The 288,358-nt window shown below is 43.0% G+C and overlaps 4 protein-coding genes and 2 pseudogenes across 26 annotated transcripts; 3 read left to right on the forward strand and 3 right to left on the reverse strand.

Annotated features, from left to right (window-relative positions):
• Positions 1-10,272: 10,272 nt before the first annotated feature.
• Tbl1x (transducin beta like 1 X-linked) lies at positions 10,273-165,831 on the forward strand. Of its 21 annotated transcripts, none has more exons than XM_013119054.2 (22): positions 10,273-10,405; positions 82,274-82,330; positions 82,575-82,617; positions 96,882-96,960; positions 134,390-134,484; positions 137,030-137,083; positions 138,265-138,402; positions 140,049-140,104; positions 143,612-143,725; positions 145,758-145,903; positions 148,639-148,903; positions 150,042-150,174; positions 150,532-150,673; positions 150,980-151,043; positions 151,155-151,252; positions 152,148-152,208; positions 152,623-152,744; positions 155,210-155,284; positions 155,679-155,806; positions 157,983-158,148; positions 161,355-161,456; positions 162,544-165,831. In XM_013119054.2, exons 7-22 carry the CDS (start codon positions 138,386-138,388, stop codon positions 162,568-162,570), a joined length of 1,716 nt encoding a protein of 571 aa, XP_012974508.1. In that variant the 5' UTR covers positions 10,273-10,405; positions 82,274-82,330; positions 82,575-82,617; positions 96,882-96,960; positions 134,390-134,484; positions 137,030-137,083; positions 138,265-138,385; the 3' UTR covers positions 162,571-165,831. The 21 variants fall into 21 exon arrangements, with proteins under 21 accessions (XP_012974508.1, XP_012974505.1, XP_021087407.1 ...); XM_040744158.1 differs by lacking the exon at positions 10,273-10,405 and adding an exon at positions 11,684-11,702; XM_040744166.1 differs by lacking the exon at positions 10,273-10,405 and adding an exon at positions 11,793-12,058 and having other exon boundaries at positions 140,049-140,108.
• An 8,677-nt stretch (positions 165,832-174,508) lies between these two features.
• On the reverse strand, positions 174,509-212,373 carry LOC101831779 (claudin-34). Of its 3 annotated transcripts, XM_040744168.1 has the most exons (4): positions 211,974-212,373; positions 211,613-211,711; positions 176,279-176,341; positions 174,509-175,623 (listed from the first exon to the last, which is right to left on the reverse strand). In XM_040744168.1, exon 4 carries the CDS (start codon positions 175,599-175,601, stop codon positions 174,963-174,965), a length of 639 nt encoding a protein of 212 aa, XP_040600102.1. In that variant the 5' UTR covers positions 175,602-175,623; positions 176,279-176,341; positions 211,613-211,711; positions 211,974-212,373; the 3' UTR covers positions 174,509-174,962. The 3 variants fall into 3 exon arrangements, with proteins under 3 accessions (XP_040600102.1, XP_040600103.1, XP_005078028.1); XM_040744169.1 differs by lacking the exons at positions 211,613-211,711; positions 211,974-212,373 and adding an exon at positions 179,841-180,441; XM_005077971.4 differs by lacking the exons at positions 211,613-211,711; positions 211,974-212,373 and having other exon boundaries at positions 176,279-176,940.
• LOC101843955 lies at positions 191,932-192,540 on the forward strand (annotated as a pseudogene).
• LOC101831510 lies at positions 208,808-209,286 on the forward strand (annotated as a pseudogene).
• A 1,534-nt stretch (positions 212,374-213,907) lies between the features above and the next one.
• On the reverse strand, positions 213,908-238,181 carry Prkx (protein kinase X-linked). Its single transcript, XM_005077970.4, is given in 10 exon segments — positions 213,908-216,610; positions 216,819-216,967; positions 217,333-217,410; positions 218,081-218,138; positions 220,229-220,324; positions 222,032-222,151; positions 227,372-227,635; positions 229,641-229,809; positions 237,767-237,839; positions 237,841-238,181. Coding segments are annotated over 9 exon segments (1,077 nt in total). The 5' UTR covers positions 237,934-238,181; the 3' UTR covers positions 213,908-216,610; positions 216,819-216,841.
• A 29,027-nt stretch (positions 238,182-267,208) lies between these two features.
• Positions 267,209-278,319, reverse strand: LOC101830982 (probasin-like). The gene is given in 7 exon segments (NM_001281561.1): positions 267,209-267,415; positions 268,979-269,006; positions 269,615-269,716; positions 271,484-271,594; positions 273,432-273,499; positions 276,343-276,482; positions 278,192-278,319. Coding segments are annotated over 7 exon segments (534 nt in total). The 5' UTR covers positions 278,273-278,319; the 3' UTR covers positions 267,209-267,411.
• Between the last annotated feature and the right edge of the window lie 10,039 nt (positions 278,320-288,358).

Here is a 288,358-nt window from a genome sequence, read left to right on the forward strand (position 1 = left end):
AGGCAGAGGCAGGAAGATCTCTGTGACTCAGAGGCCAGTGCAATCTACAGAGCAAGTTCCAGGACAGACTCCAAAGCTACCTGTCAAAAAGAAAAAGAAGAAGAAGAAGAAGAAGAAGAAGAAGAAGAAGAAGAAGAAGAAGAAGAAGAAGAAGAAGAAGAAGAAGAAGAAGAAGAAGAAGAAGAAGAAGAAGAAGAAGAAGAAGAAGAAGAAGAAGAAGAAGAAGAAGAAGAAGAAGAAGAAGAAGAAGAAGAAGAAGAAGGAGAAGAAGAAGAAGAAGAAGAAAAGAAGAAGAAGAAGAAGAAGAAGAAGAAAGAAAGAAAGAAAGAAAGAAAGAAAGAAAGAAAGAAAGAAAGAAAGGAAAAAAAGGAAAGGTGATTCCATATCCTGCCATATTATTGAATTTGTTTATTATTTCTAGATGTTTTCTGACAGAATTCTTGGGATCTCTAATGTAGGTATCATGTCATCTGTAAATAAAGATAGTTTGACTTCTTTTTCTTTTGTAGCTTTCAACACACTTTCTTGGTTAGATATACCTAGTGCCCATCCACGTTATGCAGTGGGGATGCTCTTTTTCTGGTCTTGTATGCTTGGTGGTATTTGTGCTTCTTGTACCTATGCGTATTTCTTTATGTTGGATAAGTTTTTCTTCTATGATCTTGTTGAAGATCTGTTCTATGACATTGACTTGGGTTTCTTTTTTCTCACCTATGCCTATAATTTGAAGGTTTGATCTTTTCCTGGTGTCCCACATTTCCTGTATGTTCGTTTCCTAAATTAAAAAAAAATTTGGTAGCATTTTTTTTTTTTACATTACTTGCTTGTTTGGCGTAGATCCTGTATGTTATCCTCAAGTCCTGATATTGAATCTTCTGCTTGATTCATTCTACTTTGATGCCTTCCTTTGAGTCTTCTAGTTGGGTTACCAGGTTTTTCAATTCCATCCTCATTTCAGCTTGAGACCTCCTCATTGTTTCTATCTATCTCTTTATTGAATTCCAGTCTCAAGTCCTGGATTTTTATTGTCGTTTCCATCAGCCTCGTGTTTGTTTTCTCAGGCACTGCTGAGGGGTTTATTCTCTGTAAATTCTTTCTGCTTGATTTCATTGAGTTGTTCCTTTGTGTCTTCCTTCAGCTCCTTGAAGTTTTTGATGAAGATTCTGACTGTTCCTTTATGTTCTATATCCTGGGGTTCATCTAGGTAATTGTCGTTGGCAAGCATTTCTATAAAAGTGGTAGATTTGGAGAGAAGATACTGGCTTGATTGTTCATACTTGTGGCATTTTTGTGATGACATCTAGGTGTGTGGGCTTCTGTTTCTTCTGAGTTTGTTATGGATAGAGCAGGCTGGGACAAAAGAGAGGATGTATGGGTTGGGTGGAAGTTGGAAATGGCTTTGGTGAAACGATGTCAGGTGGACAGAGGGTACTGTGCTATCACGCTGGATATGCTTCCTGGTCTAAGCTTGGAGTGTGGGAGTAGATCTGGCTGAGTTTGGGGCATAGGTAGGGAGTGTTTTTGACTTAACCTAGAGATAGTTGACTGTGCAGGACGGGGAGGCCAGAATAGGCAGGGGCACTGGATGTGGGTCATGGGTAGATCTCGAAGGTTTGGGAGAAGGTATGGAAGGAGAGGTCAGGGACAGTCACCTGGATGTTTGAAATCTGGCTGTTGAGTGGTTGGATGCAGCACAGAATGGACCTGTCCTAATTTGACTTTTTAAAGGAATGAGGTGTTAATCATTAGAACCTCATGATTCAGAAGCATAAGAACGGATATTTTAAATGATTTTGTGATTTTTAGGTCTTGAAGATGATTTATTTCTGATTACTGTTTATACACAACTTGCTATTTCCGTCCACATTTATTTAGATTATGTTTGGTGGGCTGAAGAGATGGTTCAGCCATTAAAGGCTAGGCTCATAACCAAAATAGATTATATTCAGAGTATGTTGTAAGGAAGTGCCACTTATTAGTACACTTTTTATATCTCTCTGTGTGGTGTTCGCGTGGGTATACTTTTGTGTGAACACATACACACACGCATGCGTGTGGAGGCCAGATGATGTCATCAGGTGCCATCCTCACACATTTCCCTCATTTTCTTCAGCCTCCTTAGTTGTGAAAACAGAGTCTGTCATGGAACCCGAAGCGCATCCATTTGGCAAGCACAGCAGCACCCTGAAGTCTAAGGCTCCTTCTCTCTGAATCCTATGTCTCAGATTACAGATACAGACACACCTGACCATACTCAGCTTTTTTGCATAGGTTCTGGGGATCTGAATTCAGGTCCTCATATTTACATGGCAATCTTCTTTACTCAGTGAGCCAGCTTCTCAGCTTGGCAGATGTGAAGAAGTTAAAATGAGATTATGTGGGGTAAGAATGGGCCCTAACCCAAGCAATTACTGTCTTTATAAGAGAAAGGACAGAGGAGAGGAAGATGTAGGTAGGTGAACCAATGTATGACAAGTTGATGTGTAGATCTGTACACAGAACTTTGTGAAGACAGCTAAGACATAGGAGGGATGTAGCTATAAACTAGGGAACACCAAGGAGGTTGGCTACCACTGGAACCTGGAAGAGGCATAAAAACACACGTGTTTACTGCTAATTGGGGCAAGCATTTTAGGGTTTTAGGGGTAAAGTCATAACTTAACACATCTACCTCTTTTCAGCTAAAACTATCTCGAGAGAGTTGAGCACACCAGAGGAATTCCTGTCAGCCATCTTTACGAGGGAAGGTGAGCATGGCCAGAGGTATTCTTGCCCAACATTTCAACCTTTCGAACATTCTGCTCCATGAATTTGAGCTAAGAATTGCCCAAATATGTGCCTGCCATTTTTTCTTCATGAACCCTCTTAGAAATACGTTTAGGTTTGCAAGTAAACCTAAACCGTCATGTCAACTGAAGTGCCTGGACAAGGCACATTTTTCTCTTGATTCAGAGGGTGTGCTCAAAGTCAGGCAGTGGTGGCGCACATCTTTAATCCTAGCACTAGGGACTAGTGAAACCCTGACTTGAGAAAACAATTTGAAAAAAAGATCGAACACAAAGAGACAGAAGTACATTTGACTTTTAGTCTAACTCAGGTGGTGGCCCTCCCATTGCCTGGGGTCTATTCTCAGAGTCTTAATTTAATTGGCTAGTCTGGAAAGAATTGGTGTACAGAAAGTGCGGGAGGAAGGGGAAAGGAAGTCACCTTGCTCTAGGCCATTAAATTCCGGGAATACAGCAGGGGGCATTGTGTAAACAAAGGTTTTACTGGGAGGTGGTCGGGCGGATTAAAACATTTGTATTAAAGTCTTACAAAGTGGTAGAGATCGAAATATTTGAATTCCTTGTCCTAAACACAAGGTTTATAGCACTTGATAGAAAAGAGTCATATTTTATATTTCTTACAACTGGAACTGTCAGCTGAGCAGTCTCAGGAATTTGTCCCTCCTTACAATGCTTTGACTGTCCTTGTGTTAACTTTCCACTCAGCATAATGCAAATCTGTATATTTGGTTACAGATCCACACAGCGAGTCCCAAGACGGAAGAGGACCCTGGCGACAGCTTCAGTTTGAACTGTGAACTTGCAGAACCTGGAGAGAATTATATGAATGGTGCTTCCATTTGTGGTAGGTACTTTGTTAGAGTAACCCTAGAAAATACCCAACAGGGTCCTTGATGCAGTTCATTTGTGCCCCTGCTTTATGGATCAACTATACACCCTGTGGAAGGGTGTCTGGTGTTTGTAGGTTTTTGAGAGCTGTGGAAGAAACCTTTGCATACAGGTTCTAAGAATCTTAAACTTTCATTCTCAAGAGTGTGTGGCGATATGTTGTTTATGATTTATTAAACCTTGTCTGAGGATTCAAAAAGCAAAGTCAGCCACAAGCCATAGAAGCCAGGCACACACCTTTAATCCCAGCAGCCAGAAGCTAGGAATTGGTGGTACACACCTTTAATCCTCGGACTCAGAATTAAGAGGTGAGTCTAAGGTCACCCAGATCTACACACCAGCGAATCAGTCTAAAAGAGAATATAGCTCACACCTTTAATCCCAACATTAGGGAAGTATGTAAGACAGAAGCAAGGTCTCAAATATGCCTTCGTTCTCCAGCCACACTGAGGAGAGGCAGCAGTTTGAGACTTGGTGAAGAGATCATGCCTGGATCAGCCCTTTCAGCCTGAGGTAGAGGTAAGAAGCTGGTGGCCAGCTGCTTTGCTTTTCTGATATTCAGCTTGAAGTTCGAACCCCAATATCAGTCTCTGGGTCATTTATTTATTCGTGTGGCAGAGTGCTTACTAGAAGCTGTATGTAGTGGTGCATATGCTCATGTCTTAGTTAGGGTTTCTATTGCTGTGATAAAACACCAAAAGCAAAGCAAGTTGGAAAGAAAAAAGTGTATTTGGTTCACGCTTCAATATCACTGTTCATCACTGAAGGAAGTCAGGACAGGAATTCAAACAGGGCAGGAACCTGGAGGCAGGTGCTGATGCAGAGGCTATGGAGGAGGGCTGCCTACTGACTTGCTACTGCCTAGATGGCTTGTGGTTTCTCCCAAAACAATCACTAATTAAGAGAATGTTCTACAGCTGGATCTTCTGAAAGCATTTTCTTAATTGAGGGCCCTCTTTTCAGATAAGTCTAGCTTGTGTCAAGTTGACATAAAACTAGCCAGCCAGGTAGTGACATACACAAGTGAAAGTAACATGAGGCTATTGGTCTGCCAAGAACCACGGAATCACTGAAGTATCTCTAGAAAGACTTTTTTTGGGTCAATGTAATGTCATGCTTGTCATAGGAGCAGTTGTCTTTTTTTTTCTTCCTTCCTTCATTCTTTCCTTTCTTCCTTCTTTTCGGTTTTTCGAGACAGGGTTTCTTTTTGTAGCTTTGGAGTCTGTCCTGGCACTCGGTCTGTAGATCAGGCTGGCCTTGAACTCACAGAGATCCTCCTGCCTCTGGCCCCCAAATGTTGGGATTAAAGGCATGCACCACCAACGCCCAGTATTTTTCTCTTCTTCTTCTTCTTATAAGTGTGTGTGTGTTGGGGGGGTACTATTTATGATGAGGTCATCCCCTATCCTGTGTTCATTCCCATAGAACTTGTTCAGTGCTAACTGCAGAAGAGGAAACAAAGGGAGAGAAAAAGCATGTACATTCTCAACAGGGATCATTGAAGTCAGGTGAGGGTGTGGCCATGGTAAGGTGCTCATCTTGCATGCACGAAACCCTGGGATTGATTCGTAGAGCCATATAAGCACAAAACAGTGGTTCACAGAGGTTGGGAAATTAGAAATTCAAGATCATCCTTACAGAGACTTCTGTGATATTTTGTTTATGATCTAACAAATAAATCTTGCCTGAAGACCAGAGAAGCAGAGCAGCCAGTCACTAGAGAGTTCTCACTTCTACCAATGCTCAGACCTAGAGGGTGATCCTGTCTTCAGACTGCAGCCCCAAACTGCACTGCTCCTCTGACTGCACTCAGGCTGCACTGAGCTTCTGTCTCTCCCTGTCTTATATTCCTTTCTAGTGCTGGGATTAAATGCATGGGATCCCAAGTGCTGAGATCACTTTTGCGTGAGCTCTGTTTCTCTTTTATTTTGCGTGAGCTCTGTTTCTCTTTTAGACTGGATCAATTTATTTTATTTCATTTTTTTTTTTTTGGTTTTACGAGACAGGGTTTCTCTGTATTGTTTTGGAGGCTGTCGGTCCAGCCCGGCCTCGAACTCACAGAGATCTGCCTGCCTCTGCCTCCCGAGTGTTGGGATTAAAGGCGTGTGCCACCACTGCCCTGCTGGATCAATTTCTTTTAGCTCAGGGTGACCTTGAACTAGAAGAGATCTGTCTGCCCCATCTCCAGAGTGATGGGATTAAAGGTGTGTACCACCACTGTCTGACCTCTATGGCTAACTATTGTGGCTGCTGAGATTATGCCTGGCCTGTATGGCTGTGGCTAGCTTTGCACTCTGGTCTTCAAGCAAGCTTTATTTCTTATATCATAAAGAAAATATCACTATACAGTCTGGACTCTGAAACATTTTCTCAAAAGGAAGAGGAATAGGAGGAAGCAGAGAAGGCAGTACCATTGATGTTAGCTGGAGAGATGGGTCAGTGGTTAAGAGCATTAGCTGTAGTAATCTTAAAAAGCAGTGCAAGAGAGAAAGATGCCATGTGACAGAGCTTGGGTGGAGGTTTTTTTTTAATTGGGGGAAAGTGAATGGGAAAAGGAGGAGGGGAGAAGGAAGACAGGCCTCTGGGGATAGGAGCAGCAGAAGAGAAGAGAGAGGCAGACAAGGAGGGGGAGAGACAGGCAGGGAAGGGGAGAGGGAGGGGGAGAGAGGAGAGGGAGAGAGGGGCGAGGGAGAGAGAAATGGGAGGTGGGCAGAGCCCCTTTAAAAAGGAACATAGTGAATATGCATAGGTGGTGCTCTCAGTGGCTGCCACTGAGGGCGTATCCTGTCAGAACCCCAAGGACTGGCCAGTACAGATGCCTGAATACTAACATTGGCTGCTTTTCCAGAGGACCTCTCTGGACTCTCTTTTGGCCTCCACAGGCTTTGTATGCATGTGGTGCACCGACATGCAGGCAGGCAAAACTCTCATACACATCACATGAAAAGAAATTACAAAATATTTCACAAATAGAAGAGGATGAGGAAGATGAAGAAGACAAAGACAAGACGACAGCTGCCGCTACTGCCACCAGTGTCACTGTACCGGAGCCATTATCACTACCAGGACTAGTGGCAGGGCTCTGCAATCTCAGACTATTTGGAAGTCTGAGGCAGATGCATTACAAGTTCAAAGCCTGCCTGGGAAATTTAGTGGGAGTGTGTCTTGAAATAAAAGTATACAAATAATTCTGGTGAGATGGCTCAGATGGTAAAGGCACTTGCTACTAAGCTTGATAATCTGAATTTGATCCTCGGTTCCCCACAAGGTAGTAAACTGACTCAAAATCGTCCTTTGACCTTCACACATGAACTCCATGAGGCAGATGCATGCACATATTAATAAATGTCCAAAATGGGATTATATATTTTCCTTTGAGGTAGTGCCTTTTCTGTTCTTCTCCCTTTAATTTTTTTTCTGTTCTCCCTTTAATTTTTTCCCCTTGAGACAGGATCTGGCTCTCCAAGCTTTCCCAAAACTATTTTTTAAATTTTTTTTTTGTTTTTCAAGACAGGGTTTCTCTGTTGCTTTGGAGGCTGCCCTGGAACTAGCTCCTTTAGACCAGGCTGGTCTCGAACTCACAAAATTCCTTCTGCCTCTTCCTCCCTAGTTCTGGGATTAAAGGCATGTGTCACCACCACCCAGCTTCCCAAAACTCTTGATCATCCTGTCACTACATCCCATGTGCTGGGAATGCAGTCATGCATCACCACATACTTAGTGCCTTGTTTTCCATTGTTCAGCAGTTTATGCTATGAACTTGACTTTCTCTGGTTCCATGGTTATGTCCCAGGTAGTAGCCCTTTCTGTTGTTCCAGAATCTAGTGCCATCACCAAACAGAGGGAGCTTAGTTTCCAAGGACACCTGCTACTCCCTTGCACTGTCATTTCCTTCCCTTGTTTTTTTTTTTTAATATCACATACACACTAACATGCACATGTACTCATACACAAATGTAGCAATATATTTGGGACTGGCATGTATAGCTCAGTGGTAGAATACTTGCTGGCCTGCATGGAACCTGCAAGGTGGGGGGAAAAGGCATTATAATGTTTATCTTGACAGCTGTATTTTTGGTACCACTTTCGATTTCTTTTCAGTTGTATAACAGTTATGTCAAAAGATATGTAAAAGAGTACCGGGCGTTGGTGGTGCACGCCTATAATCCCAGCACTTGGGAGGCAGAGGCAGGTGGATATCTGTGAGTTTGAGACCAAGCCTGGTCTACTGAGCGAGTTCCAGGACAGGCTCCAAAACAATACAGAGAAACCCTGTCTCGAAAAACAAAACAAAACAAAAAACAAACAAAAAAAAAGATATGTAAGAGAGCAAATTTTATTTATTTACTTATTTTTTTAGATAGGGTCTCACCATGTATCCATGACCAGCCTGGAACTCACTATGTAGACAAGGCTGACCTCAAACAGTGATCTGGCTGCTTCTACCTCTCAAATGCTGTCATTCAAGGTGTGAGCCACAACACTAGGCCAAACACCTAAGTTTTAAAGTTACATTTATTTATTTGCATATATTTGTATGTGCATGGGCACATGTGTGGACATCAGAAGGGAGCTTTCAGGAGTCAGTTTTCTTCTGTCCCAGCCTTTACTGGATGAGTCATCTCCCCTGCCTTATTTTATTTCCTATCTATTGCTAATGTGGTTATTTCTTACCACATGAAGTTTAAGACTTCTTTGGGGGCTGGAAAGATGGCTCTGCAGTTAAGAGCAAGAATTGTTCTTGCAAAGGTTTTGCTCTAGCATCTATAAGGACAGCTAGCAACAGTCAGTAGTAACTCCAGCTCCAGGGTATCCAACACCCTCCCTGGCTTCCACAGGCACTCACATTCATATTCAGATACACAAGGACACATAATTTAAAACGTAAACAAACCTTTAAAAACAGAGAGGTCTTTGTATATTTCTAATGCCAATCCTTTGTCAGACATGGATTTTACAACTGTTTTCTCTGTTTCTGGCTTATCTTCCATTTTCAACAGTAATTTTGCAGACTTCCATAATTTTGATGAAATCCAAATCACTTTTTTTCTTTCATGCTTTTGGTATTATATCTCAAGGCACCACTGTTGAGAAAAGGATAATCTCGGTGTTGCACAAAGGAACACATGAACAAGGTGAAAGCAATTTAGCAAGTCGATTTCTTTTTGCAAAAAGTCACCAAGACGTTAACACACACACACACACACACACACACACACACACACACACACACACACACACACACGGTAGTTTACTCCTTTTCCTCTTCAGAGGGCACTAGCTGCTTCCTCTCTGTTATTTTCATGTCGTCTTTCTTTCTTGGGGGGGGGGGTTGAGACAGGGTTTCTCTGTGGATTTGGAGGCAGTCCTGGAACTAGGTCTTGTAGACCAGGCTGGCCTCGAACTCACAGAGATCCCCTGCCTCTGCCTCCCGAGTGCTGGGATTAAAGGCATGCGCCACCACCACCCAGCTATTTCCATGTTTTCTTCCACACCAGCACCTATAGCAAACAGCCAGAGTAAATAAATACAAGTCTAATTTTCTAATTTTCCATTCATGTAGGAGAGAATTTTGGTAATTTTATAATTTAAGAAGGTCTTAATTGTCTTTAGGTCTTACAATGTTGTGGTGGTTCTGTGAATCTTTATTACAAACACTTGACCTTATTTATTGGCTGGGTTCTTGCTATATATCCCAGTCTAATCGTGCATCAGCCTTTCAACTTTTGGACCTTACCTATAGCCCTCTACCAACTTCCTTTCTTTGTAAAACAAAGCAAAACAAACGTTATTTGGTTATTTAGTCAGTATTTTTAGGTGTATGTGTACCTTCGAGAATTTATGTGCCCCACATACATGAAGGAGCCATAAGAGGGTATAACGACAGTATAGTATAGCCTGGAACCAGCGGCACAGGTGGCTGTGATCTGGCTTGTAGGTGCTAGGAACTGAACTTCAGGCCTCTCTGTACATGCAGTAAACGCCCTTAGTCGCTGAGCTATCTCTCCAAATCCCTAGTCCTTGACTGTCTAAAAGCAAAAACTGGGATTATTGTGATACTATATCACGCTGGCAAAGTAAAATCAAACCTCCACTTTGTTAGTCAGAGGAGGCCTGTAATAAAACCTGGTCACTCTGCTCCCTACACGGAAAATGAGATTTTTTTCCCCATCACTTTCCCATTTTTAGAAAATGATCATTGCTTGCCAAGTAATAGAAACATGCAGGGAAGCTTTTAACCAACTTCAGCTTGGAATTTCCAAGCACTAATTTGGACAAGTCAAGCTGGGCATGCTAGGTGGGTAGGGTTTGCTGCGCAGCTACTCGAGGGTCTGCGGTAGCCGAGAGCTGGCGACCGGGTAAAGCCTGAAGCTGTAATGATGTCAACTTGTTATTTACTTTCCAAATCTGAATGACTGAGCAAGGCGAAAGGAGAATCAATCAACCACAATGTGACCCTACAGGCGGAAAAAACGCAGCGCTACCACCAGCATGCAGTGGGGGAAGGGAAGCACGTGTAAAACGGGCCAGGGTTGCATCATGAGCGGGCTCGGGTTTTCGATTGCACCCTCCGTAATACCTCAGCATCAGTCTGCACGAGCTCTGGAGCCCGGGAGCTACGAAGGGCAGGCTCAAGGGAGTCCCACCAAATCCTTTGGGGTGGGGGGACTTGAATGGCAGCCGATAGCTAATAAGCCAGTGTTCTGCTGATTCACAATTATGGAGACTGTGTAAGTGTGTATTTTTTATTGATGCGCTCTAATAACGGTGTACCAACAGTCGTTTGACATCTTTGACGTTTCGCAGCAATATTTTGCAAGGTAATTTTGAGGTCCGCCTGTTTGATGGAGAACCGGCCCCTTAAAACTCTCCCCGGGTTCTCCCCCTTCCCCCAACCATCAGAGCAACAAACGCCTAGTGTTCAAGGAAGGAGCAAGTGAGGTTAGAGTTTAAATTGCTGAGTGTTACTGGGCTCTTAGCACCAAGCTCATTAGAAGCCTAAGGGAGGGGCAAATTGATTTTAAAAATACTCAACAAGGCAGACACCAAAGGTGCTGAGGAAGAGGGCCGGATATTTTTTTAATTGAATTAAAGCCGGGAGTTGGGGGGAATTGTTACCAACGTGGAAGGAAGAAGCGCCAGGGCTGGGCCTTACCAGCCATGGCAACAGAAAACATTTTGCCAGCGCCTGCGGTTTTAGGCCTGGGGATGGGGATTTGCAGGTCTGAGGACCCCAGTACCTTAACATACCCCTCCCCAGTATATTTGTGTCTTCGCCTTGTACTGAACCTAATCCCCTCTGCATTTCTGATTCTTGGCTGGGAGGTGTTTTGCAAAGGTCATGGCTGCGCCCGAGTCTTCAATTTTTTTTTTTGTGGGTGGGCATAAAGGCAACGGGGGGGTGCTTTAAATTGTTAATTTTGAAGGAGACGTTCCACGAGACGGGTTGCACGAGGACCTCCTAGGCTAGCTGGGCGGCTTCATCTTTGAGGTGGGGGATGGTAGCACTTTTCAGTGGCTTGGGTTACCATTCCCTCCCCCAACCTGCAGGGTGGCCCTTGTTCCCATCCCCCTCAAGCCACCTTGGAGTGCCAGGGTTTGGGATTGGGTATGTTTGTGGGGGCCCTGTTCCCCTCATTCCTCTCGGAGCCTGTAGAAAAGGAGCAAGGGACCAGGTTGGGGCCCAGAGGGCAACGCTTGGTCTTCCCTCCTCCACCTTGGGCGTGGGGCGGAGGGGAGTGGGGGGTGGGGAGACTGTAGGGTGAAGAACTGTGCAGGGATGTAAGTCTCTTCCCTGCCCCCGGGGGGGCTGGGTCTGGACTTGGTCGGGGTGAGGGCGGGCCTGGCGTCCTAGCTCTTCGTGGGGAGGAGGGGCTGCCGCGTGGGGACGCGGGGCCCCCCCAAGGCGCTGGAGGAGGGGCCAGCGGGGACGCGGTGGGGGAGGGTAGAGCTGGAGAGGGCCTCCTCCAGGTGTCTCGTGGAGGGCTGCGTGCTGCCGACCCCCCCTTGGCACGTCTCCCAGCCAAGGTAGGCGCGCTCGCGTCCGCTCCCAGCGGAGGTCACTGGCCGTGTCGGTCCCTCCCGCCGTCCCGCCCTCTCCCGCCGCCGCCGCTCCCAGCCCAGCCCCCCCAGTCTCGACGCTCGGGAGCGACAAGCCGCCAGCGCCCCCGCCCCGCCGCCGCTGCAGCGCCCTCCGGCCGCCATTCGCCACCGAAACTTTCCAGCGCCCGCTCTTCTCGGGGACTCGGGTGGCGGGCCGGGGGCGGCGCGCGGCTGCTCCGGGGCGCCTGGCCCTCGTCGGCCTCCGCGCGGGCCCGGGCTGGTGACGGTGGATCCGCCAGTACGCACAGAGCGCGGCCACAAGTTGCACGGCTCGCGGCGAGGTGAGTGCATGCCGGGCAGGGGCGCAAACTTCTCGGGCCGAGGGGCCTGGCGGTGACCCTGGTCGCGGTGGTCGGACCCCGGAGCTCCCGGAGGGGCAAGTTCCCGTGTGTCCCCCCCCCTTCCCAGGGCGGGCGCGCTCCCTGTATGCTGAACAATACCTCCGGGGCGGCCGCTCCCCAAAGTGGCCGCGCGCGCGCGGGGGGCGGGAAAGGCCTGGGTGCGCCTTTGTTTTGGGGAGGGGGACAGGCAAGTTTAGGGAAGCGCTGCCGTTTAGCCCCTGAATCTCTTTGTCTGCGGCTCCGGAGGGGGCTTGCTGGGCTGACCCGAGTCGCTTTGGGACTTGGGGGCCGCGCGGGATCCCCTTGTGGGGGAGGGGAGCCCCATTCATCCTCGAGGCGCAGGCCGGCGCTCCCGGAACCCGGTGGACGCGCGGCGGCGCGCGGGGGAGAGAGGCTGGGCCGCCTGTGCTCAGTTTCCAAGGCACAAACTGTCAAGGAAGTCCGGGAGCCCCCTCCCCACACCCACTACCAGGCCTCGTCTCGGGGGCCAGGCCGGAGGTGGGGGTTGACACCGATGGAGGGCGGCTCCCCCGGGTAGGTGAGGGCGAGGGACCGCCCAGCGCGGCCTGGGGAGGGTGTAAACCTGTTGCTTTGGGGCTGGGGAGGGGTTCTCCATATCTGCCCTCACCCATATCCCAGTCTTGGGAATTTCCCTTACGCAGGGACGGATGCTGGGAGCGGGAGTTTATGTGGGAGGGGTGCGTCTTTGAACATTGGAGATCTCCCGATTTTGTGACAACTTTAGGAGGCTGGAGGCCCGCTGGTGTTGGATGGGGCCTGGGCTTCACGTGCGTGCGTGACCAGTGCGCAATCAGGAGCTCGGGCTTGTGGGGTTGTTTTTTTTCTTTTTTTTTCCATTTATTTATTTATTTTCGCAGTGGCTGGCGTTCTCAGGGCCTTCTGCGCTGTAAATTCCGCAGTTAGGGTCCGCTCCGACGAAATGTTTTGCAGCAAAACCTAAAACGGCTCCCCTCCCCCAACCAAAACCCAAACCTCAGGGTTAGTGCAAGTGTTTGTTTCTGTTCTGCTTTGGTGTGTGCGTTGACCTGACTTGTGTTTTGCTCTGAGCTAGTCCCTGGTTTAACTTGAAAGAGGGCCCAGGACCATGGAGGAGTAGTGAGCACCTTGTCCCTCAGGCGTCAGTTTAGGGTAGCAAATAGGTCTTGATGGCTCTATGAAATTTACCATTAGTCATTTCTAGAAGAGCCATAGAAGAAAGGAGTGCCGAGTGTAGATGGCACTTTTATTTTTAAAGGGATTTGGTGTCCAAGTGTGCTGTAGATGTTCGTGGAACCACCCACCTGGGTAATTAGTACAGTGATGAAAGTTGAAGTTCACTTGATCCACTTGTTAAAATGGCCCCCCAAAGCTTTTGAAGCCTTTAATCACACACACCTGTGCGACTGGCATGGCCGATTTGGGGTACAAGACTCCCATCTACCCCAGGATACCTTCTTCCTCAGGTCAGAGAAATCCATTTTGGTAGTATTACTGAAAGAAAAAGGAAGGCATTTTATCCCTTTTATGGTATTGGACCTTAAAAGGTAACTTAAAAATTGCCTTTGTTTTGCTGTAGGGTAAATGCTGGGTACTCTGCTAGGCCCAGAGAGTCACCAAGGAAAGGCCTTTGGGGAACATTGGAAATGGAGTCTAATTGCTATCCAGTAAGGGTGGGCTATCAGGATCCTTGGGATGCCAACAATTGTCTTTGATTCAAGACTGTTGTGGTTTGAATAAGAAGGGCCCCGTTAAGAAGGGCCCCGTAGGCTCTTATATTTGAATGTCTGTTCCCCAGTTGGTGGAAATGTTTTTAGAAACGCTTAGGAAGTGTGGCCTTGTTGAGGTTTGTGTATCGTTGAAGGTGTGTCTCGAGGTTTCAAAGGCCCACAGCATTCCCAGTTAGTTTACTTGCTGCCTGTGCTTGTGGATCTGATGTAGCTCTCAGCTACTGCTTCAGTGCCCTTGCCTGCCTGCCGCCATGCTCCCTGCCATGATGGATGGTCGTCGACTAATTAACCCTCTGAAACTGTGAGTCCCAATGAGTTCTTCCTTCTACAAATTGTCCATAGTCATGGTGTATCTTCAAAGCAATAGAAAAGTAAGCAAGACAATTGGAGCAGTCCAGAGAATTACAAACACCTTCAAGTTTTATATATTAATCTCTATATCTGAAGTTTGTGTCCTTTAATATGCAGTATAGGGCTTCCAGTAGTGTGGTGTAGGACCGTGGAATTGTAAATTGTCCTGAGGCATGTATGTGTGTGTCCTCATGTGTATGTAGATGTCTGTGCACCCGTGCTTCTAGTTGCATGTGTGTATGCATGGTGGCGGTCAGAGGTTGATAATGGGTGTCTTCCTGAGTTGGTAGTTGTCATGTTTTCAGGCAGGGTTTCCTCACAGAACCCACAACTCCTTAATTTGGCTGGACTGGCTGACCAGCAAGCCCTAAGGATCCTCCCCAGTGTTGGGATTCTAGAGACAGGCTGCACCACCCACTTTTTATGTGGGATTAAACTCGGTTCTCATTGTACTGATTGAGCCATCTCCTTGAACACCATTTTTACATATCAGAGAGAATGTGCTTTTATCTTAATGGTCACATGGTGAATCTACCTTGTTAGTTTCTTGGGAGCGTGTTTATTGGGCACCATAGCTGAGAAAGTGGTTGCTTAGAGCAGCTGGGTTGCTGTGTCAATTTCAGGTAACGGTTGGAGACAAGACCATGCTTTACCCCAGTTGACCTGAACTGTGAGAGAGTCCCCTCAGTTGACCAGTTGATAGACCATGAACTCCTGTAATTTTTCCAATCATCATTTTGTACATACACAAAAACCAAAAGGAGGGACTAAGTGTAGCTCAGTTGCTAGGGTACTTGCTTAGCAATCAAGAGGCCAGGTGTTCTGTCCCCAGCCTTGGGTATAATCTTAACACTGAAGAGATAGAAAAAGGTTAGTAGGGGCATAGCTTGGTTGCAGAGTGAATGTAGCTCTAATGCACGAGGCCTTTGATTCAATCCCCATTACCTCTAGAAAGGAAACAAATCAAAAACAACAACAAAAAACCAAACAATACATTATGGTATGCAAATAGTCTTTCCAAGAGTGTTCCTGCAATAAATATTTCATTTTTTTAGAATTACATTTGGGGTGTGTGTGGAGAGAGGAGAGAGAGGAGAGAGAGAGAGAGAGAGAGAGAGAGAGAGAGAGAGAGAGAGAGAGAGAGAGAGAGAGAGAGAGAGAGAACACAACTTGGAATCCAACTTAGCACCAAGCCGCCTACTGAATATGCCACATTATTCACCTTGTGATGAGGACTTAGAAATTTCTGCTGCGGATTGTATTCACTGTTTCCATTTTCCAGCCAAGGAAACTGACTTTGTTTTTCGAGACAGGGTTTCTTCTGTGTAGCCCTGGCTGTCCTGGAACTCACTGTGTGTAGACCAGGCTGTCCTCCAACTCTGAGAACTGCCTGCCTTTGCCTCCCAAGTGCTGGGATTAAAGGTGTGAGCAGGGACTGCTAGGCGGGAAACTCTTAATAAGGGAGTAATGCACTCATACATAGTGGAAGGAAGGGCATGCGAGTCCTAAGGCCCAGCTCCTAAACTTGATCTTCCTCTGCCTTGTTACCTATCTAGTGTGGATTTTCCCACTCGAGACAAGAGATCTGTAAATTCAATTCCCTTTTCCTGCCCCCTCAAATCTCCACTAAATGTTGATAGAGGTCTGCCAATCAGTAGTAGTTTCTCAACATATTGGAAGGTAGACCATAGTGCAGGGATTATTTTCTTCTATAGCTTCGACGCTGAGTCACATATGTGTGTCCTTAGACTTGAATTAGCCAAAACCAGTTGAGGTCTATCTGAGTCCATTTTATGGATTCAACAGCATATGGGACTCAACCAATAATGTCTTACTGGACAGAATTAAATGTGTAAAGGATCGGTTGCCCAGGGCTGTTCTGGTATTACTTAGTGTCGTTTTCATAAAGCAGGGATTGGAGTGTAGTTTTTGTAGGGGGGGTCTTTTGATTTTGAAATAATTCACAGGTAGACTTCTGTAATCAATCTTGTATGTATGCTTGTGCATATTCCTGTGTATACATGTTCATGTCATCAGAGAGCCTCTGATGTCATTCTTCAGGCATTGTCCATCTTGATTTTAATTTTTGTGTGTGTACCTGTGCAGATGTGTGAGCATGTGGATGCCAGAGGTTGACATTCAACTTCATTTACTTTTCAAACAGGGTTTCTTATTGAACCTGGAGCTCAGCAATTTATACACACTGGAGTTAATATACACCGTCTGACCAGGGCTCTTGTCTCAACCTCATAGCTCTAAGATTTTTTTGTTTTGTTTTTTCCAGACAGGGTTTCTCTATTGCTTTGGAGCCTAGCCTGTAACTCGCTCTGTAGACCAGGCTGGTCTCGAACTCACAGAGATCCACCTGTTTCTGCCTCCTGAGGGCTGGGATTAAAGGCGTGTGTCACCACCTCCTGGCCAGCTTGCAGAGCTTTTTATGTGGGTTCTGGGGATTGAACTCAGGGCCTCGTGCTTGTGCTGCAAGGACTTACTAGCTCAACTACCTCTCCAGCCCCCACATTATATGTACTCTTGTGTGAAACTGAGTGAGTATTGAGCCTAGTGCATCACACATGTGAGATGTGAGGAAAGTAGTCTACCATGGAACTATACCCCAATCCATCTTTTTTTGTTTTTGAGACCGGGCTTGTCTTTATAATAGTCCTAGCTGTTCTGGAACTCGCTCTGTAGACCAGGATGGCCTTGAACTCAGAGATCTGCCTGCCTCTGACTCCCAAATGCTGGGACTAAAGGCACGTGTCATCACTGCTTTGTCATTTTTAGTTTTTATTCTGAGACCTCACTAGGTGGCCTAGGCTAGTCTTGACTGGGTGATTATCCTAAGTAGTTGGCATGGTGGGCCTGTGTCGCTGTCTGTGTCTGATGTTTTCAATCTCTTGTAAGCTCTGGGTACCTTGGGCTCCTTGTAGTCCTTTGTTGAAGATGAAATCCTAAATATTGAGTTTGAATTCAGGAGGTCAAAGCCTTCTGAATGAAAAGACCCACAGAGGAAGTGCTTCCACAAGGTGCTGGTCACAGCAGTCAGTTCATTTAAAAATGAAAACATAGTTATTAGTGTTTCCTGAACATTGGCCCTTGACTCAAGGTATTTTTATTAGTTACTTGATATATTTGCATAATTCTGTGTATGTGTTAGAGAAGTCACTTGTAAGAGAGGATGAGGGAAGGGAGAAGAAACCCAGTGTTGTATCTACTGGAGACATCTTTTTGCATCTGTTCTTTTGTACTATTTTTATCTTTTTTTTTTTTTTTGGTTTTTCGAGACAAGGTTTCTCTGTGGCTTTGGAGGCTGTCCTGGAACTCACTTTGTAGACCAGGCTGGCACTATTTTTATCTTTTGTTTTTAATTTTATTATTTGGATTCATTTATTCATTCCCTCACCTCCTCCTGTTTTATTTTTGTTCTTTGAGCTGGGGTCTTACTACATAGTTCTGACTGGCTCTGTAGACCAGACTTGCCTGCCATTGTCTCCCAAATGCTGGAATGACAAGTTCCATACTTGGTTTAATTAATTCATATTTTTTGTTGATGTCAGATGTCTTCCCTTAATCATGCTCCCTCCATCCTACCATTTTTGGAGACAGTATCTCTCAGTGAACTTGGAGCTCACCAGTCCTCCAGTGCTGGGATTCCAGATGTACACTGGCATTGTTCCTGCCTTTTTCACACGGGTGGTAGGGATCCTACCAGATCTTTGTGCTTGAATGGTAAGCACTTTACTGACTGAGCCATATCCCCATTCTTTTTTGGTTTTATTTTGAGATAGAGTTTTTACTGTGTAGCTCAGGCAGGCTTTGAACTTGATGTCTTCCTATGTCATTCTCTCCCAAGGGCCCCACCTGCTGGTTGTGCAGTTGCCAGGCAGGGAGGTGTTCCTCCATGGTTGGTGTTTTTCGTTTTGTTTGTGTGGTTTTTGAGACGGGTATCACTATTGTAGACTAGACTGGCTTGGAACTAGCAAGAGATCCATTTGCCTGTGCTTCATGAGCGCCTGTATTAAAGGTGTGTGCCACCAAACCTGGCTTCCCATTTTCCTCTTAAAGACTGTGAGCCTCTGCTGATTCAGCACCTTGCTGGCCTTTTTGATTTGTTCCACCCAACACCCATTTTTTATTTTGCTTCTTTGAGCTATGTTTGTATTGGTCTGGCTTGTGAGACTCATGTGAGCCACAGAGAAAAGATGGAAAGGAGGGAAGGATGACAGAGGGCGAGACCTGAGGGGAAAAATCTTGCCTCCAGTCTTGTCTCCAAAGGCCAGTTCCTTCCTTCACACTAAAAATAGTCATGGAATAAGAAAAAAAGTTTATCTTTCCAACATTAAGAAAGGATAAATGTTTACAAAATGATTTTAATCTTGCTTCCTCATTGGAGCTAGGTTTTAAACGTATCTGGTAGTGAAAGATTAACAATTTATTGAATGTAGTATACATATGACTTTTTTAAAAGGGAAAAAGAGTGAATCCTAGGTGTCAGAAAATCTAAAGGGAGCCAAGAGTCTTGTCTCACTTAGCTCAGAAACTGATCTGTGCAGTGCCGAGGGATCACTATAGGTCACAGCACAGAGTAGGGAACTCTTGATCAAGAAGGTGGGGCTTGGGGGAATCCCAGGATTAATTTGTGATACCTTTATGCCCAGCAGGAAATGAAGACAAGCCTGAACTATGGGCTCACCATAGATGGCTTTTTTGAGCTTGACCTCCCTCTGAGGTACTTTTTTTTTCACCTACAGAGGAGAGCCACCCCAGGGCAACCCAGGTATCCTGATGGAGATAGGTATGGGACCTCCTACTTATGATCCCTTGGAAGAGAACTGATGTCAGATTTGGGAAACCAGTATGTGGTGTTAAGCACTGAGCCTTTTCTCCAGCCCTGCCTCCAACTCTTGAGTCTCTTCCTCCAGCCTCTAGAGTGCTGGGATTGCAGATGTTTATTATGCAGCTGGCACATCAGTGTTTTGGGGGCAGGGTATGTTAGGAAATAAATGACCATAGCTGCTGACAGCTACAATAAGAGTCTCAGATGCTCATAGGAAAAGGGAAACAAAGGAGAGATGGTCCTTGAAGAATGGTTGAATTTCAGGCTTATAGGTATGGGGAAAGAGGCTGCCATATAAACTCTGCCTTCCAAGCACTCAGAGACCCAGGAATATACAAAGCTGTCTCTGTTTCTTGCTTCGGTTTTTACAAATGTCAAAAATGGTTAGGTCTAGCTTGAGGTCAGCTTCTTGTTTGTGATGGGGAAAATCCCCAGATAGCCCTGTGTCTTGTTTATGCAGGAAAGAACCAGTGGAAACACTGGGAAGCCTGGAATTTCATTGCCACACAGGTAGGCCAAGAAACCTGGAAGGGTATAGGCAAGGGAGTGTCTCAAGCCTTGGCTGGTTGCTGACTCTAGATGCTTCTTCTGTCTGCATCTGTACAGCTGGTGTCATAGTGAATTGACCTAGAGGTTTGGGGACTATGCTGGTCATTTTTTTTAAACTTGACACAAGCCAGGGTCGTCTAAGAAGAGAGAACCTCAACTGAAAAAAATATCTGCATCTGATTGGCCTGTGGGTAAGTCTGTGGGACATTTTCTTTATTAATGGTTGATGTGGGAGGGCCCAGTCCACTGTGGGAGGTGCCTTCTCTGAGCAGGTGGTCCAGGGTTGTATAAGAAAACAATCTGCAAGCCATGGGGAGTAAGCCAGTAAGTAGCATCCATGACCTCTTCTTCAGCTCTGCCTTCAGGTTGCTGCTGCTGTTATTGTTATTTTTTGAGATTATAATATAAGTACAACATTTTCCCTTGCTTTTTCTCACCCCAAATCCTCCTATGTACCCTCTGCAACTCCAGTCCCATGGGATCTGTCACCTTTGGGCACCAGGCATGCACATGAGCACATTCATACATGCTGGCAAAATAAAATGCACATAAGATAGTACAGAAAATAAATCGTTTTAAGAAGTTGAATCTTTTTGTGTAGAACTGCAGACAGATTTTTTTTTTTGGTTTTTACGAGACAGGGTTTCTCTGTATTGTTTCGGTAGATATTTAACATCTACAGTGGTTCAGAAGTGGGTCCAGGCAGTTAGCTTCTAACACAGGGCGCTTGGGCATGCAAAGCTCTTGAAGTCTACTCCATAGATTAATCATGTGAAAATAAGCCATGGTAAAACTACGGAACTCATTTTTGTGTTTGGTTTTTGGAAGAAATGAAATGAATTCTTGTTTTTATTTTTTATTTTATTTTTTGGTTTTTTCTAGACAGGGTTTCTCTGCGGCTTTGGAGGCTGTCCTGGAACTTGCTTGGTAGTCCAGGCTGGTCTCGAACTCACAGAGATCCACCTGCCTCTGCCTCCCGAATGCTGGGATTAAAGGCGTGCGCCACCAACGCCCGGCCTTGTTTTTATTTTTTGTTGTTGAGACAGCATCTCATGTTGCCTAGGTTGCTCTCACATATACTATATAGAATTAACCTTGAATTCCTGATCCTTCTGCCTCAGCCTCCCAAGTGCTGAAATACTGAGTGTGCACTGCTATGTCAGTCTTTAAAAAAAGCAAATTCTTACTTATACTGCTCACTTACATTTCAATTTGGGCTATACTTTTGTTTTCCATTTTCTCATGGCAGCTGATGTGTTTTCTAGAAGATTCTGCCTGTTTGTTAACTTAGGTTTTATATTAGGTGGTCTTAGTTAACTTCTATTGTCATGACAAAACATCATGCCCAAGGCAACTTACAAAAGAAAGTATTTAATTTGGGGTCTTAACAGTTTCAGAGGGTTGTAGTTCATGACCACTATATTGGGGAGATGCCAGCAAGCAGGCAGGCATGGTGCTGGAGTAGTAGCTGAGAGCTTATATGTTGAGACAACAGCCATGAGTCAGAACAAGCTAACTGGGAATGTGTAGGACTTTGAAATCCTAAAACCTGCCTCTAAGACACACTTCCTTCAACAAGGCCACACCTCTTAATCCTTTCCAAGCAGTCCAGCTGGGGGCCAAGTATTCAATTATGTGAGCTTATGGGGGCTATTCCCATTCTAACCACCAAAGGTGGCCTGCCAATTGTGTGGGATAACTTGACCCTGTATGCCCAGCAGTGCATATTTGTGTGAGTGTGTGCATCCAAGCATGGGAGTTGTATGTTTGCATATCTGTGTGGCGGCCAAAGGTCAACATTGGGTGTCTTCACCTTATATTTTGAGTCAGTCCCTTAGAGAACTTGGAGCTCGCCCATCTTCCGTTTGTTCAGAGTCCACTGAGCTCTGTGGCTCTGCCTGTCTCCAAGTACTGGGATTAAGGACTACCACAGCTGGCTTTTATATGGGTTCTGGAGAGGGAACTCAGGTCCTCATGTCTGCAATATGTGCATTACAAACCACACCATCTCCTCAGGGCTAAGTGTGAAGATTTTTATTAGGAAGCCAGACACCTAAGTTTTTTGTGCGTGACCACTTTTTTCCTTCAGATTTATTAAGGATCAATTATTTTATGTTAACTAAATGCTGGGGTTGGGATGAACAGGCAATTATTATTATTATGGTTTTTGGATGACTATGTTTCTCTGTATTGCTTTGGACTCTGTCCTGGAACTCGCTCTGTAGACCAGGCTGGCCTTGAACCCACAGAGATCCTCCTGCCTCTGCCTGCCAAGTGCTGGGATTGAAGGCGTGTGCCACCAACACCCAGCCTCAGGCAGTTATTTTTATCTCTGCCTTTGACTGTTGCTTTTCCCATGATTAAAATACGTACTTAATGGTTAACATCAATAGGATATGATGTGTGTTATAGTTAAGAAACACATACACTCGCTCACACATGTATACACCCATACCTCTACCTCTGTAGTGAAGGTTAAGCATGTAGAGATTCTCTTTGGCCTAATACCCTGTCTACTTGCTGCAGTCCACCTTCTGAGTGAGGCCTTGCCTGGTGCCCAAGCAAGTCAGCAAGATCCTGTGACAATGCTTCATCTCTGAGCCAGCATCCTCTTGTGTTTTTGTTGAGTGACAGCACTCATTATCCATTTGGCAATTAGCCAGCCAATTGTGCAATTATAATATTATATTTCAGAAGTCTGTCTTAACATGGTCCTAAATGGGTTCTATCTTCTGAAACCTACTGATTTGTATTTCCTGTGTGTTGAAAGACGATACTCCCTATGTGCAGGTTTTTCTGCACTGTTCCTGGGAGTTGGAGGGGACTGGTCAAGGCAAGGGTAAAAGCCATTGGACCATGAATGCTCTTGAGTCCAGGAATCTTGCAGAGAGAACACAGAACTGCATCGGCTGCTTATACTGTGGAAGGGCTGTTGACAAAAAATCCACTCAAGAAATGCAATGGCTTCTCCATAGAAGGTAGTGCTATTAAAATGAGCTGTCGTGGTTTTTCCATGGAAATAAAAATCAAATCAATTTTCATTCAAATAATTGTATGTGAGGCTTTATAATTACAAAGATCTGAAGTTAGCAAAATTATATAGCCCAAGTTAATTACATTAGTGTGTTCAAACCAAATATAGAGCAAGATTAGTATTTCTATGTCACTACAGGGCCTCCTAGCCTTAGCTGCCTTCTCTCCATCCTCCATTCTCTTTCCCCCTCCTGTTCTTTTTTCTTCTCCCTCCCTTTCTCTTCTCTTCTCTTCTCTTCTCTTCTCTTCTCTTCTCTTCTCTTCTCTTTCTCTTCTCTTCTCTTCTCTTCTCCCTTCTTACCTTCCTTTTCTTACTGAGCTCAGGGCTATATACATGCTAGGCAAACACTATACCACTGAATTACATTCTCAGCATCCCAGTTAGCTGCCTTCTGGACACATTTTTTAATGTTTTGAACATTTTAGATCTGTTTTCAGGAAATTAGTTGAAACAAGAGACTATTTTAATTGGGGTGGGGATGGGGTTGTGCCAATTCCTTAAATATCAAAGGCATGGCATAATTTGCCAGCTCTTTCTTTCTGTGGTGCTAAGATGATTGAACCTAGGACCCTGTGTGAGCTAGGCAGGTGATCTACTGAATTACCCCCATGATTTAAGACACTATAATAGTGGAATGTAAAAAATAATAAAAAATGGTAAAAAAGAAACAAAAACCTGAAAAAATTTAGTTCAATATTTTTTGCAAACAACAACAAAAACCCCACTATAACAGAAGATGTCTGAGTTTCTGTTTCTTCTACCTTCCAAACACTGGGATTATAAGTGTTCACCAGCATGCCAAGCTTGTGGTGCTGAAGAACAAATTTAAGGCTTCATACATATGAGGCAAGTACTCTGCTAACTAAGCTATAGCCAGGGTCCTTCCAGCCCCCACTTAAAGTTTTGTTTCAGCTGTCAGGTATGCCTTTAATCCCAGCACTTGTGAGGCAGAGGCAGGCAGATGTCTGAGTTCGAGGCTAGCCTGGTCTACAGAGCAAGTTCCAGGACATTAAAGGCTATACAGAGAAACCAAAACCAAAAAAGCAGAAACACTTTTTTTTCCATTTAGACCAGGTCTTACTAAATTACCCTGGCTGGCTTCAAACTTCAAGCAAAATTTTATTTTATTTTATTTTTTTTTTTGTTTTTTTTTGGTGGCTGTCCTGGAACTCACTCGGTAGACCAGGCTGGCCTCGAACTCACAGAGATCCGCCTGCCTCTGCCTTCTGAGTGCTGGGATTAAAGGCATGCGCCACCAACGCCGGGCTTTATTTTGTTTTTTTGAGACAGGGTTTCTCTGTGGCTTTGGAAACTGTCCTGCTCTTGTAGACCAGGCTGGTCTTTTTTGGTTTTTACGAGACAGGGTTTCCCTGTATTGTTTTCGAGGCTGTCGGTCCAGCCTGGCCTCAAACTCACAGAGATCCGGCTGCCTCTGCCTCCTGAGTGCTGGGATTAAAGGCATGCACCACCAACGCCCGGCTGACCAGGCTGGTCTTTAACTCACAGAGATCCGTCTGCCTCTGCCTTCTGAGTGCTGGGACTAAAGGCGTGCACCACCACTGCCTGGGTTATTTTTTTTTTAATTTTATGTGTATGAATGTTTTTCCTGCATGTCTCTCTGTGCCCCACATGTGTGCCTCTTGTCTGAAGAGATAGAAAAAGGCATGGAATTGCCTGGATTGGTGTTACAGAAGGTTGTGTACTACCATGTGGTTACTGGGAACTGAACCTGGGTCCTCGGGAAGAGCCTCAGGTGTTCTTACCTGCTGAGCCGTCTCCAGCCCCTGTGTTTGTCTTTTTGAGACAGTCTCACTCTTTAGCTTGGTGTTACCTGGAACTTACTACTAAGTCCAAACTCCTAGCCTCCAAACTCAAGGCTGTCTCTGCCTCAGTCTCCCTCCCAAGTGGTAGGATTATCGGTGTGAGCCACCTAATGTGGCCTCAAGCTTGTCCTGAGAAGCTGTAACTACAGGTGTTCACCACCATGTCATGCTTAATTTGCCATTTTGAGGTCTTTAAGTTTTTTCTTTTGTTTTGTTTTTGTTGTTTTTTTGAGACAGGGTTTCTCTGTGTAGCTTTAACTGTTCTGGCACTCGCTCTGTAGACCAGGTTGGTCTCAAACTCACAGAGATCTGCCTGCCCCTGCCTCCCATGTGCTAGAATTAAAGGTCTGCTCCCCCTCCCCATGGGTCTTAACGCTATGTTCCATGCCTGTTATAGTAAATGAGCAGCAGGAGGCCATTACCTTAGTCTTGTTTTTCTGTGATGCCTTAGCTTTTATTTTTTAGTTCGTGGTTTGCTCTCCGTTTTCCTGTTCTATTTACTTTTCCATTCCGTGTTCTATATTTGGACAACAAATGTATTTTTGTGGGTGGGTTTCTGATGTCCCAGATGTTCATGGGAGTGGAATTTCCCCAAGCGCACCAGGGGGCCTGGGTAGCACCTAGTATTTGGCTTTGTGTATCCCCTAGAGTTGAAATAGATGGCCCTGCATGTGGAGTGGGTAGCACCTCCCTTTGTTTTGCTTTGCCTTGCCCTCAGTGTTTGCTTTAGTTTCGGGTGTGGGAGATACCAGCTTCAGGGTTGATTCCGTTGTCATAGACCTTATTTTCATTTATTTATTTTTCTTTTACAGCGCTGGAGATGTAACCCAAAGCCTTGTGCATTCTCTCTCCCACTGAGTGATATTTCCCCCATCTCCTTGACCCTTGACATAAAATTCTAAAATCTGCCTTTTAATTGAGTTTGCTTTTCCTAACCAGCAGTGTTGAGGTATAAGTGACATGCCTTGAAAGTCATCATCTTAAATGAGCCATGTGAATCACACCATTAGGAAGTTGTGCAGTATTCTTATTGTAGTTCATGTCCAGTTGTCAGTTGGCTTCCCAACTCCGCCACGGGCAAACTCTGGATAGGTTTTCTTGTTCTGGAATTGTTTTTTAGTGTCTCTCTGTTGACCGACCTTTCTCAGTTATGATATTGGACTTAATTCTGGTCTCAGCTCTCCTGCTTTGGAATGATTTATGAGGCAGGAGGAAGAGGGCTAGTATAATTGGCATCCTGCCTCAATTTCCTTTTTTTTCAGGTGGAGTACCTCAGGCTGGCCTTAAACTTAAATTCTAGTGGCTCAGTCTCTTGAGTGCTGAGATTACAGGCATGGGCCGCCACACCTGTTGCTCCTGGGGATGGAATTTAGGGCTTTGTGTATGCTAGGCCAGCATTCTACCATCTGAATTCCAGCACTAGCCCTGGGTGTAGTTTAAAAGTAAATGCTTTATTTTAATTTGTGATGTATGGAAATCTTGTGCAGTCTGTTCTCTCCTTCTGCCTCTGTGTGTCCTGGGGATCAAACTCCAGAATGTCATGCTTCATTCATAGCAAGTACCTTGACTGGTTGAACCCTCTTGCAGCTCCTTGGCTACAGTTTGGAAGGGGGTACTTAGACCCTTCGTGAAGACTGAAACCCCTGGCCTAGATTCTTCCTGATTGTGCTTATAGAAGAAACGTAAGCCTTTGTTACTGACCAGCAAGTGGGCAGTATTTTTATAAAAGAAAGGATTCACAAGACTTAGGAACTCTCTTTAGAGAGGGAAATGGTTTTCTACCTCCTTGGAAGTATTCATTCATAAATAAACAATAAATGGGCAATGCAGATCGAGGAACTAGAGGTGTGAGGTTTTCCTCTGGGAATTACATGTCATCTGTTGGGTTCGGTTCTGAAGGGTCTGGCTGACATTTGACTTTCTTAAGACATGGTGAGCTTGCTACCTGCAGTTTGTGTGGCCTGCGGCCTTCTCTCCAACTCTGCTCCTGCCCCAGGACTCTGGCCTGCACAGATCTGTCTGCTCCTGCCCCAGGACTCTGGCCTGCAATTTCTATGTGGCTCTTGGCTCTCTTTCAGAGATAGCTCTGTTTTTCTGTGTTTTTAATACAGTTTTGCTATGTAGCCTAGGCTGGCCTGGAACTCAGTATGTTGCCAGTTTGGCAGTGATCCCACTCTAAATCCATTCATTTTTCAGAGACAGTAAATACATGAATGCTGCTTTAAAAAGAGTCCAGGCTGTGCTCATCTCTTTCTCTGCCACCTTCTAGAATACTAATCTTCTACAGGGTAGAGTGTAACATTGTGGATTTTTTTCTATCAATTTCCAAAGTCCTGTGCAAATGCAGCCTTATGCATTTAATCTAGATGGGATCTATTATCTCCACCTACTTTATTTTTGTTTTTATTAAGGTGTAATGAAAATTAAGTAGGAATGAAGCATATGTTTAATCAGTTTTTACATACATGTATGCACACACATAGAAATATCTTTCAAAATTGCATGATAACCAAATACCAAGTATTCTTCTTGTCTCTCTGGACACCCCTGTTCTGCCCTCAGGTAACGACTAATCCTTCCCTCTCCCTACCCCTACCCTAAGCCTTTGTGCCTGCTAGGCAATTCCTGTACCATTGAGCTACAGACCCTGATGTAAATATATGACCATACAGGTGATTGTTGAATTGGCCCCTGGAGGGCTTGCTAGCACACACTCACAGGTTTCTGACTCTGGGATGGTTGTGCCTGAGCCCACCTTATAACATCTTCCCAGGGGAAGCTGCTGGTGGAAAACCCATAGTTGAAGGGCTCCTGCCTTTAAGAAAGTCCTTATAAATGATGACAAGGACTCCATTCTTTCTTGTGACACTCTTTTCTTGTCTCTCTCAGATTGTTTGTTCCTGGTCTTATAAGGTTGCTGGTAGCTGAATCACTAGGGATTGAAGCTAGGACCTTGCTTATGTTAAGTGTGCTTTGTATTGGTAAACTATACCTCTAGTCTACTATGCTTTTACAGTGACAGATTTCCTGAGAATGCGCATAACTTGATCTTTTAAAGTGTGTAGTTGAGAATTTTCCTAGTATATTTACAAATTAGTCCACTCAGCATTTCTAATTCTAGAACATTTTTTATCACCTTCCAAAGAGATCCTGTAGCATCATGACATTACCCCCATCTTTTCTTCCCTGAAGCTGCTGGTAGCCACAGATCTCCTTTTTGTCTCTATGGATTTGCCTAGTCTCTGTATTTCATAAAAATGGAATCATACATTATTATATGTACCCATTAATATCTGGCTTTTTGCTCTTAATTAAAAAAAGGAAATCACAGCTGGGTGGTGGTAGTGGCGCTGCTATTATTGTTGCATGCCTTAAATCCTAGCACTCAGGAGACAGAGGCAGGTGGATCTCTTTGAGGCCAGCCTGATCTATAGAGTAAGTGCCAGGACAGCCAGAGCTACGTAGTGAGACCCTGTCCCAAAACAAAAATCCAGTCAATTTACTTTTCCTTTATGTAGGTGTACATGTTTGTGTGGAGGCCAGAGGTTTCTTGCAAGTGTCTTCCTTACTTGGCCTTTTACCTTATGTTTTGAGATTGCGTCTCTTGGTGAACATGGAGCTCATTGATTGAGCCAGGCTTGTTGACCACCAAGCTCCAGGCGTCTTTTTCCTGTCCCCATATACCCAGAGCTATGGTTAGAGGTGTGTACCACTGTACTTAGCATTTTTTTACTTGGGCACTGGGATCTGAACTCCAGGTCCTCAAGCTTGCCTGACAGGCACTTTACACAGTGAGCCCTCTCCCCAGCACTTCTGTTAATATTTTTGTTGTTTACCCATGTTAATGGATGCTTGGGACTGAGTGGCTTGGGTGTGTGGTGAAGGATGATAGGAGTAGTCACAGTCAGCATCTCCTGTGATTACATTGGGTGTGGAGAATGGTCCATAGGTACAGGATTTTGCATGAAATCATGAGTGGATCAGCTGCAGTTGAGCCGGAACTGCCATTTTTTCTCTTTTCTTTTTCCATCCTTCTCTCAGTTCTCTCCACCCTGAGGCCAATCTAGAAAACAGCTCAGTGGCTAAAATACTTGCTGTGCAAGCGTGAGGAGCTGAATACAGGTACCTTAGTATTCATGGAAAAATCTATCTAGGCATAGGTGCACATACCTGTAACCCCAGTGGGGGGGGGTGGGGGTCAGGAGGATCCCTGGGGCTCACTGGATAGCCAGCCTGGGCTACTGGTACAGTGAGAGATCTGTGTCAAAAAAAAAAGATAAGTTGGGATGTGTGATTGAGGAAGATACACAGACACGCACACACACTTCAACACACACATACCCCAACATGCACACGTACACAAGAACACACACAATAAACATTTTTTTTTGGCCAGTTGCTTCTGCTGATCTCTGTCTTAGGTGGCGGTGCATTTTTCGTGGATTGTTAGGAATGTTAGGAAGTCCTTTCTGCAGTGAAGTTTCAGGAAGCCTGACTTTCCCAAAAGTATGGGAGGCATTCATTTGGTGTCTGGGGGTGCCAAGCAGGTAGAACATTCCAGAGCCCACAACTTTGCTGACATAGTATAGTAGCAAATCATGAATGTTTACTTTTCTGTGCCATTTGTGTATATATGGCCTAATTTATAGTTCCAAGATTGGGTTTGAGAACATAGAAATCATTTTTATTTTTGTGATGCTGGTGTTGGAACCTGGAAACTGATGCATACTAGCCAGTCACTCCATCCCTGAGTTCCTTCTCCCAACCTCAAGGCTGATTTTATCCAGTTGTTCATGGGGATATCTATACTCGTTATGGTTGGTAAGGCTGAAGGTATTTTTCTCTATCTATACGTGTCATGGTTGGTAAGGCTGAAGGTATTTTTCTGATTAATCTTAAAACAAAAACTCATTACAGGACCACCAACTTACTAGTCTCCTAAGCAACACAGCAACACTCACCTCATTTTAGTTTTTAAAAACAATTTGTCTTCTATGTATATGAGTGTTCGCATGTATGTGTGTGTTATCACATGAGTGCAGTGCCTGGGGAGCCCAGAAGAGAGCACTAGATACCATGCAACCGATGTTACAGGTGGCTGGGAACCACCATGTGACTGTTGGGAACTGAGCCCACATCCACTAGAACAGCAAGTGTTCCTAATTGCGGGGCCATCCCTCCAGACCCCTGTTTTATAGTTTTGAAGTTCAGAAGTCTGAAGAGAGCATAAAGCTACTTAATTTTCAGAAGGTTTAAGTGGTCAACCCCATTTCCTTACTTTGAGTTTCAAAGAACCATTATGACCATTTCATTGTTCTGTCTCCTTTTGTTATATAGTTATATTTTGCCAGAATTTCTTTTCCTTTTAGAGAGATTCTCAGTCATGTTTGGGGTTTTGCACTTGTACAGTTGGACCCTGTTTCTTTCCCAAGAGCCCCAAGAGCTCCATCTGCTGCTTTGAGCTTTTGGGGGTTTTCTCTGAGTTGCAACCACAATCACTTCCATGGACTCTGACTTTTTTTGTTGTTGTTGTTTTATGAGACAGGATTTCTCTGTATTGTTTTGGAGGCTGTCGGTCCAGCCTGGCCTCGAACTCACAGAGATCCGCCTGCCTCTGCCTCCCGAGTGCTGGGATTAAAGGCGTGCGCCACCACTGCCCGGCCGGACCCTGACTTTAAGTCTGAGTCTTGAACTGAGTTTGAGGAATGAGACTGCCACAGTGCCAGCAGAAGCAGCAGGTAGGACCCATCCCCTAGGGGTTTGAAGATTCTGTGCATGACTTGGGGTAGGGGGCTAAATCCTGAGCTGTGCCACCACAGAATGATAGAGGAAGTTAAATGGGATTAGGATTAGGAAACTAATATTGCCTTGCTGATAGAGCTTTATGCCTTAGAAATAATTTAAAAGAGTATTAGTCAGCTTTTTGTTATGGTACTGTTAGGTAACAAATAGCACCACCCTCTTCAGAACATTACATCTTTTGGTGTCTTTTACTTACCTAGTAGTTAACAGCATAGACATAACTGCTGTTGGTTTGGTTAGTGTCAGGAAAGTCTGGGTAGGTTCTGCACTGGACATGCATCTTGTATAGGGGCCAAGGGATCTTAGGGTAGGTCCTTGTGCTGCTTTTTTCATCAGATATAATTAGGTGAGTATGCAGGCACATTTAAAATATCTGCTTGACACTCTCAATAACAACCCTTTGATTAAGTCACTGCTTCCCTGGGGAGGTGGAGGATTATTTTAGTTGGGAATAGCTGTGGAGTCACATGGCAAATGGAGGAAGCATAGATGTCTATTATGGTCAAGTAAGGTAGGTTGACTTTTGCTGTGTTTGTGGGAGGTTGGGAAGGTGACCCAAGTACAAGAGTCTGGTTACTCCAGTCAGGAAGTCATCTCTTGGTGGACGCTGGGAGCTGGTTACATAAGGAACTTCTTGGTTCCATATTAGGGCTGTGCTTTGCAGCCTGGACACTCGAATAGTCACAACTGGGGTGGGGGTGGGCTGCTTGCCTGACACCAAGCTGGTGGAAGCCAGGGTTGTTCCCAAAACAATAAAGTGTTTTGCCCAAACACTTTGCCCAAACTCTTGCCCAAGAGTCCTAGAGCTGAGAAGCAGGTCATCAGGGCAATTTCGTGCACACTGTAGGTAAGAGTCAAATCTTACAAAACTGTCCCATCTGGAAGGGGAATGGCTAAGTCTTTCTGAAGGGCCAGGTTAGGAAGTAGTACATAGCTGAAGGGTAGAGGCCATGTGTGAAGCCCTGGCTTCAATCCCCAGCACTAGCGGAAACGTTAATTGTCCAGAATCCCACAGATAACTATGCAGAGGCCAGTTGAAAGCCAAGGGTCTTGCTGAGAGTTTTGTACTTTTGAATTGTTTTTTTCTTTGTAGCTAAGTTTTTCAGTTTTAGTAATTCTTATTCTTCAGATTAATAAATGAACTTTTTATTTGCTGTGGAAAATAAGTACATTTTGATAAGAGATTTCATTATTGAGCTTTAATTCCTTTTTTCCATTTCAAGGGGCCCTTGCTATTTTTTTTATGTGCATGGGATTTTGGGGTGAGAGCAGTTGGGCTGGACATCTCCCCAGCCCTGGTGGAACCTTTTATTTAGGGGAGGCAAGGTTTATTTGGTTCAGAATTTCAGATTACAATATATCATCATTTCAAGGAAACCAGAGAAGCAAGAAATTGGAAGCAACTGTTCACAACATCCAGTCAAGAGCAGAAAGTGCTGATTTAGAGTCTTGAAAGCAGCACTTGTGCCTTCAATGGTTTATGTGCCATAGAGTAGTTGGTATAGGGTATTTCCTGCTGGCTGGTTGCTAATGGCATCCATTGCTGCATAAGTGAAAGTTGCACTCTGGTTATGTACTGTTTCTCAAGTATCTAGGCAGTAGCCTCTTAACATGTCACTGTTAGTCCCCTCCCTTCCCTGTTCCTCCCTTCCCTTCTTCCACATGGAAAGATACTCTGGTTAGCTGGGTTCCTCAGAAGAATAGGACCTGTGAAGGGTAGGGTGGGCCCCTCCGTCCCTCCGTCCCTCCGTCCCTCCCTCCCTCCGTCCCTCCCTCCCTCCGTCCCTCCCTCCCTCCGTCCCTCCCTCCCTCCGTCCCTCCCTCCCTCCGTCCCTCCCTCCCTCCGTCCCTCCCTCCGTCCCTCCCTCCGTCCCTCCCTCCCTCCCTCCCTCCTTCCCTCCCTCCCTCCCTCCCTCCCTCCCTCCCTCCCTCCCTCCCTCCCTCCCTCCCTCCCTCCCTCCCTCCCAAGAAGGTCTCCTGGATCTCAGGCTGGCCTCAAACTGCAGTAAAATCAAGGATAATTTTGGATTTCTGATTCTCCTGCTTCTACCTCCCAAGTGCTGGGATTCTAGATGCACATCTTCATGTCGTTTTGTGCAGTGTTGGGGATATGTGCAAGGCCAGATATGTCCACTGAGCCATGTCTACAGCCTCTCTATTGCTCTTCTTACCATCTATTAATTTGCCTTCCATCTCCTAGGCCATTAGGACAAGCAGGTAAGAAGAGGAGATGGAAACAGAAACATGAAAAATTGGAGGGTGTGTGTGGTGGGCTAGGAGGCCTGTTTGACTTCATTAAGAAAATGAGAGGGGCTGGAGAGATGGCTTGGTGGTTAAGAGCATTGGCTGTTCTTCCAGGGAACCTGGGTTCAATTCTGAGCACCCACATGGCAGCTAACAGCTGTCTGTAACTCTAAGATCTCACATCCTCACACAGATATGTATGCAGGCAAAAACCACTTAATACAAATAAAATTATAAAAAAATGAAGAATGCCGGGTGTTGGTGGCGCACGCCTTTAATCCTAGCACTCAGGAGGCAGAGGCAGGTGGATCTCTGTGAGTTCGAGGCTAGCCTGGTCTACAGAGCGAGTTCCAGGATAGCCTCCAAAACAATACAGAGAAACCCTGTCTCAAAAAATGAAAAACAAAACAAAACAAAAAATGAATGAGAAAGTAGGGTAGTATTTTCCAAGCATAGGTCTGTCAGTTCCAAATGTCATTATGTCACCAGTCTACCTCATTTCCAACTGTTTTCTGTCAAAGACAGTTGATATGAGGAACTGGAGACATGGCTCAGTTTGCTGCCTTCTAGATAGAGAATTCCAGTTCAGTTCCTAGCATTCAGATTGAACAGCTCATAACCACCTGTAAGTTCAGCTCTAGGGGGTCTGTCATCTTGATCTTCTGACCTCTGAGGGAGCCTGCATTCATGTGTACATATTTTCTCACACGTAATTAAAAATAAATCTTTTTTTTTTTTTTTGGTTTTTCGAGACAAGGTTTCTCTGTGGCTTTGGAGGCTGTCCTGGAACTCGCTCTGTAGACCAGGCTGGCCTCGAACTCACAGAGATCCGCCTGCCTCTGCCTCCTGAGTGCTGGGATTAAAGGCGTGCGCCACCAACGCCCGGCCTGTTCTGGTTTGTTTTAGCTTTATTTTATTATTATTTAGATGCTGGTTTGTTTTCTAAGGAGGGTGGTGGTGGAATGGTGTGATTTTTGGATGGGAGGGGACATAGGGAGTCTCTGAGAGGAGTTGGAGGAGGAACCATAATCAATATGTTGTATGAAAAAATCTATTTTCAGTAATAGAAAAAAGAAAATTGATGATCTTTTTGAATTTTTGAAAATTAAAGTTGGAATACATTTATTTACTTTATGTCCAGTGCACACATCTGGAGGTCAGGGGACAACTTGCAGTAATTGATTCTTCCACCTTGTGGACTCTGGATATGGAACTTTAGGTCAGCAGACTTGATGGTAAGCGCCTTTACGTGGTGAGCCATACCATCGCACCATCTTTTGTCCATTTATTAAAGAACACATTGGTACCTTTTAAAAAGGTTCTGTCTGTCTCCATCCTTGGAGAATATGGGCAAGAACAGTTGTCCTAGAGTGTTCAGCCATGTCTGACTGTTGTGATTGCCTACATTACAGAAGAAAGGTTCACTTTCAGTCCCTGTGGGTCCTTCTTTGCTTTCTTGGAAATGCCTCCACATCTGGTCTTAGACTTGTGTAAAACAGGAAGAAGCAGTTAACAGACTGTTTCATAACTTAGATTTGCTGCTTGGCCTCAATTGTGATTCCCCCTCCCCCCAGTCAATCTACCTCTTAAACAAAAGGGTCAAATAGCAAAGTTCCTCTGAGAGATGCTGAGTCATAGAAGTCCCAGGGGAGACCTGGCATGGCAGGCAATTCCAGAGCCAGCACTCAGCACAGGGGAGAGACTGACCTCTGGCCTTAATTTCCTTTTTTTTTTTTTTCCTCTTTGGCTATGACTTTTTCCATTTGTAGTTGCTGATGATCATGTTACCAAATTTCACCTGAATAAGCTGTCTGTGCTGAGGAGGCAGGCACACAGGGTCTGGAGTGGAGAGTAATAGGGTACTTGAAGATGTTTACAGGAATAGGGAAGCATAGTTAGGTGGGTTTTGATTTCTTTTTCTTGGTTGATGTGTGGAGGCTGCTGTGATGTCTAATGTTCAAGTGGATTCTGTCTAAGCCTTCGTTTTTGCATTTCTCCACAGTTGGTTCTGTTCAAACTCTGATCAGGAAACCAATATTAGTTAACCAGGGCTCAGCACTCTGCTTCTGTATTCATTCCTTTGTTTGCTTGTGTATTGCCCAGCTGGCTTTAAACTCCCCTAGCCCAGGCTAGTCTCAAACCTGGGTTCTTCAACCACAGGAGTGCTGGGATTACAACTCTGAACCATGACTTTTGGCTTGGAACTAATAATTTACTTTTTTGTTTGTTTGTTTTCAGATAGGGTCTCTGTGTAGTCCTGGCTGTACTGGAACGTGCTATGTAGAACTCGCTGTGTAGTCCAGGCTGACTTCAAACTCACAGAGATTGTCCCACCTTTGCAGGCTTGCACCACCATAACTGGCTTGGAAATAATTCTAACCAACAAAAATTAAAACAAAAACTGACTGCACATAGTACACTCATTTTGTGGAGAATCTATTTTCCTTACCTTGATACAGCAGGAACTCCAAGTGATAGAATTGGTACTATAATGGACTTACTAATAGAATTGCTTAGGAAACATTAAGTTATACAAGTAAAACTTAGCTAAGGAGCACACAGTCTCCAAAATACCCCAAAGGTAAGTAGTGTGCTAACCAGGCCTGTTAGATAGAGACAAGGGAAATTTAGGATGCTGGGTTGCAAATGTTTGCTTAAGTGGATTGGCCAACCATTAATTAGGCTCTAGTTCCCACACCAGACACACAAACCTCGACTGCCTAACACTGGGGGTGCTCTGTAGGATCACAATCAGTAAATCCAGGTCTATCATTAAGTCCTCTGAGCTCTTATCAGGAAAGACTTTCTGCTAGGTGGTCAAGATGACCCTTTGTGACAACTATTTGGAAAAAGGACCACATTGGTGTACTTAAAATAATTCTGGCCCTATACAATACCTTTGTTGTGTAACTCTCTTATCTGCCTAAGTGGACAGACTTGTTGTCTCCTGTCTCTGTTCAAATCGTTTGAAGTGCTACCTGGGGCTGGAACCAGAAAGAAATTAAGGATGACAGTATTTGTGGAATGCATGGGCCTAAGTGTGTGTAAGTCAGTGCTCACTGAGCTCTAGGGCAAGGTGGCCTCTCTGCTTTTCTAAGGTTTGAATGGAGAGGAGAGTCTTGTAAGGATTTCTCTGTAGCCCTGGCTGTCCTGGAATATTTCTTCTGTGTAGAATGGTAAAATCTGCTGTTGTGTCATCCAAATTGCCTCCTATCAATAACCTTTTTAAGGGAGGGACAGCAGTGAAGAATTTAAATACATAGCTTTCATGCCTAGGTGCTGCTGTGTGTTTTAGTCCATGAGAATGAACTGGCCAACTCAGTCATTTTTCTTCTGTTTCTTTTCCCTTTTTGTTTTTTTTTCCTTCTGACAGGGTTTCTCTGTGTAGACCAGGCTGGCCTTGAACTCACTCTGTAGACCAGGCTGGCATTTAACTGACAAGAGATCCGACTGCCTCTGCTTCCCGTGTGCTGGGACTAAAGGTGTGCCCTACCACTACCACTACCGGCTTTTCCTTGTGTGTGTTTTTTTCCTCAGTGCTGAAAACTCAAGTCCTGTTTTAAAATTATACCACTGGAAAAAATGTGTCAGTCATGACAGCAAACAGGACAGTGCCTCTCAGAATGATGGGAGTGTTACATAGCATTTCTGCCATGAAGTAACTTCCCAAACTTGATCTTGAAGCCAAGAGATCATGTCCAGTACATTCAGGTTATACCATTAAAAATGTGCATCTGAGCCAGGTGGTGGTGGCCCACGCCTTTAATCCCAGCACTCGGGAGGCAGAGGCAGGCGGATCTCTGTGAGTTCGAGGCCAGGCTGGACTCATAGCCTCCAAAACAATACAGAGAAACCCTGTCTCGTAAAACCAAAAAAAAAAAAAATGTGCATCTGGGGCTGGACTTTTGCTCAGCTGATACATTGCTTGCCTACAGCTGGTACAGTGCTTGCCTAGCATGCACAAAACTATGGCTCGTCCCCAGCACTGTTTATCAGGCATGATGGCTCATATATGGAATGCCAGAACTTGAGAGTTAGAGAGGCAGGAGGAGCCAGGAGTTCAGAGTCATCTTTAGCTACATAGCTAGTTGGAGTCCAGCTCAAAGTTAAAAGAACATCTGATGATTAATTGGTGGGTGGATATAAAAAGCAGTGGGGTCCATTGTTAAAAAATTGACTTGTTTGGGTGAATTTTTGGTGTGTGCATGTATGTGCGTGTGTTTCTGTGTGTGCACGTGACACTGTGACGATGCAATGTGCATGTACCTGTGCAAGCCAGAGGTGGACTTTGCTTTCCACAGATCTGTTCAGCTACATGGCTTAGCCTGCATACCTCAGGGCTCTCCTGTCTGCCCCCACAGTCCTGGAATTTCAGGTGTGGTCCACCATGGCCAGCTTTCTATGTGGGTTCTGTGACCTAAATTGAGGTTAACAACAAGCAGTTTCCAGTTGAACTACTGTTTTGGTATTTTGAGACAGTGCCTTGTCATATTGTCCAGGTTGACTTTAAATTCTCATCTCAATATTTCTGCTTTTGCTTTCTTGAGAGCTGGCTTGAGCCATCAATTCTAGCTCCCCTTTCCTTTCAATACATGTTTTAAATTTATATCTGTATGCGCAAACACATGCATGTGAGTGCCCAAGGAAGTACCTACTTGTGAGCCACGAGCTGCCCCAAGTGTCTGAAGTTACCTGTGTTGACATAGTGTGGTCATTGAAGTCCAAGTTCACAGGGTCAGTGTAAGTGTTTGTTATCTGGGTTTGGGTGAATGTATAATGAAGTGTGTCTACCTGTGTTGTACCAAATAGCAGTTGCATTGCTCTAGAATCCCTCATGTCCTTCCTTCCTTGAATCTGTACATTCCTTTCGGGAATGTTCCCTTTAGTGCTGAGGATGTGACTCTGCTTGCAGAGTGCTTGCTTAGCATGAATGAATCCCTGGGGTGCATTCCCAGCATCTAATGAACTGGACACAGAGTACATGTGCCTGTAATCCCAGACTTGGGATATAGATGATGGAGGATCAGAATAATGACGGTCATTATTGGCTACATAGTGAGTTAGAGGCCAACCTGGCCTTCTGAGACCTCCTCATAGAACGGAATGCTGCCTATTTTGTTAATAGGAAAAAAAGAACCCTCACAGGTAATGGGGTTCATCAGATATGATATCCCAAGGAAGTGAATTGTGTCCTCAGCCAGTAAGAGTAAGGCTTGAGTTTCTATGAAGCCTGGCCTCTTTGTAGACAACTGAAGTGTACCCCATTTCCCATGCCATGATGCAGTTTTGAGTCTTACTTAAAATGCTTTTTTTTGAGATAGGGTTTCTCTGTAACTTTAGCTATCCTGGAACTCACTTTGTAGACCAGGCTGGTCTCCAACTCATTGGGATCCACCTGCCTCTGCCTCCTGAATGCTGGGATTAAGGCTTGTGCACCACCGCCTGGCCGATTTTGTGTTTACAACATAATTTTTTATTGATTCTTTGATAATTTCATATCCTGAATTCCACTCATTTCCCAGTCCTTCAACCTTGTAAGCTCTCCCCAAAAAGGAAATGAAAAAATAAAAGGTAAACACAAAACAAGGCATCTCACTGACCCCTCCGGGCAGTGACCTACTCTGTTAACCTCAGTGTTCTCTCTCACCTGTCACAGCTGTCTTATGTTCAGTTCCACAGTGTGTGCCACTTCCTTCCTCTCTGTCACATATTTGTTCATCACAGTGGCATTGCGAGCTTTGGCAGTATCATACATTCTTTTTTTTTTTTTTTTTTTTGGTTTTACGAGACAGAGTTTCTCTGTATTGTTTTGGAGGCTGTCGGTCCAGCCTGGCCTCGAACTCAGAGATCTGCCTGCCTCTGCCTCCCGAGTGCTGGGATTAAAGGCGTGCGCCACCACCGCCTGGCAGTATCATACATTCTTTACCCAAACAGCTTTGTTTGCAGATAGTCATTGCAATGAGTTGTTGGTCTGGTTTAAGGCCTTTGGGTTCTGCTACACCATCAATACTGGCTCCTCACTGAAGCTCCTCTCTGCTGTTCTGTTGTTGCCTTGAGTCATGGAGATCCTGCCAATTCCTCCTCGCCCACGCTGCTGGGGTCAGCTCTCCTGTGCCCATGGCATATTGGTGCTGCTGTGTGGCAGGGGTGGTGTGCAGTCCTCTCGCCATGATGGCTTTGTTATTCACGCAAGAGTCTATTTTCTGTGTATCATTTCAGTAACACAAGCACTTATAGTTAATTTTCTATGTAGTGATCATGAGCATTTAACAAATGCTAATTGTGGGAACAAAGATGTTCACTTTCAATAGGATTTAGGATGGGGATGTGGTTCTGTTGTAGAATGCTTGCCTAGCTTGCACAAAACCCTGCGGTGTCTGCACTCTCTGCCCAGCATATAGGTAAAGTACACAGACTGCATTCACTTCACAGGAGTTTGAACCTGCACTTTGCCTATACCAGTTGTGTATCCAGGAACTCTCAAAGTATGCAGTGGGTATTGTTGTGCATGTCCTGAATGGATTGTGGACTTTACAGCATGGTGGTTGTATAGCTCTGCACTGGCATACCAGCTACAGGGGTCTGCCTGTGCAGGAGATGATATCACTGGCACAGACACTGTCAGAGAAGAGTCAGACGGCTGTCAGAAGATGGACAATTCTGACTTCTCTTGTTCAGGTAGCAAAAGAATCATTTTGACAGTGGCAGTGGGACTGTCAGGTGAGGGACCCACTAGCATGTTCTTCCTTCTCCATGGATGGGACTGTCCTTTGAGGAGCCTGAGGCTGATTTCTGTGTTGTTTCAGGCCAGGGAGCCCTTAGTGCCTAGGTTTTAGCTGTTAAGATGGGAGGATGATACCAGCATCACTGGCATGATGGTTTGCTGGGGACAGGTATCTGGTATTGCTGAAATTTTAATGCTGTCTTTAGATTTCCATGCGGGTGGAGGGGAAGCCTTTAGATCAAATGACTCACAGGGCATTGGGCCAGTGTTTACAGATGAGCAGACTCTAACCCACCTCCTGCCTGTTTGGAAAGGCTTGTTTCTGTGTGGGGTTCCTCCTCCTCCTGCTACTTCCTCCTACTGTAGGCTGCAACCTCTGGCAGGAACTTCTTGAATAATTTTGTTACTTGTAATCTGGCAAGGTCCAGTATGATTGATAGTCATGGTCCTCATTCATTCTAGAGCTCATGACTCAGGGCCTGTCTAAATGAGAGGCCACAAGAAAGTGTAAAATGCACCACTGCCTGAAAGATCTGAAGCAAACTGGCCAACTATGTGATGTAATGTGCATGGAAACGATGACTTGGGTCATGAGCCTCAGCTTCCATTTGGTAAGGGGTGGTCCTTGCCTCATGTGATTCAAAAGCTAAAACAATAATAGTTTTTAAAAGTTAATTTTGACCCGGGCATTGGTGGCGCATGCCTTTAATCCTAGCACTCAGGAGGCAGAGGCAGGCAGATCTCTGTGAGTTCCAGGCCAGCCTGGATTACAGAGCGAGTTCCAGGACAGCCTCCAAAGCCACAGGGAAACTCTGTCTTGAAAAACCAAAGAAAAAAGTTAATTTTGGTTGTTTTATTTTCTTTTTGGGTTTTCAAGGCAGGGTTTCTTTGTGAAGCCTTGGCTGTCCTGGAGTTTGCTCTATAGACCAGGCTGGCTTCAAGCTCACAGACACCCTCCTGCCTTAGTCTCGCTAGTACTGGAATTAAAGCCTAGTGCTGGGATTAAAAGTGTGTACCATCACACCAGACTAGGTTTGTTTTCTTTTTGAGATAATGTCTTACTACTATGTAGTTCAAGCTAGCCTAAAACTGGAGATTCCTCTGTCTCAGCCTCCCAAGTGCTGGCATCAGAGATGTGCTTTGCTAAGTTTTAAAGTTCTTTCTTAATAGATGTGTGTCCAGTCACATGCAATATGGAAAGATGAGGTTGCCTTTTCCTTTTGTTGCAGGACACATGGCTTGATAATGAGATTGGAAATGGCTAATGACTGAACAGTGACTTGCTGTATGGAGACAGAGGTGGCAGTACTTAATTTCAGCAGCCAACTCAGCAATTGATTGGCACCGTAACATTGGGCATCCCTCACCCAGAATGTCATATGTGTGCTGGCTGAGAAATGAAAAACAGACACCAGCCACTAAAGGCAGGCTCCTTTCCTGACTCAAGCAAGTGAGACACAGGAGAGTGTGAATTTGGGGAATGTCATATGTGCATCTGTGGCAGCTTTGGGTTTAAATAAGCATGAGTTTGTTCTGTTTGTGGAGACAGAAAGTGGATTATTAGAGGTCTGGAGATAAGGTTAACTATGTTGTTTTGTGGGGTGGGATGAGGGAAGAGCAGATAGGCTGGCCTCAAGCTGGCAATGTTGCAAAGGGTGACCTTGCTTTCCTTTGGGCAGCTATTATGTGAGAGTTGAGTAGGAGCAGTTTCCTGGGAAATGGTACCTGGGCAACTAGCTATCTGCTGTTTAATTCTCACTTGCTGCACTGATCAGAAGGTGGCTTTGTTATGGATTTTAAGGAGTGACCAATTACAAGGACAGAAGAAGCTTGCTAAGGAGCATTAAGAGTCTAGATATAAAATTTAAAGAAGTATAGTTGGCTGCGTGTATCCTTGGGTAGATAATGATAGTCAGGCTGGTGAGGTGGGATAGGAGCCAAGAGGCCCAGGAAAGTAGAACCTTGAAGAGGAACAGCTGGTGGAACCCCCCCTTCATCAGGGAGGGCCTGGCCTGCCAGAGGAGGGCAGCAGTGTGGTCTCCTGGAAGGAGAGTGGAACTGCACCTTAGGAGGACAGAAAAAGGAGAAAATAATTAGAATTGTAGCTGGGACATTTTTTGGGCCTCTGTTATCAGCATGGAATTGCTTTAGGTGTGTGGCATTGGAGCTGATGTGACAGGAGTGTATCACAGGAGAGATGCTTTCTGTTTTATATTTGGGGAAACTGAGGTGAGGGTGATGACAAACATCAGGTCTCACATCCCTAAGCTATGGGGATACCAAGAATAGGATGGTCACAAGTTGGCCAGTATGATTTCCAAGCCCCTGTGGTATTGGGATGGTGTAGTGCTTTTTCAAATGCTAGGTTTTTATGCCATAACTGATGACGGGAAGAAGTATATGAATGCTACAGTGTCCTGGAGTGCCCAGAGGCCATCGGTATGTGGTGGGTTGAGGCCTTGTCATGTGTGCAAGAGCAACCTGTACAAATTATAGTGTGTGTGCTTGGGCGATGGCTCACCAGGCTGTGCAAATGTGAGGACCTAGGTTCAGAGCCCAAGCATCTACATAAAAAGTCAGGTGTGACCATACATGCTTATAACCCATTACTGGAACTGACACCCAGGAGGATTGCTGGCTTGCCTAGTTGGGGTGGGTGGTTGGGGGAGAAAAGGGGGAGTGTGGAGAACACCAGGGCTGCAGATACATGTCAGTTCATACATGCACAAGATATGTTGCAGTTGGAGACCCGCTTCTTTTAAGGTGGAGAGCAGATGTCACCTGTTTTTGTACTGATAGTGAACCAGGAAGGGTTTTATATTTAAATGATGAGTGCAGTGCGTTTGTAGAGGTGAGCTGGAAACCATGTGATAGGTGAAAGTGATGTGGAATTCCAAAGTCAGTATTCATGCATAGAGGTTCACAGGGCTATGGCAGTGTAGTGTATTCATGTACTGTGTATGGCTGTCTTCTTGTTACAAAGGGTGCTGTGAGGATTGTGACAAATCAACTTGATTGCCTGGGGGAAACCTATGGCGTTTACTATCTGGGCTGGGGGAGATAACTCAGTTCATAAAGTGCTTGTTGTACAAGAATAAGAACTCAAGCTCTACCCCTAGAACCTTTGTAAAAAGCCAGAGGATTTCTGGGACTTGCCTACCCTGCCTCGTGAGCCCAGATCTTAGAGAGAGATCTTATTTTTATTTTTATTTTTTGTTTGTTTTTGAGGCAGGGTTTTTCTCCATAGCCCTGTAATTCACCCTGGCTATCCTGGAACTTGCTCTGTAGACAAGACCGGTCTCAAACTCAGAGATCCATTTGCCTCTATCTCCAGAGTGCTGCAATTAAAGGCTTGTGCCACCACTGCCCAGCTAGATCCTGTCTTACAAATATGTGGTGGGTGGCACCCAGGGAAACATGACACGAAAGACTGTCTTTTGGCTTCTGCATGCATGAGTGCATATGTACCTGTGTGCCCAACACAGACACAGAGAGGGGGGGCATGCAATCTCTGCGTTATTGTCAGGTGTCCTGGTGTCCATGGGATATCTTGGGTTGTTTCTCTCCTTGCATAGTGTGGGTTCTGGGGCTCAATCTCAGGTAATCAAGGCTTGGCAGTAAGTGTGGAGATTCCTCACTGCTTGAACCATATTTTTATAATGTGAAATTGATCATGTTTTCCTTTTGGGAGAAAAATCATGTCTGAGGAAAGCATGTGTAGTGTAAGGCTGTTTGGTGATGGTTCTTGCCAGTTTCTTTTGTCAGCTCATATTCTGGCATGTGTAGTAGGGAGGCAGTGTTTTCATCCATTAGCCATGAATTTGGTAGGCAGCTTACTACTTTGGGTGTTTGTGTTGTTATTGTTTGTCTGTCTCTCTTCCCCCCCATAGGTTATTTGATGTAGGCCAGGTTGGTTCTGAGCTCACAGGGATCCACTTGCCTCTGCCTCTCAAGTGCTGGGATTAAAGGCGTATGTCACCACTGCCTAATGCGAGCGCGCACGCACGCACGCACGCACGCACACACACACACACACACACACAGACACACACACACAGACACACATAGACACACACATACACACACACACAGCTTCGTGTAGCTAAGGATAACCTTGAATTCACATTCTCTTGCTTTTACTTCTCAAGGACTGTGTTCTTCAAAGCATTCAAGATGGAGGGACATATAGACACACACACACCCCTATTTTGGTCTGGTGAGCAGTGGAAAGGGGGTTGGAAGATAGAAGGCTATGTAGAATACAAAGTTATCTAACAATGATGCCTATGTAATTTTTCATGCTAACCTCTTACAGTTTGCCTGGACAAATAGAGAGTGAGAAATCTTTTTGATTTTCCTCTGACAAGATCTAAAAATATCGTGTTCAGGAGACGGGCTCATGGCCCTCTGATCAGCTTAGCCTGGGGTAGTTCTTTCTTTTGAAAATAAAACCCAAGTCAAACCTATTTCTTTTGTATGTATACAGATGCAGGGATGTTGGCGAAGGTCAGAGGACAACCTACAGCAGTTGGTTCTCTTTGTACTCTCTCCTAGGGATGGACGTAGGGTCCTCAGTCATGCTGGCAATCGTCCTTATCCACTGAGCATCTTGGGGCAATGGGTTAGTTCTTAGAGCAGAGCTTAAAGGAACTTAGCATTCTTTACTGACTCTCCTGGAGCCTGGGGCTGTGGGGGTGGGGCCCATGCCTGAAGTCCAGTCTGTCTCTGTCTTCACTGCAGAACTATTTGGTCTGCCTCTGCTTTCCATTACCAACTTCCCTAAATAGTCCTGGCCCCACACCTTCCTTTTATGTATGTAGCCAGAAACTGTACACGTGTGTAAGACCTATTTGCCAAGGGACTCCAGCTTCAGACTCAGTAGAAGTAATCTTTCCTTTCTTGAGACTCTAGTCTCACTGAACCAAGCAGAGGTGAATTTCACATATCTTAGGAGGTGAAGTGCTGGGGAGCTCTGCAGATAGGAATTTGAAACGATTTTCTCACCAGAGCCCACAAGATGGCTTGGGCCATGGGTGAAGCTGGGAACAAGCTCTAAAAGGCAGGCGGGCTTCAGAGACCCTGAACAGTGAACAGAGAGGAGTTGTCAGGGTCCAAAGGTGTCACCTGTAGAGATGAGGATTGGCAGACAGGAGACACAGATAGCTTTTGAAACACTATGATGACTTTTTGAAGTAAGAATGTGTTGTTAGCTGGGTGGTGGTGGCACACACCTTTTAGGAGGCAGAGGCAGGCAGAACCCTGTGTTTGGCAACGGCCTGATCTATAGAGTGAGTTCCAGGACAGCCAAGTCTACACAGAAATTCTGTCTCAAAAGAAAAACAAACAAGCAAGCAAACAAAAAAAGCATGTGTTTGCAGCAGGTTGAAGGTGGTAGACAGAGTAGTGGATGAACGGGGAGGTGGTGAGTACATGCACCTTCAGAGTCAGGTCTGACCTCGAATTCAGGTAGGGAGAGAAAGAGAAGTCTTGGTAGGATGGATGATAATGATGATTACTGGCATGTGTATGGGTGCACAGGTTTGAGAAACTTATCCCTTAGGTGCCCCTCATTTATTTCCCTCCCCTTTTTGAGACATAGTTTTCTCATTGGCTCATGGCTTGCTAATCAGGCTTGATTGCCTGGCCATGAAGCCCCAGGGATCCCCTTTTTCAGACTCTACTGCTCTGGGATTACATGCCAGACCCATGATATCCATGTTTAAAACAGAAAGCAGAAACCATTTTGGGGATAGACTACAGGTCTTGCATGCTTGCAGGGCAAGCACTTTGAACTGAAGTTTTCCCCATGCCCTGTTTTGAATCTTACCAAGTAGGCTATGCTGTCTGACTGTCTGATTGGCTGGTCAGAGAACTCCTGGGATTTTCTTGTCTCTGTTCTCTAGCCTTGGAATTATAAGAGCGTGTTACCATGCCTGGGTGTTAGCTTTTTTTGTTTGTTTCATTTGGTTTCTCGAGACAGAGTTTCTTTGTGTAGCTCTGGTTGTCCTGGAATTCACTCTGTAGACCAGGCTGGTCTCAAACTCGGAGAGATCCACCTATCTGCCTCCTGAGTGCTGGGACTAAAGGCCTGCACCACTACCAACCAGCTATGGGTGTTATATTTTTTTAAATGTAAGTTTGGGAGACCAAATTCAGGTCTTCTACTGTTCCATCTCCCCAGATCCTAGAGGATGTTTTTAGCATGGGTAGTCGTGTGGTTGAATTACGATGTGAAGTGGATAACTCAGAGCTCTGGCATCCATCCCAATTTTGGAAGAACTTCTGTGTAAGTCTTCCTTGAATTTAATAGTCCTGGCCTTTTCAGTTTTTCCACCTCCCTACATCTGTCCTTTGTTCTCCTGTGGCAGGGTTGAGGCTGGGAGTTGCCAGTCATCTCTCTTGGCCTCTGTCCTCACACCCAGCAGCCCTCATTGTGCTGTTAAAGGGATATTTCCAAAAGAGGCATGGCTGTCTCTCCTGCAACTGCCTTTGGGATAGGAGCTTCAGCAAGTCCCTTCACCAAGGCTGTATGTGCCAGCCGCCGGCATTTTAGGCAGGAGTCTGTGTTGCAGATTATTAGGTTGCCTCTCTTTACAGCAAAGCTCCCTTGGTCTCAATAATTTCTAAATACATTTAAAATAGCAACTTCAAGGAAGAGCTGAGACACTATGATCATAGCAATGTTATTAAGAAATGCTTTACTGAGAGTTGCATGCTCTTTCCTTCTTCCTCTCCATTGGTACACAGGTATATCATAAGCAATTTACCTTGGCAGTCACTTTTGAAGTGTATCACTTCTTCCTTCACTTATATTGTGCAGAGATTCTGCAGAATTCCTTTAATCTCAGAGATCTGAAACATTGTTCCTGATAACCCCCACCTACCCAAGTGCCCAGTAACCACCATCCTATTTTCTTCCTCTGGATTTCGCTTTCCAATTGACCTTAAATAAGTGAAATTGTTCAATTTTTCAGTATTGGGTAGGCATGGGGGTAATTTTCTTTTCCTTACCATAATGTCAAGCTTCGTCTGCATTGGGACATGTGTCTCAGTGTCTTTCTTTTTGAGGCTGAAGAGTTCTCCACTGTGTGTATATAATACATAGTGTTTAGCCATCCATCTGTTGATTTGGTTTGTTCCAGCCTTTGGCTTCTCTGAATATGCTGCTGTGAAGCTGACTGTACAGGTTACATCTGAGATTTTGGTTTTTTCATCATGTGCTTTTTATTTTTTGTTCTCTTTCTGTCTCCTCCGTGTGTGTGTGTGTGTGTGTGTGTGTGTGTGTGTGTGTGTGTGTGTGCGAGCCAGCCACTGTTGTGTAATAATTTGTTTGTATTATGTCTACATGCCATGGCATATAGCAGTCAGAGGACAGCCTTGGGGATCAAGCCTCTCTCTCCAGAAGCCATGAGCTTCTGGAAATTCTCTGTTTGCCTTTCATCTTCCTCTGTAGGAGTACTGGGATCAGAGACATACACTACTGTACCTGGCTATTTAGGTAGGTTCTGAGGATTTGAATGTGGTTCCTTATTCTTCCATGACAAACACTATACCTCCTGAGCCATCTCCTTGGCTTCTGAAACAGTTCAGACAACATGATCTGGCAGGCCACATTCGCTGCTACCATTTCAAAGTAGTGTTGAGTGTTGTGGAATGTCTGTGACATCTGTCGATGAATCTTGAGAGTTGCTAATCCCAGCAGGGTTTATCACCTGTGTCATGGAATCTGCTGAAGGCTTAGTTAGTGAAAGTAAAGCAGCTCCCACCTCCTACCCCCATTGTCCACATTCCAACCATGTCCTCAGACTGATATTTATAGAATAACCCCTGGAGCTTTTCCTTTCTTCTTTGTTATCTCTAGCTTGAATTTTATCACTGAACATGGATTGTTCCCATTACTTATTCATTCACTTACTCGCTTGATTAGCATTCTGTGATGAAATCATTTGACTAGTATCGTCTGATATACCGTACCACAGGTACATAAGAAATAAAGAAGATGGAGGAGGTATGCAAGCATTGCTTTCCCATGTAAGAAAGAAGGGGAAGCAGACATGTAGCCACAAACATCATTTGAGTTGCAAAAAGCATGAAGGCAATTCCAGGCAGCTCGGAGGGTCTGTGGGGTACTGGATGTTTTAACTGCCCATGGGGAAAGAATGTGGGTAGAGGGGTATGCATGCATGCGTGTGTTGCCTGTGTGTGTGTGTTGCCTGTGTGTGTGTGTGTGTGTGTGTGTGTTGCCTGTGTGTGTGTGTGGTGTAGTAGCAGATCAGGAAGGAAATTGGTGCCTAAAGTTAACTCTGAACGTGGGAGTGCTGGGCAGTGCCCATGGAGGGGAGTCCTAATGTGCTCCCATGGGGGACGGGGCTGTGATTGCTTGGAGTAGGATGTCATGGAGAAAGGGAGTTTGCTGTTGGAATCTGTTGGAATATTTTAGAAGAAGGTTACTTGGACTAGAGTGGAGAGAATATATTGCTCTAGATCAGCATACACTGCATGCTCAAGTTACAGTTCCTTTTGTCCTGAATCTTGCCTCCTGCTCTTTAGGTCAGAGAGGAACTTGCTTTGATTTGAATATTGGAACCATTTTACTTCATGTCTGAATTGAATGCATAACCCCTGTTTTTGGAATCTATAATCTGGCATGTCTGGGAATTTGGGCCAGATACATTTGGAAGAGGATGAAAAGGTGAAGATCTCTCTTGTGGCAAATGTCGTGGGGAGTATGCGCTCTGCTTCTGTGAGAGGAAGTTACTAGCCTTCCCTGGAATGCTCACGTGGCCTGGAGATGGGCTTCTCAGATGGAACTGTAGAGTGTGTTTTTTAGAAATGGAACTATGTAGATCTACACGTAAGAAACTGTGTGGTCTCTTGGGATGTGCTTTGGTTCTATGCTGTGCTGTCTGTGAACAGAGGGAAACAGCACCCTTTAGCTGTCATACAAATGTGCTGTGCTAGTAAGTATAGGTGATACACAAAACAGTACCAGCCTGGCCAGCATTTAAATTGTGTGTGTGTGTGTGTGTGTGTGTGTGTGTGTGTGTGTGTGTGTGTGTGTGTGTGTGTGTGTGTGTGTGTGTGTGTGTGTGTTGTGTTTGGTTTTTCGAGACAGGGTTTCCCTGTATTGTTTTGGAGGCTCTCGGTCCAGCCCAGCCTTGAACTCACAGAGAACCACCTGCCTCTGCCTCCCGAGTGCTGGGATTAAAGGCGTGCGCCACCGCCGCCTGGCTTAAATTGTTTTTTAAGTGTACAATGTCATAACACATTGTGCTCTGTGTGTTTCCTTATGTGTTTGTACAGGGGAATTTTTTTTCCTAAGGAGACTTTTGTGCTGTAATTCCTGATACTGTGGTAACTGTGAGGTACCTTAGATTTTAGTTTTCTCCATTTTGCCTCAAAGAGAGGATGCTGTGATTTGCGAGTGTTGTGGTACATCCTGCCTTAATTGCTTCTAGTAATGATTTCTGCTTCAGAAATTAGACTAATAGGTGCAGTTGTGTCTGTGGTTCAAAATGAAGGATGAGGAGAGGAGAGGGGAAAGAGGAAGGTTATATATGTAAAGTACATACATATGGAGCAAATGAATTTTGTTTAGACTTCTCATTGTAGATGTACAGATACTGCAAGATTTGAAATACCATTCATATTGTGTATTTTGGATAAGGGAAAGTCACCCTGCATGGTGGAAAGTCAGCTTCCTGGAGTTGGTACAATGGTAGAATTGGGAAGGTAGATATACGAAAAGCATTTACAAACATTCCTTGGTGTACCCAAAGGGAAGTAACATGTTAGAGGGTTTTTGATGGGGAATCATTCTCTTTCAAGGTTTAGAAAGACCCCACTGGTGGGTGTAGTTGGGCTAGGAGTGAATGATCAGATGGAGCATCACTCTAGGAGGCAACTATAGAGAAGAAAATGGATCTAGCTATCCACCAACCTGCATCTGTCTATATTCAGATAGCACAAAGTATTTAATTTAATGAGGTGTTGGGGATGGAACTCAGGGCCTTGAGCACATTAACAGGCAAATGTGCTGTTATTGAGATCTCCAAGCTTAGACATTGATTGTTGGAGAGGAATTATATATATGTGCAAAGGACAAGAGCCATGTTTGTTGGACAGATTTCCTTAGACAAAAGTCACTGTTAACATTTCATCGTTGCCTTACTTGTAGAGTGACTTTTCACAGCATTCACAGGTCTATAGGCCTTATTTAACTGCTGACCTTAAGTATGCATTTTACAAGAGTTTTAGGGCAATCTGATTTATTTTTGTCGGGTCAGCAAACTTCTATCTCAAAGAGCAGATGATAGTATTTTAGGTTGGCCTTGTGTTCTCTGGAGTGTGTGTGTGACAAAAGCGGTCATGACAGGGCTTCAGTAAACAGATGTGGCTATGCTCCAAGAAAACTTTACTTACACGTACCATGATGCTCAAACGTCAGTTTGCAACCGTCTCCACCTTTCATAGTTCCAGAAGATTCTCATTATTACATATGCGTTAATAACTTCTTTCCTATGATAAAGTACTCTGATGTAAAAAAAGAGGAGTTTATCTTGGTTTGCTTAGGGTTCCAGAGGGTTCCAGCACTCTGGGAAGTCATTGTAGTTGGAAGCTGCTGGAATCAGGTTTCAACCAGACATAAGAACAGGAAATGAGGCAAGACAATCAGATTACAGAGTCTGCTCTCAGTGACGGAGTTCTTAAGCAAGTCTCCATGTCCTAAAGGCTCCATGCCCCCTGACCTCCATGCACTTGGCAACAGCACCTCCAACTGAGGATCAAATACCTGAGGTTATTATGGCAAGTTTCACATTGAGACCACAACACCATGCTAAAGTTCAGGGACCGTTAAACTATTTACTTCCCTCCACCTCTTGTCCTTGCCACATGCCAGTTCACTTTGTCTCTATGAAAATTTTTGCATGTGTTGTGTGTGAAGTGTGTGCCTGTTAGTGAGTGCACATATGTGAGCATGCATGTGCGCATGGAGGCCTGAAGTGGACTTCATGTGTTTTCCTCAATGATCTACCTTCCACTTGGTCAGGAAAGCAGGGTCTCTTACTGGAGCCCACTAATTAGAACTGTCTATCTAGCTGACTTTAGGGATCCTCTCTACCTCCTCAGTGCTAGCTTTTTATGTGGATGCTGGAAATCTAAACTCTGGCTCTCACACCTGGTGTGGCAATACTTTATTGATTGAAACATCTCCCCAGCCAGTCGGTGACATTGACTACTTTAGGGAGCACATATAAATGATCATAGAACCCTCGTGGTAGTGAGCATCTGCAATTCCAGCACTTGGGAGACTTGACACGATTGCAAATTTGACAACAGTCTGGGTTATCTAGCAAGATTCTTTCTCAAAAAACTAGAACAGTAAGTTCCTTCTTAGGGCCTACTATATAGGAATTTTGAAAACAGTAGTGTCTTAGATTTTATGCAGAATTATTTTTCTAGCTCTCTGGTTTCCCCAAAATTGTCCTTGAGGAAAGATATCTTAGGAGTTGTATCCTTTCTCTTCACATTTGAGGAATTTGCATGGAGGTAAAAGATAAACTATGTAGCACCAGTGGGTTTTTTTTAAATAAGGGGAGATGGCTCTGAAATGAACATCAGGTGACGACGCATAGTTCCAAGTCTTGGGTCTCTGTGATTGTGATTGGGGCCACAAAGCTTCTGGTTGGGAATGTTGGTCACTGTATAGGAAGCTCTTTGAGGAGGCCAGTGGCATCAGAAAAACAGAAGGCAGAGGAATTGTGGAAATAACATTGGGAATTGAGAGATGCTAGGCTGTGATGAAATTACAGGACCCCTGGGGAGACCGACCCATCTTCATCTGAGGCTAGGTTTTACCTGTTAATAGAGGCCAGCTCAACTTCATAATACTGATTCACAAACCTAAACCCCACACTACACCACAACATCAACACTAATGTCAACCAGTTCCATGGGATAACATTCACCACACTTTTGTGAGCCTCGTACTTCAGTATGTACTGTATCAACCTCAGTTGCATGCCGTAGCCATCGCTATTATACATTTCATGTAGCCCAGACTGACCTAAAGCTTGCTCTGGAGCTGAGGAATGACCTTGAACTTGTCACCCTCCTGCTTCCACCTCCCAAATGCAGACTTGGGCCAGTATGCTCTGTTTATATCATGTTGGGAATTAACCCTAGGCCTTGGCATGTTAGGTAAGTACTCTTCCCACTGAGCTTCATTCCTCCCCCCTTCCAAAATCCATCCTTGGCTTAATTACTGTGACACTTTCTGGGTTTCGTTGACCTTGAGGAGGGCAGAGTTCAGGAAACTTTGCTTCTTCATTTTGACAATGCCATTCTTGGTCTTTGGCATTACAGCTCACCTGCATGCTATAAATCACCAAAAAGTGAAGAACATCCTTAAATGTTGTCAGCACTGTTAAAAAGTAATTAAATCAAATTCAGTCATTGAAATGGAAGTTATTGTTTGGGTAAAACGATGGTTTAAGATTTAGTGTATCTCAATACTTATCTTTTAATTAATAGGCTTCACTGTGGTGTTAAATGATCAATGGCTTTTTTTTCCTATTATCTTTTTTCTCTCCTTTTTAAAATTTAAGTTAGAGGTGTGTTTCTTTTTTCTTTTTTTTTTAAGACTAAGTATACAGCATTCTGTCTGCATGTGTGCCTACAGGCCAGAAGAGGGCACCAGATCTCATTGTAGATGGTTGTGAGCCACCATGTGTTTGCTGGGAATTGAACTCAGGACCTTATGAAGAGCAGCCAGTGCTCTTAACCTTTGAGCATCTTTCTAGCCCCTAATTTAAGTTAGAAACAAGCTTGTTTCACATGTCAATTCCAGTTCCCTCTCCCTCCCCTCCTCCCCCGCCCTTCCCACCAGACCCCCCAGCCTCCCACCCAATCTCCACTCTGATCCCCAGGGAGGGTGAGGCCCTCCATGGTGGATCTCCAGAGTCTGTCATTTCATCCAGGGCAGGACCTAGGCCGCCCCATAAGAGTCCCTGCCGAGAGAGCATCCCTCATTGTGGGATGGGCACCCAAAGTCCATTTGTATGCCAGGGGTAAATACTGATCTACTATTACCCAAGGCCCCATAGATTGCCTAGGCTTCCTCAATGACACCTACATTCAGGGGGCCTGGGTCAGTCCCATGCTGTCCACCCAGGATCAGTGGCTTTTTTTTAAAGAACTGTGTTCTTAAAAAAAATTCTATATGGTTCCCTCTATTCCTTTTCCTCACAAATACTGACTTCTTTTAAAATTAGGCCAGAAAATCCCTTCAGCCTTTCAATTTAAAGGTATTTTTGCATTTCCATCAAGTGTGTGTGTTGTGTATGTTGTTTGTTCTTCTACTATTTTTTCTACCTTACCTTTTCCTACAGAGAAGGTCTTTTTTTGAACCTGGAACTCTCCATTTTGGCCAGATTGGCTTCACTTTTCTGTGCTTGGTATGAAAGGCTTATAGTGGTGTGACTGGTTTTTTGAGGGATTGGAACTCAGGTCTGTATGCTGTGTGATGAGCACTTTACTGCCCCAGCCCGTGGTGGTCAGTCTTCGGGGATCCTAGGGGAGGGAGTGAGACTGGGGGTACAAGAGATACGAGAGATGGAGACAAGACAGTATCCTGATCAAGTCGTTTATTGAAAGTACCAACAGGGCTTAAGTAAGGCAGGTAGCAGAAGGGCGGGGGAGCAGAAGTTCTCCTTCGCAGGGTGTGTTCCAAGGACATAAGTCTGCAGCTGGGGGAGTCTGGACTGTAGGCCAGGAGGCAGAAGAGTGGGAGAGCCTGGACTGCAGGCCTTGAAAATGTGCTGTACAGGAAGATAAGCAGGCACAGAGAAATAGAAACTAAGTGTTAGTCTCTAAGAATACAGTAGGAATATTAAGATGGCTTCTATTATGCTACCCTTATTTGGGGCACTCCACACTTTACCTACTGAGCTCTTTGTCCAGCTCCTGCTCTTGAAATCAAGATAATCAGGATATTTCCCCAAATTTTGTTCAAATTTAAATTTTATTTTTTATTTCGTATTTATCTTTTCTCATTCCTGGCTTTCCCTGTTATAAGAACAGGAATAGTAAGATTCAGTTTATTTAAGAAGAGGATGGTCACAGATCTGCGCATGTGTAAAGTGACGGAATCTTCAGAGATTTGGAGTTAGTTCTCTAGATCTATGGATCTGTGGACACACTGTAAGAGGGACCAATCTGAAGAGGTGATGAGAAATTCCAAGGAATATTTCTGGTTTTGTGAGGATAACTGCGTCCTCTTTTTAGATGATAGAACTTGGCTTTGATTTCCTGTTGAAATGAATAGTAAAAGCGGCAGCCTTTTTATTTGCCTTCCTTGGCAATCTTGAAAGTTCATCTCAGTCTTTAAAGTTAGAAATGTAGGATTCTTTCTTTTATAACTGTGAAGAGAATAGAGATAAACAGGTGTTTAATTTTTTTAAACTAAAATATTTTAAAGCTAATTGTTTTTTTCCTAGCTCCAATTCTGTCATGGATGTTTTTGTTTTTGGCGGTGGATAAGTGCATAAAATATGTTTGATATTGAAAGTGTAAAATTTATTGTGAAGCTTCACAGCTTCGGTTCTGAATGGTTGTTCTAACAGTTGAGTTGTATACACTTTGGGTCTGCTTAATTCTGATGTCTTATTTTTATTTGTTTGCAAATTTTTAATAATGACGTTTACAAATTAAATTTAATGTGAGTGTGTGTGAGAGAGACTGTGGATTGAACTGAGAACCTTGTGCTGTTTTTGTTTTTTGTCAACTTGACACAAGCTAGAGGCATTTGAGAGAAGGGAACCTCAATTGAGAAAATGCCTCTTTAAGATTGGGCATAGGCAAGGGCATTTTCTTAATTAGTAATTGATGGGGATGGTTCCAGTCCATTGTGGGTGGTGCTATTCGTGGACTGGTGGTCCTGGGTTCTATAAGAAAGCAGGTTAAGCACTCCATGAGGAGCAAGCCATAAACAACATCCCTTCATGGCCTCTGTATCGGTTCCTGTCTTGTTTGAGTTCCTGTTCTGACTTCCTCCAGTGATGAACAGAGATATAGAAGTCTAAGACAAACAAACCCTTTCCTCCCAACTTTATTACAGCACCAGAAACCAGATTATAACACTTGTGCATGCTGGACAATACTTTTCCCATTAAGCTAATACTTAGAGAAGAATATATATTTTTTCTTTGGGGTGATTTTTGTGTATGACTCTGTGTGTGTGTGTGTGTGTGTGTGTGTGTGTGTGTGTGTGTGTGTGTGTGTGTGTGTGTGCAGCTTATCCATTTAGCTATGTTGGAAGCCATCTTGTTTCAGGGGTCTGTTTGTCTCTGACTGCTTTGCCCTTGGGTTACACACTGGAGCAACCATATTTTGCTTTTTAAACAAGACTCATCACCACCCATGGGTTCTGCGGATTGAGCTCTGGTTCTTGTATTTGTGTGACAAGCATTTTGACCGAGTTATTTCCCTAGTACTCAAAGTAATGCATTTCCAGTCATGTTTAAAGCATGCACGATAGAGTATGGGTGAAAAGCACCCAGGAAATGGAATGAGTCTTTGAGTGTTCAAGGTCGTGCAATGTATTCAGAATGATTTGTTTTTTTACAGTAGATTTCAGATCTATCAGCTGGAATTAACCAAGTTTGGCTTGAGCACATGGGTTCTATTTCTAAAGACACACTATTGCATTGTCTTTAATGTACTATGACTGCCTGTGGTGGCAACCTGGTGCTATAGCCTTCATGCTTTTTAAAACACTTTATGAGCCACTATATTAGTACAGGTTATTACATATAGCCACTAGATGCATGTTGAGTATTGGGTAATTCTTTTAGGGCTAAGCATTGACACAGAGCTCTTTGATGGTGTGGTATTGGTGTTTTGTTGGCAGTAACCCATGAAGTTAAATAAATTCTTTGCATTTTCATTGTACAGGTAATGACTGCCGTGTATTCAGCATTCGTCTCTAAGCTCATCTGTGAGGTCCGAGCAGAGCTAATTGTGATTAGAGTAGGTCTGTGCTAATATTCATAGATGTTCCTTTCTGACCATGAGAAAGGTGCCAGGCAGGGAGGGAAATGGTTGCAGGTCGAGGTAGCTGCCTGAATTTTTATAGCAGCCATGGCTTTCCCTTTCTTTCCTTCCAGTGACAGGACAAGACATTCAAGGGTTAATATCTATTTCCCAAAGTCTGTTCCCCAAATTTTGAGTAATCCTAGAAAGGTTTCGAGGTAATGCATCACTGACCTTTTTTTTCCTCCCCAGTCTTGAAGCAATTTACTAGAAGGTCACTCCCAATAATTCCATGTAGAGTTAGGAGACACCTTTCAGTGAACCATTTGGAAACTTTCTTCTGGTTAGTTCACGTTTGTTGAGCTCATTGTGAGCATGCAGTAGGCATGGTGGGTAGTCCAAAAGGATCTCTGTCGTTGAGTCGTATATGCTAGTGATGGCATTGTTCTTGGGTCCCCTCCCTCCCTCCCTCCCTCCCTCCCTCCCTCCCTCCCTCCCTCCCTCCCTCCCTCCCTCCCTCCCTCCCTCCCTCCCTCCCTCCCTCCCTCCCTCCCTCCCTCGGTGTTTTGAGACAGGGTTTCTCTGTGGATTTGGAGGCTGTCCTGGAACTAGATCTTGTAGACCAGGCTGGTCTTGAACTCACAGAAATCCGCCTGCCTCTGCCTCCCAAGTGCTGGACTTAAAGGTTTGAGCCACCACCACTCAGCTTGGGTTTCTTATTATAGAAGAATTTGCTATTATAGTTATCTTTTAAAAAACTGTGGCAAAATATACTATAGGGTGGATGAGATGGCCCAGTGGGCAAAGGTGACCTGACCCAGGACCCACATGAGAGACCAAGAGAGAACAGATTCTTGCAAGTTGTCATTAGACATCTATATGTACACGAGAACATACTTTCATGCACACCTACACAAAGAAAGAGTAAATAAGCAGAATGAATACTTTTTAAACATTGACAAAAGGTCAGGCATGGCAGTGCACACCTTTAATCCCAGCAGCAGTTGAGAGGCAGAGGCAGGTGGATCTGAGCTCAAGGCCAGCCTGGTCTACAGAGCTAGTTCCAGGACAGTCAGAGCTACACAGAGACCCTGTCCAAAGAAAAAAAAAAGAGTCAATCAATCAATATAAAAAAAATCACACATAAAATAGCATTTATCATCTTAGTCCCTACCACTGTCTCCTACTCTTCTTCAATCCTCACCTGCTCCTTCTCTTCCTGTACATCTCTTTCCCCTCCTCCCTTCCTCCTTCACTCTCTTCTTCCCTTTCACTCCTCTTCTCCCCTTCCTACTTTTACTTCTTCCTACTTTCCTTTCCCCTCCCCACTTTTCTTCCCTACATTTTCCTTCCTTCTTCCTTCTTGCTCCCTCTCAGAGCCAAAATAAGCCCTTTCTCCCTTAAGTTTGCATCTTATCAGGCAGTTAATCACAGCAACAAGGCAAGTGGCTACTGTATCAAGGGTCATCCCCTTTGTAATATGTAACAGGATTTTCTTCCTTTGGTAAGCTGGACCATTTTCCATTCCAGAGATAGACCAGGTTTTGGTTATCGTTTGTGGGCATCTGGTTTTGTTCTACCTACTGCTAGTTGTTAATGATACCACTATTGATTTGAAGTTGTGTTTATGTTGACATCTGTTCTGACTCAACTTGACACAAGCTGGAGTCATCCGAGAGGAGGGAACTCCAATAGAGAAAAGGCCTCCATAAGATTGGGCTATAGGCAAGCCTCTAGGGCATTTTAATTGATGTGGAAGGGCCCAGCTATCCTGAGGGGGTGTTCTTCCTTGGGCTTTGTGATCCTGGGCTCTATAATAAAGCAGATTGAGCAAGCCATTGGGAAGGAAGCAAGTAAGTAGCACCACTCCATGGCTTCTGTGTCACCTCCTGCCTCCAGGCTCCTGCACTGCTTGAGTTCCTACCCTGACTTCCTTCAATGATGAACTGTGTTATGAAAGTGTAAGTGAAGTAAGTCCTCTGTTGCCCAAGTTGCTTTTGGTCATGGTGTTTCATCACACTAATAGAACCCTTACGAAGATTAGTGCTCTGGGCACTAGTTTGGATCCATCAACACTAAGAAGCCTAGGTCTGTGCCTGTTGTGGGCTGGGGTTCTGTGGAAACCATTTATGGCCTGTGGAGGTCTGGTAAATCATTTAAAGAAGGAGTTATGGGGACTGAAGGTTTGAATCCATTTGTCTTATGTTTTTGTCTTTTCTTTCCCTTCAGATGTCTGGGTCTTGGTAGTAAATGCACAGCATCTTATTTTCATAATTTCAGCCTAGCTTGTGTTCTAAATGCCCAAAGGATGCAAGTCACATTTGCTGGAAGCCAGAGGTTGAAGTTGGGTATCTACCCCTATCATTTTTTGTCTTGTTCCTTAACCATCTTCTGCCTTTGCCTCCGGCTGCTGGGAGTACAGCGCTGTGCCCAGCTCTTACATGGATGCTGGGCCTAGCTTTTATCTGGGTGTTGGGCCTAAGCTCAGCTCCCCGTGCTTACATGCTAAGCTCCTTAACCTCTGAACCACTGCTCAGGCATGATTGTTTTGTTGGTGGTGCTGGTGATTGTGCTGGGACTGTACTTTAGTGCCTTGTGCATTCTAGGCAAGTGCTTTGTCACTGAACCACACCCTCCAGCCCTCCCCCCTTCCCTCTTATAAAGAAGGATGTGTGGGATGTTCCTTTGTATGGGTTTCCTGGGAGATGTTTGCTGTTTATTTTGTTTGGAAGATGCCATGTGTTCAGAGCCCCAGTTCATCTTCCTTACTTGCTGGCAAGCCTGAAGTCTACATGCCTGGCCTTTGGCAGGTACCGGTGGTTGGGGAAAGGTTGTGTGGCTCCGTGCCAAAGTGGATGTGCACTTGCTGTGAAGAAGCTGGCCTGAGGCCCTTCTCCGTGCTCAAGATTAGAATGGGCAGTAGAGCAGATGGATGACTTAGCTACTCAGTGAGCAAGGAGGAGAGAGAAGTGGCAGGTTAAGGTGGAAGAGACAGAAAATGCCAATCTTGGTTTCTGTCCTATTTGTTGACCATGTATGTGGTGGCCTGAATGAAGGTGAGGGTAGATTGTGGGGGGGGGGGAAGGGAGGGAATATCTCAGAGCACTGTGTATGTGTTTAAATATGTAGAGACCTTGTGACCTTCACTGCAGTGTTGTGGTTCCATGAAGAATTTGGTTGATGGACAGGGATCAAGGTACATAGGCAGGACTCCTGGGTGGATTAACCTCTTTTTACCTGTGCTTGAGTCAGAAGAGTGCTTGTTGAAGTAAGTTGTTAAGAGGCTTAATTAAGTTACATAGGCATGCAACTTGGTGCATGGGCAATTGGTAAGTGTTATTTTCCTCTGTAGACGTGGGATGTTCTGTGATGACCAGCTGAGTTCTACTTAGTTTTGACTTTCTCACATGCTCAAAAAATTCCACATCTCCCAATTGCTTTCTGTTTATCAGAGTTATGAAATATGTCAAGGAATGTAGCACTTCTAGTGGTCGACTTATATGTGTTTTAGCCTATTGTTACTGTGACAAAATACCTGAGATAACTACACCAAAGGAAGACTGATTGTTTCAGCTCATGGTTTCCATGTTTTTGTCCAAGGTCTCCTGACTCAACTGCTCCTTAGGCTCATGGGTAGTGAGGCAGGAAGTAATCGGGGAGCATGAGGCTGGGAAACAAAACTTAGGAGGTGGATATGAGGAAGAGAGACAGAGACGGGGAGGACCAGGCCAAGACTTCATGATCCAGTCACTTCCAAAATCCCCATCAACTGGTATCTACTCCTTTATGCACAAGAATCTTCAGGGACAGTTCCTATTCAAGAAGATACTCAAATATCTTCTGATAGTCTATTGACAGTTCTGTCTCCCCACTAAACTGTCCTCTGAGATATAGCCAAAGCTGTGATATTTTCATCTGTGTTTAGATCTGGTTACAGAGCCTTGTTGTATGTGCTCTGTGGCGCAAGGTTTTTCATCTTAAAGGTTGCCTCTAGTGAATACTTCATTCAGCCAGGCTGTACTACCTAAACCTTCCCCAAAGTGCTACCAAATAAGGACAAAGTATTCAAGTACTTGAGGTCATGGGAGACATTTCTCATTCAAACTAATACATATGGCTCTTGATGGGGACTTAGAAGAGACCATAATTGCACATGGAGAATATCTATGGATATGCAGAATCTGTCCATTATAACCCAAGTATACAGAGTAGCTGGTCATTGCAATACAAGAAGAATTGGGGGATAGTTTAAAATGAGGTCAGTGGGTCCATGTTTACTCTGGGCAAGCTGTTACCTGTTTTTCCTCATCTTTGCCATTCCATTGGTGACATGAAGACATCATAACTGTGGCGACCAGGATTGGAGAGGAAATTGTGTACTAGAAAGATCACCAAGACAAACAATGTCACAGAAGCTAGGTGGCAGCTCACTTAGAGGAAGGAAGGTACTATGGGAGGCTGGGTATTGAAATCTGAAAACAGGATCACAGCCAGATGGGTTGGCCCAGGAGGAGCCAGGTCAGCTTTTAGTGAGCCAGAGAGAAGCCACGAACCTGAAAGACCAGCAGCACATGGCCATAGTCTTTCATTGTAGACAAAGTCCTCTTGCTGTGTTTCTGTCCTTATAAAGCTGGCCATCTTATAAGGGAAGATAAATTAAAAACAGGGAAGTGACAGACAAGGCTGGGGCAGCCAAGGGAAGTGACGCCAAAGACAATCACTCTTCCCTTCAAAAACTTAGTGGTTTAGGCAGGACAAATGGTTTGTGTTCACAGTTCATGAAAGACTTAGAGGCCTTTAATCACCCATGAGTCTAAATGCTGGGGTTTTGTCTCAATGCTGTTTTCCCATTTTTAAAAAAATAAGTACTTATGTATTCACTAGCGACTTAGATATTTTTTGGAAAGGCCTCTAAATTCGTGACAAGCCCCAGGGAATATTATTGTGAATTGTTTAGTACCTTCTATTGTTTGTGACTCCCTCTGGTATTGTCTTTTAAAGGGTGTGAAAATGCATTTTTCTGTCAGCTTAGTTAGGCAAGAATGCAGTCCCACTCTGCTGTCTACATTTATGACCAGGCAAAGTTAGACAGCAGAGTGGGACTGCATTCTTGCCTAACTAAGCTGACAGAAAAATGCATTTTCATACCCTTTAAATGTTCTAATTAACAGTTAGAGGGAGAGTTTCTGTTTACTAGGGTAAAGAGGGAGCCTGAGAATCAAACATTATAAAAATACAACCAAAGAAAATAAAATACCCTTTTAATGGAATTTAGCTCTGATTAACTCTATTAATTCAAGATCGTGGGAACAAATGGTCCTGCGGGGATAATGGGGCAATGCTATTTGTTCCTGGGTCTTTGTTTTTAATTCATTGCATGTTCAGTATCTGAGGCAGGATGCTTAGTATGTGGGACGTAAGCTGTGAGAGCTAGACTGGGCCCATTTGGTTCTGTTTCTCCAAGGACAGGAAAGGGGTTTCGTGCCTCTTGCATACAAATTTACTGGATGGATAGATTGAATTTAAGCCAAAGATGGACATGGTCAGGGCAGTGGATATTATAAAGAGCAATTTCCCGGAGGAGTAAGGAACTGATGGCCCAAAAGGAGACTCTGTTTCCGGGTGAGTGCATTCTCTGGTTTCCTCCTTTTCAGATTCTTTTATGCATTTATGTTTCTTACAGCACATGCTGTTTAGTTTAATATAAAAAAGGCAGTAACGAACAGTTTAACAGTTTAAAAACTAAAAGCTTCTTTCTCCCTCTATATCTCACTTTCCATAGTAAGTTGTGATAATAGTTTCTTGTTTATTATCTAGGATATTTTATGTGAAAATAAATGTGTGTGCACGCGCTAATGTATCTTGGACATGTTAGCATACCAATGCACTCAACATCTCCAAGCCAATAATGGAAAATATCTCTTAGGGTTATTGTAACTGGAATAACAGAAGCAGTTTGTAGCTAAGCTAACAAGGTTGTTTAGCATTGAGGGGACTATGGAAATTGATTAAGGGCAGGGATGTTCGGGCTTGGGGAGGGAGTGGGTAGGTAGGAGGAGTCAGGGTAGTTTTGCTGGACTAAGAAACAAAAAGCAGGGAATGTAAGGTGTGACAGGAACAGCATGGTCTACATATCATAACAATGATAAAAGAGACTATTCCTCTCCCTGGACTGGTACCTCAAAATTCAGTGTGTGCATGAGCATGCTAGTTGATTGAGCTGGACTTTATGTGTTCATTCACAGTCAAAACCAAGGGCAAGGGCAGGCAGAGCAAGGACTTGGGTCTCACTCTGCATTTGACATTTCACTAGGTTTAGTTGACAGCTAATATAGACATTGTGGTCTAGGAAAATGATGTTTATGAATTAATTGCATGATAGAGGTCTGTCTACCCTATTTTATATCCCTCTGTCTTTTGGGAGGGGGAATGACAACTAAGGACCAAACCTAGGGCATTGTACTTGCCTAGTTAGATCCTCAGTCATGTCCCTTTTGAATAAATAAGGTGAGTCCCATATGATGGTCTACACCTGAAGTTCCAACCACCCAGGAAGCCGAAAGAAGAGGATCACACGAGACCAGTTTGAATAGAGGAAATTGTCTCTGGAGGGTGATTTTGTCACTGGTGGTGCTACGGTTGTAGTTCAGGACTTGTCATGGGTAAATGTCTGTGAATATCTGACTTCTTAACTGCTTTGAGAAATTGGCTGCAATTTTATTTGCTAGGGCTCTAAGGTGGTAAATACAGTGTTAAGTGATCAGAATTCCCTGAAGGTTTTTCCATAGACCGAGTGCCTAGATTTCAGATGCCTCCTCCTACCCTCAGGCTGTTCCCAGCAAGATTCACTGTCTGGCACTACCCACTCCTGGCCTGATACTGGGTGATTTGTATCCTCTAAGCCTTGTTAGAAGCTACTGCTGCATTGGGCTGCTTATCATAACTTGGGGACCCTCCCTAAACCCTCCTTGTACATTTTTCTGTCACAGTGGGAGAGAAGGAGTTACTCTGTCTTTATCTGGTACATTGCCGTCATGAACGTGGGAAGACCTTGCTACGAGCCTTCGTAAAATCTAGAACAGACTGAGGAAAGAAACGACAACTATACATTCTGTCTTTAGCATTCTTTGTCAGGCAGAGGCAGAGTCTAATGTATCCCAGGCTGGCTGCAAATTTGCCATGTAGCTAAGGATGATCTTAAACCGCCAATCCTCCTGCCTCCATGAGTGCTGGGATTACACTTGTCACTCCTGGTTTATGTGATGCTTGGGGTGAAACCCAGGGCATTATGCTTGGAAGCAAGCATTCTACCAACTGAGCCACATCTCCAGCCCAACTGCTATTTATAAGGCAGAACAATGGAAACTCAGTTACTGTGTACCTGGGCGCTGCAGTGTGGGTTAGGGAGGAAGAAGAGTGGGAGCCCCTAGCCCACATCCCCCAGACCTTTGCTTTGGGTACTGCTGGGTAGGGAGTATGGCCTGTACAGAACAAGAACAGTGGGAGTTCCTGACTTATGTCCCCAAGCCTCTCTGCTTAGTCACATCTCAGTCTTCATCTCACTTCCCTGCTCCTTGTCATCACACCCAACTTCTGTAGGTGCTTTTTAGTTTTCATAATTCCCTAGATTGTTGCTGTGACATAAACAGAGCAGATGTGACTGTCATGGTGTGTGCATCTCAGAGACACGCTGTTTTTTACTCTATAGTTATGAACCTGCTGAATGACTATGGGACAGAAGCCTGTGCTTTGGGATTTTGGTTGACCATGTGTCCTGGTTACCTTCAGTGCATCCATGAACTTGATTTTCTTAGTCTTCTTGGTGTGCGTCTAAGTGTCTGCTCATAAGGTTAGGGAAGGGAAATCAACTTGTCAGGAACCCAGGTGCCATGACTAAGTATGAGTTGTGTTCCAGCTTTCTGTGGGTCTCACTCTTCAAGGCAGCAGGATTCTGGGTATCGTCATTTTATGGTTCTAACAGATGTGGCTCAATTTTCATCCCCATATTCATTCACCTTCCTTATTTTTTTCTACTAGCTTGCATACTATATGCAGGGCATCTCAGGACACCCAGTTAATGGAAGAAGGAAGCATAGCTATTGCAAAGTGGCATGTTGCTTACGTGTAATATAAACAACTATAAGAGCATACATTATAGGAAGTAAAATGAATGCCTATTTCCTCACCTACTTCTGATTGTGTGTGTAGGTGGGTAGCAGTGTATTTACACATGTGTATGTGAGTTTGCATATGCAGGCAAAAGAAGGATATGAGCTAACCCTGCTGCCCTTAAGACAGATTCTCTCACCGAACTGGGAACTAAGTTGTCTTTCAGCAATCTCCCTATGTCCTCCTTTCATAGTTCTGGGATTATAGTGCATGAAAGATTTTTTGCATGGGAACTGGATATTTTAACCTGTGTTTACACAGCAAGTGATCTTTCCACTGATCATTCACCCAATCCCTCGATTTGTTTTTGTGTATGTGTGTATATGTGTCAGAGATCACAAGAGGCTATCAGATCCCCTCTGTTAGAGGTAATGATGGCTCACCTGACTTGGGCACTAGGAATTGAAGTCTAGTCCTCTAGGAGACCACTAAGAGCTCTTAACTACTGACCCATCTTTTTATCACCTCCTTGGTTTTTTTTTTAAAGAAAATTCATTATTATTATTATTATTATTATTATTATTATTGTAGTTGTTGTTGGGTGTGTCCCCCTGTAGAGGTTTGAGGACAGTTTGCAGTAATTGGTTCTCTCCTTTTACCCTGTGGGTCCTGGGTGGGATCAAACTTAGGTTGTCAGGCTTGGTGGCAAGTGCCTTTATCTGCTAAGCCATATTGCAGGCCTATTCTGAAGAAATTGTTGCCACAGAATTCCTTCAGGCAAATATAGGCAACTTCCTATCACACTGACCTTGATTTTATTTTGTTCAATCTGCAACCATACATTTCTTTAGTCATTTGATCTTTGTTATCCGAGGCCTCCTCTTTGTGTTTTTGTCTCTTTAGTCTTACTATGTGTTGGAGAATTTTCTCTACTTCCTTCCAAGGTTTGGGAGTTTTGGTGGTCTCTCTGTTTTCTTATGATTAGAGTGAAATTAAGAGCTGCACAGCTATTTCCATCTAGAGTTGTGGGTGAAGGTACACCCACCAAATAGCTCCCTTTGGAAGGTGGTGGTCTCTGTAGTAGGTGGTCAGTCTGGGATGTCATTGCTGCTGCTTTGTCACATCTTTCTCATTCATTAGTTACTGCGCTTTCAGAGAACCATCAATGTATTACTACACACACTGAGAAGGACACTTTTGGGGAACTGTGGCTCCCTATTAACAGGATCCCACCAATCCTATTCATTTGCATGTTGACTGTGGCTTGCCTCATGATAAACACAGGTAGAGGAGAATAATTGGGAGACCAGCAGATCTACAAAGTGAAAAACATTCTGTTTGGGCAACTCTTCAACCCATATGCTGTTAGCTTAAAACAACAGAAGTTTCTAATACGTCTATGCATTTTGCATATATTAGAAGACAGTCTTTTCTTTTAGATCTTTATTGTATGTGTATGAGTGTTTTGCTTGCATATATGTGCACCACATGCATGCCCATGGAGGCCAGAAGAGGATGTTGGATCCCCTGGAAGTGTGTAAAGACAAGAAAGCTGTGAGCCACCATGCAGGTGCTAGGAATTCAACAAGTAACTATAGAGCCATCTTTCCAGCCCCCTAGTTAACAGTGCTCAAAAAGGACATTCAGCTCTGATTCTGTGGGGTGTTTTTTGTTTGTTTGTTTGTTGTTTTGATTGTCAACTTGATAGGATCAAGGGTCACCAAACCTGGTGGTATATGTGAGTGAAGAATTTCTAGATTTATGTTAACTGAGTTAGTACCCTCATTGTGGGCGGCACCACCCCATGGGCTGGGGTCCTGGCCTGGATGAAAAGGAGAATGTGAGCTGAGCACCAGCACTCACCTCTCTGCTCCTCACTGTCTTCTGTGCAGTGTGTCCAGCTGGCTTGAAAGGAAAGGTTGTGCTTTCCCCATGCGTGTCTCTCTGTCATGATAGACTGCTGAAACTGTGGGCCAAAATAATTCCTTCTCCTTTTAAATTGCTTTTGCCAGCTATATTGTTACAGCAACAACAGAAGAAACCGATTCAGTCATTTGTCCTTTAAAAATGTGTTATAAGCTGGGTGTGGTGGAACACACCTTTAATCCCAGCACTAGAGAGGCAGAGGCTGGGGGATGTCTGATGTTGAGACCAGACTAGTCTACAGAGTTCCAGGAGTGTTACACAGAGAAGCCCTGTCTTGAAAAACAAACAAATAAATAAAATGTGTCCTAATCCATCATTGTCATACTTGTGTTAGATGCACAAGCTGCTTTAAGTTTGACTACTGGGAGTCTTTTCATGATGAGCCCTGGGTCTTTTGGTCTATGACCTTCTAAGCATGTCCTTCCTTTCTGAGGTGCAAAGTCATTCCCATTTCTAGAGCAAATTCCCAGGCCCTGGCCTAGAATCAGGTCTTTGTACCATGGCAGTTAGAAACTGAGAGTTGTTTGCTCATTGCTGTTGGTGTTGTTTCTTGGCTCTTTCAGTTGAGGAGGCCCTGGGGGTGGATATTGTTTACCTGTGTGGCTTCCTGCTGATGTTCACTGCCAAATGCAGCTCTGAAGAGTTTTCCTTCTTTTTAACTTCTCTCTGTAATGGTTTCTTTATCCATTGTTGCACAGCCCCCATCCCGTGTATTTAGGTCCCAGTATTGGGGTATTGGTCTGTGCCAGTCTTTAGTCTACGCTGGGCCCAACTCTGCAAACCGTTTATAGTTTTAGAGACCTTCAAGCTTTGAACATTTTGGCACTTCTAAGTAGTTGTTGGTGGGGGTGGAATTAAAAGATGAATTGGGTTGATAGCTCAGTTGGAAAAATGTTTGTTCGTATAAATATGAGGAACTGTGTTTGAATACTCAATATCTATGTGAAAACCTTGGTATGGTATTGCATGTTATAATGCCAGAGCTAGGGGCTTGGGGCAGAGACAGGACTCCTGGCAATTGCTAGCCAGCCAGTTTAGTCTATTGATGAGCTCTAGGTTCAAGTGGAGACTCTCTCAAAACCTATGGTAGAGAGCACCTTAGGAAAACATCAGATGTTAGCTATAGGCCTGCACCTGTGCTTCCATGCACACAGAACATGAACCTTATTTCATGATGTGAGGGACTGCTTTCATGATAGTCTTTAGCTCCAGAGGGAAGACTGGGGAGGGTGTGCGGGCAGAACAGATTAAACTGTTCTGAGGATTCAGGGCCAAAGGTACACTTGTATGACGGTTCACTCACTCTGAGCCCACCCGGGAGAATTGGCTTGATTTCTAAGAGCCCCTTCACTTGTGAGCTTGGTTGTGTTAAAAGGAGCTACAGGCCTGGGATCCCAGAAATAGCCTGTGATTCTGCAGTCTGGCTCTGCTCTGTAGGTGGGGGTAGGGCATAGGGATAGGAGTTGGATGAAAGTCCCCATTGAAAGCGTGGTTAAAAGGATAAAAGAGCTTTGATGTAGACTGTTTCCAGCCATCCATTTAATTCTCAGTCCACAAGTGGAAAGAAAATAAACAACCATTCAAAAGTAGTATTTATGTAACCTGCAGAAATCTCGGCCAGCCATGGGAAAGATGATGCGCTTTGACGTGCAGGATGGTCTCCTGAGTTCCCCCTGGCTGCAGGCTTCTGAGCAAAGCTAATGAGAGGGAGCAATCTCTGTTTCTGTTGGAATCCTGAATCCTCCTCATAACATAGGAACCTTTTTTAAATGGAAAAATGAGTTGTGCAGATTTACATTTAGGTCATTTTCATGGAATGTAGGTCACTCACACAGATGCAATGGCAGAGTATATTGCTTTGACTTTTTTGTATATATACATGTTGTAGTGTGTGTGTGTGCAACGCGTTTGCACACGTTTACATGTGGGTTCAGAGGCAAGATATTAGTTGCCTTTTCTCAGGTGATCTCAACCTTTATTTTTATGAAAATTGTCTTTTAAAAAGATGTATGAGTATATGCCCATGAGTATATGCTGTATGTGTATATGTGTATGGATGCCAGAAGAGGGTGTTTATTTCCCAAGAGCTACAGTTAGAGATGGTTGTTAGCTGTCCAGTGTGCGTGCTGGGAACCCAGTTTGGGTCCTCCAGGGGAGCAGTATAGTGTAATTAACTGCCAAGCAGTCTCTCCAGCCCCTATACCTTTATTTTTGTGTATGAAACTCAACGAGCTAGGCTGGCTGGCTGCTGAGCCTTCAGTAGTCCACCTTTCTCTGCCTTTAAACATTGCTCGAGGTAAAATCCTGTGCTACTGAATCTGGTGTTTACATGCATTTAGGGGATCTGAATTGAGATCACCACTCTCATGCTTGTACAGTGAGCACTTCACTCACTAAGGCATTTCCTCAGCCACGTATCACATGTTTTAGATCCTCCCCAAAGAAGGTGTGATTTAAAAGAATCTGGGAAGATAGATTGAGCTAGTGTTGAGGATGAAGTGTCCTTCAAACAAGCCCAGGCTGTCTGGGCATGGTGGCTCACTTCTGTAATCCCAGGACTCAGGAACCAAAACAGAAGGATTACTTGTTTGAAGATAGACTGGACTGGACAACAAGTTCTAGGTCAGTCAGGGCTGCCCAAGAAGCAGCCTCAAAAAACAAAATTAGAAACAAAATGAACTTGGATTGTTTTTACACTGCAAAAGTTCTGACAGATTAGGATGCTGGTGTGTGTGTGTGTGTGCGTGCACGCCTGGATATGTGCCTGATGAACATAGAGGTTGATAGTCAGGTGTCTTCCTCGGGTGCTCTAATTTTTTTGGTAAAAGGCAGGGTCCCTTACTGAACCTGGAGCACTCCAGTTAGGCTAGCTTGGTCGATTCGGGTTCCATCTGTTTCTGCCACCCACATACCATTCACTACACACATTTTCTGTAGGTATTGGGGATCTGAACTCAGGTCCTCACGGCTTGTGTGGTAAGCAGTTTACACAACGAGCTATCTGTCCAGGGCAGTTTTTAACCAAGGGTAGTTGTATCCTTTAGGGACCTTTGTCAGTACTTTTTTTCAGTTGCCACAAGTGTTGGGGGAGGTGTACTTCTGGTCTCTGCTAGATGGAAGTCCAGAATACTGTTGGAAGTCTATAGTGTACTGTACTAGTCTCCACCTGACCCAGAATGACTTGTGTCGCCACCAGACTGGAGTTTGCAATTCCAGTAAGATGTTACTCTGATCTCATTCCTTAGTCTACAGGACCAGGTTTCCCTAGCTGCTTCTTCATATGGAAATAGGTGAAGATAGAGGGGCTCCCCTGCAGTGCCTGTAAGCACAAAGGCAGAATTTTGTTGGCCTAGAACCATTGTTAGTCATGTTTTCACTCCCAAGTGTTTGCGGGAAGGACTTTCCTAATGTTTTTCTTCAGAAATGAGGTTTCAGAGGTAGGTAGGGAATATATTCACAGTACAAACCTCTTCTGTGTACCTGTAACAACAGGTGCTCAGCCAGCTCTGAGACTGAGATCAAAGTGTACTTTTCTTCGTCGGAAGAACCTCCAGTCAGGCTAGAGACTGACTAACGAGTCTGTTGACACTCAGTCCAGTGCAGGGGACAGGTGGTGCATGATCCAGGGACAGTGAGCTGAGCTCAGGTAGGACCTGTGTGGAGCAGGTATAGAGGAGGGAACAGGTGAGGCAGGTACTGTCCAAAACCCGGGCAGGACCGTGCTAAGCAGTGCTTGGGTGATTGGAGGGAAGACGAGATTGAGCCTCACCTGAGATCAGGCAGGTGTTTTTTTACCATTCAGATGAAAGCTATGTGGCCTGAAGGTTTGTGTCTGATTCTGTGTGCCTGTGCAGTTCAGAATACTATTATACCTATTCTATGTTATTTGGGAGATCATAATGTAGGCACAGAGGACGAGAACCTAGAGAGATTTTATCTTCTGGGTTCAGGGTCAGATGGGAATTGCTTGGACTTTCATCCATGTCTGTTTTGTTGTTTTTGTTTGTTTGTTTTTTGCTTCAACTGTAACTATTTTCATACCATTTCCCACAAATGCTGAAGTGGAGAATGTGGACTGTCAATACAAATCCAAAAGCAAGTGGAGATGTGTGGATTTGCTGAAAGCAAAGATAACTAATTGTTTAGAGGATGAAGGGAAATATGGGCCCTGGCTCAGTGGGTAAGATGTTTGCTCTGCAAGCATGAGGACCCGAATTGGAATCCTTAGTGCCTGTGTAAAAAGTGTCTGCATGATGGTGTGGTGGTACACCACCAAAGCCATAACACTGAAGCTTTGACAGGAGGATCTGGGGCTCATTGGACATCCACTCTAGCCAACCACTGAGCTCCTGGTTTTTTGAGAGAGACACAGTCTCAAAAAATAAGGTCAACATCTGACTTCCACATGCATGTGTGTACACATGCACACGTGCACATGGAGCAATGTTTTTGCCTACTGTTATTTCTACAGTTGTAATCTCAACTGGTATGACCCTGAATCGGTGTCCCTTGCCCACTCCCACAAACAGAGAGTGGTGGGATTAAAGGCGTGTGTGGAATTTAAGGGTCTTATGATGTATAGATGACCCATTTGCATGCAGAGTAATGGCAAAGGTGCTTTGAGTAGAGAGGGATTCAGGAGGTTCAGAAACGAGGGGTTTGAGTCTTAACAGTTCTTAGCATCTAGTAAGCACACACTGTATTGTTTCATCAGCTGGGTTCTGTTGTGATTAGCAGGACACATTGCATGCATTTTAGTTTTTCATCACAGCCCAACTGAAAACCTGTGCTATGTACAATCAACGATATTTATTGTTCGGATGTAATTTGAATTAGAAAGCCATTCTCTGTTTTTCTTACTAAGTTCAATTATGCTTTTATGTGTTTGTCAGGAGAAGGAATGCATGTATGTTAAATTGCCTTATATCCTGGAGCAAATAAAAGATTTTCATGTTTTGAGGTTTTTGGACTGTCCAATAACAATGTACCATGTATGTTTGACATTGGGCATTCATAATTCTGGCTTCAAAGGGCTTGGAGAACTTTAACAAAAGGAAACCCATGCTTCATTATTGGTTTAAAATTAGAATTATTATTATTGTAGTTTATATATGTGTGTGAGTTCCTTGATGTAAATGCGGTAGTCAGAGAACAACTTGTGGAGGGTGGTGCTTTCCTACCATGTGGGCTCTGGGGATTGAACACATGGCAGGTGCTGTAATCATTGAGCCATCTCACCAGCCCCTTGTTTGTTGTTTGTTTGTTTTTTTAGACAAGGTCTCACTATGTATCCCGTCTTGTCTTGGAAGTCATGGCAATTCTCCTGCTTTAGTCTCCCCAGTGTGGTGATTGTAGGCTTGTACCCCGGGCCTCACTAAAAATGAGCTTTATTGAGCTCTAATACACTGCAAAATTCACCTTTCTTAAAAATTACTTATGCATATGATTGTTCTATTTGCATGTATGCCTGCATGACATAAATGGGCATTAGATCTCCTTACAGATTGTTGTGAGTCACCATGTGGTTGCTGGGAATTAAACTCAGGACTCTGGAAGAGCATCCAGTGCACTTAACTGCCAAGCTATCTCTCCAGCCCCCAGCAAAATTTGCCTTTTATAGTTCTATGATCCACTGGCCTGTGTGTGTGTGTGTGTGTGTGTGTGTGTGTGTGTGTGTGTGTGTGTGTGTGTGTGTGTGTAATCGGGTAGACATTGATATCTTGGTGAAACCATTAGCAACACATTGTGACCCATGTCTCCCTGGCAGCCACTAATCTATTTGTGCCCATGGATTTGTATATTCTCATTTCAAAAAAATTTTACACAGGTGTTTAATTAGCTTTATTTGCAGAGCAGGGATTCCCCCCCCCTCTAGTTTCCAATGGTGGCTGGATAACATTAGGCAATAATACCGGTTTAAAAGAAATTTATGCAGAATCCTAAAAATTACACATGTTGACACCCCTCAAGAAGGGGTGAGCATGGCCAGCAACAGCTTCTGTCTCAGTCACTCAGGAGCACTTCAGTTGCTGTTTCTGTATCCCATGATTTTAATGACAAGACCAGTATTATTGCATTTCTATTGTAAGTACATAGCGTACACCACACCTTTTTTTTCATTGAACATTTCAGGATTCTGTACATTGATCTTTCAGGATATACAGAAAAGCACCCGCTGGCCCCTGTCCCATGATAGAGCTAGTATTAAGGATGCCATATTTTAGTGATAAACCAGCCCTTAGAATTAAGTGATATGTTTCTGCTATTTTTTATGTCTAGTTCATCTCTTCCTTTTTCATATGGTGTGTCTGGAGGGTCCTACAATTTCTCCTCTTCTGCAAAATTCTCACTTAGAAGATCTACTTTAATTTGATATTTGTTTGCCTTTTTTTGCTGTTGTGATATAGCTGCTATGGTATGTATTCGCTGTCTTGTTTATATTTGTAGGAGCAAAACCATTGGGTCAAATGATGTTCTGGTTTCAATGCGAGCTGACTCCCATGGACCGATGAGCTTTGAATACTGATGCTGTTTGGGAAGGTTGTGGAACCTTTAGTGGGAATAGCCTCACAGAATGAACTGGGGTTAGGTCTTGATGCCATACTATTCTATGTGCTTTGGTTTCTTGTCTATGTAAGCAATGTGACCAGCTGCTGCCACCTGCACCTTCCCTGCCATGGTGGAGTATATCTTAAGACTTTTAGCCCACAAATAAACTCTTCTCTGAACTAAGGTGTTCGATCATAGCAACAAGAAAACAAATAAATCTTCAACTTTAAAAGATTTTTGAAAATTATTTTATGTGTATGTGTATTTTGCCAACACATGTCTGTGTACCATGCACATGCCCAGTGCTGATGGAGGTGGGAAGGCGGCACCAGATCTGCTGACACTTAAGTTTCAGAAGGTTGTCAGCCACCATGTGGGTGCTGGGAATCAAACCTGGGTTCTGGATGAGCAGCCAGTGCTTCTAACAATTGAACCATCTCTCCTACAGCATTTTCAGCTTTTCAAAGATGTTTTTTCTTCTCTTTCTTTATGTGTGTAATGAGGAGGCCAGAGGTCAGTGTCCGATACCTTCCTCTATTGCCCTCTTCCTTCTTTTTCAAGACCAGGAACTCACAACAACTCTGGAGCTTGCTGATTTTTTGCTGGAGTGGCTCTTTACTGTGCCACAGCAGCTAATTCTCCAATGTGCCTGGCTTTTTCTATGGGTGTCAGGATCTAAATTCAGGCCTTGTGCTTGTGTGACAAGTATTTTACCAACTGAGCCCTCTCCCCAGCCCCCAACTCTTTATTCTACACTTCTAAAGCACAGAGTGCAAGAGTTCCTTGATTTCAAAGGTGCAGACCAAGCATGAGGCCAACTGAGTGACAGAGTTTTTCAGAATGGAAACTTCAATGCAGGGGACAAGATGGCATGGCGTGAAACTCAAAATAAGATGCCATGTGTGCCCCTGAGGGAGTGTGATCAGAATTTTCAGGAAAGTAAGAATGAAATATGCGTAGAGTGGAGTAAGTAGGGACAGGACAGTAGGGTCCAGAACTAATAGGAGGTGCTCACCCACTGTCATTAGGCCTGAGTGACAGGGTTGTTCTTTCACTTAAGCAACAGGGATGAATTTTAGGGCTGCTTGTTCCAGGGATGACAAAGGACTGCACATGTTATAATCTGCCTGAGGCATAGAACTGGGGCTTCATAGTCATTGTGAAGCACGGAGCCTTCTAACACAAAATGCTAAGTACTGTAAAGTGGTGCCAATGTTCTGTAGTGGGCACTCGGCAGCAAGAGGGAAGGGGTGTACTAGTTTCTACTGGCTGCCGTAACGGTCTTCCTTCCATAAACTTAGGTGAGGAAAATAACACAGCTTTACTGTTTCAGAGTTTGGAGGTCACAAATCTGAAATCAGCTCGTTGGGCTAAAAGCAACATCATGCTGTTTTCTGGAGGCTGGAGGGAACCCCCATCCATATTGCCTTAGCCCAGAGTTACTACATCCCTTAGAATACAGCCCTTTCCTCTCTGAAAGCCAGTAGAGATGGCTTGCATTTTGGGGGGGGCGGGAGAAGGACACAAGCATTGGCTCTTCTGCCCCCTTCCTTGTTTGAAGAACTCCTTTGAGAACACGGTCTAGGATAGAATTCGTTTGTGTGATGTGACCTGCTTTAGAAGACTTGTAATGGAAGGGAAACTCATGTTTAGCAACTACCCCCCATGTAATCCAGGGTGATTTCTTTCTCTCTAAATGTTGTCAGCTCTTTAGCAATCTAATTTCTATCTGCAACTTTTATTCAGCCCTGTTAGTAATCAGACATAGTTCTGGCTTGAGGGGATTGAAGTGTGAGGGAAACTCATGGGGAGGAGGACATTATTTCATTTACTACAAGTGGAATCTGAAGTATTGTATATCATTCTTGTGAATGTTACTGGTCCCCATCTTCATCTCTTCTAGTGGCATAGGAATCACATGTCCAGGCAGTTGATGGAAGGAACATGTTTTGTTCATTTTTCTAAGATAATGATGTAACTGATGGCATGTTTTTGAATGATGAAATACGGTCAGACAACTGCTTTAGGAAGAATTTATGTTTTTTTGCAGAAGAATTCATCAGGTTGACACCAATTCTTGTCACTATGCAAAGACCACAGAGTACCACCATTTGAGAAATGACAGTGCATGTGGAGAGATGAAATGTTAAGGGTGCTATGTGGATATAGTGATAGGACTTATGATTTGATGGAGAGAATGATGGGGAGAGAGAAAGGAAGAGAGTCCAAGATGACAATGGCAGTGTTTGGAGCATGGACTAGAAAGGCGCCAGTTGGTAAGTCAGAGTACTGAAGAGAACTTAAAGTCAGAGTAAGTCTACCCTTGACATAATGACTTCTGGGTACTAGATAGGGACCCAGGTGGAGGCATGAAGGAAGCCTGTGTTAGTCACTATTCTATTGCTAGGAAGAGATCTTGGCAACTCTTTTAATTTAAATTAAAAATCTTATTTTACATAACAATCCCAGCTCCTTCTCCCTACTACCATCCTCCCATTTCCCACCCCATCCCCCATCCACTCCTCAGGGAGGGTGAGACCTCCCATGGGGATCATCAAAGTCTGTCACATCATTTGGGGCTGGACTAAGGCTCTCCTCTCTGTATCTAGTAGGCTGAGAGAGTATCCCTCTGTATAATCCACAACCCCAGAAAAGCTAGGAAACATGGAGGACCCTAAGAGAGGCATACATGGGACCAACCCCCACAAGGGGAACGGGACAAGATCTTCTGAGGAAATCGTGGCAAGTCTTAAAATAAAAAACATTTAATTGGGGCTTGTTTACAGTTTCAGAAGCTTAGTCCATTGTCACCATGGCGTGAAGCTTTGCGCCATGTAAGCAGGTATGGTGCTAGAAGGGTAGTTGTGAATTCTACATCCAGATCTGTAGGCAGCAGGAAGAGAAGCCTCTGGGCCTTGCTTGGGCCTTTGAAACCTCCAAGTCTACCACCCAGTGGCATTTGCCATACCCACTCCAAAAAGGCTACGCCTCCTAATCCTTCTGAAGTAGTGCTGCTTCCTGATGACTAAGCATTCAAATATATGAACCTATGGGGCCATTCTTATTCAAATGTTCCCATATGACCATATTGACCTATTTCATACATGTTGACTGGGCCAAACCCCAATGTAGCTCTGTTCTGCTTGGAATTGGGAGTCCACGTGCAAGGCATGCCTTCGAACATGGTGTGGTGGCTATTACATAAGGCAGTGAGAGAGGCGGTTCTGAAACAGCAATGCCAGATGGTTCTGGGAAGTGGGCAGGTCGAGGCTCAGTGTTGCATCTGTAGAGTTTATTGAGGTTATTGTTTTAACATAGCAGATGTAGAAGGCTTCTTTGGTGATTCACACGGTTCTAATCTGGGGCCTCTTTTTCTTATTTATATTGTCATATTTAAGAAGTCTTAGTGTCTGTGTAGAGACATATGCCCAGGACTTGACTTTTCCTAGTTGGTTCAGCTATAGTCTAACCTCTACCATCTTGGTTATTGACCAAGTAAAACATTTGGTGACTATGTGATCCATCATCCAAATATAGACAATTTTGAAATAGAATCACTATTAATAATGATCCTTCTGTCATTAGTGCCAACTTCTGAAATGGCAAGACTTTGTGACATCTTTCTAGTTCCTTCCATCTATAACATTTTGATCACTCTACAGTATGATACAGTGTTGTTTCTCTAGTAAGCTCACTTATATTTGTGCCTCAGAGGCTAAGCTCTCAAGAATGTAAAAAAAAAATTCAGTTCTCACTACACTTCCAATGTGCAGAATACTGAGTACATGTGTTTTTAAATTAAGTTTGCTTGCTAAAACTTGAGATGAATCCATACACATCAAATGACTACTCTTTATGTGCAGGACATGAGATTCTAGGGGAGACAAAACACATCCCCCTGGGGCTAAAGAGAGATAGCTTAGTGGTTATGAACACTTCTGCTCTGACCTGTGGGCACCAGGTGTGCATGTGGTATGTACACATGTACACACACACACACAGGCTCACTCATATGTAAAATAAAACCTGAAAACAAACAAACTAACAAAAAGTGAGAGACAGTGAAAGAAGATAGATGCTTGATTTCTTCTAGCCAGCAGAACAGTAGAGAGGACATTTGCTGTCAAAATAGAAGTGGCATCACCTTTGCTGTATTTGCTTGGTCAAAGGCACATAAGTCACTATGCTCTTATCTCAGAGGAGAGATTCATTTAGTCACTGTCTTCACATAGATGAGGGAGGAGCAGGCACAAGGAAGAGCCTATTCAGGCAGTTGGCTCTTGGATAAACAGAGATACTGCAATTCAGGTTTGATGCCACTGGTTCGCATCTTGTAATGGTCATATTGCTAGACTGAAATGTAAGTCATAATTTGCTCACTATGAGTTTCCCCTCAAATTCCCAACCCAAATTTATGTAAATGTTTTATGCTAGACATTTCAAAAATTATTTCTCAAGAAATTTGGAAATTTGTAGGGATCTACCAGCTATCAATAATAATCTTAAATCAATTGTCTAATAAGTGTGACCTTTTGTAAATACTCCTCAGACATTTGTGTAATAAATGGGAAAATAGATTATTTAAACAGCATCCTGGGATGTAATGTCATTGTTTATTGTAATCTTGTTATTAGGTATGCTTTTCTGAAGCATTGTTATATTGTGAAAGCCAGACTTTGGGTTTTACTATATAGGTGATACACACATTTTTTAATGCTTAAAAAATTATTTTTGGAGGCCAGCTATGATGGCTCATGCATGAAACTTCAGCATTCATAGGTAGAAGCTGCAAGAATGCAGGAAGTGGTAAGCCAGTGCTGGTCTACATAGCAAGTTCTAGGTCAGTCAGAGCTACAGAAGGAAAACCTATCTCAAAAAAAAAAAAAGGAAAGGAAACAAATCAGCAGTGGGTGTTTGACTCAGTTGGTGGAGTATGTCTAGCATGCAGCTAACTCTGGGTTTGTTCCCCAGCACTGCATAATGACATGGTAGCCCATGCCTATAATGCTGGGACTCAGTAGTTGCAATTAGGGATAAGGAATTCGAGATTCTTCCTGACTGCTTAGAGAGTTCCAGGATACCCTGAGCCACATAGTGAGGATCTGCTTTGAAAGAATAACATAGAAAGGTTCTTCAGCTGGGGTTGTAGTTAAGTAAGCGGTAGAACAGTTTCCTAGCACATGTGGAGCCCTGGATTCAATCTAGTACTGTAATAAATACATTTTAAAAATACATGAATAGCCAGGCATTGGTGGTGCATTCCTTTAATCCCAGCACTCGGGAGGCAGAGGCAGGAGGATCTCTATGAGTTCGAGGTCAGCCTGGTCTATAGAGCGAGTTCCAGGACAGGCTCAAAAAAAATACAGAGAAACCCTGTCTCAAAAATTTTTTTCTTAAATGGTTCTTGATTTCATGTATTATTACTTGAGGGCTTGAAGGCAATGGTGAAAAACCCTGATCTAGCCACATGATGGGTTACTAAACAACTGTTAAGCAGGGAGGGGAAGATACCATGATCACGAAGGTGGTTTTCCCAGGGTGAGGCTTATCCCTTGCACCCTGAATGTGCTGACCCAATTGTGGGGAACTCATAGTGTGGGGGCGCATTCTCACTCTCCCCTTAGAAAATATATGGAACTGGTATACTTATTGGCACCAAAAAGTGATTGCAAGATACAGCAAGGTGTTTCTGCAACCCCCAAGGGACAGGCAGGCAGCTCATTTGGGTCTGTGAATGCTTCTGCAGTGTATTCTCCAAGTAAGTCAGGCTGCAGGAATCTATACTGTAGTCACTCAGATTTTATTTGCTTAGCTGGTTTTCTGTGTTGCCCAGTTAGCCAGGATTGAGGGTTATTAAAAGAACTGTCCCCTTTGTTTACTGAACCTAACCTGTTCCCACTTCAGAAAAATTTCTTTCTGAGACCCATGGAAGAAATTTTTATACAGCTTAAAAAGTCTAGAAGTGCAGTTTCTGATAGTTTGTCCTTGCTGTTGAATAAGCACCTCATTGTCTTTCCCTGGTAGTCATGAGAAACCAAGAATCAGATCTGTGTTTCCCAACCTCCTGGTACAAAGTTGTGTTCACTGGGAACATTTGTACAGTGCCTTCATGTTGGCTTCAGCTCCATTTCCCTGCTGTGGTTGCCTTCTGTTTGCTCTGGTCCTTGTTATTTCACTTTTTCTATTTTGTATGTGATTGTGAGAGCCATGATCATTTCTTTTTTTCCCCTCTTTTCCTGGGTGGAGAAAGATAAGGACTTCACTGACTGAGACTGTTGTGGTTTCTTGGAGGTTGTTAGCTGGCAGTAGCTTTTGAATTCTGGTGTGTTAGCGGCATGCATCCTATTTTAATCTTGCTTCCGGTGGAAGTGCCTCAGGGACACAGTGTATTTCTAAATTTAGTGAGATGAATACTGGATCACACACAGTTTCTGCCAGACCCTAGGCAAAGCTTTGGAGGTCATTCAGGTCTGCACATGAAGGATAAAGTTCTTCAAAAATGGTTTGTACAAGAAAGATCACTAGTGACTAACAAAGTACCAAAATCATTGAATTTTACTGCAATAAAAGGGTCTTGGGGGCTGGAGAGATGACTCAGTGGTTAAGAGCACTTGCTGCTCTTGCAGAGGATCAGAGTTCTGTTCCCAGCACCATGTCAGTTGGCTCACCATTGCCTATAACTCTAACTCTAGGGGATCTGATGCTCTTTTCTGGCCTCTGGCTTGCAGGCGTGTGTGCATGTACATGTGTATACGCACGCACGCGCATACACACACAATAAATTATTGGCCATTAGATTATGCACACTTAAGTTATTTTCTATCCACTTACAGGGTGAGCTTTCTCTAAACTCCATTGAAATGTGGGCCTTAAATAGGCTACCTGAGGTTTGCAGAAAATGAAAGTTCACAGGAACTAGATGGCTTGGTGGGTCAAGTGCTTGCCACACAAGTACAAGGACCAGAGTTCAGATCCTCAGCACCCATGTCAAAGCTGGGTGTGTTAGTGTGCATCTGTAACTTCATATCTGGGGCTCATAGGTACTCAGGAATTGCTTGTCAGGTAGTCTTGCCCAATTGGTGAACTGCAGGTTCACCAAGAGACTGTCTCAAGCAAAACAAAACATGGAGAATACTAGACAAAGATACCCTCCCACACATCCTAAAAGCAAAGAAAAAAATTATATGAAACAAATACAAGGAATTAGTGCAGAAATAACTTTTTTTCTTGATGTAAAAAGGGAAAGTTTGGAATAATATACTTTTCATCAATTCCTTGACATCTTTGATATTTCTTAAAATCTTTTTAATTGATACCTTTCAGTTGCTTGCTTATTTATTTTGGCACATGGCCTATCTGTTTGGTTTTGGCCCATGGTCTTGTTCTGTATTCCAGGCTGCCCTCAAACTAGCTATCTTCCTGTCTCCACTTCTTGAGTGATGAGGTGACAGGGTTATGCCACCAGTTTTGCCAACTGATAATATTGATGAGCAGTAGCATATGGGTAACATAGATGCCCCTCGTTCTGTTTTAAGGGGACGGTAGATGATGAGAGCCCACTCCACACACACCAGGTTTTTGTCTGAGTAACCCAGTACTGATTGACAAGGCTGTAAATTCTTTATACATACTATGGAGTTCAATCCCAAAACCAATTTTAGATATATGACATTCTCAAGGGATACTGTAGGCTCTTTAGTGTATGTTGTAGAGGCTGTCCCCTAACATTGTGTCATCCTTCAGGAAGTCATTTACTGTATATAGGCAAAGAACAGAAGGCGCTGAGCATTCTGGACCCTGGGATGCCTAGCCAGCTGGTTCTGTCTCAGCTTCTCTGGCCTGTGCTCTTAATTCCTAGAGAGAATAGAATCATGAAAATGGTCTGCTTCTTACCAAGAGATGACAACTCAGAGACCACAGTGCTCCTTGAGGGGTCTTACTTTTTACTTTTTAATCAAGTAACCAAAAGGGTATATTCTACAAGGAATAAATCTGGCAAGACAGGCCTGGGTTCTGCATAAGAAGCAGAGTTGTAAAGAACAGAGGTGTTGAGTGTGCTGCAGGTCTCAACGGGGTAAATAATCTCTCTCCAAGGGCATGAGACTAGGCAATAGGAAACCAGTTAGGAGACCTGCTTAGTATCCTACACGAAGAGTGAAGTGTGGGTCTAGACATCTGGCATTCACAAAACGGGTGAGTACAGAATGAAAAGCTGTGGATGAAGGCAATTGGCCAGTTTGCTGATCATGGGAAATCTCCCTAACTTCCTCAGATAATAGCTGAAGATATTTCACCACAGTAAGAGATTAACAACAATAATAAAAAAACAGTTGTAACAGTATACTATAAGAGCTATATGAATGTGAATCTCCCTCACAATATCATTGCATGGTACCCAAATGTTCTTGTGATGCCTCTGTGATGGAGTGCAATGAAGTGGATAAGTAACTTTAGCATGACAGTTATTATTAAGTAAAATAAGATGTATTTGAATATATAAGCATTGTAGTGGTATGACAAGCCATATAATAACAGATCCCTCTAATTGATCAATGTGGGAGAGCATGTATATAGGCAAGGAACAGCAGGCGCTGAACCAAGGAGTGAATCGTACTTTGGATGACACAGAGGGTAGCAGCACAAGAATTCATACAAATCAGAATTGGGTGCCATTTAAAACAAAGGAGTTGTTTAGTTGCAGAATTTTACACTTAATATTTTTAGGCTACCATATAGCTGAAACTAGCACCTCAAAACAAAGGGAGGAATATTGTATGTGATTGTAAGATTTGTAACAGCGCTCCTAATCTTTACCATTCCACACAAAGGACATTCTCATCCTCAGTTGTAGTAGCCACTGTGAACACTGCACTCATGAACATGTGCAAAACACACACACACACTCAAGAAGAGTATAGTACACTACAGTGTGGCAGCTGTGGCAATAACAGTTTGAGCATGAGGTCTGCCATCAGTGGCTTACTTCTGTCAGATCTCATTACTTAAAAGTCTCAAAGCTTTTCCCAAATAGTGCTACCAGCTGGGGGCCAAGTATTTAAATACACAAGCAGGTATCTTGGAAACTGACCTGCTCGCTGACTGTAGATGTTTCAAAACTGTGAGCCATGAATTCTGTCAGCCTTCACTGACTGGACATGTAGCTGCTTTTGTGTGTGCCTGTCTTTATATCTAAATGGCTCTGTCTTCTTCCCGGGGGTGAGGGGAAGGCAACATGCCAAAGAGTTAGAACCTCAGTTTCCCTTTCTCTTTGTCCTTGCCCCCTCAGCCATGAAGGCCCTATAGATTTCCCCTAGGATGAGGATATGCAGCTGTGAAAATAGGATTGTCTTACACACGGAAGACATAAAGGATAAGTGAATATTGGTGGACAGACACACTTATTCATTAGGCATGGCTTCTTAGCCCTCCGTTCTTACCTGCATTGGGAGCTAATGTTGTAGTGATTGTAAAATCAGCTTGCACTGGGGCATGTCTTGAGATGTTACCAATGCTAGTATAGGTATGAGCTCTCTGGAAATCAGTTGACCATGGTTCTTTATGTGTATATGCACATATATGTATTTGAGTTTGCTGATGGAGCTATTTGTTACTGGAAACTGGCGGCATCACACATTCTGACCTTTCTCCTCTCTTGCCTGTACCTAGTGAGTGCCATCCATTCCCCATTATGCTTTCCCTACCATACACTCTTAGACTAGAATATATGGGAAACAGCTATTTCAGTTGTAACAATCAGGGTGACTCTGTAGGTTACTATATAGCCCAGGCTAGGCTTGAAGTTAAGATAACTCAGTTTCTGCTCCCTGAATCCTGGGATTACAGTTGTATGCTACTGCAGTCTGCCCATTTAAAATTATCTGTGTCTTAAACCTTGACTTAAAAGGAAAATCTTCACTTTTCACTTGGTATTTTTTTGGATGACAGAGGAGGTTGTGTTATCATTCAGAAGGTTGCGGGGCAGGATTTCTGTAACTGAGAAATGTCATTTATGGGCTCCTGAGATCATGATAAACTCTGAGTGGGTTTATGTGAACTGTCTCTTTGCACTTTATACAGAGGTACAGACTAAGTTAATCAGTGATCACTGCCTTCCACCTTACGTGATTCTTAGTGCTGTTACAGTATAGTTGAGTGAGGAGCTCTTCAGAGGGATGTGCTCTAAGTAATTCACCCTTAGATTTTGCTGGGTGGACATCCATAGAGTACATGAACTGGAAGTAGCCTAGCTGTGATACCACAGGTGATGAAAGTGTATGGGTACGCTGTCTTTTATGTAGTCCGTTGTCGACTAAAGCATCTGCACGCAGGACTTACTGACTAGACTTAACTAAGTCACCTCTCTGCCCAGTAATAAGTTGTTGACAATATATACTTCAGCATGTATTGGTTGACATTTTCATCTTACTTTGGATATTATTCATTAACAGGTAATTGAAGATAGAAGAGAGGTCTGAAGAAAAAGGATTTGCCTGCATTGCTTCTGAGTAAGTGAAATGGCAAAATGGATTTCTCACTATGCAGTGAATTAACACGTCAGCCTCCCTGTATTCCCTGAGCTTAAAAAAATAGTGTGACAAGGTTGGCTTTATGCACTGGAAATGGTGATTTACCAACATTTATTGCAATTGACTGATTTTGCTAGCAAAAGACTGAGAAAGAGAAGGGAAAGAAGGATGAGAAACAGCAGCAATAGTTCATGACAAACTGCTTTTACATTTTTTTTCTTAGATGTGCTGGACCTGGAACCCTGGACCTTGTGCATGCTAGCAAGGTACCAACCCATATCCCCAAACCCATAGAAACCTTCTTTAGTTTATCTTTAGGAAGATGGAGATGTATACCTTTAAAAAAATTGCAGTACTGGCAATTGATGGTTTTGTGCATGCTGCAGGTGCTCTGCTACCAAGCTACACCCTCAGTCCTGTATCAGTTTTAGAAAACAAACATGGAGAATGACCACAGTGTGTGTGCTGTTCAGTGGAGCATACCTGCTGATGTCTTCTGCCACATACATATGAAATTGTTATTTTACCAACCAACCACGGCTTTTAAAAACAAATTGAAAAGCATTTGGCTCTCTTGTATATCCAGGGCTTCCTCTGTCTTACATGCCTCTCCTGAAATTAGTGTGGAAATGAACTAAGCCTTGAAAGCCTGTGTGTGTCAGCTGGAGTTTCCCACAAACATCTTCTTTTGGCCCCATTCTGAGGTAGCATGACAGATGAGTGGGGAAGCCGCTGGGAAGCATTTTTTCATCAATGCTGGTCTGGGTGGTTTATCAGACTAGAAGGAGGCAGCCTCGGGGATCTTTGGAGGCTAATATGCTGATTGCCCTTTGTCATTCAGGTTTGATTGAAAGCATCCCTTTTAGGCACTGTTTAGAAAGTTTCTCATTGCTGGCTATCCTTTTGACCTGTTACTTCTGTCATGTTGCAGAGAATATAGACATATATGGGGTATAGTTGTGTTCGTTTGGAGTAGGAGTCATAGAGGTGAGCACAGGGTGTGGTGCAGGCTGTGGTGTGTCTGGGTGTGTGCCACGTGACATTTGTTGGTTCGTGGTAGCAGCCTTACTGAGATAGACAGTTCACCCATTTAATACACACAGTTTACTGGTTTTTACTAGATTCAGACCATCATATCCTGACCATCAAGTTTACAATCTTTTATCAGTTCCTAAAGAAACTCTGTTAGCAGTTGCTCTCCGTTCCCACCTTCCCTAGCTTGTGGGTACCACAGAACAGCTTTCTGTGCGTGCATTTACCTGGCTGTGATCTTTTGTGTGTGCAGACTGTTCTCAAGGACTACAGTGTGGTTTAGTATCGATGTTTTCCTTGTTAGTAGACACAAATGCTATTCCATCATCTGCTCATTCATGCACCACACAGTCATTTTTGAAACCTTCTCTTCCTGTGGTTATGGATACCACACTCAGGGCACTATACACGCTTGGCCAGAGTTCTACCAACGAACTGTGTTCTTCAAGCCTCCATCTTTTTTCTTATAAAAAAGATACAGGGTCTCTCAGTGTTGCTTAGCCTGACTTCCAACTCTGGAGAGCAGGTGTTTACTACCATAGCTGCTCAAAACCTTTTACTTTGAAACCATGGTAGATTCACTGGAAGTTACAAACATATTACTGTGATTTCCAGCCCTTAACCTTTTCTAGTAGTCATATTGTTCTCTTACCTACAGGACAATCTGTCAGTATATATACCTTTGAGTGTGCATGCATGGGGTGGGAGGGGCATGTTACACACATGTACTCGCCTGCACAACTAGCGGCGAGCTTCTTAGACATCTGGTGAAGAGATTGCATGTACAGAATAAGACTTGAATGGCTGCAGTATTAGATGTAAGTACTTCAGGAAGGAATGGCATGCCCTTAGATCTCCTCATGTGTATGCTCTCAGTATAACAGTACATTGGGAAAATAACCACCATACTATGTTAGTTCATTCAGTGTGAACTAAAATCCCCCTCCAAATCCATACTCTAACTAATAATAATAATAAAGTGGAGTAGTACAAGAAACATCTAGAGATACAGACACATACATGTTGGCTTATAATCCCACAAAAACACAACACAGGAAACCATAATATATACTCAAAAGACTTACAAGGAGGAAAAAAGATAATGCCCACTCAAAGTATTATAATATAAGCAAAGGATCTCCCAAAATACCACTGAGTTTGTTTTGTATTGGCCAACTACTGCTGGGCATGAGACTTGCCATTTAGTGTGGTTTGTAGACTCAGTGAGATGCAGCTGGACAAAACTAATGTTCTTTTATAAGTAGGTATCAATTGGAGGTAGTGTCAATGTTAGGGATTGGGAATTTGTGTCCACTTTTCTCAGCTCTAAGGACTCCATCTGATGCAGACCTTGCATGCCTAGTGCATGCTCAATCTCTCAGCTTGCATGTCTGTTAGTCCTGTTGAGTGTTAGGAAGACCCTGTTTCCTTGGTGTCTTCATCCTCACTGGTTCTTAAAGTCTTTTTTGCCTCCTCTTTCATACTATTCCTTGACCCCTGAGTGGAGGAATTTGATGGAGACCTCCCATTTAGGGCTTAGTGTTCCAGGGTCTCTCAGTCTCTGTGTAATGTCTGGCTGTGGGTCTCTGTATTTGTTCCCATCTGCTGCAGGAGGAAGCTTCTTTGATGATGACCGAGCAAGACACTGATCTATGCTTATAGCAGAATACAATTAGTGTTATGTCTTTATTGTTATGATTCTTTAGCAGAACTGTAGCATTTGGTTTTCCTCCAGGTCCTTGGTCTCAGGTTCTTGTCCACTGAGGCAGTGTTGGATGTAGGGTCTATCTCATCAAGTGGACCTTAAATACAAACAGTTCTTGGTTGGTTACTCCACAAGCTTTGTGTTACTAATGCACCAGATACCTTGCAGGCAGGTCACTCCTATAGATAAAGGGTTTGTGGCTGTGTTGGCATTTACCTTTCTCCTTTGGTAGTGTGCAGAGTACCTTCCAATAACATGGACACTAGTCAGTAAAGGTGAAGGCTCTAGATAGGCACCAGCTTGACCTTTCCATGTTTGATGGGTTATGTAAGTGTTGTCTATAGCAATAGGTCATTTCCATCAGTCATGGAGAGTAACCAATAGCCTTGGTAATTGCCTGCATTGTTTGGGGATGTTAATGGAGCCCCATTGGCCAACAACTCAATTAGATGTTACCCATTCCTGGCACTAGAGGTTTCATTTGTTGTCAAGAAATGTTTGTCTAGTTGGGACTTTCTTTTCCCATTATTTGGTGATTCCATTTGTATTTCTTACATACGCATATATATTTTAAGATGCTTGTACTGTAATAGGTTTCCATATGACCCCTCAAATGGCCCTTAGTTTTACCTGTCCCTCCCCATATTCCCTCCCTTGCCCCCCTTTCCTTCCCATCCCCAATTGACACTCACTTTCTATACCTTGCCCGCATCCATTCATAACTATTTCCCTTTCCTAGGGAAATCCTTCCTCACCTCTAGTCCCTCCTCTTAGACCTAACCTCTGTGGGTCTATATAGCCTACTTATCAAAGACTTAAGAACTGAAATCCAGGCTGGGCGGTGGTGGTGCACACCTTTAATCCCAGCACGTGGGAGGCAGAAGCAGGTGAATCTCTACGAGTTCGACACCAGCCTGGTCTACTAAAGCTAGTTCCAGGACAGCCTTCAAAGCCACAGAGAAACCCTAAAAAAAAAAAAAGAACTAACATCCACAATATAAGTGAATATGTAGCATTTTTTGTCTTTTGGGGTCTGTGCTACCTCACTCAGCAAGATTTTTATTTTAATCCTGGCTCCATTCATTTACATGTGAATTTCATAATTTCATTTTTTAATGCCTGAGCAATGTACCATCATGTAAACATACCACATTTTCTTTATCCATTCTTCTGATGAGGAGCATTGAGGTTATTTCCAGGTTCTGGCTATTATGAATAAACAGTGAGCATAGTTAAGCAAGATTCCTTATGGTAGGGTGAAGGATTCTTTGGGCATATGCCCAAGAGTGGTATAGCTGGATATTGAAGTAGATGGATTCCCATCTTCCTGAGTAAATAACACATTGATTTCCATAGTGGCTGAGTTACAGTCCCACCAGCAATGGAGGAGTTCATGTTCCTCGTAACCTACACCTTTACCAGCATGAGCTCTTACTAGTTTTATTAATCTTAGCCATTCTAACAGGTGTAAAATGGAACCTCAAAGTTGTTTTGATTTGCATTTCTCTGATGACTAAGGATGTTGAACATTTCTTTGTTTTTCTCAGCCATTTGAGTTTCCTCTGTTGAGAATTCTGTTTATCCCTGTACCCCATTTTTTAATTGGGTTGTTTCTTGATACACAGTTTTTAAAGTTCTTTGTATATTAGTCCTCTATTGGATGTGTAGTTGGTAAAAACCTTTTCACATTCTATAGGCTGTCACTTTGTCCAAATGGCAGTGTCCTTTGCTGTAAAGCTTCTCAGTTTCATGGGGTCCCATTTATGAATTGTTGGCCTTAATTCCTGTGCTATTGGTGTTCTTTTCAGAAATTCTTTTCCTCTGTGTGACCATTTTTCTATCTTCTTTTAAGAATGTCTACTAAAAATCTATTGCCCATTTTAAATCAGGTTATTTGTGAACAGACTTACTTCAAAGATAGATGTGTTATGACTGCACATGGTGACAGGAATTTGAGGTGGTACATGCACTCATGGAAAATTATATATTGCTTTTCTCAAAGGCTTCTTTGATAATTCACTTTCCATAGTTCTCTGCTACTGTTTTGGGACAAGTTCTACCTTCGATGTCCTTCACCTTCCAAAGGAAAGAACAATAGAAGAATAAAAGCAGCAGAAGGATCTCTAATACTTCTTTTTGTTATTATGCTATAAGCATGATCTCATCTGCTGCCCTCCTATCCTAAGATATTTGCCAGGACCCTCTGTTCAGGACTAAGTAGCAGTCCTCTGCCTGTCTTCCTTCTCTCTGACCCTAACCAGACTTTCCTCTTTCCACCCCATGTAAGGATACTTGCATGCAGAGCTATAAACTTTGGCTCTGTGTGGATAAGTTGGCTCCTGTAGTCAGGGTGATGAGGTTTCATCTTCATGTGGAAGTTGTTCTTGATTAGTCTGGAAATGTGGTATCTACTTCTTAGGTTGCATCTGATTGGAAACTCAGCTCTGTGTTTACATGTGATTGAATTCCAGTCTGCTAACAGTATTTGTAATCCCAGTGGGATTATGTTTACTAAGGGTATCACTTTGTGTTCATGGAATAATTGAAATAGACAGGATATCTCCTGATCTTTATTCACTGTCCTTTTGCTGAGAATAGGATTCTCCTGAACTGGGGAGATAGTACAGCTAGGAAAGTGCTTGCTGTACAAGCTTGATCCCTAGCATCCCTATTTGAAAAACTGCATGAGTCAGAGTGGAGCCTGTACTACCAGTGCTGGGTCGGGAGAACCAGGATGCCTAGATCTCATGGGCCAGCCAGTCTAGTCAGTGGTGAGATTCAGGTTCTATGAGAGACCCTATGTCGAAAAAAGTAGAGTGTGGGTGAGGAAGATACCCAACATCTGCCTCCACAGGCATGTTCACACATGTACACACACACAGAGGAGGGGGATACATACACAAAATACCTGCCTTGTAGATACAGGCAAGGGATATTAGTTTATGGCAACTCAGGTTTCACCCAACTCTTGGTTGAGGATGGACAATACATAGGAAACAAGTGTGCAGCTCATTGAAATAATGAAAGTAAGCTGCAGGGATTGGGGAGATGTCTCGGGATAAAGCACTTGTTATACAAACATGGGAACTAGAGTTTGGATATTTATCACCCTCATATTCAGTAGCTAGTACATGACAGTTTACTGTAACCCCCAGGGTTCGGGAGACAGAGACGGGATGCCAGGGCAAGCTAGCTTGCTAGAATAGTCAAAATGGCAAGCTTCAGTTTCAGTGAATGACTTTGTCTTAGGAAATAAAGTAGGAAGGCTCCTGGCACCCATTCATTGCACATACACACAGAGACACTCACACACATTGGCATACGCATGTACCATATACATGGAAGCAAGCGTGCACACTACACATACACTTTAAAAAAGTGAGATGATCTGTAATAGATTGTGGAGATAATGCACTTTATGTTGTCTCTGAGTGTTCTGCTTGTGTTTTAAAGCACTCCTGCCTTCTGCTATAGTTACTATAGTTACTGTGAACTAACTAAAATACAGCTTTGCTGTCCCTTTCCCCCCTTTGAAAACTAAAGAGACGTCTTCATTTGTAAGGCATATATCATCACAGCCAGATTTCCTGTTCTACTGGGAGTCATAGAGATTCATTTTATTTTATATCACCGATTAACTTTAATTATGGCTAAGAATTTATTTAATTTATATTTTTTGAAAACATCATAGCCAGCTTTCATGGTTTTGTTTAAGAACCTCTGAATTAAAGGCAACATATTTGGCTGCAATGGAGGGCTTCTTTATATTCACTTTAAAACATTTTCTCCTCTGTACGAACAATGATTAATTTACAGTATGTATGGATATGTGTCCAAAATAGCAGGCTTTGGCTGCACATGTCACTTTTTGACTGGGTCTTTCTGTAGGTTTATTTCCATGGATATTTGTTACTTTGCACTCTGGATATTTGTCTTTTTCAATGAGTGTGGGGGGAATGTATTAATCTTGTGTGACTTCAGATAAGCAGGGAATAGATGGATTTATGGCTTTGCAGTTGAGCCTAGTTGATGAATTATAAATAAAGAAGTTTGAAGGGGGCTGGGAAGATGGTTCAGTCAATAAGGTGCTTGGTGTGTAGACATGAGGACCTGAGTTCCATCTTTCGAAGCCACATTAAAAAACGAAAACAAAACCCCCAAAATTCAGGTGTTGTAATGCAAGCTTGTCCCAGCAGTAGAATAATAAAGACCAGTGGACCTGTGGCTTGCTGAGCAGCCAGATTGACCGACTTGGGTGATCTCTCATGTCTTAATAAACAAGGTAGATAGCCATCCTTAGGCATGGCACCTGAGGTTATCCTTTGACATATATAAGACTATTAGCTGTCTCTGGTGAGCCCTGGACTGACCTAATTGGCCACAGACTACATCACCACATGCCATGTATTCCTTGTCTGATCTGTCTTCTCCTTTTTGGTACTTAGGAATTTAGTTGGTTTCTTTTTTAATAAAGAAGGAGTGGTGAGATACCTTCATCTTGTGTAAGAATCAGAAATCTTTGTGTGAGTAGTCAGTTTCAGGTATTCTGTATCCTAAATATGACCCTGCAATCCTCATACCAAAAGCAATTTTTGGTCCTCTTCTCCTGTAGCCTCCAGGTTAGGGCTCAGGAGTGCCAGGAGAGAAAATGGATTGTGTTCCCCTCTGGCACATTTTATTAAACGAAGTCCATATCATTCTGTATAGGTCTTAAAATTCCTGGAAAAGCATAGCACTGCAGGCAGCAGGTAGTGGGGGTGTGTTGCACTATGGTGTTATTTCCAGCATGACAGCCCAGTTCATGCATTTAGGAGGACTAAAAATTATCACATATTTTCTGGTGAGTCCAGCTAGAAAGGGTTCATATAATTAGTGGATTTATGGACAGAGGAACTTTGCTTAGAAAGGTTAAGCATGCTATGTGTGGCATTCTTGTGACCCCCCAGCAACAAACAGGAAGAAAGGACTCTTCTGGACAGAGAGTGTAGTGACAGCCTTGGAAATGTTTTCTCTTTCACCTCTTGCATCATGGATCCTGGAAAAACAAGTGAGGACCATCTCCTTCTACTAGCACTATTAACCTTCACTACAGTAAAGTGTCCCAGGTGTCACTGTACCAAATCCCACTGGCCAGCTAGCTAGTCTGACCAAATTGGTGAGCTCCAGGTTTAGTGACACACCATGTCAGAACATTGTAGATGAAGATAATTGAGATAATTATACCTTTAAATGTATTGCAAGTTTTGCCCCTCCCCCCTTTTCTTCCTGAAGAGTAGCATATGGGAGCTGTTTTCATCTCTGGAAGGTAAGTAACGCTTGGGTTCAGGGGGTGCTTATCCAGTTAGAATGCAATAAGATAGACTAGGTGACAGTTAATTGCACAAGATTCTGGTCAGCACTACTGATGAATCCCAGTCTGTGCATGTGCCTGGTGTTTTGCCTCAGGGCTTGTTAAGAGCTAGCCACTCCAAGAGAGTAAGCTGGGATGGCATCTATTAGAGAAGACGGAGTTGCACGATGAGATGAAGGGATTCATTTCTGCAGGCCCAGACAGTATGCCTGAAGGAATGGGGGATCCAGCCATCTTCCTTTCTCCTAAAGCCATCGTTTTAGACCCAGCTCAGTATTTACCAGGTTCATTCTTTAATTACTTGTAAATTATATAAAGTTAAAGTGGCAAATACCTTCTCTTTTGACTTAATGCTTATTTTTAAAACTGCTTCTTAAAAATCATAAGCTCGCCCAATACCAAGTGGTCAGTTTTTAGAAAATGATTCCATAACATTTAAAACTCTTTATTATTGTATTAGGGTGTGATATATGCTAAGACCTTCACATAGAGGTTAGAGGATAGAGGACAACTTTTGGAGTTGGTTTTCTTCCTCCACTGTGGGCTCTAGGGATCAAACTCAGGTCATCAGGCTTGAGTAGCAAAGATACCTCATGATAGCCATGATGGCTAGGAAACAGAGTGGAAGAAGAGGGGCCAAGGACTTTATCTCCACAAGCACATCCCTCATTAATCTAAGTTCCTCCTGTACACATCTGTGTCTTAAATCTTCCACTACTTCCTGGTAGTGCCACCCTAGGGAGCAAGACTTTCTTAACACATGGACATTTGGAGAATATTCCCAGTGCGACTGGCGTGCAGTGCACACAGAAGGTGGGGATATACCATCTTATAGTGCCACTTGGAGAAACTGCTTCTTGCTGAGCAGGCTCGGCAGGATCCCTATGATATGTTATGGATAAGCAGCCAATTCCAGTTTTATAAGCAAGGAGTCAAGGGATTCTGAATGAGGTCAGAACTATGGCAGTATGCACAGGTAGGCTGGTAATGGTAGGGCTCAGACAGGAAGCCAGGCATCTGACTGCCTTGTGGTGGTTTCCCTGTCTCTCGCTTTGCTGTTCTGATTTTAAGTGTAAACTGCAGATTTGATGTTGTATACTTGACTATTTTAAGAAGTGTGTATATGGGGGGTGGGTTAGTTGGTAGAGTGTTTGCCTCGCAATCACAAAACCCTGAGTTCAGTCCTCAGTCCCTCATAAAGCTGGGTGTGGTGATGTATATTAGCATCCTAACATGTGTTCCTATCACTTGGGAGATGGAGGCAAGAGGTCATCTTCGGCCACATGGTAAGTTGTGAGACAGCACAAGCTATATGAACACCTGCCCCCAAACAAAGCAAAGAAGACTGGGGACATGGCTCAGTGGTTGAAGAACTTGGACAAATGTGAGGACTAGCATTTGACTCCACATAACCGCAAACCTTAATACTGGGTGGGCATAAAAACAGCCCACCTGTGATTTTAGCTCTCAGAAGGAAGAAATGGCATCCTCAAAGCAAACTGGTGAGCTAAACTAGCCTATGTTTTAGAGTTGTGGGTTAACTGAGAGACACTCCTCCAATGAATAAAGGAGTGCCATTGAGAAAGACAACCAGTGTCAACCTCTGGCCTCCCCAGTCATCAGCACCATGTGCTCATAAATCCCTGACAGGTAGGCATGCATACACATGTGTATGTACACCACACATATGTAATGGTCTTAACAACTACCAGTAAATGTTAGAACATCTTAATTTAAAAAGCCCAAGACTAGTGTTACCTTGGTCAAGTAAAGAGGCCGAGCTGCACTTGTGTGCCCTTGTCAGTTTCTTTAACAGAACATTTGGAAAGTTAATTTGGTATACCAGTCTAGTCTGGGCAAAATAAAGAGACTTTGATTTGTTAAATTCTAAAAGAGAAGTTTTGAAATTCCTATTGGTAATCCCCATCCCCTGCTGTTAACCCACTCTGGGGGAGGCTTTGGCCTCTGGAGAGACTCAAGTTGTGCTACTGGTCATTAGTAATGCATGCAGGCCTAGGTGTTGGGATTGACATTCCCAATTGTGCCAAGCTGGCACAGACAGAGGGAGCATAGATCCACAGAGGACTAAAACAGTGCTTTGTTAACGCCATGTAGAACTAGGCACTGTGATAAAACAAGTGACTCCCTGTGCACTAGTACAACTGGGACTCCTGTGGCAGAGGACAGGGTTGGCCTTGACAGGGAGAATGCTGCTGGCATTGTCAGACTGAGTCTTCTGATACTGCACATTATTGTAATGTTTCTCCCCCCAACGAAGGCAGGACACCTTGCCAACAGACAACACTGATAATAATTATCATAGTAGAAGAAACCACAATGCTTGGAAATGAAGCTTGTTCATGTACTGATGGCAGAAACTGCAAAGTAGCATATGACAAATATGTCAGTCAAGTAGTAAGGTGGTTATGCGAGAATTTAAATTGAAATCATTCAGAAAGTAAGCTTTCTGGGAAAAACAGAAGTTCTCAGGAATGTGGACATTATTGAATGTGCATTTCCTTGAAGCAAACACTAGTGGTGTTATGTGTTACTTAAAGGTGTAGATAGTTTCTTTCAAAATCAAGAGTTTGACTTTTGTTTCTTTGAGACAGGGTTTCTCTTTGTAACAGTCTGTCCTAGAACTCAATCTGTAGACTCACAGAGATCCACCTGCCTGTGCCTCCTGAGTGCTGGGATTAAAGATGTATGTCACTACCACCTGACAAATTTGACTTTTTTTAATAATAGAAAGTTGACTGGAAAAAAATGTTGACTGGATGGCAAGCCACAACATTTTAATCAAATGTTTTTCTCTGAATGCTGACTGTCTTTATATCAGGATAGTCAGTTTGCTGGTACCACACATTGTTTCTACATGCAAGGAATGGATTCCAAAGCCCACTCTATTTTCTCCTTAGGAGTCCTAAGGAGGAAACGATCAGGAAGCAATGACTGAGATGCAGGTGACTTTTCTTTTATAATGCACAAGACCAACATCTGTGTCAGGGGAGTCCCAGATCTGCATACTCTGTGTCAGGAGTCTTTGTGTGTCAATGCTGAGGAAACTCTTTGTTTCACCGGGCATGCTGTACAACAGCAAAGAGTTATAGTGCATGGTATGAGTTGTCTGCTGTTTAATAAGTAGGTGTTTCCCCAGAGCAATAGCCTGCTCTTTTGAGCATGTCACAGGCACAGCAAGTGTCTCTTTCATACTGGCTTTGGAGTGTTCTTCAGCCACCTCGATGGAGAAAAGGACTAGGAAGATAACACTTGAAGTAGATACATACCATTAGAAAAAGCTTTAAGAAGGTTCGTGAGCCATATGTTCCTTCTTTCTTAAATTTGAGTGTGCGTGTTCATGTGCGTGCAGGTACACATGTGCATGCGTGTTTTGAGACCAGAGGATAAACTTGCTCAGAAATGACAGGGTCTCACTGGCTTGGGGCTTTCCAAGTAGACGCTGGGGATGGGACTTAGGTCCTTATGCTTCAAGGCGAGAACTTTATCAACTGAGCTAGAATCTCCTCATCCATGTTTGTAGTGTTGATGCGTGCTAAGAGCCCTTAGGGTCTGTCTAGGGTCCAGAGAGATGACCTGAGTTCTGGGACCTACACAGTGGAAAGAGAGAACCTACTCCTGAAAGTGGTTCTTTCATCCACACATGTGTACTCCCTCCTTCTCCACTAAATAAATAAGGAAAATTTCATTTAAAACTGTAAAGGGCCCTCCTTAGGTCCTAGGAAGATGAGTAATTATGCTAGGTCAATGTACAATGAAATTTGAGTTTTGATTCTAGCACCCATGTAAAAAGCAAGACATGGTTGTGCATGCCTGTACCCTGGTGCTGTGGACGTTAGAGGCAGGAGGATTTTGGGTGTTGCTGGCTGATATCCTAGCTCTAGGTTCACTGAGATATTCTGTCTCAAGGGAATAAAGTAGAGAATAAGTCACCTGGCATCTTTCTCTGCTGTCTATGTACACACAGCTCCACACATGTGTGCATTCACCACACTCATCCTCCTCCTGGCATCTTTCTCTAGTCTTTATATACACATAACTCCATGTGTGTATGCATATGTGCCTACAACCACACTTACATCCTTCTGCTTTCCCTAACCCTATCGTTAAAAACAAATATATACTGTATATGTATGCTCCCTGTGTGTGGGTGTGTGCATGTATATGCTGCTGCCTGTGGAGGCCAAAAAAGGGCATTGGGTTGCAGATGGTTGTGAGCCACCTCATGTGGGTTCTGGGAATTGAACATTGGTCCTTTGTAGTAATGTGCTTTTAACCACTGAGCCATCTTTTGAGTCCCTTATCCTATCTGCTTTAAGTCCCTGTGAGTGTTCGTGTTGTTATAGCTGTTCCCACTATTGAGAAATTAAGGACCATGACCAGTCACAACATCCAGGGTGTCTAGAAATTGCCCATAACCGAGCTAAATCTTTGAAAAACTTTTTCATATGCTGTATTTATTCATTAGTAATTTCATTTTACCTTCTCCAAAGTTCATCTGAGTGAATCCAATTTCCTTGTCTATCTGTACATTCTTTTCTTATGGTCTGTATGTGGATGATTTATTGTGTTTCTTGAATAAAAAGAGAACAGAAGCCCGGGCTTGGTGCCATATATCTTAGTTCCAGCTCTTGAGGAGTTGGAGGCAGAGGAACAGTAATTCAAAGCCAGCCTCAGAGCCAGACTGTTCAGGGTTACTGGAGGCACTGTCTTAAAAATGGGCAAGTGACAGAGCTCATGGAATTCTGCAGAGAGTGTGAGAGCCAGAGGTTATGGAGGACACCAGGAGACCATGGTCCTCTGAATTAGCTAAGCAAGTTGCGTATGAACTCATAGAGACTGAAGCTACAAACAAATGTCTACATTTGTCTGTACCAGCTTCAATGCATATATGATACAGCTTTCAGCTTAGTATTTTTATGGGACCCCTGACTATAAGAATGAGTAGGTGTGTTGATTCTTGTGCCAACCTCCTGTTGGGTTGTCATGTTCAACTCCGATATGATAGTTTTTGCTTCATTTTATTTTGTTACACTTTGTTATCTCTTAGAAGCCTGTTCTTTTCTAATAGGAGACAGAAAGGGAGTGGGTCCAGAGGGGAGGAACTGGCAGGAGTAGAGGGAGGGAAAAATACAATCATGATATATTTTGTAAGAAAGGTATCCGTTTTCAAGAAAAGAAAAACGAAATAGCTTGTCAGACATTATAGGATAAGAAATAATAAGTTTTGAAAAAAATCCTTGTTTTTAAATTATACAAATTATGGCCCTTTTTACAAGTAAAAATTTATTATTCAAAAAATGAGTGAATGGATATATAAATAAAAATAAATGGAAAGTTAGTTTTCACTTGGTTTCCGATGGGACAGATTATTAGGACTTTGGCCTGTACGCTATGAGGCTTCTTATGAGTATGACACTCATGAAGGACATTGTGTCCTTCGTTGGAATCTTGGCAAGGCCTTCAAATACTTGTGGTTGTTACATCTTTGATGTGCTAAGGCATCTGATGGGCAGTCTCTGGGTGCCTCTAAATACCCCCTGTGCATAAGACAGACCTCAAGAACAGTGGGTACTCTGCCAAATGTCAGGCGTGCTCACATAAGCATTAATGTCCTGCAGTATTCTGTACTGGCTCCATGTTTCTGAAAGGTTTGTCTGTTGGAATTTCATCTTGGGGAACACCAAGACTCTGGCCTGGTCTGGTAAGCATGGAGGGGACAATAGACATTGCCCATTTGTGAAGCCCAGGCAAAGAACTGAGTGAGGTGCCTTCTTTGGGAACAGAAGGGATGCAAACCAATAGATATCAAGAGAAATTATGTTAATTGCGGTGTACAGTTCATCCACTTAACACGTAGCGTATATTTAAAACGTGGACTCATGTAACTCATGAGGTTATAGCAAAGGTTCATTTTCTGCAGAATCCCCCCAGTCAGTGGCAGTCACTCCCTACCGCATTGCCCCGCCCCTGCCAATCTCTACTCTTCTTCTGTCCCTGTGTTTTTCTACTCCAGAGACCATACATAATCAGAATCCTACAGTTTTGTTCCTTTAGATCAGACTTCTTTCACCGATGTGTTGTTTGGAGCTTATCCATGTTGCAGTCAGTATTTAAACCTCATTTCTCTTTATTACACACTGTTCTTCTTCTGTTATGTGTATAGGCCACATTTTGTCTGTTCATGTTTGCCTGACATTTCCATCTACTTTTTGATTAATGGGAGGGAGGGAGAGAGGGAGGAGGAAGGGAGGAGGGAGGGAGGGTTGTTGTTGTTGTTGTTGTTGTTGTTAGTGGAATCATGGGGGAGAAAAATGATATATAAGCTCATGGCCTGACATCTACCTGGGGTGGTGGACCCAGAACAGATTCCCCTAACCAGAACTGATAGTGATTTTGACCTCAGGAATCTGTTTTGTTCACAGGAATCTTACTTTATCTTCTGTGAGGCTCCCTGCCCCAGAGCCAGCTACAGTTTAAGGAAGATAGGGGACTACTGACAAGGTGAATGGTTGTTTTAAATCATTTTTTACTCTTCCTTCGTCTAGATGGAAAATATATTTGTCTTTAAATCAATGTGTAGTACTTCCCTATTATGTTTTCTCTCCTCCCTTCTCCTTGTACCCCTCCTCCTTTCTCTTTTCCTTCTAGTCACCCCAGCCTCCACTACAGGTTTATTCCCTGTTGAAAACAGGCTTTCTCCTCTCCCTTCCCTGTTCTTTTCTTCTTTTCCCTTTCTTTGCTTGTTGCTGTGGTTGGAACCCAGCACTTGCCACTTGATAGCCACACACCTAGACCCTATTTAATTTTTGTCTTGAATTATTTGTAAGCTGGTTTATCGCTCCACAAACTCAGCCTTCCAAATTTGACAGTAGACATTTATCTTCTCTTGTGGTGCCTGTTGGCTTTAGGACCCACCCCATGGATACCACAGTCACAGGTGTGTGAGATCTATATGTTAAGTGTCGGGGTATGTTCATATAACCCATCCACATCTGTCTGTATGATTTAATTTCACTCTAGATGCCTTAAAAATTCTTAATACTGTCTGAATTGCAAAGTGCTCTGCAGAGAGTTGTTCATAGTGGTGTTATGAGAATATTTGAGAGTGTTTGTGTCTACCAGAGACTTTTTCCTCTGCTCTTTTCTAGCTGTAGTTGCCTTGTATTAGCATTCAGGGACCCCACAGATAGAGAGGTAAGAAAGTCCTTTTATGGGTTCTTTACTTAAGTCCTTTTAGGAGTTCTAACTTGAACTTTGAGGATTGGAAACTTCCATTTCATCCTTGCATTCTGTCATCTCCCAATAAGGGGGCCCAGAGTTACAGTCAATAAAAAAAGTTACAGTCAGTAAAGGCATTGGAGGTCTGAGTCTCAGGCTTTTTGAGCCATATCAAAAAAGCTGGAGCCGACCCTGTCCCTAATGACAGTCTCCCTTCTCCTTTGTGCTCCCACACTGTTCTTTCCTGTTGTAGAAAAGTTGGTTTAGACCGTGTCTGGCACAGCAAGCACTGCTAACATCATAGGGACTGGACTTCTGATTTGCCTAAGGAGGACAGCACCACAGTTAGCACAGCCATCTCAGAGGCTGTAAGATGGCCTCTGCCAGATGGGCCTTGGAATTTCTAGTCCTGTGTGACCGATGACCAAGGCAGTGCCAAACATGTATATACATCGGCTCTTCCAAAGCTACCATACGAAGTGTGGAAGAGTCTAGAAACTCAAATAGGAAAGATTGTTCCCTTGTAACTATGGTTAAATCAACGTGATGTGTAGTGTATTTGGAGACAGGTTACTGAATAGGAGATGAACGATCGTGTTCCACATGTGACTACATCTTTGCCCAAATGCTAGTCTTGTTTAGGTTTTTCAGTATGGAGCATTCAAATGGGAAACAGTGCTTTCCAGAGCGCCTGCTCAAAGGCCAGAGATGAAAAGGAAGCCTGACTTGGTCCTTAGCAGCTATTAACGATTAACACACCCCATGCAAACCAGCATAGCTTTAAAGCTAACTCATGTATCTCTTTTAAGTGAACCAGTATCCTGAATTGGTTTGTTAGGAGCTACACCACTGAGAAACAGCAGATTGTCCATTCTGGTACTCACAGCTGACATTTTGGCAACAATATTGAACAAATATGAATGGGTGGAATAAAGCTGAGTTTGATACTGTAATTCAGTATCAAATAATACCCCACCATGAATTAGGGTTAAAGAAGACATTCTGGTTGTGGGTCCTCATGTTCCACCTCGTTTGAGGCAGGCTCTCTTTTACTGTTCACTGTGCTGCAAGCTGATAAGGCTCAGAAAATATTGAACTATAAAGATGGTTCTCCTATATATACCTCCTTCCTTCCAGTTACTCAAGCTTGCTAGGCAAAATAAGGAGTTATAATTAACACCTAGGTCAGCCCTCCTAATTCCCTACAAAATGAAGGGTCAACTGGATTGATCATTCTATAAAACCTGAGGGATATTTTGCTCCCTGGAGGACTTTTGTTGAGGGTCGTGATTCAGGGAAGGGTACTTAATGGGAAAAGGCCAGGAGTGTTGTAAAAGTGTCCTACAATACACTGTAAAGTTCCTCATGCAAAATAATACCCCCAACAATTTCATAAGCACCATGCCACTGTGCTTCCTTTCATATGACAAAAGTCTTTCCAGACATTACATAATGCTCCCTCAGGGAGCGGGAGGATAATTACCTCCAGTTTGAAACCACCTCTCTGAACTCTAAGGCTGTAAAATCAGCTTTTAGTTCCCTTCTCCTGAGTTCAGGTAAGTTAAACTACATTGCAAGTTGCCTTGGCTTCTTGTAGGGACAGAAATCAAATTCCAGAGCTTTCTGCTTATTGTCTTTAAATGTCATGGTCTACCACTGTGGCAAAATAACCTAACACAGACAAATCCTTTACAAAGGAGAAGACTCAAATGGGGATAGGAGAATGATTCACTCAGTAAAGTGCTTGCTGCTTAAGGGTGCAGACCTGAGTTTGAACCCCAGTACCCATGTAAAAGCCAGGCAAGAAGGTGCACACTTATAGTCCGAGTACAGGTTGGAGTACCCCTGGGGTTTGCTGGTCAGTCTAGTCAATCTCCGTGTTCAGTTTGCAATTCTGCCTCAAATAGTAAGGCAGAGAGTGAGGAAGACACTGATTGTCAACCTATGGACTCTATGTTGAGGTCGGTAGAGCATTGGGGTGGAATGGTGTGGAGGAGCAGAGCTGCTCACCAGAAGAAAGTGGGACCCTAAGTCTTCAGTGCAAAGTTACCCTTTAGTGACAGTCTCCTAGTGACCTCCTTCCTCTAGCTGAATCATACTCCTAAAATTTCCACCATTGCCTAACAATGCCATCAATTTAGGAATCTATCAATGGATTACCTCATTGTTGAGGGGTTAGCTCTCATGATGTAGATTTTGCCAAGCTGACATGTGCATGCTGTTACATATCCAAGTCTTCAACACCTATCCAATCTGTGACAGCCACCCACAGAGGCAGTTCTTAATGCAGTTTGTTGATCTCTGGAAATGTTCCAGTTAAGATCCAGGGTAGCCTTTCTGAGTAATGTTCCATTCTGGGTGTGAATTTAAAGTTCAATTGATGGCTGTGTGACATGTGAGCAAGGATAAGTTCAGAAATAAGATAGGTTGTATGTTCTTCAGGGTATAACCATGTGTTGTGTGGCAATTTCCTCAGATAAAAACCTTCCATCTCAGTGGGTAGCTCCTTAAGATGCAGGATAGTCTCAGGGGAAGTGAAACATTCCATGCTGCTGGGAAGCTCTCTAAGCTCATACATTAAACAAACCACAGAGTTTAGGAACTCCTTGAAACTGATCAGATTAGGTAGGTCTCTCCTTCCTCAAGCCTGTATAAGCAATAAGGCCTGCTGAAAGCCACTTTCAGACAAGTTGAGCTGCCTAGAGGAGGCTCACAGCATGTGAACCACCTGGAACAGAGACCAGCCCAGTTGCCTTTAAGAGACAGACCGGCTGAGCTGCCTGTAGGTTGTGTGTGCCGTGTGCTCCAGGTTTCCAGCTTTCATGAGCTGTCAACTATACTGGGGTGGGCTTTTAGTGATGCAGCTGTCTTTAGTCATTTCTGCTCCTGTAAGTAGGCCTTCATCCGTATTCTTAAAAGTAACCCCAATAAAACTCATTGGTTTACTAGTATGGAATTTGGTAGTATCCATTTGGTCTGTTGTTGGTTCCCTATGTGGATTGCATCAACGCTATTCATGTTTCCCCAGGACTAGTGTCACATAGCACCTCAAACGCAGGCTGGATAATGTTCAGGGTAGCTCAGATTGTCTTGTGAGCATACAAAACAAAATGTGTATTAGAGAATGTCCCTCAGTAGTTGAGTAACTCTGTTGCATGTAAAAGGACTTGACTGGGTTTCAGGTAAGGATACACTGGGGGAAGCGGGGGGTGTTGTTTGTTTAGCTTTGTTGTGTTTGAGATAGACCGGCCTCAGTCTGATTCTGAGACTAAGGCCAATCTCCTAATTCTTTGTAACGGTAATGGTCTGGAGTATCTAGTTAGAAGTAATTGGACTGAAATAATAAATTTTTGGCATTGGTTCTCAAATATCTGTCAAGGACAAAACATAATGAATATAATGAGGAGGGAAGAGAACTGAGACCTAAGTGGATAGAAGACTTGAGGTTAGACATGTTAGAAATAAGAGTTAACAGTGGTGTCAAAGAAGATGGCTGTGATGGTGCACCTTGTAATTCCAACATAAAAGGTGGAAGCAATGGGGCTGGAGAGATGGCTGGAGATTGCGGTTAAGAGCACTGACTGTTCTTCCAGAGGTCCTGAGTTCAATTTCCTGCAACCACATGGTGGCTCACAAACCACATTGAATGAGATCTGGTGCCCTCTGCTGGCATGCAGGCAGAAGACTGTGTACACAATAAATGAAATATTAAAAAAAAGAATGTGGAAGCAAGATGACAGAAACCTCGGCTAGCCTTGACTATATAGTAAAACTTACCTTAAACAAAATATACACCGATTTTCAAGTATATTCACATACAGTTTCTTTTTTTTAATATGGGAAACAGGGTTGGGGAGTTATACCAATGAGGACCCGAGTTCTCTCCTCAGAACCAGGTACAAAAGCTTGGTATAATCCTAGCTCTGAGGAGGCAAAGACAGGCAGATCCCTGAGGATCATTGGCCATGCATCTACTTTAGCCTACCTGGAGAGTGTCAGGTTGGTGAAAGACTGTCTCAGACAAAAATGTCAGTGATTCCCGAAAAAAGGCATGCAGAGTTGTTCTAGTCTCTATGTGCACATGGATGGACAGGGAAACCCACACACGGAAGATGAGCAATGCAGAAAAGATTTTATGAGCAGTTGTGGAGCTTTGGAGTACTTGCTAGTTAAGAATAGGATGCTTTTGCCTGCCATATTTATTCATTCCTTTTTGCAGGGCTGGGGTGAAGTGCAGCTATCCATGTATGTTAGGCAAGAACTCAACTGCTGTTGTGTTTAAAAGGCTGGAATTGTGGCCCTGTGAATCTCCTGTTGCCTTTTCCCTGTGTATCTCTGTAAGCATTTTTCCTCCCAAAGATAGTAATTTAGAGTAATCTTGAATGACCCTTTGAAAGCCTTTAACGCCCATTGTCACCACCATCACACCCCACAGGGGCAGAATGTATTCTAAATGCTGAAAGATACAGACATGGCTTCTCAAAGAAAATAGAATCTCTGAAATGTATGGAAAGGTTGATACCCAGCAGTCTTCAAGTCATGAGTGGTCTTCAGGAGTGCTTCTGTAGCTTAGCTTTCGGAACACCTAGTCCTTGGGGGTGGAGTTTCTGATAGCTTCCCGAAATGCAAGCCTTGTCTTTAATTAATCAGGTCAGGTGATCTTCAACTTACAATGGGGCTCAGATTCAATAAACCCTTTGTAAGCTGAGATATTATAAAGGCACAAATACGTTTAGTTCACGTAGCCTACCAAACATAGCAGGGCGACTTAGTGTATTTGGACAGTTATCATAAAATACCAGACTGGGTAGCTTTCACAGGAGATTTATTTCTTTGCAGATTGGAAGTTCATCATCACAGTATAGCAGATTGGTATCTGGTGATGGTTGCTTCCTGGTTCATTGATGGCTCCTTCTTACTGTATCTTCACAAGCAAGGGTTCAGGGGGCTTTCTGGGATCCCTTTTAAAGCACATTGACCCCTGCACATAAGACTCCACACTTGTGACCTCATCACTTCCCAAAAGCCCAATCCTCTTTATAGTGTATCACCTTGGGGATGGAGATTTAACATAGGAATTTGGCCAGTTTTGGAGAGATTGTGATCATGGAACATGGTTTCATGGGTTGGAGTGAGTGCCATAGAGAATAGCATTTTTTCTTTACAACAGAAACATGCATACCCCTCATCTTAGATCATATCAGTAAGTACCTTTGTGACCCAGCTGGTCTCTTTGGAAATACTTCTATACTTCTTTACAAACTGGTAAAACAAAGTCACTGCTAAGTATTGTGTACCTAGCCCCATGGAAACCCATGGTAGTTTTCTACGTTTGTGTCAATGCAGCCAACCCAGGCCGAGTACTGTAGGTGCCTTGTTGGATCCAGGAGGGAAAATGATGAATGAAATTTATTTTCTTTCTTTTTTTTTTTTTTTTGGATTTTACGAGATAGGGTTTCTCTGTATTGTTTTGGAGGCTATCGGTCCAGCCCAGCCTCGAACTCACAGAGATCTGCCCGCCTCTGCCTCCCGAGTGCTGGGATTAAAGGCGTGTGCCACCACTGCCCGGCGAAATTTGTTTTCTTTATAGCCTGAGTGGGAGGAATCAGCCAAAGCACCAACACATCTCTCAGTACAACCCTACTGAATTAATCAGTGTCTCGGGAGCCAGAAGGACTGAGGGAGGGTCTGAAGAAAGGTAGCAGCTTTGTAGTGAAGCCTTCAAGAAAACTGGGAATTTTACCCAGGGGTAAAGGGTTAGGATAGAACAAGACAGGCCAGGGCATGCCCTGCATTCTGCATGTGTGTCCTGGAGCACTGTTGTGTGGAGAATGATGCATGAAATCTAAGTCTCTGGCTGAGCAAATAAATCCATACAGGCAGAATTCAGGGATGAGAGGAAGGGGAATGGCACCAGCTCTGCCACTACCAGTGTCTGTCACAGCTGATCCTGCCCTCACCAAAGACGGGTTCTTGTGGGTACCCCATAAAGGTCTTCAGAAGGTATAGCGAGCTGAGAGCTGGAATCTTCTCAGGAAGCTATATCCCTTGGGCTCTAGTTTGCCTTGTTTGTGTGTGTGTACACATGTGTTTGTTGATGTGTGTGGCTACATAGATGTGTACATATGTATGAAGGCTAGAGGTCAACCAGTTTTCTAGTTGCTTGATGAACCTGAATGGTTTTTAGCCACTTGTTGTATTCAATAGAGCCTTTCTTTGGATCCTGAAACTATCCCAGTGTAAAAGCTGTGTCATGCAGTTTAAGAGTTGAGATATGTGCACTTGGTAGCATTGACTGGGAAAGGCTAACCTGCCTTTGAAGTTTTTCTTTCTCACATGAACACACACACACACACACACACACACACACACACACACACACACACACACACACACACGGGTTACTTTTGTTCTGTTTTATGCTGGGGTGGAACTTGTCTCTATGTGCATTTTCAGCATATGCTATATAACTGAGTTACACCTTCAGCATGCATGCACATATGCACACATATATATTATACATACATATATTTTAAGAGTTTTTGAGATTATAATATATATAATCACATCATATTCTCTCTCCTTTTCCACCTTCAATCTCCACTGTCCTTGCTGTTCTGTCTTTCAAACTCATGCATGGTCTTCTTTAGCTATTGTTGCATGCATGCATGCATACATACATACATACATACATACATACATACATACAATACGCGTGCGTGCACACACACACACATACAGATGGAGATATTTATTCCTAAATACAGCCTTCTCAGTTTGTATATTACTTGCACGTGTGTTTTCAGGGCACACCATTTGATGTTGATGTGCTCTTCTCTGGAGCAGTGTCTATCTTGCTCTAAGTTTTCCTCAGTTGCCTGTGGTCCTTTGTCTGGGATTGAGGCTTTGTGGGTATTTCTCCTTCCACATTAGCATGCCTGTTGGTGTTGTCTCTGTTCAGATTATGCTTAGGCAGCCATGTTAGTGAGACTTCATGGCATTAGCTTCTGATATTCTAGGTGACACAATCTCACAGCAAACTTTCTGATCGTCTGGCTCTTCCAATCTTTCAGCACCCCTTCCTCAATGTTACCTGAGCCTTAGGTATGGGAGTTGTATTGTAGGTCTATCATTTGGGAGTGAGCTATGTAAATCTGTATTCTGGTTGGTTATGTGTTTTTTTTTGTACTGGTCTCTACATATATTTTGATGGAAGCCTCTTCAGTAAATTGTATGATTTATCCATTTAGTATATCCTGAGTATTGCACTAGAGCTGACAAAAATCTCCATCTTTTCCCCATGTACAAGCTTATTACACTTCATTTCTTAGGAGATGTATGTTGTGTTAGATTTCCTTCATTGAAATAAATAATCAAAAATAAATCAGTTTATAAAAAGGACAAACTTATTTCAGAATTTTTCTGTTGCTTGACAGTCATTTTGGACAAAGCCTCATCGAATGGAGCAAAACCATGTACCTAATAACCTAATGGCAGCCAAGCAAAGGAGAGTCAGGAAGAGATTGAGGTCCCGTTATCTCCTCTGGGCATGCCTCTAATGGTCTTACTTCCCCTCCATCCCACCTCCTAAAGGTTTTTTTTTAGCCCCCCTTACTTAACACCACAGGCTAAAGGCCAGCTTTTGACACATGGTATTTGGGGAACATGGAGGTAAAAATTATAATTTATATACTTAACACACATGATATAATGAGTTTAATACCCTTTGAAAATGTCAGGAAAGCTTTAGTCACCCTAAAGTATTACGCATTTTCATATAACTGCTTCTTGTTGAATTACCCAGAAGCAGTAGAGCCCAGGAACTCTAACCACAAACCTAGGCTCAGTATTGATTCAGTACTGAATGTCTGTTTTGGTCCATGTGGCCTTGGTGTGCTTGGATCTGCTTTTGTGGATGAGAAGCCCCGGTGAGAGCTCCCTGATGGTGCACTGGACAGTTCTCCCAGTTAATAAGGATTGTTCACATTTGAGACATCCCAAAAGGTGGGCATGAAAGCACGTTCTTACCTTTTGCTTAGGTAAGAAGCTGCTCACCACTCTTCTCTCCATGAGACTTTCTACTTTAGAAGGCATTTCAACTTTTTATAGTACTTTATTTTGGTGCTTCTGGGCTTCGGATCCAGAGCTTTGCACATGCTAGGCAAGCACTTGGTCACCAAGCTACATCCCCAAGTCCTCAGAATTTTGTCTGTGTCTGTGCATGTGTATGTGTGTATGTATGTGAATACAGAGATCAGAGGTTGGTGTGAATGTCTTCTTCGATTACTCTCCATGTCTTTCATTGAGACAGACTCTCTCACTTGCACCCAGAGCTCCCATTTGGCTGGTCTAGCTACTGCCCTGGGAACTTCACATTTTCATCTTCTGAGTGCCGGGAATTACAGGTGAGCTTCCATGCCTCCATGGCATTTATATGGATCTAAACCAAAATCTTCGCGCCTGTGTGGCAAGCACCTGGTCCTCATCAGTTTCTCTTTTGTTGATCTGAAACCTGTTTTTTATATATAATTTTAATTTTTAAAAACAGTACAGATAATAAATTGACTACAAAGATATATGTATATAGCTGTGGATACCTGGATTGTGAAAATGGATACTAGGACAGTGTATACTAGGATCTATGAAAACAAGATGCTTATTTATTTATGTTCATTGATGTCACTAAAATACCAAGTTCATAATTTGGTATGTAATCCCTACCAGCACATGGATGGTGGCTCTACAGCTGTGGTTCTTAACCTTCCTAAGGCTACTACCCTTTAATATAGTTCCTCATGTTGTGGTGAACCCCCACAACCATCAAATTATTTTCCTTGCTACTTCATAACTGTAATTTTGTTACTGTTATGAATTGTAGTGTAAAAAAAGTAGGATATCTAATATGTGACCTCTATGAAAGGGTCCCTTGACCCTCATAGAAGTCATGACCCACAGGTTGAGAATCACTGCTATAGAGGTTCACAGTAGACCATGGATGATCTTGTGCAACAGTTAGCACAGGTCCAAATCGCAGATCAAGCCCACCAGAAGGACTGTTTCCTACCTGCATATTCACTGTGTGAGTGGCCTTGAAACACACTGTGTCTGTAGTTGTTGTAAATTCCCAGGGTTGCTGTCATATCGTAGCCCAGACTGGAATAATTTAGAACATAAATTGTCTTCCCTTTCTGAAGTCCACAAGTTAAACGTAAAGGTGTCATTGGGTCCACAGGGGAAAATAAACTTCCTGAGTGTCTGCTTTTCCGTGACCATCTTAAGAGGATACCATACACATTAGATTGAAGGTTTTGCTGCAGTCTAACCTCATCTTCTAGATCACTATGTAGCCTTAAGGGTGGCCTTAAATGCCTCCTGATCCACCTATCTACTCCCTCAATGCTGGAATTTTTATCGGCATATACCAGTGTGCCCAACATAATTCAGTTCCATTTACTATGCTTTATGAATATGAGTGTTTTGCCTGTGTGTGTGTATGTGTACCATGCGTGTGCCTAGTACCTGTGGAACTGGATTTAGAGATGGTTGTGAGCTAACATATAGGTGCTTTCAGTCGAAGCCGGGTCTGGAAGAACAAATGCTCTTAACCACTGAAACATCTCAATAATGGTTCTTTTTTAAAAGATGAGGTCAGATTAAAATATGTCATTTTGGGGGACCCAGTCCAGCGCATAACTGTTGCCACACACCACCCCTTCTAACCCTACTTTTATTGTAGATTTCCATTGCTGTCCATGAGACACTAAGAGAGCAGCCAAAGGAATCCAGGCAGGTCATATTCTTTGTCTTTGTAGTGAGCGTGTACATAGAGCAAGTTTTTTCTGCCCAAGTACAATGTACAATGCCCTCTAAAAGGCTGTTTCTATACCTAAGAATAGGATTCAAGCAGTGAGGTACAAAGGCAAACACAGAAGCTGGAATTGAACACTAGGTGGGTTTTGGTCCAGGTAGCTTAACAGGTGGAATGCAGTGAGCTTTGGTACAGACATGGGCTTAGTGCCCTCTTCACCTCTACTGCATCTGTATTCGGGTCACATCCAGAGTTTTGACTGGTCTTCAGCTACTTGGGGTGGGGTGCTCTCTGAGGCTGGTGACTTTGGACAAAGTTCTGATCCTTTTCTAGTGATGGGTACGGAGGAAGAGAAGAAGCACCTTAGCCCTGAGGCACGTAGTCAAAGTGCCAACTTCAAAGGCCCTTCTATAGAGAAGACTCCAAGAGAACTGATCCTTGGAGTCTTGGGTGCTAAGCTGAACATCTTTCAGCACTCTTAGCTCTTTTCAGGGAAGTGTGGTATGCAAACAGATGGCCTGCTGAGAAATGCTCTGTGTTTGGAAGTCTTGGGGCATAGCAAGGGAGGTCTTGACCTCTGGTTTCCTCTTAGTGGTATTGGCTGCAAATGTAAACAAGTTACCTTGGTGATAAATCACCAGCCATCAAGCTCAACTCTTGACCACAAACTGGCAAGCCCTAGAGACTCAGATTTTAGTATCAGTGTTATGGGTGGGGGATACACTTTGCATTATGAAGATCTTGCTTCACAGGGGTAGTCCAAGGTAGCGGGCATGTGTGCAGTCATTGATTCTGTGATGCTGGAGACCATGACCAAACAGCTTAGAAGTGTGCTTTGGAGGGAAGGCCCAATTCTGCTTCATGATACAGCACGAGTCTTGAGTCGTTAAACCCACAAAGGCAGGTTCCCTTTCCCTGGAGTCTGTTCTTCTGTAATGTTGGGCAGGGGATTAGCTTCTGTAAGTCTTCATGTCAAGAGTTTGTTTGCTAAGAAATAGCTGGAATGGTGCAGTGATCTTGTGATAAAAGGCTGAGACTGGAAGATACAGAGTTTAAGGCTACACAGAGATCCTGTTTCAAATTCCTAAAGTAATTTACTAAGTGAACTAGATGACATTAAGGTTGAGTACATGGTAATTCAAGAGCTTTCAGCAGGGTCTTTGTTATAAACAAGGCATGTGTTTTATAACATTTGCAATTAGAAATGCTTCCTGGTTTCTACCGCTCTGCATCTGAAAATTAAGTAAATAGCCCAGTATACTTGGATGACACCAAAAAAGCAAAGTAACTAATGGCTCTTCGCACTGGCTTTATTTTTGTTGTTGCTCCTTGTTTACATGCTTATTTGAAAATGATGTAATACTGATTGGCAGAGAGAGGATGTAAGAAAATATGCACCATTTTCAATCACTGTATGAGTTATCTTTTGGTGGTTGTGTAACAGATGACCTGGAACTGCTGCAGGTAACTGATGCTCTCATGTGTATCCTGAGACCCAGGAGTCCTGGTGCAGTACACACTGGCAGATGGAACTGGCTGTACTATATATACTGTACTCACATCACACACCGCCCCCATAGTTATCCAGGATTGTCATATTCATTCTATTTGCAAGACTTTTGGTTATAGTTTGCTCTGCTTTTTGTTTGAGGTTTATTTTTAAAGATTTAATTATTTTTGTTTTATGCGTGTGGGTGTTTTTCCTGCATGCAAGTGCATCACATGCATGCAAAACCCATGGAGGCCAGAAGTGGGAGCCCCCTGGAGTTGCTATTGATTGTTAGCTTCCATGTGGGCTATGAACTGAACCCCAGGTGGCCTGAGAGAACAGCTAGTACTGTGAACACCTGGGCCATCTTTCTAGTCCTATTTATTGTTGTTGTTGTTGTCATTATTTCGTGCCTCACACATACTAGGCAGTTTGTGATTAAGCTACATCACAGCCTTCTTGGCCATGATTTAAGAGATGACAGTGTGGCTGGGTCGGGAGATGGCTCACTGTGCTAAAGGGATTATACACAAGTGTAGGAGCCTGAGTTTGGATTCTCAGAGCCCCTATTTAAAAAAGGCTGCATGCTATAGAGCCTGTAATCTCAGCATTTATTTCTAGCAAGATGTCATGCCGAGACAAGACTGCTTAGATGTTCATGGGCAGCTAGCCTGCTGTATGCAGCTGCTGTGGACAATAAGAGACTGTTTGAAATTAGGTGGAAGGTGAGGACTGACACCAAAGCTTGTCCTCTGACCTTGACAATTGCATTCACATTCACACACCAGAACACTGTGATGGCTACTCTTGGCTGTCAACTTGACTGTATCTTGAATCAACTAAATCATCGCTTGCTGGGTCAGATTATTTGAAGCGGGAAGACCCTAAATCTAGGTGGCAGTTTTTGGTGGCAGCACAGATAAAAGGGTGTAGAAGAAAGAAACATTCTTCCTTTGCCTGCTTGCCCTCATTCTTGCTTGGCAGGTTCATCTGTCTTGTTGCTGCAGCATCTTCACCAATTTAGAACCAACTTCTCTGGCTTTCCAGTGTAGACTGGAGACTAGCAACTCTGTAGGAATCTTCTAGGTCTTTAGCACCAGGTTGGAACTCCTGAGACATCCAGCCCTGTGAACTGAACAACTACCAGTAGATTCTCAGGCTCTCCAGTATGAGACATTGTTGGATTATACAGACCTTACCCTGTCTACGTCTTGATTCACAGGCAGCAAGCAGAAGGGGACTGTGCCATGGTGGGTGTAGCTTGAGCATATGAGACCTCAGACCCCACTCCCACAGTGACATACTTCTTCCAGCAAGGCCACACCTCCTAATAGTGCCACCCCCTATGGCTAAGCATTCAAACACATGATTCTATGGGGGCCACTTTCCTTTCAAACCACCACATACACATTGGGCTGGTGGTTCTGTATGATATACTCGTGCTGGGGGTGAGCTACCCCATGAATCACAAAGGGCAGCACTTCTATAGTGGCTTCTTAAGAGCTTTCCTGGAGGACTGATACACAGGTGCTCAGTTCATCAAAGCATGAGCAAAATTGATAGTTGTAACAAAAGCTGCACATAGATGCTCCCTTTAACTGTGTTAAATTGCTAGCTGCATTTCAGACTTTTCAGAGCTTGTCCATTATTCCACAAATGTTCTTTTTCAGTTTGAGGACCACATCCGGGGAACCTTGTGGCCTGGTTCCTCTTGTCCTATGATTCTGTGCATCAATGGCAGTTTTTTAGACTTGCCTTGTATGTGTTGACTTTGACAGTTTAGAGGGGGGCCTGTTCTTTCTTTCTTTCTTTCTTTCTTTCTTTCTTTCTTTCTTTCTTTCTTTCTTTCTTTCTTTCTTTCTTGAGTCAGCTTTTTTTAAAAATTAAAATTAGAAACAATCTGATTTCATGTATCAATCCCAGTTCCCTCTCTTTCCCATTCTCCTGTGCCTCTCACAGACCCCCATTCCATCTGTCTTCTGCTCAATAGAAAGGGTGAGGTCTCCTATGGAGGATCATCAAAGTTCCTCAGATCATTTGGGTCAGGGTCTAGGCCCTCCTCCATGTGTCTAGGCTGAGAGTATCCTTCTATGGGGAATGGGTCCCCAATGTCCGTTTATACATTAGGTATAAATGCTGTTCCGTTACCAGGGGCCCCATAGACAGCCCAGGGAGGAGGCCTGTTCTTTTTCATTATTATTATTATTTTAATTTTAAATAGCTTGTTTTACATGTCAATCCCAGTTCCCTCTCCCTCCCCTCCTCCTGTACCCTCCTACCAGCCCCCCCCCAGCCTCCCACCCTATTGAGGCCTGTTCTTATGTTTTATGTTTTCTGCAGTTGGGATTGGTCTGATGTTACTCAGGTGATTAGAATGGGATAGTGTAATTTGGGGGTATCCTGGAGGTGAAGTGCCCCACTGTTTTCTCCTATCAAGGGGGAATAGAGTCAACATAACATGATATTGATGTTCACTTTTGCCTTTTTGCTGAAGTTGTGGAAGCTAAATGTGTGTATTATGAATTTAATCCTCTCTTTCTATACAGTGTTCATTCAAAGTACACACTGGGTTTGATGTAATAAATTTCACTTCCTGGAATTGTTTTGCTTGTGTTTTACATGAAGATATATCTGTTTACAAATCTCTCCATGGAAAGTATTGGGGTTTCTTTGAAAATGTTGGGGAGAGAGGGAGGGAGGGAGGGAGGGAGGGAGGGAGGGAGGAGAGAGAGCGCTAGTCTGCATGTTAGCTTGGACATCTGCTTTGGTTAAGTCCATAAGAAAGCATTCAGATGGGTTTCACTGAAAAAAAAGTGTGTGTTCTGGTAGCTCATGAATTTATGTATATTTCATTACTTTTCATAGATGCACCAATAAAGTAATTTCACTTGGCAGCAGTAAGTTTGGAGACAGTCCACAGTTGGGTGTTTCTATTTAGTCCCATTGAACCAATTCTGTTGGAATTCTAGGGCTGTTGTGAAGGACTAGCAGTCTGATGCTGTGGGCAGTTGGCAAACCCTCTGCAAAAAAATACCTCCATTAATTCAGCAAGAAGTTTAAGCAGAGGCCTCATTAAGTCCATATCTTTCTCCACTGAGTATTTTTAGAAGCAGCAAATATCAACCATAAATATTTAATGCTGTGTTTATAGACTTTAGCATCACAAAAGTACAAAAAGGGTGACTGTGAGGAAGCTAGTTGCAGAGATTGGAGGGAAACTATTCTAGAACCTTCCATGTATAAAGAAATTATCTCCAACTTCCATAGGAAAGAAGGCAAATAGTTCATTTTAAGGAAGTCACAGAGAACATATCAGTAATGAATTTGCTCTTTGAGTTCTAGTCTCTTCAAGAGGCTTTGCTGACTATAAAAGCAAATGAACGAGTGAATGAATGAGCAAATCAGTCAGTCCTGTCAGCAACTTGGAAAATAAAATCAAACATGCAAAGACATGGATACACACATCCATAGAAATTTCCCCAAACTTTTGTGCATGTTTATGAGTATGCAACTGGTTTGTCTGGCTTTGAAATGTGTATCTTAGTTACTTTTTTATTGCTGTGAAGAGATAACATAACAAAGGCAGCTTACAAAGGAAAACATTTAATTTGCGAACTCATGGTTCCAGAGGATTAGTGCCCACAATCATGGCTATCACAGTAGGGAGCATGGTGGCAGGCAGGCAAGGCACTAGAGCAGAAGCTAAAGACTCACATCTGACCCACAAGGTAGAGCCCAAGAAAGAACTAACTGGGAATGATGTGTTGGATTTTGGAACTTCAAAAGTCCACCCCTAATGACACACCTTCTCCAATTAGGCCACAGCTCCTAATCCTTCCCATTTATTTCCACCAACTGTGAACCAAGCAGTCAAATGTATGAGCATATGGGAGTGGCATTTCTCATTTAGACAACTGCAATATCTTCCCATTAAACTTAGAAAAAGCACACATGGACTGAAAATACATGCTTATATCTCACCTGTCAAGCAACAGTCTATGATTTATTTAGCACACATGCTTGCATTTTAGACTTCTTCCAGTTTTTGCTTTAGGGGAGATTGCTGTAAATAGAAGTGCAGGGCTCTTGAAGCAGATTATCAGATTGCTTTTCTTGAAATGTCAAGGGACTGGAACCATGCAGGGGTCAGAGGGGTAGAGGAATGGAGTGGAAAGGGGTTGCAGTCAGATAAGACTCCTCACCTTCTCTTAGTTAAGCAAGCCAGGCATACCTGGCATCTGCATTTGCATTTTCTCCATTGCATTTCTTTGATTCAAGAAGAGATGGAATGTTGCTCTTCCAGTTGCATTCTTTCCCTGTACTTGAAAACTCTGGGGTTCTCTTGAGCTGTACACTCTAGGGGTTTCCTGTCAGCTGTTTTCAAGGACTGCAGTGTCAGAGTTTTATCTAAAGGCACCTTACCTGACATTAGTTGGTACATTAGTCTCTGGACTTCAGCCAAATGCTAACTTGAAGTATTAGAGCTGTATATTAAACAAATGATAAGGAGAACTCGTTGTGCTAATATTGGACACAGTACCTAAGTAAATTATGACGCTTCCTGAAAAGTCGGTGCTACATACCATAGTTTCAATTGGTTGTTCATGGTAATAGATATACTTGGAGCTCCCAACTCCTAGCTCTATTCCTTAATTGGTAGAGTACTATTAAGTGTGTGTGAGAGAGTGAGTGAGTGAGTGAGTGAGTGAGTGAGTGAGTGAGTGAGTGAGTGAGTGATTGGGGTTAGACACTTGGTTGCTAAATTGACTTCCATACAAGGACATGAGTTCAAATCCCCAAGGCCCATGTAAAAGCCAGACACTATAGTACACTTCCTTGACTTCCTTGATCTCTTTTAAGATAAGAGAGACCTTATCTTAAAAATAGGGCAGAGGAAACCAGATGTGGTGGTGCATGCCTTTAATCCCAGAGGCAGGCTTTGTGAGTTCAAGGCCAGTCTGGTCTACAAAGGGAATTACAGGACAGCCAAGCCTACACAGGGAAACCCTGTCCTGAAAGTCAAAGAAAAACAAAAGGAACATACCTGACACTGACAATTGCCTCCCTTGCATACCCACACACGTGTATACAACCATAAACAATATTTAGCTACACATACACAGAAAATAAAGGTACTGTCCATTTATAGATTGACAGTTGTGGAACTTGCATAAACTCTTAGAATATTAGGCAATAAAGTACTGTTTTAAAATTTAGGTGTGATTTAACAAGCATGTAGTTTGTTTCTGCTGGTCATTAGCCAGAGTTCAGTGTTTCTGAGAATGTGTATGAGTTGGCATGTCTTGAGTTACATACACGTTAACAGTGTTTGATGTGGCAGGCTGCACACTGTCTTAGAAGCATTGAGGTGGCTGTACATGGAGAAAAGAACTTGTCTTCTGTATTTCCTTGAAGTCATCATTCAGACTGCGTGCGTTCGTGTGTGTGTGTGTGTGTGTGTGTGTGTGTGTGTGTGTGTGTGTGTGTGTGTGTGTAACATTGTCCACATGGTAACCAGTTGGAGGTCAGAGAACAACTTTGGGTATTGGTTCTCTCTACCTTATTTGAGAGCAGGTCTCTCTTATTTGCGTTTGATACTCTAGGCAAGCAGCATCCCTTGATTCTCCTGTTTCTACCTCCTGTCTCCTGGTAGGGGCGTGCTGGCATCACTGAGACTTGTGGTACCTGAGTTCTGAGAATCTGAATTCAGTTCCATGTAGTTATATGTCAGCACTTCACCACCAAGCCCTTTCACCTGCTCTGTTATTTAGGCTTCAGCTACCAGATCTCCTTTTATGACTTTACAACATCACACTGTATATAGTAGCATACCTAGTATATATTCCAGCCTTTCCCTGAGCAGAGTTACTTTATCTAAGTTTGTGTTTCTTTAGTTCTTCCTAAGAAAGCTTCTCAAACCTTGAAATGCAACAGAATAAAGGTGAGGAAAACGATGACTGAGAAATTACTGCTGGGCTGCTCTGATAATTTTGTAGTAGATGGCCTGTGTTTTGCAGATTAAACTTCTTGATGATGCCCACATATTTTTGTTCAAAAGTATGCTGACTGGGTAAGGCAGGCTTCTAGTGAATCATTTCCTGGCAGGTTCAATATAGTTTGAGCTAATCCATAGAGATGTGGCTTGAGATCCCATTTTATCAATAGGGATTTGCATGCTGCCACCTTGTACAATCAGCATAGACATTGGTCAGGGAGAGACATACTACACTTACAACTTTCTTTGAGAATGTGGCTCCTGGTAGGTGATGGTGACTTTGAACTTAGCTACATAGGGCTTGTGTGGCCACTACCAGTTTCATCCAAGAACAAACAACTCATCATCAAATGAACCCAAAAGCAAATCTCTTCTTGTGCTTTGTAATTTCCATCTCATGAAGAGAACTATGCACTTGCTATATATATCCATCATGTGATAGGTTAGTTCAGTTTTAAATTTTACTTGCTGACACAAGGGCGCAAAAGTAGTTTGACTTGTAGTAATTCAACACTGCATACCCCAGCATTTGTGCTTTTTTTTAACAGATTTTTTTCATACAATATATTCTGATTATGTTTTCCCCTCCCCCTACTTCTCCCCGATCCTCCCCACTTTCCCACTGATCCAAATCTACACCTTTTCTTTCTCTCTTCCATCAAAAAACAAACAGGCTAACAATAATAAAATTCATACTAATAATTAATAAGTGAGATAAAATAAAAGAAACAAACCATAATAAGACAAAGCAAACAAACAGAAAAAAAGAGTCAAAGTGCAGGAAATTCATAGGTGCAGAGACATACATACTCATACATAGCAAACCATAAAAACAAAATCAGAAGTTGTATATATAAGAAAAAGACCTGTACATTAAAAAAAAGTGCTCAAAGCATTATAAACGAAATATACCAGTCTGCTTCCTTCGTGCCCTCACTCTCTCGTGTGTGTGTGTGTGTGTGTGTGTGTGTGTGTGTGTGTGTGTGTGTGTGTGTGTGTATGTGTATATACATACCCACCAACACACAGGTGCACATTCGAGTATGTCTGTGGGAAGGCCAGCAGTTGATATCTTGAGCTTTCCTGGGTTGCTCTCCATACGACTTATAAGATAATCTCTCAGTTGAACCCCCCTGGCTTGCCAGTATGGCAATTCCTGCTAGCCACTTTGCCTTGGGGAGCATCCCCTCTCTTTTCCCTTGGAAGTTCATAATTAGAGACAGGCCAGCCTACCTACGCAGTATTTTTTTGAGTGCTGGAAATCTGAATGCCTGTCCCCATGCTTTCATGACAATCCCTTTATCCACTGAGCCGTCTCTCCAGGCCCTCCTGTGTTTTTAAGGAGCGAGGCTTGATTAAGTTTTGAAAGAGCAGCTGAGAAATGTCAGCAACAGGATGTTCTGTCTGAAAGAGGATTTAATAAGACAAGAATAACTACAGTAACCAAGAGTGGTCCAAGGTGGGACTTTTTAATGGGAGTCACCCAACAAGATTTGAGATTTGAGTAGTGCAGCTGAAGGCAAGCCCCACTAATGTCACCATCACCTTCTCTGGCACCTGTTAGGAAGGTTGTAAATTGTGTCACTATTATGCCCAGATTTCGGAGTTCCCCAAAGTTCCAACAAGGAGCCCAGATCTCATATGTTAAAGCAAAGGGCCTTTATGTAAGTTCAGACTTGGACTCTCCATGTGTCAACCACATTGACATGATCAGAGAGCCTTGGGCTCAGTTAAGGTGGAGGTTTTATCATAGTAGAGGTTGTACTGGAGGATTTTTAAGGTTCAGGACCCCTGATTGTCTGACATTTGTCTAGGGGTGTCTTGGTGAAAGGTGTCTAGGTGTGTGCTGGGCTGAGGGACATCTTGTAATCTATCTACATTGGTTGGAATATTAGGTATTTTCCCAGTGGATGGTACCTGGGTGGTTTCAGTTTGTGGTCTTTCCTGGAGTCAGGTATTATTGCCTTAGGGTAAACGGAAACTTCAGGCCTACTTTCTGGTTGGTCTCTATTGAGTTTGCCGTGGCCTACAATCACGGGAGTATTGTTGTAGATATTCTTATATACAGGCAAGGAAACCTCACACAGGTGGAGCCCTTCCGCATTGTGTGTTCACAGCTCACCTGCTGCCTGTTAAAGCAATAGCTAAGCTATGTAAAGGTCAAAGAGCTCAAAGGTGGAAGGTGGCTGTCAGCTCAGTGCAGGAACCACTTACCCATGACATTTAATTTTGACTCCCACAGCTTCTACCTGCAGCTTGATCTAGTGTCTAAGGGAACTTATAATAGGTTAGTACATTAAAAATAACTTTAGAGAAAACTGCCTTTTTTATTTTTCCTTGGGGATGGCTTATCTTCTGCCAGAACACTGTGAGATTATTAATGTGTTTCAAACTGGTCAAGGAGAGAGAAGGATGCCAAGAGCATAGAACTAAAACAGTGCTTATATAGCCTTGAAAACATTCACCTCTGAAGACTGGGGAGATGGTTCAGTGGGTAACAATGCCTGTGACGCCAGAACTGTGGGGGCAGAGAAGAGGATCACGGGATTGTTGGCTTCTGGCCCAGCTCCAACATCAGTGACAGACTGCTGCAAGGGAACACGGCCAAAAGTGATAGAGTAGAACACTCAGTGCCCTCCTCTGGCCTCCATGCACATTTGGGAACATGCATACATACTTACACATACTGGACACACAAATTTCAAGAGTCTCTTCTTCATTTCCAGCTACCATTAACATCTTTCAGAACCTAAAGTCTCCATGAACTCACTATTTTCTTTTACACAGTAGGAATTGAAAACCAGCCACAAATGAAAAAGTAGAAAAAAATTAGTAAATTTATATTCTAATATCTGACCCAATGTTAATACTGAAGCTTGTTTTCATATGTAACACCATGAGTTTGAACTTTGCCTAGAGGCTGGAGAGATGTCTCTGTAGTTAGGATCATGTGCTGCCTTGCAGAGGACCGAAGTCTAGCACCGACCATGGCAGTTCACACACTGTGACTCCAGTTCATGGGGTCTGACACTCTCTTTTGGCCTCAGCAGGCACTATGTACATGGCAGGAGAAGCACCATATACAGGAAATAAAAATAAATCTAAAAAAGAATTACTCAGGGGACTGGAATGCACGGTTTAAGATCATTGGCTGCTCTTGCAGAGGATCTGGGTTCCAGTCCTGAAACTTACATGGTAGCTTATACACCTTAACTCCAATTTCAAGCAATATGATACCCTCTTCTGGCCTCTGCACATGCATGGTGAACATACACACATGCAAGTAAATGTACACTTATACATAAAAAACATGTACCTGGTGTATGTAGAATAAAGTGATATTTATAGATGCTTCTTATAGTACCCATGTGAATAGTGTATGGACTTTGCATGTCATTTTGATTGTATACCTACAATTACAGTGATGATCTAGTCACGGTTTGAAGCTCTCAGACTCCTTTTTGAAACTAGGCAAACCAACTCATAAAATGGAAAATACTTTTCAAGTGGAAAGTTGCTCTATTTTTAGGCAGGGGTTAGTGTTAAACTAGGACAAGTTTGTGGTTATTAATGGATTTGGAAGTGGTTCAGGAAGAAAAATGCTGTAGACATGTAATTTAAAAATTTGTGTGTGAACCAATTAGAGAAGAATTTCATGATCGAAAATTTTCAAGTGTGCATTTTATGAGTTTCCAGTCACATATTTTCAGTGAAAATTTTACATTCAAGTTGAGATTTGGTGAATGTAAAAAATGAAGACACTTTTATTAGTCTTGGAGCATGAGTAGTAGGAAAAAGAAACGTAAAAGGCCATAATAATATTTTGGCTACTTTTGATGTTGAGATGAGGTCTCACTATGTAGCCCAGGCATCCCTCAAACTTGAGAGCCTTCTACCTCAGCCTTCTGGATGCTGGGATTACTTCTGTGCATCCCCATGCCTGGCTTCGGAAAGTTAATTTGTATAGGAGATGGAGGGAGAAATTTTATTTTGGTTGCAGGGATAGGCCCATGAGATAGTTGGCTACCTTACATCCAAACTCAGGAAACAGAGAGAGATGAAGTCTAAGACTCAGCTCATTGTCTCCTTTTTATTCAATCCTGTACCATATAATGGTGCCACTCAGATTCAGGGAGAGTCACCCACCTTTGTTAACCTAATCTTGATAATCCTTCAGACATGCCCAGAAGCTTCTCTCTAGGAGATTCTAGATCTTGTCAGATTGACAATAAATAACTATCAACCATCACACATACTGTGGTCCTATATCTCTGTGACTCGCTCTTTGCTTGATAGCTATGCATATTGACTTCTGACTGACATGATGTTCTTTGATATGTCTCTCGGTTTAATAGATTGCACAACCCAGTGACTATTCATTGGGCAGTAACTGGGTGAAATGCAGGGAAGGTAGCAACGAACAAAGCAGGCAATCACCCTGAATCCTACTAGGTAAAGCACATGCTACGCATAGCACTTGGCATGTCATGATGCTAAGAAAAGAAACGCAATAAAATCAGTGTGATATTTGCATTTTATTGCAGCAGTGTTCACCAAGGAAGCATACAGCTTGTTAAAGTACTGTTGGAATGAGGATAGAGCCCAAGGTCTTGAGCACAGGATATGAGCACTCTACCACTGAGCTGTACTCTCAGCCTTTGCTGAACATTTGGTATGCTTGAAGTGTTACAGTTTTGACCTGTATAATTTAAGAAATCTGTTGAATGTCATTTGTCTGTTCTCCATCAGAGAAAAGAACATTCTTCAGGGTCTCTCTGTCATTTGAAAAGGCCCCAAAGAGAAATTGATTTTTCTTGTAGTTGCTGTAGTGATTAGCAAATGCCATGTTTCTGTCCACATGTTATCTCATCCCAAATATAGCCTGCTCTGTCCATATAGTGTGTATGTATGCTTTCAGGGCTGACCATTTGATACTGGACAAAAAAGAAGTTATATGTGTTTGTGTGTACACACACATATGTACTCGTAACAAAGAAAAAGAGTCTATCATATTGCATGGGACTGTCATGGGAAAGATTCAAGGGACAGTAGCTAGGAGAGACTAGAGGGACAAAAGGGGAAAGTGATATAATTCTATTCCAATAAAAAATTAATTCCTCTTTATTAATTGAAATTCATATATTTATTTTATATCCTGATTGTGACCTAGGCCCTCTACATATGTGTGACAGTTGTGTAGCTTGATCTACTTGTGGGACTCCTAGCAGTGGGAGCAGGGCCTGTTCCTAAGGCATTGATTGGATGGCTTCCAGGAACCTGGTCCTTATACTGGATTGCCTTGCCCAGCCTTAACCCTTTAATTCTTGCTAAGTCTTTCAGCACAAATTGACCATTATTACAGAGCTTTGTAAATAATTTTAACTATTCCAGTCCAGGATGTCCGTTCTTTTTTTAGGTTTCAATATTTTATTATATGATGTTCTTTGCAGCATTTGAAGGAGAGGTTCTAATCTCCATACAAAATGGAAGACTCTAAAATGTACCTGAAGTGGTGAGACTGCAACAGAAGTCTAATTTAGATCCCTAGTATTGTCTCATGATTACAGATCATGTAGACTCTGCTTGTTTGGAGCTGTAGATCCTGGTAGCTAGTTCATACCCTGGCGAAAAGACAAGTGGGTGGGGAACAATCTAAAACCAAAGGAAAAAAACCCAGCCCCAGTGGGATTAAGTCCTGAATGATTAGCTTCATCATACCCACCCTCTCCACCCCAGAATGACACAAAAGACTGCTTTTGCTGTAAAACCAGTACTGATGGACTAGGGTAGGAACAGGCTGTAGCAATCTGTCAAAAAAAAAAAAAACCCTTTCAAATGTGTGTATACAGTTAGGGTTAATATGCCAAAGTTTAATCTGGAGAGTCACAAGTTCATTCATGGACTTTTAATACAGATTTACAAAGAGCCTACACATTACCAGTTTCCACATACAACCAGTCTTAGAATAAAAAGGGGAACCCAGTATCTGTAGGGGACCGCCCCCAAATGGCTACAACTGAAAGAACCTTATTTGGAATTGGGCTTCTATACCTTATAACACTTTGAAGTTGAATCCTCTTTATTCTGGAAGCCTAGCATGATACTGATCAAGTCTCTGTGTCCCTGACATATTATATTAAAGGTACACTAAATTCTGAAGTTAATGTGCTGCATAATAGTTTAAAATTAATGATTGTACAATATTACTTTTCTTATCCTTCCTCGCCCAAACTCTACATATCTAACAACACATGCAATATTTGTCTGTCTTGCTTGTTTTTCTTCATAGAATGATCTCTGATCTCTGTTTCCATCCATTTCCCAGCAAATGATATAATTCATTTCAGTCTATTCTTGAATAGCTCTCTCTCTCTCTCTCTCTCTCTCTCTCTCTCTCTCTCTCTCTCTCTCTCTCTCTCTCTCTCTCTCTCTCTCTCTCTCTCTGTCTCTCTCTGTCTCTCTCTGTCTCTGTCTCTCTGTCAATAGATATTGTCCTGATTGCCACAAACCTGGACATAGCCAGGAAGAGGGAATCCTATTGGGAAAATTCCTCCATAAGATTGGCTTTGTAGGCAAGTCTGTGGGGGCATTTTCTATGTGGGTTGTTCCAGTCCACTGTGTGTAATGCAACTGCAGGGCATGTGGTCCTGGGTTATACAAGAAACACTGAGCAAACCAGCAACCAGCACTCCACCATGGCTTGTGTTTCAGTTTCTGCCTTCAGGTTCCTGCTTTGAGTTCCTGCCCACTTGCCTCAGTGACAGATTGACCCTGGGGACTGTAAGCTGAAATAAACCCATTCATCCCCAAGTTGCTTTGATCGTGGTGTTTTATCACAGCAATAGCAAATCTAACTAAGACATATACCTGGCCAATTTCATATCTTGGCTGTTATTAATGCTATAGACAAATATGGATGTTTAAGTGTTTCTGTTATTTGTGCTGACTTAGATTAAAAGCTCATTTTTAAAGAGCACTCTGATGTAACAATATGCCATGTTATCTAATACAGACTTAACCACACTATGACCTATATTTCAGGATACCTACAGTTTCTCTGAAACTCAGAATTGTTTGTTCATGGTTGAAGCCTTACTGAAACTTGGCTCTGCACATTGATTTTTATATTGAATGTGACTATTTGGTGCAACAGCAGAATAGAAATGATAGCAGAGGCAACATAGCCTCGGGGTGTTTTTGCTCTATCCTCTAAGAATAAATTTGAGGCAGATGCCTATAATCCCAGCACTCAGGAGACCAAAGCAGGCAAATCATAGTTCCAGGCTATTTCAGACCTGCATAACCAGTTTGAGGCCTTGCCTTAGAATAGAAATAAAAGATGTGTGGGACAGAGAGTGCTAACTGGCTAACCCAAGTTAGACACTGACAGACATGTCTGTTAACTGGTAAGCCCATCTGCAAGAATCAATTGTAATTTTTAAGGCCCCGAGGGGGATAGGTATTTAAAAAATAATAAGCCAGTCTTGAGTTCTGCTCATTTCAGATGTGTGCCCCTTTTGTGGTTAGAACTCAGCTTCCTCTCATGTTTTCCCAATGAATTGGAGGTATGTCTCAAAATCATAAAGGTATCCAATTTGGGAAGAGTCTACTGTTCCTTTATTCGTGCTCAATTTGGGAACAAGATATGTATTAAACTGAGAGTTACGCTCTTTTCTTTTAATTAACCCATAATCTATAAAAGTCATTTTGACAACTCTAAGGTGGTTTTCACACTGGGATATTTGAAAGAGCATATATTCCCTCTTTGAATGATGTCCTCAAACTGCCATTTGATTTTTTATTAGTTTTACATTTTGCATGTGTGTGTAGTGTCTATGATGTGTGTATTTTGCCTGCCATGGTACGCATCTCAAGGTCAGAGGAAAGTCTCAGTTGGTCATTGCCTTCCACATTTTTTGAGACCATCTCTTTTTGGCTGCTACATATTCCAGGCCTATGATCTGCTGTCTCCTCTTCCAATCTCTCTGTAAATCTGCTGGGATTATAGACATATGCTGCACCTGACTCTCTGTCGGTCCTGTGGATCCAAATTGAGATCTTTGTGACCAGGGCTTGGCCTACTAGCCATCTCCTCAACTCTTCAAATGCCACTGGAGTACCACACTTTGTGTTTGATTTCTTGTCAGGAACACCAACCCCAACCGTCATACCTGGATCTATGTAGCTTACATTTAGCATATTTTTTATTTAAATTACCATCCTAGGACCTGAGACAAATTTTGACAGGCTCAAAGGAAAACAAAGTTGCAAAAAATAGCCAGCACATTTGGAATTTAGTTTTTATAGGAAATGGTGGGGCACGTGTGCTTTCTCTTTTCTGAAACCGCATTTAGAAATTTTATTTGTATGAGAGACTCTTTTGCCTGGGAAGGAAGAGAGGAGTAAAAAAGAGAAAGGTGGGCAGCTAAAATCATCTCGAAAAGCAGCCTGGAGAACTGTTCAGAGTGCCATTCATGTAGTCAGATTGGCAAGGCGCACACAAATTGAATTTGAGAGTTAGTAAAGATTTTAATGTTCTCTCCCAGATACAGAATCTGCTAGCATTTTTTTCTGTTTCGTTCTTTTTGTCTTGCTAAAACCCACTTGATCCTTTTTTTAAAGCCTGTTGTAATTATTTTTTACAGAGAACAAATTCATCCCCATATGTGGTCAGTTTAGGTATACTTTGAAAAGTTGTGGTCTTCCAGCCTCCCTGTAGTTTTAGTGCTTGGAAGGGGGGGCAGCTGAATTCCCCACCACGGGGAGGGGGCAGGGTGGTCTGGGTTCAGTAGAGAGATCTGGGAAGGTTCTTGACGTCAGCCTCTGACTACCACATGCATGTGTGCCCACATTCATGGTGAACATGCATACAGATACATGCCACACAGATTCACATGAAAGAAAACCACACAACCTTCTGGTGATATATGCGCAGTTATCCTCATTATGTCCTTGCTGCATGTGTGGCTTTACCTACACTGCAGCATATGACTTCATGTAGCAGATGTTGAGAGTCCTTTGTCCATTCATCAGCACAGCAAACAGACTATTTCCTACAAGATACCCAACCTTTATGAGGAATTCTGCAGCTTTTCTAATAGCAGCTTCCCCTGGAAAATAAAGTCGTTGTGAGAGAGTTTGCTAGTTTACATGGCTAGGGAGACAGTGTCCTCCAAGGGATATGGGCTGTAATTTCCAAGAGATAAGGTCACACTGGAATTCAGAGACAGAAAGAAGATAGCTTATGCTGTGCATAAGGAGAGTGTGCTTAAGATGAACAAGAGATATGTAGCCAATAGTTTAATCTTAGAGTAAAACACCAAGAAAATGAGAAGTCAGAAGATTCTTTATCTTGTTTATTTATGTGTGTGCTGGCACACTTGTATCAATGGTGCATGTTGGGGAGAGAGCATAGTCTTTGATAGTAATCTGGCCTCCACCTTGTTTGAGACAGAGTCCCTCTTTTACTGTTTCTGCCATACTTACTATTCTGAGGTGTCTGACCTTTGAGCTAATGACTGATTTGTCCTGTTTTCTCTTTGCTTCTTGCCAGAAGCAGCTCTGGGATTACAAATGGGCATCTCCACATCTGGTATCTTACATGGGTTCTGCGGATGGAACTTACTTGGCCAGGCTCTACCGGATTAGTGTTTTCACCCTACTTAGCCATCTCCTTGGCTCTCCTTATCTTTTTGAGTTATTTAAAGCATTTTGACACAGGCCATGTGGTATAATGGAATGTCGATAGAATGCCATATCAGTGACCTATGGTCAGACTTTCCAAGATAAAACACTGAGGGTTAGATTTTCCTGAAAGTCTTAACATGACATGTGTTTCTGCTTCTGAGTATCTTTGAAGTACATGGCACTGGGCATGTTATTGATCTTTCAAATGAAGTTCATTGTGTATTTATGTTGGCTTTAGTACCCCATACCCAGACTAGTAGGACCAGCAGTGATGAAAGGATATGGGAACTCTGCTCTCCTAATGAGAAAGACATTAAATGGGCAGGCATTTAAAAATATTTAACCCTTGTTTTGAGCTTCTTTGGGTCTTTTAGATCAGAGCAAGATTATCTTTTGAAAGATGTTGTATTTGGCCCTGCTCGTCTTCTAGAGTTTTCTTCCTGTTTAATTTTTATTTATTATTATTGCTAGAGAAGAGAAAGGAGAGGAGAGGTGGCAGAAACAAGAGTAAACACAAGTGCTTGATGTATGAGTATGGGCATAGATGTGCCACAGTATAGGAATAGAGGTCAGAAAAAAAACTTAGAGGAATCAGTTTTCTTTCTAAGTAGCTCCTGGAGATTGCCACACAAGCCTGACTGACAACCTGTGTTCAAATACCTTTAGCTTGGATCCATTATCTCACGTGGCCTATATCATTAGTGTGCAGTGCTCACAATAAAGCATTCGTAATACCTTGCACATTGTGAGATATGTCAACTGCTTCATCCGTGATGAACATGGCTTTTATAAAGTGACAGGTGCCTTATTTGTGTGAAGTGTCTGTTGTCCCAGTGGTCTCACACTGTAAACCATCTCCATTTTATCTGCCATCTCCATGAATAAGGAGTATCCCTGTTCTTCATTCACAACGAAGGCAGTCTGCAAAGTGGGACCTGCAACCATGTCACCAACGTATCCGAGAAAGCCATACTGCATGTATTTTGGGAGGTGGGGGATATTCTCCTTTTTACTGATTTAGTGTTTTTTCCACGCTGACTCCACTTTGGTTATCAATAATAGACAAACAGGACACTGAGAGACCAGTTCTTGCAAAAAAAAAACTGAGTATTTATATTGGGAATTGAAAAATATTTGTCTTCAGAATAGCTGGAAGGTTTTGCAAGGCTGATTGTGTCCAGGTCCTTGGAGCCTCATCAAAACATAGTTTGGTGTTCCTATGGTGCAGATCCCAGGGATCAGAATCTGATGCCATGGTCCCTCTCATGTTCTTCCTCTCTTTACTGATACATCCCTCAGTGATAGAAAGCAGATCTGTGTTACCCAGGAGTGATATGCATGGCCTTTCCAGACACAGTGTGCAATGTCTATGTTCACCCTGATGACAGCTGTACATTATTTACTTTAACTTTTTTCATGTGTTTGCAGTACATGGATTAACCAGGTCATGGTGATACTCCTTCACAGCAGAGGTTAGGAAAATATTGCCTGTAAGACCACTCAGCTATAGTTTGTCTTTGTGGGTAAAGATGTCTTTGTACCAGTCCTCATCTGTCCATTTGTTCTTTACTGACTCTACTCCCACTTAGAATACAATACTTGCCTTGATAGCATAGTCACAACATCCATGATATCCTAATAAGTTGTACATTTTATCTACATTGATATGTTATGAATTCTTGTGTGCTTCTTTGTTCTTAGATGTGCATAATATGAACCAGTGACTTTATTAAAATGCCTAGCTGAGGAGCATAACTTAAAAGATATAGAACACTGTCATATTCTTTTATTAAGAAAAATGAGAACAGCACTCACAATAGAGGTGCATGGTGACAGTTAGTTGTGTATGTATTCTGCTACCCAACCCTCTCCATCGCTTGCTAATATCGTCACCAATCAAAGGCACAAAAACTTGGGTCAGTTGATTCCTTTGCATTGATAGTCAGGAAGCTGAGAGATCAGTTAGTGTTCTCCTTTATTATACAGTTCAAGACCACAGTCCAGGAAGTGGTGCCACTCACTTTCATAACACATCTTTCCTACCTAGTCAACATAATCCATTACAGGCATGCCCAAAGGCCAAATAGTCCCCTACAGCTTTGCTTGGAGGCTTGTCTCCCAGGTGACTCCAGAACCTGTCAAGCTGAGAATTAACATTAACTACCACACAGGTAGTTAATGAATGTGTGTGTTTATTTCTGTAATATGTGTGTGTGAATATGGTTAATTAATATGCAAAGATTCTCAGTGACATGGTCATCACAATAAGCATGACATATATCATTACCATATACATTTACCATTAGAACATACATGCACACACAGTGTGCTATAGATGACATAAATGGGATTTAATTTATTATCACCCAGTTGTATTATTTCAACACACCATTCAATACTGGCCTTTCATTTTGTATTTCTACTGCATTTTCTGCATTTGTTTCTCCCTTTTCTGCCATTTAATTAGCTGCATTTTCTCATTTTTTTGCTTGTGACTCTAATGTTTATAGTCATCATCTTTGTCATCCTCTATATTTGTTGACATCGCTGTATCATGTTAGAAAGTCACAATATCTATCTCTAGTCCTGAATTGTTGTCACACATTTCACTTGTATGCATGTTACAATCACTGACTATTGACTCCTGTAGTTAACTAGTTTCTTTTTCATTTTTATTATGAATATTAACCCAAATTGGGAAGATAATGGTGGGAAATTCTGCATTTGTGTTTTCATGAGCTTATAACTTAGCCTTGACTTCCTGCACCATGCAGAATTGGGTTACCAAGAAAGCACTTGCCCATTTGTAGATACCATGCAAAACATTGAACACTTTTGGAAAGTAGTATCAGCAGCAGTTAGCAGTACCTGCTAACTTATTGTGCAAACCCAGTAAATAATTGTGACATTTTTTTCAAAAATCTTTATTTTCTTTTACATGGATGTTTGGCTTTCCCTTTGGATATACTTCTGAGCACCACAGGCATGTCAGGAACTGGAATTTCATGTGACTCTGAGCCACCTTGTGGTTGCTGTGACTTGAGACCAGGTCCCGTGAAAGAACAGTCCGTGCTCTTAACCACTGAGCCATCCCTCCAGTCTCCATTTTCCCTATCTTAAATATATATCAAGCATTACTCAGACCCTGTCACATAAGCCAAGAATGCCACCTGCAGATAACATCATTGAAATGTTACCCCTGTACCCCAGAGACACTCGGGCTCTGATTCAGCCTGTAGCTTCAGAACAAGTATTTTGTCATTTTACCTATACTATTTTTAAACTATAATTTTCTTCAATGATCCTTGGTTTAAATTTATAGCTGTCTCTTGTGTTTATGCTCTATAGGCTCAGTTTTAAAGGACATTAAGTTTAGGCCCTCAAAATTGGCATACAAAATTAATTAGAGTTGTTGTTAAGAAAGGCAGTACCATACACATACGCTATAAATCTAATTTTAAAAGGAAGGAATTCCTTATATATTGCATGTTCAGGAATGGATATGAACATAGGGCATTTATGCACAACAATGACAAAAACACTGTGCTGAAACCAAGGCTTCTTTTGTTGTATTTCTACTTATGAAACCTCTTGCCCAAGTAATTTTTGCATAATTCTGCATAATTCCAAATAAGTTCTTTGATACAACTTCATTGTCAACATGAATGCAGAGTTGCATACTAATAAGATACATGCACTAACTTTTACATAATAAATAAGTCATGATGTGGTAGAATCTAGAGTATCTTCATTGGGTTTCAAAATTGATTAATATTTTAAATTTATAATCTTCAGTGCCAAGAATGCCACTTTGTGTAAATACATAGCACAAAATATTTAAAGCCATTTCCAAAAAAATTTGGAAATTCTGTCCTAATCCTAAGCCAAAGTCCCATTGTTATTATTATTTTAATGTACCTGATGTCAGATCTTGGGAGATGGCTCAGTGTTCAAAGCACTTGCCTGGCAAGTGTGAGGACTTGAGTTTGGATTACCACCTATAATAATTCCATCCTGGGAAGATAAGAGACCTGGGGTTTCCCAGAGCAAGCTGATTAGCAAGACTAGCCACATAAATGACTTGATTGAGAGCCTACCTCAATCTGTAAGGTGTAAGAGAAATCAGGGACGATTGCTAGCATCCACCTCAAAGCTCCACACACACACAGTTAAACATGCATATACACATGTCCAGCATATATGAAAACGGGAGAAGGGAGAAACTCAGTTCAGCAATTCAAGCATCAATTCATAAGACCAGACATCCAAAAATATACTAACTTGATACTAGCATGCTGAGCAGTGATGTAGGAAAATATGAATTCTTTGCTTTGTATAATTAAGCCATCCAGTTTCTTTAAGAGCAGAAGTCTGTATACTCAGGAAAAGCACTACAGATCATAACACACAACAGTCTCAGTTCTGGGAGGGTGGTGAGGACAGGGGATAGTACATATGTTGTATGTGTATGTGTAGAACCAAGGTTAAAGTGAGATTGCACACCCAGCATGGGTGAGCCCTACTGGGAGTCCCTTATATTCTTTACAAGTTTGAGTTGATTCGTGGTTGGGGTTTCAGAAACCTTGAACTATTGCAAATTATTTTTGGTAAGCCTCTCCATTCAGTTGTATAACATCATGTGGGATCATACCTATAGTTTAAGAAGCTGTGGTCTAAAGGAAGGGTATTCCAAAGTAATTTAAAATAAGGTGATCTGATGTGGAAACAATTCAGATATTGTCAGTTTTCACCTTCCTGTGCCCATTGTCATAGTTTCAAGAGTAAAAAGAAAATTGAAGATGGTGGCCTGATTTTTAACTCCCAGTGGGTAAAGGTTCATGGAGGACTGCCCTACTTCTTGGCACTATTATTATACTTATTTTTTAAGTCATTAGCATCTTGGCATACTTTTGTTTCAGTCAAATACTATCACAGATTTCAGGCTTCCAGAACCTATTGGGAATTACACACTGATTTTTATATTTCTTTTGGAGAACACATGAACCATGTATGTGCATGTGTGTGTGACTTTGTTTCTCTCTCACACTGTCCTGGAGTTCACCTCCACTTGGTCTCTCTATCCTGACATTGCCTGATCGCCTCTGGATGAACTATCACTTAATACTAACACATGGTGCGTGGCCATAAAAAGGAACGAAGTTAGATATTTGCTGTGGAAGGAAGAGCTTTGGAAACATGGTCAGGGAAAGAAGCCAGGCACAAATGGTCACTGTGTGATGTGTGTTTATATGAAATGTGCAGAGTAGGCAAATGTATGAACACAGACACAAAACTAACAGTTCTGATACTCCAGGAGGAAGGCTAGAATGACTGCGAATAGGTGGAAGGTTTTCCTTTGGTGTGATGGAAGTGTTTTGTGGGTAGTGGTTCCTTAAGATGTCATTGTACTAAATACCACCAAAGTGCTTATTTTCAAAATGGTTAATTTTTATGTTAAGTGATTTCATTTTACTTTAAAAGCAAAGAACAATGTTGAGAATGCTGGGGTATATTTAATGATAGTGAGCTCAAATTAGAATGTTCTTGTTGCATTGGGGTAAAAAGTCTTGATTTCCTTTTGTGAGGAAAATATTCTTAAATTTGGTGTCATTTTAAAAGAGGACTCTTTAAATTGCTAATGCTCTTCTGATAGGCTAAGAATGTAACTCCCCTAAATAACTGTCTTTGAAGAACACTTTTATATATCCTTTACTGCTTATCTATATTTTTTATGTAGTTTGAAAGTTCCATGTCATCAGACTTGGCTTGCTTGATATACAATGATAAGGTCCTGGCTTTGCATCCCCAGAACCTACAGAAAAGCCTAACTAGAGCCTAGTGTGCAGGAGGTTGAGGCATCTCTGGAGCAAGCTGTTAGATTAGCTCAACAGATGAGCTCTCAGTGCAATGAGGGACTGTCTTGGTAAATAAGGGTCAGAGCAATCAAAGAAGCCACTGATACCAACCTCTGGTTTACACACATGTGTGCACAATCGGGTGCAAAACACTAAAATGTTTATGCCTGGGCTGCTATTATGTTAGATGCTATCATGTCTGCCTTTAATTTCAGAGCTCGTGTGTGTGTCTAGTACCTTCACCTGAAATCTCCGTGGTATCCTATGGTCCCTGTAGTCCCAGAGCTCACTTGTAATCCAGGCACTTATTTGTAATCTTGAGTACTCCTCGTAGCACTCATTTGTGGTCCCAGCACTGACCCATAGTCCCTGTTGTACTCGTGTCTAGTCCCAGCACGTTCACTGTCTGTAACGCCAGGATCCAACATCTTCACACAGATGTACATGCAGGTAAAACACCAATGCACATTACAAAAGCAACTAAAAACTAAGTATTTTTCAAATATGCAGAGCTCTTCTGAAGCACTGCAAAAGTGATTAACAGGATTTATACCAGAGTGGGAATGAAGAAACCTACCTGTTTGACTTCAGAATGGATTTTAACAGAGGGTATTTCTGAGTTTGGACATTTGGCTCCATATGTGTGACTTCTCAACCCTGTGGAACAGTAACTAGATGAGGACTTGGAGGGTAGAAAAGTTGGTGAATACTGAGTCAGGAACACTCAAATAGGACATTAGCATGCTGGGGTGTCACATCAGGTTTGTGTAGAAGGAGTGCTTATTTAAAATCCTGTAACCACTGCATTACAGAGGCTGAGGCAGAAGGATCTCTTTTTTTAAGGCTACTCTGCACCATTAATTTAAAGAGATGCGGTCCCCAAAAGAAAAATAGGCGGGGATACTGCTCAGTAGTAAAGAACTTGATTAGCATGTGCAAGTCCCTGGATTCCAATCCACACAGCAAGAATTCCAAAGAAATCTTTCTGAACTCTAGTATCCTTGTGAAAATATTTTAATTCCTTCTGGTATTTTGCAGTAAAGACAGACAGGAAGAAAAAACATGTGGCAGAGAGATTGTGTAATTATAGTGTTAATGTGTGTTATCAGCTACTGCAATGTTCAGTGACCATATATGGTCTATCCACCCTCCACTCTCTCTCCCCCAACTCCTTCAGACTACATATACTGTACATACTGTGTATCCAACCTAGGATGCAGAAATCAACATGGGATGGCATTCTATTATCAGGACACATAAAAATGATGCTTTGAATAACATAACAGAAGGAAATACAGGATAGAGTGGAGAGAGAAAGGAAGGTCGGAGGATACCTTATGGCCCAGGAATTCTGCGTCCAACTTAGGGAATCAAGCACTTTAATCACTAAGCCATCTCCCCAGCACTGAGAACACCAACTATTGATGATGCTTCTGTTTATAGTACTAATCAAGGGGAAATCAGTCTAAACCAGCTATTAGAAGGATTGGTTTCTTGTTTTAATATACTGTTTTCAGCAATCAACTAATTATTTTTGACAGGTTGTATAACCAGAAGTATGTTATTAACCAAAGTTATAATTCCCCTTTGTGTGTGTGTGTGTGTGTGTGTGTGTGTGTGTGTGTGTGTGTTGATCACACACAGATGATAAAATCAATTAGGCTTACAGAGTTTCACAACATATATAAAAGATAGTCTTCAATTTTGAAACTCTGATTTGTGAGTTACCATCTGTTTTGGACCAAGGAAAATAGAAATTCACTTTTAAAGTTTTTTCCTAACAGCTTGTAATAAGAACTGTTAGTATATTAATTGCTTATTGAATTATGATAGGGTTTAATCTTTTAATTTACAGGCAATTTGGAGCTTATTGTGGTGACAGCTGCTTATATTTTGATACTTTGTATCATTTAGCTATTTCATCATAAGGCATATCCCCCACCCCATAATTTACATCTTACCCTGAGTAGTCATTTGCTTCCCCTTCAGCTTCCTTCAAAGAGTTTTGTCCTTTTTCCACATTTTCCTTTTAAAAAAGATTTGCTTATCTTTCTTTGATGTATGCAAGTGTTTGCCTACATGAATAAGTAGGTATCACATGCATATGCAGTACCAGAGGAAGCCAATATTCTCAGGAAATAGTTCCAGACAGTTGGAGCTGCCGTGTGGGTGCTGGGAACGGACCTCAACCCTGTGCAAGTGAGCATTTACTCTTTAACTGCTAAGCCATCTCTCCAATCCCTCTTTCCCACTGCATTTTTCATAACACAATTTCTTTTTATTTTATTAGCATATTCCTTTGTGCCTGGTTCATTCTGGTTTGGTGCCTTTTAATTTCCATTCAGAGGTTTTTGTAGGTGTTTTTATGACTCTTATTTTTATTTCTGAAATCCTTATGATTTCTTTCTTTTTTAATATTGAATGAAACTTGGAGGCCTATGAACCTGCCTGTCAAATCTCTTTCATTTCCTTCTTTTAAACAGCGGAACTATAAACATAACACTGTAGGAGTGATTTGCTTGAGTTTCCTGGAAACAGTTTATGATGGGTTATAAGGAGCACCGTCCTTCACAGCTTCACTGGTGGCTTTGAGTTGCAGCAAACCTGTACCTTTTACCTATTGCTCAAGATGATGGAGTAAGAATTCGAGAGGCAGGAATTTCATTTCCTTGGTTCTTGCACTTTCCGATGGTTTTTAATAGTTTGAGCACCAAGAGTGGGATTCACTCATAACTAAAAAAAATGTGCAAGGCTAGGAGTACATCTCGTTGGGCAACCGATGGTTAGCTGATTTGTGTTCCTACTTACTGAAAAATAACAATACAAACAGTTTTTTTATTTTATGTGTGTATGTGTGAATTTCTGCATGTATGTATGTATACCACATTCATGCATTATGCCTATAGAGAACAGAGATTATTGGATCTCCTGGAACAGGAGTTATAGTTATGAGCCAGCTCACCATATGGGACTTGGGAACTGAATCTGGGTCCTCTTCAGGAGCAGCCAGCAGTGCTCTTAACCACTGAGCCATCTCTCCAGCCTCTTAAAGCAATTTTTGGTATGATGTTTTCATGAGCTAGAAACCTAGATTCTTCAAAATCACTTCAGGGTCCAGCAAGATGGCTCAGAGGATAAAGGTACACAGTAGCAAGCTAGCCTTAGTTTGATCCCAGGGACACACTTGATAGAAGGAAAGAACTGACTTTGTAACATTGTGTTCTATGTGCCTCAAGTTCACACACAGACACATACTAAATGAATGACTGAATAAGCAAGTAGGTAAAAGTAGAGAAATAAATTCAGTCAGAACCCTTTGAAATGGCAGTTCATAAAAACACTACTCGAAAGGTTGAAATGGAGCTGGGGGTTCAGTGGTCAAACTCTTGCAGGGCTCCTGATTTTACCCTTAGCACTGAGGGAAACAAAACAACAAAGGATTGCTTTTAGAGGAACCTTTGATATGATATGCACAGATATGCCTATGCACCAACAAGCACGCTAGATTTACTCTAAATGTTATGCACGTCTTTACCTGAGAGAGTGCACAGGTTGTTGGTCACATAAAGCACTGCCCTAAACTAAGATGCCTTCTAGGATGTTATTATTAAGTGATAACAGCAGCAGCAGAATCTATGCTAGTAGTGATTTTATCATGTCAAAATGGCTGCATGTATAATAATGACTGGCCAGCTATTTTAATCCCTATTTCGTTTTGTATTCTTTTCATCTAGAAACTGTATCTTCATACAGAAGGTGAGGACAAAAAATAATAAGCAAATGAGAAGGATATCCCTAAGGGGACATAGGGGTGAGAAGGGATATGCCTTCATGTGTTTTTATGACATTTGTTTACAAGTCTTTCTGTTTCTCTGCAGGGTTGTCCTTGTCTTTGTGGGCGCCTCTCAAGGTCTGTGATCGGATGCTAGGTGGCCCACTGCTCCAGAGATCTACACATGCACTCACTGTGACGGTAAGCAGCATCCTTCCATGGGGTCCCTCTATTTTGTGCCTGCCATCCATTTGAGAAGCAGGCCTGCATTCTGCAAAGCTCTGTACTTGTTGTTAAATTATTTTTTAGGAAGAAGTTGCAGGTCTTTCTGCTGAAATTGAAAGAGGGAGGGAGGGATGGGAGGAAGGAAGGAACATCAGAAACCTATTATGGCTTCCATGGTTACTTTTCACCTTTTATGACCATCTTAGAGTTTTGGATCTTGACTGAGCTAAAATAAACTTCTCCAGGTGTCACTGTGAGGAGACAACAACTTCAAAAATCAGTCTTTCTTGTCAGTATCATGAGCTACATGGAAGCTGTAACTTTCATTAGAATTGGGCACAGGAATATAGCTTTTATTTGGATTCCACATGTGAATTCTCTGCTTCATTAGTTTGTGAATATGATTTGTAATTGTCTGCAGATTGACTTGCTGCCTGACTTTGAAATTTTGTAGGACGTCATACAGATTATTCTGCATAAATTTAGTCAAGACAAGAATTTACCAGACGGCAGACAGTGGTGTGAGTGGCAACTGATCACTTGAAATGCATATTCAAAATGAACTTGATGCTGTGTGGAGTGAAGGTCGTCTTACTTGGAGTTAGGGGTGCACCTCAGCTCTAGAGCATTTGGTTCTCATGCCTGAAGCCCTGGGCTTCATCCCTAGCACTGTAGGAAAATAAGCAAGCAAATAAATAAATGCATAGTTGTTACGTTTGATTTTAGAGCTTTGTTGTATTTACATATTTATATGGTCAGCTTCATTTTTAATACCTTTTTAAGTAACTCTGATTCACTTCCAAAACCCCACAAAGCTTTCCTAATTTTAAACACAAGCTGGGACACTTAGGGGCCAACAAGATGGCCCACTTGGTAAAGTACTTGTCTTATAAGCATACGGATCTGAAACCATGTTAGAGTCTTGAGAGGCAGCTGTGTTTATAACTCCACATGAGGTTGAACTCTGACCTCCATGTGCTTATACACAGATCCACATGTGCAGACCCCACAAACTCATGCACTAAATAGACCTTTGGAAAGTCTTGCTATGATGTTTTCAGAAGATAAAGCAGAACTAGAGAAAATGGGTTTAACTTTTACTAAAATGAGATTCATAGTATCTCAGGCATTTTTTGGATTTACTTTTCTGCTGTTATCAGTTGAAGGGTGTCTTTGGTCTGCTCTGGAAAATGAGGTCCTGAACACTTGAATGAAAGTGTTTTTGTGGACATGCTTTGTTTCTTCGGTGTATTTATTTCAGGGTAGATTCTCTGGACCATATGGTAGCTTTCAGATCTGGAATAGTGGAGAATTATTCTTTTTTAGAGCAGCTGCTGTGTCCATCAATATTGGGAGCTTTAAATTTTTTAAAAAATTTTATTGTGTAGGGATGTTTTGCCTGCATGTATGTCTGTTCAACACATGTGTGCCTGGAGCCCACAGAAGAAGACATCAGATCCCCTGGAACTAGAGTTACGGATTGTGAGCTGCCATCTGGGTGCTGGGACTAGAACTGCTGAGCCATCTCTGCATTGCCCACTATGGGAACTTTTGAACTATATTTTGAATAGTCAAAAGATGGGAGAAGGGGAACCATTCTGCCTCAGTGTTTTGACTGGGTGTTGGATTGAGTATGTAGTGATCAGCATCCCTTGTTCATAGTCCTTTCTTGGACCTCTTGTTCACATAGTTGGGTGTGTTTGTGAAGTGTTGTCCACTGACAGATGTCTCTGTAAGCATTATCAGGCAGGATGGACTGAAGCAGTTGTTTTCTCTAAGTAGAAATGGAAAAACCTGCCTTTGACTAGGAGAGAAAGACCAAGAGAGATTCGGGGATCATTGCTTTTGTCTGTATTTGGTTAGGAAAAGGAAATGTATGAGGCTGGCTACTTACTAAAATATAGAGGTTTTTTAGCTCACAGTTTTGGAACCTTAAAGTCCAAATAACATAGGTCTGGCTCATGCAATGGCCCCTGTAACTATACTAACCTCATGGTTATCGCATCACACTGGTAAGAATCCATGCAAGAGGGATTACATCACAAGACCAGGAAACAGAGGAGGGGACGGACCAGCCTTAGACTTCAAGTGGACTTGCTTCTTAAATGTCCACTACCACACTGCTCCCAGCATCTGAATCCTTGGGGGCACACTCAAACCATTGTATTCAGTCCATGATAGTCAGAAAACATCTTCTAAGGGTTTATTTTTTGTGGACCAGAGAATCTATGTTGAAGCCATTTGAACTTGCTGAATGCCAGTCAACTTGTGTATATAATATACTCTGGCGATGGGCTATGGGTTGCTAACTTTAAGCTAGAAGAACGCAATGGTTTTCCACCTATTTTAGCTGTATCCCTTTAAGTTGGAGCTAAAATCTCCACTCTTAGGGACAGGCTCCACAAGGTCCTGGGTAGAAATAACTTACAACAAAGAAGGCTCTGTCTTCTGGTATCAGGACTAAGATTGAGGAACCCTGCTCACTGCTGCTGTTGCCTTTTTATTTTATTTTGCATTTCAGATATTATCAGTCTTGGGGCTGGGGAGATGGCTCTGATGGTAAAGTGCCTGTCAGGTAAGCATAAGGACCCAAGACCCAAGTAAAAAATGGGTGCAGTTGAATACTGGCTATAGCAATTTGAGTGTGCCCCCAAGGATTCAGATACTGGCTATAGCAGTTTGAGTGTGCCCCCAAGGATTCAGGTACTGACTATAGCAATTTGAGTGTGCCCCCAAGGATTCAGATACTGACTATAGCAGTTTGAGTGTCCCCAAGGATTTAGATACTGGCTATAGCAGTTTGAGTGTGCCCCCAAGGATTCAGATACTGACTATAGTAGTTTGAGTGTCCCCAAGGATTTAGATACTGGCTATAGCAGTTTGAGTGTGGCCCCAAGGATTTAGATACTGGCTATAGCAGTTTGAGTGTGCCCCCAAGGATTCAGATACTGGCAGCGGTGTGGTAGTGGACATTTAAGAGACAAGGCCTACCAAGGCCACAGGCTGGCCTCTTCCCATCCCCTCCTGTCTCCTGGTCTTGTGATGGTCTTGTATGCTCACTTGTAAACCTTGTGCTGAGGCAGGGGGAGACTGGTAGATCCTAGAGGCCCACTGGCCAGCCAGTCTATCCCAAATGGCAACCTCCAGGTTCAGTGAGATACCCTGTGCAAAAAATTAAGGCAGAGAACAATAGAGACTGACATCCATTCTCTGTGTGTGGCTTCTGAATGTGCACACATGTACATGTGCACCTCTATACTCTTGTATATGCATACACATATACTCCACACAAATACCACACAAAGTGGTATCAGTCTTGAACCAGGTATGGTGATGCATTCCTTTAACCCCAGGACTCAGGAAGCTGAAGTAGGAAAATTGTGTATATAACAGCCTGGTGTTCATAACAAGACCCTGTCTTTAAAAAAATAAGTAATAAAATAAAACCACAAAAGTGTAGTCAGTCTTTAGACTGTGGAATTTTAAACTGCTAAACACCTAATCACAAACCTTAGTGCCTGCGCATGCAGGTATAGAGAACAGGCTCTTCAGATGGTATGGTATGAATGCCCCAAGCGGTTTATGTGCTTGAATACTTGTCCCCAGATAGTAGTACTTACTGTTTGAGAGAGGTTGTGGCCACTTTAGGAAGTGAGGCTTAGGTAGAGGAGGTAGGTCACTGGGGCCAAGCCTCAACACTTGTAGCTGAGCCTGCTTCCCAGACAGGCTTATGTCTGTCTGTTGGTATCTCCCAAGCCTCCTGATTTGCCAGTCGTGGGGGACAGGAATCTGTGTTTAGAAGAGAAGATTTTAAGAAAATCTTGCTGCTTGGCTTGTGCTCATCCTCCACTAGTGGTGAAGTGGACTTCCTTAGCAGATGTCTGCTCTTACCAGGTAAACGCGTCCAAGAATGTTGCTTTCTGGGGTCTGCCTCCTGCATGCCTTTTGTGTAACATTAGCATCTGTCATGGGTGTGTACATGGGGTCTAGTGGAAAATCTTGGGAGGGCAAATTTTAATTAACCTAATAAGGCAGCCAGGCACAATACAGCCCTTTTTGGCATGCCTTTTGGTGAGGGTAATCTTATGTGAAAAGCAGAGTTCTTTTCTAACAGAAGACTCCCTTTCTCTCCTTTCTCAACCTTGTACTTAATCTTTGCTAGATTTTAATTATATTTTAATAAATATAAAGCAGTTCATGTTTGTAATAGAAAATGGAAAATACAAAAAGCACACATAGAGATGTAAATTCAACGTAACTATCCCTAGAGCTAGTTATGAATGAAGAAGAGGGTGTAAACACACAAAACAAAACAAAATATAGTACCATGCACACACCTCCTTTTTTGTTGATTGGCTGATTGGTGGGGGTGGGGGTGGGGTATGTAGGTGTGCCTCCATGTCTGAGGGTGTGCTTGCCCATATAAGCAGGCTTGCGTGGAAGCCAGAGGTACATATCAGGTACTGCTTTCCCCACTGAGTCACCTCTCCAACCCACACCTATTTTTTTCCTGCACAACACTACCACAGTCATTTTTTTCCTAAATATTGTTTGAATGACTGCATCTTATTCCACTGTTTTTCCCAACCTTTCCTCATTTGCATATTTTCCACAATTGGGCTCAAACTATACAATGCATATTGGCCACCTTTTTTGATCTTATCTCCTTCCCTTCACCCAGTGTTAATCTAATGTACAAACAAAGAAGCATCTATAGTAGAACAGGAAAGACATGCAGAGAGAGGACCTCAAGGGTCGTTATATGAGTCTGCTTTTTGTGGCCAGAAGGAAATTCTGAAGGCCAGCTACCTTTTGTCTTAATGTACTACTGATTATGAAATGAACATGAACTTGGAGGAAGAAGTCAGGGAGTTGAGAGCTGCTGAGACTAATACAGCAGAAAGAAGTATCCTTATGAAAAGTTATTTAGTATCCAAACATGCATGTAATGCATTTGGATTCCCTGCCCTTGATGGAAGGAGTACTTTGTGAGACCATTTTCCTTCCTCTGGCTGGCTGGCTTGAGTCCTTGTGGAAACAGGACCCTAAGTCTGAGTCTCAGTAAGTAATTCTTTGTACTGCAGATTCTTCTAGCATAAAGAATAACAGGCTAATAGCAGGAACAAGACACTTTCTTACCTCCCTGAGAAACACAGGCAGTTTGTCATGGCCATAAAAGTTCTCTGCATCATGGGACAAACTGTGAAAGGAGAATTTTTGCCATATAATGACATATCAGATGTATACCACGCTAAATTGTGAGCACCTTGCACATCTTCTCCACTGCAGAACAAGGTTGCCCCCTGGTGGCAAGAAATGAATTTGTTCTCTATGTCCTTTCAGCAGCACCATCTCTCTGGGTTTCCAGTTTCCATTTTCAAAGATATTACATAGCAATTTAGATCTTGTTGATTTTGAGCAATCCTCTTGTTTCCCCAATATTAATAGTTGTTAAATGCTGTTAAGCACACCTGAAAACTGGTAATTAAATAAATCACTTAGCAGTCTGTGGATACTGAATCTTGACCTGTTTTGTGAAGGAACAGGAACTTCTGCAACCTTAAAGTCTTGAAAAGAAGACAGACAAACAAAAACAGTAGGTATAATGTTCTCTTAATTTCTTAAAATCTTTAACCCCAAATTACTATTTCTGTTGATACTTCTCTCTAGTGCAGGGGTTCAGAGATGCCATCAACCTTAATGCCATTTTCTTTTTTCTTTTGTTTTGCAGGACAGGAAAGGGGGGAGAGGGGATTGATATAGTTGTGGATTCATCTCCAATTTTTTTTAAATTTCCTTTCCTGTATAATCCCAACTCCAAAGACCTTACATCAACTACTTGAAGTTGTCTCTATTGAAACCTAGTTCAGGCAAGAAAATAAACTAAGAGGAAACACTCTTGTCTTCCCCATTCTGTGTGGGACTGGGTATAACTATGAATGTAGTAAATGTTCTCTTTTATTTGTAACTAGGAGGGTTACGGAAAGTTTCCTGGAGCCTCTCGGGGCTCCAGGCTGAAGTAGGTGCCATCCTACTAACTAGTCAAGTCTTACATGAGAGCTGGGTTTCCACTTGTAAGTGGCCGGATACCAGATGGCCAGCCTGGGTCTCTGCACTGCTGCTTTCTTTGCTGGGCTTTGTCAGCCTCGCCTTTCCTGAGTGACAATCACTGGTGTGAACTGTTACTAGGAAATGGGGCGTGAGTCTACGTGATGACTGGTATGTTTTCCTGACTCATTCATGTGGCCCCTTTGGGTAATTTTAGCAACATTTTCACAGTTGTCAGATAAGAATACTGGCTAATGTAAATGGAATACCTATCACATACCCTCTATTCCCAAGACTCAGAGAATATTGCAGAAGAAGAGGTGCAAAAACTGTAAGTGCCAGTGGTTGGGGGACTGCTGCAAAATAGCATCTTCTGAACATGACCATTGAAGTCAAATTCACAATAGCTGTTGCCTGTGAAGGATCAAGCAAGCCAATCACCATCCTAGCATGGATAGGAGAGAGACTCACGAGGCCCCACCCTTAACGGAGGGGCTATTGGCTACTAGGTGAGGAAGAATCAGTTCTCTTTAAGGGTAGGTTGCCCATGCACCAATGGATGGCCCCATCCCCATGCATAGATGGGCAGCACTAACTGTGTGAACTCTGTGGTATAAATAGAGGACATGGGGCTGGACAATGACATACATGCAGGCAATATATCCTATGCTTGTTTTTAATTGAAAAAAAAAAGAGGATATGGGGTGGGACAGATAGCCCAGCAGTTAAGAGCACTTGTTGCTCTTGCAGAGGCACAGATTCTGTTCCAAGTATCCAAATCAAGCTGTTCACAAGCCTATAACTGTAGTGCCAGAGACTATGATGCCCCCTTCTGACCTCTTCGGGTACTGCATACACCTGGCATACACTTATATGCAGGTAAAAACACTCATACACCTAAAATAGAAATACATATTTTTAAGAAAATGAGGTTGGGATTCCCTGGAGTTAGAGGAAGTTGTGAGCTGCCTAGCATGGATGCTAGCATAAGCCGTGTGTACTCTTAACCACGGAAATGCCTCTCCAGCCCCTTATTTCCTATTTTTGACATGACAATTCTTAAGGATGTATTTCAGAGTCTCCCATTTATCACCTTCCACAAATGTACAGCTAGCCTGGAGAATAGTACTAAGCATATAGTCATTTGTTTTGGTAAAACCCAGTTTTCAAATTGTTTTCTTTCTGTCATTCTAGTAACCCAATGTGACTGCTGCCCTTCCATTATCTTGTCGTAACAAATTGTTGATAGAAAAATCAGAGGTTGGCAGCTGTGTGGGAGGTAGACAAACCCTGAGACTATTATCATTATGACAATGCTCAGGCTCCCGTGTTTTCCTATACACATACATTATTGCCTTGTCTAATTTCCATAAGTTATATTTTTGTTGGGTTATACTGTGAATTCATAGCTATTTACTGAGTCTCTTTCTTTAACCCCAAGGCATCAAGTAGGAATCTCAGGTCGAGTTTTTGTGACAGTGCTTGCACAAATACATTACTATCACCTAAGGAAGATAAGCATTTTTAAAAATACAGTTTCATTGGTTCTTTGACAATTTCATGCATGCATGCAGTGTATTTGCTTCTCATTAATTCATCATTCTTAACAGACTGATACAGCTGAGTTTTTTTCAATGGGATTCTCTCACACACACCCCTCCCCCATGTTCCCTGCACTGCACCTCTTCACCTGACACAGAAATGATGTCAAGGTGACATGTGTAAGCTACTCAGTCCCATGCCTGTTCACCATCCCTGGGGTTGCTCATACCCTGTAAGTAGAGTGACGCTTAGGTGTGTGGTACAGACCCCTTTAAACTTACTCAGGGGAAGGCACTGTGATGTATAACTTCCCCAGGACCATGCCATCATTCTCCCAAGGAAGGCTTGACATCACTAGCATTCTGCTCATGTGTCTTCTGTGTGGGAAAGTGCTTAGCACCTGACACAGCCACATCTGCCCATGTCTGGTCTGGGTTCCATTACCAAGCACAATCTGAATTATGCACTGCAGTTTTACCGAATACCAAGTCAGCTGTTGTATATACTCCCTTGACCCTGAATCTGGCTTCCTTAGTATGGTTTATATTTTAGTCAATCCAGACCCTAAAATTTGTGCCAACTTTTCTCTTTTGGGGAAAAAAATCTTACCTGGGCTATGTATAACACACACGCACGCACGCACACACTCCTAGTTGCTTTTCTGTTTCTGTGGCAAGATACCCATTATCAGCTTAAGAGCGAAAGGGTTTATTTGGCTTACAGTTTCGTGATACAGTCCACCACTAAGAAGTCAAGACAGCAACTCAAAGCAGCTTGTCCACAGGAAAAGCAAAGAAAATTTAAATGTGAGCATGTGCTCAAATTACTATTTCTTTATTCCTATACTCAGGATCCAGCCCCATCTGGGTGCTACTCACAATGGACTGGATTTTCCTTCATCAGTTAACACAGTAAAGACACTTTCACAAAGTCATAGGCCAGACTGATCTAGATGGTCCTTCACTGACACTCTCCTCCCAAGCCACTCTAGATTGTGTCAAGTTGACAATTAAAAATCAATTGTCACATGTGTATACACACACACACACACACACAAATATATCTGTCCTGTATAATATGATGGTAATTGGTCAACATATAATATGTATATGATGTAATATATAATAGTAAATGCAGTGTTTAGTATTGTTTTCTGATGTAACTTATATTTTATATAGCTGTTCTCTATCTGTGTGTATACGTGTTTTGGTGGAGATTAACCAGGCCCATAGGTAGGCTAGGCCCCGAGTTACAGTGAAATTTTTATATAATTACAAAATACAATGAATCAGTTATTAATTTCTATCATGTATGAAAGTATGAACATTATTTAAATATCATTGGGATGTAGTAGAACACTTGCCTAGCAGATACAGGGCCCTGAACCTATCTGTAGCACTCCCCCCAACACACACACACACACACACACACACACACACACACACACACACACATTCAGAAGGTAAATACACACAGTGTATTCAAAACAGTGTTTCTGGTATTTTTCTAACAGAGGGTGGCTCCCACTTGATAGAGACGAAGACCTCATCGCCGCAAGGTGAGGCTAAGATGAGCATTACCAGCGACGAGGTGAATTTTCTGGTATATCGCTACCTCCAGGAATCAGGTAACCAACTTGCTTTTCTGAAGGAAGTTCGTTGTAAATGTGCCTTGGGCAGATTGGTTGACCACCAGTGCAAGCCAGTCTATAGGATCATCCAAAAAAAAGCTAAGGACCCTCTCTGTAAGAGTATTAAGGATGAAGGAGTGGTTTGGGGAGGGGGGTTACTTCATTCCTGGATTGGAATGAGGAGAATGATCTTTCTTCTCATGACAGACGAAACCAGATTGAAATTACTATCAAGAGCAACAGTTCATGGTGACAAGTGTGCCTTTAATCCTAGCACTTGGGAGACAGAGACCATGGAACTCTGAGATCAAGGCCAGCCTGGCTGACATACTGAGTGACACATTGTCAAAATGTTGCTTCGTGGTATATAGTTAAAAGACTAGACACATACATCTCCTTTTGACAAAATAGGCCATGTGGGTAGCAGCACGTGTGATCAGAGAGCCTCATGTGGAACAAAATTCTATTGTCATGGTCAGTGTGATTTATGTACTGATGATTTTAGTTCTCAAGTAAAATAATTTTTAATTCTTACAACTTTAAGATATTTAAGATCTATGAAACAGTACTAATGAAAAGCCATCCTAGTACCTAGCCATGCAGCCCAAGCAACAAGCCACATCTCTCCAGTAGGGAACCCTCAATGTTCACTTCCCCAGTGGAGACCTTGGTGAAGCTGGTAGCAAGTGTTTCTTTCTGAGGGCTATGTGGCGAGTCAGTTCCATGTCTCTCCTGACTTTGGTGGCCTATTGGCCACCTTTGGCATCTCCTGACTTAGAGCTACATCACCTTAGTCCTGATGTGTAAGTGTCCACATTTCCTTTCACAAAGAAAAGGTCATATTGGTCTAGATCCTGTGGGTCATGACTCCCAACAGTCCTTTCACCGGGGTCACCTAAGACCATCAGATAACACAGCTTATGTACATTATAGCTCATAACAGTAGCAAAGTTACAGTTGTGGAGCAGCAATGAAATAATTTTATGATTGGGGGTCACCACATCATAAGGAATGGCATTAAAGGGTCATAGCATTAGGAAGGTTGAGAACCACTGTTTTACAGTCTCAACACACTTGTTTGAATATATACCTACAATGAACCTATTTTCAAATGGTAATACTCTTGAAATATACTGTCCACCTACCCTCCAGAGTTGCATGTGTAGTTCTGTTAGTTAGATTTCTTTCATCAGGACCAAATACCTCAAGCAAAGTAAATGAAAGGAGGCAACGGTTGCTTTGGTCCTAGTGTTTTTAGGTCTGTGGTGCGGGAGAACCTCGTGGTGGGAGTATATGGCATGGTAAAGTGGCTTATCTCCTTGCAGTCAGGAAGCAAAGAGAGAAAGATGGGAAGGGGTTGGAGAGTCCCCAGTGTCCCCTTAAAGGTCACACCCAATGACCTGGCTTCTTTTGATTAGGTCCCCACTTTTTTGTTGTTTTGTTTCTCTGTGGCTTTGGAGGCTATCCTGGAACTAGCTCTTGTAGACCAGGCTGGTCTTCAACTCACAGAGATTCACCTGCCTCTGCCTCCCAAGTGCTGGGATTAAAGGCATGTGCCACCAACGCCCTGTAAGGTCCATTACCACCCAGGCTGTCACTCAAGCCTTTAGCATAATGGGCCTTTGGGGGACATGTCACAGGTAAACCGTAGTATACTTCTCAGTGTAAGATATAGTTAACTCCCATTAAACCTATCGTAAGTTGAAAATGCCAGTCAAGATGCATTTAAGGGCTGGAGAGATGGTCCAGTGGGTACAGCGCTTGTTGTGCAAGGATCTGAATCCGTGTTCTGTTCTCCACCACCCATGTAAAAGCCAACCTTTGCCATTAAAGGCGAGTTCTAATCACACACCAGCACCATTCCTCTCTTCTTCTGTGTTTCCTATTTTCCCTGCCTGCTCAACCCTCATTCAAAAGCTGAGCTTCCATTCTGTAGCCACCTGGTACACCCAGTTCCATGTTCACATCTCCAGCCCACGTCTCCATCCCTACTTGACTCTCACGTAACTCTGCTTCCCTCTTCCTGAAGGTTTTTCCCATTCCGCATTCACGTTTGGGATCGAAAGCCACATTAGCCAGTCCAACATCAATGGGACACTAGTGCCACCGGCTGCCCTCATCTCCATTCTTCAGAAGGGACTGCAATATGTGGAGGCGGAGATCAGCATCAATGAGGTATGTTCATTCCTGAGAACGTGGCAGAGTTCCGGCCTCTCCCAGCAGATCTCTGGAGAATGTATATGCTTCTAATATATGAGTCTAACATGCATTCTAAGGTACCTGGGGAAAAGTGGAGGCTACAGACAGGCCACTGCAATATCAGCAAGCTTTGGGTGCTCCCTTGTGTGGGTTTGCAAAATCACAAGGTATTAGCTGATGGAAACAATCAATTCATTCTACTTACAGACTTTCATCTACTCTGGCCCAGCACTTTGCATGAATAGACAAACTTTCTTTCTGATTTCCCAGGACAGTTTTGCCAAACAGGTCCTTTATTGGATGCTCATGGAGAGTCTGTTTTGTGTGAAACTGGCAGGGGGCATAACCAAAGAGAAATTCGGACAGCTGTTTTTCATAATATTTGGCTTTTACATTCTTTCTCTGTCCCCCTCCTTCTTTGAATATCCCTGACTGAGCCTTGGAGCAAGTGATATGGATGTCCAATTTAAAGTTGTACTTTCAATGGTCATTTATTTTCAGCACTTTTACCAGTTAAAAGTCTCTGCAATATCACCCACTGCAAAGCTAATAGCAGTAATCTATGGGCACATCAAGTCCATTTAGCAAAACCATAACAGTATCTTCCCCAGGCACAGGGTTTTGGCCAGGTTTACAGTACTAGATATACACTCCCACTTGAGGAGAAGGTCTCAAATGCAATCAGAAAGCAGTTAATTACCCTTATAACAGTCAGGCCGCTGTTATGTCAATGAACACATCTTGCCTGGCAGGTTGGTGGTATAAAGCATGCGGGGTTCACAGCTGAGTAGCAATCCCTTCCAGCCCTCTGAAAGATAGCCTATAGGAAGCAGTTCCTGCTTGGTTTGTGTCTTTCATCTTAAAGACCAGCAATAGAGTCTTACTGGCAGCAGTGCCAATAGCCAGTATTATTTTGGTTCTTAGAACCTTCTAGACCAGCAACCTATAGAGAGTTAACCCACCTCTGGAAGATTTTTTTTATTAGTCTTTAGCTATGCACACAGGATACCTTTGTTTCATACTTTGTTTTGTTTGTTTTTTTAACTTACACAGGAAGACGTTTCCTTACTGCCTTGTCATACATACTTCAGTTGGCCCACTCTAACACATGCCACCGTCTTCTTTCCTGAACCTAATCCCACCAGTAGAAATGTCTTGCCCAGGCTTTCTCGCTGTATTTTTTTTTAAGTTTAAAAATTGTCCTTAAGAACACAAAAGTAATGTCTAACTTCTGTTTCTCTCATCTTTTAAGAGACATTTGTTTGTCTAGGGGTAGATAGTCTTTGTCACGTGTTTCTAGACATTAACAAATAGAAAAAAAGAACTCTCAACAACTCATTTTAAATGTGGCAGTATTTTTTATGTTGACAGTGACCTCTTTTTTAATGCATTAGTTTTTATTTTATGTGTATGTGTGTTTTGCCTGTGTCCATGTCTGTGTACCACTGGGTTCCAGTGTACCATAAAAGGGCATGAAGTCGGCGTTATAAATGCTTGTGAGCCACCATGTGGGTGGTGAGAACTGAACCTGGGTCATCTTGAAGAGCAGCTAGTGCTCTCAACCACTGAGACATTTCCCCAGCCACAAGACCATGGTTTGTGACACAGTAGCTTGTTTGCTGGGGCTCTCTATGAAAGAAGAAACTAACATGGAAGAATCAAGACTGGTCAGCCTGGGCCACTCATTGCCAGAATCCAGGTCCAGGTGATTTGTACCACGTTGAGCATTATTTTTCTTTTCGCATTCTATTATAATTTAAAAAAACAAACAGAAAACTTCCCTGGGGTGATGCATTGTTTAGATAGTATTCAACAGACACTTGTGCCTCTGTTTCCGGGATATTTGAAGTTCAGAGTACATGGTTTTTCATAATGCAGACAGCCTGGAGGTATGTGGAGAGTCCTGAGGGAAGAGCTTCTGTGTGTTTAAGGATGTGTGGAAATGTTTGTGTAATAGGTAGAAAGTAGACAAAGGACAGTAAAACATATGCATTAGGATCAAGCGAACCTGTTGCCTGGTGCATTATGTTGATATTTCATCTCTACGCTGAGCCCAGGGAGCCATTGTTGAGCACATTCAATGCTTATTAAATCACATGGACCAGGAGTCCTATTCTGAATGATGCAGTTGTCTTTAAATGGGCTAATTCCTCCTCCATTGTTCATGATGGCCATTGTAGAGATGCTCACTCTGATGGTAGCTTCAAGTTGGGTTTTCTACCAGTTTCTGCAGTATACCTTTGTGACTCAGGGTTGCCAACAGTCTCAGAACTACATCTTTGTGGCTGTGATGTTCAGAGGAGGAATTTCTAGTGCACCTGAGGATGGTGAGCAGCATGTCCTGCCTCTACCTACTAGATAGCGATACAAAGGCATGATCCCAGTGTTGGTGACTGAAAATGACTTCCCCCACATTGAGATTTATCCTTCAAGGAGGCAGTCCTACCCCTACTGGTAGCAGCTTTGGCATAGGATAAAAGGAAACCTGTTAAGATGTCCTTAATGCCAAAATTTGGCTTGGTATCTATCAAATCTCCACTAAGGAGGATCTTTGCTGCTATCTCTCCATTAACGAACAGTCCTTCTTCATCCACTTTCCCTTCTCTCTTTGCCCTCGAACCCACCACAAAAATCCCTTGTACCTTATTCCTTGCCCATGCCAATTTCTCTGGTCTATGGTAACTGATGGGTAGCTCGTCTTACTTTCCTAGGATGGCACGGTATTTGATGGGCGTCCCATTGAGTCGCTATCGTTGATTGATGCTGTGATGCCCGATGTGGTACAGACAAGACAGCAAGCCTTTCGGGAGAAGCTCGCTCAGCAGCAAGCCAATGCAGCGGCTGCGGCGGCGGCGGCTGCCGCTGCCACAGCCGCAACCACAGCAGCTACAACACCAGCTGCTGCTGCTCAGCAAAACCCACCAAAGAATGGAGAAGCCACCGTGAATGGGGAAGAGAATGGAGCCCATGCAATAAGTAAGGGGAGAGCTCTTTGGGCCTCAAGAGACGTGGTTTTGTTTTTGTTGGTTTTTCCTCTTGAATCTGTGTGTAGCTGAAGGAAAGTTTAAAGTGCTGCCCACTGCCAGTCTGCTTTCTGGACTTGGCTTCCTGACTATCCAAAGATATCCATCTTCTACAAGGTCATTCCCATCCCTTGGTTTTAGGAAGTTTTGTTCCTCTGCGAGTGTGCACATTACAAGGGGAGCTTCTATAAGTAAATCACCCAACATAAAAGTGTATCGTTGTGGTAGCCTTTAATCCAGCATCCCAAGGGCTAAACTGTGTTATAGTCAGCAAGTTAAGGTGATTTCAAGGGCAGAAGGCTCAGACACGGGACGTTATTGACTGGTTTTTACAAACCTTCCACACTGGCTGCTCACACATCCAGAGGGTTTGTTCTGTGTGTACCCACAGCTCTGATGGTTATTCATGCTGCCACAGTTCCTTGGGCCTGGTGCAGCTAGGGTGCCAACCTTGGAATTCGCAGTCTGTTCTTTTCTTACTACTGCAAGGTAGCCTTTGCAAGTAGTGTGAGCAGGCTATGGTCAGAGGACAACATTCAGGAGTTAGTTCTCTTTCTTCACCAATGATTTGGAACATTGAACTCAGGCCATCAGCTGGGCCGAATCATTGGCCTTCTTGCATGATTCTCTTGAGAATGGCAGTGTGAGTTGGCTTTGTATTCCTGTAATGACGTATGTGAGGCAGCTAGTTTAGGAGCAAAGACATCAGCTCACAGACGACACATACACGTGAGCGTGACCATAATGGATATTGAGGTAAAAACACAAGGTGGAGGGACATCATGGGAGACAAAGAAGTCAGAGCAGACTGGCTACCAATGACTTTCCACTAAGACACCACCTGCTGTTGTGCCCACATGTGGACACCAAGCTCCCAGCACATAAGCACTTTGGGAACAAATGCACAGCATAGCATTTCAAAGCAGAAACATAAAATGTGCACCAAACTGTAGAAATGCCCGCTTTTGCAGTCATCAGATATATCATTACTTTGGTACATAAAAACAAAATATCTTTAAAACAGTACTGCCTAAGGATGTGTTTTTTTAATGGGTTGGTGACCCATGTATGTTTTCATGTTTGCTTGGCAGATAATCACTCAAAACCAATGGAAATAGATGGGGACGTTGAAATTCCATCAAGCAAAGCGACAGTTCTTCGAGGCCATGAGTCTGAGGTGTTCATTTGTGCCTGGAATCCTGTTAGTGACCTACTTGCTTCTGGGTAAGAATTTGGGACAGGAATGCACCTGGGTCTGGAGAATGGGAGACGGCTCCCTGTTCCCTGGAGTAATGAATGCCTTGAGGAAAGCATACATGCTTGTCATATCTTCCCACGGTGTGCAGGCTGGTTTGTGCATCCTGTACTGTGGTAAAGCCAGTGGTCCCAGCCATTTCTCTATGGGGTTGGTAGCAAGGCAAATACACCTCAAGTCAGTAAGCAGAAGTGGGGGGTAAGAAAGGAAACTGAACAAGAAGGGCGGAAAAGGCAGAGCCCATGCTAACGATCTGAGACCTAGGCACACATCAGTCACATTTCCCCCACTGAACCAGAGTCAAACGCTCCATGTTGATTTTGCAGATCTGGAGACTCCACTGCGAGGATATGGAACCTTAATGAAAACAGCAACGGGGGCTCCACACAGCTTGTGCTGAGACACTGTATACGTGAAGGGGGACACGACGTTCCCAGTAATAAGGACGTCACCTCACTGGACTGGAACGTAAGCAACTTTTGCCATCCACATGTTTAGATGATTGCACAGCTGCCTTCCTGATGGGGCACGTGCAAAACACAAAGAGACAGACAGTTTTGTTTGTCTCGGCTCCCACATTGGGGTACCAGTACCAGGGGCTCATTATCAGGTCCTAGTGGGCAGACAGCAGTCTGGGGGAGGGAAGTTGTCCCCATCATTATGATCTTGTATTGCCTATGAGAGGCTTGGCTCTGTCACACAACTCCATGTGGGGAAGGAGGCCCAGGAAAGCATCCAGACACTAATGTGTTTTGTCTTTTTTCTGTCCTCCAGAGCGATGGGACACTGTTGGCAACAGGTTCCTATGATGGCTTTGCAAGAATATGGACAGAAGATGGTAAGTTCTGCATCTCTGGTGTGTTGAGTAAGATGCACTTTATGTATGATCCTAGATAGAGTGAACAGTTGGTGACTGTGAAGTCACCATGTCTGTGTTTTCCCATCTCAGGTAATCTAGCCAGCACCTTAGGTCAACATAAAGGCCCCATCTTTGCCTTGAAGTGGAACAAAAAGGGGAATTATATTTTGAGTGCTGGTGTGGATAAGGTGAGTGACTGTCAACTTTAAATACATCCCTTTCATCTATGGACATGGATTTAATTTTAGCTTGTTGGCTTCTTTGGCAAAATAACTCATTTAGGTTCAGATTGTTTCTCTGGTTTGAGCAAGGCATCACCTCAAAATACATTTACCTCTGTAGACCTTCATGCAGAATAAGCTCTCAGCCTGTGATGAACAGAGGGAAAATCTCCCAATGGAGTTTACTACTCCAGGAAGCAGTATGCTGTTGTGAATGTTTCTGTGTTGACTTTCATCCACTGAGCAATTCTTTCCTTCCCTTAGCTACAACTTTCCTCACCTGATAAGCCACTGCTTCCCATTATAGATGGCAGAATTCTCTGAGACCCGATACCGGGGCAAACGTCACAGAAATTCATGGAGCTGACTTAGTTTGATTTTCTCAATCCATACTTTGGATTTTTATGGCAGTTCCACCTGTTCTCACAGTTGATGAAGTGATGGGGGTGTTGGAAATGTTCATTCCTGTGGCACTTTCCTTTGGAACAATGTCCAAAAGACACACTGGCATGCCTTCTTATCTATTATCTAATGGATTTTTGAGAACTGAGGGCAAATTCCCATCAATTTTGGTAGATTTCCCAAATATATTGATAAATGCTACTGTACCAGTTATTCTCATTAATGTGGCATCCGTATTATTGAGTGTGAAATACAGTGGTGTGTATATCATAGATTTAGGTCAGAAATACTATTGCATGTATAAATGATACCAGTTTGGCTATATATAAGGACAAAATAAAATGTTATTAATTCCTTAGAAGGAAAGGGGAGTGGTTGTCTTTTCTAGTGCACGACATTCTTCTAGATAATTATTAGAGAAGAACAGTAACTAGCTTTTTCCTCTGTTTGCGGAATACAGACAACAATAATTTGGGATGCGCACACAGGAGAAGCCAAACAGCAGTTTCCTTTTCATTCAGGTAGGTTTTTTGTTGGGGTTACACAGAGGCAGTCCCAGGAGTTTCTTTTTTATTTAAATGCACATGATACTGTATAAGAGCAGAAATGTGTCAAGAACCTTGGGACTACTGTGAAACAAAGTATTGGCAATAGGAAACTGGTGGCCTAGCAAAAAAATAACTGGTACCTCCCTTTTACACATAACTGGGCCTGTCCCTGTGGGTTTTCCATTTCATAGAAAGGCGGGAGTCTCTCCAGAAGGAGGGTGTCTTTAGGGTCTTTGAAAAAATGGTTTTCATGGTTTCAGTAGCTGATTCATACTGGGGCAGGTATTCATGGTCACTAGATAAGACTCTGGGGTGATTTTGTCTGCGTCGCTGACCTCTGTATTCAGTTAATAAGGCAAATGGCCTCTCTTTCCTCCTGCCTTGCAGCACCTGCCCTTGATGTGGACTGGCAGAACAACACTACCTTTGCGTCGTGCAGCACAGACATGTGCATTCATGTGTGCAGGCTTAGCTGTGACCGCCCAGTCAAAACCTTCCAAGGACATACTGTAAGTGACAATTCTGAAGTTCAGAGTTGGGAATTTTAAGAGTGTGGTGTGGCAACCATCTTTTCAGTGCCTGCATTAAAAGTTAACTGTAAGGGGAGATCACTTGATCTGCCATGCTTTGCTGTTTAGAGCTTCTGTGTCTACCCTAGTGAGAGCTCTATGACTGCCCTGAGTGATGGAATTATCCCAGCTGAGGTATCAGTGATCCTGGGAATACCTCAGGGTGGCTTTCTGCTAACCCTCCCTGTTCTGTTCTGTCCTGAAGCTATCTCTCTTCTAAGTCCAGCCTGTTTCCCAGCTTTTAATAGCGGCATACATTTTGTGTCTGATTTCTGTAATTGGCTCTCTCACATCCTGCCTCATGGTTCCATAAATGATTTCCACTGATGCAAAGTGCTCTGAACAGAGTCTACCTATATGGGTCCTGAACCTGCTGCTTTCCAAGGCCTGTTAGCAAGTTCTGGTTTCTTCCCTGGAAGTTTGTGTTGAGATGCAAAAGGATGGCGAGAGAGAAAGCTCTGCTTCCAGGAAGGAATTTGTCCCCATGGGGAATTGTGGGTGTGTCAGCTGGTGACAGACAGTGCATGGAGAGGTCTGCCTGCCTTTTCTCTACAGCTGCTGTTGGAGACGCACACACTGACACATAAACCCTCTGTGCTGCTCTATAGTCATACCCTTCCTCTCCTCTCCTTGGAGTCCCAACTTCTTCCAATTTCACACCCTTGAAAATTTGGTGTTCTTACAAAGGGGATCAATCACAACATTTGGAAGTGTGAAATTGTTTATAAAATAATCTGGTGTGTGAAGTTGTTAGGATAAGACAGGTGGCTTGGGAGAGGAGGCAATTAATGGCAAAACCCCTCTGAAGAGACCCCAGTGGTAAATTGCACTATCCTTGCTCTGCATGCTGTCCCTGTCAGTACGGTGGAGCTGCAGGTGGCCCTTTATATAACCACATCCTCTTCTTCCTTCTGTACCAAAAGCCTTTCTCCTCTAGTCTTGGGTTCTCTATTACTCAGAAACCAAGAAAACCTGACAGTTCCCCAGTTGTGTGGCCCACAAATCCAGCTCGTTGAAGCAGTGAGTTTTACTGGGTTACTTATAGAAGTAAAAATGACTCAAAGACATTGCACCATCAAAGCCCACCCCAGTATGGATGACAGCTCATGAAAGCTGGTGGCCTGGAGCTCACTGCACAGCCCCAGGCCCTCCCTGTCTGTGGCTGGATTGGTCAGGCAGCTTGTCTTGTCTCTGTTTCTTCTAGGCAGTTCAGCTGACCTCTGCTGCTTCCAGCACCCATGTTTGTCTAAGAGTGACTCAGCAGTCTTTTCTGCATATACAAACTCTTGTGGTGGGAGTTGAGGGGTTAGTGATTCCGGTCAGCTTCAGGGACTTCCTGGAGGTTTCCTTTGAGTTGCTCATTTCCCTTTTTAATGAGCTTCCTTGTAGTGTTTTCACCTCACTTTTACAACTCCCTGAAAACATCCTGTCTTAAGAATATTTCCTTTCAAAGTGGAAGTTTTGTTTTTTTTTTATCTCAGAGGAAACTGCTATACAACACAAATCCACAGGAGGGCGGATTTTATTTATTTTTCAATGTCTTTTCCTGTCTATAGCTGCTGGATGTATTTCCCTGCACATATGAATTGCTTGTATGTGTCTTTGTGCCTTTGGGTGGTACCTGGCTGTGCTGTTGTTCTATCTAAACCTTATGACCAACAAGTTGCAGATGTTTCAACAGAGTGACAAAGAGGAGCGGTTACATTAAAAGCACATAGGAAAGTGATGATCAAAGTCCACTTTTAAAATAACTACTTTTAACCTGGTGGTGGTAGTTCAGACCTTTAGTCCCAGCACTCAGGTAGCAGAGGCAGGTAATCGCTGTGAATTCAAGACCAGCCCAAGTTCCAAGACAGCTAGGGCTGTTAAACAGAGAAACCCAGTCCCTAAAAACCAAAGAATGAATGAATGGATGGGTGAATGGATGAAGGAAAGAAAGGAAGCAGTTTTTAGCTCTGCTTGGTGCTACATGTCTGCAATTCTAATACTCAGGAGGCTGACAGGATAGTTTCAGGCCATCCTGGGATATATAAGGAGCTCCTGGCTAGCCTGTGCTGCATAGTAAGTCCCTGTCTTCAAGCAGCCATAAATAACTGATTTAATTAGCTATGCTTGTTATAAGCAAATTCTTCCTTTGGCTTCCTTAATAAGGAAATTTTCCCTAAAGAAATATGGATGGAAGTGTGGCTTGACCTTTGTAATATATGGCAATATTTTTTCATGAGTGAAAAGCTGAGGAAAGAATAATCATGTGGGTGGCTTCTTGTGCTGTGTGGTTCTTGATATCCTGTGAACTCCCAAAAGGCCCTCTGTACTGCAGTGCTGGCAGTATGCTACTGCCCCCTGGTGGATGCCAGACTTTCTACACAAAGGCTCTGATTTTCTGAAATGCTGTTCTCTTGCAGAATGAGGTCAATGCTATCAAATGGGATCCTTCTGGAATGTTGCTGGCTTCCTGCTCTGATGACATGACATTGAAGGTAATGTTGGTTCTTAGAGGGTGAGGTGCTTAATCCTAGACAAACCCTTGTATGGCACACAGCCCTGTCCACCCTAATCACCTGGATCATTACTTTGATACTATCTTTTCTCCATGATTTTCTTGGTTTCTAAGGTTTTCTCAGTGGAGCACGGTTCCCACTGAGAGACCTTGCCTTCCTGTGTCCTGTCCACCAGCATTCTTGTAGACTTAGCTTAACTCAGTTCCATGATACTTCCTCACAGCCACCTGCTAATATGCCTGCTGGACTGTGAATGACTCCCAGACCTGCCACCTAAGCAGGAATACCTTGGGTGCACCAGAATGAAAGATGCTGAGTCATTCTCAAGTAGAGGCACGATTTTAGCTCATACTGTTGCCAATGCTTCTTCCAGATCTGGAGTATGAAGCAGGATGCATGTGTTCATGACCTTCAAGCTCACAGCAAAGAGATATATACCATCAAGTGGAGTCCCACAGGACCAGCCACCAGCAACCCGAACTCCAACATCATGTTAGCAAGGTAAGGCCGGCCAGTCTCACAGTTCTGTCTCCTTCCTGAGCACAGCTTTACTGCCTCACAGCTGCCTCCTCCCTTTGTGTAGCTTGTATCTGGGAAGACTCACTCGCACCTAGAGACAGCAGGGCTGAAGCCCTTCCAAACTGAACAAACTAGGAGTTCACTGTGATGGGCGCCAAGGAGATGGGAGTCAAATTCCCTCAATGTCCATGGAGATGTTTCTGGGAAACACCCCACCCTGTGGGTACCAAAATCCATGGAGGCTTAACTCCTTGTGCCTACAGCCCCTGAAAACATTCCCCTGTTCTATAAATCATCTCTAAACAGCCTATAATACCCATACAGTAGAATGCTGTTGGGATAGTTCTTAGACTGTTTTGTTTATGTAACAGTGACAAGCATACGTCCAATACAGTTTTGTGTGTGTGTGGCTTTTGTCCGTTTTGTTTGAGCTAGAGGTCTCATCATGAAGCCCTGATTGCCTAGAATTTGCTATGGATACTAGGCTAGCTTAGAGTTACGCCTTTCACTTCCTCTGCAGTCGTAATCTTCCGAGATGCATTTTTTCCTTCTCCCTCAATGGTTTCTTATCTGCAGTTGGATAAAATCATGAACATGCAGGTGTGGAAGGCTAGCTTGCTAGAGTTAAAGTTTTTAAGACAAAGAATGGAAAATAAGAGTATAGCTTGGAGCTCAAGTTTGTTCTAGAAACTCCATTCAGGGCTGTGGTATTGGGATTTTGACTAGAGATAAATGATTCCCTGCCTCAGCTAAAGATGACCCAGATCTCTTAATATTGTATCTACAAATCAACCAAGCCCCAGAAGTGAGAGGCCAGAGGTATCTCATCCAAACCAAGTTATTTGGGCTTTAGACAGCAGAACTGCTGTATCCTGATGAATGTTAGAGACAAGAAACATTACAGTCCATTCTCGGGGCTTTTGGTGCAGGGATGGAAGCTCTGACCTTGTGCATGCTTTCCTGGAAAGTGTTCTGCCACAGAGTACACCGCATCCCTCCTCTTGGTAGTTTGATGAGAGCATTTAGACAGATAAACTAAGGCTATAATGAGCCAGAATCGAGGACTTTTAGAATGATCTGGAAACCGTGATACGGATCTTTGGGGTTTGGATTCATGCATGTTAGTCTGGACAAGACCAGACCCCCAAAGGAAAGTTTGCTTTCCAAGAAGCAGTAGGAAGCTTGGTCTATGTTGTTCCAGAGGATTGAGGAGGAAGTGACAATAGTTAGTTCTCTTATAAGGAAGGAAGGAAGCGCCTAGTAGTAGGGTGGGCAGCCTTTCCTGGCAGTGAGAACAGTTTTGTGGGAAGCATTCAACCAATGTCTGTCTCCAAGAAGAGATGGTAAGTGGTTCTTGGCTATACCTCAGTTGTAGATCTCATCACCACTAAAAACGCAACCCAACAAACCTAAACCACACGAAAATAGTCCAAACACTGAGTGGCTAAACTAGAAGAATCCCAAGGCCTTAATTCTCCTTTTTCATTAATTATCCAAAAGCTCAGCTTATATATCAGTGATACAGTACTACATGTAGTGGTCATTTTTAATGACTAGGGAGATGCTTCCTTCTGTCATATATTACATATCAGGAACAAACATATTAGCCCCTTATAAGAACAAAAGGATAACACTGAGCCTTGTGAGACCTTGTGGAAATACGGAAAGTCAGATGGTGACAGTCCTGTGATAGGTACTGTTCTTTTAAATCTGAAAATAATTAAACTCGGTAGCCCTTGTCAATGTGATTGTATATGCACATATGGGTTTAGAATTTCTCATGTGGAAGTACATCTTCAGTTTTTTCCCCCAGTCATAGATGGTTGGATTTATAGTTGTTCAAGTGGGTGTATTATAAACATTGTTGGTATTTTAGAAAAGTTAGTTGGATAGTACACAAAAGCAGTTTGTGTTCAGAAATGAGGGAACTGGAGAAATAAATGAACACAGTGGCCTTAACTGGCTTGTGCAGAGTCTTGGGTTCTGGCTGGTGGCAGTTTTACTTTTCTCTGGAGAGAAAATGCTCACCATAATATTCTCTCAAAGCAAATTCAAGTATGTTTCAAATATAGCTAAAAGACAGTTCACATGAGATACGTCATGGAGCTCTTGAAAAGCCAACCTGTTTCTGTGGTTGTTTTCCCTGCCGTCTTCCTAGTGCTTCATTTGATTCTACTGTCCGACTGTGGGATGTGGAGCGAGGTGTTTGCATCCACACTCTGACCAAGCATCAGGAGCCTGTCTACAGTGTGGCGTTCAGCCCTGATGGGAAGTATTTGGCCAGCGGGTCCTTTGACAAGTGTGTCCATATCTGGAATACTCAGGTAATGTCTTGACTTCCTGTGACTCAGTTGTTCCTGAAAGGCATGGCTTTAGTCCTGGGCTGACAGGAGAGCTGGGGGAATGAGTTATTTCAGGAGTGAGTAGAGTCTCCCCGTGGAGATGGCAGGTTCTGTGTGCCTGCTGTGTATACCCCAAGATGTGTGGCCTTCCCCACCTACAGGCCTGGAGTTCTCTGGACTCTTTCCATCTGACCTCCAGCTAAAACGTTCAGCTTGTCATCTTGGGAGCATTCTCCCTTAGAGGAACCACTGTGTTCAGCTGTCTTAACTCTGGCAGGGACCCAAGTGCTGGAGAAAAAGCATGACCTAGTTTTCTTACCTTAGAAATGCTGCTATTTGTAGGAAGGTCCTGTAGGTGGCCTTTCATAAAACCTTCCCTGGGAGACACTGTGGGACAACCAACTTGATCTTCCTCCTGTCCACTGTGGAGCAACTCAGAGCATAGAAGAATAGGAGGCTTGAAATTTTCACATTTGAAAGTGTTTTTTGTTTGATACAAGCTCTATGAATACTAGATTGTCATTTCAGCAGGGACTGAAAAGGGAAGGGGTTGGAGTTTGTGTAGCCACTGGGCATATGTCTGGCCTTTCAGGGTTAAGAGAATTCTTTCTAGAGTACGCTTGGACAAGAACTAGTGGGGTAGACTGGGAGGAAGTATTGCACTGGGCATTCTTGTTTTCTTTTTGGTGCTGGAAATGCAAGATAGAGCCTTGGAGATTTCAGGCAATCATTCTGCCTCGGGCTACATTTCAGTCCTTGGTCATCATTCCAATTGAGTAGTCAGGGTAAGTTACTAAAAATAAGGAGCCAATTTGTTTGACCTCAGGAGGATTCAGTGCACCACATTCATGAAATTCACTTTGTCATTCCTTTTTGATTGGCTGGCATTTAGAATGTCCCCTTGTGGCAGGGAATGCAGTAAATAAGCCATGTTATAGGGTTCCTATGGCCATTTCGGGGACATAACCCAAAGTTAGCAACATGTCTCCAGATATGCCAATAGATGCCTGTCACCCTGGACTGTATTATCAAGAAGCAAAACAGAACAAAAGGTAGAAATGTGCAGGAATACTTAACTCAGAGAACAGATTTTGCTAGTGATAGCTCACTTTGAAGGTGCCAACAAGATGAAAATGCAGGTGCTCCTTAATATCTTCGAGGGGATAGCTCTAGGCCCCACTCCATTTATCAGAATCTGCGAGCTTCAACTTGCTTTTATAAGATGGCATTGTGTGTGTGTGTGTGTATGTATGTATGTATGTATGTATGTATGTATGTATGTATGTATGTATAACTGACGTGCATATACATTTACTAGGTGACTCACAACATTGGGTGCAATAGTTGTTAGACTTTTTGGTTTTGCCTGCCATCCATCCATCCATCCATCCATCCATCCATCCATCCATCCATCCATCCATCCATCCTGGGGGATTGAGTCCAGGACCCTAGAACTCACTTACTACACAGCACAGGTTGACTTTGAACTTGGAATGCTTCCTTCTCCAGCCTCTGGAGTAGCTAGGATTGGAGGCTTATTCATTGTGGAATTTTTTTTTGTGGGGGTGAGTAGAATACCGAAAAGGTCCAGCAGTATTAGGTTCATATTGAAGGGAGCAGGGGGTTAATTATTTTGAAGCATATTAGAGCCTGCATTAATCATCTTATTATAGGCACATATAATATTGTTGGCTTGCTGTTGTCCATAGTTGCAATGTATACTACCCTTTATTTTTCTATGTGAACAGAAACTAATATTTATCTAAAAGCATTTTCGTTATACCTTGCTATTACTTGCTATAGTTTGATAATTGTAAATATATATATATATATTATAACAAGTATGTGTATGTCATGACACTTCATTGCTGTAGATAAGAATTAATGAGTAGTTGGTGGCCACTGGGGTTAGTGACTGTATAGGTCATGATTCTTTGAAGAAATACAATTGATAGAATGAAGCTATATCCAAATGGGATTTGTTAGAGAGGCTTATAGGCCATGGTCTGGCTAGTCCAACAATGGCTGTCTGATCACAAGGCCAAGAATCTGGTAGTTGTTCAGTCCACACAAGGCTAGATGTCTCAACTGGTCTTCAGTCTGCATTAGAATTCTTAGCATGGGCTATATGAACTTGCCACTAAGGGCAAGCAGTCTACCAACAAAAGCTTTCATCTTGCATGTCTTTTTATGTGGGTCAACACCAGAGAGTGTGGCCCAGATTTAGGGTAGGTCGTCCCACTTCAAATGATCCAGTCAAGAAACTGCTTCACAGGCACGTCTCAGATAGTTTTAGTTGTTTCAGACATAGTCGAGTTGACAACCAAGATTAGCTATTATAGTGGCCTCTCATACATGTTTTATAAAGACACTTAACTGGACTGAAGATTTATTCAAGTCTTGAGAAACCTCAGCTTCCCATATCTTGTGACACACGACAAGACAACCACTAACGAATACCACAACAGTACCAATGTGTATATTCATTGTTCCAAATGACATATCCAAATTCATGGTAGTTGTAACTTCATGACATGCTAATGCATTTAATTGTCTAATTGCTAGTGGGCTGGAGGTGTGCTCACTCAAGTTCTCTGAGGAGGAGACAGAATGAGATGTCGTTTGATAATAATCAGAACAGGAACTAGGTAGGGGCTAGAATAAGTGGAAAGACCTCAGTCCAGGGGACTGATCTATGCCCTAAGGAGACAAGAAAGGATGCCTTAGTAAGATGGTGCTTGGATAGCCACAGAGGCTAAAGGACATCTTAGCAAAGCCACCGGGGAAAGCAGGGAATGGGACTTAGTGGTAGAGCTCATGCCTAGCACCCTGATGCCCCAGATTTCAAATGTAGCACTGAAATGTGGAAAGAAAGAAATAGGTCAAGAGGAGGTCATGAGTTAAAGCTCCCCCTCTGGCAGGTATGCATCATCTATCTCATGGAAACCCGCTGTCTAGTGCTCTGTACCATGAGGCCTTGCGGGGCATCGTCATGGCTTTAGGTGAAATGTGGTAGCAGTTCTGTGGGTGACAATAGATTGGGATGTTTATGGAAATTCCTTTTAATTCTTGTGTGCTTGAAAGCTCCTTGATCAGATAGAGGTTTATGGAGGAAGAGAACCCCCTTTTGCTGCTGTCATTTTGGGGGGGCTCCTCTGAGTTATCATGACAGATGTTTTGCTTTTCAGAGTGGAAGTCTCGTCCACAGCTACCGAGGCACAGGCGGCATATTTGAGGTGTGCTGGAATGCTCGAGGAGACAAAGTGGGCGCCAGTGCATCTGATGGCTCTGTAAGTGGCACCTTTGATCTGCGGGGAGTTAGGGGTGCAGGGCAGCTGATCCCTGATCCAGCACTAGGTGCTTCCAAAGGCCTTGTGAGGTTTCTGTCCTGCTAGGACTTATCACCTTAACAGGTGCTTACCACATGCCATGTGCGCGTGCAGGCCTGCCTGAGTGAGGGAGGCTTCTGTTTGGGTTGAAAATAGCCTTTTCGCTGGGCGGTTGTGGCGCACACCTTTAATCCCAGCACTCGGGAGGCAGAGGCAGGCGGATGTCTGTGAGTTTGAGACCAGCCTGGTCTACAGAACAAGTTCCAGGACATACACAGAGAAACCCTGTCTCGAAAAAACAAAAGGGAGGAAAGGAAGGAAATAGCCTTTTCTTTGCCCCAGAATGTCAATGAACTTGATTATTCTTAGCTGCACACATGTGTGTACCCCACGGTATTAAGGAATGTCTGGAGTCATATTAGGTTGTCACTATTGGTGGAGTCCAGGGATACTGGTAAGCCTCTTAAAATGCTCTGGATACCGCACTCTGTCCAAGAATATCTGATCACAAATACCATTAGTACATAGGCTTAGACACTTTTTCTTATTCTGTTATTATGTGCATGCTCTGGCTAAACATCATCATGAAAGACATAGCTCCCATCAGGCAGACCTCTTGGTGTCTGTGGGTCATCGTGTTCCACTAGTATATGTAATGTTTAATTGCCTCTGAACTTGAGGTTGCAATAAAGATAAGGCAAAGGGCATTCTGGCTAATGAACTGAGTCATTAGTGTGGCCCAAGGTCTTTTGTAATCTGCTCCACCATGTAGGCATCCAGTCTGTGACCCCTGCTGGTGGACCTCAGTCACTGTGAGTTCCTGGCATGGTCCATGGCCTGGCTTTTCCCTTCCCTGCTCTTTGCTAGAGTTTGGTTGTTCTGGTGTTCAGAAACTAGCCTGTTTTTAGGACTTCCCTTTATTCTCAACTCTTCAGTTAAAACTTTTCAAGAATGAAGTTGCTGGCGAGGCTGTGCCTTGCAAGCATCTGCTTGAAGGCATCTGGTATTATTTCTCAGAGAGTAACAGACCCTTTATCTTTCCTTCCAGGTCTGTGTTTTAGATCTCCGAAAGTAAACACAAAATGTAGAAAACAAAATCATTCTAATGGACCAGCAGTGAATGTGTGGGATTGCAGCATCCTTCCTATGATGGGCTCCAAACTGTGTGAACTTGACTTGTTCGAGTCGACTTGGAAATCACCTATCCCTGGCCACAGGATTCTCCCTCTCCCCCCCCTCTAATCTGCATCCAGAAGTTTAAAACACAAACAAATACAAAGTCATACACATGGTTGTATCACAGAATATGGTTTCCACCTAGAATGCTCAGCTGGGGAAGGATGAAGCCATCAGCTACATGGTGCATGGTTTGGTTTCCATCCAGAACAGGCTCTCATGACTGAACAGGGAAGGAAGAACATAAAGCTGTGCCAAAAAATAGAGAAAAGGTTTTAAAAAGAAAAACAAAAACAAAAAAAAGAAAAATGCTGTGATAAACCAAAAGGGAGGAAAGATCTGCCCCCTATGGTATTTCCCTCCTATCAATTTGGATACTACAGTTGCTCTCCAAAAGACCGGTTTGTACCAATGAAACGTGTGACTTTGTAATCCCAACGCTGTATTTTCTAGAACCTTCTTTGGTGGTTTTTCTATCTGCTAAAGTTCTGTGGTCTGGGGGCCTCCCGCCACAGATGGAAACTGTTTTTGGCTTCTTTGTGTCCCCCCTTGTTGCTCCCACTGCTTCCTTTGATGTCCTTGCTCTGGCGTGGCCTCACTTTTAATGAAACCCTGCATAGGTCTGGCCACATGCACACAGCGGATCTTTGATGGACAGCACTCTCCTTCCCTCTTGTCCCACCCCTACCCGTTGCTTACTCTCTGTCCCTTTCTCATAGTTGCTTCACATTAGGTCCCAAAGGCACTTTCAGAGCATAGTAAGTGCTTTATGTAAGAAGGCAGGGAGGGGGACTTTTTACAGAAAAAAAAAAAGACTTATAAGAGAAAGATCCTGGAGTATTTTTTGAAAAAAATATTTTTATGTTAAAATGACTTTAAAATCCTAAAATGGCCATCAGACATAGAGAGTTTTGTGAAATTCATATTTAAGAGACTAAGAAGACACTGGCAGAGTCTGAGGTGTCTAATTACCCCTTTCCCTTCAGCTTCACGAAAGGCAGTTAGGAAAACCGTGGATTGGGAAGCGTCCTATGGAAGAATGAGGGGATTATTTGGCAGCCGGTGGGGAAGAGCCCACTGGTTTGGCACCAAGCAGAATGCTGAACTCTTTGATGCACACTTCCTCCAGCAGTCAATAGGAACACAGTGAAGAGGCTCCCCTGACCAGCAGCGTGGCTCCGGGACACCCGCCAGAAGCTGCTTTCTTGCAGCAGTGTAGCTACAGATGGGCACTTTCTCAAAAACACGCTTAGTGAATCTTGCAAAACCTACCCAAAGGCCTCCGTGTTCCTCAGTCTCGTGAAGACAATGAGTATCAAGGGAGACTTGAATTCTAAAAGCATGACCCAGGTGTAATGCCATAAATCATTTCTGCCCACTTTACAATTTCTCTTACAGAAGATTAGAGCGAAGCTTTAAAAAAAATGAGGAAAAGGAAGAAAATCTTTTTTTTTTTTTAAACTAAATAAGGCGTTGTGTGCCTGGTAAAGTTTGCCATCATTGGATCAGGTGACCTTTGTTTGCTTCTTTTCATAGTTTAACACTGACTTGGTGGTTTTTTTTTTTTTAATTAGCAAAGGGGGACAAACCAGAAGGAGCTGGGCCAAGTCAGTGGGGCTGCAAGTGGCAGTATGCAGGGTCCAGTCTGCAGCTTAGGCAAGTGTTACTTAGAGGGAAGTATCCATATGTGGAGCCAGTAATCAACCAGCAGGGACGGTGAGGTACTTCTACACAGCAGACCAATGTTAAGACCAAGAACATGAATCGTGAATGGGCTTCTAACTTTGATGTGTAAATTATGTGAGCCCTCAAAATCCAAGTGTTGTGTTACTGAGTTGAGCAGTGTGTTTGGACTCTGGCACCTAAACACTTAGCAAAGAAAGCCTGAGTTCTGTGGAGAATTTGATTGTAGCAGCTGTTTCTGCGTAAGTGCATAAGATGTTTCCTGCCCTGAGACTGCTTTAGCTTTAGAAAACAGTTTTGGAAGTCCAGCTAAATCCCATCTTTGTTCCCCAAATAAATTCTGTTCATCTCTACAGAAGATGAGCTGGTAAAAGTCAGCCTGTTGTAAGGACATGGCTCTCATTTGACAAGTTTCACATTGCTGTATGATGGTGATGGGTAAATGGCACATAAGGGGTTCATCAGACAATCTTTGGGTGTCCAGGCTACACCCCCCAGATGAATCTAAGCCACAAAAGAATTATTTTGGAGTTGGTGGCTGTGAGACTAGGACAAAAAGGTTCAATCTACACACAAAGAAACCTAAAGACCATTCATTTCCCTGGCCTTGCAGCGAAACATGGACAGGAATTTAGTGCTGGCCATGAGGGGACCAAGCAGAAGAATGCAGCCCACACCCCTGAAGTCCATCCCCATAATAGTTCATTCTACAGCTGTTTCTGAAGCGGCCAGCATTTGGACGCTATCATTTGCCCTGCTGTCACAGGGCAGGTGCATCATATTTTGTGGTGATGGGGTGGCCCGTGTGTAATGCTGTTACCTAACATTGTTTATAACTCCTAAAATATTGTGAGGAATGGTTAAAGTCTTGTGACCAAATTCAACCTTGAAAGCAGTGTAGTGACATAGCAGCCTTTACAGGTATTTTTCCTTGAGTTTGAAGTGACCGCACCATTCCCAGCACATCCAGGATGCTGCCTGTAGAGGACCGAAGGGCCAGATGGACATGACAAGGTTCAACTCTCTGACCCCACTCAGCACCATAGGACTTGACTTTTTGTTCTAAGAAATAGATCATGGAGCCAAGTGAAGTGCACTTTGTCACATGTAAGGATCTGCTTTGTTCCTTGTTGCTTTTCCCTTTTCAAACCTTTCGTTCTACCTTCCCATTCTGTTTCTTGTTAAATGCATAAATGTCTGTTGCGCAGCTCACTGAAGTTTTGAATTCTGGCTTGTGCAGTTTTTATTGTCTGTGTCAGACGTACAGCCAGACATGGTCCTCTTTCAGCATTTCCCACGCTCTGTTAAGCACCATCAAAACTCCTCTCCCCTTCTGTCCTCTAACCCCACTCCACTCACCCCTCACGCTCTTCAAGAAAAAAAGAATCACCTTGTGTGTTGTAGCTCATTTGTTTCAAGAGAGAATCAACAGATCATATTCAGTGTCTTGAATAAATTGCTCTATTTTGATATTAGAGAACATAGTGACTGTGTTTTTCTTTTTGTTTATTTCACCTTGGTATCTGACGTCTGATAAATGAAGGAGAGAACAATGTGGATGGATTTTTCTCATTTCTGTGGCAGGGACCTGGCAAAACAACTCTAGAGAGGAAAGATTTATTTTGTCTCTTGGTTTGAGAAGGCACAGTTCATCGTGGAGAAGTTGTGGTGGTCCTGGCCCCATCTGAGGTGTCAAGAGTGTGACATGGCATGCTTACGTACCCATAGATCAGTAAGTGATGCAAGCTTAAACCCACAAAGTCCCACATCTAAATCAGCCACCTAGGCCCCACAACCTGCCAATGTGAGGCCATCATAGATGGGGGAAGCTCTAAGCACCCTCATGGTTAGAGGGATCTCTGAAGCTCACTTGAATAAGGATGAAGATCTGAGACACTTGGATTAGATGAATAGGTGTGAAGTCCCCTTGAGCAGAAGGGAGAGGTCCGTTACCCCAGTGGGAAATTGTCAGGCAGAGTAGGGTAGAGCAGAAAGATGCCAGATCTACCTGGGCTAAAGGTGAATAGTTCAGCATACTTTGTGCAGTGGAGGAACACTGAGTCCCTCTTTGATCGGGACCCCCCTTGCATGTTCCAATTCTTTATCACAGCCCAGAATGGCCATATCTTGGGCCATAATGGTCTGAAGTTGTTTTTGTCATAGGTATTGACTACCTAGGGCGTATGGGAAAGATTTAAGACCTTTTAGTTAAAGAATAGGTCTTGGGTCCCCAGGGATATGAGGGAATGGTGGGAGGCCCGATGGAGTAATGGGCAAGGTCGGGTGCTCCCTGAATAGGACACATCACATGTCACTTCGGACATAAGGGAACGTTCCCTTTGGCCAAAGAGTAGTTTTCCTACCCCCTTGGGAGAGGGAGTGTCTTCAGTTCACCTCAGTAGAGGAAGGGATGGAGCCAACCCAGGGGTAGTTCTAGTGGCACCTTCATCAGATGGGGTATGCGTATTTCTTGAGGTTGGATTGGAAACAATCTTGTCAAAAGAGAAGTTCTGAGAACCCCGGAAAGGGGGGCATTCCGAATTTCCTTGGCCAGAGGGGCAAATGCCCCAGCTGAATTGGCAGAATGGGAAGATGCACTTCCCTGTTCCTTAGGCGGATGAAGGTCCCAGGTTAACTTGTACAATAGAGAAGTACCACATTAACTTCCAGCAGTTCCCAGTTAAATACCCATAGATGTCATGGAATCTTCAGACCAGGGAGCAATCAACACTGTTCTAACAGGATGAGTGATTGTCCCAGCCTGTGACATTTCAAGAATTAGGTTCAGTTGTTCAGGTCTATGAATGCTAGAGGGAACATTTAATTTCTAATGACCACCTGGAAGGCAGATGGTCAGGTTCATTCAGCTTTGTGATCTAAAGCAAGAATGAGGTTCCATGTGTCTCAAGAGTATTTGCCTAGTTACCTTACTGAGACAGACGCTCTATGCCATCTCTGTTAGAACGGAGTGGGTGTGAGTTCATCACAAACATAAGAGGATCTTTTTAAAGCTTCCATCATCAGTGGGGTAGGCCTGAAGCCTCCTTGAACAGAGAATAATATCTGAAGCCTCCTTGCTCACAGGAGCCCTTTACCAGAATGGCAGGTTCCTTGGGCAAAAATGGAGTGTCTGAAGTGTTAGTCAAAGTGGAAAGGTCATAGCCTCCACTTCTGTTCTCTTGTGCAGAGGGAGTGGTTTAAGTTACCCTTGGTCTGAGACCTTTTTAATAACAAGGGAAATGTCTGAGGCCTGCTTGATAAGAAAGCTTAAAGCTTCTTCCCACACAATGAATGTTTAAGCCCCCCTTCCCCCCTTGGACAGATAGGTAAAGTCTGAGGCAGAATTTGGTTTAAAAGAGAGATCTGACATTCCCTCCAATTAAATGGTAGGTGTAATGGCCTTTGGGAATAGAGGAAGCACTGAGATCCTCTTGTGAGTGTGGAAAACTCTGCATCTTAATTGGGCAAAGGTGAAGGTCTGAACCCTCATGGGCAGAAGGGGAAAGTCCCATATAGCCCTGGATGGAAGGGAAATGGAATATACCCTGTACCTTATACTGTGGAGGAAGTTCCCAGCACTTGTTCAGCAGGTTCCAACTCTTCACAGTTTAGAATATCCACCTAGAAGAGACCATTCGCCAGTCTCAGCTGGCTGTCCCTGGCTAGATTGCCTCCTCAAGTTTGTGTTCATCTATCCAGATATGTGCAGGCCATTCCATTTCTCATGACTGGCTTGAAGGCAGAAAAACCAGGGTTCCAGACTCTAGATTGTAAATCCTGGGCTTGTTCAGAGAAACTCTCACAGCTCCATTGTCAGAACTATTAGATGGGGAAGATCTTACACTATATCATTCAAAAGGGGAGAGTGTTAGGTGGAGTAGGACAGAGCAGGAACATATAAGACCTTTGGAGAGGGTAAATGTCCCAGTGTAAATAGCACATTGTAAAATGAGGCAGGCACTCCCTCACCAGTACTCAAATCTTCAGGAACTTCATTGCAGTTTGAGCATTTTTGTAACAAGCTCAATGGCAGTCCTTTGCTCCATGTTCCCCTTAAGTTTATAATCAGCTGTGTAGGTATTGTCATGATGGATGTGGCCTCTCTACTTCCCGTGACTAACTTAAATGTAGATGGCATAGGTTCCATGCTAAACTTTTTACTCAAGAGTTCTCTGAGGTCCCTTTGGGCACAGGTGTATTTGCCTGGCTACAGAGTTCAGAAAGGATAGGTATGTATGAGGTTCTCATAGAGAGGCTCTTAAGCCTCTTTGGTCATGTGGGGAATGTCTGAAGAACCCTTGAGAAAAGGTCTGAGATCACTTTGGGTCACAGGGCTAGGTGAGTAGCCTACATCATCAGAAGGACATGTCTCAGCCCCTCCCACCCCCTTGTGTAGAAAGGGACTATCTGAAGTTTCCTTGGTTAATGGAAAGAGTTCATGTGTTGCCCTTAAGCAAAACATGAAGGTGTCAGGTTCGCTTGGTTAGAGGGAGTAGATTTAAGGTCTCTTGGCAGATGGGAAAGGTCTAAGGTCCCCTTAGTAGAGTAGATCTGAAGACCTCTTGGGCATAAATGGTACCTCTGACACTCAGAGTCCCTTGGTGAGAGGAGCTAGGTCTCAAGTTCTCTTTTACAGTAGTGGAGATTCTAAGGTCCCTGTGGTGAAAAAAACTATCAAGTCCCCTTGGAAAGAAGTTTCAGGTCTTCTCATTCAGAGAGAAAATGTTTGAGGCTTGCTTGAGAAGAGTAGAATATTCTGAGGCCTACTTGGTTGGAGGGGATGTATCTGAGGTCATTTTGTACTGAAGGGGAGGTTCTGAGGCCTTCTTGCATAGGTGGAATGCATGAGATTCCTTTGGTTACTTGTGTCAGGTCCAAGATCCTACCTAATAAGTAAGAGTGGGTCACAGGCTCCCTTGCTCAGACTGGTTAGATCTCTTGTCCTCTTGATCCTTGGTGGCATGTCTAATGCCATCTTGGCAGAAGTCAAAGATCTGAATCCCCCCAGTTCTGAAAGTATAGGTCTGAGGCCTCTTTGATTCATTGAGGAAGGTCTGAGGTGGAAATAGGTCTGATTCACCATTGACCAGAAGTGGAAGATCTAAAGGCCTCCTTGGTCAGATGGAGCATGTCTGAGGGCCCTGTGGTAACAATCGAAAATTCTGAAGACTTTGAGGTAGAAGGAGAAGATCTGAAGCTCCCTCAGTAAAAGAGAATAGGTCACAGACACCCCCTCTTGAGTAGAACCCATGCAGGTCCCCACTGGACAGGGTGGGAAGATCTGAGGCCTCCTTAGGTAGAACAGGATGGTCTGAGGCCCCCTTGGGCAGAAGTTGAAGGTCTGATCCACCCTTGATAAGTAGGGAAATTTCTGAATGCCCTCCTCTTGGTCACAAAGAGCATGTCTGAGGCCCAGTTTGTTAGAAGGGACAAGTCTAAGGCCTCCTTGTCTAGAGTGGGGAAATCTGAGCCCCCTTTTATTAAAGGGCTTATATCTGATGCCACCTTCATAAGAGTAGGAAAGCCCAAGTCCCTGTTGATTGGAAGGAGAATGTCTGAAGGCTCCTTGGGGATAGAAGATAAGTTTCCATGTCCCATCTCCCAGTAGAGTTTTTTTGAAGACTGTATTGGAAAATGTAGGAATATTTGTGGCCTCCTAATCGATAAGGGGCAAGTCTGAGACCCTCTTGATTGTTGTGGGAGGGATTGGTGCCCCCTGGGTAAGAGAGAGCAGATCTCAGCTTTCTCTTTTTTAGTCCTCCTTGGATGGAAGGGAAGATGCTAGTTTAGCTTGGTGAGGAGTATGCCTTGTTGGATGGAAAATGGATGGTTGTGTCTCCCTTGGTAGATCTGAGGTCTTTGTGGAAAGAGGAGGTTGGTGTTTGGCTCTCTACGCCAGAGTACAATACTCTGAGGCCCTGGTTGTTAGTAAGAGATTGCTGGCTGCTCTCTTGGGCAGAATGGGAAGCCTCTCTTTTGCCGAGATGGAGTGTTTGAAGCTCCTTGGACAGAAAGAAAATGTCTCAAGCTCTCTTTGGTAGTATAAAAGTGACTGAGACCTCTTTGCACAGATGTGGCAGGTGTAAGGCGCCCTTGAGAAGTGGCAGATCTCAGGACTATTTTAGCAGAAGAAGATCTGAGACCCCTTCCCCCAATTTGACAGAAGCAATGGGGAAGGTTTGAAGTCCTCCTGGTCCAATGGGGATGTTCTGAATCCCTCTTGTACAAAGGGGTCATGTTTCAATCTTCATTGGATATTAGAATTAGAATGTCTGGGCCCACTTGGGGAGAGGGGAAATGTCTGAGGACATATCCATGAGAAGTGATCATTGTCAAGCCCTGTTGTGTAGATGTGGATAGTTCTAGAGCCCTTTGAGCAGATGTAGAAGGTTTCAGGCCCCCTCGGGCAGATATGAAAAGTATGTCTTCCTTGGGAAGTAGTGATAGGGTCTTCAGCTCTTTCTTTTAAGAAGGAAAGATTTGAGCAGAAGAGGTAGATTTGGAGTCCACTTGGTCTAATGTGGGAGGTTCTGAAGCTACCTTTGTCATAGGGAACATGTTTCATGCTCCTTTTAGTAGAAATAAAACAGCTCTCGCTTAGGTGAATGGTGAGTGTCTTAGTCCCCTTTATGAGAAGTGATTGATCTGAAACCCATTTATGCAGATTTGAATCATCCCATATGGCCTGATGAACAGATAGGGAAGGTTACAGAGGCACTTGGGCATACTAAAGAAGCCATGGATCCCTTTGCATATATGTGAGAATTCCAAGAGTCCCTTAAGCATATAGGTAGATTGCTAGAGCCCTTCTGTATATGTGGAAGTTCCTAAAGCCTGTTGGACAGATGAGGAAAGTACTAATTCCCCTTGTATAGATCAGTCCCAGAGCAGCAAAGGAAGGTCATAGAGATCCTTGTGTGTATGTGCAAGTTAGCCCTTTCAGCAGACAGTAAAAGTGGTAGAGCCCCTTGTGCATATGTGAGCAGTCCCAGAATTCCTTGGGCTATATAAGTTACAGTGCCCCCTCGGGCAGAGATCCTAGAGTCCCTTTAATTATCTAATCTGAAAAAAAAATTGCAGTTTCTTTGACACATGACTTTGCCATAACATTAAACATTCTAGTGTTCTTTTCTTCTCCAAACTGCACATTTTTGCTCCATTTGTTGCTATTGTGTTGTAGATTTAAGAGGAATCAGTAATAACCATGCCATGAACTACATATTATGTGAAATTTCCTCTGCCAAATACGCTCACTATCTTTTAATGTAACCCAAGGCAAGTTCTTCAGATACTGGAGAATTTGACTGTACTATTTGCCCAAATATCACATAAATAGCTTCTATTCCAATTGTGAATAGAGAGAGCCCTTACTCCCTTCTGAAACTTCACAAGTTGGACCTCCATTATCCCGTTACTCTCAGCACTACTCTCTACTTACAACATTTAACTGGTTTTCAAATCCAAAGATCTAAAGTATTTCACATTTCCCCCCCAAAACAACATGGTTGTGTTCTTCACAGAAACAACTCGCCTTTGGTACCATCTTCTTCATTAGCTACTTCTCTGTTGCTGTGTTAAAATACCATGACCACACCACAAGCAACTTATAGAAGGTTTATTTTGGCTCATGATTCCAAAGGGAGCATCCATAATGGTAAGAAAGGCATGGCAGCAAGCAGGAAGAACAGAAAGCTGGCTGATCACATTTTCATCCACACACAGGAAATAGGGAGGGAGCAGACATACGACAAGGCCATAGACCCTCAAGGCCTGCACCCCAATGATGTACTTCTTCTAGCAAGGCTCTACCTCCTAGATGGTTCATAACCTCCCCAAACAGAACTACATCTGGTTCTCATTCAAATCACCATAGTCTTGTCTCTGGAGAATGCCGACTAATCTAGGCACAAAATATTTAAGAACTGTAGTTTTGAGGCACTAATAGGGTAAAGTGAAGATTACAGACAGAAAAAAAATAACTGTTTAAGGCTCTACAGTATTCATCGACTTGTTAGAACTTATTTCCATGATCATGGAGAGTTGAGATGTTGGTTGTCCACAACCAGATCATTTTGGGCAATGTACAGCTCCCTTTATAGCTATCACCACTCACCTCTGTTTGACCACTATTCTTTGGAATGTACAAAAAGACCACTGGCTTCTACCAAACCAAAGGCAAATGTAGGAGGCCGACAGTAAAGTGTGTTTTCTTTTTTATTTTGCTTTAAATCAGCTACTTGATGCTTTCAGTCATGTTTTGTTTTGTTTTAATGTCTTGAAAAAGTTAAAAAGTGCCATGATCTATTACTTTCTTTTGTTGTGTAATGATAAAAACTTTGGGATCGTGGTATTTGAGTCCATGTTTCTAGACTACGGTCACTCATATTTGGTTCCAGAATAAACTATCTCTTACTCCTTTAAAAGTGAGAGCTGTGTTTTTGTGTCAATAATGCACAAATACCATAAGTCACATATTACTATATGTAAAAGGTACCAAACATCTTAAATGGAGGCAAGATAGAATGATATGGAATTATGGTGACATTGTGCTCACTTAGGGCCAGATGGCTTGTACTCAGAGATACTTTAATAAAGTATGCAGGACAGTAATTTGGCTGTGCTTACTTAGAGCTAAAATGATATATAACCTTATGTTCATAATACTCCCAACTTCTAGACCTTAATGATGACCCCTCATAAATCCACCTTACAACTTAGTTTAGTGAAAAACTTCTATCTTTTGGCCTTGCTGCAAATTACACTCTTTGGGCAATGTTAGAAAATAGGGAAGTTTCTTATCAACCTTTAGAGATGTAAATTAAGAGCCACCCAAATCCCTATATACCAGTGGTTCTCAACCTTTCTAATGCTGTGACCCGTAAATGCAATTCCTCGTGGTGTGGTAACTTCCTAACCATAAAATTATTTCATTGCTACTTCATAACTGTAATTTTGCTACTGGTTGAATTGTAGTATAAATTTTTTATTGGAGAAAGATGTTTGCCAAAGGGTTCACAACTCACAGGTTGAGAACCACTGTTATATACTCATTGTAAAAAATAAAAAGGTTATTGATACTCCCTTGAGATTCCCACATTATCCTTATTGGGTGCACTCTATCTTTCTCTTTCATGGAGCATCTTTCTGTTAATAAATATAAATTTGCTTTATATTTAATCTATCCTATAATTCGCAAGTCTAAGGCCACTCTGTGTGGCATAGTAAGATCCTGTCTCCAAACAAACCAAATCCAAAGGAAGGTTAGGAGGCAGTAAAAAAAGGAATGCTGTGATAGAGACTATGTTGTAGAGGACGACCTTTATACTTTCAAAATGCGTATTGCATCTTCTACTGCTGCAGGCAGGACTTGGAGCTTCCCTCTTTCCATCATCCCTGGAACAAGACCCACAGGTTGCCAAGAATGTGAGCAAGGTAAGGTATAATTACATGCAGAGGTGAGTCACCAAATGCATTATGTGGAGAGCATGCTCACAAAGATATGCTACATAATACTGTGTGAATGATGCACTATGGAGCTAGTCTAGGTCTCCATAGAAAAACAAGCCCTTGAAGAGAGGGAGGGAAAGCGTCTCACCCATATAAAAACCTGAGCAGCATCATGGTTACCGTAAGGAAAGAAGCCACTACTGACTGAGCCTGCTCTGCCTCTGTATATAATAAAATCATTAGAGAACAAAAGTGTCTTGAGTGTATGGATAAAATATATATTGCCAGGAATGTCACCAAACCAAGATTGAAGTTTGGGGCTTGATAACAAAAGATGTTTAAGCCTTTAAAGGCATGATATGGGTAGACGAGGAATGCCCATTTTTAGAGAGTAATATTGTAATATATGGGGATGAAAGGATGTGGTACACAGAATTTAATCACCTTGGGAAAAGATGGGCAGAAGGAAGGAGGAAAGTCGTAGAACATCAGATGTGCTAAATCTTGTAACGTATACACGAGATTTGGAAAACATTACAAAGATAGTATTAACATGACAGGGGACACAGGCCTGCTTTTGTTTCTCCCTTGGATTCAGAGAGTGATGTGAGAGATTAGTGAACTCCAACATTAATTTTCATGTATAGTGTGTTTATTTATTATTTACCTTTTCCAACAACAGTCAAAACTCAAATCTCACAAAATCAGCGAGTGAACAAGATTTTATTTAGCAAAAGTCCATTGTCCGACCAATGAAATAAGGAAACAAGACAGAAAATAGAAGGCCAACTTGGCCCTTTTTTGTCATGGACTATTTGGGTGTGATTTTCAGTCCTTGGAAAATTTATATAAATGGCTTAAAAATACTTGCTATAACTTGATATATCATAGCTGGTTGGTATCCATGGAAGGCTTGCCCTTTTCTAAAGAGAAACAGAGGAACAGGAGGGGATGGGAGGGGGAAGATGAAGACCTGAGTTTGGGTGGGAGTGACTGGGAGGAAAGGAGGGAGGGAGAAGAGGAGAGGTGGAGGGAGGGACTGGGAGGAGAAGAGGAAGGGAAGCTGTGGTCGGTATATAAAAGCAAAGGGTAAACAAAACCAAAAGAACCCTTGCTATAATCCCCGGAAATTGGAAGGTGATGTAAACTGTAACTAGATTTTCAAACGTCAGGATATACTTGGGTTTCCACAGGAGAAGCGTATGAAAGGAAAATAATGCCACTGCCTAAAAACATGAGGGCAGCTAGACTTGCCAGTACATTAGCAATTCCAGTTCTCTGATTAGGTGGATATAAAGGTATATGGAAAGATGAGGGGAAGGAAATTCCTACTTTGTGAATGACAGAGAAATAATTGCATAAGACAGCAAGGAGGACGAAGGTACTGGCAATGATGTTGACAAAGGCAGAAATGACAAACGGATTGTAGGTGGCATTCTTTGTTACTTTCCCTGTGTACACATTCCGAAGAGCAAAAATGGTGGCAACTATCCCAAATAACCCGAAAATGTTGGAGGCCAGTAACAAGTGTTGAATGATACGCATATTCCAAGGCACAAAGCTGTCATGGTAGGTGTATTCATGACACTCTTTGGCATTGCCGGCCTTGATGGTTTGGTTGTAAACGCAAACTCTCCACATTCCTATAAAGGCGATGGAAGGCTCAGATAACATGGTTTCATTCAAGTACCACACTCGCCACTGAGGCAGGCCTGTGGAGATGCTGCAAAGGATCCATCCTATGGATACCAAAGCAAATCCTCCGACTTGACAGTTAGCACTTCTGCTGAGCAACAGCATGGTGACAGCAAACACGTGACAACTGCAAAGAAACACAGTACATCATAAGGGGGGCACTTAGGTCTTCCTTAGGCCTAGGACAGTGTTCCCTGGGGGGACAACTCCCAAGAGGGAGGGAAGAATCAGTTATGTTTGAGAAAGTGAGGATGTGCTATTATGAGCATGGTCTGAGCAAACTCAGAAGGGCCATATTTATTGACAGCACACACAGTTCTACCTTGTTTTTTGTTTTGTTTTGTGGTTTTGTTTTTTTTGTTGTTGTTGTTTTTTTAAGGTAGGGTTTCTCTATGTAACAGCTTTGGCTGTCCCAGAACTCACTTTGTACACCAAGTTGGCCTTGAACTCACAGAGATCTGCTTGCCTCTGCCTCCTGAGTGCCGGGATTATAGAGGTGTGACCTGTTACACTTGGTATTAACAGTCCCACTTCTGTGTGCCCAGACACAGTGACATTTGATCACAAATATTTACCCATAATGATGCTCATCATAGCATTATTTGTAAGAGTGGTGATGCTCATGACCAGAAGGACTACATAATGACATCCTGCCTCTACAAAACCAATACACCTATCAATAAATGAATAAACAGATGAATAACAAGTAAATTAATAATTTCATATGTAATATATGGTTATGTGATTCTGGAAAATATATACAGTTCTCTGTTGTACATTACCTGAAGTAAACTTCTTCACTTATTATGTGTCAAACAGAGGACCATTGGGAACCAAGTAATAATCTAAAATGGAGAGAGAATAGTAAGTACATACTATAGTATGATCATGATTATTTATTTTGTTTTGTTTATCATGAAACCTGCTGGGAAGATACAAAATAAGATGTATCTGAATCCTGGAATTACTGGTGACACATCCCCTACTCCCCCCCCATTTTTAAGTTCAAAATCTATCACATTTTTGTTGTTGTTTGCTTGGTGCTTTTCTTGGTGGGAGCAGGGTCTGACTAGCATGGTGAACTGACTAGTGTTCTCTGAAACTTACCCTGTGACCCAGGTTGGTTTCACACTCAAGACAGTTTGCATGCTTCAGACTCCTGAGTACTAGGACTGTAGGCATGCACCAGCATGCTTGGCCTGTGTGAGGTTTTTTATTACTGTTTTTGCTTGTTGTCGCTTTCTTTTTTTTAAGATTTATTTATTTTATGTGCATTGAAGTTTTGCCTGTATGTATGTCTGTGTGAGGATACTTAGTCTTCTGGAACTACAGTTCCAGACAGTTGTGAGCTGCCATGTAGGTGATGGGAATTGAACCTGGATCCTCTGGAATAGTAGCTCTTAAAAGCTGAACCATCTTTCTAACCCTGTTGGATTTTTGTTTTGTTTTGGTTGGTTGGTTTTTTCGAGACAGGGTTTCTCTGTAACTTTGGAGCCTATCCTGGAATTAGCTCTTGTAGACCAGGCTGGTCTCGAATTTACAGAGATCGCCTGCCTCTGCTTCCCGAGTGCTGGGACTAAAGGCATGCGCCACCAGTGCCTGGCTACCCTGTTGCTTTTTATTTAACATTTTAAAATACTTTTGAGACTTTCATACATGAGTACTGTATTTACATAATTTGTACCTCTCCTCCCCTCTCCAAACCCTTCCAGGTGACTTTATCCCTTTCAAATTCACAACTGAAATGCTACTAGAACTTAATGATTTGTGCCTGCTTGGCAAATGCTCTATCACTGATCTGCACCCCTTACTCTAAAATGTGTTTTGTAGAGTTTATTTTCTGATACTCTCCAAGCATCTGCCCTTTCTGGTGCTCTGGGGAGAAAGCGGTAGGAATGGACTGCTAGATGAGACAAAAGGGAATTCATTTCCCTGAAGTTAACAATCTACAAATCGCATAGAATATAATTCTTGGAAATATCTGAAGGCATCCTCATTTCCATTGCTTAAAGAAGCGGCATTTGGGTGTAACATGGTTTCACCTTTAATAACCCTTTGTTTGTCCATAGATGGAGCTTGTTGCATGACTCCTATGTGTCAGCGACTGAAGCCAATCTCTCCAGGAGCTAATGTGGTAAGATGTGTCAACACATACCTCAGAGGAGCACATGGAGAGATGAAGCCACATGGTTGCTGGGGGCAGTGGGGGTGAAAGAAGTCCTTTAAGGAACTCCTAAGTCAACCAAAAGAAAAAGTCCAAGTTTGAAAAAATGATGAGAGGGAATGCCACCATGTGTCCGAGGCCTGTGCTGAATGGCAAGGTCAGAATGCACAGCCAAGTGGCGCACGCCTTTAATCCCAGCACTTGTGAGGCAGAGGCAGGCAGATCTCTGTGAGTTCCAGGACAGTCAGGATTGTTAAACACCCTGTCTCAAAAAACCAAACAGAAGGAGAGAAAAAAGAAATACCGTAGATGGGGCATGAAGGCGGGACTATTGAAGGCTGTTGCTGGAAATTACTTGAAATGGCTAGAGCAAGTCTCACAGCAACTATATTAATAAACATCATTCTCTTTAACTGCAAATTCTAAGTCAATTGGTAGTAAATATTGAAGCTATGGAATTATGCAATCTAGGCAAGTGCTCTACCACTGAATCATATTCCCAACATTTTTGAAATTTTCATTTTGAGGTGGGGTCTTGAAAGGTACCCAGACTGGGTCTAGAGTTCCCTAAGTGGTTCAGGAACCCATTGTCTTTTCTGTTGTTTGTCTGACTTGACATATGACCTAATTACATATGCCAGTGTATGTCCACTTGACACAAGCTAGAGTCATCAGAGAGGAGGGAAACTCAGTTGAGAAAATACCTCTATAAGAGCTGGTTACAAGGCATTTTCTTTATTAGTAATCAATGGCGGAATGCCCAGCCCATTGTGAGTGGGGTCATCCCTGGGTTGGATGCCCTAGGTCCTATAAGAAGGCAGGTTGAGCAATCCATGTGAAGCAAACCAGTAAACAGCATCCCTCCATGACCTCTGCATCAGCTCCTGCCTCCAGGATCCTGCCTTGTTTGAGTTCCTATCCTGGCTTCCTTCAGTGATGAATACCAAAGCTGAAGTGTAAGCCAAATAAACCCTTTCCTCCCCAACTTGCTTTTTGGTTAAGGTGTTTTAGTGCAGCAATGGTAACCCTAACTGAGACAACCACACTGATTTCAGACTTACTACATAGCTCAGAGTGGATTTGAACTGGTTTCCCTTTTACCCATTAGAAAGGTAACATTTTGCTCAACTGACAACAGTACAGATTCAATAAACTATCTGTGCATTCCAGGCCTGGTCTTCTTGCCCCGAACTTCAAAGTAATCAAATGTTCTAAGGACCCTGAGTTCAGTCAGATGGGAAAGAATGGTGAGAGAATTCAAAGCACAGTGGAGTAGTCGAAGGGCCATGTATGACACTTGAGACCAGAAGAACCAGGAGGGCTGCTTAGAACATGGTATCATAAATGTTGTCAAACAAATAGTGAAATCCAGGGAGGTTTTAATGTATTTAACAAACCCTTTCCAGAAAGAGGCCTATCCCAAGTGATGAGGATGTTCAGGTATCCTGGTTTTAGAGCACGTAATCTAAGAGACAGGATACTGGAACATGGAAATCACCCATGAGGCTAATGTGATCATCAGGCTGGGAATGTGTACCTTTCACAACATGGAAATGTTGAAAAATAAACATTAACTTGAAATGTCGCAGCACAAAGCCTCTGTGTGACCAAATACCTAAGAGAACAAATTAAAGGGATGAATAATTTGGTTTGGCTAGTTTCAGGAGCCCATAGACCTTGGCTGTGTTGAGTCGAGTGTGTAGTTAGGCAGGAAGTCACCTCATGATGACAGGAAATAGACAGAGGGGACCAGGGATGAAGTAAAGCCTTCAAAGTCACCCTCATCAGTGTCTACTTGCTTCAGCTATGACCCGATTCTTAAGTATTCAGAACCTTCCACAAAAGTACTGCTGCCTAGGGACCTAGAGACACGTAAGCTTTTTGCCCGGACAGATCATATCCAAATTATAATACTATCACAGAAGGCTAAGTGCTCTGTGATTTCACTAAGGGTTCCCTGGGGCAGTGGTGTGGCTAGGGGCTAGGGCAGTGAGAAGGGAGAAATCACATTCAACGAGGACAGCATATCAGTTGGGGAAGATGGACAGTGGTGTCCTTTCCACAACCCTGTGAGCCACAGAACTCTATGACTAAAGTAGTGAGTAGTGAGTTTTGACATGAATGTTTAACCCTCTTATGTCACTCAGTATACAACAAAGATGGATAGACCCTCTTCTAACCTGCAGTGCTGTCTTCAAGTGAGCCAGTGATCAGCAATGTGGTATAAGGTGCAGTCAGCTAGGCCAGCGAGAACACAGTTCCCCTCACGTGTCCTTCCAGACTCATGGCTGGCTTCACACTCACCTGTGAGCTCTTGGCACACTATTGGAGGCTTCAGAGTTCTGAGACCTTTATTGTGTCATCACATTCTCTTAATAACCTCATCTTTCAAGTGTCAGCCATTACAGTGACCTTTGGAGGGTAACCATCCAAGGTTTTCAGTTTTTTTTTTTGGCATGTATTTTTAACACAGTCTTTGTGGGATGGAGTGTATCTACCAGTGTGCCTCCCTGCTTTTTTTTTGGTCAAGACCCATCTTTCTAATCACACCAGTCTGATGTTAATCACTTTGTTTCTTCTCTTTGAGGCCTACTTTCTAACCCTGCCATTGCACATAGTGACATTTTAGAAGAGTCATTGCCTTGTATAGATAATGATGGTAGTATAGGTGGCATCAACACACTCAAAAGGGTCCTGGTTAATTCATCATGGATGGTCAGGCATGGTGGTGCATGCCTTTAATCCCAGCACTTGTGGTGGTATTTTGTTTATGACGGAAGAAGTAAAACTTGCCTGAAGATCAGAGTGCAAAGTTAGCCATGCTAGTTAGCCACAGAGGCCAGCCAGTTGTGGTACACACCTTTAATCCCAGCACTTGGGAGACAGAGGCAAATGTATCTCTGTGAGTTCAAGGCTGCCCTAGGCTACACAAGATTTAATCTATCTAAAAGAGAAACAGAGCTCACACAAAGGTGATCCCAGCAGCTGGGATCCCAGGCCTTTAATCCCACTACTCAGGATAGAGACAGGAGTAATATGGCTGGGTAGAGAGAGACATATAAGGCAGGAGGAGACAAGAGAAAGAGGTGCAGTCTAGGCAGAAATGAGTGAGGTTTGGTGGAGAGCAGTGCAGTCTGGAGATGCAGTCTGAGGACAGGATCTCCCCTTTGGTCTAAGCATTGCCGGAGGTGAGAATTCTCAAGTGTCTGGTTGCTTTGTTTTCTGATCTTCAGTTTTAGCCCCAATATCTGTCTCTGGATTTTATTATTTGTGCTACATCTGGTGCCTAGTGTGTTGCTCGAACCCATGACCCTCAGATTAAGAATCTCATGCTCTACCAACTGGTACTTGGGAGGCAGAGGCAGGTGGAGGCAGCCTGGGTTACAAAGCAACTTCAAGGACAGCCAGGGCTGTTAGCACAGAGAAACCCTGTCTCAAAAAATCAAAACAAAAAATAATTTTATCAGAGATGTGTACAAAGATACAGGTGTGTGAAATAACCAGTAAGATTATAACTGTAATGAAATGGAAAAACTCTTTAAACACATTGAAAACATTCCTTTAGTAAACTACTGTAGATCCTAGTGTGACATGTCCAAAGTGATGAGACTCATCTTTTTTATTTTTATTTATTTTTTTTTGTTTTACGAGACAGGGTTTCTCTGTATTGTTTTGGAGGCTGTCAGACCAGCCCGGCCTCGAACTCACAGAGATCCGCCTGCCTCTGCCTCCTGAGTGCTGGGATTAAAGGCGTGCGCCACCACCGCCCAGTGAGACTCATGTTTATGATTGAGCTTGTGCTCTATTTTACCTGCTAGTGACATGGTCTAGTCACAGGGATAAAACAAGAGGCACATAGCACACTGAGTACAGCTTGTATCAGGGGCTGGACCTACAACTTCCTGCGTTAAGTCAATAATTTGGACTATGCTCTGCTGATTTTAGTGTTGTTACACAGTGCAGTTTTGGTAACAGTTAACCAATACAACCTGTGCCTCTCACAGTTGACTAAGTTAAAAAGTTACAATCAATGGTAACGTTTATTCAAATGATTTAAGAATCAGTGACGTAGTTAGGTGGTTCTTTCTCCCTCTATTTTCCTTCTTTTTCTTATTCCTCTTCCTGTACTATCCCTACTCCTCCTCCTTTTTTTGTCCAATGTCATGTTCTGTAGCTCAGGATGGCATTGGATTCTAAGTATAGCTAAAAAGAACAATTACATGGTATGTATTTTCCCACAATAAAATCAGTGGGCAAGAACTAAAGTAGTTCCTAACACTAGGATAATATTACAATGTGGAGATTATTATATATGATTTATTAAAGCTTGCCTAAAGATTCAGAAAACAAAGTCAGCCACAATCCATAGAAGCCAGGCACACACCTTTGATCCCAGCAGTCAGAAACTAGGAGGTGGTTGTGCACACCTTTAATCCTAGGACTCAGGATTAAGAGGTAGACGGATCTCTCTGAGTTCAAGGCCACCCAGGGATACATGAGATTGAATCATTCTAAAAGAGTAACAGACCATATATATGCCTTTAGTCCCAGCACTAGAGGGGTATAAAAGATAGAAGCAGGGTATTCAGTATTCAGTAGGAGCATTCATTCTCCTGTCACACTAAAGATAGGAAGGCTCAGGAGAGGCAACGCTGAGGAGAGGCAGCAACATCAGTCCATTCAGCCTGAGGTAGTGGTAAGAGCTAGTGGCCTGCTACTTTGCTTTTCTGTTCTTCAGCTTGAAGTTTGAACCCCAATATCAGTCTCTTAAGTATTTTATTTTCCTGTAATATTATAAAAATGCAAACATACCACTAAAACAAATTCATTGTGTTCTCTCTCCTAACCAAGGAAACATGTGAAGATGACAATTTTTGTTGTTCACAATGAGATCCCCTCAATAAGTAATAATCATTGCACTGAAATATCACATTACTCCATTTTGACTGTAGTTCTATGCTATGTATAACGATGGTCCCCACATAACCAGGAGTGGTACCTGGACATCTTATGGCAAAAGGTCTTCATGTGCTTTTGTTGAGGAATCGAGGAGGTGCACACCAGGCATGGGGTGCCATCTTGTGGAAGTAAGATTTTGTGCACCTCAGCAGTGTCTGCCATAGTTGCCTTGGTCAGCTCCAAAGCCAGAGTAGGGGTGGAGCCGAGTCATCCTGTCCACAACCACATTATCTCTCTCTCAAACAAAAACTCCACCCTAGTCAGCAAGGAAAGGCACAGTTGCTCTCCAGTGGGATCCATGCTTACACCTTAGCCTGGCCAAAGTCCAAAGGTCTCCCAGACCCGTGATATGACTAGGAAATCAAATGTCATTGAACAGTCGGGCCACTCAGTGTTTTCTGCCAATTCCAATGAGACATTCATTGATCTCCAGACAGCCAGTTAATAGTTCTCGCTCTATAAGCACATGTCATGATAGAATTCAGTCATCATCCTGAATCCCGTAAACGAATGGCATATTCTATAATGGGCTAAAAGGAACTTAAGCATTTGTGGGTTGTGGGACACCAAGAAGCTGCCTGACAAGGTGATGCAAGCTATTAGTTCCAGAACTAGGTGGGAGAAGGGAGGGCCAGGAAGGTCTGTAGGAGTAGAGAGAGAAGCTTAGCTTACACAAATAACTCCACGGTAAACACAAACAGAAACTCCTTGTGTTCCAGATGATATTATAAAGATGCTGTGTCACTTCTGGGTGTAAGAGTGTAAGATCAAACTTCATCAAGTCAAGAGAACATTCATGACAAATTCAGAAACCTAGTGACCAGGGTAGCACACACAAGAACAGAAGCGAATAAAACATTTGTCCCAAAATGTAAAGCCTACAAAAACTGTTTTACTCACAAGCCACTCTAACTGGATTTGTAATATTAGAAAAGAAATGACTGTTTGAATACGTCCCAGGACACACCTATACTACCCATTCTTACTAAAGATGCTATCATTCTCTTGTTAAGCTGTTTTTCTTTTCTACTTCCTTATTTTTATTATTTATTTTTAAATTTAAATTAGAAACAAGGTTTGTTAAGAGAAGCTTTTCCTTGAGAGAAGCCTTTCCGCCAGCCTGGTTCTAGATCCGCATCAGTCCCAAATAAACACACAGGAGGCTATATTAATTATGAAGCTGTTGGCCTTGCTTGTTTCTTACTGGCTAGCTCTGCTTTAAGTAATTACCCCATAATTGTTAATCTAAGTATGTCTCTTACCGGAGAAGTTTCCGAGCTCCTACCCCATGGCGTTACATGTCGAACTCCCTTGTGTTTCTCCTTCCCAGAATCCTCCTGGACTCCTAGTCCCACCCATCTAGATTCCTATTGGCCAACAGTGCTTTATTAACAAATGTACAGGACTTCCCCCATCAAAGGTTGCTTCACAAGTCAGTTCCAGGTCCCTCTCCGTTTCCCTCCCCTCCTCCCATGCCCTCCCCCCAACCCCCCCAATATCCCCTCATTTCCCCAGGGAGGGTGAGGCCCTCCATGGGGGTGTCCATAGTCTGTCATTTCATCCAGAACAGGGCCTAGGCCCTCCCCCAAGAGTCCAGGGTGAGAGTGCATCTCTCATTGTTGGATGGGAGTCCAAAGACCATTTGTATACCTGGGATAAATACTGATCTACTACCCAAGGCTCAATAGATTACCTAGGCCTCCTCACTGATACCCACATTCAGAGGGTCTTGATCAGTCCCATGCTGGATTCCCAGGCATCAGCCTGGGATTCAAGAGCTAACCCTTGTCAGGTCAGCTGTTTCTGGGGGTTAAACCATCCCAGTCTTAACCCCTTTGGTCATCAGTCCTCCCTCTCTGTTACTGGCTTTCTTGAGTTGAGCTCAGTACTTAACCAAGGGAGTCTGCCTCTGCTTCCATCAGCCACTGAATGAAGGTTCTGTTTCCCAGACTCTCTGGCTATGGGATTGTATCTACTTCCTTTTTTAAAAAAAAGTCATCTGTTTATTTTACATCCCAGCCATTGCCATTCACTAAGGCTATGAACTGATCTTAGCACACAGACAGAAAAATATATGGGCCCCTGGTTATTCATGAAGGAAGAGTCCTCTTAGGTTAGGGTGAGCAACTTTGTGGTACCATTTCCCAGATAACAATTCTTGCTATGTAAATAAGGGCTCTACTGTGGTATCAGGTTGCAGGTAATTCTGATTGGCTGCATAATTTTGACATTCTGTGGCTCTAATTGGGTAATGGAAAACCCTGGGTTTTGTAACTTGGTTGAAACTAAGACCTGTACCTCATTTGTGCAGTATCTCTCTCTCTCTCTCTCTCTCTCTCTCTCTCTCTCTCTCTCTCTCTCTCAATTTTATTATTTTATGTTTATTGGTGTCTTACATACTTGTATGGATGGGCACACCTGGTATGGGTGTGCGCACCATGTCCGAAGAGGCCACTGCATAACATGAAACTTGAATGAAAAATAAGAGTAAGAAAGGGAAAGGACATTGCTGCTCCTAGGTATGGTGGAGGAGAAGGTTTACTCTAGAGCACAGCCAGAGGCAAAGACATCTGTGAGAGTCCAAAATGGACATGACCAGATTGAACCGTGTGTGTGTGTGTGTGTGTGTGTGTGTGTGTGTGTGTGTGTGTGCGCGCGCGCGCGCGTGCGTGTGAGGGGGGGCAGGCAGCTGAAGACAGGCAGTCTGGGCTGAGAGACTAGCCAGAGTAGACAAAAAGACCAGGTAACCAAAATGTCTGAATTACACAGGGAAGGGCACTTGGGGGAAGAGCAACCCAGACCCTGGCTGCAGAGTTCAGGGTAGGGAGTGGGTTATGCCAGCCACATCTTGTAACAGGCAGGGACTGAGGGATGCTGGGAGAGTGACCTGGCATGAGGTCCACTTTGATATGTTAAACAGGCACCTCAGCCTTTTGCTGGGATTGAGACCTAGCAGAACTGGAATGACAGGTGGCTGCTAGCCTCTCTGTGGGTGCTGGGAACTGAACCCAGTTTCTCTGGAAGAAAATACAGTGCTCTCTACTGCTGAGCTATCTTTCCAGGTTCCACGCCCACCCTGCTCTCTTATAATCACAGCTCCTTCTCCTACGCTTTGGCTGCCGTTTACTGTTAATGTTTCCTGTGCATAAAATACATGTAATGTATGTGAAAGCTATGAAGTCTAACACAATGAACCCCGGGATTACAGCATCCATTTAAAAATGGAACATTCCTGAAACTCCCTCCCTACACACTATGGCATCATTTTCTTTTGTTTTCTCGTGGTCTCCTCATTCCAAATGACAGGAGGTGGCAAGTAGAAGCAGGGGGGCTATCTTGAAGGTCGGTGGACACCTAGGTTGATCTTTTTGTTTTGTTTGCTTGTTTTGTAAGACACGGTCTGTGTAGCCCTGGCTGTCCTGGAACTCACTCTGTAGAGCAGGCTGGCCTCAAACTCAGAGATCCATCTGCTTCTGCCTCCTGAGTACTGGGATCAAAGTTGTATGTTACCATTACCACCGCCTGTCTATGTTGACCTTTTTTTTTTAAGGGACCAGTGACATTTGACAAAAAGAAAAGAAAGTGGGTGGCCTGCCTGTTATGCACGTCATTTCTTCAGGGAAATGCGTGAAAACCATTTGCCAGAAGAGACGCCCAAACACTGCCTTTAGTTTTTCATCCATTGAATTGGCACCTGTTTTACACATGACACAGGACTGTGATCAAGGCTTTCTGGCCTGGGGCCCCTCGATGCGGCCATTGATTAATTGGTTTTATGTGTGAGGGGTGGGAAGTGTGTTTCATAGTATGTGAAGGTCAGAGGATAAATGGAGGTTTTCTTTCTCTCCTAATATATGGGGCCCAGGGATGCAACTTAGGTCAGGCTCACTGGCAAGTGCCTTTCCCGTTTGAGACACCTTTTCTCACCTAGGTGATTTATTTGTTTTCTTTTGCTAACACATGGTTTAGGTATGCATCCCTGGCAGACCTGGAACTTACTATGTAGAACAGTCTGGTCTAGAACTCATGGACTTATTTGCACCTCTGCCTCTCTAATGCAGGGGTTAAAGTATAAATCTTCATCCCCCAGCCCAGGTGATTTTATGTTTTGTTTTGTGACAGGGTCTCTCTATACATCCCTGTCAGGCCTGGAACTTAGTATGTACAACAATCTGGTCTTGAACTCAGACATTTGCCTGCCTCTGCCTCCCAAGTGCTAGGATAAAAGGTATGCACAACCGTACCTGGCCTGGGTGACATTTGTGTCAGTAAACACTTACCCTCAGGGAAAACAACCATAGACTGTCCCTTCCCACCTCTCATGAGGTGATATGACTAAGCAAGCACAGTAGGACCTGCTTTGTGTCATCAACAGAGGTCATCAAAGGATGGGGGGTTATATGTAAATAAGAGTGCTTCTAAAATAAAAACATGTTTATAAAAGTATGTTAAGGGCCAGTTGTATTTGGGAGAAGTGTTCAGCACGCGCTCTTGATGGTTACCTAAAGACTCATGGAAGGAGTGTTCAAGGCGCTCAGGGAACAGATTGTCACCACAGAATGGCCATTAACCCAACAATGCCTCCTGTTTACTTCTCTAAAGAAACACATCTCTCTGAGGTGTTGTCATTAAATGTGGGATTCCTCTAGCAGTGCCTAGCACTAATGTATTTTAAATGATGTTTGTAGTTCTAAGTTATTTACATTGACTGAAATTCTATATATAATCTGAAAGTCACACAGTAGAACCAGCAGCAACGTGCCTGTTTTGCAGGCAGTGGTGTCTGAGTATGAATAGGCAGATTAAACAGAAGGGAAATTTTCCAGTCATAGGTTTAAACGTTGAATATAGCACACGTATCAACACTCAGAGACAGTATCCACTGGCTAGGATTACAAGTCATCACATTTGATCCCCAGAGATGGTGTCTTAGTTAGGGTTTCTATGGCCTCAACGAAACACCATGACCAAAGAGCAAAGGGGAGGAAAGGGTTTATTTGGCTTGCACCTCAGCATTGCTGTTCATCACTGAAGGAAGTCAGGACAGGAATTGGAACAGGACCCTGGAGGCAGGAGCTGATGAAGAGGCCGTGGAGGAGTGTTGCTGACTGGTGTCCTTCCCCTGGCTTATTCAGCCTGCTTTCTTATGGAATCCAGTATGGCAGCTCAGGGGTGGCCTCACCCACAATGGCTGGGCCCTCCCACACTGATCACTAATTGAGAACATGCCTTACAACTGGATCGCATGGAGGCATTTCCTCAGCTGAGACTTCGTCGTCTCTGATGACTCTGGCTTGTGTCAAGCTGATATACAAAAGAAGCCAGTCCAGATGGTAACCAGTTTCACATCTGCATTCCATTTTACCCTTATTGTAGTAAATTTCAGAGAGTGGGTTTGCTGCACCATTCTCGGTGGAGTGTGGTTGCTCACAGGCTGCCATCTGCATTTCTTCTGTAAAGGTACAATTTACAGAAAGAGACTATTGAGCTGAATACACATTTTAGGATAGGATATTACCAAGTATGGAGAGTAGTGTGGGTCAGGGTGTAAATTAAGAGCAAGGTATAGTGGTGTGTGTGTGTGTGTGTGTGTGTGTGTGTGTGTGTGTGTGTGTGTGTGTGTGTGTGTGAGAGAGAGAGAGACCTGGGCAGTGGTCATGTGCGGCTCTAATCCCAGCACTTGAGAGGCAGAGGCAGGCAGATTTCAGGGAGTTCGAAGCCAGCCTGGTCTACCAAATGAGTTCCAGGACAGCCAGGATTGCTACACAAAGAAATTCTGTCTCAACCACCCCAAAAATACTAATAAAAGATAGCTTTGAAAAGATGGTACTAACCAATGCATTTGAAGCGTCTGTCCAATTTCCGTTTTCACAATGTATTTCTTCTGATCTCTCAAACATCAAATTAAGTCCACATTCTAAAAGAACTATTTCTCCATGATGATAAGTTCTTGAATATGGTTGAATTTTGGGATTTAAAAGCACAGTGCAGGAGAACATCAGTTTATTTTTTTCCTTATGTAAAAATATCAGTCAAAGGCCGGGTGTTGGTGGTGCACGCCTTTAATCCCAGCTCTTGGGAGGCAGAGGCAGGCGGATCTCTGTGAGTTCGAGGCCAGCCTCCAAAACAATACAGAGACACCCTGTCTCGAAAAAAAACAAAAAAAAATCAGTCAAATTATAAACAATTATAAAGATTTATTGGGAATACATATGGTGCCAAGCAATGCATAAAATATGACAGGTAGACCCTGGGAATGCCCACTCCTGGCTGCTCTCTGACACAGCACCCTTCTCCATCAGTAGGACCTGCCTCTTGTTTCTAGACAGCAAGAAAGATGACAAATTAGTGCATGATTATACTACATGATGGTGCAACATAAATTTGCAACCCAGTTCTTGCTGAAAACCCTCTTCCTACTGCCCTTTGAAGAAGCAACTTGCCATACTGTGAACTTCCCAAATGAATGAGACCAGAAAGTGAGAATTAGAGGGCTTCCTACAGCCAACAGCCAGCAAGACAACTCATGTTTAGCAACCTACAGAGCACTGAACGCTACTAACACACATAATGAACTTGGAATACTACTGCTAAAGCCTTCAGTGAGACCACAGTCTCCACAGTCGCTATTTGGCACAACAGTCACTGAAACCATACCCCCATATCTGGCCTATAGAACCAGTACAGTAATGCTCTTGTGTCATCTAAAGTATTTTACTGCCACGATCTCCTTTATTCCAAAACACATTTCTTAAGTACTGATATTTCTCTCATAGACCAATAAACGAAAATTGTCCCTTTTCATTGCTATATCTCCAACTTCCTGTCCTGTAGTCAAGTTTCACTTCAATCCTTTTTACAAGGTTCAAATATATAATGTCAGATAATAGTCATATCTCAAAAACTTTGATTAGCCCTTGCAGGTTACTATCCTAGCTCTAGGATTAGGGTGATATACAGGAATCAGCAAGACAATTCTTGACATGACAGACAGAATCATCATTGAAGAAAGGCTTTGAATAGGGGTGAAGAAACATACAGTGGGCAAATCAGAGAGGGAACTCAGAAAGTCAAACCAAGCCTCTCCTTGAAGGCTGGAGATTTTAAGGTTTTGTGGGTCTCTTCCCCCTGCAACTTACAGTTGGTCAGTTTGAACAAAGGCTGATAGGTCCAGAGCTTTGAGGTAAATATATCCTGGGTGAAATTTACAGCCGCAAACATGGATGTCCCACTCCAAAGAGGGCTCAGGTACAGAGATACTACTATACTATATATCTCTATATCTCTATATCTATCTATCTATCTATCTATCTATCTATCATGTAGCTATGCTTATATATGTATATATATTGTATTATACTATTATAGTAATGCACATGGATTTACTCATGAACAGCAGTTCATGGGAATTCAGTAATAAACCCGTGTTCCATGATAGACTAGTATAAGAGTGCACAAGATTGAGCCAGTATAGCAGGTCATTTGAATCAACTAGGATAGCAATGCACATAGATGTATTAGTAAATGAGTGCACATGTATTAATTAGTAGAACAGTGTTTATGGATGTACTTGTAAAGATTCAAACATGGGCACCCACACTATTACAGACACACACATGGCTATAGTTGGGAAATATTACCAGAGCAGGACCTTGTCTTAAGAGTTTCTATTGCTATGATTAAACTCCATGACCAAAAGAAAGTTGGGGAAGAAAAGTGTTTTTTTCCTTTCTTTTTTCTTTTCTTTTTTTTTTTTGGAGACAGGGTTTCTCTGTGTAGCCCTGGCTGTCCTGGAACTCAGTCTGTAGACCAGGCTGGCCTCGAACTCAGAGATCCATCTGCCTCTGCCTCCTAAGTTCTGGGATTAAACTTTCATATCACAGTTCAGTGTTGAAGAAGTCAGCACAGGAACTCAAGCAGGGCAGGATCCTGGAGATAGAAGCTGATGCAGAGGACATGGAGGGGTGCTGCATACTGGCTTGCTTCCCCTGGATTGCTCAGCCTTCTTTCTTATAGAACCCAGGACCAGCAGCCCAGGGATGGCACCACTCAAAATAGCCCTCCATAATCACTGCTAATTAAGAGAATGCCTTACAGCTGAATGTTATGGAAACCTTTTTCTCAATTAAGGTTCCCTCTATTCAGTGCAGCCGAATGAACAAGTACATGGTGCAGATGGATGTGAAGGTACAGTAAGAAGGATGGTTGTCTTCCATGTGCACGCATACAGGTGTCCTGGAACAGCAGTAATGAGAATATTACTAGAAAGTACCACACATGAGTACACTATTGTACACTGAACTTGGACATGTAATTACTAGTGCAGGACACACACGCCAAGCTCTGAAATAGGACCTGGACTAGAGCAATGGAATGAGACTATATTCTTCAGCTTTCAAGACTCACAGACCTTCTAATTATTCTACTTCAACTGAAGTATGGGTTTTTTGGTCAAATTGTTAACCTTTCTGAGCCTCAGTTTCTTCATTAAATTGAGTTACCTGAATTCAGGGTTAAAATGTCTAAAATCCATGTCCCATTACTGACACATGTGGTTGCAGTACTTGTCCAATATACAAATTGATGCATGAGCATGAGGTATATATACTAACAGGCATAGATTGGGTCTAGAATTCATGTGGTAATAGGTTAAAGTGCAGGCCTATTTCATTCACAAAATGCTCTGTAGCCTTATGTGCTAGCTAGCTCTATGTCAACTTAACATAGGTTGGAGCAGCCGAGTTAGTCCCAAGCCATAGGAATCCATTTTCTATTCTTGTCTTTTCCCCCCACACCCGGGTTGTAGGAGGAAAACAATGCCGCCATTAACCATGTGACTTACTAGAGGCGCATACAGATGAGGTAATAAAAGAGCGGTTTACCACACCGCTAACCACACCCACTTTAGGCATGACTAAAGACATATACGGACGGACGTAAAGACGTATATGTACGTAGGCGGTGAACTACGTCACTAGCCAGGCCCACTTTTGGGCATGGCTAGGGGGCGTTACGGGGGAAGGCTTAAAAGACTGAACAACGGAAGTCTTGGTCTCTTTTTCTGGCTGTCGGCTTCCAGTTCGGCGGCGGAAAACTACTCGGCTCATTTGGGTTACTTGTTTGGTCTCTTGTGAGTAATTTCTACAATAAATACTTAGTTTTACTTTCAGTAAGTGTGCCGTTTATCGTTACAGCATCACCGGGTGGTAGTGGGCATTCGCCTTTGCATCTCCTTTCATTCATCTCCAGACCTTTAGAGACTCTCTTGGGTTGGAGGTAGTGGGGATGGCAGGTAAGGGGAAAGAGGAGGACATGGAAATGAGGAAGAAGTTTAACCTGTTGAAGAACAGAGCCCCGGAGGGGGTGACAGAGTTAGTCCTTGATAATTGCTGCTGTGTCAATGGGGAAATGAAAGGCCTGAATGACACCTTTAAAGAACTGGAGTTTCTTAGTATGGTCAATGTGGAAATAGGTTTGTTGGCCCGGCTTCCCAGCTTTAATAAACTTTGAAAGTTGGAACTTAGTGACAATATAATATCTGGAGGCTTGGGAGTCCTGGCAGAGAAATGTCAAAATCTTACCTACCTCAATCTGAGTGGAAGCAAAATCAAAGATCTCAGTACAGTGGAGGCTCGGCGAAATCTTAAAAAATTGAAAAGTCTTGACTTGTTTAACTGTGAGATCACAAACCTGGAGGATTACAGAGAAAGTATCTTCAAACTGCTGCATCAAATCACACAATTAAATGATTTGATTAGGAGAACAATGAGGCACCGGACTGAGAAGAGGAGGAGGAGAAGGAGGAGGGAGACGAAGATGAGGAAGATGAGGAAGAAGGTCCACCTGAAGGATATAAAGAGGAGGAGAATGAAGCAGGTTCAGAAGTGGGAGAGGGAGAAGAGATGGGCCTCTCATACTTAATGAAAGAAGAAATTCAGGATGAAGAAGATGGCTATGTTAATGAAAGGGAGGGAGAGGAAGAAGAGAAAGAAGAGCTTCTTCAGGGAGAGAGAAGGAAGTGAGATGCTGAAGATGATGGAGAGGAAGAGGTTGACTAGATCCTGCCAGGATGATGTTGCCTGACACTCCTGGGAATGCAGTAGGGTGACCATGTCTTTGTTTCTTCATGTATGGTAGCTGTCCATGTGGGAGATGATGTGTACCTTTTTTATAGGAAAAGTGTGGTTTTACTGTCCCTATAGGAGATGATGTGTAACTTTTTATAGGAAAAGTGTGGTTTTAGTATTTTGGCCTTATCATTCTGATTAAGATTTGCTAGTCTGCCGCGCGTTGGTGGTGCACGCCTTTAATCCCAGCATTCGGGAGGCAGAGGCAGGCGGATCTCTGTGAGTTCGAGGCCGGGCTGGTCCGACAGCCTCCAAAACAATACAGAGAAACCCTGTCTCCTAAAACCAAAAAAAAAAAAAAAAGATTTGCTAGTCTATTAACCATGCGTAGAAAAGAATTTTCATCCATCTTCCCATTGTGAAATTCTCTAGCCCTGTATTTAGATCTAGGATTTTTATAATTTATGCTTAATGTATTAGACATTTTTAGCCCATAATTAAAACATGGTTGCTTTTACACAGCTGTAGTTTGGTACATTTCATTCATAATGTTTTAAAGTTATTTATAAATTAACAAATTACACACAGCTGTAATATGAAATGTCAATAGTCTCTTGAATGATAAAGCTGATTAATTTTTTTGGAGGTGATCCAGATAACAATAGCTTGAAGGCAGTTTAGGGGGATGGGGTGGTATTTGAGGACTTTCCTGTCACCATTTGGAAAGTAAAAGCACAGTGATGTTGTTGATTATGCTACTCAGAAACCCCTTGTGGGAGGTGGTGAGAAGACGCTCAGGTACAGGAAGTCAGTGAGAGCGTGCTGCAGATTCATTTGTTAAGGAAGTTAGGCCTGTCTTTATACTGCCTCCCAAGGTCCTACTGGCTCAGGTGGCTGACTCTGATGTATGTCCTTTTCTCATTGGTGTCTCTGGGTCAGTTGTCTCTCTGTCAGCATCTCTGGGCGTTGACGCAGGCTTGGCTGCTTGGCTCAGGGAGGAAGTGCCTGCTGCATGCAGGCTGACCTGGGTGCCAGGGGCAGGGTAACTGCAGCTTGGGTAGGCTGGCTGCAGTTTCTCCTACAGAGTGAAAGGGTTCTTTTCTGCAGCATAGGCCATGGACTTGGAGATTGTCTCTAGTGATACAGCTCAAGGCGTTTTACAGAGTCTAGATTTTATGGAAGTCCAGAGACTCGAAGGCGAGCCCTTTTCTGTGGGTGGTGCTGTGCCAGCATGTTGCTGGGTTTCAGGTGTGCAATCTCTCTCAGCTGTTTCTCTACCTTCACCTTCCATTGTTCCATTCCTCTCCACGTCCAAAAGAAATCTGGCAAAGTTGTAGATACTCAGGACACTGCAATCATCTGTGTGAGCTTCAAACAAGTGGCGTGGAATAGATGGCACATTGGTTGACATGCAGTGATGAGCATCGGGAGTGTTAAGAGACAGTCTTCGCTTACCATTGACAACACATGAGGCTGTGTTAGGCTAAAGCAGTGCATTCTCCTTCCTCAGAGGCCAGAATGATCACCTGCTAAGAACTATATTCAAGTGTAATTATTAAGTTGTTTTCCTAGGTGATTGGATACCAATGCAGTGAAGTATTTACTGTATTTCTGAGTGGAATCTTTAATTATTCTTCTTATGGTTTGAAAGCGTAATCAAATATAGCATTTGATTAGAATATAATGGCAGTTGGAGGGCTGTTTAAAAATCAATATTGGAGCCGGGCGTTGGTGGCGCACGCCTTTAATCCCAGCACTCGGGAGGCAGAGGCAGGTGGATCTCTGTGAGTTCGAGGCCAGCCTGGTCTACAAAGTGAGTTCCAGGACAGCCTCCAAAGCTACAGAGAAACCCTGTCTCGAAAAACCAAAAAAAAAAATCAATATTGGAGTTAGAATTTATTTCAGGTGGCTGTCTATTAACAATAGAAAAACATTTGGGGTAAGCCTATGTGCTTCTTCATGGCTACTAAATAAACATGAGGAGACAGGCCTGTTTTCTTTTGTTTCAAAGGCTTCATATTCTAGGCAATTTCTTTTAAAATCTTGGCCACTAATTTTTGTTTTCCTTTTGTTTTGTGTATCTAAGTTTTTTGTTTTTGTTTTCCGAGACAGGGTTTCTCTGTGTTTTGGAGGCTGTCCTGGAACTCACTCTGTAGACCAGGATGGTCTCGAACTCACAGAGATCTGCCTGCCTCTGCCTCCCGAGTGTTGGGATTAAAGGCATGTGCCACCACTGCCTGGCTCTACGTTTTTTTTATGTTAGTTTCAGTAAATTAACTGAAGTTCTGCCTCTACTGGGACACAGAAATTGTTCATAATAGTAGGACTGTTGCTATTTTAAGATGTTTGACATGGTGTTTTAAAATAACAAGTATGAAATTATTTGCAGAGAAGCTAACCACGTTGTATATCTGACTGAAATAAATGTGATATATTCAGTGCCAGTACTGGGATCTCCAAAGGACTAACGCTTTCCTCATTTCAATAATTGGAATATCTGCTTTCAGTCCCTAAGAAGTCTCTTGGCACACTATGTCAGGTTTAAAATAAATGCTTATTTTTAAAAAGGAAATCTATATGTTGACTTTTTTTTCCTTTTTTTGGCTTTTTGAGACAGGGTATCTCTGTGGCTTTGGAGGCTGTCCTGGAACTAGTTTTGTAGGCCAGGCTGGTCTCTAACTCACAGAGATCCACCTGCCTCTGCCTCCCGAGTGCTAGGATTAAAGGCATGTGCCACCACCACCTGGCTTTTTATCAGTCATTTATTGTGCAATCAAAATTAGAGTTACTGGGTTTAAAAACAATGAATGGGACCTCCAGATAACTATTAAGACTTACTTAGCTTTGTGGGTGGTATTTTCATGCAAATAAGCCAGGATGGGCTTTCTATTCTGTACACATTCTTAGTTCCATTTTATCACTCTCTGTACTGCGTGTGTATACAGTCTGTTAAGTCCTTAGAGACTTTGGAGTTAATACTTCTGTGCAACTGTATTTTGAATGAGACCACCACAGTGTTAAAGACAAGGACAGGCAATACTGACTGTGTGTTCTTATTTTTTTTTTCTGACTGCTGTAACCTAATTTTCGAAACTGAATAGTTTTGAATAAACTGAAGAGTTGTTAATAAAAAGAAGAAAATTCCACCATAAGATAGCGCTATAGGCAGACCTTACGGCATTTTCTTAATTAGTGGCTGATGGAGGAGGGTTCAGCCTTTTGTGGTTGGGGCCACTCCTGGGCTGGTGGTCCTGGGCTCTATAAGGAAGCAGGCTGAGCAAGCCATGGGGAGCAAGCCAGTAAGCAGCTCCTCTCCATGGTCTCTGCATCAGCTCCTGCCTTCAGGTTCCTGCCCTGTTTGATTTCCTGTCCTGTGTTCCTTCAATGATGAACAGTGATGTGGTATCATAAACTAAAATAAATCCTGTCCTCCCCAGGTTGCTTTGGTTGTGATGTTTAGGCACATGAATTGAAACCCTACGACACCTTAGAAATTTTTTATGTGAAGTTAATTTTAACTCTGGAGATCATTCACATTGATAACAAGAAAACATGTCTACTGCCCACCAAGCATCCCTCCGGCTGATAACATTAGACTCCTTGCTCTTCATGTCCTTGAGGCCATACTACCAGCTTGTAAATCTGGTAAAGAAGATGATCAAAGGCTCAAGTTTGTACCTTTTAAATTGCTGCAAGATAATTTTCACATCTTTGTAGCAGGCTTTTTCTTTGGGCTGCCAGTTAACAAATAATGACATAGAGACTTAGTATTAAGTATGAAAGCTTGGCCTATAGCTTAGACTCGTCCCACTAGCTCTTATAACTTAAGTTAACCCATTTCTATTCACCTACATGTTGCTAAGTGACTTGTGACTTTTACCTCTCCTCCTGCATGTCTTGCTCCCTCTGGGTCCAGCTCAGGACCTTTCTTCTTCCCAGACCTCTCTTTGTTCAGAGGTCCCTGCTATACCTCCTGTCTAGCTATTGGCCTTTAGCTTTTCATTAAACCAATCACAGTGACAAATCTTCACACAGTATAAAGGAATATTCCACAACACATCTGAAATGCGAATCACCCAAAATTAAGGCTTGCTACAGTCTCTTTAGTTGTGTGTCTTGTCTTCAGTAGTGTAACCTCTACTTCTAAGATTGTAAGAAGCGAAGTTGAACGAAAAAGGAGCTAGAGCAATGGCTTTGAACTGGGATCTCCACACCTTTAGGGGTTGCATGTCAGATTCCTACATTATGATTCGTAACAGTAATGAAATTACAGTTAGGAAGTAGCAACAAAATAATTTTCTGGTTGGGGGTCACTACAACATGAGGAACTGTATGAAAGGGTCTGCAGCATTAGGAAGGCTGAGAACGACTGAGCTCAAGGAATGGTATGCAAAACCAGTTAAACTACTACAGAAAACAAAAGCAAACAGCAGGACAGCAGCAGAAGCCTTTGTACATTGATGAATCTTGCCCAGGCACTGAGTGGGAGTGGGTAGCTAGCTCGGTGACTAACTCCAAGTCCAGCAAACAGGCCTCCTGCATGTGCTTAGTCCTCATGTCCCAGAAGCGTGCCTCCCTGGTAAACTCAAGAGCCACCCCGAGCAATCATGTCTGCAATGTCTCAGTGCATCTGCTCACATAATTGGATTAATTATGTTGAGTTCTTTTGGACCAACCCTTTTGTCTTTAGAGTCGATCATTACTTGTAATTGCATGCTCCTTTCAGCTGTGTTCTCCCTGGCATCCAGAGAGGATCGAGGAGGAGGAAGGGGGAGGGGAAGAGAGGCAGATCCCACAGCAGCCATAACCTGTGCTTTTGTGCATTCTTCTGAGAATAAAACAATGGAAACCATTTTGTACTGAGCTGATGTTCTGTTAAAACTCAAAGCATTCCAGTTAGAGTCGCCTAAAAAGACACAATATTTTCCTCTTTATGAATTTCCTTTGTCATCCTTTCCTTGTTGATGGTTTATTTTCACTTCTGTTGGATTATATATGGGGGACTCCCACTGGTCAGGACAAACATGCTATTCAAATAAAGGAAAAGCACAAGAACGAAAACTGCAGGTAATCGATTTCCCCCCAAAGGTATTTTAGGTTTCATAGCCAGGTATCTTAGTGCTCGTCTCTGTCTCTGGGTGCAAGGTCCTATGAAAGGCCTTGCTGGATCATTTGCTCTGCTTCCTCTTACGTATTTGTTCCCTTCCACTCGCTTCTTGGCATCTCATCACGTTACAGTCATTCTTGCCTCTCATGCCCACCATGTTAGGACATCTGTAGTCAGGCAGTAGGCTACTGGCATCCCAGTGTGGCCTGCCATTACGGAGCCTTCCACCCTCGTCTCTTTCCCTATTTCATTCTCAATAGTTTAGTTGAATTCCTGGTTTCAGAGGACTGTCTCAGTCACTTTTAAAGAATTTGGTGGGAGAAAGGTGTTTTGTGGGGAAAGCAAAAGCAGGAGCCTAGGACTAGAAAGATAGCTCAGTGGTTAAAAGCACTGCCTGCTCTTCCAGAGGACCCAGGTTCAATTCCCAGAACTCGCATGGCAGCTCACAACCGTCTGAAACTCTAGTTCGACGGGATCTGGTACCCTCACACAGATGTACATGCAGACAAAACCCCAATGCACACAGAAGTAGGAGCCCGCCCCCCCGCTATCCTACTGTCTGTCTTATTGACTGGGAAGAGGCTCAGTAATCCCTTTGAGTTTCAAGTGATCACAGCAACTTTAAGGGCGATGCTGATTTTGCCCAGTTAAGAATGGTTTTAATGTTGTTTTCAGGACTATAGCTCTGTAATACAGGTTGGTATTGGCACAAAAATAGACAGATACATCAATGGAATCAAATTGAACCCCCCAACATTAACCCATACACTTATGAACTCCTGATTTTTGACAAAGAAGCGAAAAGTATACAATGAAAAAAAGAGCATCTTCAACAAATGGTGCTGGCATAACTGGAGGCTGACATTCAGAAGACTGCAGATGGATCCATGTCTATCGCCATGTACAAAACTTAAGTCCAAACGATTCAAAGACCTCAACATACATCCAGCCACACTGAACCTGTTAGAAGAGAAAGTGGGAGGTACAGGAGACCACTTCCTGAACATAACTCCAGTAGCACAGATACTAAGATCGACAATTAATAAATGGGACCTCCTGAAACTGAGAAGCTTCTGTAAGCAAAGGACACAGCAAGACAAAAAGGCAACCCACAGATTATGAAAAGATATTCACTAACCCCACATCTGATAGAGAGCTGATCTCCAAAATTTAAAAAGACCTCAAGAAGCAAGTCTCCAAAACAAAGGATCCAATTAAAAAGTGGGCTACAGAACTAAATAGAGAATTCTCAGTAGAGGAGTCTAAAATGGCCAAGAGACACTTGAGAAAGTGCCCAACATTCCTAGCCATCCTGGAAATGCAAATCAAAACAACTCTGAGATACCATCTCACTTCTGTCAGAATGGCTACAATCAAGAACACCAATGACAGTTTATGCTGGAGAGGATGTGGAGAAAGGGGAACACTCCTCCACTGCTGGTGGGAGTGCCAACTCATACAGCTACTTTGGAAGCCAGTATGGAGATTCCTTCGGAAAATGGGAATCAGTCTACCACAAGACCCAGCAATTCCACTCTTAGGCACATAACCAAAAGATGTACATTCATACAACAAGGATGTCTGTTCCACTATGTTCATATTAGTATTATTTGTAATAGCCAGAACCTGGACACAACCTAGATGCCCTTCAACTGAAGAGTGGATAGAGAAAATGTGGTACATTTATACAATGGAGTACTATTCAGTGGGGGAAAAAACAATGGAATCTTGAAATTTGCAGGCAAATGGATGGCACTAGAAGAAACCATCCTGAGTGAGGCAACCCAGTCACAAAAAGAGAAACATATGTACTCACTCATATATGGATTTTAGACATGGATCAGGGGAGTGCTAGCATACAATACCACTGCCAGAGAGTCTGGGAAACAGAAACTTCATCCAGTGACTGACGGAAGCAGAGGCAGACACCTACAGCTAAACACTGATCTGAACCCCTGGAATCCAGTGACAGAAAGGGAGAACTGATGAGCAAAGGGGTTAAGACTGGGCTGGTTTAACCCCCAGAAACAACTGACCTGACAAGAGTTAGCTCTTGAATCCCAGACTGATGGCTGGGAATCCAGCATGGGTCTGATCCAGACCCTCTGAATGTGGGTGTCAGTGAGGAGGCCTAGGTAATCTATGGGGCCTTGGGTAGTATTTATCTCTGGCATACAAATGGACTTTGGCTGCTCATCCCACATTGAGGGATGCTCTCTCAGCCTGGACTCTTGGGGGGAGGGCCTGGGCCCTGCACTGGATAACATGACAGACTCTGGAGATCCCACATGTAGGGCCTCACTCTCCCTGGGCATCAGAGTGGGGATTGAGTGGGGGCTGGGGAGTTTGGTGGAGGAGGATGGGGCGGAGCTGAGGGAGAGGGAGCTGGGATTGCTATGTGAAGCAAGCTTGTTTCTAACTAAAAAAAAAATAAAGGAAGAAAAAAAAGAATGGTTTTAATGCTTCATGCCGCTTCATTCCTCCACATCTCCCTAGGCCTTGGGCTTTTGTTTTCTCTGTGTAACAACAAATTTGGTGTGTCCATATAGTAATTATAACTCGAAGCCTTTCAATCTTGGTTATTTTAAAAATTTTTCATGTTGACATTTTGTGCAGAAGAGTTGAGTGCAAAAAAAATTCACACAAATACATTTTTATAAAGAATTCAACAGAAACGTTAGGGGTTGGTCAGGACAAAACCAATTTTCTCTCCAAAAATTTTTTTTGCATTATTTTTTGGAGGTATGGTCCCACTCCATAGCCCTGGCTGTCCTAAAACTCACTGTGCAGACCAAGCTGACCTCAAACTCATAGAGATCCACCTGGGATTAAGGGCATGCACCACCAGCCACCACTGTAAAGCAAGATTTTAAAACATTCTTGTTGGGGATGGAGACACTGCACTGTGCTTAAGACCACTGGATGTTCTTTCAGAGGACCGAGGTTCAATTTCTGGAACCAACATGGAAGCTGTGGCTGATGTGTATTCTTTTCTTCTGATTGCATATCCAGTGAGCAGCCTAAATACTGCCATTCTCTTTCTGGGGCCAACTTCAATTCATAAACTGCCTTATTGAGATGTTTTGTGTGTCATGAGGACGTCGAGGGTTGTAGAATCAAACTAATCTAACCTAAACTACAAAGCAGATGAATGTAGTAAGTCCAAAGCAACAGGGAATGTCCAAAGGAGGATTGGGTCAGTCCCTTCAACATGGAGGCAGGATGTTAGCCCCCCCCTAGTTTCCTATCCTTTCTGAATAAAAAGGAGATCATATTTGCAAAATCTAGGTGTAAGAAATTGAAGAAAGCCAGGCAGTGATGGCGCAGGCCTTTAATCCCATACTGGGAGGCAGAGGCATGCAGATCTCTAAGAGTTTCAGGCCAGTCAGGTCTACAGAGAGAGTTCCAGGATACTATCCAAAGCTACACAAAGAAATCCTGTCTCAGAAATAAAAAAGGAAATTGATTCTTTCCATGAATAATTTTCTGAACATACCTCCTAAGCATCATAATTAAATTGTAGGCTAAAACTGTTTTCATAAAATGATACAGGTAGCAAAGGTTATTGTGTATATTTTACAAGGTGAATAAATTTTCTTATAAAATATTTATAAACTGTTGAAATTCATTTTTATGTTATCTGTTTTTAAGTTGAAAGTTAATTTGGTTCCATAAATGTATATAGTTCCAAATTTCAATTATTACACTAATAAGAAAGTATTTTTTTAGTATTAAAGAATAGTTTAAAAAAAAGAATAGTTTTTTTTTGATTTTTGAGACAGGGTTTCTCTGTGGCTTTGGACCAGGATGGTCTCGAACTCACAGAGATCAGCCTGCCTCTGCCTCCGGAGTGCTGGGATTAAAGACGTGCGCCACCAACGCCCGGCTTCCAAGTACAAACTTTTAACCACAGCACTTCTATTTTCTTAACCTTTGATGTGCAAAGATTGGTGAAGAAGCCGAAGGCAGTGCCCTACCTGAGCAAACATAGACAGCACTTCCTACTAGCCTGTCAGCACTCAACAGGACTTCCTGCTCCACTGAGGACACAGCAACTGCCACAATCACACAGAAACGGAGCCCGTGTCTGAGTCCCCAAGAGTGAGGCCACTTAGTTTTCTCAGACAGACCAGCTGGCCTCTAATGTCAGGCATGTGGATGCCAACGCTTCTCAAAATCCATTAACTCTCTCATGCAGAGTGTGCCAAGTTAAATCCAGGCATTCCACAGCGGGAAAGAACCTGGGACCATACAGGAAACATGTCTTAGTGAAGGTGGAGCAATCCCTCTGAAGGTTGATAACTTGTCCTGAAGTCTCAAAGCCCAAGACTGCTGGGCTCAGGGCTATTTTTTTTTTTTGGCGAGGGCAGGGTAGGTGCTGGGTCAGGTTGTCTTCCCAGGCTCAAGCTCAGTCGAGCTAAGCTTTTGAAGATTTGTTTCCTCAGAAAGGAAATTAATGGATTCTTCCTGTCTTTGTGGGGGGTGGGGTGGGGCGGGGATATTACAGAGGATTGATGTGAGACTCAACCTCAGGATCCACACATGCTAGACAAACACTCCATCACTAGGATCATATCTCCAGCCCTGTATTTGAATTCTGAGTAGTAAAGTCTAAAGAAAAAGAACTCATCTGAGTGAAGTAACTTTTCCCTGAGTTCAATCCCCAGAGCTACTTAAAAAACAGTGATTTAATTAATTTGACAGAAATGGAGTTTTCAGTCTCCATTTAATGAAATTTGTATTTTTATTTCTTGCAGTTTCCCTTGGTGCTGTGGATCAAACCCAAAGGCACATGCATGCTAAGCAAGAGCTTAAACACTGAGCTATATTCACAAATGTTCATTGTACTATCTACTATTAAATGTTTCTTTTCTTACATTTTTGGTTGTGAGCCTAGCCTTTAACAGCTGAGCCATCTCCCCATGCCAAATGTTCCTTTTCTTAAGCTGTAAAAAGATTTCTGAATATGTACCCATAATGAGATGAAATAAAATATCCTAAAATTCCCCTTACGTTTTCCTTTCATTAGGTCTTCTTTTAAAAACCTCTTATGTGATTGGGTGTTTTGTACCTTGTGTACCGTGAGCATGCCTGGTGCTCAAGAAGGCCAGGAGAGGGCAGCAGATGCTCTCCAATTTGGCGTTCCAGGCATTTGCGCGCCACCATGTGGTTGCTGAGAATAGAAACTACATCCTCTGGAAGAGCAGTTTGTGCTCTTAACCAGGGAGTGAGTCATCTCTTCGTTTATTATTTTTTATTTTTTAAATACTTTTTAATCATTTTTAACCATGGAGTTCTGTGGTTATTATGGCTTGTGTCTTATGTTGCATGCAGATTTTTTCTACCAAGTCCCATGAATAGTTTCATAATTTATTTTGAAGTGTCTGTTTCCCCTAGGCACAGGGAATTATTTCAGATGTAAAGTATATAATTGCCCCGGCCCGCGGGGCCAGTCAAAAGGTTTCCTAGGGGAGGAAGTGAGATTGAGGGGGACAAGAGATGTGAGAGATGGAGACAAGACGGTATCCTGATCAAGTCTCATTTATTGAAAGTACCAACAGGGCTTAAGTAGGGCAGGTAGCAGAAGGGCAGGGGGAGCAGCAGTTCTCCTTGGCAGAATATTTTCCAAGGACACAAGTCTGCAGCTGGGGGAGTCTGGACTGCAGGCCAGGAGGCAGAAGGGTGGGAGAGCCTGGACTGCAGGCCTTGAAAATGTGCTATACAAGAAATAGATTTTGATATACAGAATAATTACCCAAAATGATTTAAGAGACGTGGTTTTCTGCATAAGCTAACCAGTTTCCTACAGGTTGATTGCCCCAAATATTGTCAAATTGTGCCCCGAAGTATAGAAGGGTTTGTTTTACTTATAAACACACACAAATAAATTCCAAGTTAGGCAACATGGAGTTGTAGTTTGGGGCTGTGAAATAATTGAGCTGATGTGTGACCAATAGACTGGTTTGCAATAATGTGAAATCATGGGATAGGACTTTAGAAGGGTAAGTACCCGGTTTTGTTTTAAGCCTCTTTGCTGTAAGATAACTAGAGAGTATCCCTAAAGAGCGACATTTGGGTTCAGCAGGTACAAGTGGGTATTGGTATGTGTCCCAATATATCCCAAAAGCATTATACTTCCATAATGATGACGTGTCCGAGAGATATTATAGATCAGCTGTCCCAAGATGAGACTTCTGAGAAATTCTTTACCTTATGGGTGAACGGAGTTATCCAAAGTATGGAAGGTTAATGAGGCCTAAAACACTATATTATGCTGTCATTGCCACCCCCCCTTTTCTGTTCCTTCCTCTATTCCAAATGAGAAGGGTATACTGTAATTGGGTGGATTAAAATATGGCCTGAGAGGGAGTGGTTTGACTTTCATTGTTGCTGTGCTATCCTCATTGTTGGATCTCTCAGTTTCTACATATTTATAGTCCTCATGTGTTTCCACCCTGGCCAGCACCAGAATTGGTGTAAAGCTTTCATTTCCATAGCTGTGCTACTTGCGAAAGTTCCATCAGAGCATTAACTGTGAATAATTAAAGGCTTGTCTTATAGGGCAGGCATCCCAGCAGATGAAATATGATGATAAATATGTTTGTTCTAAGTTTACCCAGTGGTCTGCATAAAATTGCTTTGTGTGTTTTTCTGTAATCCTCCAGATATTTGCAACAATTAGCATTGTTGGAGGCTTTATTAGGATTATTGAGTTTATCTGGGTTGGTAAAGCTATCAACTCATGGGTAATAATGTTCAGAATTCTGCATAGCCTGTTTGCATTTGTTCTCTTCATGTGTGGTTCAACAAGTTTATGTGCCCATTCTGTAACATTCCAATAAATGGCTATTGCACTGGTATTATTAAGTAGGAAGGTTGCACTAAGTGTTGGTATTCAGGCATCTGTACTGGCCTGTCCTTGGGGTTCTGACAGGATACGCCCTCAGGGGCAGCCACTAAGAGCACCACCTGTGCACATTCACTATGTTCCTTTTTTTTAAAGGGCCCTGTCTGCCTCCCATCACTGTCTTTTTCTTTCTCTCCCCCCTCTCTCTGTCTGTTTCCTCCTCTCTCTTTTCTCCCCCCTTCCTATCTCCTGCTGCTCTCATCCCTGGATGCCAGTCTCTCCCTCCCCTTTCCGCTTTTTATGATCCCTTTCCCTAATTAAAAAAAAAACCTCTACTTGAACCCTGTCTCCAGGCATCTTTCTCTGCTTTTCATAAATTACAACACTAAGTCCATTCCATCCTACAATATCGGGGAGATCTGGGGGAAAGGATGTAGTGGGTTAGGTCCAGGTAGCTGCAGTGAGAGCAGTGGGAATAACTTCAGAGAGAGCCCTATACCTGTTATCAGCATAAAGACAGTGTTGATCCACTTAATTCTCAGTATTAGTGACTCATTGTGATATTCCAGTAGATGCATGGTGCTTGGATATAGGTATTTTAGTATCTGATATGGAGGCAATTCAAAACTGAGGCCAATAGGACTATAATTAAGGTGATAGAAAGTGTGAGGAGAGTGCTGGGGTGTGCATCTACCATTAGGTCTTAGGATCTAGTTTCAGGTTTTTGCTTCCAGGGCCAAAGGTAAGTCTACTCCCTATATGAGCTTGTGTGCTACAAATTTGTAAGTTTTAGAAAGGTTATTATGTCTCCTAACGATGGCATATCTGGTTAGTTTTTCTCCTAACTGAAATAAGTCTGGAACAAGGTAAGTTGTGTCCAGGAGGCCAAATCTCAAAGTAAAATCACTTTGCATATAAAATGAGTGCAACTAGTAAAACTTAATAAGGGTAGTAAAGTAGCAAATAGTGATGAGCTGCTATAGACCATTTTGAGTCTGTGCAATTAGTCTAATACTATGTTCTGGTAGAGTTGTGAGATGGGAGTGCCAACATTTCTTCCTCCAACCAACGTGTCATTGAAGCAAATAGTGTAGTTAGTCAATAACTAATGTCCCCAGGTATTATAGTAGGTAATGCTGAAGTTCAAATGCTGGAAAGAAATAAATTTTGATAGGCTGAGCCCCAGTATGGCCTGGATGTAAGCTGCTTTGCTAGTAAAAGTCAATTGCAGGCTGAGTTAATCAGACAAAGTTAAGTGATCTTTGATTATGGCATTCCACCTCTCAATGTTTCCTGATGCTCTAGGGCAGTGGTTCTCAACCTACAGGTTGCGACCCCTTTGGGGGTTGAATGAGCTTTTTACAGGAGTTGTCCACGGCCATTGGAAAACACAGATATTTACATTACAATTCATAGCAGTAGGAAAATTACAGTTATGAATTATGAAGTTGCAACAAAAATAATTTTTAAGTTTGGGAGTCACCACAACCTGAGAGCTGTACTAAAGGGTTGCAGCATCAGGAAAGTTGAGAACCACTGTTCTAGGCCTGTATGGTGTATAGAAATTCCATCAGGTATCTAATTCTTTAGCCAGTACTTTGTCAAGAGCCTATTATTACAGATTTAGGACAGCCAAAGGCCCTGTACCAGAGCCATAGATTATTCATGGAGACTTTTTGTGTAGGGCATATGCTACTGCTATGTATAATCCTACAAAGGTGTCTGCCACTATACATGCATATTTATTCCTATATTTGGTCAATGGTCCTATGAAGCGTATTTGTATTGCATAGTTAAATCTATCTTACGTGTAGCCTTGCCAATGGAGTTGTAATCTAGTTGGCTTCTGTGAGCATTTTTTACAACCCTTAATACTATTCTTAATAGCATGCTAGAGTATCTTAATAGTATATTAATAAAACAAATGTTTTGTTCTTGTGTTCCTAGATGTCCTAGTTTCTGATGTAATGGCAATAGCCATTCATAAGTGCCCTCTAGATCAATGGAAGGTAGTATTTGTTCCCATGTGCCATTTTCCCATTTGATTCTAGTTCTAGATATTTGTTCCTGGTTACTTATTTCTAATTGCATTGATCTTGGATAGTTGACCATAATGGTATTATTATGTCTGACTTCCTCTAAGTTTGTGGCCAGGCTGGCCTTTAGAGCAAGTAACAGGAGAGCTAGGTCTATACAGAGAAACCCTATCTTGAAAACTACAGAAAAAAACTCGGCCTCTTTAGAGCAAAGTTCTTTTCTACTGAATGTAAAAGTTGTCTTTTTCAATTCTTTAGATCAGATTGCAATACCAGTTGCTAAGGCCTAAGAGTCAGTGAATAGGCATATAATCTGTGGCCTTCCTTTAGGGATTGTTGGATAGCCAACCTTATTCCTGGGACTTGTGTGTGCTGCGCAGATCTGGACGTGCCACCCTCTGTGATGGTTCTACCACTGGAGGGTCTGAATGTGGCTGACTTCCAAACAAACGCATTGTCACTGAGGCAGGGATATTTTGTAGGAACAAAATATCATACTTAGGAGGGATCCCCAAGACCCTTTAGACGTTGAGTGCTGCTCCTTAGCCTTCACCTCTGGTGGGGAGACCTCTATGGTTGTAAGTTCTTCAGTCACTGTCCTGCCTGAGTTGCCTTGCCTGTGTGGACCAATTCTAGATTAACAGCTTTGGTTCCATTTGGATTCTGTAGGGCACTTCTCAAAGTCATTCTGACTCAAGGTAAAAGTGGCATACGGCATTGCAAAGCTATCGACTGGTCCAGTGGGAGCAGGTTTAAACGTTTCAATGCCTCAAACAGGGTCCAAATGTGTTTCTCAAAATCAAATATCTAATCTCAAAGTCTGGAAGATTTTTACAGCAAAATTCAATAGGTTTCATATTTTGTCCTATTTTTGACATAAACTCCAATATATTATATCTATGATTCAAGGTAAGGTTAGGACTAGGTATATGAATGTTTTCTTGTGTGTTAGGCTTGGTTAAGGTTAGAGTTAGAGTAGGGGCTAAAGGGTTATGGTCAGGGTCTTAGGGTTAGTGTTAGCATTAGAAACTTTTTTTATACCAAAATTTGACAGGTTTCATATTTCATACATTACTCTTTTGCTGAAGAATCCAATTACCACATTCCTTAATATAAATTAGCTCTATGATGTAAGGTAGGGTTGGGTCTAGGTGTATCTGTGTTTTATAATCTGCCATATTAGGTTAAGGTTAGTGTTAGGGGATTGTAGACCAAGTTGGCCTCGAACTCACATGAGATCTGCCTGCCTCTGAGTGCTGAGAATAAAGGTGTGTGCCACTACCATCTGGTTTAGTTTGTTTCTTGAGACATGATCTCACTATGCATCTTTAGCTGTCCTAGAACTCATTCTGTAGACCATGCAGGCCTAACCCAATGTTGGATCCAGTCTCCAGCCGGGGTTTATAGATTCTGCTAAATCCAGTGGGAGATATAAAAATTCCAGAGTACTTGTGGACCTAATCCAGGCTCAGATCCTGTAGACACCCACAGCTACTGATGAAGCCTCTGGCATGGTAAATTTCTCCTGGGTTTGTGAGCCTAATCCATATTCAGACCTTGCTCTGGCTCCCAATCTTTTTTGAAATGCATGTCTATGGGAGTGAGGGTGTCAGAAACCCTGGAACTAAAGTTAACAGACAGGTGTGAGCTGACATGTGGGTGCTGGGAATTGAACCCAGGTCCTCTAGAAGAGCAGTCAGTGCTTTTTTTTTTACCAGACAGGGTTTCTCTGTATTGTTTTGGAGGCTGTCAGTCCAGCCCAGCCTCGAACTCTCAGAGATCTGTCTGCCTCTGCCTCCCGAGTACTGAGATTAAAGGCATGTGCCACCACCGCCCAGCTAGTCAGTGCTCTTAACATCTGAGCCATCTTTCTAGCCCCCGGGGTCCCCATCTTCTGCTGAATACTTCACAGGTTTTCTCATCTCCAACATTTTTTTATCGGTTGTGTTTATTTTAGATTTACACTAAGCACCATAGAAGCCCATTAAGTTCAGTTAGAGCAGGACTCAACTATACTCCCAGCCCACGGGAAGCTGAGGCAGGAGGATTAAGACTTCTAGACCAGGTTAGGTTTACAGATGCTGCCTCAGATAGAAAAGGGGAGAGTGGCTCTTTCCTTTGTGCTGCTGCCATGCCATCCAGACTGAGGAAGACCCAGAAACTCCGGGGCCACGCAAGCCATGGCCACGGTCGCATTGGTAAACACCACAAGCATCCAGGACGCCACGGGAATGCTGGAGGCATGCATCACCACAGGGTCAACTTCGACAAATACCAACCAGGTTACTTTGGTAAAGTTGGTATGAGGCATTACCACTTAAAGAGGAACCAGAGCTTCTGCCCGACTGTCAACCTGGATAAGTGGTGGACACTGGTCAGTGAGCAGACATGGGTCAATGCTGCCAAGAACAAGACTGGAGCTGCTCCCATCATTGATGTTGTGCGATTGGGCTACTACAAAGTTCTGGGGAAGGGAAAGCTCCCTAAGCAGCCTGTCATCGTGAAAACCAAATTTTTCAGCAGAAGAGCTGAAGAGAAGATAAAGGAGGTGCCTGTGTCCTGGTGGCTTGAACCACCCAGGGAGGTTAATTAAATGCTAACATTTTCCAAAAAAAAAAGAAAAGAAAAGAAAAGGGGAGAGTGGGTCCTAGGCTGATGGATCACCTACTAAAGTGCATTTGCTGCTCTTCTATAGGACCAAGGCTTGATTCCCAACCTTCACATGGCATCTTACAAGCATCTGCAAATTCAGTTCCAAGGGATCCTTATGGACTATGCGGGCACTAAGTATACATACATGCACAGAATACATTAATGCACAGAAGAGGGAAGCATAGGTTAGAAGACAGATCAGGCACCAGAGTGACCTCTAGTGATCTAAAGGGATGACACCAATTGGTAAGCTAAGCAACAGTGGAGAGACCACCTTGAATGCCTATTCCTGATAATGAACTTGATGTCTATAACCATCCTGGAGCCTTCATCCAGTGACTGATGGAAGCAGTGGCAAACACCCACAGTTAAACACTGAACTGAACCCATGGAATCCAGTGATAGAGAGAGAGAGGAGCGATGATCAAATTGGCAAAGAATGGGCTGGCAAAACCAGAGAGACAGCTGATCTGAATAGGGGAGAGCTCTTGGACCCCAGACTGACAGCTGTGAGGCCAGCATGGGACTGATCCTGACCCCCTGAATGTGAGAGTCAGTGAGCAGGCCTGGGCAACCTATGGGGCCCTGGGCAGTGGATCAGTGTTTATCCCTGGCATACAACCGAAATTCGTGTGTTCATCACACAAAGAATGATGCTCTCTCAGCCTGGACTCTTAGGAGAGTGCTTTGACCCCGCCCTGAGTGAAATGACAGACTCTAGATATCCCCTATGTGGAAGGAAGTGGTGATAGGGTGGGAGGCTGGGGGAATGATGGGGGGAGTGGGAGGAGGGGAGGGAGAGGGAACTGGGATTGACATGTAAAACAAGAAAATAAGAAAAGAGAAAAAATATTATGAATAAACAGACAAATAGATGATATATAGTGTACAGAGATTCAACAATAGAATTTAGACAACTAAATAATTTATTTTTTGTTTTACAAGACAGGGTTTCTCTGTTTTGGAGGCTGTCGGTCCAGCCTGGCCTCGAACTCACAGAGATCCGCCTGCCTCTGCTTCCTGAGTGCTGGGATTAAAGGCGTGCGCCACCAATGCCTGGCTAAATAATAATGTTTTAATAATAATAATAATAATAATAATAATAATGTCTTTAATACTGAGCGTTTCTGGAGCTGACACTAAGGACACTTACAGTTACTGCTAGCAGCAACGCCATTCTAAGCACTCTGGAATTCTGGGTAGCAATGGGTAACTCATTGCTATGTCTTCTCTAAAGTGGGAGCAAAACTGTCATTTGACATTGCCAAGGGTCCTTTCCTGCGGAACACAACCTATGCTGAGAAGCTCTGTCCCGCAGTGAAGGATATCTGTGGCAACAACCACAGTCATGTCAGTTATAAGCGTAATACTGTCCTCTGTGTATGCAGCATGCACTCTTACCCCTCCTCCGAAGCCCTTAAGGAGGGGCTTCTATTTTCCCACACAGGGCTGAGCTCTCTCAGGGCTGTTGCCTGCCATCTTTCTGTGTATAACAAGTTATTTCACCCCAAAGAACGGGCAGCCTCAGCGTACCTCCCATATCACCTCTAGAGTCATTTTGCTCATCTCATCCCTCACAGGGTCTCCAGCTGCCTATTTATTCGTCTCATATAATTTTAGCTGCAGATCTAGAGGCAGATGGGGGTAAGGCTGCCAAAACTGAGGATTCTTTAATACATTTGTGTTTTGTTTCCTTACAGGCTTGAGGAACAATGGTAGGGCCTTGGGCTTGCAAGAGAGTCATCTACCTCATTCTGAGTCACACCCATGCAGGGCATACATTAACATATTTCTACTTTCTTGCTGGGGAGCTCCAAATTAGAATCCCAGCATTTAGGGACTGGAGAGGTGGCTCAGTGATTAAGCAGAGGCCCCAGGTTTGATTCCCAGCACCCACACAGTAGTACATAACTATCCCATCATCCCCAACTCCAATTGCAGGGGGATCTAATGCACCTTCTGATGTTGGTGGGCACCAAACATTCCCATGGTGCTTAGACACACATGCAAAAACACCTAGACATAAAATGAATAAACCTAATCAAAAGTAATAAGAAAGGAACTCCAGTATTTGGAAGGTTTGATAAGAGGAAGATTGCAGTGTGCCTGGTGCTCCGATGCCAAGCTGAGTTTCAGGCCACTCTGGGCTATGTAATGACACAGTATTAAAAAAATAAACAACAAAACAAGGACTTATTTTAATAATAGTTTTTGTAAGGCACATGAGCCTACCAGGACCATTTGTTTTTCAGGGCGTTTCCTCTCCAGCCAGGCTCTGTCTCACCTGCATGGGTGAGTCTCCTCCTAGGAATCTCTTGAGGGCAGGGATGAGGGAGGGCGTGACACTCCATGGGTGGCGGGGGCTCCTGGCCTGATCCATGCCCTGTAAGGTTTGGAGAAGTCAAGGTTTGCTACCCTCCCTTCAGGTCCCTTTCCTTTCCTACCCCCATCTGGGGTTGTTGCCCTAAGTGATCCAACCACATGTGGGACCAGCACATCCTAGCTGGCAGCCACTGGCACCTGCTGCCTCAGGGAGGTCCCAACCACCCCAGTTCCCATGCATCATCCTGGATCCCTGTCTCCCAACCTGGCCTGCCAAGGGTCCCATTGACCTGGTCCCACCCCACAAGATCCCAAAGTCTTACTGTGTATAACTCCAGGTGATGTTTCTGTATTTATAGCAGTGTTGAAGATCCACGTGCTTTTGGAAGAGGGTCTAGGTCCTGCCCCATATGATGTGACAGACTTTGATGATCCCCCATGGGAGGCCTCATCGGCCCTGAGGAGAGAATGAGGAATGGGATGGAGAGATGGTGGGAGGACAGGAGGGAAAGGAAACTGGGATTGATATGTAAAATAAAATTGTTTTTAATTTAAATGAAAATTCATTTAAAAAAAGAAAATCCACGTGTTTTACACAGAGAACCATCTTCACCAACACCCATCTCTTCCTCACCCCAACAAAATGTTGCTTTTTTATATTTTATTTTTAAATTTAAATTTAAATGAGAAACAAGGTTGCTTTACATGTCAATCCCAGGTCCCTCTCCCTCCTCTCCTCCTGTGCCCTCCTACCAACCCCCCCCAATATCCCCTCATTTCCCCAGGGAGGGTGAGGCCCTCCATGGGGGTGTCCATAGTCTGTCATTTCATCCAGGGCAGGGCCTAGACCCTCCCCCAAGAGTTCAGGGTGCATCAACAATGAGAGTACATCTCTCATTGTTGGATGGGAGCCCAAAGTCCAACAAAAGGTTTTTAAACCTCGTGATTCCCGGGGCAGTGGAAGTGCTCATGGACTGTGCCAGCTGCAGTGACAATCCCATCAAGCAGCTACTGGGGAGCTGGGATTGACGTGTGAAGCAAGATTGTTTCTAATTTAAATAAAAAGATAAATAGAAGATTTGTGAAACAATTACTCAGGATGTTTGTGACTTACCAGCTTTGATGTAGCTGCCATGTTACCAATGATTTCCTGTGCTGGGGGCTGGGCATTGTTTACTATTTGTCAACTTCTGGCCTAAGCATGACAGTGGGCGTCTTCCCCCAGCACTGCTAGGCCCAGCACCTGTATTCTGTGTTAGAAAGGTTTTACATACACATACATATATAAACATATGTGATTTGGGTTCACAGTTCCATGCACCTTATTATTACCTCATTTTCCCCTTGTATGTAATGAGAAAATGCTAATATATAGAAGAAAAATGGTTCTTAAAGCTTAAATGTGTTTCCACCTTCCTATTGGACTCACATTGGTTTGTAGCATTTAACACAAGAGTAGGCTGTATTATATATGTGTATATGGATTGCAATTTTTAATAGATTTACACTTTTAAGAATGAAAGTTGACAATTCTGATTGACCTAGTAGTGCAATATTTCGTTTTTAAACAGTGTTGCTAGTTTAGAGCCACTCTGGGTGTGCAGTTTCAGAAGCCTCCAACCGAGGAATGGCATGTTTGATGTTCTTTGAAACTGTCTTGCTGTGTAGCTTTGACTAGCTGCCAACATCCTCCTGTCTCCGCATTCTAGGTGCTGATTACTGAGTGTTTCCAACAAGCCAAGTTGATGTTGGTGAGGAAGGGAGATTTACATGGGGGGATAGGAAAACGTCTGCTGTTAACAGTGAAGAATGAAGCATTGATGCCTCGGAGACGCTGAATACAGCCCCATGGTAGCATGTGTTAGCCTGCTCTAGGCGGCATCTACCTTCTCCAGGGGAAATCTTCCTGCAACAGCAGGTGTTTGCGAATAATGCAGCCCTACCACACCCTGGCTCCCTCTTCTCCCTGAGTAGATTATGCCCCTACTTCCCTTCATGCTGTCTGCACCTTGTAACACTTGCAAAATCCGGGGGGGGGGGTGGCTAATATTACTGGAAACAAAATCATCAGTCCCTGTTTACCGGGGTGCATAGCCATTTCCTTAATAAACATAACTTTATTTGAGCCTTTTCAGTCTGTCTTTGAGAAATGGGCACCAACTGTTGTTGGTGACCGGATGATTGTGCTCATTAACCATTAAAACTGTTGTTTTATGGTGTTACTCCGGATTACAGGAAAAACCAAAGAAGAAACCGATTTCTTAACATACAAACTTTTATTAAACAAACCTGGACTCAATAGTATTATTTTATAAATTAGACAGCAGAAAAAATTTCCTGGGGCAAATATATAGAAAGATATAGATATATACACAAATCACAGTGATTTTTAATTGTGCAGCAGGATTAGAATGTAAGAAAAAAAAGAGGCTTTTTCATTCTGAGTGATAGTTTCAGGCAAGCCAGCAGGTGCTCAGCAGTGAGGACACACCTGTACAGTGCACGCGACATCTGTTACATCAGGAGGTCAAGTGGCGTGTACCCACACTGTGAGAAGAACTAAGGCTGCCAACGGGGTTTGACTCTGGTCCTGTGAGGATTGGGAAGGCCAGGGAGGCTCCTGCTCACTTCCCCTAAGTCACACAAGTAATTTTGTCTATTACATAACCTACTGGAGCAAGCCCTGCCTCCCCACCCCAGGAAATGACAGTGTGCAGTTGGATGCAAAGGCTGTGCGGTTCGCAAGGCAGATCTGATGGGAACAAGAAACGGTACGGACATGGACACGGACACGGACACGGACACGGACACACACACACAAGCACACAGAGAGATGGGGGAATCAACCCATGCAAAAACCTTGACTTTGCATCACAATTTTCAGGTGGTTTGCAGTGTGTGTGAGAAACAAGAATGACAAGCGTCAGGTTTTCATTAATGCTCCCTATGGAATTTATCAAAAAACGACAACAACAAAACAACAAAACACAAAAAAATCCAGGAAAGCGACACGCCTCAAAATCTACAGCCAGGAGTGATAATTCTTCCCCGGCTTTTCTCTCTGACATCAAGACCCACACAACGCTGAATCTTGGCTAGAGTTCACTGAACAGCACAGTGGTTATGACTGATATGTTTTGGTCCAATGCTGAGATATTTGCACAGCCGGAGGGTCATGTGGACAGTATTTAGCCATCGAATCACATTTTACAGTGTAACATGAAACAGCACCATTCCACAGCACTTAGTATTTTATCTCTACTAAACACTAAAAAGAAAAATCAGTCTTGGTTGGAGAGCATGGGGATTTGTTTTTAAATTAGTATTGGTTACTGATTGTTTTTTCTTTTGTACTTGGTTCGAATCAAACCACCACCTGAGGAATCTGTAACTTATTAACTGCCCCACTGCTTTATGAGAAGGTGCTGGGGGCACACTTCTCCTAGGACATGTTTCCCTCATCCTTTTTCCTGGTTGTTTCTGCCCCATCAACCCTTCCTAATTTTATTTTATTTTTGCATGTCAACTATGTGGACTGCAGAGGACTCAGGTTGGGTTCCCAGCATGCACAGGGCAACACACAACCACTTGCATGTCCAGCCACAGGGTCTCTGGAGTGCCTTGCTGGCCCCCACATGTATTGCAGTCACATGCACACACACTAAAAACACTAAGATAAAAAATTATGATTCCTATGCACTACCTGATGTCACTACAATGACATCACATGGTATAATTTACAGCCCAATTAAAGGTGTTACATTTGATTTTTAGGATCAGGGGTCAGATTGCTAAGTACGTTAGGAGCACACTGTGGTCCTCATATGTGTTTAGAATTAAGGCAATGTTTCCTATGCTAATTTTACATTATTTCTTATGTAATATCAAATGCTGACAGCACCTATGTGGGTCAGCGTGTCTATTCCGTTTGATTATAATCCAGAATTCTATCTCCTGTGTATGTCTGTTCGTGGTACATAACCCGGTTATTTTGCATATTGGAAAGGGTTGGGAAAACTCACTGAAAATACAGCTCTGTACAAACGTTCAGAAAAGTTCCCGGTCTAGAACCTGAGTTTTTACAGATGGACAAGACTGGGAGGACAGGATTGAGTTTGGTGGGAAGAAAATGCCATTTATGACAGAGGAGGGAGTTGAGGGGTGGATCCTTGAAGTTCCCTTTTGGGAATGTGGATAAATCTGTAGTATCATAAAAAGACAAACTTTGCACCCAGGTTGCCATATGGCTAATGCAGTATGCAGAGTTCTGGCTTACCTTTAGGAAGGGATATTTTACTGGAGACGTCTAAACTGGAAGATTGGGAAAAGCCACCTGTTTGTGCCATATTTGAATGAGGAGCCTGCAGGGCATGTGCCTTCCCGACTTCTGAGTTTATAGTGACCAGAGAGGAACAAAATAAACAAACAGTGACTAAACAACACACATACATGACTGCAAAATGCATAGAAAAGCATTTTGAAAATGCATACATCGCACCCTTTTTTTTTTGCCTGCAGGGTGACAGATTTTTCAGAAAGTTTTGAAAGTAAACAAGTCACAGGCATGTCAAAGTACCAAATGTCCAGTTTTGCACAATGTCTGTGCATATACATAGTGACAGCTATCATCAAATGGGTCAAATTCAAACTTACAAAATTCAGTAGAACAACAACAACAAAACCTAAACCCATGGCAGGAACACAAGACTCACGAAGAAACAAAACATCTACAGTTTAACAGGCTTTGCAAACTTCCCACCAGGCAGGTTTCCAGTTGTGGAAATGAGGCCGGGTCCTGAGGGCAATGATTCCGTTAACCTTGAAGGGATAGTGGATACATATACTGAATCCTTCTGGTTTTTCAGCAAAAACAAAACAAAACAAAACAAAACCAAAAAACCAAAAAACAAACAACAAAAACAGTTCTGGTCCTCAGTGCTGCATGGAATTCTTCACGCTCCTAGTGAAGAAAAAAGGAAAGGGGGCGGGGTTAAGTGGTTGGTAACACTTACTACCAACTGACCTGTCAATCATTGTAAGAAAGTCTGCATACTGGCTAACTCACCATCTTTGGTTGCATGGAGTGTATTTCCCTCGTGGTAAGTTCAAGGCTATTCTCAGCTACATGACAACCTACCTTAAAATTCAGAAAAGACAAAAAGTTTCACCTTGCAGATGTCGGTTCCCATCCTCAGAAATTTTTGAACGTTTCCAGTTCTTTGTCGGACACAGGAGGGGTCTTGTCCCAGTCACTCTCTGGATAAGTCTCAAAGTTGGAAGTATCGCCATCACCCGATAACTTGGGCACAATGGGTGGCTAAGTGTCACACAAAATAAATAAATAATTGACTCATCATTAGACAGAAATGTGAGGAAGTCGGATACTTTTGTTGATTGACAGTAATGTTTGCATGGCTCATGGGGAACGGTGGTATCAGACAGCTCAGTGGGGACATGCAGTGCCTGTCACTCGGACTGTAAATTTTACAGGGAGGGGCTAAAGGTACGTTGGTACTGCAGTTGCAAGGTGTACATAAACACAGACATACACACATGTAGGTAATTACTAACTAAGCCTCTGGTAAGTTAATTTGTAAGACTGAGACACAGCAGGAGCTCGATGGGCGGTTAGGAAAGGATATGGAGGGGTTCGTTTAGTTCAAGGGTGTATGATATTCCCACCTTCAGTTTCCTCTGTGGCACAGACTCCCAGTCCACACCCCGGAACCACCGGTGCCGCTTGATGTCTTCTACCCCGTTCTTGAGAATAAACATATACACTCAGCAAAAGGTATTTGAAAAACATTGTGTGTTTGTGTAGCATGTGTAAAATCTCTCTCTAATAAGGCAGTTAAAAAAAATAAGTGACCAGGTGTGGTGGCACATGCCTTTAATTCCAGGACTCTGATGACTGAGGCAGGTGGATGTCTGTAAGTTTGAGGCCAGCCTAGTGTACATAGAGAGTTCTAGGACAGCCAGACTCCATGGTGAAGCCCTGTTTCAAAAATCAGTAAGGACAAGTAAATTAAAACTCTTAATAAGAATAGTAAGTCAACATGAGTAGCGGGGCACACCTGTCATGCCTGCTCTGGGAGGTAGAGGTAGGTGGGTCGCATGTTCAAGGTTATTCTCAGCTACATAGTGACTGATTCCGGCCTGGGCTACATGAAAACAGCAAAACATGGGCCAGAGAAACGGCTTCTCTAGCAGAGGATCCAGGTTCAGTTTGCAGCACCCACATGACAGTGGCAGCTGCAATGAAGCCGGTGCGCTCTGCCCACTGTGGTGGGTAACGTACCCATGTGCTATATACACAGAATTAATAAAAATCAATAAATAAACCACAAAATAACTTGAACATTGTCTGGGACCCTCTGAGTGGATGCTGTTACCATCAGTGTGCAAACTGGAATACTCTGGCATGACTCACCTTCATGCTGCCCAGACGCCGGGTTCTGTCCACCACCAGCAGCTTCTTGATGAGGTCCCTGCATGACCAGAGCAGACTTCATTTAGACCTGGCAAATGCCAGAACCAACGCTGGCACAAACCCCACCTGCACCCACACACAGTGTGTCCATGGGGAAAGCATTTGTGGGGAGCGGCTTGCACCCTGGGCTCCTACCCGTAACAATGAGCTTCAACCCTTGACCTCTGGCTTCTGCCCTCTACATGCCAGGGCTACAGAAGTGTGTGTCATTTACATGGTGAAGGATGGAGCCCAGGTCTTGGGGCATACCGACAGCACCAACACTCAACTCACTGAGCTACAGGCCCATCCAGCCACAGGCACTCTACCCACTGAGCTACAAGTACGCTATGCAATACTCAATTCCCAAGTACTCAATTAGTAATTACCTCTAACTCTACCAATTGAGGTATAAGCACTGTCCTCACTGAACAACAAGCACCTAGCCAACTGTGCCACAAGCACCCTCCCTACTAAGCTACAAGCACTCTGTGCACCAAGTTACAAAAGCTCTAGCAGCTGGGGTGTAAGCACTCTAACCCAGTCAACCCTGCACACGCAATCTGCTTGCTGCCCTACAAGCACTCCACCCACTGAGCTACAGGCCCTCCATCCAGGGAATTTTGCCTGTAACCCTTCAGCGCTGATCTATCCCAGCATCATGCTCTCCTGGGTAACTGACAAGGCTACTGTGCAGGCCCACAGCTGTGTTCCTTTACCCAGTTCTGGAGAGGGAGACTGAATTTGCAGGCTGAGCACACCTGCTGAGTGAAATCGCAAACGCGTCACTCTCCTGCGTCTTTATCGTGGATAAAAGACAAGAGAATGCAAAGGACAGGACAGTGAGGGGTGGTAAATCAAAGACTTTAAGGCAGGGTGAAGACAGGTATGCACTCGTGTGCTCAAATGCCCTGCAATCCAGAGCACCTATGATAATATCTGACAGGGATGAAGTTCAGTGGAAAGGGTGCTTGGAACTCAGTGGGCAGAGTGCTGCTCCTGTGCTTACGCACAGTGAGTACGGTGCTCACCCAGCCCTGGGTTCCATCTGCTGCACTACACACCCTGGATACGGTGGCACAAGTCTGTCACCCTGCTTTTGGGAGACTGGAAAAGGAGGATCAGAAATTTGGGGCTACGTGGGACCTTTCTTCCCAATTAACTAACTAAATAAGCAATTGGAGATCAAGGCTCATTCTGATTAGAAAACACTCAACTCTGATCACATTCAAATCAAGGAAAGTCAAAGGTGTTCATATAGTTTTAACCCTTCTTTTTCTTTCCCACTAATTTTGTCATAATCTTCATGAAAATGGATGGTCAGCATGAATACTGAGCACATTTTTTAAGCATCATGTTGACCTCTAAACATCTTGCATGCAATAATTCTTTATGATGGGTGCAATTTCAGTGAGAGGGGAAAAATTAACATTTGTAAAGCCACAGAGCTTCATTCTTCTAGCTTAATAAATAAACCAATCTCAGCAAAATGTACCATAGATGTGTATAGAACTGTCAAAAGAACATGAAGAAAAGCCTGGGACCCCAGCATCTCCTTCAAAGTCCTACCTGCAATAAACTAACTTCCTCCCACTAGGCCCCTCTTCTCTTGGTGGTTCAAAAAAGAGCTAAAAAATTTAAACAAGTTAAAACGTTAATAAATAGGCCTGGCATGGTGGTGTACAGATTTCACCTCAGAACTCAGGGAGCCAACATCTCTGAGTTCAAGGGTAGTTTCATCTACACAGCAAGTTCCAGGACAGCTAGGGCTACAAAGTGGGACCCTCTCCCAATTTGTAAACTAACAACTAATAACTTAAACAGATGAATGGATGGATGGACAGAGTGATCGCTTATAAAACTGGTTCCAAATCTGCAATAATTTCAACAACTTCTATCTCAAAAGGAATGAGATATGTAACAGGCCTTCCAAATATTACATTTCAGTGAAATGAGAATAAGTAAAAGGTTTTCCCTTCCCGGTGGAAAAAGTGACTGATATAAGTAATGAATCAAGAGTGTTTGCCAGGAGTTTGTGCTAGCCATATTATTTCACAAAGTGTTGGAAATAAACATAGGGACAGGGCAGGAAACCGCGAGAGCACTTACTTAGAGGTGAAATCCAAATGTTTGGGGAAATCTATTTTGCAGGCAAGGATTTTCTGGTAAATCCCAAAAGGGTTGTCATCGAAAAATGGGGGAAACCTGTTGCAGAGAGAAGTGTGTAGTTTTAGCAGAATTAAATACAGAACTATGCGACTTTTTGCCAATTACTATTTTTGCTTAGTGAACGGAAAAATTAATTTGTGTCAGATGGATCTACTGCTTGACAATTGGCAACATGGCTGTGTGAAGACACAGGAGACAGATGGTCTCAGGAGGTAGTGTAGCCACAGGAAGACAGGGAGCGCATGGAGGGTCCTGATTCCTGCAAAGAGCCTCTGTTGATGGCTTCCTCCCCAGCCAGAGGTGAGGCTGATAAAAGAAACCTTCAAGGGGTGGGGCTTAGTGGAAGTTAGTTAGGTTATTGGAGATGTGCCTTTCAAAAAGACACTGGGACCCCAGGCTCTTCTTCACAATCACTTCAGCATGAAAACAGTAATTTTCTAGTGATTCTAAAGCATTTCCTTGTGTGTGTGTGTATGTATATGTTATAAATTATATTATGTATATATTTGTGCATATTAATGTGGTTTTATATGTACAAATTTCGAAGAAAATATATTTCATGGATTGTTCACACACAATATATATACAAATTGTCCAGAACACATGACTAGGACATCATTTGCATATAGGGTCTTTGCCTAGAGAATAAGTGACAGATCTTGACATGAGTCCACCCTGGGTAAGGATGACCCTAAGTATAGTAACAGTAACATCAAGACAGACAGAAGGGATGCACCCTCAGGAGAAGTCATGTGGAGATAGGATTGGTGGGGCCACAAAAGTCAAGATTATTTGGAGCCTCCAGGAGCTGTAAGAGTGGATGGATGGGTGGGTTGATGGGCAGATGGATGAGTAGGGGAATGGATGGGTGGTGGGTGGATGGATGAGTGGGTGTGTGGATGGGTGGCTGGATAGATAGATGGATAGGTGGGTGTCTGGATGGGTGGCTAGATGCATGTATTGGCGGGTAGATGTATGGATGCATGCATGTATGGATGGGTAGATGGATGGGTAGGTGGATGTTCCCTCTTGAAAAATTTCATAGTATTTTAGTAAAATCGTCCTGCAAGCTGTTTTTCTGTTTGGTTTGATCCACAAAGGATGAACTTTCTTTCTATCTTGGCACCAGGGAAAAGCCCATGGGGCTGGAATAACTGTCACTTCCGCAGCAGAAGCCAGTGACTCTTTAGGTCTACACAGGTGAACACTGGCATGGTGTTGGCCTCCAATTGCCCCAGCTATACCTAGACCTGTGAGCATCTCAATTTCAAAGTTTACACAATTTTCTCAGGTGTATACTAGACTTGACAGATACCAGAAACCCTCAGGAAGACTAACCTTCCTGTCAACTGGGAGACAGAAACAGAGCTCATCACTCCCACGTCCTATGCATTGCCAAGAAAGGGAATTTAGTGTAAAACAAAACAAAACACAGTCTTGCCTTCCTTGCCTGCTCTTCCATCACTACTAACTAAGCTGTTGGGCAAGTGTCATTTGTTCACCATGGGTACTATTCAGGCTCATGTGTCATCCCACAAAAAAAAACATGAATGGTACACATAAGGAATTATTAGATGTCTATGAAAATTTAAATTCTTGTTTAAGTCACCCTCTACATCTTGATAGTGGTGTAGATGAGTGCATCCATGTGCCAAGTGTTAGAACGGAGATTCCAAGGTATTGTGTGGTGTGTGAAGGAGACATTGTGTGAATACAGCCACATTTGTTAGGAGAGTCACTCACCCAGACAACATCTCGAATATAAGGATGCCCAGTGCCCACCAGTCCACGGCCCTCCCATGACCTTTGCTCTGAATGACTTCTGGGGCAAGATATTCTGGTGTCCCACAGAGGGTCCATGTCCTGTGGGGTGACAGAAGCACAGAACCCATAAAGTTTGGAAGGCGCTGTAACATACAGTTGATGAAGGCCATGTCACAAGCATGGACACCATGCAGAAAACTGACATATGACCACATAGGTTGAAATTTCCTAACTGAAAGAAACCAAAATGCTCCCAAATCTAAAACTTTCTGAGCACCAACTCAAGTGACAAGTGTAACATTTCACGATGTGAAAGTATTTGAGGCACAAGCCATATTTACTGTGGGCAGACCCATTTTCTAGGCATGTGGAAGCTGTGGAGTGAGCTTTAACTGTCAACTGACACAACCCAGAATCCCCTGGGAAGGGTCTCAGTAAAGGATATCCCACATTAGCCTGGCCTGTGGGCCTAAGTACATGAACCTGTCCCATAAAGCTAAGGGAATACAAACTTTGGGCATTCACTATGGCTCAGCTGGTAAAGTTGCATAAGCCTAAGACTGATCCACATAAGAGGTAGAAGGAGAGAACGGACAGCAAAAGGCTGTCCTGTTATTCCCACACATGCACCAGGCAGATATGTGTCCAAAAATTCAGCATACACACAATGATGATGATGATGATGATACAGAAACACTCCTGAATCTAAGCCCCTTTCCTTGTTTGTAGCACTGGCTGGCCTCAAACTTGCCCACCCCTGGGTTGTCATAGACCACCACACCCAGCTGCTCCATGTATGTTGATAACTGACCCTACAGTGACACGCTCTTCACTGAATGCCTTCCTTACAAGCATTACCATATATAATTTACTTAATGGTCTCATGGTCATTTTCTGGCCTCTGCCAGTACTGTTCTCACATGAACATACACACAGATACACATAATTAAAAAATAAAACTGAAAGTAGTAAAGAATACTAGGAAAGGAGAGAGTGGAAAGTGGGTAAATCAATATGCAGTAGTAATCACCTTTAACATTAGTGATATGGTCAGGGAATGTGGCTCACTTGGTAGAGCACACATCTGGCATGCGGTAGGCTCTGGGTTCAATGTCTAGCATGGCATACAAAAGAGGTGGAGGCAGGAGGATCAGAACTTCAGAGTTTTTGTCCATTTTGAGACAGCACTTCTCCGTGTAACATCCCTGACTGTCCTGGAAATTGTTTGTGTAGACCAGGCTAGCCTCAAACTCACAAGAGATCCACCTGTCTCTGCCCTTTGAGTGCTGGGATCAAAGTTGTGTGCTATCATATCCAGTTTTAATTTATATTTAAAAATAGCCAATTGGTGTGGCAAACACCTGCTGACATCTGCAAATTGCACAGCATATAAAATAAGAAAAATCGATTGTTTCTTTCTTCAAAAGATTCAACTAAAAATAAATTAAGCCCTGGGCTTTTTTCTTTTTTTTTTTTTTTTGGTTGTGAGACTTTTGACGACCGGTTCTTTTTCATTAGGGGTTATAGGTCTATTTAAATTGCTTATCTGTTCTTGATTTAATTTTGGTAGGTGATATCTATAAATTTCCAATTTTGTGGAGTACAAGCTTTCAAAGTATGACCTGATGATTCTCTGGATTTCCTCAGTGTCCGTTGTTATGTCCCCCTTTTCATTTCTGATTTTGTTAATGTGCATGTTGTCTCTCTGCCTTTTGGTTAGTTTGGATAAAGGTTTGCCTATCTTGTTGATTTTCTCAAAGAACCAACACTTTGTTTCATGATTTGTTGTATTGTTTTCTTTGTTTCTACTTTATTGATTTCAGCTCTCAATTTGATTATTTCGTGGTGTCTAGTTCTCCTGGGTTAGTTTGCTTCTTTTTGTTCTAAAGCTTTCAAGTGTGCTGTTAACTCTCTAGTATGACTACTCTCCAGTTTCTTTAAAAAATTAAGCCATACAAGATTGAATAAGCAACACGTGATAGAGCTCTAAAATGAAATATCATTCAGTCACGAAAAGGATGGAAAGTTTGACAGGTGGCACCACATAGATAAGGAGGCCATTGTGTAAGTTGGGCATAAAAAGGAAAAAATATTGCAATGATATGTGTGTATCAAGGTGTGGCCAGGAAGACCCAGAGAGGCACAATGCACACCAGGAGAGAATGAAGAGAGTGACAAGTGACTGCTTCATGGTTCATGGTTCACCTGATGAAAATGTCCTGGAGCTGGGACCATGGTAAAGTTGACAGAGCACTGGCCCAGTGTGCTTGAAACCCTGCAGAGATGCTCAGGGGGTCAAAGCACTTGTGCCAAGCCTGACAACCTGAGTTCAACTCCCAGGACCCACATGGAGGCAGGAGGGCACTGACACTTGCAAGTTCTCCTCTGACCTCTCTACCCTGGAACATCCTCCCATCCAATATAAATAAATGTAATAAATCTTTTTTCAAAAGTTGGCTTGGGTGATGAATCAGTGAGTAGGAGTAGTTGTGGGAACCTGAGTTTGATTCCCAGCACCCACATGGTGGTGGTACAACCACTGTAACTCCAGTTCCAGGGGACACGTACAAGTCACAGCACAAGGACTTCCTAAAAAGGACTCAGGAAGGTTGATGGAGGGGAGGACACAAAAGCCTCTGTGCAGCAGACCAGACAGAGCAGGGAACAGATGAGCAGGAAAGTTCTGTAAGCAGAATGGACAAAAGGGACTCAGGCCCAGAAGCTGTAAACAACGGATCCAGACCTGGTGCGAGGGATGGTGCGGTTCAACTCCGACACTTGCAGGGATGGAAGTATATGTCAGTGAGTAGACTGCCTATGGTTTGGTGAGTCAGGTGCTTGGAGCTGAATGGGTAGAGGACTTGCTTAGCAGGCACAGAGCCCAGATTCTATTCCCAGCATAAACAGGGTGTGGAGATGCTCACCTGTCATCTCAGCACTCGGGAGGTCAAGGCAGGAGGATCAGGAGTTCAAGGTCATCCTCGGCTGCCTGGTAAGTGCCAGGTCAGTCTGTGTAACAAGAAAACTAAATGACTCAGAGAGATACTGGGGTTGAAACTTCAAGCTGGAGTTCAGAAAGGCAAAGCAGCCGGTCACTAGTTCTTACCACTATCTCAGGCTGAATGGGCTGATCCTGCTGCCTCTCCTCAGTGAAGCTGGAGAATCCTCAATGTGGCTGGAAAATGAATGCTCTATACACCTTGCTCCTATCTTACATACCTCTCATGAGTCCTGGGATTAAAGGTGTGAGCTATAATTCTCTTTAGGACTAGATCAATTTTGTGTAGATATGGATGGCCTTGAATTTAGAGAGATCCTTCTACCTCTCAATCCTGAATCCTGGGATTAAAGGTGTGTACCACCGCCTCCTAACTGGGGTTAAAGGTGTGTGCCTGGTTTCTATGGCTTGTGGCTGACTCTGCTTTCTGAATCCTCAGGCAAGCTTTAATAAATCATAAATAATACAAGTGTGGGCTGCACATACTCCCTCTACCTCCCACCCCTCCCCAATGGAATCAAGTAGAATTCAGTCAGCCACAGACAGGCTCCTGTGTGCTTCTGGGCCCACTAACTCAGATTTCGATCCTTGTAGCCTGACTCAGTTAGAACAAGATCAGGGCAGATAGAGCATGGCAGCCCATGAGGTCATGGGTAACTGTACCTGAGACAGCTCTGCTTACCTGACTGGAAACTGAGTCTTTCTGTGTCTGCCTCAGGCTGAAGGCTTGCCTGCCTTAGGCAGAACTTTCTACAGCCTTGAACCTGACTTCTTTCTATAGCCTTGAACCTCTATGCACACAATTATTTTTGCGAAATGCCCCAATGGCTGCCTGGTTGGTCAAGGGTATTTAGTACACTCTGCTAGTACTGGGACCTCAGAGAATCTGTCTCCTGCACAGAGACACCCTGCTGAGGCCAGAAAGTACCTGATTCCACCAATGCAAAGCCTTCTCCCCCCCCCCAACCTCTTGGCTATGGGTTAACAGGAACGTGACACCATCTTCTTTGTTATCTGCAAGGAGCTCCTTAGCCATGAGCAAAGGAACCTAAGGAAAGAGTTCTATAAATAGAACACACTAAGATGGAGGCTGGAGAGGTAGCTCAGCCTTAAGAGTACTGGCTGCTCTTGCAGAGAACCTGGCTTCAGTACCCAGCACCCACGTGACTGTATACATCTACCGGTAACTCCAGTTCCAGGGGATCCAATGCCCTCTTATGACCTCTGTGAGTAACACACACACACACACACACACACACACACACACACACACACACACACACAGAGTACACACAGACATAAAATAAATACATCTTAAGGCAAAAAAATACAACATTAAAAACTGAACTGCCACTGGGAAGTGGCAGAACATGCCTTTAATTCTAACACTCAAGAGGCAGCAGTAGACGGATCTCTCTGAGTTCGAGGCCAGGCAGGTCTAGAAAGTAAGTTCCAGAACAAGCAGAGCTGTTACACAAAGAATGTCTGTCTCAAAAAAAAAAACCCAATAGAACAAACTGAAAAACTGAACTGCCATGTGAGCCAGCTTTAGTATCCCTGGACATATATGTTTGTGTATATAAAATATACAAGCATATATATGTATTTATATGTATATACATATATACACAATTATATAAATGTATATAAACGTATATAAATACATAAATTGTGTAACTATAATGCAATATAGAGATGCATTTAAATATATATACATATTTGCATATATATATATATTTGTATACACACATATATTCAAGTATGAAGTCATTCACACACAGACAGTATTACAATTTTCCAGAACAAAATTCAACCACTTTGATGACAGAATGATTTTCTCCTTTGCTCACAACCTGCATGGGCACCCGCCACTCCCAAGGTTGAACAGTAGATGTGAACTGTTCCCTGCAGACTCAGGCATTTTAACACTTGGTGTCCAGCAGGTGGTGTTGCTTGAGAACACTCTGGACAAGCTTTAGGAAAGGCGAACCCTTACTGGAGGAAGTGGGTTTGATAACCCAGCCCTACTTCCTTTTTACTCCTCTTGTATACGGCTGCCCTCTATAATGCTCCCATTGGCACATGATCCATATGAAACCAGGGACCAACTAACATAAACCTGTTCTTCCTTAAGCTGCTTTTTAGGAGTATTTTGTGACACCAATAGGAAAAGAAATGAGATACCCATCCAGACAGATGGAGGGAGAGGTGCATCACACCAGAGCCCACCACACATCTTCTGTCCATTTCTGTCCACCCATCTAAATCGAACCTTCAATTTTCAATTAACCTCTGATGACCCCATGATTGCCCCTGCTCACCTATCCACCAGCTTCTTGGAGAAGCCGAAGTCGGTGAGTTTGATGTGCCCTTCCCGATCTAGAAGGATGTTTTCGGGCTTCAGGTCCCTATAGACAATCTCCTTGGCGTGCAGGTACTCGATGGCACACACAATCTCTGTGGAGTAGAAGATTCCAGCAACTGAGGAGAAGCGGCCACGGTTCCTCAGGTAGGTGAACAGCTCACCACCAGGCACGAACTCCATCAGCATGTACAGAAAGCGGTTGTCATGGCCAGTCCAGAACCTGTGAGACACAACAGAGTGCATGATGGGGGTGTGCTCAGATGTGGATGCAGATGGATGTTGGTGGTTGACAGACACCGACGGCAAGACATGTATACAGACTGTGGATACACAGAGGTAGATGTTCCCATTAATATACCGGTATACTCACACACTAACAGGTGCATATATGCAAATGTCAAAATATAAATACAGGTATCAAGATAAACACACAAACAGGTGCAAACATATGCATGTGCCCTGGTTAGCTCCCACTGTCAACTTGATGGCCCAGAGTTACTTGGGAAAGGTCTCAGTGGAGAATTTCCTATGTCAGACTGGCCTAATGGGCAAGCCTGCAAAGAGGCTTTCAGTTGACTAATGGATGAAGACCATGCCCACTGTGGGTGACACCATTTCCTAGCTGGGGGAAGATGTGTTGTCAGCTTTAACACAGCCTGGAGTCACCTAGGTAGGGTCTCAGTGAGACATTTCCCACACCAGACTGGCCCGTAGGTGTCTGCAGGGAGTGTCCTGTTTGATGACTGACATACGAGGACCTGCCCACTGTGGAGAAGGCTTATTGGGCTAAATGAAAGTTTTCTGCTTCTGGTTCCTGCTCTGACTTTCCTCAAAGATGAGCGTGGGGTGGGGGGAGGCGGTGACAGAGAAGTGAAATCCGAGTTAACTCTTAGTACCCTTTGGGTTACTGTTTTATCAAATGAAAAGAATCAAAGTTGGGCAGTAACTAATAAGGACGTTTAAGATGTCCTATGCCAATTCACCCAAATGGTAAGGTTGTGTTTAGATGGACTGTGATTGCAGGTTGATGTTAATATGTCACAGGATGCTATGTGAGGATAACTGAGGCCAAAGTTAGTAGGGAAGGTATATGGTAAGCTGGTGTTGTCCTAGGTGGGACCTTCACCAACATCTTTACCTTAACCAAAACTATGTTATCTATCTATCTATCTTCCTTCTATCCACCAATCATCTATTGTCTAGCTATTTAACCTATCTACCCAACCATCCATCCATTATTTATCTTTATCATCTATATCATCTCTATATTAACATCTATTATCCATCTGTCTGCCCATCCATCCATCCATCCATCCATCCATCCATCCATCCATCCATTTGTCATCAATCTATCATTCAAAAAACTCTCACCCAGCTACCAAGAGGTTTTCATCCACGAACAGCACTGCTTTCCAGGGGCACCTCTCCAGAGACTGACTCCACCTGACTTCATTCCTGGTTAGACCTCTGTGTGCATATTCCTCTGGCGTAATGGGTGCACAAGGTGAGGGGTCATGGCCTCCATCACTTTTACAGGGGTATCAACATCGAGGAGACTCACGTTAGTTAGCATCATGGGGTCTAGTCAGGTCACACAAAAAGGAGTTGTTATAAAAACTCATGGAGCCAGGCGGTGGTGGCACACGCCTTTAATCCCAGCACTCGGGAGGCAGAGACAGGCGGATCGCTGTGAGTTCGAGGCTGGGCTGGACCGACAGCCTCCAAAACAATACAGAGAAACCCTGTCTTGTAAAAACCAAAAAAAAAAAAAAACACAACTCATGGGTTGGATCTGGAGGGATGGATACGATTAAGAACACTTGCTGCTTTTGTGGAGGCTGTGAGTTCAAATCCCAGCACCCAGTTGGGCAGTACATAGCCACCTGAAACTAAAGTTCCAAGGGGCCTCTGTGGGTACGTTTTTGGTGTGAAAAGGCACACACAGTTAAAAATAAACCAAGACAAAAACTGGGTAGCATCTCGTACCTCATACCACTGAGCTGCAAACACTCTGTTAGGGGAGGGCAAGCACTCTTTCCACCAAGCTACGAGCACTGTATTAGCTGAGCTGAGAGCACTATATCCACTGAGCAACAAGCTCTCGAACTGCTGGGCTACAGGCACTCTGCCCACTGAGCTACAGCCAGCACTTCCCCCACAGAGCACCCTTGACAGAATAACCTTGGGGAAGTAGGGAACGGAGAAGGAAGGAGCCAGGGACTCACAGGTTGACGAGGAAGGGATGACTGATTTCCTTCAGGACTGCCTTCTCATTCTGCACATGCTGCTCCTGCTTCAGACGGATGACATCCGGGATGCTCATAATCTTCAAGGCATAGTACCGCCTGCCTGTTTTCTCCTTCACCAGGTTAACTCGGCCAAAGGTTCCGGTCCCTGAGGAAGACAATGCAGCCAGTTAACTCTCCCCTGAATCAGCATTCATAGCTGAGGAATGGACACCGTGTCGACACAGGACCTTAAAGCTGGACACAGGGAGAGAAACTTACATGAGCGCCGAGGACTTTATGGTTTTGTTTTCATGCACCACTGTCAATCACACGGCCAAGGAAACAGCTCTGAGGGTAAAGGGCTTGCTTTGCAAACCTGACAACCTGAGCTCGAATCTAAACCCATGTAAGCCAGGGTACAGGGTGGTTTAAATCCACTCAACAACTTTCCTGTGACAGTCTCAAGGATGCTATAGCATGCAACTACACATACATGTAGTAATAACAATGACTAAAACCTAAAAAAAAAACTGCCTGCTTTGTGCACTGGAGATTGGATTTCAAGGTGGTCACAATTTAAACACTGATATGGGAAGAACCCAGGTACTAGATGCAGTGACTCCTCACAGAGCACTTTTTTGTTTCTGAAAACAGGGTTTCTTTGTGTAACCTTGGCTGTCTTGGAACTAGCTCTGTAGACCAGGTTGGCCTCAAACTCACAGAGATCACCTGCCTCTGCTGGGATTAAAAATTTGTGCTACCACCACTGGAGATGTTGGAGTACTTTGGGGGCTGGAGAGATGGCTCAGAGATTAAGAGTACTGGCTGCTCTTCCAGAGGTTCTGAGTTCACTTCCCAGCAACCACATGGTGGTGCAATCATCTTGTAATGAGATGTGGTGCCCTCTTCTGGCATGTAGGCATAAGTGCAGGCAGAACACTGTATACATAATAAATAGATCTTTAAAAAAAACTAAAAAAGACATGTACTCAGAAAAAGCAAACCTCACTGGACAGTAGTGGCGCACGCCTTTAATCCTAACACTCAGGAGGCAGAGGCAGGCAGATTTCTGTGAGGTCGAGGCCAGCCTGGTCTACAGAGTGAGTTCTGGGACAGCCAGGATAGTTACAAAGACAAACCCTGTCTCAACCCCCTGCCCCCTAAAGAAAAAGAAAGAAAGAAAGAGAACAAAAAGAAAACCTCAAAAAATCCCAATCTTCTCCCACCATTGCAAACACGCAGGATGTTCCCCACAGCAAGCTAGAGCTAGGCAAAGGATCAAAAAGAACACACTCACAGCTAGACAGTGGGCTGAATAGCCCAATGACCATGAAAACCCCGTTCCTTCAGCACTAAAGTCCTGATAAAGGAGCAAAAGGCAGGCTTTGTCATGACCAGCCTCAAAAGTGTGTTTTTACTTTGCTACCTTAGCTTACAGTCCATTAACTGGGATATAAAATAGGTCTCTGTAGCTTTGTTATTTAGAATAGGGTGCCAATCAGTCAGGAGACACCTGCCACAGAGCATCACAGGATTGCAGGAGGCACACAGAGTCACAATTGGCCCTGAGTGGAAGCCAGGCATGGCCCAGAGTGGATCAGATGGGTAAAAAGTGTGTGGGAGTGTTTATAGACATTTAAAAGGGAACTGGGGTAATCACGCTGAAAATGCTCTTAAATAACCTCATCAGGGTCTGCCCCAGGCTACCCGTGAATATGGGATTCACTGAGGTGGGAAATCCCACCCTGAATGTGGGCATCACCCCTCCTTCGCTGTGGCCCTGGACTAAGTACAAAGGAGAAAGAGAGCTGAGCCTTAAGCAGTCACTTCTCTCTGATGCTACCACACTCCTGTCTCCATGATGGGCTGGTACCAGTCTGAGCCAGAATGATTCCTTCCTCCCTTAAATCCTGATTACCAAGCATTTTGTGACGGCAATGAGAAGAGCAAGTGCCGTGACAGCAGAGCCGTGCCTGCGCTTGTGCCCGGTGGATGGCACATGACTTTTGTGGCTCACATACACCGTGCGAGCACAGCCGGACAGATGCACTGCGATGTGCAGTCCGCAGCACGGCTTCTGCGTCAGATGGCTGCCGGCCTGTTCCCTTCACACTTGTGCCTGTGGCTTGTGGGCGCAGAGGCAGCTGGTGGTGTGGATTACACAGAGCAGGGGAGCTGCGGAGCCAAAGCACAGGCTGAGAAACCTAACACCGTGGAAAAGCACAGTACAGCAGAGTGCCAACTGCCAGAAGCTGCCAGAACAAAGACAACCAGAAAGTACCAGAAACTCCCAGGGCAAGGTGCTATGTATTTACTGCCTAGTGGGAGAAACTTAGCTCATCAGGGGTACGTCATTGAAGGGGACACTGGGACCCTGGTCTCCCCTTCTCTGTTTCCTGGCCACTATGTAGTAAACACCTCTGCTCTACCACATGCTCCCATGATGCATTGTGTCACCACAGGTCCAAAGCAATGGAGCCATGGACAGTCGGCTTTGAGACCAGGAGCTAACACAGATCTTTATCATTTTATTATGCCAGGAATTTTGTCACAGCAATGGAAAGCTAGCTAGTACACATTTCACACCAATTTTCAAAGTCTGTAGAATGAGCTGTGTTGTCATCAGGCCCAAGCATAAGTTGACTGTCCCTATACCACCTCCGACCTCCACCCCCATTCCCTTGGCTGTGAGCCAGCAACACAACCCACAATCACTCAAATGCATATTGCATCTGCCCATCCAAGTCAATGTACCAGCATCCTTCTGTGATGCAAAATCACTCTGTCTTCAATGCCTAAGCCCCAGCCATTCACACCAGTCACTCTAGGACAGTCCCTTGACCTGAAAACTGACTCCCAGGTCACGGGGGCAGCAAGGTAACAAACATCACCACCCATATTAATTGCACATGATTTATAGCCCTTACAGACTCCGAGGCTGCCCTCTATGTCATATGGATGAGTGGCTTCCCCAATGAAAAAAAAAATGACTACCTCAGAGTAGGAAGATGCTGCCCACACACTGAGCACAGTCTTCAAATGATAGTCAAGTCCACATACATGGGTACCTGGAACCTTACAAGAGTACTTTTCTGTATGTCTGGCATGGGGGAATATGAATTTTTATGTGGGTAGCAAGGCTCCTGGGTGAGCAGGCACAGATGTTACATGGAAGAGATCCAGATGCCCAGAACTAGGTCTCAGTAACAAATGGGGCACAAGTAGGACACAATTCCAGTAGGCTATGTGGATGGGTGCAGGTTTCTTTCCTTTTCTCCATCACATTGGAAAATGGTGATTTTTGTCCCAGGTCCATATAGCACCTGATGTGTTTAAAGAGGTGGGCGGGATGGGATGGAGGTGCAGCTCTGTGCTGGAGCGCATGCCTGGCACAAATGAGTCCCTTGGCTGTATCCCTGGCACCTAGCACAACAACAACAGCAATAATAGTAATAATCACAATGATAATACTACTAATAGTTTTCTCATGAACTGGGTGTGTAGCTCAGTGGAGTGTTTGTCTAGCATGTGCAAGTCCCAGGTTCCATCCCCCCGAAAGTAATGATAAAAAAATTTCCCCACATTCCATTCCCAGCCACACAAAGGAAAACACAAACTCAAGAGTGGACTGAAAGCACAACCTGGAATGTTCCTGCAGGAGCCAAGTGTCAGGTGTGCCGATGTGTTATTAGCACTGATGGCCTCCCACAGGAAGAGCCAATCTACTAAGCCACAAGCACTCTACCCAGAGTTCCAAGCACAGCATCAACCGAGTTACACCCTCAACCTCAGGGGAAAATCTTTTCAAAATAAAGGAAGTGTGATGGCCTGATGGTTATTTCACATAGGAAATACAACTGAAAGTAAGATATTTAGTGGAGCATAAATGAAGCCCTGGGCTCCATCTCCATCTTTGCATAAACTCAGCCTGGTGAAGTAGGCTTTAATTCTAGTACTTCTGAGGTAGAAGCAGAAGGATTACTATTGATTTGAGGACAGCCTGGACTACACAATGAGTTCCAGTAAAGCCTGAGCTACATACAGGGGGAGACTCGGGAAGGAAAAGGGGAGGAGGGAGGAGACTTAAAAGGGAGAAGGAGATGCTCTTACGCTCTTAGTGCAAATGAGGCTCTACAATCAACGCCCAGCACTTCAAAACTAAAATGCAAATCTGAGTGAATCCAGAGACAGTCTCAGAATGCACAAGTCCTCCAGAGAATGACGGTGTTGGCCTTAGAATATGGTTAGAATCAGCCTAGAGCACCCAGGTTCTAGGGGAGATGGAAGCAAGAAGCACTGGCCTGTGTGACTGGTGCTGTGACAAGTTCCTGACTTCCTCCTTCTTGGTGGTGTCCCCAATCTGGCCCCACCCCTAGAGAAAAATCATCTTGTATCTCACTCTAGAACCACCATCAGTGACTCAGGACAAGTGCCTCAAGAGAGGAAGATGAGGATCCCAGGGGCTGAGGAGATGGACAGACACACAGTCAAGGCTGAGGAGGACAGGGTGGACATCTTATATCCTAAGAGAGTGCTCAGGAGAAAACGGTCAGGAAAAGAACCCTGAAAGAATAAATCAAGGCAGTGAATAATTCCAGATGGATGCCAATGGGTGGGGTTCTAGATGGTGCAAGTAGGTTGTTTTAGATGAAGCAGGGTGGGTGGAATTCCAGATGGTGAAGATGGGTTCAGTTAAGATAGCACAGGGTGTGTGGCTTTCAAGACATACATAGGTTCAAGTCAGAATGGCCCAGGTGGACTTCAAGATGGCACAAACAGGATCAAGCAAAAATGACCCAGAGTAGGTGGGATTTAAGATGGCACAGAGTGCGTTCACCTCTTGTCCTCCTGCCAAGGACAGGAGTATGAGTTGTAAGTGCATCAGCCCTGTCACCCTGAGGCTCTAGGGAGGGCCTTCCCTACCCAGTCCACCTCCTGGTTGCTCCAGATGTCCTGTGGCCATATCCTCCATCTCACGATCCTTCACTTAATCAGGACCGATGCTTGGCTTGAATGATAATGAGCCCCGCCCCCATAAACCACAAGTAATTAGAAGGTGGCCCTCAGGGATGTGGTGATGAGGTGAGGGGCCTTGTGCACAGCATTCTCACCTTTAGGGACTTTGCAAAAAGAGAGAACAGTCCAGTGCATGATGGGTGAACAGTCCCTTTCTGGTGTATGATGGGACTGCTCTAGAAGGAGCCAGAGGCCTTTGAGGTACAATGTGGGTAAGTGTGTATTTGCATACCCATGAATGGTATGCAAATCTCACACCCTACTCCTTTATTGCTAACCAGGCATGTGGCAGTGAGTGGGGCTTGTGCAGGGGATGATGTCATGGATACAGGAGCATGATACATCCACAGGCATGGGTACTGGTGACCGGTGGTACTGACTGATCGGTGATTTACTGATTTTTTTTTTGACTGAATGATTTTTTTTCCTTTTTAAGCACCTGGGTCCCCAGCCATGCTGGAGAACCTCCCACCTCAATGTAACAACTGCAAGTGTATCCTAGATGGTTCTAGATTCAGATTATCACCACTATGGACTACCAGGTGGTGCTCCCCTCCCCCATGGGGCACTCAGCAATTCTAGTGTATAAGGTGTTTGCCTGGGGCAACTTGACAGTCAGCCAGTCATGTGACCCTACATCTAAGGACGAGACTCACGGATGAGTCCAGGGAAACAAGAATGCGGGAGAGGTCCGGACAACCCGAGGAGTCCTGTTCAGCAAATTTCGATCTGAGATCCACTGAGCTGCAAGTACTCTACCTACTGAGTTACAAGTACTATGTCCACTGAGCTATAGGCAGTCTGCCCACTGAGTCACAAACACACACCCACTTAGCTATAATACTCTACCCACTGAATGGAAGCACTGTATCAACTGAGCTACAAGTACTCTATCCACTGAGCTATAAATAGTCTGTCCACTGAGTCACATGAACTGTATCTGTAGAAACACAAGCAGTCTTCTGGCAAGGCAGTAAGCACTACTCCAACTAAGCTATAAGCACTGTACCCACTGAGTCACTTCCTCAGCCTGGAATGTTCTTTACTTGAATTTCCAAACAAACGGAGAAATGTTTCAGGTAGGAGGCAATACCATCAATATTTCCTGGAGAATGTAGAGTGGGGTGTGTGCAGGTGACTGACGGGTGATGCAGGGCTTGCCTGGCGAGCTCTAGAGCACGCCATGAGAATGGGGGGGGGGGTTGGTTCCCTGCAGACTTTGGTGGTGTGTACTTGTAGGCACCAATATTCCGGGCCAGCCTGTTCCACACATAAAGTACCAGGAAAGGCAGGGCTACACATGGAAGCCCTGTCTCAAACACCCCCAAAGCTCCATGTTTGTCATAGACACGGTCTAAATTTATGTGAGCGTTCAATGAGGAAAATGCTTGTACCTCAGTTAAGTGTGTGCATATAAAATGAAAGGATGAGTGGGAGAGAGGGGAGGCAGACCTGTGCACCCAGGTCCTTCTAGAAGGTTCGGAGGGAACAGGCTCACAGTATACAAAGGTTGTAGGACTCAGGATGTGACATAGCTCAGAGAGGCTCCCAAGATGCCCAATTCAGTCCATGCTCTGGACGCAGTAAGGCGGAAAGAGGGCTCAGTAGGTGAAGGAGCTTGCTGCCAAACCCAAGGATTTGGGTTCAATACCCCGGATCCACTTGGTGGAAGGCAGAATAAGAGACACGTAAAAGTCAATCCCTGACCCCCACACTTGTGCTGCCCCCCCATCACTGCATGCACAGTAAATTAGTGAATTTTAAAATTAACACAAGAGCCAGGTGTGGTGGCATACGAATTTAATCCTCACACTTGGGAGGCAGAGTCAGGAGGATCTCTAGGAGTTCAAAGCTAGCCTCAAGTCTACAGAGTGAGTTCCAAGACAACCAGGGCTATGTAGAGAGTCCGTGTCTCCAAAACCTTCAGAAAGACAAGGGTGGAGAACCAGCTGAGGCGCTGAATGCCTGTGAGCTTCTATGGTTCCAGCACTGGGAAAGCTAAGATTGGGGATTGCATGGAGTCTTTAGTCGGCTTGAATGTATGCAGAGACAACTCATTAAGGGCCGGGACTTGGTTCCCAGCACCTTATAACCAATCTGCCGGTGGAGTAGAAGGACTGACTGCAATGTCAGCATTTGGGAAGGGTTGGTAGGGGAATGTGTACTTTAAGGTCACCCTGGACTACACAGTGACAGGAAGGCCAGTCAGGGCTACATCATCATCAGTAAACGGCAGTCAAGCGGCTCCAGTTTCCCTCAAAAGACAATCATAAATCGGGACGCAGCAAGTGTCAACCTCCAAACGGGAACCTGGATCGAACTCAGGTCGCAAGCTCCTTACCCACGGGGCCATCTCGCCGCCCCGCTGAAAAGGTGTTAATTCTCCATCAGCCCAGGCCCTGAACCCCGACTTGACTTCCTCCCTTCCAGCATCGGGGTGCACGGACAAGTCTCTAGAATCTCTGCCTGGAACCCAGAGGATGACGCCAGTCCCTCCCTCCTTCCGTCCCTCCTCCAGGAACACTTTGCTAAAAATCAACACACTGAGGGCAACTGTCCTAGCGACCGAGGTGTCTGAGACGCTCCGGACTCCCAGGGTCAGACTTGAGAAGCTGCCACCCACACGCCTCGCGCGATCCCAGCCCCCTTGAAGCATCCCGGCCCATGCGGGAATCCACCGGCTTCCCCAGCAACCTGCGGGGTCACGGGAGACCAAGTTTGGAGTAACTAAAGAAAAACCGAGACCCGGGCACACAGGAGATGCGGGAAAACATCGGCATACCTACCCCTGAAGGGTCCCCCAGAGGTCGCAGCCCTCCGAGCCCCACCAGGGGTCCATACTTGGGAGGCTGAGTTATACCACGAAGCATCCTGGGCCTGAGCGGGTGCGCAAGCGCCAGGAAGACCGGGCGTGGTGTCCCCGGGGTGACTGGCACCCCAGCAGGGAGTCACCGAGTCCCCAAGGTGAAGTCACCTCACCTTCCTTAAAGCTTTGTAACGTGGGGCCACCCCGTTTCCGGAGACCGTGTACTGAGTGTGTGGGATATAAAAGCCCCAGGGTCACAGGGGACCCTTGAGTGACCGCCTACTCGCGAGTTCTCACTCACCCACAGTGGCCACAGTGTCCCAGTCCTCCAGCGAGTGTCCAGCTTTGTGTGGAAACGACGTCCTGGACAGGGGGGTCTCCAGCTGGCGCCGAGACCTTGGCATCGCCAGGTTCGTCTCGGGCCGCAGGATCCTTCCCGGTCGCCGCGGCCCCCGCGGGCGGCTCCATGGGGCGGGGGACGCACCGTGCGACGGCGGCGCAACAACAGCCTCGGCATCAGCAGAGGCCTCGCACGCGCGTCTCGGCTCCCACGGCCGTAAGGACAATGGAAGCGCGCACAGCAGGGCTCAGAGCGGCGGGAGGGTCTCGGAAGCGGCCAGGGGGCTCCGCGAACGCGCGTGGGGTCCACGGGACCGGCGCCAATGGCAACGCTCTTCCTCCCCGGCGGAAGCCGGCTGGGCGGGGACCGGTCTACGCCGGCGGGGGGTTGGGGGGCGGGACCACGCGCTCCGCCCTCTCGCCTATCCCGACCTGGGAGGAGCCTGGTCGCAGCCCCGCCCTGCCTGTTACTCACCCGCGGGACCCACGGGACACACCTACACCAAAGTAAAAGAGATCGAGGGGACTGCTCCGGGGAAACCCGGCTAAAGCCCCGCCCCCTCGGCAGGAAGCAAGAAAGAAGAGGCGCAGGGACTTCCGGCTGCCACCCGTGGATGTCCCTGGCAGAACCCGAGCGATGGAGAAGTGGGGGCACCAGGGGGGAGGAGTCCGGGTGGGGCACGGCTTCCAAGAGAGTTTCCCGAGGCTGGGGGATGGAACTTACAACGTTGTCTGGCGAGCGCTACAAGCGCCCCGCGGTCCCCGGGCCCCACCCTTCCGCCCGGAAAGTCCGTGCTCACCGTGGACCCGAGGCACCTGCTGGTCCTGAGCCCGAGGATTCCTGGGCAGACAGGGTTTCCAAGGACCTGTTATGCGGCACTATACACGCTTGGACTCGCAGGGCGTGCTGAGAACGCGGTGCTTTTCGGGCCAAGCCGCCACCTGCAAGGCGTGGGCAGTATTTCCCTGAGCCTGGCATGCAAAGAATGCAGTTCCCCCGGCTGCTTAGGACCTGCGCGAGGCACAGCCCTGCTCTTAGCTAGGAGGCACAGGGTTCTGAGAGACACAGGGCCAAAAGCAGCCCAAGACAGGGGTAGAGTAGGGACCATCCATTCAGGAGCTGGTGTCGTGATGGCGCCCGTGGCAGGTACGTCTGATCTTGAAAACAAGGACGTCTCCTGGCTTATATTTTATTGTTTCACATTGAGAACATTTATTCATTCAGTAAACACTGAGTACCTGCTAGGACCCGATACTCCACTAGTCAGAATGCACCGAACATGCTATTATTACGGTTTTCGTTTCACGCTGACAAAAGCATTTATTCAAAGCAGCAAACACTGACCATCTGATACAGCCAGATACTCCATAAGAATGGCTGCTCGAGCAACTAGGATCTGAGTTCGAATTTCCAGTACCCATGTGAATCATATACACATGTGCCTGAGGCAAGAGGATGGCCAGTCTTGTTCCAGTGTGCTCCTCTGCTCGCCCCCTCCCGCCCCCCGTGTGTGCACATTCCGCTCAGCCTAGGGTCGGCCACAGCCCTAACAGGTGTCACCTCCCTGAGACCCGGGGTGATGTGAGACCTAGTATCTAGAGAGGGCTGCAGGGTCATTACCCAGGGCTGCCATGCCATGGCTGTTCCTCCCCCGTCCCCAGCGCCCCGTCACACAGTGGGTCTCTTTGCTTCCTGCTTTGTACTCTTCAGGCTTGTTTTGTTCCCATAGATCACTCAGTCCGCAGGACGACCTCGTGAACCCAGCCCTCTCCGTGTTAGCTGCTTTTGTGGCGCTTCTGCATGTTCTGCTGACATCATATGTCACCTTGATATATGGCTTTGGGGTTTCTCTCAGGGGTTCAGTACTGATGAAGCTGGGGCCGCCCGGGGTCATAGAGCACTTGCACCTGAAAGCAGCTCCTGCTTTGGCCTGAACAGAGGCCATGACCATGCATTGTTTTGGCAGCTCGACCACTGCCAGGCAGAGCGGGTTTGTTTGTTTGTTTATTTATTTTTAAATATGTATTTATTATGTGTACAGTGTTCTGCCTGCATGTCTGCCTGCAGACCAGATCTCTTTACAGATGGTTGTGAGGCACCATGTGGTTGCTGGGAATTGAACTCAGGACCTCTGGAAGAGCAGCCAAGGCTCTTAACCACGGAGCCATCTCCCCAACCCCAGAGCAGGTTTATTAAAAAGCAAACGCCAGCCACTGATAACTGAAGCAAACCTCCCTCAGATGCAGAACATGTGCCGTTCAGACCCCAAAGAGCTCATGGTGGCAACGAATCTGCCCCTACCAGGAATATGGTAGAAATGCAGAAAAAGAAATCAAAGGAAACATGGGCAATCAAGGGTTGGAGATGGGGCTGGGGGTGTGGCTCAGTGGGTACAGTGCTTCTAAGCTCAGTGGGTAGGTGCGTGGAGCTTGTTTGATCCAAGATGGCGCAGGGTGGTGACATGAAAGATAGTACAGCTTGGGCTGGATCCAAGATGTAGCAGGGGCCTCCAGATGTGAGGGGTGGCTTCCTTGTCAGGCCCCAAGGAGGATCCTTTCAGCTACTTCCAGCTTCTGAGTGCCTCATGGGCAGCCTTTTTTCTCCTCATGGGTGGCCCTGGTTTCTCTTCCCTGTCCCCGATTTTTGGGACAATGCTGCTGCTTTCCGCCCTCTGTTCAGTTCCCGTATTTGGCAATGAAGTTGCAAGTAATCTCCACAGGGCTTTTGTTTTTAAAGAAAAGTCCCTTTTTTTGTTGTTGCTGATCAAGGAGTTTGTCACAGCAGCAGGAAAGAAATCAAAACACACGCTTCATCGTTCAGGCTGATGTCAAATGCGACTCTTCTGCACTGGCACACCCGCCTGGGGGGCTGCCTGAAAGTATTCAAAAACAAACAAACAAAAATCGGGTTCGATGGCTCAGTGTGTGAAGGCTCTTGCATCATGACTGACAGCCTGAGTTCAGTCCTCGGTCCCATAACACTAAGAGGACTGAACTGCTAACCTGAATGTGAGCAACCTATCAACTGAGCTACAAGCACTCTACTCTCTAATCTGCAAGCACCCTACCCAGTTAGTGATAATACCCTCAGAAAGGACGAGAAACGGGGCTGCCGTAGATTAAAACTGTATTTAAGAAGGGTTTGTGGGTTTGGTGAAACATGAAACACAGGTAGTTGATTACTGACAGCAATCATTGTAAAGCAAGTTCCTTTAAACGGATAGTAAAAAAAAATTCTCTTTTTAGGGCCTGGTACCAAGATAAACTGTTTGACTTTCTCAGTTGGAGGCTGTGTAGCTTTCCAGGGAGGCCTGGGGCCTGCTTTTTCCTATGAGGAGACCTGAGAAAGCCTTTGAAGCCTTGGGAACATAGCTGGGTGCTTGTTGATGTTAAGACTACAGTTAGTCAGCCAATATCAGCAGAGACCTGAGAAAGAGAAACTAGCTGGAAGCAGAATCTAAAAGGTCATGTATCGATTAAAATGACAGAGACCCATTACCTAGATGGGGTACCTTAGGCTCCAGTGGTCTTCATAGTTTTGTTGGTGGCAGTAGTTGGTCTTTGGCTGTCATACAGGACAGCATTTAATCTTCATCTGTCATATAGAACAGCAAAGGCCTTTCTTTGGCTGTCAGTCCCAGGTCTGAGAGATGTTTTTTCTGTAGAGTAACTTGGGAAAACTTATCTTACTTCATCCAGACAAAGTAGGGCAAAGTGTCCACAGTTTGGTGGCCCGTGAGGCATGGGGCAGTTTTTGTCCAGTGGTTAGTGTTTTTTTTTAATAAAACATATGTTGTTGTCAGTGTTTTCACCTAACATATATATGTTGTAACTTATCTAAATTTTCTTTAAGTCTGGTGTTGAACAGTTAGTAAAGACACAAGTAGTTAGGTGTAAATCTCTATGCTAGTTTTTGTTAATTTCTGTATACCTTTACAACCTTAAATTTTTATCATAATATACAATCCATACCAATCCAAAATATTTGATGATGTGCCAAGTTGCAAAGTCCCCGGAGACCACCAGGAAGACCCATCAAACTGCAAAAGCAAGGTTTAATGTTTGTTCATCCACCCATGACAGGGACACTCTCTGGCAAGCTGACACAGCATCCTCCAGAGGGAGTGAAGTTCCCTGTCTACTACTAGGTTTTATAGACAAAAGTTACAGGATTACATCAGCAGTTATGGGTTGGTTTCTGATTGGTTCACATTTGGAAACAATTAGGAGAATTTCTTAAAGTCTTATTTTGGCATGAAATACCTGTGTACCAATTATTTTCATTGGTCAGTGCTGAGAGGGAACATTTTGTGGTTTCTATGGCATTGTCTTCTTACTTGTAGGTGGCTTGTTCATATAAAATATCAATAGTTTTCAGAACTATATCCTGGAGACTACAGGGGAGGTTTTTGTCCCTCCTGGAGTTTCTTTTGTGCCGAAACAGTTCCCAGGAACCAAGCATCTGGGAGGCTGATAGGGGGGTCTGGAGTTTCTTTGTGTTCAGTTTTGGCCCTAGGCTCTGGGAGGCCAGAGGATCTGGAGTTTCCTTGTGTCAGAGGCCTGTGTCTCTTTTCTGTAGCCTGTCATGGCTGCTAAAGCAGGGGACTGAGTGAGGGTCTGGTCCCATTATTTCTAAATTATTAGAAGCGAAGCCTTTAAGTTTAGTTTACCCCTTTCATTTGAGATCTTTTGTCTCCTTAGCTAAAAGGGGACAGTGATAGGCAGAGATCCCAGTAGGGTTGAGTTTTATAATTGTTGCTTTATACCAAGTAGTCATCTGAGGATGACATGAATCACATGGCAAGTACTCTAACCTTAGTAAAAATGGTTGCCACCCACTTGGTTGCTTAAACCTTGATAACGCCAACATGGAGAAATGTCACATGGGCGCTATTTAAAAAACGTCTATTTTCATAAACAAGAGTTGAATCTAAGTTATATACACAGTATATTCTAAACAAGAGCTGAATCATGTATGCCTTTAGTTATGTTTTAAGCTAAATTTTGTTACAGATTTTATAGAACCTAAACCATATTCCTGAATTTACAAATCCTGAGTGTAATCTTTGTGCATTATTTGTTTGTTTTGTTTTTGAGAGCAGAGTGGGTAGTTGTAGAACCTTAGCGATAAAAGACTTTGAGATCACTTGTTTGTGGCAGAAATTGTTACAATCTTCAAGAATTTGGGAGTCAAGTGTGTCAGGTTTTGTCTATTGATTGATACTGAAGCCAAGCTGTAGTAATAAAGTTGAGTCCATGGAGAAAGAGAGAGTGACTCAAAAAAACGGAACACCAGTCCATGTGTGGCAGGGAGGGGTTCCCGAGGGAGGTGAGAGAGGAAGCTATGGGACGAGATATAGTGTAGGGTGCTGCAGGTGGGCTGTAGACCCTAGTGAAAGGCGAGAGAAGCTAGGACAACAGAGAGATGTGAGTAGCTTAAGTGGATAAAGTGTTGTAGTGACAAGAATTTCCATCTAGATTTTAGACATGGATCAGGGGAGTGCCAGCCTACAGTCCCACTGCCAGAGAGTCTGGGAAACAGGAAAGACCCTAAGAGAGATATGCATGGTACCCCAGAGGAGGGGAATGGGGCAAGATCTCCTGAGCAGATTGGGAGTATGGGGGAGAGGGGAGAGGGAATGGAGGGGGAAGAGAGGGGGAGAGGAGGACAGGAGAGGAGGACATGGGGGGCAGGAAGGTTGAATTGGGGGAAGAATAGAGGAGATCAGGATGAGAGATACCATAATAGAGGGAGTCATTAGCTGGGCATTGGTGGCGCACACCTTTAATCCCAGCACTTGGGAGGCAGAGGTAGTCTGATCTCTGAGTTCAAGGCCAGCGTGGTCTACAAAGTGAGTTCCAGGGCAGCCTCCAAAATAATACAGAGAAACCCTGTCTCGAAAAACAAAACAAAAAAACCCCAACAAAATACAAATAGAGGCAGTCATTATAGGTTTGAGGAGAGATCTGGCACTAGTGAGATTTCCAGAGATCTACAAGGATGACACCAACTGGCAAACTAAGCAATAGTGGAGAGAGACTACCTTAAATGCCCCTCCCTGATAATGATTTTGATGACTACCTTATGTGCCATCCTAGAACCTTCATCCAGTGACTGAGGGAAGCAGAGGCAGACACCCACAGCTAAACACTGAACTGAACTCCTGGAACCCAGTGACAGAGAGGGTGGACTGATGCACAAAGGGGTTAAGACCAGACCCACAGAAACAGATGACGTGACAAGGGTTAACTCTTGAAACCCAGACTGATGGCTGGGAATCCAGCATGGGACTGATCCAGACCCCCTGAATGTGTGTGTCAGTTAGGAGGCCTAGGCAATCCATGGGGCCTTGGGTAGTAGATCAGTATTTATCCCTGGCATACAAATGGATTTTGGGTGCCCATCCAACAATGAGGGATGCTCTCTCAATCTGGACACTTGTGGGGAAGGCCTAGGCCCTGCCCTGGATGGAAAAGACACACTCTTGAGATCCCCCATGGGGAGCCTCACCTCCCTGGGGAACGGAGTGGGGATTGGGTAGGGGGCTGGGGAGGCTGGTAAGGGAGACGGGGGGGGGGGGGAGGGAACTGGGATTGACTTGTGAAGCAAGCTTGTTTCTAATTTAAATAAAAAATTCTATCCAAGATGTCCCCAAGAGGAATGGGAAACATAGGAGAGGAAAATGTTTCAAATCACAAAGGAAAGGAGACCCTTTGTCATTGTGGATTGGAGCCCAGTGGTGACAAGAGGAACTCCCTAGCACACTGGTGTGGCTTTTGTACTAATAGTAAACAAAGCAGGCAGCTAGGTGTAATACTTACCCAGTAGAGAATGAGACAGGAGACAGCAGGAGAAAACAGAGATGTAGCAGGCTAAAGGCGTAGCAGGCTGCAGGAGACAGAGAGATATTCTGTGGAAAGCCGAGATCCTTGGGGAAGGAATTAATTTATGCCATTTCCCGGTTCCAACAACACATGAATGAAAAAAATAATAAATAAAAGGAAAAGAAAGGCCATGACTGGGTATTGGTACCACCTGGTGGCCAGCATTTGATTTGATGTGTTAAATAGGCACTGCAGCCTTTTGTCCCAGGTTTGAAAACTAACAACAAACTTGTATGAAATAGAATCTTCTAGAAGTGGTTTGCTTCTGGAAGCACCCAGTGACCCAGGCTAAGCTTAGGGTGCTTGGTTGGGACCTTTTAGTTTCTCAGAGGTTGTAGCAGGTCCTTCATTTTCAGTAGCATGTACACCATTGTTCCTGGCTAGGGTGAACCCATGGGTATGATACCAGATCCTCACTTCCTTTGGGGAACTGAGAAAGAGGACCAAGTTCACAAGCAATTCTATGTTTGAAGCCGAGATGCCTGTACTGTGCTTCTGTAGTTGAACCACCTTTGGAGGCTGTTTCCCTCCCCCTCCCCCACACCCTCCCTCTCCTTCTCCTTGTCCATCCCTCTCCTATCCCCCACTTTTCTCCTTTTTCTTCTTTTGGGCTGTATAGAGATTGTCTTTCTGCTCCACAAATGTAGCATCCTCTGTCCACTCTCATAGAGTCCTGATTGTGGCTGAGCTGATGTCACTCACATCTGCACTAGGATATTTAAGTTCTAAGGCACAGGGAATGAAGGTGTGTGGTGACTTAAGATGCTTGGTGCTAAAGGATGCCTTGGCTTCCCTACTGAACTTCACATCTGGAGCAGTGTGTGTGCTGGGAAGAGTCATGGTCCCTCGACTTTGCTGTTGCTTGGCTGACTCTCGGTGTATTGTCCTTGCTTACAGTGAGCCACCATAAATCAAGACCTGCCTGAGGCCTTGTTGCGGACATCACACATGATGCCTGACCTTGGAAATAATGACAAGAATACATTGTTGAACTGAACCTTATGATATCAGAGTTGTTACCCAGCAACATTGAAGAATGTACTCTCCATTGGTAAACTCACCCATTCACCCATCTATCCATTCATTTGCTCGCACATCCGTCCACCCATCCAGACACCCTCTCACCCATCCATATACTCATCACCCACCCATCCACACACCCTCTCACCCATCCATATACTCATCACCCACCCATCCACACACCCTCTCACCCATCCATATACTCATCACCCACCCATCCACACACCCTCTCACCCATCCATGTACTCATCACCCACCCATCCATCCATCCTCTCACCCATCCATATACTCATCACCCACTCATAATTACATACACTCACTCATCATCTACTCAACCATCCACCCATCTACCCATTCACCCATCCAAATACCCATTCATCCATCCATCCATCTAGCCATACATCCATCCATGCATACATCAATCCTTACCTACCATTCCATCCATGCATACATACATCCACCTACCCACCCATGCATCTCCCCACTACCCATTCACCCATCCTTCCATCCACCCATCGATCTATCCACCTATACATTCATTCATCTACTCACCCATCCATCCATCCTGCTAACCAGCGATCTAGCTGTCAGTTCAACTACCTACTCACTCATTCAGTCATCTGCATGTCCGTTCATCAATTCCCCTACCCGTTCACCCATTCATGTAGCCATACATTCATCTCTATGTCCATTTCTGTCCTATCACAGGTGTGTGTGTGTGTGTGTGTGTGTGTGTGTGTGTGTGTGTGTGTGTGTAAGAAATCTGGCCTTGCAACCTGGAGCTGAGCAGGTCAAGGAGACACTGTTTTGTTTTATTTTCTCCCGATAAAGTATAATATATGTGTGTGTGTGTGTGAGGGGCACTCCATGTCTGTAACCAGTGGTACCCAGGAAGTGGAGGCAAGAAGGTGGGGCATTTGCAACTTCTTTGAAATGTAGTGAGCCCATTTTTCAAAAACCAATCAAAACTCCAAAACGAATGTCTATCTCAGTGGATATTTTTCTAAGAAAAAATGGCTGGGATTTTTCACGTGGAATTTTATGGGAAGCTTTCAAATATGTGTAAGTCACAACTTTTGTTTTTAGTGAATTTCCATGGGCAGAAGAACTTACAAAAGAAAATCCTCAGAGATTTGTCTTTTGCCTTTAATTCTAATGCCATCCTGATAGAAATAAATTGAGAAATGGGAGCGCACAGTAATGCAGTGATTCATTTAGACAAAGGTAGATGGCCTCAGGCCACAGAACTTTCTGTTTGCAGATCCAAGCCTCCCAGAGAGGGGTCACCTGATTTGATTTCGGGAATTTCTGCATTTGATTTTGGGAACTGCTGTATGTAAACATAGCAGAAGCCACTAGCGGGAAAAGCCATTATCAGAAAGATGAGCTGGACAGCCGCACTGGTACACTTCAGCTGAGCAGCGCAGCGGGAAGGAGGACTCCGGTGGGAGAGTGAGCGAGTGGATCCTCCTTCCACAGTGGACAGCCACAGGGCTGAAGTGTGCACATGGTGACAGAGACCCACACTCAGGTGAGAACTGAATTCTGTCTCCGTGTGTGTTGTATGCACATGTGTGTGCATGCGCGGAGAGGAAGAGGAGGGCATGGAGTGCCCCCCCATCACTGTCCCTCTGAACATGAAACTCACATTTTTCTGCCTAGGCTGGCAGCCAGCTTTTCAACTCCATCCCCCCAGCTCCCCCTAACCACCTCACTCCCCCTACTTCTCCCCCCTCGTTCCTGGGAACCAAATTCTCTCCTGCCAGTGATGCTGAGAGAGTGTGACAGGGACAGAAATCCTTTGTGTAGATCAGACTGGCCAGGAACTCCGAGAAGTTTCCTCGCCTCTGCTTCACAAGTGCTGGGTGGGATGAAAGGTGTGTGCCCCTGTGTAGGGGTGGGGGGCATGGACAGTATTGTGGGTTCACCCCTACACCCCTGAGACTGGCTGAAAGCGTGTTCTCATCCGTGTGTTTGTATTGATTTAAGCTGTCCAAGGGAATTAGTTACTTTACACATTGCTGTGACAGAATACCGATGTAAAGCAATTTAAAGGAAAGAAGGGAGGGAGCGAGCGAGGAAGGGAAAGAGGGAGAGGGGAAGGGTCTGCTGTAACTCACAGTTCGAGGGTTCAGTGCATCAGATCATGAAACACACAGTGACACAGTGACGGGGCATGAGGTGGATGGAAAAACTGCATCCAAAATTCCATGTTGCAGCATGGACACAGTTTCACGAAGGCTTTACACGAATAAAGGCATCAATCAAGGTTCTTTTCAAAACACACGGGTGGGACTACGAAACAGGCAGGAAGAAGCTCAGCACGGAGAGCTTGCTCTTACTGGGTCTCTGGTGACTTGCCTCTTGCTGTGAGTAAGGGACAGTTTGGACAAATTAAAAAAAGGTTTTTATCTGATACACAGGTGGCTTAGGAACGGCTAATTAGTGGGCTGAAGAGGGTCCAAGATAAATATTAACTAGGCTCTGGACCTGCCACATTCCTCCTCTGCACAGCTACAGACATCCAACCAGTTACTCAGCCTTCCAGAAAGGTTCACTTCTGCTAAGGTTGGGAAACTTTGCTCCAGGCTACAGCAACAGCGCTACCTGCTGGGGACAAATAGCTCACATGTCAGAGCACAGGGAAAACCACAAAGTGTTTTCAGAGTGCTGTTCCCAACAACTGGAAAATCCAAGCGCAGAGCCATGTGGGAAAGAGACCAGCCTGGTCTACAAGAGCTTGTTCCAGGACAGCCTCCAAAGCCACAGAGAAACCCTGTCTCGAAAAACAAAACAAAACAAAAAATAGAAAGAAGGGGGCAGAAGGAGGGGCAAAGTAGGGTGATGCACGCCTTTAATTAACATTAAAACATTAAAGGGTTTTCCCGCCATCCTTTGCACACACGACTGTGGTCTTGCTTCTGTTTCATTGTGGGTTCCAGACACTGAAATTCATTCCTTTCCTGGTCTGTATTACACTGTGGGGCAATGTGTCCTCAGTTTAAAATAAATACGACCAGAATCCAGATTTTAGTCTTGCATTGTGGTTCTTATCTATCCGTCAGCTTTTTTTTTCCCTTTTATTTTCCTGGAATATGGAGGAAAGTAATAAGAAGCCTAAGGCTGGCCGGGCGGTGGTGGCGCACGCCTTTAATCCCAGCACTCGGGAGGCAGAGGCAGGCAGATCTCTGTGAGTTCGAGGTCAGGCTGGACCGACAGCCTCCAAAACAACACAGAGAAACCCTGTCTCGTACAACCAAAAAAAAAAAAAAAAAAAAAAAGAAGCCCGAGGCTGTTCTTATTTCCCCTGGAGCCTTTTATGAACGGCCTGGGATTGTTTTATGCTTCTGGGGAGTAGGAAGTAAAGATTAATTTGGGCCTGGAGACATGGCTCTGGGCTTACTCGCTCAGCAAACATTCAAACCACTGATGATTGCCTTTCATTTGTATTTAGTTTTTGTTTTATTTGTTAGCTTTGCTTTTTGACCTTTTATTTATTTTTATACGTGTGTGAAGAGTGTTGTTTCACTTCAGCCCCTGCACTAACTCTCCATATAGCCCTGAGTATATCCAAAGGAAACTCTAGTGCCCCTACCTTCAGCTGTCAGGGTATTGCCACAGATGAACCCAAGACGTTAGAATTTTTCCCCGGAGAAAGCATGAAAGAAAGCCCGGGGTCAGGTGCAGGGAGACATCACAGGAAGATACTGTGCACTGAATGAAATGTCAACATGACCCCTCCAACGTATGGCTGAGATTTTTGATTGCAGATATGAGGGAGAGAGGACAGTCAGAGGCGTCTGGAAGGGCCCAGAGCAGGGAGAGAAAGTATGAGTAGACTCAACGAGGCCACGGCCACGAGGGGTTGGGAGGGTGAGGAGAGCAAGAGAGGAAGAGAAGAAAGAGGGAGTGAAGGAGACTGAGAGGACCTGTAGGGCACATGACCGAAATGGCAGGGTTATAGAGAAAAGAGAAGTTGGCGGAGGGAAGCGAAGTCCCCTGGACTGGAGAGCTTTAAGGTAGGGGTCGTGGTGAGAAGACTAGAGAGGAACCACGGGTACTGAGTGTAGAGGCCAGCATCTGCTTTGATAGGCTAATTGTCCTGGGTTTCTTTCAGACCCGACACACATATACTCCTGCCATCTTCTCAGGCCTCCCTGTAGCCCAGACAGTGCAGCCTCGCCCAGGTCTGCACGTCTTCCATTAAACCCAACAACCTCCATCGTCCCCAAAGCCCCAAAGTCTGACTATGGCCTTGGTTATTTGTGCATCTCAGTGTGGCATAAAATTTGCATATAATTTGTAATTCCTCCCTGCAGTACCAACAGCAGCCTCCAGCTACTGCGGGCGACCCCCTCTCCCACACTCCTGTAAGTGACTAGAGTGAAACTCAGTGCGTCATAAACAGGACTCAGAAAAGCGCAGGAACGGAGGAGAGATAGGGCCAGGGATCAGAAAGGTTGGGCGCAGGACACGTGAGGGAAATGACGTGAGTGACGGAACAGCTGACGGAAAAGACTACAGTTCCCAGCATACCTTGCACATATACAGACACTTCCGGAAGGAGGGGCTACGGCGTGGCAGTAGGAGCGCCCTGTAAGGACTGCACCCCATCTTACTCTGTAGACATCTTGGCCACCCACACACACTTGTGACAAAGTGCCCTTCGTGTGAATGAGCACGGTACCTTGTGACGAATATATGCTTCTCTCTCTCCCTTTTTTTAACAGGAGGGATCATTGCCACACAGTAATCTCTCCTTCTGGAAGTGCTTGCCAGGGCCGCAAGGGAACCTGGGAAGTGTAGTCTTTTAACAGGAAACTATCAGTTCGGAGGTCAGTGTCACACTACATGTTGCTTTAGGACTATTTAATTGCTAATTAATACCATTTTCACTATTAATGACTACGACTTCATAACTCTTTTGTTTTGTTTTTCGAGACAGGGTTTCTTTGTGGCTTTGGAGGCTGTCCTGGAACTCACTCTGTAGACCAGGCTGGCCTCGAACTCACAGAGATCTGCCTGCCTCTGCCTCCTGAGTGCTGGGATTAAAGGCATGTACCACCACCGCCCGGCACAACTTAATAACTCTTATTGGGACACAGTGGATAACAATAAAATGAAGATTTCTATCTCGAAGAATATGCTTCTTTTTTGGGGGGGTTCTTTCGAGACAGGGTCTCTCTGTATTGTTTTGGAGCCTGTCCTGGAACTCTCTCTGTAGACCAGGCTGGCCTCGAACTCACTGAGATCTGCCTGCCTCTGCCTCCTGAGTGCTGGGATTAAAGGCGTGCGCCACCACCGCCCGGCACAACTTAATAACTCTTATTGGGACACAGTAGATAACAATAAAATGAAGATTTCTATCTCGATGAATATGCTTCTTTTTTGGGGGGGGGTTCTTTCGAGACAGGGTTTCTCTGTAGCTTTGGCTGTCCTGGAACTTGCTCTTTAAATCAGGCTAGTCTCGAACTCACAGCTGCCCCTGCCTCCGAGTGCTGGGACTAAAGGCGTGTGCCACCACTTCCCGGCTAAACCCAATTTTAAATGATTTAGCTTATGTGTCTGTGAACACAAGATCCTTCCCTAACATGGATATGTACAACCTTTGAAAATTTTCAGTACTGCCTCACTTTGGTCAGTGTTCCTTTAAAAGCTATCCTCAAAAAATCGAAGCAGAAAATCTGAAAGTCTTTCATATCCATCTAACTTTAAATCTGTGAACTCCAAATCCTAATTATAGTCCAACAATTCTCACCTGAATAACCTGGGACAAGAATACAAAGCAACTTTTCTCGTTAAATCTTACTTCTGAAAAATAAATAAATTAAAGAATTTAGATCTGGCTTTTTTGTTTTTTGGATACTTCTTGTTAGGAATATATAGCACAACAGTGCCCTCCAGATAATGGGACTAGATGCACAAAGTCCTGAGTTCCATCCATCCCTAGTATTACATAAAACTGAACAAGGTTTCAACCTATGAAATTTATATTAGAAAATGTCTAGACATTTTAATTTAGATATTTGAAGATGTTTTTGCTTAAGTAAAACAAAACAAAACAAATAGTATTTGTAATTTGTTCTGAGCTAGATGCAGTTGCGAGGAACTGCCGCTAGGCGGCGATGCTGGACCGCTTCTGTGAGACTGAGCACTTCTGGAAACTAGGAGTTTTGGCAAGTTCTTTGACCTGGCTTGGAGGCCGACCCTCCTGCGAGGCTTTTGCCTGCCAAATTCCTCCAGCCTCAATCACGGATAGTAAGTGTTCACAGCTGACGTGGGAAACCAGCAACATTATCCCTGGGTGTTCTTTTAAATCCGAATTATGGAAATGTTTGTGTCACTTGCATACGTTTTCTGTTCAATAAAACAGTGAATGTACGCAGTTTTTATTCTTCCAGACAGAAAATTCGTAATGAATGTTTGTTGTAGAAAAGATAAAAACTAAAAACAATTAACTTGCCTGGTGTGGTGATACATGTCTTTAATGTCAGCTATCAGGAGGCAGAGGTAGTTAGAATCTCTCCAAATTCAAGGCAGGTCTTGTCTACAATAGTGAGTTCCAGGTCAGCCAGAGCTACTTAATGAGATCCTGTCTCAAAAATAACAACAAGCAAACAACTCAACCAAACAACAACAACAAAACAAACCCCAAAATTCGAGATGGATAACAAGGGCGACTTCTAGTTTTACTGTATTTTCTGCCTTGTCCTCTGCTGTAATCTGTGTTTGTGGCCACTGGCTTCCTCCTGCCATTTGAACATTTAATCAAAAGTAGTCAAATCCTTGTCTTGATAGAGGGATGCCTTGTGAAGATGACGCTACTTAGCAATGTTGGTATTTACAGACATGAAATGGTAGCAACTGAAACATTGCATCTGCGATGGTGGACACACACCCTTTCTGTAAGTCAACCTAGCAAGATTCCCTTTGCCTGTCATTGATGTCCCTCATCAGTCAACATACATTGGTACCTCCTGTCTTCCCAGTAAAAAGTCACTCAACAAACCTTCCTTGGCAGACAGAAGAGGAAGGCATGTCGGTTTGATGCTTGATTTACTCAGATAATCACAACTTGGACCTCAGCATCTTTCTTGGACACGCCCACCCCCCAGGGCTAGGACCTAGGCAACCTGTGATCTGCTCCTGTGGGTTTTGAAAGAAAGCCATCTTTAAACACAGAGTCCAGGTTTCCTTGTTATTCAACCTGCTGAGTTCCTGGTTGGCATCCAGAGCCCTCAGGACTTGGCTTATCCATTTATTTTGTGTGTGTGTGTGTTTGTATGTAGGACTTTTCCTAGCATTTCTTTTTGTAGATTTAGTATTAAGAATGCATTGTGGGTACTTTTTAACTGTTGTCCAACTCAATAACCGATCTGCAATTATTTAACTATGTGACAGGGTTTTCTGATTATCAGAAGAACCAATTGTTCCCTGAAGGAACAGTATGCTTTCTTTCATAAATCCAAGACATCATATCAAGCAGTCATTCAAGGATTGTGATTTCACTTCTGGCTTATTTTTGGCAGTGTATCCACCTGTAAATAACAGTATTAAGAAAAAAGGAGGGCTGGAGAGATTGTTCAGTGGTTAAGATCACTGGCTGCTCTTTTGGAGGTCCTGAGTTCAGTTCCCAGAACCCATATTATGGTTCACAACCATCCATAATGACATCTGATGCCCTCTTCTAGAATTTAGGAGTACATGCAGATAGAACACATATATGCACACACATCATAAATAAGATAATAAAAGGAAAATGCACCTTTTCCATGAGAATTACATGATGAAAATAATGACATTATCTGTATATGTTAAAGTTTTTATTAGTTTAGCTGTCATTTCATTTACATGAAGCAAATAAAGAATAAAATAGTGAGAATAGATAACAGAAAGGAGAATTTGTTCCAATAATTGAGTGTATAAACCTGTGTGTGTGTTTCTGTTTCTGTGTGCATGAATACAATAAAATATAAAATAAAATAAAGAAGAGATATTATTCTGCTTAGTATTTTAAACGTTTTGATAACAGAATTTAACTCAAATTCCAAGAGAAAAAACATGGGAAAAATAAGTGTGATTTCAAAAGCCAGCCCAGACAGCATGGATGAAACAGAAGTAGCTCAGAGAGCTATTCCATTTAAGAACTCTGGAGAGGTAGCTCAGTGTTAAGTGTGTGTACTAGTCAGTTTTCGGCTGCTGTGACAAAACACTGCAATCAAAAGCAACATATGCAAGGAAGTTTGTTTTACAACAAACGCAGGATAACCAAAACAATCCTTTACAATAAAGGATCATCTGGGAGCATCACTATCCCTGACTTCAAACTCTATTATAGAGCTATAGTCCTGAAAACAGCTTGGTATTGGCACAAAAACAGACAGGTGGACCAATGTAATCAAATTGAAAACCCCTATATCAACCCACACACTTATGAACACTTAATTTTGTCAAAAAAAAACTAAAAAGGTAAGATGGAAAAAAAGAAAACACATATAAAAATGGTGCTAGTATAACTGGCTGTCAACACTTAGAAGAATATAAATAGATCCATTCACAAAAATCAAGTCCAAACAGATCAAAAACCTCAACATAAATCCAGTTTTACTGAATCTTATAGAATAAAAAGTGGGAAGTAGCCTTGAACACATTGGCACAGGAGACCACTTCCTAAATAGAACACCAGTGGCACAGACACTGAGAGCAACAATTAATAAATGGAACCTCCTGAAACCGAGAAACTTCTGTAAAGCAAAGAACATGGTCAACAAGACAAAACGACTCCCTAGAGTATGGCAAAAGATATTCACCAACCCCACATCTGACAGAGTGCTGCTCTCCAAAATATACAAAGAACTCAAGAAACCAGACATCAAGCTACCAAACAATCCAATAAAAATGGGATACAGATCTAAACAGATAATTCTCAACAGAAAAATCTCAAATGGTGGAAAGACACATAAGGAAATGCTCAACAACTTTAGTTATCATGGAAATGCAAATCAAAGCCACTCTGAGAGTCCATTTTACATGGATTAGAATGGCTAAAATCAAAAACCCCAATGTCAGCTTATGCTAGAGAGTATGTGGAGAAAGGGGAACACTCCTACATTGCTGGTGGGAGTGCAAACTTGTACAGCCACTGTGGAAATCAGTATGGTGATTTCTCAGAAAATTAGGGATCAACCTACCTCAAGACCCCGCAATACCACTGTTGGTTATATACCCAAAGGATTCACACCACAATATTTGCTCAGCTATGTTCATAGCAACATTGTTCATAATAGCCAGATCTTGAAAACAACCTAGATGCCCCTCAACTTAAGAATGGATAAAGGAAATGTGGTAAGAAACAATGACATCCTAAAATTCCCAGGCAAGTGAACAAATTTTATTGTGACTTTTAATTTTTCTCAGTAAATCAATTGACACTAGTGAGGTGATTCTATGAAAACGTATTTTCCAGTTGTGTGCTACAATAGAAAACTCCAACTAGGAAGCAGTCCAGTGGGCACTGGGAGACGTGAGGAATTCTCTAACTATGAGTGATCAGATGCTTTAGAAAGTTCCTGCATGCCCCATAGTTTTTCACAGCTTTGATCGGTCACATGACATATAGCCTTTGTCATTTGGCAGGCGGGTTGACTGGATCTGCAATTAAAGGAGGGTGCTTTTCTGGGGAGTAATAAAAACATGCAAATATTTGCTGTGAAGGCTTCCAGATTTGGGTGGGAGGGGAACAATAAAGGAACAATTCTTTTCTGAGCAAACAGAACCTTTTTCAGAACCTTCTGGAAGGTTCTGCCAGGTGTTTGCTTTGCTGAGGTCAGAACAAGGAAGAAATCCACACGGCCAAACTTTAGCCCATTCCATCATTTTTTTCTCCTGAAAAATCACTGTTTCTAGGCCAAGATCTCTATGAAGGAAGATACCATCACACAGGGAAATAATTTGAATTTTGTTAGGTGTGTGTACAAGCTCACAAAATATATATTCCTATTACATTCTCTTTGGCATTAGTTTCCATCTGAGTAATTGAATTAACAGAGAATTGGCATCATTAAACTCCTATTTAATTACTGATGGAGAAACCACATAACAAATTGCACAAATGTCAGGCTTTGTACTAATAGTAATAAATATGTCAATGTTGGGGTGGGGTGTTGTCATCCAAGCATGTGAGAGGCAGAGTCAGGAGGATGAGGAATTCAAGATCATGTTCAGCTACATAATGGAGGCCACAGGAAACCAACTACAGAAGGCTCTGGCAATAAATTAAAAAGCAAGAGTAATAGTTCGGTCCTAGAATCCCTTTCAAGGACTTACCCTTAGTGAAGTAACTCATTCACACTGTGGATCTCTTGTAGGGAGATTGATGCCCAAAGCAAAGGCTTTTTTGGTAATGCTGGGATGTAGTAACCTTCAGTTTTGTTTTGCTAACCACTGGGATGGATGCAATCAGGCCTGAGACCAACTCATTCATATTCATTTATCTCCCAGGATCTTTTCTTGGGGGGGGGGGGGTCCTCTGAATTGGGACTTGTAATTCTTTCCCCTGAAATATCTGCTTGAATCTTTCATTTCATTTTACTGCCTAGAGATATAAACATCGAGGCATTTACTCATTTTATGACAATAATAAAATTTTTATAGATGCAGGGTATGGCACGGTGATTCCAGGAATAATGTGTGCTTCGAAAAATTGGAACATAGGACTACTTTTTAAAAGATGTGTTTTTAATGTGTGGGCGTGTGGGCCATGTGCTTGCAGGTGCCTGGGGGTGCCCTAGAGAGGGTGGCGGGTCCATAGGTGCTGGACTTATAGGTGGTTGTGCGCTGCTCAACAGAGTGCTAGGGACTGAGTAAGGGTGCTTTGGCTTTGACCTGTGTCTCCACCCCCTAATATTGTACTACGTTTAAGTTATTTCTTTCACTTTTTGAGATTATACATGATCACATCATTGTCTCTTTTACTCCCTCCAAACCCTCCCATATGCCCCCCTGCTCTCTTTTGAATTCATGCCCTTTAAAAAAATTGTATTGCATGCTTATGTGTATGGACATGTATATTCCTAAATGCAAAATGCAAAATCAACCCACAAAGCTGTTACATTTACATCTTTCATCTTTTGAGGCACTAAGTTAAACTTTATATGTATTTACTGAATGTAAAAAGAAATAAAAAGGAGAACATGACTGCTCCTAGATATGGAGGAGGAGAAGGTTTATTGTAGATATGAGGGAGAGCATAGCCTGAGGTGGGAACATCTGGGAAAATCCAGAGTGACCATGGCCCCAAGCCTGACCATGGAGAAGGTGGGATGGGAGAGCCAAGCAGGTAAATGAAAAGACCCAATAACCAAAATGGATGGATTATATAGAGAAGGGCAGCACAGGGAAGGGCAGCCCAGGCCCTGGGCTGGAGAGTTCAGGGTAGGGGTTGGGGTATGCCAGCCATTCACTGGAACAGACAGGGACTGAGGGATGCCAGGAGAGTGACCTGGAGGCCAATTCTACATTTGATGTATTAAATAGGCACCTCAGTTAGGTATTTGTCCCAGGTTTGAGACCTAATATATATACTAGTTTTTTTTTTGAGACAGGGTTTCTCTGTGTAGCTCTTTGGCTATCCTGGAACTCGATATGTATACCAGGCTGGTTTCGAACTCACAGAGATCTGCCTGCTTCTGCCTCCTGAGTGCTGGAATTAAAGACATGAGCCACCACTGCCTGGCAACACTTAAAATAGTGTTTAAGGTAGTGCTTGCATTACATAATCATGGCTCTATCTTTAAACGAATAATGGGGAAATATAATAAATACTTCAATGTAAAGAACTGAAGGGTAGACTGAGTTTCTGCACAAAGTTAAGCCTCCCATGATGGGTCTCTACAGAGTGATGCTGTAATCAGTCTCGAGGGTGGGGGTGAATGGGTTAACAGCTTCGCACCCTTCCCTCTGGTTTCTAGAGTATCCAAACAATGGGACTTAAGATTTGGGGATTCTCAGAAATATCAAATTGAGAGAAGAGAAATCTTGGAACCTGGGTCAGTTAGAAGGTAAACTTTTCTCCCTGACTGAGATTGATAGCTTCCAAGCCCACACTGCAGGATAATAGACAAAGTGATGGGCCAGCCATGGTGTGAGCATAACTGCAGCAGGACTGCTGAGGTGGCAGACCTTAGGCTGGCCTTCTCCTTCAATCTTAAACTCATATCAGGTACCTGAAGATAATTGTTACCAGGGGTGATGGTGCGGTCGTGCTGTGGGTGTGGAGATGGGGGTGGGTATGGTGTAAGGGGTGGGTGTGGGTAGGTTGCTGGATCTCTTTGTCTATCTTCTCCATGTGATGACACCACATAAATCTCCTTTGTTTTTCAGTATGAATTTCATCTCATTAAGTTGTGAGAAATGATTACAATGCGTCAGGCAAAAGTCTGTTTCCTGTATGTGTATATTTATTCATTCACAGTTCAGTAGTTCAGCACACGAGGCTCCCAAACTCCACTAGCAAATCTGCTGAGAATTTACAGCCAAAGATTTAGTATGAATAAACCAGCGGGAAGGACTGAGAGGTTTGTCACTGGACAGCTTTTCAAACTCTCACATAAAATATTAGAATGGAGGAGAATATTCTTGATGGTCAGGAGTAGGTCATTCCATTTTTATTTGTAAATAGGAGACTAGTTTTGTTTTCTTAAGTTTTTGTTTTGCCACGAATTAAAGGTCAGTGTGGGCAAGGCACCAAGTCAGAGGCCAGCATTTTCAGATTTCACTTGCCAGCCCCTTTTCCATGCCAGACATTGGCAGGGTTGGTTTGATAATAGAGAGATGTTGTTCTGTTCATCCTCTTGAATCCTGAAATTGGAAACCATCCTTAGTCTTAATCCCTTCTCAATTATTACCATGAATGCCTCACAAACACCATAAACCCTGTAAAAATCCCCCAGGTGATCATACCTACATCACCTGATGTCTTGGCCCTGCCAAGCCCTGTTATGTCTCTTTCTCCCTCCCAAGCACACACCCATGAATCTAAGATAAGAAATCCACCCTCTGGGGTCCTCAAATATTGTACTTCAAATTCATTAGAGAAGAACCTAAAGGCCACAGATCAGGGTGGCTTTGATGGATGTCAAATTCTGTGGGACCCAAGTTAGGTAAGGTTCTGCCATTCTCAAAGACACCCACTGTCTCCCCACGTCATCTACATCTTTGTTGTTTCCTTCTATTACACCTACTATAAACAGGAAAAGATACAAATAATCAAATGCCAGTAAATAGTGATGCCAATATTCAGGGTGGAATTTCCCACCTCAGTGAACCCCCTATTCAGAGATGGATTTCCCCCCTCATTTTACCAATCTAGAAGCTCTCTCACAGACATGCCCAGGGGGTTATGTCATAGATGGATTCTAGATTCTGGAAAGTTGACACTCAACAGTAATTACAACAGTTGTATTGGAAGCATTTAGCGCTTGCTAAAACTGTAGAGACTTGCAATTCAGAGCTATTTTGCTTTCTTATTATACATGATATTTCAGACATTCATTGACATCTTTTGTTGTCAGTGCTAAAGAGGGAATTTAGAGGCCCATATAAATAACTTTTTTGGTCCTTTGACCAAATGCCTGACAGGAGCCAATTAAGGAAATGCCTTACTCTGGTAAAGATAGAAGTTATGGCCCATTATGGTGGGGAAGGTTTGGTAGATGAAAAACATCTCCATTTTTTCTGGTCAAAGTCTCAATTGAGAGATTGTCCAGCTCAGATTGATCTGTGGGAGTGTCTTTGGGGGAGTCTCTTGATTGATGATTGACATGGGAGGGCTTAACCCACTGTGGACCACACTACTCTCTAGGCAGGCGTTGTGGGCTGTATTAGAAAGCTGGTTAACCATGGGCTAAAGAAGCCCACACATAGCATCCATGGTTTCTGCCTCAAGTTTCTGTTCTAACATCCCTCAGTGATGGATGGTGACCTGTGTAAGATGAGTTAACTCTTTCCTCTCCTAAGTTGGGTTTTAGTCAGAGAATTTTGTCATAGCAATAGAAAGCAAACTGATTTTGTTGTTGTTGTTGTTGTTCTGGGGAAGGATTGCAACATTTCATTCTTGATGTCTTGGTGAACCAAGAAGCAAAGAGCTTGGGCCAGATGTAGGACCTGCTTATAACTTAGAGTTCATTTCTCTTCCATTTCTAGGTCATAGTCCATTACCAAGGTAAGTCAGGGCAGAAACTCAAGACAGGATCCTGGAAGCAGGAACTGAGGCAGAGGTTATGCAGGGATACATCTTGTTGGCTTGTCCAGGCTGCATTCTCATAGATCCCAGAACCACCATTCCAGGGATGGCACCACCCACAGTAATCTGGGCCCTTTCATATCAACCATCAATCAAGAAATGTCCTGCAAGTTTTCTCACAGGCCCATCTGATGGAGGAAATTTCTCAATTGAGATTCTCCCTTTATAGGTACACATAGATTTGTGTCAAGATGACAAACACCAGCATAGGGACTAAATTAGAAGTCATGAATAAAAGGGAAATAGAGAAAATTGCAAATATGTGTAAATTGAACAGCATGGTCAGACATAATCCACAGTCAAAAAAGAAAAGAATAACACTTGATTCAAATTGCTCTGTCAAGTACTTGAACAAAACAAACTAATATGCCACACATGAACATGTATATTGGAATCCCGTGTCACTGATATGACCAATTAAATATACTTTCAAAAATGAAGACAAGCACACATGGAAAAATTTATACATATCTGTGGTTTATTAGAAAAGAACAGTAATACATCAAGAAGTTACATGCTATCTGAGTAAGCTTTTACAGTCTGGCATTTGAACACATCCATAATAAAGATTTTTTTAGGTGATGAACTCCTTTTGCATTTAGGAAAGTAAGTTGGCTGTACATACCATGGACAGAACATGCATGAATTTCAGGAGACAACTTTGAAGACTCTGTTCTTCCCACCCACATTTATTTGTGTCACAGGAATTGAATTCAGGTTCCTGGAGTTGTGTGGTGCACTTCAGAAATTGAAAAAAAATAACCTTTTGTGTGTATGTGTGTTCAGTGAACATATCATGTGTGTGTGTGTGTGTGTGTGTGTGTGTGTGTGTGTGTGTGCATAGAGGATGGAGTTTATACTGTCTCTTTCTTAATCATTATTCATGTTAGTTTTAATTTAATTTTTTCCTATACAGGGATTCCTTGTGTAACCCTGGCTGTCCTGGAACTTATTCTGTATATTAGGCTGGCCATTAACTCAGAGATACACTTGTCTGTGTATCCCAAGTGCTGGGATTATAGGTATGTGCCACTGCTACAAGGCTTGAGCTAATTTTCTGATAACTAGAAAGATATATGAAGGATAGATAGATTATATATATGTATATATTTACAGATGCATGTGTAGATGATGGGTAAACAATAGATAGGTGTATAGATGATAAATAGATGATGTAATGATAGATGATGGATAGATATGTGATAATTAGTTATGTCCACATATATAGAGAGATATATGATGGCTAGATATATAATAGATTATGGAAAAATAGATGATGAATTGATAGAGCATAAATAGATATCTGATTAGTACATACATATGAATATATTGTCTGTGTTGGATAGTTTTATATCAATTTGACACAGACTAAAATAATCTGAGAGGAGGGAACACCAGTCAAGAAAGGGCCTGTATAAAATTGGGTTGTAGGCAAGCCTGTAGGGAATTTTCTTAATTAGTGAATGATGAAGGAGTGTCCAGACCACTGTGTGGTACTGGTTCTATTAGAAAGCAGACTAACAAACCAGGCGTTGGTGGCACACGCCTTTTATCCTAGCACTCGGGAGGCAGAGGCAGGTGGATCTCTGTGAGTTCGAGGCCAGCCTGTTCTACACAGTGAGTTCCAGGACAGCCTCCAAAACAATACAGAGAAACCCTGTCTCGAAAAACCAAAAAAAAAAAAAAAAAGCAGACTAACAAGTCAGTAAGCAGTACTCCTTCATGGTCTCTGCATCTGCTCCTGCCTCGAGGTTCCTGCCCTGCTTTAGTTCCTGTCCTGACTTCTTTTGATGATGAGCAGCAATATGGGAAGTGTAAGTCAAATAAACCCTTTCCTCCCCACTTTGCTTCTTGGTCATGGTGGTTCATCACAGCAGTAGAACTTTAGTTTAGTTTAATGTCTTTCAATACAGGGTTTCCCTGTGTAGCCCTGGCTGTCCTGAAACTCTTAGTCAGTGTTATACTGCTGTGAAGAGACACCATGTCCATAACAACTCTTTTTTTGATTGGAGGATGGATGTACAGACAGATGATAGATAGTACATTGTATATGATAGAAAGCTATGCTGAGGACTGATAAATATAAATAGATGATAATATATAGATGGTGGAGAGATCTTAAGTAGATAGATGATAGATAATAGATGTAAAAATGATAGATTATAGATATATAGATGATGAATATATTACAGATATATGAGAGTTAAATAGATGATATACAGATAGATGACATATAGTAAACGATAGATTTAAGAATGATGGATGTTAGAAAGGTGATGGACATGATAGCTAGCTAGCTAGATAATAAACAAGCATTATATATAGATGGGTGATAGACATTGAGCATATGGATAAGTGGATGGATTAATGGATTTATGGGTGGGTAGATGTGTAGATTAGATAAATGGTAGATTATGGATACACAGATAAATGAAGAGACATTATAGACACGTAACAGACTAATCAGAAGAAGAAAAGACTCAAGAGACACTATGAAATTTCCATTTTCTAACTTTCTGCTTTATTCTGCAGAACAAATATCAAAGAACCTGATGCAAAATCCCCGGTGTCATGGCATTCACCTCACCACAAAACCAGCTTTCTTGCAAAAAGCTGAGTACAGTCTTGGTCCAGGAGGGTAAATATAAAAATTTAGAAGGCATTTTGAAAGCATGACCTACTGAACCAAATAACAATAGCAGGCAGACATGTAAGGAAAATAAAACAAAGTAACTCAAAGATTACATGTTAATTCTTTCTGTAGTCTTTTCCTAATTATTTTTGTTCCTTTTTAAAATTTAAATTAGAAACAAACTTGCTTCACATGTCAGTACCAGCTTCCTCTCCCTCCCTTCCTCCCCTGCTCCTCCCTACCAGGCTCCCCCAGTTCCCCCACCCAATCCCCATTCCAATCCCCAGGAAGAGTGAGGCTCTTGGTGGAGGATCTCCAGAGCCTGTCATTTCATTCAGGACAAGGTTTTCTTAATTCTTAAATGTATATGTATATGTGGTTTGAGTGTTCACATGTGAATTCATACACATGTGCATAAGTGTGCAGGGAGGTTATCATGCCTACCTTGCACTCAGTGGGTGCTGTGGATTCAAACTCAGGCTTCCATATTTGTGCTGTAAATATGTTACCCACTGAGCAATGTCTATAGCCCTGCTCTCTACCCACTCTTTCTCTAATTAAATTTGTTTTTAGATTTATTTACTTTATGCATATGGTTTTTGCCTGCTTATATGTATGTGTATCATGTACACACCAGGTGGCCACAGAATTCAGAAGAGGGTAATGATGGTCGTGCACCACCATGTGGTGCTGGGAAACAAATTTGGGTCCTCTGCAAGAGCAACAAGTGCTAGTAAACACTGAGTAATATCTACAGCCATTTTTTTTGTGAGAAAGAGTCTCACTATGCAGACCATGCTGGCCTTGAGTTCACAAACATCCATCTGCCTCTGACTTCCAAGAGCTGGGATTAAAGGCATGCATCAACATGCTCATGGTTGCCTACATAAGGCATACAAAGACTACACCAGTCAATATGCCAACACGGGCAGATGAAAATTTCATAAGGCCCAACCCATGGATGGAGAATTCAAGGCAGCCAACAGTGACAGAGGGAGAACCAGTCCACATTAAGATCTGTCTTAATTAGGGTTACTATTTCTGTGATGAAGCATCATGACCAAAGAAACTTGGAGAGGAAAGCGTTTGTTTGGCTTACACTTACACTTACACACTACTGTTCATCATTAAAGGAAGTTAGAATAGTAACTCAAGTAGGGCAGGAACCTAGAGGCAGGATCTGATGCAGAGGTCATGGAGTGGTAATGCTTAGCTTGATTCATGTGGTTTGCTCAGCCTTCTTTCTTATAGAACACAGGATCACCAGTCCAGGGATAGTGACACTTACAATGACCTGGGCACTCTCCCATTGATTACTAATTAAGAAAATGCCTTACAGCAGGACCTTGTGGAGACATTTTCTTTTTTTTAGTTAGTAATTTACTTTATTTGATTTTATTTTTACTACGTAGCCCAGGCTGGCACTTAACTCAAGGTCCTTATCCTGGTTGGGTTTTCCTCCATGTGATGTAAGCTAGGATTATTTGGGAATGGGAACTACAATTCTATGCATTTTCTCGATTAATGATTTATGAAGGAGGGGCCAGCACTCTGTGGAGCTGTACTATTCTTTGGAAGGTGATACAGCAGTGTGGAAGAAAACAAAGATAAGTTTAAATGCCTGTTTATTTCTAATGACAGAGAGAGGGGGGAGGGGAATATCTTGGAGGACTGGGTACAGGAGAACCATAAACAAGGACTAAATGAAAGACTGTGAATTTGGCATGTAAGGGAAATAATCCCTTTTCATGGAGACATTTTCTTAATTGAGGTTCCCTCCTTTCAGAAAGGTCTAGCTTGTGTCAAGTTGAAATAAAACTATCCAGTAAAAGACCTCAATTTCAAGTGATTACCACTAAACACATGCAAATAATATCAATGACAATTGGATTCAGTAGATCTTGCATATTTTTGCACACACACATATATATATATATGTTTAGAAGATGTATGCTCACATTCACATATATAGCCATGTATGTTCATACATATATTCATATATACAATTCACATATATTCTAATAATACATACTAGTATAAATGTTCTGATAGTCACATTTTTATCTATTGTCTATGTATCATTTTCTATCATCTGTTTATCTATCTGTCTATCTAAATCAAAAATAATTATTGAAATAATGAATTTGAGGAGTGGTGGAGGAACACAAGAAGAGTTGGAAGGAAAAAGAGGAGTGGGAATGATGCTAATACAGTGTACTCATGCATCATTCTCAAATGATTTGGCAAAACACAGTACTATTTCCCAACTTTTCTCTAAGTGTCTAGATGGCACTAGGCTTTTGTAAACCTATAAACTGATCCCCAAAGTTTTTCTGCTACTGAGTCATTTCCAAAATGACTGTGTTTATAGCTCATTTTGACACTACTTTCATCAGAACCTATTTCCTTTTCTTTGTATTTCTCACAGAAAGAAGAAAACTATTATATGCATGCACAAATTTATTTAGTAAACTCTTCAACATGTCATCTATGCAAATCCACAGGAACAGGGGCTTCCACTGATTCTTTGACACCGTATTTTATTTATGAACAGGCACATAAATGTGTTTACTGTAGGTATTTGATAAATGGATTCCCATGTGTAAATACAGTAATTAAGGAGGTCAGTAAAAGATTTTAGAAAGACATATTTTTGACAAATTCCAGGAAATGAAGATACCAAAAGAGAAGCGATGTTATCCAGGTCTATTCATAGGAAAATAGAAATTAAATGATTGTGGTACTCTGTACTAGATGGTATTTTCCATAGAGTTGGGTATTTGCTCATTCGTTTTCAACTTTCTTTTAAGAAATGATTTGTGGCTTGGTGGTGGTGACACATGCTTTTAATCCCAATACTAGGGAAGCAGAAGCAGGTCTATTCCTGAGTTAAAGGCCAGCCTAGTTTATAGAGCAAATTCCAGGACAGCCAGGGATACACAGAGAAACCCTGTCTTGAAAAATCCAAGAAAGGAAGGAAGGAAGGAAGAAAGAAAGAAAGAAAGAAGGAAAGAAAGAGAGAGAAGGAAAAGTGATTATTCATCTAAACTCTCCAACATCACCATGTGTCTTAGTCAGGGTTTCCATATCTGTGATTGTTGGGGAAGTCCTGTGTATATGTCAATAAAGCACTGTTGGCCAATAGGGAAGCAAGATAGGTGGAACTAGGAGTCGAGGAGTATGCTGGGAAGGAGAAACACAGGGAGTCAAGATGTAACTGCCATAGGGATAAGAAGCCTGGAAACTTCTCCGGTAAGAGAAATACTTAGATCAACAATTATGGGGTAAATACTTAAGTTAGAGCTACCCAGTAAGAAACAAGCAAGGCCAACAGCTTCATAATTAATACGGCGTCTTGTGTGTTATTTGGGGACTACAACGCGGCAGAGCACAGGTGACTGGCAAGCGGCTGACAAGGAAAAGGCTTCTCTTTACATGTGATAAACACCATGACCAAACGCAACATGGGGAGGAAGGAGGAAAGGGTTTATTTCATCTTACATATTGTAGTCCATCATTTGGGGAAGTAAAGGCAGGAATCTGGAGGCAGGATCTGATTCAGAGGCCATGCCATGGAGGAGTGCTGCTTACTGGCTGACTCCTCATTGCTTGCTCAGCAGTGTTTTCCACAGTGAGCTGACTGACCCCTCCCATATCAACCATTAATCAAAAATATGTTCCAGAGCTTTTCCCACAGACCAACCTGGTGGAAGCATTTTCTCTACTGAGCTTCTCCCTTCCCAAGTGACTATGGCTTGTGTTAAGTTGACATAAAGATAACAGCACACAAACCTTTTGATGTTCAATTTTAGCAGTCAATATAGAAATTTACCCTCTTTTCTAAAAGTAAAAACATTAGTAGTGGGGTCTGTAAAATGCAGGAACAATAAGACTGTGTGTGTGTGTGTGTGTGTGTGTGTGTGTAGTTGAGCACCTGTGTTTGTGGATGCACGTGTATGCATCTGAATGTTGATGGCCAAAGAATGATGTCAGATACCATCTTTCATACATATCCACCTTATTTTTTGTTATGGTCTCTCACTGGCCTCAGATTTTCCAAGGAGTCTAGGCTGGCTCCTGGTGACATCCGAGAATTCATCTGTTTCAACTTCCCTCCTTGGTGGTAAAATCACAGACATGGTCCACCACGTGGCTCTTCACATGGAGTTTAAGAATTGAACACAGGGCTTTATGCTTGCATGGTAGACACTTTAGCAACTGAGCTTCACACCAGACCCTGAATTTATTCTTAATAAAAATTATCTGATATTCTTAATCCATACTTGCATTCAAATAGATTTTTTGCAAAGATTTATGGTGTGTGTGTGTGTGTGTGTGTGTGTGTGTGTGTGTGTGTGTGTGCAGTGCTCAAGGAGTCCAGAACAGGGTGCCAGGTTCCCTGGAGCTGCAGTTGTGAGCTGCCAAATGTGGGTGCTAACAGTCAAACTCAGGTTTTTTGGAAGAGCAGTGAGCACTCATAACCTTTGAGCCATCTCTCTTTAAAAAAGTCAAATAGTTGTTTCTGTGCATTTTGCTTTAGTTTACTTTCTTCAAAGACTTGTATGCAAGTGAAATAAATTTATTTAAATATTCAAAGATGCACTAACACTGATTAGAACACAGGAAAGCATGGATGAAAGAGAAAGCATGTAGACAGGAATCATAATTTGCAGCAAATGGGAAGATGTGATCTGAGAGAAAAGTTGCTTCATTTTCATATTGATGTTTCAGGTTCCAGGATGAACATACTGGAAGATTCCTGATGTTGTCATCTGTAAGGTCGGAACAGAGTAGGGCTGAGTCAACCAAAATTACAGAAATATACTATTTAGTAAGTTAATTACAATGTAGCATTAAAAATAGAGAGTTTTAGCCTGGTGTTGATGGTGCATACCTTTAATCCCAGCATTTGGGAGGCAGAGGCAGGAGGATCTCTGTGAGTTCAAGCCCAACCTGGTCTACAGAGTAAGTACCAGGACAGCCTCCAAAGCAATGTAGAGAAACCCTGTCTCGAAAAACAAAAAACAGAAACAAACAATAAAAGAAAGACTTTTAAGCTGGATGTTGGTAGCACATGCCTTTAATCCCAGCGCTTGGGAGGCACAGGCAGGCGCATCTCTGTGAGTTCGAGGCCAGCCTGGTCTACAGAGCGAGTGCCAGGATAGGCTCCAAAGCTACACAGAAAAACCCTGTCTTGAAAATCGAGAGAGAGAGAGAGAGAGAGAGAGAGCGAGAGCGAGCGAGAGAGAGAGAGAGAGAGAGAGAGAGAGAGAGAGAGAGAGAGAGAGAGAGAGAGAGAGATTCATCAAAGGAATCCTGAAAAGATACAATACTGTTTTTGGATGACATGGGTTTCTCAAGGAAAATCTAATTTACAGGCATGGGTTGCCATCCTATCATTTATTAATGAAGGGAAGTCCTGGAGTCACCAAAACAACTTGGCTATTGTCATATCTCTTGGTTGTTTACCAAAACTAAATGGTAGGACACCGTTGCTGAAGACACTACATGCTGTGGTTGCAGGGCATCAAGAAATCAACCTGAAATGGACTAGGAAACTCTTTCCCTGCTGTCTGGCTTCCACAGTGCTTGGAGGTAATCTGTAGGCTGTGTATGTGGGGGTATGACACGGATGATGTCACCACGATATCCCTGCATGCTTCAAATGCAGCCTTGTGCCCCCTGGTGCAATAAAGGCCATCCTGGGGTAACCAATCACTTTCTTATTGGATTTGATGCTAGCTCCATGGGAGGGAATCTTATGTCTAGGGAAGGACAGGAGTAGGGGTGGGTTTCTATTGTATTTCTATTAAAGCCCAAGACAATGGAGATCATGGAGACTAAGGGGGATACCAGTGGTGATAAACTGCTATGTTGCCAAGCTACCATCTTAAAAATACGCATAGATTTTTGCTGCCTTAAACTTTTGTCAAGTCAATTTTTTACTTTATTTTATTTAATTATAATTTTTTAAGGCAGAGCCTCTGGCTGTCCTGGAACTCACTATATAGATCACACTGGCCTCAAACTCACATGTGTGGGTTGAGATTAAAGGTGTGTGCCTCCACATTTAGCATCAGGTCAACTTTTTAGAGTGAGGAGTGGTTCATGCAGAATTTCAAAGCTGGTCAAAGTGCTAAGGATAAGTGACAATGGATGCTCAGCCATCAATAGTCATCTGGGTTGGGAGGAGGGTAACACAAAAAATGTGTGTGGGAGAGTAGATAAGATCAAAATATGTTATATACATATATGAAAATGTTAAAGAACAAATAAAATACTAAAAACAGAAATTAATTAAAATCAAGATATAAAATGAACATTCTTTGACTCACCTAATTCTAATGTTGCTTGGACAGGTGTCTAAAAGAGAGTGAACATGGAAAAATGATATTATTTTTATTATAATAATATTATTGAAGTAATGTGTTATTTTGATATAACATTATTATTTAAAAGAATTTATTATTTTAACATAATATTAATAATATCATTATTACATATGAGCTATTCTCGTAAAAATGCAGATAAAAAGCTAGGTCTTGAGCAGAATATTTGAACAGATGATCCTAGGAGCCAAGTTTCATTTCAGATAGATTTTTTTTGTGTTAATGTTTCATTGGTGTATTCATGGTCATGTGAGTGAGTGTACAGGTGTTCACTCAAGCATGTATAGGCAAGAGGTTGACTTTTTAACATCTTCCTTATTCATTCTACACATTAGTAATTTTGAAACAAGATCTTTCACATATATCTGTTGCCAGAAAGTTCCAGGCCTCCTTCTGTCCCCACCCCTTCCCAGCTCTAGTATTCTTGGCTTTCTCCATGGGTGCTGGGACCCAAACTGAGGGTCTCATGCTTGCTTGTGTGCACTTCCCCCAGAGTCATCTTCACAACACCTCAGATAATTAAAAATGACATTTATTATAAAAATGCAAAATGAAAGTCACACATGCAGGTTGCTATTTTACCTGTGTCCAGGATGCGTTGCACATTCTCATCCTCAATGCCAATTTCTTCTACGAAGTCCATGTACTGTTTCATCTCATCCTTAGTCAGAAGTTTGGTTTTTGCTGCATTTCATAGTGTATAAGGAAGAAGATGTCACAATATTAGCACCCAGCTTAGTTTCCTGAAAGTGCCAATGTCACTCCTGTTTCCACCATTATATTGATAATGCTCAACTAAATCCTTCTCCTGAGAAAAGAAAATACTGGGTGAATCCCAGGATGTAACATACCATGTTTTCCTGTTCTTGTAATATCATCAATTTTTTTGTGGACTTCAATATACTGAACTCCTACACAGCCTCAAAAGCAATTCCAGAAAACAATGATTGATCATTAGCATTTATACTATCACTACTGTATATCATTATTTTGTTTCTATTTATGTTCCAGTATCTATTCCTAGGGGTTCTTGATGTTTCCTCAGATGACAGAACCAACTGATCTGAAATTATCATAAATATGAGAGGAGTGCCATCTGACTCAGTGGTTAAGAATGCTTAAGGACCTAAGTTCAGCTCCCAGCACACACACGGTGGTGCATGACCAGTGGTTGTATTGTGGCCACTATATGCACCAAGCACACCCATGGTGCACTTAAATGCAGGTACAACAACAGGACATAAAAAAACAAACCTACGCTAATGAGGAACATGTCCCAAATGAAATACAATCTCTTTCTATTAATTTCAGAAATAAAGGTTTAATTCTGGTAGGAAATGAGGGTATCATACAAGACTACCGTGCCTTTGATGACAGGATTAGGAATTTGTCAGTTCAAGATAGTTTGCGTTTATGAGAACCTTAATTTTTGGATAGTCAGATCTTAAGCTACATGATAATTAAGATTCACAAGTCAAGAGTTGTAAAGATTGCTTGAAACAATAATGCTGAAAGCCAGGATTTGTAGTTGATATGAATCCAATCAACAAACCCACTTAATGTGGTCAAGTAATATTTCAATTTCTGCTTAGTTAATAGATGGGAAGCTCAGACTACCCTTAAGTGAGAACATGATGATTTGTTGATGTATAATTCAAAAATGCTGGAAAAAGATGTGTGAAAATTTCATTAAAATCTTCTGTATCCAAAAGAAAAAGCATTTGTTTATTTTTAACAGATAATCTCTCAATATCTCAATTTCTTTGTTCAATATTCTTACCAAATGCTTTGACCAAAATAATTTACAGGAGAAAAGGGTTGATTTTTGCACTAATTACCCAGTTATAGCACATTTAATTGCTATAGTGAAATAAATTTTGGGGACCTGACACACCACATCCATAGTCAGAAACAAAGAATGAAAGCATGTATGATTGTTTTTATCCATCTTTCTCTAATCTTACACAGTTCAGGATAGTCTGCCCAGGAAATGATGCTCACCACAATGGGAAAAGCTCCCCCTTGTGTCATCATTCAAGACCCTCCCACAGACATGCTCATGGTCTAGTCTGATGTAATAAATCTCTCACTAAAACCATTCCCGGAGGATTCTGGGTTGTGTCAGTTGACAGTTGAAGCTCACAGTACATCATCCCCCTGCTGGAGAATGGTGCTGCTCACAGTGAGTAGAGCCTTCTTATGTCAACCATCAATAAAGACACCCCACAGATCAGTCTGCAGTGGGAAATACCCCTCTGAGACCCTTCCCAGGGGATTCTGGATTGTGCTAAATTGATTGTCAAAGCTGACTATCATAGCTTCAGTGGTTTATCAACATGAAGAATGGAGTCAGATGTATGAACATACTGCAAGCTTTGTGCACAGCGATGCACACTCAATCATGTCCTTGAACAAAACCCTTGATTGATGAATTCCACGTATGATACTCACCCAAAATTCCAGCCACACGTGTGACTTTGCCTTGAATGTCCTTGTTAAAATAATGAAACAGCAATATGTTACCAGTCACCTTCTTTACAATGAATGTTGTTTTCCCTTCATCTGAGATAAATAAGAAATATGTAAAAATATACATATAAGATTACAAAATGATCATCCAAGATCATTCATACCACATCCTTATTAATGCGCAGATGGATAATACAGTCTCTGTCCAATAATATTCTGCTCCACATATTCCAACCAATCAAGACAGACAGGGAATTAAGAAAGCAAGTTCATACTCCTGTTGTAAGATAGGAAACATATTTAGTATCCCATAGTTACCTAGAGATATGTAGAACCTATATTGATTTGGGGTAGCGATGATCCTGCTACGAGGATGTGTAGGTGCACAGAAGGTGGCATACTGCAATGCTCTTACTTGCTGAGGATAACAGTGTGGTTATAAGTATACACATGTATGTATAACATTAAGAACATCTGCATGACTGTATATAATATATGATAACATATATATTACATATGTGCATTTTCATGAGTCCTATTACATTTAGTGGTGCAGTTATCTAACTTTACCAGTTCTTCTTCAGACACATGGCAGAAACTAGAGAGCATGCCACATAGCAATTTCTTCCAAACTGCAACATTCTGTAATGGAAGCTCATGAGATTCAAGAAGCAAATAACCCACAAGTCTCAGGAAATTTTTGAAAATAACAACTTTTAATGGGCTACTACATAAAGTTATGGCAAACAGCTGTTGAGGGAAGAGGCTCCCTGACTAGCCTCGCTGCCTGTTAGCTTTACTTATACACAGTTCCAGGGGTGCAACTTTCAGGAGTGTCCCTAAGGTGGGGTTGGCTCTTCAGAAATGTAGTCGTATCTGAGTCCCACATACTCTTGTACATGACTCCAATACACTCGCTACTTCATTAACATTCCTTGTTAAAGAGGGGAAGGAACAGACATAAGACCTGCCCCCATATGATGACTGTTCTTTCTCATGCCAGTGTTAAGTCATTTTCCTTCTGAGACTGGTCACGCTACGTAGCCCTGGTTTGCCTGAAACTTGCTGTGCAGACCGGGTTGGCTCCAAACTCACAGAATTCCTCCCACACATTACAAGATTCATGTTTGAAAATTGCTGGGAGTAATTTTAATCAATGATAAAATTCCAGTTCTTATTTTGCATTGTTATTTTTTTAAATGCTGAAATTACTTTTTGATTCTTTTAACCATTCTCAAACTGGTGTCTGTGATTTAGTTTAGGCCTAAAGCTACAGGATGGAAGTGTGCCTGGTACAAAGACACGCTAAATAAATAAAGTTTGAAAAAGTCACTTAAAAACAAATGACAGACTATGGACACCCCCATGGAGGGCCTCACCCTCCCTAGGGAAATGAGGGGATATTGGAGGGGTTGGTGGGAGGGTGTGGGAGGAGGGGAGGGAAAGGGAGAGGGACCTGGAATTGACAGGTGAAGCAATCTTGTTTCTAATTTAAATTTAAGTTAAAAAAGAATTCAGCAGTTGGGCAGTGGTGGTGCACGCCTTTAATCCCAGCACTCGAGAGGCAGAGGCAGGCGGATCTCTGTGAGTTCGAGGCCGGGCTGGACCGACAGCCTCCAAAACAATACAGAGAAACCCTGTCTCGTAAAACCAAAAAAAAAAAAAAAAAAAAAAAAAAAGAATTCAGCAGGCAATTAAAAAAAACAAATATGAAAACAAAAACATTAACAACCACAACAAATCAAATCATATCTGTTATTAGATCCAAAAATAACGAGGAAGACATTGAAGGGGCTTTCTCTAAAATCATGTCTTTAATTTGTAGAGATGACTGAACTGGAATGTAGATATCCAGATATGCAAAATACAACTAGGACTGTGAATTAAAAAAATTTAGGGCCATGCATTCACCCTGGTATCTTCTACTCACAATCTGCCTGGTAAAGTTCTTGATTTCTCTTTCCTGTGATTTCATACAGTTGGCAGTTGTTTCCTTTCCTGAAAAACAAATGCACAGATGTTGTCTTATCTTGGATCACTCCAGGGCCCTGATTTTGGATTTCACATGAATGAGAGGACGGTTTAGTGCTAATAATGTTTTCATCTGTAGATCTGTCATAAGCATATGTTGTTGTATGACATCCTTCCTAAATATAATCAATAACACACTTAAATGCCATCAATCACCACGTTAGGGTTTTGCAGGTATCTGATGGTACAGAATCAGCTCCTCTGTGTGACTCCTGTCACTTGTCCTGACCCCTTCCTGATAAATGACCTTGAACCCGTGATTTTCTCACCCCCACTCACCAAGCTCTGAGATGATGGGCATATAGGACCACACCTGTGTGCTGAGGATAGAGGCCTGGGATCTGTGGTGCATGTTGGGGAAGTATTCTCCCAACACAGCTGAAGCCCCAGTACCCAGTCACAATCATTGATAAAAGAAAAAAAGTATTGAGCAAAGATTTTACACCAATCTGAGATGAGAAATGTTTGTAGACATTGAGCTAAAAGGGTGCAAGGCCACCTGGTACAGAGTACACCGCAGCATCCTCCATATATTAGTCTAGCTTCCATATTTACATTGTAATCATGTTTTTATTTTTTTAACCTCTCATAAACGCCACTAATCTTATAGATTGTACAGCAGAAATTGCTTTGTGCATTTAAATAGCTTCAAAATCAGCCTAGAATAGTTTCCTGTGAAGATTTAGATTGGGATGTACTTTAACTGATTAGGAGATCCATAGAGCCACAGGGACAACCAGGTATTCAGATCTATATTTTCTCAGCAGAGGTTCATGTGACTAATAGTTGACAGACTCATCTTAGATTTGTCTTTATGGCTTTAAATATGGGAATAACTGGGCGGTAGTGGTGAATGCCTTTAATCCCAGCACTTGGGAGGCAGAGGCATGTGGACCTCTGTGAGTTTGAGGATAGCCTGGTCTACAGAACGAGTTCTAGGACAGGCTCCAAAAGCTACACAGAGAAATCCTGTCTTGAAAAACCAAGAAAAAAGGTAACCAAAAAGAAAAGATGGGAATAGTAGTTTAGACCGGGGATGTAGCTCCATGTAGCACATTGGAGGTCTTAGGGTCCATTCTCAGCACTTTAAAAATACCATTTATGTTTGGAATGGTGATCCCTCCAGCACTGTTCTTTTTGCTCAGTATTGTGTTAGCTACCCCAGGTCTTTTCTGGTCCCATACAAGTTTTAGGATATTTTATAGTCTTTCTTGAGGAAAAGCCCTCCCTCCCTGCAAAACCACTTGGTTTTTGAATATCAAGTTGTTGCCCTGAGATCATATTTATACAATAACATTATATGGGATGAACAGGTTGTATTTTAATATCTAAGAATATATATGTATATGAACAATTAAAGAAGAGGGGTTGTAGGATTTGAGAGAAACCAAGGGAAAAGAGCATGTGGGAAGGTCTGGAGGGAAAAAGGAAGGGGAAAATGATGTAATTATGTTTTAGCTTCAAAAAAGTATCTGAAAAATGAAAATTTTATCTCTCCTTCAACATGTTAGTGTGTTAACCTAATTGATTTTGAACAATTATTACTCTTTTGAATAGTTTTAGGTGTGTTAAATTTAAATGTCAATCCAAGCATTGTGGTATTTCTCGTCATCTCAACCCTTGGGACACTGTTGCAGGAGGCTAGGTTCAATGTTATTCTCAAAAAATTAAAAAATAAAAATAAAAACATTAAAAAATAGATGGCTGTGGTGGTACACACTTTTGATCCTAGCACACAGGAGGTAGGATCAGTCACATCTCTGAGCTCAAGGCCAGTCTGGTCTACAAAGTCAGTTCCAGGATAGCCAGAGAAACTCTTTCTTGAAAAACCAACATAAATATCATAAATAAAAATTAAAAAGTTTATTCTCTACTCTGTATTGAGGTCAAAGCCAACACATTATGCAGAGACTATGTTTCAGTAAACTGAAATTATAAATAAATCATTAATTAATGAAAAGTTTCAAATATTTGCATGTAAATTAAAACTTCTGTGATTCCAGATAGAAATGAATAAATTGACTTATATCCAGATAGTTTTAAAGCATTGAAATTGTCCCAAATAATTTTTTGATGTATCTTCTCCCCCAGCTGTGTTTTTGAGGAGTGATAAACAAAAATGAAATAATTGTAATATATATTAATTTGGTAAATTGTCATATGCTGTTTGACTTGCCCAAGGTGCTGGTTTTGAACACAGAATTTTCCACATGAATTTTTCACCCAAGCCTGCTTTTCTCATGGTTTTCTCTGATTACCCCAGAAAGAAAGATTGATCTATTATCTATTTATTTATATACCTATTATTTATATCTACATATGTGTGAATGCATCTATCTGTCCTTCTATCCATTATTCACCTACCATCTATCTATCTGTTTGTCTATCTGTTTGTCTATCTGCCTGTCTATCTATCTATCTATCTATCATGTTATGATACATATGTTTGTATGTATGAATATCATCTATTTAATTACCTATTATCTATCTGCCTACATATACATGTATCATCTATCTCCTGATATATCCATTGTCTATGTATTTATTTGTCATATATATGTAATCACTACTTATCTCTTTATATTTATTATTTTACTTTGGCTTGCCACATACTAAGTAAATTCATTTATTATAAATTAAAAGTGTGGCTGTCATATGTCATTCTGTGGACCATATAGAGAAAAGTGATTTAAGAATCCTTACTTAGTGCTGTGGGTGTTCACTGACATGAGCATTGTCTGAAAACATCATGTTTCTCTGTCCACAGCCCACCACGTGGATTGTTTTGTCTATTTTGTTTTATATCTTACTTGACATAAAAATAGAGGAAGATTTTCTTGCATTTCTTCAAACATTCGATGTGACGGAAGTAGGTCCTCAAGGGTGCACCTTCACTTATCTTCTCCAAGGTACTGGAAGCTAAGTAAACAGTTCGCCAATTCCCATCAACCTGGAAATAAAAGTGGCTTTGGAAACAATGTAGGTAAGAGTAGGGGATAGTTTAGTAACCTGGGACTCAGCTTGGATGGGATAATTCATGACTTGATCTTGTAATAATGCATTAGGCAGCTTAGCTTCTTTATGTTTATGCATATTCTGCACAACTAATCTAATAATGATTTTAGTCTCCCCACAACCTCTTTCAGGCTATTCACAAACTCCTCTCTGAACAATGGTGTAGAGTTCTCCATATAACAACATCTTCCCGTCTCTACTCATTTGTATCAGGCTACTCTTACACCCATCTATGAGAAATTGTGTAGTGCTATCCATATAAGAGCTCCTTAATAATTCCCTCCCCACCTGCATGTGGCTACTCGCACATCTCTCTCTGAAGATGGTGTAGTGTTTCCTACATCCCTAACAATGATCAAGTCCAGACAGTTTCCATTCAAGTATATTCTCAATGTATTCAGGTAAGAAGAATAAAAATACTGATCTGGCCTGAAATGGCTTTGGGTGTACACCCAGTAAGACAAAACATGTTCTTTAGATAACCTTATCCTACTGGCCACTTTACGCCTTGTGTAATATTAGGCAGATGAATTATGGTAAGGTACATATACAGTTGGAGAAATCAATGATTTAATCTCATAATAAAAAATTCAGGCCCCTTAGTAACCAGTTTGTCTGTCTTTGGGACACCTGGAAGAGATGCACATAATAGCTTGGGGCCCTTGAGTCCTGTCAGTCATGTGGACAACTGTCAATCTTGGCAATGTGTCTGTCTGTAATCTGCACTCTAGTTTTGCCTCGAATGGAGTAATCTTGCATTTTCTGCAGATCTGCGTGAGTCCTTACTTTTAATTTTGGATAACAGGCCAAATTAGACAGTGGCCACTGCAAACAGAAATATTAGTACAATTTACACTCTTTCAACTATTTCATTGTATTCATCATCATGGCTTCCATTTCTTCACAGGGTGAGGGACATGAGTGGAAATGTAGGAAGTGATGTAGTTGTACAGATTTTCATGGAAAGTTGAACTTATCCTTGGTGTCAGACTGATGGACATTCTCTTTCCATGTCTCTCTCTATGTTTGTCTTTGTGTCTCTCTTCATCTCTGTCTCTATCTCTCTGAAAACTACCCTTTAGATCATTTTCTGTCTCTTAGCTACTCTATACTCCGAGACATAATGAATACTTGCTTCCAAACATTCTTTCCTCTCTCCCATCTCTCTCTGTCTCATGAAGACACACAGAAAACTTACCTTCAGAAGCATTAATCTGTGTGCATCTCTGGCTCTTGCACTCTTTCTCTGTGTCTCTATCTCAGAAAACCACCATTCTCTCCCTTTATCTCTACTCTCAAATGTATAGAATATTAATTTCCAGAGCGCTCTCTCCTGTCTCTCTGTCTGTCTGTCTATCAACCATCTGTCTATATATCTTTCTATCTCTTGATCTTTGTCCCTCTGTTTCTTTCAGAAAAACAGCCATTAGACTACCCCCTACCCTGTTTGTCACTCTTCACATCCAGACATAGAGAATACTAACTTCCAGAATGTTCTTTCCCCTCTCTTTGACTTTCTGCCCCTTTATCTCTGTCTGTCTCTGCCTCCCCCACAGACCCCCAATGCCTCTGTCTGTGTCTCTCTGCATCTATCTATTCCCAGAATACCCACCCCCACAGCCTCCTCCCATGCAGACCTGTTACCTTCTTTTTGATACTCTTATTCATCACACTGGAGATGCTGAGCAGATGCAGCATGAGCAGGAGGATGAGGACCCTCATCATGTGTGAGCAACTGTCCAACTTGCAGCTGCCCAGAACAGACCAATTGACAAGGCTCAGAGTCACCTCCTTGCCTTTTATAACAGTCTTTCAGGATGATTGGCTGGAGCAGTGTCCTGAATCCCAGTTAGCAGTTGTGTGTTGACATTGACATTGGGTTATTTACTATGCAGAATTGTTCCTGGAGAACTTTACTACTCCATTACTACTACATTAAGAAGTCATTAAATTTTATTATCAGTCTGATGCTGATGCCTGTCCCATGTTTCAGGTAGATTTGTATTCATTGGCTTTATGTGCCTATTAAGAAAACGGAAGATGAAAACCAAGATGTTATAGTATTTTAACTGGAAGGGAGATTCTTTAAACCTGATTTCTAAACTTAAAACTTACATGTAGCTGATTGTTAAACAAAAATGCAATTTCTCATCTCTACTAGAACTTTATTTTCTGGGCACAACTAGTTACTATGTTTTTTGTAAAGCTTTGTGTGGATTTTTCTCAATTGATACTTCTCATTTTTTGTTTCAATCAACATTTTTGAATCCATTCCCTATTATCTGTTCCTCCAAAAAGATGTTGGGGGAAGAATACTGAGCCTTACCATTTTCAACCCAGTTTTCAATACCCATGAACTTGAATCATGAATAAAATATTAGTAATACTGGGGAGGCTGAAATGCACTTGTGGCCACCCCTCTTACATAGGCACAAGTCACATTGTTGACATGAACAATGACAGCTTTTAACCGGCAGAAGGAGAATTCATATTTGTTTGTGGTACTCGAGGTTCTAGCCTTTGTCTGTTTAAATAATGTGATAACATGGAACACACAGTCTTGATTGCGTGGATAAGGTTTTGCTTCTGTAGATATAGTTTAATGTTATTTGTTCACATGCCATTACTCAGATTTAGACAACTATCAATCATAACAATTATGATATGTAACCCAAGTAACATCCAGAAAGCTTATTTTACAATCAGGACACACACACACACACACACACACACACACACACACACACACACACACACACACACATATATATATGGTAATAATTTCAAAGTCTTTTATATTTTGTTATTTATTTTGAGTTCATGTGTGTGTGTGTGTATCTGACTGTGTGGGCCTAGATTTTCAGACCTGGCAGCAATCACCTCTATGTGAAGAGCCATTTCACTAGCCCCAGGTTTCAGGAAACTTTGCTGATGAAACCTTTGGGAAATACAACCCATCCACATGTCAGAATCCATTAATCTGAAGGCTGAGATTCAGTATTTCAACTCATGACTTCTTAATAGTGTTTAATATAAAATAATGCATACATATACTATTTTCTTCTTGAAAGAGTATCTTTTTATTGCATAGAATCACCTATAATAGTAAAACAGCTAGAGAAACAAATGTTTGTTTTTGACTTCTGTATCTACTTGCACATGAAAGAAAAAAATCATGAAAATACTTGATTTTGCAATTAATTTGATTCTCAGATGTATGTGTAATAAAGTGTCCTTATTAGTTTACTTGTGCAGAATTCATTTTAAAATTTTAATTTATTATTTATTTTGTACATGGGATATGTTCATACCCTGACGTGTGTGGATGTCAGGAGATAACAGGTGGGAACTGGTTCTTGTCTTCTATTAAGTGGGTCATAAAGATTGTACTCAGTTATCATTAAAGAATTAGATGTCTCACATCTCAAGAATATAGTTCTGAAATGCAATTTGGAAATCATCAAGATCTACACTACAGTGCAAAAATTATTCAAGTCAATATGTCTTTTTCCCTCTTTTCATTTTGATATCTCTGGTGCTGATTGGATCACTACAAAAATAAAGTTGTGAAAGTAGAAAGAGCAACATACAGAAGGAAGTGTTTATTGCGGATCACTGTATCAGAGATATTAGCTTACAGAACCATCATGGAGTAGATGGAGCCAGAAGCTGAAGGCTAATATCTTGACCCATAAGTAAGAAACAGCAAATGGAAATGATGCAAAACTTTGAAACCTCAAATCCCATGCCTCAGTGATGTACTTTCTCCAGCAAGGTCACCCCTTCTAAACCTCCCCAAGCAGCATCATATACTGGAGATCAACTATTAAAAGGGGTGGGGATGGGTTGATAAAAACATATTATCTGTATGTATGAAATTCTCAGTTTTACAAAAAAGAAATTTCAACATATATTTGAGAAGAAAAGCAAGAATCTGGACATTTTGTAGAATAGCAATTCCACTCTTCCTGATATATAATTTCTGGATATGTTTTCAAGTTATTCTGTTCCAGAACCAATGCTGATATAGAAAATTAATGATATTTTAATCTACTTTTATTGCTACACCTGTGAGAATTTCCCACAGGACAATTAAGGTTGAAAATAAAATATTCTTTTTTTTTTTCAAGACAGGGTTTCTCTGTATTGTTTTGGAGGCTGTCGGTCCAGCCTGGCCTCGAACTCACAGAGATCCGCCTGCCTCTGCCTCCTGAGTGCTGGGATTAAAGGCGTGTGCCACCACCGCCCGGCAGAAAATAAAATGTTCTTAACGAGGAATGGTAGTACACATCTTTGATTCCAGAAGTCTGGAGACAGAGGCAGGAGGATCTCCATGAATTCAAGGCAAGCCTGTTCTACATAGGAAGTATGAGGTCAGCCAGGGCTACATAGTGAGACCCTGTCTCAAGAAAACCATTACATGAGTAAAAAAAAAAAAAAAATACAAGCCGGGCGTTGGTGGCACACGCCTTTAATCCCAGCACTCGGGAGGCAGAGGCAGGCGGATCTCTGTGAGTTCGAGGCCAGCCTGGTCTACAAAGTGAGTTCCAGGACAGCCTCCAAAGCTACAGAGAAACCCTGTCTCAAAAAACCAAAAAAAACCCCAAATACATAAGTAAAGAAAAATATTCTTGTGGTGATATATTATTTATGATTTATTAAAGCTTGCCCAAGGAGTCAGAAAGCAAAGTCAACCATAAGTTTTAGAGGTCAGGCAGTGGTGATATACACCTTTAATCCCAGGACTCAGGAGACAGTCAGATGGATCTCTCTGAGTTCAAGGCTACCTGGAACTACACAAGAGTGAAGAGTAACAGAGCTCATGTCTTTGATCCTAGCACTAGGGAGGTGGAGACAGGAGTGATATCGCTGGGCAGAGAAAGGAATATAAGGAGGAGGAAACAGGAACGGAGAGTTTTTTGCCTCTGAGGACTCGTGGAGACAGGATTGCCATTTCAGCTTGATCAGTGTAAGATCTATTGGCTCTTTGCTTCTCTGTTCTTCAGCTTGAATCCCAATATCTGTCTCTGGGTTTTTCTTTTCTTTCTTTTTTTTACACTTTTTAATTATGTATTTAAATTAGAAACTAGCTTGCTTCCCATGTCAGCCCCAGTGCCTTTTCCCTCCCCTCCATGCCCACTCCCTTACCCCAGCCCCCCAACTCCTCATCCAATCCCCACTCCATTCCACAGGGAGGGTAAGGCCCTCCATGGGGGGTTTCTCTAGAGGCTGTTATTTCGTTCCAGGCAGGGACCAGGCCCTCCCCAAAGTGTCCAGGTTGAGAAAGCATCCCTCATTGTGGGATGGGTCCCCAAAGTCCATTTGTGTGACAGGGATAAATACTGATCTACTACACCAAAACCCCATAGATTGCCTGAGTCTCCTCACTGACACCCACATTCAGGGGGTCTGGATCAGTTCCATGCTGGCCACTCAGCCATCAGTCTGGGGTCCAAGACCTCCCCCTTGTTCAGGTCAGTTGTTTCTCTGGGTTTCACCAGCCCAGTCTTGATCCCTTTGCTCATCACTCCTCCCTCTCTTTCACTGGGTTCCAGGAGTTCAGTACAGTGTTTATCTGTGGGTGTCTGCCTCTGCTTCCGTCTGTCACTGGATGGAGGCTCTAGGATGGTATGTAAGATAGTCGTCAAAATCATTATTAGGGAAGGGCATTTAGGGTAGTCTCTCCACTACTGCTTAGCTTGCCTGTTGGTGTCATCCTTTTACATCACTGGAGTTCTCATTAGTGCTATATCTCCCCTCAAACCTAGAATAGCTCCCTCTATTATGGTATCTCTCATCCTGCTCTCCTCTATTCTTTCCCAAACTCAAACTTCCTGCTCTCCATGTCCTCCTCTCCCTTCCTCTTGTCCCCCTCTCTTTTTCCTGGCTCCCTCTCCCCTCCCCCAACCTATGGTCCCAATCTGCTCAGGAGATCTTGCCTCATTCCACCTTCTCTGGGGGTACAAAGTATATCTCTCTTAGGGTCCTTGCTGTTTCCCTGCCTCTCTGGCAGTGGGATTGTATGCTGGCACTCCCCTGATTCACATCTAAAATCCATATATGAGTGAGTACATACCATGTTTGTCTTTTTTTGTGACTGGGTTACCTCACTAAGGATGGTTTCTTCTAGTGCTGTCCATTTGCCTGCAAATTTCAAGATTCCATTGTTTTTTTTTTCCGCTGAATAGTACTCCATTGTGTAAATGTACCACATTTTCTCTATCCACTCTTCAGTTGAGGGGCATCTAGGTTGCTTCCAGGTCCTGGCTATTACAAATAATGCTGCTATGAACATAGTGGAAAAGATGTCCTTGTTGTATGAATGTACATCTTTTGGGTATGTGCCTAAGAATGGAATTGCTGGGTCATGTGGTAGACTGATTTTCATTTTCCTGAGGAATCTACATACTGCTTTCCAAAGTGGCTGTAGGAGTAGGCACTCCCACCAGCAGTGGAGGAGTGTTCCCCTTTCTTCACATCCTCTCCAGCATAAATTGTCATTAGTGTTTTTGATTTTAGCTATTTTGACAAGAGTAAGGGGGTATCTCAGAGTTGTTTTGATTTGCATTTCTTGAATGACTAGGGATGTTGAGTACTTTCTTAAGTGTCTCTCAGCCATTTTAGACATGTCAATTGAGAATTCTCTATTTTGTTCTGTACCCCACTTTTCCCCTTATTTTTATTTAACTTTTTACACATGTCAGATTCAGTTCCCCCTCCCTCCTCTCCTCCCCATGCCCAAATTCTCCCAACACCTCACCCCCACTCCATCCTCCCTCCACTCCCCAGGGAGGGCAAGGGCCTCCATGAGGGATTTACAGAGTCCCTCACATCATCCCGGGAATGGCCCAGGTTCTTCCCCATGTGTCCAGGCTGAGAGAGCATCCTTCCACGTGGCATGGGCTCCCAGAGTCCTTATGTATGCCAGAAATAAATACTGCTCCACTCTCCAAGGTCCCACAGATTGCCAAGGCCTCCTGTCTGTCACCCAGGTTCAGTGGGATCAGTCCCATGCTGACCCCCCAATCATCAGTCTGGGGTCCATGTGATACCCCTTGCTTAGGTCAGCTGCCCCTGTGGGCCTCGTCAGCGCGATCTCGATTCCCTTGGTCATCACTCCTCTTTGCAAGTGGGGTCCAGGAGTTCAATTCAGTTCACAGCTGTGGGTGTCTGCCTCCATCTCCATCAGCCACTGGATGAGAGTTCTAGGATGGCATATAAGGCAGTCATCATTCTCACCATCATGGGAGGGCATTTAAGGTAGCCTTAATGCCAGTTGATGTCATTCCTGTAGATCTGTGCAGATCTCACTAGTGCCAGATCTCTCCTCCAACTTATAATGGCTCCCTCTTTTATGGTATCTCCCATTCTTTTCTCATCTATTCTTACCCTGGCTCAACCTTCCTGCTCTCCCGTGTTGTCCTCTCTTCTCCTCTTCTCTCCCTCTCTTTCTCCCATCTCCTTCTGCCCTCCCCTTCTCCCCCTCCCCAATCTATTTAGGAGATTGCATCCCATAACCCCTCTCCGGGTTATCATGCATATCTCTCTTAGGGTCCTCCCTGAACCCCAGAGTCTCTGGCGGTGGGATTGTGGGGTGGCAACGCCCTACTCCATGTCTAAAATCCATATGTGAGTGAGTACATACCATGCTTGTTTTTTTATGACTGGGTTACCTCACTCAGGATGGTTTCTTCTAGTGCCATCAATTTGCCTGCAAATTTCAAGATTCCATTTTTTTTCTGCTGAGTAATACTCCTTTGTGTAAATGTACCACATTTTCTCTATCCACTCTTTAGTTGAGGGCCATCTAGGTTCTTTCCAGGTTCTGACTAGCAAATAATTCTGCTATGAACATAGTTGACCAGATGTCCTTATTGTATGAGGATACATCTTTTGGGTATATGCCTAAGAGTGGAATTGCTGGATCTTGTGGTAGGTTTATTCCCATTTTTCTGAGGAATTTCCATACTGATCTCCAAAGTGGCTGCACAAGTTGGCATTCCTACCAGCAGTGGAGGAGTGTACCCCTTTCTCCACATCCTCTCCAGCATAAACTGTCATTAGTGTTTTTGGTTTTAGCCATTCTGACAGGAGTGAGATGGTATCTAAGAGTTGTTTTGATTTGCATTTCCCTAATGGCTAAAGATGTTGCGCACTTTCTCAAGTGTCTCTTGGCCATTTTGGACTCCTCTATTAAGAATTCTCTATTTAGTTCTGTACCCCATGTTTTAATTGGATCCTTTGGTGTTCTGGAGACTTTCTTCTTGAGTTCTTTGTAAATTTTGGAGATCAGCCCTCTGTCAGATGTGGGGTTTGTGACTATCTTTTACCATTCTGTGTGCTGTCGTTTTGTCTTGTTTTCTGTGTCCCTTGCTCTGCAGAAGCTCCTCAGTTTCAGGAGGTCCCATTGTTAATTGTTGATCTCAGTGTCTCTGCTACTGGTGTTATGTTCAGGAAGAGGTCTCCTGTACCAATTCTCAATTTCTCCTCTAAGAGATTCAGTGTGGCTGGATTTATGTTGATATCTTTGATCCATTTGGACTTAAGTTTTGTGCGTGGTGATAGATATGGATGTATCTGTTGTCTTTTACATTCCAGCATCCAGTTACTCCAGCGCCATTTGTTGAAGATGCTTTCTTTTTTCCATTGTATAGTTTTAGCTCCTTTGTCAAAGATCAGGCGTTCAAAGGTGTGTGGGTTGATATCAGGGTCTTAAATTAGATTTCATTGGCTTTTGTGCCAATACCAAGCTGTTTTCAGGACTATAGCTCTATAATAGAGCTTGAAGTGAGGGATGGTGATCCCTCTGGAAGTTCCTTTATTGTACAGGATTGCCTTGGCTATCCTGGGTCTTTTGTTTTTCCATATAAAGTTGAGGATTGTCCTTTTGAGGTCGGTGAAAAATTGTGCTGATATGTTGATAGGGATAGCATTGAATCTGTAGATTGCTTTTGGTAAAATTGCCATTTTTACTACGTTGATCCTACCTATCCAAGAGCATGGGAGATCTTTCCATTTTCTGGTATCTTCTTTAATTTCTTTCTTTAAAGACTCAAAGTTCTTATTATGTAGGTCTTTCACCTGTTTGGTTAGAGTTACCCCAAGATATTTTTATGGTGTTTGTGGCTATTGTAAAGGGTGATGATTCTCTGAATTCTTTCTCATCACCTTTATTGTCTATATATAGTAGGGCTACTGATTTTTTTTTGAGTTAATTTTGTAACCTGCCACTTTGCTGAAAGTGTTTATCAGCTGTAGGAGTTTCCTGGCAGAATTCTTCGGGTTGCTTATGTAGACTATCATATCATCTGCAAATAGTTTGACTTCTTCCTTTCCAGTTCGTATTCCTTTGATCTCCTTTTGTTGTCTTATTGCTCTAGCTAGAACTTCGAGTACAATATTGAAGAGATATGGAGAGATATGGACAGCCTTGTCTTGTTCCTGATTTTAGAGGAATCACCTTTAGTTTCTCTCTATTTAGTTTGATGCAGGCTGTTGTTTGCTGTATGTTCCTGTTATGCCTGATATCTCCAAGACCTTTATCATGAAGGGGTGTTGGATTTTGTCAAAGGCTTTTTCAGCATCTAGTGAGATGATCATGTGGTTTTTCTTTTTCAGATTGTTTATATGGTGGATTACATTGATGGATTTTCATATGTTGAACCATCCCTGCATCCCTGAGATGAAGCCTACTTGATTATGGTGTATGATTTTTCTGATGTGTTCTTGGATTCGATTTGCCAGTATTTTGTTGAGTATTTTCGCATGAATGTTCATGAGGTAGATTGGTCTGTAATTCCCTATCTTGGTTGTGTCTTTGTGTGGTTGGGCTACTAATGCAATTGCAGCCTCATAAAAACAGTTTGGCAGTGATCCTTCTGCTTCTATTCCGTGGAACAATTTGAAGAGTATTGGTATTAGCTCTTCCTTGAATTTTTGGTAGAATTCTGCACTGAAACCAACTGGCCCTGGACTGTTCATGGTTGGAAAGCTTTTCATGGCTGCTTCTATTTCTTTAGGGGATATAGATCTGATTAAATTGTTTATCTCTTCTTGATTTAATTTTGGTAAGTGATATCTATCCAGAAAATTATCCATTTCCTTCAGATTTTCCAATTTCGTGGAGTACAGATTTTCAAAGTATGACCTGATGATTCTTTGGATTTCCTCAGTGTTTGTTGTTATGTCCCCTTTTTCATTTCTGATTTTGTTAATTAGCATGTTCTCTCTCTGTCTTTTGGTTAGGTTTGATAAGGTTTGTCTATCTTGTTGATTTTCTCAAAGAACCAACTCTTTGTTTCATTGATTCTTTGCATTGTTTTCTTTGTTTCTACTTTATTGATTTAAGCTCTCAATTTTATTATTTTCTGGCGTGTACTTCTCCTGGGTGAGTTTGCTTCATTTTGTTCTAGAGCTTTCAGGTGTTCTGTTAATTCTTTAGTGTGGCGATTTTCCAGTTTCTTTATGTGGGCACTTAGTGCTATGGATTTTCTTCTTAAAACTGCTTTCAAACTATCCCAAAGGTTTGGGTATATTGTGTCTTAGTTTTCATTGAATTGTAGGAAGTCTTTTATTTCTTCCTTTACCAACGGGTGATGAACTTGAGCATTGTTCAGGTTCCATGAGTTTGTGAGGTTTCTGCAGTCTGCGTTGACGGTGAATGCTCATTTTAAGCCATGGTGGTCCGAAAGGGTACAGGGTGTTATTCCAATTATTTTGTATCTGTTGAGGTTTGCTTTACTGCCAAGAATGTGGTTGAGAAGGTTCCGTGTGGTGCTGAGAAGAAGGTATATTCTTTTATGTTTGGGTGTAATGTTCTAGAGATGTCTGTGAAACCCAATTGGGTGACAACTTCTGTTAATTCCTTTGTTTCTTTGTTAAGTTTCTGTATGGTAGGCATGTCCAGTGGTGAGAGTGGGGTGTTGAAGTCTCCCACTATAAGTGTGTGGGGTTTAATGTGTGATTTTAGTCCTGGTAATGTTTCTTTTATGAAAGTGGGTGCCTTTACATTTGGGGCATATTTGTTTAGAATTGAGACTTCTTCCTGATGGATTTTTCCTATGATGAATATGAAATTTCCTTCTTCATCTCTTTAGATTAATTTTAGTTTGAAGTCTATTTTGTTAGATATTAGGATAGCTACACCTGTTTGCTTCTTATGTCCATTTGACTGGAAAGTCTTTTCCCAACCCTTAACCTTGAGGTAGTGTCTGTCTTTGAAATTGAATGTGTTTCTTGTTTGCAGCAGAAGGATGGATTCTGTCTTCGTATCTATTCTGTTAGCCTGTGTCTTTTTATAGGTGAGTTAAGATCATTGATATTCAGGGATATTAATGACCATTGATTGTTGATTCTTGTTTGCTTTGGATCCATTTTTGGTGGTGGTTTTATGTGTGAGTTTTTCTTCTATTTCTGATTTCTGGTTAAGTTAGATTATCTATTGACCATGTTATTTTGAGTGTAGTTAATTCCCTTTGGTTGGAGTATTCCTTCTAGGACTTTCTGTAGGGCTGGATTTGTGGATATGTATTGTATAAATCTGGTTTTGTCATGGAATATCTTGTTTTCTCCATCTGTAGAGATTGAGAGTTTTTCTGGGAATGGTAGTCTGGGCTGGAATCTTGGTCTCTTAGTGTTTGTAGAACATCAATCTAGGACCTTCTGGCTTTCATAGTTTCCATGGAGAAGTCGGGTGTAATTCTGATAGGTTTGCCTTTATATGTTACTTGGCCTTTTTTCATTGCTGCTTTTAATATTCTTTATTCTGTATGTTTGGTGTTTTGATTATTATGTGGCGAGGGGACTTTTTCT

This window comes from Mesocricetus auratus, unplaced genomic scaffold (genome assembly GCF_017639785.1).
Source record: "Mesocricetus auratus isolate SY011 unplaced genomic scaffold, BCM_Maur_2.0 Super-Scaffold_100003, whole genome shotgun sequence".
NCBI lineage: Eukaryota > Metazoa > Chordata > Mammalia > Rodentia > Cricetidae > Mesocricetus > Mesocricetus auratus.

Bases quoted from the DNA above. Each gene is read 5' to 3' on its own strand.
- Tbl1x (XM_013119054.2), top strand. The intron at 150,674-150,979 runs GTAAGCAACTTT...TCTGTCCTCCAG, and splicing joins TCACCTCACTGGACTGGAAC to AGCGATGGGACACTGTTGGC. The intron at 151,044-151,154 runs GTAAGTTCTGCA...TTCCCATCTCAG, and splicing joins AAGAATATGGACAGAAGATG to GTAATCTAGCCAGCACCTTA.
- LOC101831779 (XM_040744168.1), bottom strand. From the start codon at position 175,601: ATGCTGTTGCTCAGCAGAAGTGCTAACTGTCAAGTCGGAGGATTTGCT.